At 44.5% G+C, this 279,322-nt stretch overlaps 3 protein-coding genes and 1 long non-coding RNA gene across 10 annotated transcripts; 1 reads left to right on the top strand and 3 right to left on the bottom strand.

Annotated features, from left to right (window-relative positions):
• The first annotated feature begins 39,594 nt into the window (after nt 1–39,594).
• Nucleotides 39,595–240,264, top strand: LOC146789020 (large ribosomal subunit protein eL14-like). Of its 2 annotated transcripts, none has more exons than XM_085630619.1 (6): nt 39,595–39,776; nt 230,702–230,803; nt 231,396–231,490; nt 234,354–234,453; nt 237,265–237,318; nt 240,166–240,264. In XM_085630619.1, the coding sequence occupies exons 1-6, from the start codon at nt 39,705–39,707 to the stop codon at nt 240,229–240,231; spliced, it is 489 nt and encodes a 162-aa protein (XP_085486745.1). In that variant the 5' UTR covers nt 39,595–39,704; the 3' UTR covers nt 240,232–240,264. The 2 variants fall into 2 exon arrangements, with proteins under 2 accessions (XP_085486745.1, XP_085486746.1); XM_085630620.1 differs by lacking the exon at nt 39,595–39,776 and adding an exon at nt 228,323–228,449.
• LOC146789023 (uncharacterized) lies at nt 102,861–121,204 on the bottom strand. The gene is made up of 5 exons (XM_085629964.1): nt 120,271–121,204; nt 105,610–105,761; nt 104,415–104,459; nt 104,258–104,326; nt 102,861–103,952 (listed from the first exon to the last, which is right to left on the bottom strand). Exons 1-5 carry the CDS (start codon nt 120,365–120,367, stop codon nt 103,842–103,844), a joined length of 474 nt encoding a protein of 157 aa, XP_085486090.1. The 5' UTR covers nt 120,368–121,204; the 3' UTR covers nt 102,861–103,841.
• Nucleotides 121,550–123,607, bottom strand: LOC146789022 (uncharacterized). The gene is made up of 3 exons (XR_014969742.1): nt 123,435–123,607; nt 122,426–122,532; nt 121,550–121,681 (listed from the first exon to the last, which is right to left on the bottom strand). It is a non-coding gene; the product is annotated as an uncharacterized LOC146789022 (long non-coding RNA).
• ANAPC13 (anaphase promoting complex subunit 13) lies at nt 192,475–228,412 on the bottom strand. Of its 6 annotated transcripts, none has more exons than XR_014970012.1 (3): nt 228,216–228,412; nt 227,808–228,041; nt 192,475–192,913 (listed from the first exon to the last, which is right to left on the bottom strand). XR_014970012.1 is itself a non-coding variant. In XM_085630623.1 (3 exons), exon 3 carries the CDS (start codon nt 192,889–192,891, stop codon nt 192,667–192,669), a length of 225 nt encoding a protein of 74 aa, XP_085486749.1. In that variant the 5' UTR covers nt 192,892–192,918; nt 227,934–228,044; nt 228,216–228,352; the 3' UTR covers nt 192,475–192,666. The 6 variants fall into 6 exon arrangements, 4 of the variants coding, with proteins under 4 accessions (XP_085486749.1, XP_085486750.1, XP_085486748.1 ...); XR_014970011.1 differs by having other exon boundaries at nt 227,808–228,044; nt 228,216–228,410; XM_085630623.1 differs by having other exon boundaries at nt 192,475–192,918; nt 227,934–228,044; nt 228,216–228,352.
• Nucleotides 240,265–279,322: the final 39,058 nt, after the last annotated feature.

The following is a 279,322-nucleotide window of genomic DNA, read 5'->3' as shown; positions in this document are numbered from 1 at the left end:
CCCAACCTTCTTCCCGCTGTCCACTGTTGCTGCTCCCGCCTTCCACCCGCACCTCCCTTGTGTTGATCTGCCCCTTCCTCCCACTATCCATTATTTGTGCTCCCTGCCTCTTCCACCGCATCTTCCTTATGTTGCGTCACCTTTTTGGAAACATATTGCACCGCAGTCTGGGTTGCTGTTCAACATTGCTTAAAGGAGAAAAAACACTATATACCGGATTCACAAAGCTAAACGTTAACGTTTGTGTAAGTTTACGCTTTTTCATTAGTCGCAAAGCTGCACTTTAATAGTAAGTTTATGAGTGCGGAGACTTCACAGTCAGGAGGGGAATATCCCACACAAAAAGATAGGATTGGCCCAGGCCTAAAAGTGTAAACCTACCAAAGTTGTAAGTTTACCCTTGTGAATAAGACCCCTTGACACGGTCAACACTGGCCGCGTCCTAGTGCTTTTTTCCTTTACTTGAAGCTATGCTGCACAGCAAACCGCACTGCTGTGAAATCTATCTACAAACAATTGGCAAAGCCAATAGATCATGCATAGCTGGTTTGCTTTGCGATGTGTAAAGGGAAGTTATGTACTGCATGTGAACATTCTGTTTCCAGAAGCACTTTAGTCAATAGTACTTAAAAAAAGAATATTATATAATAGTGCATATCATAACATCACATTACGTCATATCCCAATCTGGGGTGGGTACAGTGCATCTCTATTAAATGAAGTTTACTGGGTTTTCTACCCAATCCAAATCTTCATTTGGACCCTTATAAGAAGAAGCATACACTGAAGGTGAAGTCCTGGGTCAGCACCAAGACAAGAGAGGACCCACAACTTCCTGAGCATTCACCCTCTCAAATACAAAGCTTCCCGAAAGCCCACTGTGAGCCATGCCATCAGGAACAAGTGGCAAGCTTTTTGCATCTTCAAGCAACCAATCCAGTGGCTGAAGGGGATTTTGTGGCAGGGGAGCAGCCCTTGCACCGCTATTTACCAGGAAGCCACATGACAAATCGAAAGCAGCAATCAGAGTGGATGTGATGCCAGTTATACGCACTACGAGCCAATTACCAATGTGGTCACAGACCCTAGATAGTCCGAAGGCATCTTCCTCCAGGTCGCTTTCACCTAAACCTACCCTCACACATTCACTTCCCGCACCCCAACACTCCATTGCTTTGTTGGTCCTGCTGTTCCTACATACAGTGGCGGCTCCTCCACTAAGGCGGAGGAGCGTCGTCCCCCCTGCCTTTCAGCATGGCAAAAAAGGAAAAATACAATGATAACGCAATGTTATTATCATCTTATTTTTCCCTGCTGAGGCGGTTTTTTGGGTGGAGCTAGGCTGGGCAGCGCAGGGGGTAAAAGTGGTGGCACCGTCCTCAGTGCACATAAATCTTTGGCCGGCCCTCTCGAACCAGCCAAACATTCATGCTCACTTTGCATGTTCTCCACCCAGACTGCATTGCAGCCTGGGTGGAGAACAACAATCCCAGGCTCCCATTCCCCATCTGGGCACCAAACCACGGCACTCAGACCAATCACAACGCTGCATTACAGCCTGGGTGGAGAACATGCCTATCCTCCCATTCCCTGGCTGAGCTCCGAAGCACGGTGCTCAGACCAATCATAACGCTGCATTGCAGAGTTGTGATTGGCTTAGGGGAGTCTGGGTGCTTCCTGTTCGAACAGAAGCCAGGAAGAAAGGCAACTTTGCAGGTCCCTGCTTTCTCTCTTTCTGATGTTTTTTCTGCCTTTTTCTTCCTCCAACTTTCCGCTTTGTTTTTTCCTCTATTTAATGCTTGGTGAATGTCTGATGCCTAAAAGTAAGTGCCAGTTGCCACAAATGATTGACGCTGGCACCCCCTACCCCCAGCTCAAATTAAGCACTGGAACCCATTCCAAAAAGTCTTTAATTTTAAATCTTTAATTATATAAACATATACTTCTACCCTCAGTCTTTTAACTTGACTAATAATCACACATGTGTAGTAAGTGGACAAATATAGCAAGCATTGGCAATCTGTCTCGCCTACCTTTACATGCAAGCAGGAGTGATTGGCATTGCTAATGCTTGTTTTTAGTAGTCTATCAAGCTCGATGGTGTACCTTCTCGTCTTGTATCTGTTGCAGTTTTTTTAGTGACCACTAGGAAGCACTGAATGGCAACAAACTGGTGTTGTGTAAACGTGACTCTGTAGTGCTGCGTTCAAAGCAGGAAGAATGACAAATCTACTGGTTGCAAAACCAACAAGCATTTGCAATGCAATAGGTCTCGCATTTACGCGAGTTTAAGCTATTGGCATTGTAAATGACAAAGCCTTTTATTTATGCTTTAAAAACCAAAACATAAATAAAAGGCCTTGTCATTTACAATGCCAATAGCTCAAACACGCGTAAATGCGAGACCTATTGCATTGCAAAAGCTTGTGATGGATGTGTGGAGAAGGGAGCTCGGCATTTTAAGAGCTGCTTGGTATATTTCTAAACTAAGAACAACAGACATAAAAACTGACTTTATAGGTGTAAACAAAACGTCCCTCCTGAAAATGACGTCAAGAAAAACCGCAGCAGAGAGGACACCTTATCACAGAAGTCCAAGAAGAGGAAATGATCTAAAATCAGATGGGGCTTAACTCGTGTTGTGGCCGTGTGCACCGTGCAGAATATTGTAGTTTAACACACATGCCAGGTGCTCTGGCCGTGTGCGTCGTGCAGAATGTTGTAGTTTAACACACATGCCAGGTGCTGTGGCCATGTGCATTGTGCAGAATGTTGTAGTTTAACACACATGCCAGGAGCTGTGGCCGTGTGCGTTGTGCAGATTGTTGCAGTTTAACACACATGCCAGGTGCTGTGGCCGTGTGCGTTGTGCAGAATGTTGTAGTTTAAGACATGCCAGGTGCTGTGGCCGTGTGCGTTGTACAGGTTGTTGCAGTTTAACACACATGCCAGGTGCTGTGGCCATGTGCGTTGTACAGATTGTTGTAGTTTAACACACATGCCAGGTGCTGTGGCCGTGTGCGTTGTACAGGTTGTTGCAGTTTAACACACATGCCAGGTGCTGTGGCCGTGTGCGTTGTACAGATTGTTGCAGTTTAACACACATGCCAGGTGCTGTTGCCGTGTGCGTTGTGCAGAATGTTGTAATTTAACACACATGCCAGGTGCTGTGGTCGTGTGCGTTGTGCACTATGCTGTAGTTTAACACACATATCAGCTGCTGTGGCCATGTGCGCGTGCAGTATGCTGTAGTTAACACACTTTTAAGTTGCCGTGGCTATGTGCGTTATGAAGTATACTGTAGTTTACCACTCATTCTAGGTGCCGTGGCCGTGTGCGTTGAGCAGTATGCATTAATTTAACACACTTACTGGGTGCCTTTGCCGTGTGCGTTATGCACAATGCTGTAGTTTAATATACTCACTGACTGGATGCTGTTCCGGTGTACATTATAAACGATAGCTTAGCTTAGCAATCTTACCAGGTGCTGTGTGTGACTGTAAGGTATGAGGTGATTTAAGGCACTTACCAGGCACTGGTGATCTCTGCGTTATATGCAGGGCCACTGGAACTATGTGGCGATGGATGACTGAATTATGCGGCAGAGTTTACTAAATGATTGCCATTTCTACATACATTAATGCTGTCTGAGCAAAGCTTATGTCTCATTAGTACCAGTTTAACACACAGCAATGTTTGTAGGGGGTCTGCCATTCCGTAGTTCCACGTGTGGCAATAAAAAAAAAAAGAAAAAGTTGTTGATCTCTTGTGAGCTGAAACCCATTTTTGATTAACTCTTCAAATTTTGCAGCAGGTGGTTGATTATGTACAAAGTGTGGATAATCCAGGATTTTCCGGAACATTTTGCGGCAGCAGACTCGTGATTCCAGGGAATACAGTTTATGTGCCAGGAGGCTATTTTCTTGTAGCGCTGTCATAGCATCTTGTTGTAAATAAAAGATAGTCCTGTAGCCAAGTAATGTATAAGTACGTTGTAGATTTATTCATAAGTACAGCTTCAGATAAGTTACTGGAAGATGTATAGTCCAGGTGATGCCCCACCAGGAGCAGCCTCCCTGCTGCTCAGCCTGCTCACTCCAACTGACACTCCCAACCTCACCAGGCACCCATGCATGTCACGACATCATCAATCATCCAACATTCCAGACATCTCCAGGCACTCCAACACTCATTCTGGCTGAGCAGTAGGGAAGAGATACATAGGCAAGGGGAAAGGCAAACAGTAGATCATAACACATCTCATCCCGGGGAGGCCTCGAAGCGCTTCCACTAGTGCGTAAGCGGCTACTCTGTTTGTTTTGCATGGTTGGGAGTGAGTGAGGTCAAAGACGGTCAGCGTGAGAAGAGTCTTGGAGTCCTGCTGAAGTAGAACGTGGACTTTGTAAACTTTCCGGAAGTAAAAGGGGGGTGAAATGGCCAATTTATTTCTCACTGAAACATCAATCGGGCTGGAGGTGTGTTAAACATTTCTATGTACGGGATTCCATGTAGGTGATCCTGTCATGGCGCAGGGAAGGATGAGGGCGTCAGTGAAATGTGAATGCGGTGAGAGGGGGAAGTTGTACAGTGACGTGCATGATGACGACACGACTGGACGGAGAGATCATCCATGATTTTGCCTGTGGGCATAAAGAATAATTCATCCCTGAATACGTAAATCCGAATGACAGATGTTGACTGTGAGCACGTTCTGCACATAGATTTGCATCTGATTGACGCTTCATTCAAGCTTTAAGCCACTTCCGTGTCTGTCGCCCATCACTCCAGGGCCTGGCACTGCTGCTTGAAAAGGAGTGCGAGACTTCTGGACCTGGCGGATTGTGTCTGTGTGGCTGTGCACGCGATCTCTGCTGAGGTTCTCATGCACACACAAAGCAGCTGCTGGAGAGAGGGGGGGTCGAGTGAACATATATTTATACACATAAACACAATGGTTAACAAGCTCTCGGCATTGCGCAAAGCCAGCCGCTTGTTTATATTTGCATTGCGCTTTCACTTTATGTGAAAGCGAGATGCAAATATAAACACGCGGCCGCCCTTGCCAAAGGCGACTGGAAAAACATAGTACCGGCATGACTAATGAAGGATACAGTGTCACCCCACAAGCAAAAGATGCTGTCCGGGTGAGCCGTCGCAGAAGGAGACAGGGCGGTAACAAAAAAGTCTCACTTTCAATCGGAGGCCAGCGTTTTGCAAAAAGGATAACGCCAAACGGGATTGATGGGCGCGGCTTCAAGTCCCCACCTGAAATCTCCTTGATCACAATAAGCCTCGCAGAGCGAGCAGCGCATGCGCTGCAACGCAGGTCTGCGAGACCTAAAAAGCTCCTGTGGGCGGAACAAACACAGAAAGGGAGGAAAGCAACAAATAGAAGCATGACTGAGATTGACATGGAAGTCATCCAAGCTTGGATGGGCTCTGTGAAGTATGCTATACAATGGTATACCATGCTCTTTGTCGACAGACAGCTGACACGGTCTGACAGTTGGAACTGCCTGTAATGATCCGCATAAAGGAAATAAAGTATGGAGTGATATACTATCCTAGCTGTGAGCACATTGCCCCTGCAATACACGCACTCTGCACTACCAGTGTTAAGTCATACGTTTTCACATATACACCAGAATATCTAACCTCATTGCAGACAACCACTGTGTTTCCACAGCCTTTCTTTACTCCTATGTGAGAGTGCAAGGATAGTGTGTGCAGCTAATCTATTAGTGACGGCCAATAATTGCCATAAGTGCTAATAATTCATTAGTACTAGAAAAGCATGCTACTGCTCTATTACCTGGTACTAGCAGTGAGATAGATGAGATATTGTCCCTCCCTGGAATGATCTATGAATGTTCTGCATGGAGCATGAACGGAGTGGTCTGGGAGGAGGAAAGTGCATGTTTGGAAAGGTTTGCAAGCCTGGCTAGTCAGTCTATACTCACCATTTTTTTCAAGCTCTAGTGAGAAGGTTATTGGATCTCAAGCTTGCAGCGGATGAATGGATCATTCTTACTTAAGAACTGTAACTCACGCATAGTAAGTAAAGAACTGGATGTGAATACCATGCTTTCTGGGTGGCTGAGACTTGAATCATTACATTTTAGAGCATGGTGGAAGCCTCAACAGGTGAGTAGATGTCCTTTCTCTAACCCTGGTGGAGGACCACCCAGATTTTTAGGAGACCCCTGTTATACCCCCAGAGATATCTTTGCTGAAAGTGCCTCCACCAGTGTGCATATGCACTTTTCAGGACAGCAGAACGTTGAATGGGCCGCCATATAGTTGTGGTTTATTTTGTTTTTCAGAAACAAACTCCTTTAGCTGGATTTGCAGCAGGAGGGTGAAGTACGCCCAGACATTGCTAGACCAAGGGGGCAGTGTCCGGGGTTCTTTAGGTACCAGCCCCTATAGAGCAGATTAAGAGCTTAACAAGTTCTCAGTCGGGCAATGTCCACATTTTGTTGGATCTTCGGTATCACTTGGACCATAGCTTGTAAAGGAGTCTTCGGCCAGTTCATGTTGTGCCCTGGCAAACTGTCAGGGAAAACCCCTATCATCCCTAATTCCCTCTGTGGGAGGAAGGGGTACAATGCACACCCACCCCAGAAATCAAGGGGACAAGAGGGAAGAGTAAAGGAGGAGTGAAATGTTGGACCTGAGTCTACTGTGCACTGGACTGGAGTCTTTCTTCTCCTGCTTGGTATTGATACCAACCGCAAACTATGTTCTCAATCACTTACATACAGAAATTGACTATAAAGGTAACAAGCATTGGCATAGTCAATAGATCTCGCTTTTGGGACCTTATAAGTATTTAGTTATGCAGCACAATATCCTTGGTGCAACAACATCAACTGTGTCATGGATAAACACTTATAAGATCCCAAAAGCGAGACCTATTGGCTATGCCAATGCTTGTTTTGCAAATCGCAAAGTCCTGGAGGGTCTGTTTAGTGCTCCATCACCAGACTAACGCGGATCATTTGAGGTAAGTATTCAGAGAAGAATGGGACTGGAAGTGCGGCTACAGCGAGCTTCAAAATACATCTGTGATAACAAATTGTAAACTACTTATACCCACTAAAACGGCAGAACAGCGGGGAGCTTAGAAATACGTTTCTGTGACAAATTACATAGTAAGCATGCCTATGATGACGCGTGTGCACACGCGAGGATGGGCACTAACAGACGGGGAGTAGACTTGCTTGTCTCTTTTTTATGTCGGTCAGTTGGGTTTTTGTAGTGACGAAAACGTTGGCTGTGCTGGAAATAATACCGTTTGAAGATGGACGCCATGAAAAAAGTAGTGATTGCCTTCGATGCGCATGCGTGTTTCACTCAGGCGAATTTGCTTCCCATAGGCAGGCCTGGCACTGTTTGCTACGGATCCGCTTGACCTGTGGTAGCTGCAACATGAGGGACCATACTAGCGAGCTGAGGAAGGTGAGTTTGTGGAAAAGTTGTTTGGTGTTAAAAGCATGGTCGGTTTCCAAAGGAGAGCAGGATAAAGTAACTATGGGGACGTCGGCAGTTAAGGGAGGTGGCCTTTGTATTGAGGGGCAGGGACAGCACCTGAAAGTCAGTGGTGAGGAGTATAGTTAACTTTTCTTTCTTTCCTAAAGTTTTCAACTCGGTTATAATGCAAGGCAACGGGCGTTAGATAAATCCCTCCTGTCGTAAAGTCTAAAGTTTCCTAAATGTTTGCATGTGTGCAGAGCGGGGTTGTGGTCCTTGCAAAGAGAGGAGTGTAGTTACAGAGCCATTAATGTGAGCACTGCCAAATTTGTCCATGTCGTGTGACCCTGTCAGTTATGGCATTTGGGCATATCACATTCCATTCTTGTATTTTGATCCTCTATTCTGAACACTGAGCATCAGAGTGAAGTTTGTGACGAAAGTACCAGGTCTGGCTGAGATGTCACGTATGAAGTGCTGGAATTGTTAAGCCAAACGCTGGGAAACAGTAAATTAGGGGTCAAGGCATGTCAAACAAGCATTCGCCGCGCTGCCGTAAAAGTAACGTGAAAGCGAAAGTGATCGCGATGAAAGCGAAAGTGATCGCGAGGACGTGCTCTGTGGGAAGCAAGTGAGTGGTGCGTGCGCAGCAGTGATCACGCTGGAAGGGAGAGAGATGGCGGTTGCGCGCGTACACGCTCGCGTGAACGCAAGCTTTATGCCAGCGAGGTCTGGCAGCACTTTGAAAACCCCAATACTAAATGTCTAGCAGAGCAACGCATGCGCTGGCTCAGGCGAGATCTAAAAATATGGCATCAAAAGCAAGTATGGGTGTCTAGACGTGATTTTACGCATTGGTTAATTCAGATCTTGGCTTAATAGTCTCTTGGTGGGTGACTGCTATAATGAGTCCAGTACTGACCAGGAATCCAGTTCAAGGCCCCAGATGGCATGACAATAAACTGGACCAGCAGTCACAGGTAACCCACCAGTAGCGTAACACTAACCCCGAGGTACGGGGGCCCCCACCAGCACTGTGCATGGGCAGCAGGCCCCTGGCCTGAGAGCTCCTGACTGGGTCCGGGGTATCGGCGGCTCCCTCCATGTACTTTGCAGGGAGTGCCCCACAAGTTTCTTTACGCCAATGTAATCCACGTATCCACGAAGATATCAAGTAAAAAAAAACAGAAGGGAGAAAACGTAGGCAAAAAGTAAAGAGTAAGTCAACTCCTAATCGTGGGGAACCAGAAATGGGAAACAAAGAAAAGGTCTGCAAAAGCTTAGTGTGAACTGTAGTGTAGAGGAGAACAAACGAGTACATCATGCTTCCAGGCATCTGCTTCCTGCTGTGCTGTTGCCGACATACTGCTCTGTGGCTGTGGTAAACCTGCCAGGCACACTGCTGAAGTGTGGAGGCCAGACCAAGAAATGGTTCAAAATGGGTGCCAAAATTGACAGCCAGCCAGGAGATACTCAACTTGGTGCCCAATTGAACCTAGGGCGTGTGCACAGCAAATAATATTGGTAAGACTAACAGTGAATAATCACTCAGTGTTCCTTCCAAAAGACTAGTGAGGCACAAAAATAGATTAACAGAAAACATGCAAGGGGGGGCGTGGCTTGGCAGCCGACGGGCATGGACGCGTGAGCGACGAGCTCCGCATCCAGCCCAGCAACTGATCCTGAAACGAGTGTCCCCCCGGCGGTTTGACGCTCCCGGAGCGCTCCCCCTGCCACCTCGGGACCCCTGGAGCAGTCGGACGGGGTGGAACGCGACGCAGTGGGCGGACGCAGCGAAGGAGAGGCGGCGGAGGCGGGCGGCCGCCGGCCATCTTGGGCGGCCTCGGAGGAGACGGGAAGCAGCGGCCCACAGTGCTGGCGGAGCGGGCCGGAAGTGAGGCTGCATCGGCCGCGGGCACCGGAAATGCCGGCCGGGCCCTGCTGGTTGGAGAGTGGCGGCGGGGATCGCCCTCGGAGCGCAGCCCGGGGCTGGGATGCCAGCAGTAGAGTGACCTGGCGGCGGTGGCTGAGCTGCAGGGCAGCGGCGACACGGCGGACGGCACTGGGCTTGTGTCGGTGGAGGAGGGCCTGGAACTGGAGCGCCCGCAGAGAGACGCCACGTGCTAAGTGGGCCAACGCGGTGGGTGCAGCGACCCCTTGGAGGTAGCGGCTTGACTGACCACAGGCAGCGGACGGGCGGTCCTGGTTTCTGGGTGGTGCGACGATCCTGACGTCTCTCGGAGGACAGTGGAGAGGGCCGGACAAGGCCCCGGACACAGCAGCTCTAGAGACGGCTGGCGGCCCCCCCGCCGAGGAGCCCGGTGAGAGGCAGGAGGGCGCTGGTTCCCCGGCGGACCGAAGGCACGGTGGAGCAGGCCCCTGGGGCCGACGAGGGGGTGCACTGCCCGCAGATCTGGTGAGCGGGCCTGGAGGCCGCTTGGGGAGGGCCTCTCGGAAGCACCGCCTGGCCGGGAGCATGGTCAAGCCACGACTCAAGCCGGGAGGGCATTCGGTGGAGTCGGCGGGGGACCCTACCGATGGCGGCAAGGGTGGCACTGGCGCTGATTCTGCGGCGGGCCTACAGCAGCGACAGCTCGACCAGATCTTACAGGCCATAGCGGACACAAAAACGGCGCTACAGAATGATATCGCCCAGGTATCCTCGGACCTGGGGCTGCTCCGGGCGGATCACAGGAAGTTGGTGGATAGGGTCCAGACCGCGGAGGACAGGATGGACCTGGTGGAGCCAGCGCAGAAGGTATTGGAGGACCAGACAGCGGATCTCCTACGGCGGGTGGTGACTCTGGAAAAGAGGGCCGAGGATGCTGAAGGGCGCAACCGCCGCAATAACATTCGTGTAGTCGGTCTGCCGGAAAAGATCGAAGGGGGAGATATGATAACCTACCTGGAGACCTGGCTGCAAGAGGTGGTGGCGCCCGAGGGACTCACGCGGTTCTTTACTCTGGAGAGGGCGCATAGGGTTCCGGCCCGTCCCCCGGACCCGGGCAGGCCGCCCCGGCCGGTGGTGGCCCGTCTGCTGCATTACAAGGACCGGGATATTATCCTTCAGAGGGCCAGAACTTCGGGACCCTACCAGGTGGAGAACGCTCGGGTCTCTATTTACCCGGATTACCCCATGGAGGTTCAGCGCAGACGTACCTCATTCCTGGCGGTGAAGAGGGCACTGCGGGAAGAGGGGCTGCAATACTCTTTGTTGTTCCCGGCCCGTCTCCGAGTGGTGATGGATGGGGCGGCTTTCTTCTTCACTGACCCTGCGGCAGCCTGGAGTTGGCTGGAGTCGGCCAGGCCCCGAGCGGCGGCGCATACCGCTGGAGAGGGGCCGCGGGGTACCCCGACGAAGGCCCGTCGCAACAGACGCAACAGGGTGAGGACGGCGGGGGCCCAATCTCCGGGTGCATCCCAGACGGCTCTGGAGAGGCGAGCTGCGCTGCGGGCGGTCTCTGTGATTTCCGGGGCCACGGCCTCCCAGCCCAGCGAGGATTCGGTCTCTAGGAAGGGCACGGAGGACTCCCATTCGGATGGCGCTGTCGACGAAGAGGAGGTGCTGCCAGATGTTACCCCGGGGACGGCGGATGGAATGTTGGACGCTTGAAGGTTTGGGGAGTGCTCGGGCTCTGAACTAGGGGACTTGGGCAGGGAGGACTGGGTACATGTGGAGAGGGACGCTGATTCGAGCTTGCTGGGGCTTAGGGAGGGCCGGATATCAGGTGGTACCCATGGATGGAAGGTCTGGAGATCCTTGGGGACCCCGGGGGTGGGGGTGGGGGAGCCTGCGGGGGATGGACCGCTGGGGGGAGTGACATTGACGGAGACTGGGCATGGATGCTTTGGGGAGGACTACCGTCAACCCGTCAGGCGTAGAGTCACCACCTCAACCTCACGGACATAGTGAGACTCTGGTGGCTACCAGAGTATTTGGTTTCTGTTTGGGGGAGTATTTGGATGGGTGACTGCGGTTTAGAGCCTGTTCTGGGGAGGGGTGGGGAATCGGGGAGTTGGGGTGTTTTAGGGTTTCAGGGGGTTGTCAGTGTGCCTTGGAGGGGTAGGATGGGATGGTTGGTTCGACGATGGGATGGGGACCCCCCTTGAACTGAGAATTGTGACTTGGAATGTGAGAGGGCTCACCTCTATGGTGAAGAGACATCAAATCCATGCATACTTAGTGCGGAGAGGGGTTCAGGTAGCCTTCCTTCAAGAGACCCACTTAGATAGAGAGGAGGGGAAGGCATTGCAGCGGCGCTGGCGGGGCCAATTATACTACACCACCTTTTCGAGGTTTGCCCGGGGGGCTCTGATCTGGGTGAGAGCGGGTGTCCCTTTCCAACCCCTGATGACATTGGTAGACCCGGAGGGCAGGTTTGTAGCAGTGCAGGGGCGGCTGGATGGGAGGGATTTGAGCATGTGTAGTGTGTATGCCCCTAATATAGACCAGGCGGCGTTTTTCTCCAGGCTGTCGGGGCAGCTGGCGGCGTATTTGACGGGGCCGGTGGTACTGGGAGGGGACTTTAATTCAGTAACGGATGTGGAGTTGGATAGGTCCCACCCCCCCCGGCACAGTCGGCGGTGCGTCGGGTGGCCAATACTCGAAGTAGCTGGCAGGACACCTGGGGTCTGGTAGACACTTGGCGTACTCATCACCCGCTGGACAGGGATTACTCATTCTATTCTGCCCCCCATGAGCTGTATGTCAGATTGGATGGTATACTGTGTTCTTCGGACGTCCACTCGCTGATGCGACATAGTGAGTATCTAGCGAAAACTCTCTCGGATCATAACCCCTGTCTGGGGGTGGTGCAGTGGTCCAGGCAGCGGCAAGCTATTCCCACGTGGCGTCTTAACCCTCTGCTTCTGGAGGACCCAGTCTTCCGGGCTGAGGTTAGCGACTGCTTAACACAATATTTCGAGCGAAACTCGGGTACGACGGCAAGCCGGGCGACGGAATGGGACGCGCTCAAGGCGGTTGTTCGGGGGGGTTTGTATCTCGTCCACAGCCGGAGTGAGGAAGTCGCTATTGAAGGAGGTGGAGGGGGCGGAGGCTCTGCTGCGGGCGGCGGAACGGGCGCATCAGTCGGGAAACGGTGAGCTGGCTGCGGTTGCTGAGGCACGCGAGGGTGTGGCGGTGCAGGTGGAGAGGCTCCGCTGCTTTGACCATAAAAGCTACCTGATGCGAGCGCACGCGGAGCGCGATAAGGTGGGATCCCTTTTGGCTTGGTTGGCGAACCCGGCGGCCCGGGGGGAACCGATACTTGCCCTGGCTGACGCGGGGGGTGCCCTGGTGTATTCCCAGAAGGGGATAAATCAGCAGTTCGCCGGATACTACGCTGGGTTATACGATAGCACCATGGAGGGGGAGCCTGAGGGCCGAGCGGACTTCTTGCTGGAGGCCCGCCTACCTCGCCTGGACCCGGAGATTGGGAAAGAACTTGGCGGTGCCATATCGCTGGGTGAAATTCGGGCGGCGATTAGACACATGGCGCGCCGGAAAACCCCGGGGGCGGATGGGTTGCCTGTCGAGTTCTATGCGGCGTTTCCGGATCTGTTGGCCCCGCAGCTGCAGGCCCTCTACAGCGAAGCTTGGCGACGTGGGTGCTTACCCGCCTCTGCTCGGGAGGCGATTGTGATACCCTTATTAAAGCCCGGAGGGAAGGCCGACGCGCGCACGGCATATCGGCCGCTCTCCATGTTGACGGTGGACTATAAGATATTGAGTAAGGTACTGGCGTCGCGCCTCTTGGGTCATATGGCCGCCTTAGTCCACCCGGATCAGGCGGGCTTTATTCCTCGACGCAGCACTGCCACTTCCGTGAGAAGGTTACTGCGAGTGATGGAATTGGACCGGGAGGTCTTCCCGGAGGCCTGTACGCTGTCGGTCGACATAGAAAAGGCCTTCGATAGTGTGGAATGGCCTTATTTGTATCGAGTGTTGCGGGAGTTCGGTTTGGGGGAGGACTTTGTGCGCTGGACCACGTTGCTTTATAGCGAGGCTACAGCCCGGGTGAAGACTGGGGTCACAATATCGGCCTCCTACCATGTCCGGAGGGGGACGAGACAGGGGTGTTCCCTCTCCCCCTTGCTGTTCGCGCTGGCCATTGAACCATTGGCGGCTCATGCCCGACGAGGGGGTGCGTATGTAGGGGTGTCCTTGCGGGAGGATATGCATTATATCTCCCTCTATGCGGACGATCTACTGATGTTCTTGGAGGACGCGGCGGGTGCACTGGAGGGAGCGGTTGCCCTTTTGGAGGTGTTTGGTCGGCTGTCTGGGCTTAAGGTCAATTGGCGTAAAACATGTTTGTTCCCGCTGTCGCGAGGGGGACAGCCCCCGCAGGCGTTGGGCCATATCCGCTGGGAAGGCAGCTGTCTCCGTTATCTGGGGGTTAACATCTACCATACCCAGGCCGATTTGCTGGAAGGGAATGTGGGTAGAGCGCTTCGGGGCCTAAGGAGTAGTATGGGATTTTGGAAAACGCTCCCGCTCTCGTGTGCTGGGAGGGTGGCGCTGCTGAAAATGGTGGCGCTGCCGCGGCTCCTTTACTATTTTCGTACCCTTCCAATATGGATCCCAGCGTCGTTTTTTGCGAGGCTGCGGGTACTCACCACGAGTTTCATTTGGGGTTCGGGAAGGCGTCGAGTGGCGCTGACCACCTTGCGGCGGCCGCGGGCGGAGGGGGGCTTGGCGGCTCCGGATTTCGAATGGTACTATCTGGCGGCCCAGCTCCAGTGGCTCACGCAGGCGGTGGCCAGGGAGTACAGGGGCCCGGAAGGCCCCCAGGGCAGACTAATCCCGCGCCACGTGCTGGCCTTTATAGTCCTTCACCAGAGGTTGGACCTCGCCCAGCTTACCATGGAAGAACGTACCCTCCGGTTATGCTGGAACAGATGCCAGAGAAAGGCCGCCATAGTTCACCCCTATGCCCCTGAGATCCCCCTGGGGATGTGTACGGCGTTCCCCCATGGAGGAGACTGGTCGGGATTGGCGGTCTGGGAGGAAATGGGGGTCCAGATGGTAGGGGACTTATTTCGAGAGGGAGTACTGCTGCCTTTTCAAGACTTGCAGGACTCTTATGGGCTTCCGCGGGGAGACTTCCTGCTTCATGCGGCCTTGGTGGCGAGCCTCCAGAGGCATTGGAACGTGGGGCTGTCGGAGCCCCCGACTGCCGTTGGTTGCCAATATGTAGTGATGGCGGCGGGGACGGCCAAGGCCATCACATGCCTTTATCGCAGGCTGTCGACGGAGAGCCTCCTCCCATTGGGCGCCTTGAGGGAAAAGTGGGAGGCGGACCTGGGGAAAGAGATCCCTGAGTCTACATGGTCCACGCTGGTGCGGAGGGCATGGAAGGGGACGAGGAATGCCAGGTTCCAGCTAGTCCAGTTTTTTACATTACACAGAGCGTACCTGACGCCGGCTAAGGTGCTACGATATTTCGGGGGGGCGCACTCTCAGTGCCCGCGGTGCGGGGTGGACGGTGCAGACTTTCGACACATGTTTTGGGCCTGTAGGCAGTTGGGGGACTACTGGGAAGCGGTGGTGGAGTGCTTGAACCGGGTCACGGATCGCTCCATTGGTCCGGAGATGGGGACCTGCTTGCTGCTTTGGTTCCCCCACACCCGTCGCACGAAGGTCACAAGCAAATTTTATGATCTAGGGCTGATAATGGCCAAGAGGGAATTGACACTGCACTGGAAATCCCGGGGGGGACCCAGTTTCCTGCGTTGGAGATCAGCCCTGGAACGTTGGGCGGGGGCTGAGGGCACGCTCCGGGTGCAACTGGCCCTCCGGCGAGATGACGAAAAAGCGCTAGCGACAGCCCGGGCATGGGAAGCGTTGGTGGTAGAACTCCAGGGGCTGGTGTCCGAGTCAGGGAGGAAGGGAGTGGGTCTGATGAGGAAGTGGTAGGGGGGAGTGGGGAGTAGTTGAGGCGAAGGGCGGGCCCAGACCGCTTACACTTTGGATTGGGCTAGTGGGAAGGTCCTGTAGATGTAGGGAGAGGGGGGGCCCCTGTATTGCATTGACCAAGGGGAGGGGACGCATCGAGAGTGGGACCGGGGTAGCAGATGGGGGCACACTGACAGAGGGTGGGGGAGGGGGGGGGGAAGGGGCCGGGTGGGACGGTTGAGTGGAGATGCTGGTATATGTGGGGTATTTCCTGAATGGGCGGGGATTGAGAGTTGATTGTTGTATCGATGTGTTGGAAAACAATAAAAAATGTTGCAACAAAACAGAAAACATGCAAAATCAAAAGGAACACGTGGGTCTGCAGTGCCCCCAACTAAGCAGCGGGGAGTAAATATCTCAGCAAAAATAAAGAATATAAAATATTAAACATAGTACAAACAACTTCGTGTCACACAGAAATAATAAGATCACTGTAAGTAAACAGGCTTTTTGCACCTTCCCCCCACTTTTTGTCTCCTTTGGACAACTAGCTGCTGGTTTTTCGACTCAGAGTGCACTGAGGAGTGCTAACCAGACCTCAGTGCCAGCGTTGTGACACATTACAAAAGTATATGTGAAATGGTTGTACTCAAGTGGCAAGTACTGACTTACTTAGTCCCTACCAAGGGCATGTAAGGCAGTGTCACCCCAGGGCTGCAGCTCTGTTTGTGCCACACTGAGGGTGACAAAATGGCTCCCAGCCTGCCACTGCAGACTGGAAGGGCAGCGTTTGCGCTGCAAGTTCAATTTTGTCATTTAACCTAATGGCAAAGCCACCACTCCCTTAACTAATATATATAAGTCTCCCCTAAGGAAGGCCTAAAGAGCCCTATGGCAGGGAGTTATATATTATTAAGACAGACATAGCGGGAGGAGCCAAGATGGCGACCGGGACGGCAGCGTAGACTCCCGGCTCCGTGAACCTCCGCATCCCGCACGGATATCCTGCACGAGATCCTTAACCTGTGCTACGCGGTCGTGTTTCTGAAGGAGAGAGGCACCCGACTGTGTGACTCCGAGGTTTCTGGCTGCGGTATCGCTGGAGAAATGTGCATTTGAACTTTGCGGCCTGTGCGGCCCTGGAGCCGGGACCTCGAGTGGACGCCGTGGCCGGGTGGCAGTTCAACAACAGCGGCCTGTTGTGACTGGGTGGAGTCGGTCCACCGGAGCGGTGCCAAACTCGGCCTACATTTCGTCGTGGTCGTCTCTACTGTCAAGCGTAGCGGACCGAGTGCATGCCCGGGGGTGCAATTCTCAGACCCTCCGGTGGCTGCCCCTGCCTTTGATGGTGAGCTGCCCGGCCGCCGCCCGTATCCTGCCCTGATCATTGCGGGCCGCCCCCGAATTTTTACGGGAGCTGGTCCGTAGTGGGGACGACTGTTGCCCGTGACCACGCAACGGATAACTTTTCGCCTGCCCCCGGAACCCGGTCACCAGCGACGTGGACATCGAGACGCTTGTCCCGGGGTCCCGGCCCCGGTGAGGGTCGGGCATACTTGGCGGCCATCTTGTTGCGATGAAGCCTACCATCCTGTCCGCTGGGCCGCAGCGGGATTGTGAGAGTGCGACTTTCGGGAGTGTGGCAGCGCGATCGCAGAGAGCTGTGCTGGGGTACGGCGACCTCCTCGAGGCCCTTGGTGCTCTTCACTCCTCCTTGATTCATGGTGTCGGGGTCTTGGGGAGTAAGCTTGACGGTGTGGCGTCGGCGTTGGGGCAGTGGCGGCCCGCCTGTCCGCACGTACACAGGGACTACCCACACTGCGCACAGGAGGACACTTTGGCGGCCACCCCTGAGGTTAGTGCACGGCTGGACGCTCCGGCCAGTATGCTACAGTGTGTTCGTCCAGCTGAGGACCTGATCTGCCCCGGAGGCATTAGACCTGAGTGGGATGTGGTAGCCTCGTCCCGTACGTGCCCTCCTGCGACCCAGAGACAACTCCAGCAACTATTGTCTGCTTTGGCTGCTTCTGCCTTCCTGGACCTGGAGTGCAGTGCATATCCTTGTGCAGCACTGGGAAGCCTGTTTCTCCACGCTGCGGACTGTGTTGATGCTCAGAGACTTCCACCCCACCTGTGTGCGTCGCTTCTCGGACGTTTTTGGACAATCCTCTACCTTGGAACATCGGATATGGTGCTGGGTCGAGGGGTAGGCATGGGCAGACTCCCAAAGAGTGGTCAGGGATGAGGCTGATCCTTCAGGGGTGGTCATCTAGTGGACGGGCGGGCTCAGGGGTTGCGTGCTCTCCTGGCATAGCTAACAGCATAATAGGTGCATAATGCTCCCCATTTTTCTTTGAGAAGATAGATTTTGTGCCGTTTATTGTTCACTTTGGGGGAAACTTACCGTGCGGGAGGGAGAAGCCGGGGGTATGTTTTGAAGGCCCTCCTCCAGTTTATTAATACTTTCTCTACCCCCCCCCCCGTCTGGTGGGGTTCTTTTCCTACTTCTTTTTCCCTATTCTCCTATATTTCGGGTCTGGTTCCAGGGCGACAGGCACACTGCTGGGGGGGGGGGGGCCGTACTCATCTGCAGAGGTGCAGGGTGGGGGGTTGGGGGAGGGGATTCTTTAGTCTTTTATCTCTTTTTCCATGGCCTCCTTTTTCTTCTCTGATTCTTTTTGTTTTTCTTTTCTGGGATCAGCGTGATACACCTCCTTTGCTATGACTCGTTGCCGCTCCGTGTGTACCACAATTTCCGGGGTGCTCTCCGGGAGTTCTGGCGTGGGACTGCAGGCGCAACTGCTTATGACATTTTTCCCCATCCTGATGTTCTTGTGTTTGCGCCATTGACCTAATGGATTGCTTTAAATCGCTTACGTTTATTACTCTGCATACCTGTAATTGCTGTTTGAAAATTGTCTGGCACCTGATCCTTCTGCCTTGTTTCATTATAAAATGAAAACCTTTTTCTCCTGGTGCCCTACCTACTTTGTTCACAGTATTAGCATTACGATTCTGCTCCCCGAAGTGCTGCCTGTGTTTACACTTGCCTTTTTTTGCTCTGATTGCTTAGCGGCCGGCCCCGGGGGGTTGTAGGCCCATACTTGTTCTTGATTGAACTGTCAATAAAGGTTTTCAAAAAAAAAAAAAAAAAAAAAAAGACAGACATATATTTTTCTTTATGTGTCTTAACAGCAACACATCCAAATTGTTGTTTTGTGGAAAGGTTAGTAGCCCCACTGGCTAACACAGGATTACGAACTGGCACCCCAGCCTGGCAAATCTCTGAATAGAACTACCTAACAAAGCCATGTGTAGTATCAGATTAATCATGGCATTACATCCGACCTGATGCCCAGGTCGAATTTAAAGTCACTAATAAAGTTAAGCAACTTTGGAAAGTTACCATCTTACACTCCAGCTAGTCCTGAGGCCTCACAATGGTCCTGGCATGCAGACAGATTTCTGGCCACCTGGGGAGACGTGAATGACTTGCAGTCCCAGGAACAAAGGCAGTTGCCGCAGAGTGAGGTGTCGCTTCATATCCCAGGATGGCAACTCAGGGAGTTAGCCCAATAGGCGAGCATCAAAGGAGAAGCCACCTTTGAAGGGCTGCTTGCGACAACACCCCTGAGCAGGATGACATGTCGCTAGATAAGATGGGAACCAGCAACCCCTTGGCTAGTGGCAGCGAGGTCCCCTCTGGACACGTTTCCAGGATAAATATGGCACTCCTGGCAACCTGCCCCTCAGATCACACTGGAATCGAAGAGAGAACTGGAGATGTACTGCCCTGCTGCCCTTAACCCACACAAATTGGCTGCACAGCCGAGAGGACTACACCTGCTGCACCTTTGGGCTAGTGAGATTTGGACTGTGCCTACAGATCCTGACTCTGGTAAAAGTTGGTTTCCCACCTTCACCTACAGCAGTGAATCCAAAGATCAGTCAGCTGATCTCCTGGAAGCAGCTGCAGGATACAAGAGCTGAAAAAGTCCACACCGACAAGTTGGTAGCAACAGCAAAGGTTTTGCCATTACCAGTCGCCAAGACAACCAATCCGAGATAGCCAGAAGTTGCACCCATGTCTGGAAATGTAGGAGTACTATCAAAGTTTGGATTTATTGCACCCAAGGGACACAAGCCCCCACCAAGTATTTATGCTTTGACTGCAAGAACGGTAAACCAGCTGCAATATTATAGCAATTGAAAGAAATATGCAGCACACCCTTACAGTCCAAGTTTAGGTATAGGACAATTCAATGGCTTGATAAGTAACAAACCAATATTCATGCACTGATTGATTGACAAAGATACGTTTTCAAATTCTTAAATACTACTCGAAAAGCAGAGTCCACATCACTGGGTTATCTTCACTGACGTATTTATTTTTATTTTTCTTTGATGATACATCCCAAAACAAAACTGCCAACACGTGTTTCGTCTCCCCTTAGACTTTGTCAAGGCTGTAATACAAGATATATACTTCATTTGTAATTACCAGGTAAGAGAAAAATGTTCAGAGGATAATAGTCTAATCAACCATCTAACACATAACACCTGAACATAAATTAATATACTCTACATGGTACAAATTTATTCTGTTGTATTGATCAGTTGGTCTAGGGCAAAATATCCTAAACGTTCGTATTCATTTTTATAAATTAAATCAAATTTGAATATACAGAAGAAAAAAACATTGTTCTCAAATATTTCATATATATCTAAGATATATGAATCCTCAAAATGATCATCAAGGACATATTCATTTTTGTCCCTATACATTGTAAAGATTAAAGAAAGAGATCAAAGAATCAGACGTTATACAAGTGCGTGAAAAAGTCAAAAGCCCGAAAGGATCACCACAAGAAGATACTAAAAGAAGCTTTAGCACCCGAAATTTGTTAGGAGAAAGAACCAGCTCATAGGAGACATCTATGATAGCCCTACGTTTTTCTAAAATAACCCGACATCAACAATACCCAGAGTTTGCAGTGAGTAAACGGTAGACCACCTACCAAAAAGCAAACTGTTTCCTGGCCATACAGTGCATCCCCTAGGCAGTTGTGAATTTTTCTCAAACTATAATCACCACAAATCTACATAGTAAAAAGAAGAAAATTAAAAGTCAAGGCGCATTCGAACCTATTATATCCTCCATGTCGTTTAGACTGTCAGATTAACACGGTTATTGTTAAAGCACATAACGTGCTAGACTGTCCATGTATCCATTATTAAAATAGCCATAAATACAGCACATATTTATAATCACTATAACCTCCTATGAGCATTTTATATTCATTTTCGGCCTGTGTCAATATCCAAACATCGTACCTATTCTCAAAAATTATAAGTATATATGTGAAGGAGACAATATGATCCAAAAGCCTCCGTTTAGTGGTTTCAACACGACGCAATAAAAGTTATATCCATTAAAAACAAAGCTTGGACATCTCGTACACCCGTTACTATTTCACAATCTCAATGATCATCTGTAATCAAAACCAGCAAACCATATATTACTATTCCCACCTTTATCACTCAATCATATCTCGCTATTCACGGACAAATCTCACCTCAAAAGATTAGTACATTAAGAGATTTCCTTCAAAATGACGGTTGTTAATCCCAGCCAAAACCCGCCATAGGCGTATTCCACTCATCTAAAGGATTTACCGAAAATGTAGCCATCAATGTCTGTATCCTGTTGCGTTCTCGCTGTTCAGTATCCAAGCAGAGGCTTGAATCTTCCCGCATTTACGTGAAAAAGACCGTGCGCAGTGTACGTATTCAGTCACATGACATATCATGTGACCACACACTAGAGTGTTATGTACGTCTCTTCACGAAAAGGCGAAAAACCCGCGCCATTTTTACTGTATTTATGTTGTTATGGCGTTCTTTTTTCATTCCATCTTCAAATCTGTATACCCAATTAATTCTTTGAACGGCAAATACTATTACTAAATATCTTTCTAACAAATGATCCTGATTATCTGGATCATTTTTAATAGGCCGTGCAAGATGTCCATATGATCTCATGAAATATCATGCAATCACACGATGTAATGGTATGTCTATATCTCTCATTGAAAAATAAAATTATTTGCGTCAATTTAACAATATTTCCAATTTTCTCCCGTATTTGTCTAAAATCATATTCCTAACTGGTTTCACTAGTTTCCACTAAAACGACAAAATCATGCTACCTTATTTTTCTTTTCCTCGTGTGTGAACCTTTAACATGAAAGAAACAAATAAAAGGGGATAGATCACAAAAAGAAAGATAAAGAATAATTAAACATATTATAATTAATGAAAAAGAGAGAATAATTTATAAAAAAACTACTTTTCTTCATAGTGATTAGCATATACATATCTTGTCAAATCTAAAGTTATACAGGTATATCTTACATGCCACATTAAAGCCATTAGTGTATATTCTTTGTTTCTCGCATCTATTATGAATGTTTATTGAATGACTTTGCCTCTCCATTTTTGACACATACAACCATATATTCTATTTGTTTAAAATCTGTATCAATCTTTAACATCAAAATCTGGAGCATAAACAGGATGTTCTTACTCAAATTATCATTTAAACATTCTATGCCCTCTATTATTGATTACAATTAGGTACGCTAGGACATTATGCTCAAAATGATTTTTTTTAGAGATTCAGTAGGAATACATGCAGTTCCCTATCTATGTTTATTCCCTGGTCAACAGCCCTCAGTTTGATCAACCACCTGGATTCCAGTTTCCGTAGGGCCAGTGTACGATTCCCTCCCCTCGGGTCCGCCTCTGCTACTGCTATTCCATGAAACCTGATGTTAAGTATTTCTGAAGCTTGATGAATACTATTATAATGGGCGGCTAGAGGATAATTGCTATTGTTATTTCTAATTGCCCTGATGTGTTCCTGAACACGCTCTTTCAAAGGACGAATTGTGCTTCCAATGTAAATTAAACCACATTGGCAAATAATACAATATACAATGTATTTGGTGTTACAATTCATGAATTGACCAATTCGGTGAGTCTGTCCTGTGTTATAACTAAAAATGTTTATTTTGTCCATAGCGAATTGGCATATGTTACATGTAGTACATTTGTAGAAGCCCGCCGGCTTTCTAGGTAGCCAATTCTTTACTCGCCCTATTATACTGTTTTTAGGTATCGAAGCACCAAGAATGTTTTTAAGCGTCCTACCCCTATTGTGAACTACTTGTGGTTTCACAGTGATGTATTTATTTAGACTGGAATCCAATTTAAGCAAGTGCTAATGTTTGTACAATATTTTATAAATATCGTGACTTTGTGTGTTATATGATGTTATCAACGCAATCCTATCTCTATTTTTCTCTCTTTTCTTATGGTTAGTCTTCAAAAGATCTGTACGTTTGATGTTCGTAATCCTATTCGGTGCTTTATCTAAAGTCTGACTGTCATATCCCCGTATGAGAAAACGATTTCACATCTTTATAAGTTCTTCCTGAATATCATGTCATCACTGCAGTTTCTCCTCAGTCATGTCATCTCACCGTATGGGATACCTCTCAATTGTGTAGCAGGATGTGCACTTTTAGCATGTAATAGTGCATTACAGGCCGTCGGCTTTCGATACAGTTTACTCTCCAGATTGTTTCCTTGGACATACAAAGTTATGTCCAGGAAATCTATTTGGTGCCTGTCGCTGTTATGAGTAAAAGTCAAGTTATAATAATTTGTATTCTGATATTTAATAAAGTCAGTTAGGGAGTCCTCATTACCCCCCATATTATACAAATATAATCTATAAAGTGCTCACAATAGATGATTGAGCCCGTCAAATTATGGGGGCACTCTTTCCATAGATGATATTCCTCAAAAAAGCCCATGTAGATATTTGTGAATGATGGCGAAAATTTCGCTCCCATTGCCACACCGGACGCTTGTCTAAACCAGACTCCATTGTGTTGAAAAAAGTTATTGTCCAAAGCCAAACGAGTAAACTCTAGAATCATTTGTGTGTGCTCATAGAGCATTGCATTATGTTTAGATAAAAAATATGTTCATGCATCCATGCCCCTCAATTGTGGAATACAAGTATATAGAGCACAGACATCTAGTGTGACCATAATAAAATCGTCACATCAAGATAGGTTTTCCAGTTTGTTTGGTAAATCTTTGGTATCTTCTATAAAGGATGGTAAACCTCGTACCACCGGTTTTAGATAGATATCTATGTATTCAGAAATTTTCTCTGTTGGGGAACCTATTCCTGAAATGATCGGTCTCCCAGGTGGTGTGGTCAAATTTTTATGTATCTTTGGCAGAATATAAATACATGCTGCTCGTGGTGTTAGATTTTGCATGTATTTATATTCCATATCTGATAACAGACCAGAGTGAAGAAACATAAAGTATTTTCAATGAGTGTTGTTAACTCTCTCATTGGATTGTCTGAAACCTTAATGTATATATCATTCTCAGTCAGTTGTGTATCAATCTCTTTGGTATACATTTCCAAGTCCATCATGACAATGTTGCCCCCCTTATCTGCTTCTTTTATTGCTATATCTGTGTATCCTGTAAGTTTCTCAAGTGCAGCTTTTTCTGTTCTATTTAAGTTGTCCTTAAAACCTTTCTGTTTCTTCTAACTCTTATCTTCTAGTCTACACAGATCTTGTGTAACAGCTTTATAAAAGCAGTCTATCATATTATCCACAGGTAATACAGGTATAAACTTTGATTTGGTCTCAAGTCCACTGTCCAAATTAAGATACATATTTATCTCTAGATCTTGTAAAATTTTTGTTACACTTGGGGCAGTTCCCATGCTCTCATCAATTGACAATAACATCTGTAGATCATGTATGTCCTTGATTGTCTTATCACTTGTGGTCACAGTATAGAGTGCTCCGATGTGAACTCCCGTTTCAACATCCTGGGCAGCGTTCTGCTGCCTTACTTTTCTGCCTAGGTCATTGATTCCGACACCGGCAGGAGGCTCCTCATTATTTTCTTTCAAAACCCTCTGGGCATAGCCAACAATTTTTATTCCTCGAAAGTCCCTTCTGAAACGCGCCTGACTTCAAAATGGTGCCTGCCGCCGATCGTCACTGGGGGTCTAAGTTACACCCCAAGGGATGCCCTGTGTCTGCTTCCTCAGCTTAAAGGCCGCAAAATAGATTGAAACAGCAATCATTGGTTTCAGACCTACAGGGATGAACCCGATCAACCTGAGGATTAAGTGAGAAGAACTCTGGATGCGCCCCGCCTGACCCGAAATTGGCGGCCGTCTCTCCTACTGTCGGATATTATTACTCGACTACACTCGCTCACTAGGAGACTTACGGACACTGGCTCCTACCTCATGCTGCACTTCTGCATAACAAGCACCCCCCTTTATGATTCATAGATTAGAATTATAACCTAATAGTATTGAAACAGCAAAGACCTATCCTCCTTGCCTGACCACAAGATGGCCGCCACTGTTGACCTCACCACGATTTAATTCAACTCCTGGACAAACAACTGGTCATCGACCAGACCTTGATCTTAGCCCTCAACCGACCTGGATCCTGCACACCCTTCAGGACATTTACCCTGTGAACTTTCCCTCGACCGCTGAGACCTTGCTACATGACTGATGCCCGGTGGAGATACCCCGATAGCTATAGGGGAGATGGACTGTGGATTCCCTCCTCGGCCGTCACCTACCCAGCCGGACATTGGGCAGACCTTCCTTCGTCTCTCCTGCCGTTATCTCCCTCCTTCCCCCTACACCCTTCCCTCTTACCTCTATCCGACCTGGATCCTGCACACCCTTCAGGACATTTACCCTGTGAACTTTCCCTCGACCACTGAGACCTTGCTACCTGACCGTTGCCCGGTGGAGCTACCCTGATAGCTATAGGGGAGATGGGCTGTGGATTCCCTCCTCGGCCATCACCTACCCAGCCGGACATTGGGCAGACCTTCTTTCGTCTCTCCTGCCGTTATCTCCCTCCTTCCACCTACACCCTTCCTCCTTACCCCTATCCGCCCTATTTATCCTTCCTCCATACTCTTTAAATGTGTTTCGTATAACCGATGTAACCTGTAACTGTTTTTAACTGTGTAATAATGTGATTCCTAATGTAAAGCGCTATGATACCCACAGGGCTAGCCAGCGCTATATAAAACGCATTAAATAAATAAATGAACACAGAAAGTGGGGCATCCGATAATTCATGTTTGGATAGATTAACAATAGAAACATTCTAAGTCATATTAGTGGGGCACATTGTACAATTGGGTTCAAATATATTATTCACTCAAGCACTCGGTTCTTCTGTGGACGCCATGCTGACCTGAGCACTCTTCTGTTTTGATCGTTTTCTGTTTTTCCCCCCCTTCTTGTTCTTTTCCACCTAAATCCTTCTTTTAAACCAGCTGCAACTGGCCCTTTGCTGTCGCCAAGAGTATGCCGTGTGGTCCAGAGCTTCAAAGACATGGTGGCTTCCCTTCACCCGTGGACCGAGGACTCGACCACAACTCACCCTCATCGATCACACAGCATCAAGAACATCCTTTGACTGCATCCCCAGCATCAGGACCACTCCATTTAAGTCAATGGTGGTTGTCCTGTAAAGTTTGGAACTTGCTTTAAAAATGCTCTGGTGGCCAGGTAACTGTCCAAAGTTTCCTCTCTGGCTCCCCAGACTGTTTCTCTGCCAGATTTGGTCACCCAACCCGGGTCAGAGTACTCGGACTAACTCTTTCAAGCTTTTAAAAAATTTACACTTTGTGGTGACCAATGCTTTTTTGTGGTTGTATTTAAAAGCAATAAAGTCACCCAAATCTGTGTCTCCGGAACCCTCCAATGGATTTTGAGGCTCAAGATCTGTAAAAATTCATAAAAATACAAAAATATGCTATATTTTTCTAAATTGTTGATATGTCTCTTTATTGGTGTGTGACATTCCTATTTCATTGTTTGGTGCTGTTAAATATTTCATGATACATTCCTCTGCCAAGCCTTACTGCTCACATCCACAGCTACCCATGGTTTAGCTAAGGGTACGCAAACACTACAGACTGGATCCAAGATGGTTTTTGCTATTGTGCTCCATGATAAGGCCCCACAGCCATATCAATCAATCAATCAATCAATCAGGATTTATAAAGCGTGGTTAATCACCATATAGGGTATCCAGGCACTTACAGGCCCTGAAGGCTTATTTGAACAGCCAGGTCTTGAGGGCTATTCAAAATTCCGGAAGTTAGGTGATGCTTCGGAGGTGCGTAGGGAGGCTGTTCCAGGTCTTTGCTGCCATATCATAACGTACGCCCAAATCCTCACAATTAACATTCCAATGTGTTTAGTGCAGCAGTGGTGCAGCTGACCTTAAATGGAGGTTGGCTGCTCAGCACATTACTGGAATGAGGAGAATCAGTCTGTAAGTCTATCCAAAATGGGACCAGAAAAGCAGGGAATACTCACCCACTATGGCTAATGCAAGCAAACCAACAGAGTTTGCCGTTGATCCTTGCACCTGTGCCCAAGTCTATGGCTGTTCTACAAGTGTAGGTCTTGTTTCTGGTACAATACCTACAGATCTTCCCATCATGTGCTACTGTCAAACTGTGCTGTGGAATCTGGCATAGAGACTCTGAAACAGTTAATATGCAGAAGGCCAAATATGTTATTCAGGGAGTGGTGTTATATTAGGGGAAAAATTGAAGTTAGAAGAATGTTTGTCCTGTAGAGATGAAACAGAAAATACAATGCTTCAGAATTTATAAAATAAAAACCTATGTGGGGTAGCCTAAGGTTAATGTAGAAGCAAGGGATTACTTTGGGTATTTGGGAAGATTAAGTCTTGGTACACCACCAAGACTTCTACACCAAACCAAGCATCTACATTTATTTTACACTGTATTTTAATCCCCTTAGTTTATTGCATGCATATGATAAATTGTGTGCAAAGAGAGTAGAATGGCTTACTTTATCTCTGTTTTGCTGTAACCTAGCCCCCCTCGTATGAGATACTATCTTCTATTTGTTTCAGGGCTGTTTGATAGTTCGGTGAGTGAACACTGCTTTGTGATGTTTAGGTCCTCTGCGGGCAAGACACCGTGACGAAAGTGTGACAATAGGGGCCGCCCTACTCTAAGGCTCTATGGGGAGGTGGATCACTAAAAACATACTCCCTAACATGACAGTACATTGTGATGAGGGAATCGAGACAGTGAGAAATAAGAAAAATAGTATGATATAATGCAAATTGATCACGGGGGCACACATTTGTGTTCCACACCAGATATTATAATGCGTTAGGGATCTTGTTACATTGCTGGTCCTGAATAAAGCGATTTGACCGTAAGTAGCATTTACGATATGGTGAAACATGCACACCTAGATGCAGATGTGGGAGCTCATAACATCACCATTCACATCAAACTTTGCTGTTTTTAACCTTACCCGAGGGTCCCACAAATTAAAATGTCAATCTAAGAAGGGATACCTGCATGTAATTTTTAAATATTTAGATCCCTTGATAATAACTCACTCCGCTATTAAGCGTCGAAGCACACCCAGATACATTAGGTATGCTGTGTGGGAACCCTATATTGAAGCATGCTACTAGTATAACTAGTGGGTGAGGGTTCTTTTACAAAAAATAGGGGCACTACTTCTTTGATCAGGGAGATAATACACGTTTAACATATTGTACAAGTTCTGTCTCTTATGATATTTGAATAAATAGAAATCTCTCCATAAAGTAGTTGTATTTCCTATGGAAGAGTTGCTTTTAAGTTCCCTTCCTCTTTTTTCTTTCAAAGAGGCTGAAAATGCGACCTTGCTGTCCAAACTAAAACCTACAGACCTATCTATAGACCCCAACTTTGCCTGGTTCTTAAGCAACATGATGCACAATTTAGCCTTGTTATCTATCATCAGGTGAATCTTTCCATAAGGTAGTCATTTTTTAAAACTAGATTTTATTGGCATTTTAAATCCTTCACAGTACATACAAACCAATCTATATGGTACATACATATATCTTTAATGCATTACTGGCACTCTATACTCGAACGTTCAACTAGTATCCCGTTCCCTCCCATCCCCTCCCCTCCGTTCCTCTTGAGTCGCATCAGCTTATTCTCTCTCTTTAGGTGGTTGACAACTAGTATCTTCCTACAGTAGGATCTTTTGATCGTATATGTCATGTGTCTAATGCCAATATAGTGGCCTCCTGGGGAGGACTTGGCTCCTCTCTATCTGGCCTGCTCTTCCTCTACTGGTTTTGTGGTGGGGAGCCGTCGGGAGTCGGCTGCTCCTGTTCCTGCTCAGGTGCCGTCAGTTCATCTACTAACTATCCCCATGCTCTGGTTCTATCAGTGGTGTCTATGCCCCATCCTGCCTCTGCCAACAGTATCCTCTCTTCCGCCGTTGCCCATTTTTCAAGCTTATGCTTCCATGTTCCAACCCTTGGTCCCCCTGCCGATTTACAATTCCTAGTGATCTCCTGCTTGGCTAATATTAACGCCAGATCCTGGAATTTCGCTGTTGTTTTGGTCTTCGCGGTATGTCGGAACCAGCCCAGTATGCAGTGCCCCAGGGTGCGCTGGATCTCTTTATCTACAATTGCTCCTAAGATGTGAAGGACCTCTTCCAAGAATGTAGTCAACTTGGGGCAGTCCCAAAACATGTGTAGTATGTGTGCCTCTATAAACCCACACCTAGGGCATGCTCCCACGTCCTCAACCTGGAAGTGCTTCCAGATGCGAGCCGGAGTGAGGTAGGCCCTTTGTAGGACGTAATAGTTAATTAATTTAAACCTTGCGTTTCTAGTTGATTTTAGCGTTCTCTCGACTATACTCTCCCAGGCCTCCTCCGGGAGCGGGATCCCCAGATCTTGCTCTCACTGCGACCGCAATTGCTCCATCGGCTTCTGAATGTCCTGGACCAGGGCTCTATATGGGCAAGAGACTGTTTTTATCCTTCCCGCTGACGTGGCAACATACCGGCAGCCGTCCAGTGCCTGGGGCTCCACGGTTCCTGTCTTCTATCAGATAGTCTCATGTGTCTGATCTAATGAAAGACGTTCTGGTGACGCCTCTTCTAAAAAGAATTTTTTTTAAAAAGCTAACCCTTCCACCAAGGAAGTGTCTAGTTTTAGGACTATTACTAATCTCTTGTTTAAGATATTGGAAAAATAGATCACCCAGCAATTGACAACAACAAAATATATATAAAATTCTATAAAAATCCCTAACCTGGATCATATTTTGAACCTATTTTAATGGACATACAAAAACGGATGATGATCAGCCACTTACAATTAAAAGCTTTAAATGATGAGCTTTTTCATTTTTCGAAAACAAGGTCTTCAATGGAATCAATTACTTTCCCTTAACTGTTCCATCCAGTTAGTCTGCAGAGAAATTAAACGTTTTTTCTTTATGCTGGCAGCTGACATATACAGCCGAAACCAAAGTCTACAGAAAGCATCTCTCCCATTAGTGGTGCAGAACAGCTAGACCTCACTATTGTAGTGTCAGCCTTCATTTTAAATGCATTCTAATCTATAGACCCCTATGGCCTGTGTGGAAAATTGAAGCATTAACCACGTTTATTAAATACCGCCCACCTATTAGTCCTATGTGATTTCAATTTACACGTTATTGACATACATAGCAGGGAAGCCCAAAATGTGTTTAATTCCTGTATTGCCTTAGATCTGCATATATAGGTTATGGCACCACTCTTTCAGCGGGACAGTTGCTGTATTTAAATTCTGTCCATCCATTGATTCTTCAATTTAAACCCAATTGTATCGCAGACAGATTGGTAATTGGCCTAAACCTAGACAATTGCTAGGTGGAAGGGTTCGCTTTTTCCTTAGCAGAGGCGTCACTAGACCATCTTTCAGTAGATCAGACACATGAGACCTGATGGAAAGATACACCAGATGATAGTTAACAGGGATAAATTGTGCATCATGTTGCTTTAATAACCGGGCAAGTTTTGGGTCTATAGATGGGTCTGTAGGTTTTAATTTGGACAGCAAAGTGGTATTTTCAGCCTCTTTCAGAGAGAAAAGAGGCAGAGAACTTAAAGGCAGGATATAAACTAATTTTATTTTCCATCCTCTTAGGCACACAGTTCCTGTAACTAAACTTTGGTCCATTATGCGTGGTAGGGCTTGATCTGAACTAAAGATAGGACCTTAGCCTGCAGACTCCACGACGCAGGAATCCGGAACAAGGCCCTCGACTGGATCCGCTTTCCTCACTGGCAGAACGCGGCGGGTCAGACTCCCACCTTTCCTCTCGGAACCACACCGACCACCTGCGGAGTCCCCTAAGGATCCTCCTCCATCAGCCTCACCCTGTTCATCATCTACATGGCCCGATCTCATCCATTGTCAGATCACACGGACTCAACATCATATTGTATGCAGATGACACCCAACTCACCCTCTCCCTTTTCAACGAACCCAACATCTCCAATCACAACTTTTAGGAAGTCGCCAGGTGGATAAATAACAGGTGCCTACAACTCAACACGGACAAAACCGAAGTACTCATCAAGGGCCCACACCCCTACGCTTGGAACGACACCTGTTAGACCCCCGCCCTCGGGAACCCTCCCTCCCCCACGAACCAGGCACGCAACCTCGGAATCATCCTGGACTCCAAACTCAAAATGGACCGCCAGATCAACGCCATCACCTCTACCTGCTACCACACTCTCTGTCTCCTCCGTAAGACCTTCAACTGGATTCCCCTCGAACACAGGAAAACCATCAACCGCGCCTTCATCAGCAGCATACTAGACTACGGCAACGCACTCTATGCCGGGATCAACAGGAACCTCACCCTCAAACTCCACAACATCCAGAACGCTGCTGCCAGACTAGTCCTCAACCTAACACACCACAGCCAACAACTACGGACTCTACACTGGCTCCCCATCGAGAAGAGAATCACCTTCAAGCTTCTCACCCACACTCACACGGACCTGCCTACATGAACCACCGCCTCTCATTCCATACCTCCGCTCAGCCCAGCTCGCTCTTGCAACAGTACCACGCATCAAGAAGACCAGACCAGGAGGACGCGCCTTCTCCTTTCTCGCAGCCAAGGCTTGGAACACCCTCCCTCTCCACCTCCAACAGACACCATCACTCGCTAAGTTCCTGAAGGACCCCAAGACCTGGGTCTTCGACAAATCACAGTGAACTCCGAGGAGCTGAGCCCCCCGCAGCGCCTTGAGACCCTTCCGGGAGAGTAGTTGTGCTTTATAAACCCCCAATTGATTGATTGAGCTTGTGGCACAATCTTGAAAATCTCTAGTCCCCGGTTTAACGTCTTTGATCTGGAGTCTAACACGGAGCAGGTTAAGTAATTGTTATCTTTATCGTTGGACACCCTCATACCGCCCAAATGTATCGGGTCAAAACGTAGGACACCCTCAGCCCCCTCGCATAGTGAGACATTAGGATCCACAAAGCGGGCATGCAGAAGACTTGAAGGTTTCTGGAGTAAACAAGATAATCTGAAAAGCAGCTTAGCCTAGAAAAATCATCTTCAGCAGTATGAAAAGCTGGTTTCGAAAGGTATTGCCTCTTACCACCATGACCGTATTTTACACTCAAAAAAACAAATGAAGGAGGTGTATAAAAGTATGGCATATCCACCAGCAACAGCCAATTAAATTTCCCCTTCCCAGGAGATGTGCAAAGGCTTAAAATACTTCTTCTAAGTCAAGATCATAAACCTGTTGAATAATCTAGGACAAGTGTGCATGAAGAACAGCCCTGACCCCATGGATCTTAACACGCAGACCATCGTCACCAGCAAGTTGGACTAGTGGAACATACTCTACATAGGAATCATCACACGCCTCCAGAAGAGACTACAGACAATACAAAACCCAGTGGCAAGACTCACCTTCGACCTACCCAGACGGAACCACATCACACCGCACCTTACGGAGCTACACTGGCTCCTGATCCAGAAGAGATGCCAGTTCAAGATGTTGACCCACACATGCAAAGCCCAAGCTCTGCACAACGAAGGACCAGCATATATCAACAAATGCATGCCCTTCCACCAACTAACCAGACACCTATGATCTGCCTTCCTCTTCCTCGCAGACACCCCCCATGTCCACCGAGCCAACAGTGGAGGGCGCTCTTTCTAACACCTGGTGGCCGAAGCTTGAAACAACCTTTTTCCTGCCCCTCAGGACTGCCTCATCACTCCAGCAATTCAGGAAAGGACTCAACACCTGGCTGTTCGAATGAACAAATCAACACACAACAACTAATAACTCCAGCGCCATGAAACCCTCACGGGTGATTTGCTGCGCTTTATAAAAGATTGATTGATTGACATGCCACCTTGGTCCTCTAATGGACCTGCGTCAGTTGAACAGATTAATCATACTCTTAACTTCCCTCGCTTCACCATTGCCTCTTGACGTTTGTCTAGTATCTCAACTAAAAAATGTAACGAGCATTATTCACTCCTGCATTGCCAAATTTGTTATACCTCTCTTGGTTCTGGAACAGTCCCTGCTATGTGGAAAAAGACATTAGTTTCCCCATATATTGAAAAACCTCATGCTTTTATCTCATGATCTTATGCAACTAGTGTCCCATTTCTTTACTGCTCCTCTTTGCAAAGAATCAGTGGTCAATCAACAATTCATTCCCGTTTTGGAAGCACATCTTACGTTTGCCTAATCCAGTTTTTAGAAAGGTCTTAGTACAGAAACCGTCTTAGCAAAAGCCACTAATAATATTTGCCTCATTTTGGAAGATGAACGCACAGCTGCTTTGGTCTTGCTTGACCTTTCTGCCACGTTTGACACCATCTCACATGTCATTCTGATTAAGAGCTTGGCTGATGCTGGCATTACGGACACAGTCTATAAATGGTTTGCAGTATTCCTCCAAGACTGCAAGCAAACAGTCTGCCTGGCCAAGTACCGGTCCCCAGCTAACCCCAACCCTATGGATGTACCTTAAGGATCGGCATTAATGGCAACATTATTTAATCTGTATGTGGCACCACTAGACAGACTGATCAACTCTTTTGGCTGAAAATGTTATGCCCATGCCAATGACACTCGATACATCCTATGGCTATACGTAGACACATACGTAGACGTTGACATAGACTATATCAACAATTCTCCTCATGCCTTAAGAAGGTAGCTGACTGGATGAAATATAACTTCCTATATTAAATGGAAACAAGACAGAAGTGGTCATATTTGGCAATCTCACCCTGTGGTCTGATGAATGATGGACAGAAATGCTCGGTCCTCTTGCTGCTCCCTCTCAACACAGCAGAACCATAACAATCATCTTTGATTCAAATTTTAACCTTGAGGACATCTTAAATCACTTACCACCACTTGTTTATGTTTGCTAAGTATTAACAGGAAGATCGCCTCTTTTCTAAGATCTTCAACTGGGAAAACTCTAGTTCAGACTCCGATAATGTCCAGACTGGACTACTGCAATTCCTTATTAGTTGGACTTCTCAAATATCTTATACTCAGGCAAAAGATATTACAAATTGATGCTGCACACATGCGCCCAGACTAAAAAGAAGCTCACCTGTTTCCTCAAATCTTACCCATCTTAACTGGCTGCCAATGGCTCATGCAATTCTTTCTAAGGCACTGTGTCTGATATAAACCGGTGTATAATGCTGAATCTGACACTTGTATGTCCTTGCTATTTTCAGCATACTCATGTATATGTGCCCTCCACTCCAACTCTCAATATTTGATACCGGTTCCCAAATAAAAGATAGTACACTACTCTCTGTCAGTTTCGACATCCAAAGCATGGACAACTATGCCCATGCTGTTGCATGTTCAGTCAAATCATAATGGCTTCAGGAAACAACTTAAGATCTATTTGCTCAATGTGATAGTCTAGATGTTTTCAAGTAGACAGGTATTACCTGTTCACTTTGCTTTGGTTGCACCAGAACACTTCTTTTTGAGGCCACAGTTGCACTTAACAAATATTATTTCATTCATTCATTCATTCAAAACAGAAGCTAATTCTACCTCTGTTCTCCAAAAACATTGAGCCACAGTAGTCAGACCCAACATTAACCCCAGATTAAACTACTGCTATGCGCTGTAGCCTGGTCTGACAGAGGACACTTGACTGTGACTTTATCAATGGTGTTTCTCTGGCTCTCTTTCATTGTGTGTATACCCTGGCCAGGCGTGGGGGTGTCCAACAGTGTCTGAACTCAGAGGGTTGCGCTGTCTAGGCAATAGCTCCATTAATCCTAATCAAGGCAAATATGGTGAGCCCATATCCCAGAAACTGACCACAACTGTCCTGCTGTGCTTGACATCTCAGTACAAAAGGGGGTACAAAAGGACATCTCAAGCAATGCAAGATTAACCGCTACGCCAGTCCAACAATGTCTGGGTGAATATCTTGTAGCAGTCTTGGGACCGACACAAACCTGTAAATGCTTGTCCATTATCAAAAAAAAGTTCAGAGTACAAAGAACAGACTGACATGCGGCAGCCTATTAAAAGATACCAACCAACAGTCATTTCTTACTGAGATACCAGACAATTGATGTGAGGAGCAGTTGAAGGGGCGAAGAAAATGTAGTCATCACAGAATGCTTGGGCAGGTCTTCAAATAGAATTATTCAAAGATTCAATGATTCCAATACTGGAGACAAAACAGACAGGCGGGCAAAAAGGTAACCCGCACAGAGGCAACAACAAGGAGGTTCCACTGGCAATTTGTATTATCAGACTTGAAGACCGTTCACTGATCAATGGTATGCCAAAGCAGAGCAAGCATGTACACAGGAAGTGGTTTTGTTACTGAACACGCTGATTACTTTCTGTACAGATCAATAGCCATGTAGGTGGCACTATTCCTGTAAAGCAAGACCTGTTTCTTTAGGGCAGAAAAAGAGACAGCAGAGGCCACAACCCCTGTGTATCTATACTCAAGACAGTTCTTCAAGTGAAGTCTCTACACCAGCTCAGCAATCTCGAGTTCAATTGTAAGCCTCTCACTCAATTATCTTTCAGCTACCTGAGATAGTAAAGGGCCAGTCTGTTCTATATCTAAGTAGCAGCAGAATTTCAGGATGTAAGACGCTACATTGGACTGCACAAAGCCTGGGGACCCTACATCTGACTGCAGCCTGATGGACTGCTCACACTCATGTTTGCATGGGATTTACAACTAAAAACCCCAGCTCTACAGATGTTACTTCGGAAGTGATGATCTTGTCACATTCTAGTGGCACCTGTTTAGGATTCATACCTCTGAGGGCCTTTGGTATGGGCAAGGTACTCTGGTTTAGGCCTTGGCGGTAAATTCCGTCCCGCTCGCGGAATTTGGGTAATTTTGCGTTCCACGGAGAATGAGGAATTGCCCAAAATTCTGCGTTCCGTGGCTTTGTGGAATTTTTTGCTTGTTCGTGTTCTCAAAATGCGTGTTTGCGAGATATTTCCCCCTGAGCACGCAAACAGCATTCGCGAACAGGAAAAAACCATCACAAACAAGCAATTTCGGGTGCTCGCGGAATTTCTGCATGCTCGCGGCGATTTTTTACCGTTTCGCTAAGCTTTGCGTAGCGCGACTACGTAAATTCCGACCACCCCCACACTGGTTATCACAATCCGGACACTGCATAGGATTCACTGTAATTCATTTATCACCAATTCCAGCATTATATTCATGATATACTGTTCGTACTCTAAAGTCATTAGGTCCTGTAGAGTTGTACCTTTCAGCCAGCATTTGGGGGGCAGGAAAATGCCTGACTGAGTTAAGTGATCCATATCTACTAAATAGCAAAATTGTAGATGTTTCAAGTCAACCCGTTATATCATTTTCACAGGTGGTCAATGGCTCCAAAGTTTTAGAGAAATATGTGGATCGATGCAAAGCTGATCTGTGTACGGCTCTTTTTAGCACACACACTTTGCCCATTGTTTTTTTCCAGCAGTGGGAAGAAACTGCAACAATCCCTGCCCCTCGTGAGGTACGCAACTGGATGGACCCCCTCTTCTACCAACCTCACTGGAAGGAAATCACCACAGTAATATGGATTCAGGAGGAACTTTGGCTCATACTGTGCTTAAACAGCGCCCTCCCCTTCAAATGCTAAAGGCATCCGTTTCATGCATCCCACACATACCCCAATTTTCTAGAATATTAAAGTCATGACATGAGTACCAGTTGTTTCTATGATTTGGAAATTCTCAGAGTACTATCAATTAATACAAATAAGAAACATTCTCATGTCTTATGTCAAAGACTCTTCGTCTACTGGATGCTGCTTGAACACACAATTTCTTCTACCCTTGAGAAAGACCTATGTCCAAGATAGATTTTTGGAGCACAGCATAAAACTAGTTCTTGATTCGCTCGATAATTCCGCTAATAATTATTAAAGAATCTACAGACACAGGTAACTTACTCACAAGCAGGTGGCCTGCATTTAATAAAATATTTTATCAAGCTGTCCTTTTTTCTTGACAAATGACAGCTCACATTCACATACAGTACTACTCTGGTAAAGGTCACTAAAAAGTATACCCATTTGTTAGGGCACAAAGTCCCATTAACTGAAACCCTGAATAAATGGTGCACCTCCATCTTCAAATTGATCAAACCTCACTTTAGATGCAAGTGCCATGAATCTAATGTAATTCCAAAACCAAAAAAGAGGCAGCAAACCTCACAAAGTAATTTTCCAAAATTTCAATTGGATTATCTAGTGAAAAGCAATGGAAGAAATGCTGACACACCTGGGTGTTGTGACAGGGTAGTAGAATCATGTTGTACTGCGAAATTGAAAGGATTTGTTAAGGTATTTAAAGTTTTGTATTTCACATTCAGCTCATCATAATGGATGTGTTAGATGAGAGCTAAGCAGCAATGTTGATGTCACTGGATCTCTTGATGGAATCTGACAGTATTGACCATGCTCTTCTCCTATCTAGACCTGAGGAGGGAGTGGTGGTGACAGATTTCTTAAAAACGTAACCATTTAAGAGTGTGACTTTGTAGCTCAACGTTCTCATGAACTCCAGTTACTGGGAGTGTTGGTCACGGCTCTTGGCTTTTTTTTCTGGTTAAAATTAGAAGTAGCACAGAGTGGCTTTGGGTGTCAGCCCCCTTCAGTCATTGGCTTCATGTTTGTTGCATTGTTTGGACTGGCTTTCCATCAATGCTGTGACATTTTGTGGCTGGTTATATTATCCCATTTATCTTCCAACTAGGTTTAGTCTTGGTGATGGAGAATCATGTAGTCCTTTTATGAGACAGCAGATGAAAAATGATTGAGTGTGTGTTCTCCTTTTAACTTACGTTGCTGACACAATGACATTTTAATAACTGATTTATGTATTTTTTGTTTAGGGAGTGCTTGCTGTTTGGGAGCCTTAGCCTGTTATAAACACATTGAGCTAATCACTATGTCCTTTTGCACATTCATTTTTTTCATTTTGCTGCAGATTGTTTTGTTAAAAAAGTAAAGACATACACAAACATAGGCTTCCTCAAGGTTGTAACAAAACTAATAGTCCTTTGTCAAAATTACTAAGATAGTTTACTATAAATGCCTTTTAAGTTCAACACTTACAATGCAAATCTAAACTTGTGACTCCTTTTTATAACACTCTCCTTTTAGGGTCCAGCTTAACTATGCTACTGCAGTTTGTCCGGCAGAGAAGCAGAGCGCCATGCTTCCATATTGCTATAGTACAATAACTTGCTTTGTTGTGGAATTTTCTTTATAGAAAAGACAGGGGCAACAAACAGACAATTCAACTATTATCAAATACTCTGACCTAACAAAAAAAACATTTTTTTAAGCTTTACCAGTGCTTGTTCATTAACATGAAAAGCCCCTTCATCAACATATGTCAAAGTTGTCAAACTTGCCAGAACAAGATCTTTCCTTTAGCCAATCAAACTTTTCCATGTTACCGGACCTGGTGAGCAAAAACAGGTTATAGCCAAAAGAGACTTAGGCCCCGATTATGTGTTGGTTGGAGAAGTAAATGCTATTTATTTCATCCAATTAAATCTGATTCTCCGGTGTTCATAATTTATCCAGAGCAATAAATAGCACCTGTTTAGGGAGGGAAACTAACACTTGTATCCCGTACCCAGGACATCCATATCTCACACGGCAGTCCCAAGTAGGGAGAACGCTCTGAACATGTCGATCCACTGCCATTTTGCACTGCAAGAACAAACTCCAGCTTTTGGGAATTTGCTCTTGCAGAAATATTTTGCAGGTGGGTACCAGCTTAGCAAAGGCGGTGCTTTCAGTGGAGCAGCAGCAGGCGCAGAGATCCCGGCCAGGCAGGTGGAATCTGCAGGCGGTCTTCTGCTAGGAAAGTGGAGGCCATAGTCTCACTGTCATGGCAGGCCCGCGGACTGCCCGTAAGACTTTATATGAGGCCTCTCGTCACTTTTCTGGTTCACATTTTCCTTCAGTGAAACAATGCAGAGAGCAGCAGCAGCCAACGAGGGGTCTATGGAGTCAGATACACTCCTGCACCAGTCTCACTGTAGCCTTAATCACTGGGTCCTCCCAAGGGAGACCTGGGCACGAGCCAATCCTGCTCTGTGAACGCGCTTCACAGTGCCGATTCTGCTCTGTGAACGCGCTTCACAGTGGAACAGCTTGTTTCTTCATGTGGTATCGCGCTATGTAAAACTGCAACAAAAAAAGAAACATTCTCGTGCGCATCGAAGCTTTCTTCTCGTCGTCTCTCTTTTCGCCCTTTACAAGAACGAGAGTGTCCCGCTTTGACCACTTTAGTTTGGCAGCTACGTAGTCAAAGAGCCTTACTTAACACCAGAATCTCCAGACGACCACATTGACAGCCGGCACATCAGACGCAGTGTACGGTCAAATACCCCTCTTTATTTAAAGTTTGAGGCGCGTTACATCGGGGCGGGGTAAAGTGAGTGGGCGGCTCACTACAGCCATATAAAAAACTGAAATGAAGACTTACTTTACTCCATATTTTCAGACTAGTTACTGGAAATATACTTTCTCGGTGCATCTCAGTGAATAGAGGATAAAACATACGCCTTCCAACATGGCCTCTTTGTATACCGTAGCGTAGAGGCTATGCCTGTCTGTACTTGCTTGTAGTCCGTTTTCAGTGTCAGTGTTGTAACACGTCTCCGCTGGTGTGTTTTCAGTGGCGCTGTCAAGTGATCTCTCCGGGGCGAGTCGTGAGTCACATGAGCTTTCTGAGTTGTTTCGGTGTTACTTTCCTATGTACTGACTGTCCAAGCTCTTTGCTGTGCTCGTAGGGATGAAGGTTATATTGCCGTGTGCGCTTGTTCTCCTCGCATTCAGCTGTGCAGGTGCTCAGGATGTGCCACCGGTAAGTGTGTGTATGGCATTGTTCAGAGCACCCCCAAGTGCAAGATTATGTCCGCTTTTTGACCTGCACCTCAGAACAAGCATTTGCAATGCATTAGGTCTCGCATTTACGCAAGTTTGAGCTATTGACATTGCAAATAACAATGCCTGATTGTCAGAGGTTACTCCATATGTTAAGAAATTCTGGCCTACAAGGTTTCCTTATAGCCATAAGGAAGCTCTGACATGGAGAGTAAACATGCATCTGCTTCTAAATCTAGATGCGAGCAGCCAGACATTTCAAATGACGCTATTTTGTATGAAAATAAATTAGAAGAGAATCTTAACAACTAACGGATGCAGAAAATTGTGTAATCCAGTTCGCCATGACCTGTGCACAAGAATCTTTCCTGCAGTGCTATCCGCCTTAGCACATCTTTTCTAAAATGTAAAATAGAGTGTAATTAAATAAACCCTTGCTGGATACTTTAAATAAGTTAGTTATAAATAAGTTGTGTCCTCCTTGGCCCACAAAGGTAACGCTCTAGCCAACATTCCTCGCCTTAAAGGGGCCACCTGCCCTGTTAAAGAGTCAGAGAAAGTCCTTTGGCCAACTCTAACCACAGGTCAGCTGAGAAATTGTTATATTATGCAAATTTGTAGAGCGCACCATCACCCAAGAGGGTATCACCCGGGAAGGGTATCCTGGTGTGCTGCATTAGACCTGTGTCATCTAGTGGAGGCTGCGAAGATGAATCTGTCCCTTCCTTTCCTCCCTAGACTCACAAACTGGTTTATGTGCTGCTCGCCCTCTGCCTGAACTGAAGTAAGCTTCAGTACCCAAGCCTGGGCCTCCCAAAAGAACAATACAGACACTGCAGTTTATACAGAATAGTACGGCAAGAGCCAACATGGGCTTTAAGTGGGATGAAAAGTGTAGCCAAGAATCGATTTATAAGAGGCGTGGTCTTTGTAATTAAGGGCCTGCACATGTCAACTAGAATTCTATTCTTGGTAAATTCACAAATAACATGATGTACTAAAAAGTTCTCAAAGTGAGACTGTAAGTTACACAACGTCTGTGAAATGAAGTGTCCTGATGAGTGTCTCTTTGGCCTCCATTCACCCCTCCACATCATTAAGTCGAAGTCTGATTGCAAAAGACTTCTTGTGGACAGTCTGAAAGCTGGCCTAGAAATACATTCTGCCCATTAACTATCATTGGATTATTATTTTGTCATTTACTTTTGCACACTTTCTATTCACTGGATTTATTTATTTTTAGCCCGTCTGGCTTGTATTGGTCCCTCCCATGGGGCATAGCTAATTTACCACCTCTCTGATTGGGTCCTTTTGTTCTTCCAGAGGTGCTGGTCTTCTAGAACTCTTTTTAGGTCGAGGGACCGTCCGGTCTGCCGAAGGCAGAACCGGAAGTCCGGAGATTTAATGATTCTTAGAGTGGCTATTTAGCCCGCCTCTCTTTTTGCTTCTCCTCCATTGGCTGGCTTCCTGGAGGCCAGCCATTGGAGGAGAGAGCCGTCCCTCCAAATAGGCTCCGTCTTTTTCAGATTCGGGGGCGTGTTCCCTGCTCTTCTTTCCACTTTTTAGCCACGCCCCCGAATCTGAAAACCGCCGCTGTGATTCTCCGAGGCATTTCTGCTTCGCCTCGGAGAAAGGCAGTGGTGTGCTTGTTACTATCTGTTCCACCGACTCCTGCGCCCTCCTCACCAATGGCGCCCACTTAGCATTCCACTCGGGGAGACTCCTTTACGATCGGTGCATTCGGAATGAGGGGATGCCGGTGCACACTAAGGAGTAATAGGAGCCAGCTTTAGTAAAGTACTTGTCCAAACTTATTTTTCAATTTAAATAGCGCGAACTCGCCCGAAGGTATTGGAGCGCTTTACATGCGCGCCGGTTACGTTGCGCATTCAGGCACGAGGGGGGGTTAAGTGATTTACCCAGGATCACGAGAGTTAAGGCCACAGCTTGCATCTGTTCCACCGACTCCTGCGCCCTCCGCACCAATGGCGCCCACTTAGCATTCCACTCGAGGGAGACTCCTTTACGATCGTTGCATTCGGAATGAGGGGATGCCGGTGCACATTAAGGAGTAATAGGAGCCAGCTTTAGTAAAGTACTTGTCCTAACTTTTTTTTATTTTTTTTATTTATATAGCGCGAACTCGCCCGAAGGTATTGGAGCGCTTTACATGCGCGCCGGTTACGTTGCGCATTCAGGCACGAGGGGGGGTTAAGTGACTTACCCAGGATCACGAGAGTTAAGGCCACAGCTTGCATCTGTTCCACCGACTCCTGCGCCCTCCGCACCAATGGCGCCCACTTAGCATTCCACTCGGGGGAGACTCCTTTACGATCGGTGCATTCGGAATGAGGGGATGCCGGTGCACATTAAGGAGTAATAGGAGCCAGCTTTAGTAAAGTACTTGTCCTAACTTTTGTTTAATTTTTTTTATTTATATAGCGCGAACTCGCCCGAAGGTATTGGAGCGCTTTACATGCGCGCCGGTTACGTTGCGCATTCAGGCACGAGGGGGGGTTAAGGGATTTAGCCAGGATCACGAGATGTGGACGCGACCCCGAGTGTCGAACTCTGGTTTCCCGCACCAAGGTCGGCAATCTAGCCGCCGGATCGCATCCGCTCCCCCGCTGCTTAAGCCCTTACCCTGCCACTGCTCTCGGCGCCAAGAACCTCCTCGTCTTCGCCTGGGGAGCTGGGGGTCGCTACTGCGCCTTTCTATCTCACTAACTCACTTTCACTGTCTCTTTCACTACCTCTCTCTATCTCACTACATCACAACACCACTCTGCTTACATCTCACTACTTCACAACATCCCTCTCCCTCACTACATCACTGTTTCACCATCTCACTCTCTCTCACTACATAACTCTCTACCTCACTACTCCACTCTATCTCACTATCTCACAACTTCTCTCTCTCACTCACTACCTCACTCTCTAGCTCACAACCTCACAACTTCACTCTCTCTCACTCACTACCTCAATCACTCTCTATCTCACTACCTCACTCTTTCTATCTCACTAACTCACTTTCACTCTCTCTTTCACTACCTCTCTCTCTATCTCACTACATCACATCACTCACTACCTCACTCTCTCTATCTCACTCTCTATCTACCTCACTCTCTATTTCAATACCTCACTCTCTATCTCACTTCCTCACTCTCTCTCTGCTAATGCAATAGGTATCACATATGCAAAAAAAAATATCTAATGCCAATAGAAATGACAATGCCATTTATTTAGGGATACAATAATGATAAAAAATAATGAGCAATACCAATAGCTCTACCTATAATATTGCAGAGACCATTGCATTGTAAATGCTTGTTTTCTTTTGTTTTAAATACTCCATGAGCGATTTTGGATTTTCCAGCAGTCTTCCTCCATTCTTTTCTCCCACTCATGCCCCATGCAGCTGTCTGGTTTGCTAAAGATATCTTGGGGACATTTAGACTGCTTCCCTGGGAATTCATTCTGCCCATTGCTTACCATTCCTTTTGGGGCTTGTAACTCACATGTTCTGGCTTTCTACTTGTTAGCATTTTTTTGCTTTAGGCTGGCCAGGTTCAGTACTTCCCTTCCAAAGAGCAAAGCCGTTGCACAATACCTCTCGTGTATTCTTCCACGAGTGCTCCTTTCTCTAAATAATTCTGTAAAGCTTGTTCTTACCTTGTCACATTTGCTGTGCATTCAAAGATAGGACAGAAGTCAAATGTCACGCTCTGTCTTCTGAGGGAGCTTGGTGTGTACTTTTTTCCTCTTACTTCAAACTGAAAGGATTTATGTGAGAATCTTGCTGGATACCGGGGGTAGAAGAAGGGTTTTATTCAAGCACACAACAACATTTAAATGAACTTTGAAAGTATTTCACAATATATCAGAATTGGCAAAGCACAAGTGAAGCACATTTTTTGTTAATTCTGGAGTGTGTTGCAAACATATACTTTATTATGATCAAATCAATACCCTAGGTGATGCTATATCCACACATTATCGTTTGTATGTCGTATAGTTTTGTTAGTAAAACTCTGTATCTGTGCAAACGTCATGGCCATTTCAATTGAAAACACATTGCCTGTAATGGCTGTGTGCTACCACAGCGTGCATACTCCACTCTACACCACTCCACTGCACTGCAATCTGCACCACTCCACTTTACACCATGCCACTGCACTCTGCGCCACTCCACTCTGCTACTCTGTGCAAATGCACTCTACACCACTCCAGTCTAGGCAACTCCACTCTACTCTACTCTGCACAACTCACTCTACGCCACTCTGCAACATTGCACTCTGCACCACTGCACTCTATGCCAATACACTCTACAGCAATGCACTCTACTCTGTACCACTCCACTCTATGCATCGGCACCAATCCACTGTATGCCACTCTAATCAACTTCTCACCACTGCACTCTACACCACTTTATGCCATTACTCTACGCCACTGCACTCTACCCTGCACCACTCAACTCTATGCCACTTCACTTTACTCTGAAACAATCTACTCTACGCCAATGTACTCTATGCCGCTGCTGTCTACGTCACAGCACTCTACGACACTCTACTGTGCAACACTGCACTCTCCGTCACTTAACTCTGTCACTCTACTCTGAACTACAGCACTCTGCACCACTGCACTCTGCAGCACTCCACTCTGTGACTACTCTGCTCCACTCTGCACCACTGTACTGTACTCTGCACCACTCTACAGCGCTGCACTCTATGCCACTCTACTCTGCACCACTACACTCTATGCCACTCTATTCTGTACCATTGCACTCTACGCCACTGCACTCTACCATGCACCACTCTAATCTACACCACTGCATTCTATGACGCTGCATTGTACGGCACTGAATTCTATGCCACTACACTCGATGCCCCTATACTCTGCAACATTCTACACCAATGAACTCTAGACCAGTCCACTCTACTGCACCCCCACTCTACTGTACGCCACTGCACTCTACTCTGCACCACTTCACTCTACACCACTACACTCTACACCACTACACTCTACACCACTACACTCTACGCCACTACACTCTATGCCACTGAACTCTACCCCACTCTACTCTGCACTACTGCATTCTATGCCACTGCACTCTGCATCACTTCACTGTACACCACTGCACTCTGTAGCACTCTACTGTACATCACTGTACTCTATGCCACTCTGTTCTACATCACTGCACTCTGCAGTACTGCCCTCTATGCCACTGCTCTCTACTATGCAACACTCTAATCTATGCCACTGGATTCTATGCCACTGCATTGTACACCACTGAATTCTATGCTGCTGCACTCTACACCACTATATTCTGCAACATTCTATGTCAATGCACACTACACTCTACACCACTCTACGCGACTCCACTCTGTGCCACTTGACTCCACGACACTTTACTCAACTCTTAGCCATTCCACAATACTACACTACACACCATCCCCTCTACGACACTAACTTGCTGGTGTACAACATGGGTAAAACACATTGCCAAAGCCAATAACTCTTGTATAGGCGAAACCTATTGTCGTTGCCAATGCTTGTTTATTACTAAGTGTGCTCAGCACTGGCAGTACCGCCCCCCTTAAAGCCCTAAGGTTTAGTGACCGCACTACACAGGGCTAATTCCTTCCTTCACTGGCTCCTTCAGCAGGAGATAATCTGGATGCTGGCACTGGTTTGCTGCTGCCCTAACCTTGATATCTCATAAAACTGAAGAACATAACCATATATTTATGCCGTTTTCTACAGCTTGAATGTGTCCATCCAGCCGGTCTGCTTGAATCCTCTCTGGAGCAGAGCCGATTGCAGGCTGCTCCGACCAGCTTCCGTTTGTTTCCGGTCACTTCCTGCAGAGGTACCTCCATTTCATCCCCGTTTTACCTACCTTAAGCCGTTCTATACTCCCACCCTATGGACAAGCAGTGGGTGTGAAGATTTACACTACGTATCAAAAGAAGCAACTACCCCCACCCTTAAACCAGGACAAATGTTACTCTGCACCAAACACACGCTTCAAGGCACTTTAATGGCTCATCCATGAACTTCAGTCACCTTGTCTAATTAAAGTAGAGGTTGATGGGCTCATTGGAAATGTTTCTGTGATCTAAAGTCTCGAGGGGGGCCTACTGAGATCATTCTACATAGTGTTATTGTTCTTTACTTTTAGTCTCTCTCTTCATACTGAATATTTTATTAGAAGCTGTTTACCAATGTTTTTATTCAAGATACTTGGTAAAAGAATTCCATTTCCTGATGCACCTTTTCCATACATCAGTGTCACCTGAAAGAGAAAGCATTTGGGCTTCTCCTATCGATGAAATAAGTACTACAAATTATTACAAGAGTAACTCTTTTTCTTTATAATTATTAATCCTTTGCTTGTTTCTCAGTCTTTGTTTTATTCTCTGTACTAATGGTTTCTGGAGATAGATGCAGTTGGGCTCGCTGAATGCCACAACGTGTATTTCCTTCCCTCAGGCGCCTCAGAGATCTCGGGCGCCTGAGCACTTGCACAGGTTGTATTTCAGAATGGTGGTAGCAAACATATAGTCTGACAAAAAATATTGTGCCACTAATATCATTTACAAAATATAATCCCATTCAGTGTAGCTTTTCTATTTTAAACTCCAGTGGGACGATTTTTAGGTAAACGGTACGTAGGACTCAATATTTCAGTCTGACGATATTTTGATTGAAATATTTCGGTAGCAGCATACCGTGCAGAATCTACCTACAGATCACACCTGTGCTTCTCAGCAAGACTGCCTTTTATCCGTCTGAGGTATATATGAGTACCGTGGTTGGATATTAGATCACGTGTTACTGAAGGGCCTGGGGGCAGTTCAGTTTCAGCAGCACGCTATACAAGTAGACATTATGAGAAGCTTTTTTGGTCACTGTACCCAGCAAACAAATTAGACTGGGTCTGTATTGGGTCTAGATTCCTACATGGTTGTGTTGTCTTATTGGTCGGGCAGGCACGAATGAATCATATCTGCAATATTCCTTCCCGCCGGTGTTCTAAGGAGCTTTGCTCCCCCATCGGGAAATGCTCCCCCCTACGTCAGAGGTGAGCTGACAAATATAGCATTTATCTATCGAGCTCTGCTCCCCCCATCGGTATGTGCTCCCCCTACGTCTTTTGCTTCTTGGTGCCTGGCCATAAGTGTATGCCTCCCCTAAAGCACTGCAGCTATTTTACCTATTTTACCGAAATCTGTTATGGCATCGTAAAGTAGTCAAACCTTTACTTTTTTAGGCAATACTTTTGAATATATTTTCATATGTATCATATGCATACATTTTCCGAAATTTTTGTTGAGCTCTGCTCCCCCATCGGTATTTGCTCCCCCTACGTCTTTTGCTTGTTGGTGCCTGGCCATAAGTTTATGCCTCCCTTAAAGCGCTGCAGCTATTTTATCGATTTTACCAGAATCTTTAATGGCATGGGTAAAGTAGTCAAACCTTTACTTTTTTAGGCCATACATTTGAATATATTTTCATATGTAGCATATGCATCAGGCATTTGAACATTTTAAATTTTCCTAAATTTTTGTTATTTAAATTATTCTTTGATTTTGAAAAAAGGAGTTTATTCGTGTTTGAGTAATGCCATAATTTTTTCTACAAATATATATATATATTTATATATATATAAAATAGTGCCTTTCCCCACCACCCTGTGTTCATCCTTCTTTTTTTTATTTTTGTTTTATTTTGCACTTAGGCCCTTGTAACTTTTTGTCCACATAAGGTATCAATGTTAATTTTTTCATAAACAAAGTAGGTTGCACACTGCTCGTCATACCAGTAAATAGCCCCATAGAACTCTGGATAATGTAGTGGCAGCGGTGAGTACGCCTATGCCACGAGTAGGTCTGTATTATGCCATCCCTGGACACGTGTTTCTAGGTGATTGCCTCTCGTCAGCAGGGAGCAGGTAAGTATGTGGGGTGCGGTATGTGAGGTGCCGAGTACTTGGCACCCCACATACTTACCTGCTCCCTGCTGACAAGATGCAATTACCTCGAAACACGTGTCCAGGGATGGCATATTATGGACATACTCGTGGCATAGGCGTACTCACCGCTGCCACTACATTATCCAGAATTCTTTGTGGCTATTTGCTAGTATGACTAGCAGTGTGCGACCTACTCTGTATTTGAATGGTAATTTTTTCCCCTTTTTCCCAACAACCGCAGTATTTGAAAGGTACGCAGTGTTTTTTAATTCCCCTGCAAGGTACATATACATTTTCTAAATATTTTAATTTTTTGCCTTTTTTAATGAAAAACATCTACATTCGAAAGGGTCTGGTGTGCAGCGGGACTCCAGGCATCTGCATGTAGTATGTTGTAGTTGTCGGGCACATGGCAGAGGTATCATGTCTCAGCTTGTCAGTCTACAATGTATCTTGGATTCCCCTCTACACCATCACATGCGCACAGCACCTCATCATCAGTTTGTGTGCCATTGACAGCCAGGTGCTCCTCACCCTCCCCAAAGACACTCACCTTGCCAGTTCTCATATTCAATAATGCATGAGATCCATTTGTAGATGGCTGAACATCAGCCACCTGATGCTGGACTTGTACAGGACTGAGGTGATCATCTGCGTATTGTCCCCTTACAGCTGGTTGAACTGCCTGTGTTCCACTGGCAAGGGCCCTGCACAAGCACACAGTGGCCACGCACACAATCTGGTGTGTATCATGGATTGCTTGCTCACATGAGCTATGCTGATCACCAGCATCTGTACCTCGGGCTGTAGCGCACTCTGCATTATTCACATGATTCCCAGTTCGGTCCACCTCAAGGCAAGACAGACCATCCCCCATGTCCACTACAACATTTGTGCCAAATCCTACCCTGCCCTCTACTGAGCAAGTACATTACAACTCCCATTAAATTTGTCTACATCTAGGGTGCCTGCATAGCTGTGCTTCAACATCCGGCGACCCAGCCACATCACCGTCCAGCAGAGATATCTGCAATGGATAACTGTTTGCTGCCGGATGACCTTCACAATCCACACCCACACTCATGAGGCAGACCACGAGCCCAACACAACCTTGTGCCACTGTCATCCAAGACCCCCTTGTGCCATCTCCATGCTTCCAACCTTGGCCTGGCCACCATTCTCCACATCCACCTTACTCAAGCGTGCAGGACACATTTCTCCCACCTGGCTACACATACCTGGGACTCCCACCCCAGGACACTCCACATGAGCCCTGACCTCTGTGCATGAATGTTGCTCTTCAAAATACGTCTGTCCGCACAGTTGTGCAAGCCCCCCCTCAGCAGGTTGCTCCCATCACGGGTAAATATAGTGCACCACATGTGTGTCCTGTGCCAGACTCAGATCCCAGGGTATGGATGGTTTGAGTTTCTTCAACATTCAGGCATTGTTTGATATTACAACACACACATGTAATGGAATAATGCAAAATGACTGCTTTATCTCATGATTTTGAGGATTTTTATTTGTGGCGTGTTTTTTGTTTTGCTGTGGATGAAAAGAGGTGCTCGCCGGGTGTCTTGGATTTGGAAGTCATCAGAGTCCATGGCACAGTCTTGGTCATCATTGGTCAGACTGTGACCAGTAAGTCCATGTGAGGAGCTGCTGTTGCGCCAGAGGGCCAGGTAACAGGCCAGGTGACCTGTGACATGTCGATGGTCTGCTGACTCTCACGGTCTTTTCTGTGGACGACCCACCTTCCTCTGGGGACCCTCAGATGCAGGCATTGACGATGTTTGTGATGCTCCGTTGGACTAATCCTCCTCCTCCTCATCCCTCTTTGTGGCTGTTGGTGATCTTCGCCTGGTGGCACAGGGAGGGTTGCCCATGTTGTCAGCAATCCGATGGAGTGAACGGCTCATGTCCGTTTGCACTGCCACAAGCTCAGCCACTCTTGCCTCCATCCGTCCTTGGTGTTGTCGTTGACTGGCATGTTGCTCGGCCTGCAGGGTCCTCATCTCCTCGAGGGTCCCCTTGATGTCTGTGAGTGTCGACCCAACCTGCCTGATGCCCCTGATGTCATGCCGGTATGTGTCGAGGATGTGGCGTACGTGTGCCATACCGGTTCCCTCAGCTGGCTGGTCAGGTTCTCGCCTCCTCCGTCCTCCACTCCCACCACCCCTGCCCACACGAGCCTGGCCTGCCGTTGTGGGCACATCAGTTCTAAGGGACCCCTGAGGGATGGCATTTGCGGGGTCAACTGGCTCCTACTGGGTGCCCTGAGAACCTTGTCCCTCCTGGTCATACTGGCTGTGTTGTCCAGTGCGAGCAGGGCTCCTGTGTGTATCCTGGGATGTGGCATGAATGGAGGTGGTGGTTGGCACAGTTTTTCCTTATGCAGGTGCTGCAGGGGCTTGGGCACCAGAGGGGCCAGGTTGGTCGTGGTCATCCACGGAGTGGTGAGAGTCGTCGCTGCCGGTGGTGTCTTCTTGACGCCGATCCTGTGCCTTTGATTCTTCCCCCCCAGTGTTTGGTGTAGATCCATGACTTTTCACTGTCTGTCAGAGACAGAGAATGGTAATGGTGTTTACTGCGACATCCATGTTTCATACATATTTATGTTGGCACAGTTCCTGTAGGTAGTTGGATATGGCTAGCATTCCTCTCAAATTACATTTGTGCATGGGTATGATGCGGGGGACAGATTGATATGTACTCCTGAGTCTTTGGCCTGTCTAATGAGTGCTTATCTGGCTACGGATTGGTCTGGTTGTGTCACATGTCCATTGTGGTAGTGTCAAAATCCGTTGCCTGCCACAGTGGTGTGTGCTTGTTTAAGGGTTTGGGGGGGTGTGTGACCGGGCATGCTGTTGGGTGTGGTGTGATTTGTCATTGGGTCTACCAGGTGATGTGTTTATCCCCCTCATGGCGCATGTTGGCATGACAGTGAATGTGAGTTCCTCTGGTAAGTTGGACGCATGTGCAGTTGGTGTTGTTTGATTGTACAGTGGTCACATGAGTGCCTTGCGCTGTCTACAGCAGGGCCAAGTGTCATCTACTTTGTCTGTACTTGCCAACTCACTGTGCATTGAGCATGTTGCATGGGTATGTCCCTAGGCCACTGCTTTCCACACTTTTTCTGTTGTTGACACACTTTTTGTAGATGCATCATTTTGGGACGTAGTAAGGCAGTCTAGTCAGCAAGCGTAGCGAGCGAGGCAGTACCACCTGACGGTTTGCACTGTAAGTGGGCAAATGGTGCATTTTCAAGTCAATTAGAGAAAGCAGGAAGGTTACTAAAGTATTTGTCAATCTGTTCTAACAAACACAGTCAGTGGCAAAACTTGGTTTTAAGGTTAGGTTTGTGCCTAACAAAAAAATAATAATTTTTAATACGTAGTTTATTGTAAAATAAATATATAAAAAAAATAATACATAAATAAATTAGCATTTAAAAAACCGTACAAATTCACTGAAAAAACCATAGGTTTCACACACGTTATAGTTAGGAATTAGCATTTAAAAAACCTTGCAAATTCACTTAAAAAACCATAGGTTTCATACATGTTATAGTTAGCTGGACATTTCACTCATAAAAAAACAATGAAATTCCCCCGTTATAGTTACTGCAGGCAACTATAACTCACGCGACCGCAATCTTCTGCTGATGACATATGTGTCTTTATGAAAAAAAAATATTTGTAATATATGTATAGCTAAAATTTAATGGAAGAAGACATGGGCAAATAAGTGTCTAAATACAGTATTAGCATCAGCAGAGGATTGCGGTCGCGTGAGTTATAGTTGCCTGCAGTAACTATAACGGGGGAATTTCATTGGTTTTTTATGAGTGCAATGTCCAGCTAACTATAACATGTGTGAAACCTATGGTTTTTTAAGTGAATATACATATATATATATATATAATCTTGCCAAAAGATATGTTGTCACTTAAATCCTGGGTTTTGTCAACGTCGCTCGCATGCAACTTGGACTTGTTGTTCTTCTGGTCTTTTTCTTGGCTTACAATCCGGATGGCCTTGCCCCTTCCTTTAGGAATCTGCCCCTTTTAAATAGTATTTTATAAATAGATATTATTTACAAAGAGTCCTAGTATTCTAAAATAAATGTACATGGCTTTCTCTACCAATCACAAGTTTTCTTTTACGTGGTATTGTCGTACAGTACCCTTATGCTCATAACCGAGGACTGTTACACAACTGCAAACATACTCAATATTCAAAAATTGATTTACATGACTCAAGTAGATCGTTAAAACTGTTTAACAAAACAAAGGAACCTTTATGTATATTTTGTCACTAAAACAAATAAGATCAGATAAGTACGGTTAGCAAGATAAACATTTTGACGTTTATAATGTTGCCAATGCCCTTTTCAGAGGTTGCAAAGTTGTCCTCTGGCAGGAGAAACACATATTGATTATAATATCTTTGATGCAACTTACAACAGAACCCACTTTCTGTTAAGTTTAATACGGGCAAGTTCAATGGCAGCAACATCAGTTTACTTCCAGTGACTTTAGGCTTCAAATAATAAAATCTTCTAATTTAAATTTGATTGAAAATGCAAGTAATTTTTTAGCAAAGCCATGATTTACGCCGATTATTGATTTTGGGACAACTTTGGTCCTCTTCTCCACAGTCCAGAGTAGACAAGTACAGAGTTCTCCTAAGGCGTGGGGTTGTTTGTCACTGTGAATGCCCACGGTACATGGGGCATGCAAACAAAGGCTAAAGGCTAAAGTATAAAGGCTGCGTCGGTAACCACACTGCGTAGAAACACAATAGGTCATGAAGTTGGTATTTTACAAAACTTAACAGTAAAAATATTTTGTTAGCTAAATATCTTCTACATAATATTGTAAGGTTAAAATATTATGAATTATAACAACTATTTAAAAATAATCAAAATTACGTTACTCATTATTTTCTTCTTCTAAAAATATCTGACATACAGTCTCGTTTCCTTCGCCTGACTCATAAACCATCTGCCCGAGTAGGCCGTAATAAAATCTTAATAACCTATTCAAATGCTCACGTACGGAAGGGCAACTGTTTGGTCATTCTCAATTGTTCACGGATGGAAATCGAAGAAACTAACTTGGTGTGAGGTCATCCTTACAATTCTGCATATACAGTTTGCGACTGCCACATTAAGATTTGTTATTCTGAAAGCCATTCTTAATTGGTATGTCCAACACGTACTAATGCTTTTGGATACTGACTTTTGGGAGTTCTATAAGGACACTTGTCATAGTCTATGGTTTTGCGCAGATATTTATTTCCCATACAGTAGTTTCTGTGGTTGTTTTTTGGAACACAGGCTCCCTTAGAAGCGAACGCGAGTCCTTCAACATTTTTTGGGATTCATTATATTCTGTCATGTTCAACCGCCGACCAGTATTTGGTCTAATCCGTATTATCTAGTGGTTTTGTTAGCAATATGTAAAAGTTCTTTTTTTTTTTTTTAAAACAATTTTTATTTTTGTCAATATAGCCATTACCATGCAGAGCCCTGGAACCCCGAGATGTCTGCCAAATCCATCATACATGGACATAAAGGCAATAGACTGTTGTATATTCAATAACTCCCCAACTCCCGTCCCAACTCCACCTCCGCCCTCCAACCCCCAAAGATCACACTTCCTACTGCTAGCCTTACTCTCCCCCTTTCGTCCATCTTGCCCCTTCAGGACCACCAGCGTCTGTGTGTAGCTGCCCCTATGGAGTGATCTTCCTTCTCTGCAGGGGGTTCCAGCCCAATTCCCCGGTAGTCTGCCCATCCTTTCCAGATCTTAAAGTGTTTGCGTGGGCAGCCCCATGCCTCGAAAATGGGCCGCTCCTGCCCCATACAAAACTCCAGTCCTTTCTTCCATCTCATCATTGAAGGGGCTTGTGCCACCTTCCACTCCCTTGCAATATCCCGCTTGGCCAGAGTGATTCCCAGCAACAAGAGATGACGTTTGTATATATTTCCCCCTATATCCTCCATGACATGGAGTAGAGCCAGCCGCGGCTAGCGGGGGAGCCCCCACCCCAGTACTTCCGAGAGGCACGCCAACACTCACTTCCAGAAGCGATCAAGGGAAGTGCACTGCCAGATAGTGTGAAAGAATGTGCCCTCTTCCCTGCCACACCTCAGGCACTCCGGTGATGCAATCAGCCCCGTCCGCCACAGACGCTCCCTCGTGAAGTTCACCCGGCGCAGTTATTTAAATTGAAGTAACCGGAGCCTCATGCTTATGGGAGCACTTCGCGGGCCGGCCAGCGTCTCCCTACAATCCTCTTCCTCCAGAGCACCCACATCTGCCTCCCAGTCCCCCGGAAGTTTGCTCAGTATGGGGGAGCTGTGTATAACAAGGGATTGATAGATCCTGGATATTTTTTTATCTGGTATATCCCCCTATGAAGACTTTTGCCTCCAATTGGCTGAAGTCAGGAAGCGATTCCAGTCCCACAAATGTGGCCGACAGGGCATGCCTGATCTGGACATATCTTAAAAATTGCCCACGTGGCATTTGGAATTCCTGCTGTAGCTCATGGAAAGATTTAAGTGTTGTCTCTCTCATTACATCTCCCAGCGTGTAGATGCTAATGTCATCCCATGCCTTAAAACCTTGTAGGGCAGCCAAGTGTGGTAAACGCCCATTGTGCCACAGGGGAGTGTCCCGAGTCAAGGTCCGCCACCACCCCAGACGGCGCAAGGCCTGCCTCCAGATTTGAAACACTACATGTGTTACCGGGGGCATAGCACCCCTCAGTGACTCCGAGTAGAGGAGCGTATGCAGCGTATGGCGTCCCAGAAGCTTCCATTCCAGCTCATATGCCGGTTCTCCCCTGTACCCGTACCACCATTCGTTAAGGACTAGAAGATGTGAAGCTTGATAATATGACAGAATATCCGAACTCGCCAGCCCTCCACATTGGCTGGACAGGAAACACGTCCGTTTAGCCACGCGCACCTTACCCCCCTCCCATAGGAATTGCCCAAGCACCGAATTCACCTGCCTGAACCAACCGTGCTGAATCTTGTACGGATGATTCTGGAGCTGATATGAGTTGAGGAAGCACCACCATTTTAAATATTGCCGATCGCCCATACTAAAATTGACATTTTAATGAACTGATTTATGTTTTGTGAATTAAGTCTGTTAAAAATAAATTATTATGAAAATGAGATGTAAATATGTCAAAATAGTCATTATTTTGTTATGTTTTCATATGGTTTGGAAATTTATCACAATATTTTTTATATTTTTTGCCACATGTATATGTATTTAAAACTTTGAATTCTACTAATATTGGATTATCTGAGTTTTTTTTTTTTTTTTACTCCAAATTTTTTCGGGGTTATAACATTATTTAATTTTTATAAAATTTTTGTTTTTTGTTTAACATTGGTTAAGATATATATTTTTTTAACTTTATAAATACATTATGATAAATTTCTCTGAAAGTTTCTTTTTTTTTCTGGTGGATAAACAAGGGGACTAATTAAAAACACTATAAACATGTTTCTTCAAAAGAAAATACTTTTCAATTTACATTTTTAAATGTAACTACATTTACTTTAAATATCCTAGTTGGATGTTTGAGGTACATTATTTTTTTTTCTTTTTTACCTTAACATTTGGAGGTTAATTAAATTACAATTTTTTTTTTATCTATTGTATGATAAAAGATTCTAATATTTCTTAGCTTTTAAAACATTTTTTCTAATTATTTATATTACTTTGAGATTAAATAAAATATTGTAATTATCTTCTTTATTCTATTGCACTTTTAACAAAGTTAATTACTTTTTTTTTTGTTTGCAGGTGTTATTAATAGAAGTCTGATTAGGTGACATTAAGATTTTGGTTTTGACTGGTTGGTCACATATTGTATTCAAACATTTTTGTTTAGAAAAAAATAACGAGAGGGTTAATTACTGGCAGAGTAGTATTGTCAAAATATAGCTATTTTTCTTTGACATTGAAGAACTCCAAGACAATCTTTTTTTTACAAATAAATAACATACTTTCTAATCCTTATTTCTCTTCTCTTTCTTTGTAAACATTTCTTTTGCTTACAATTATATAACACAAAAAATTTATACCGCCTTACATTTAATATTTTAAACAAATCTTATTTTTGAATATTTATATGTTACTTATATATTGACAAAAGGTGAATACTAGAATTTGGGCTTTCATACTTAGGGGATTATTACAATGTCGGGTTGACCATACCCGAATCCGGACAGAGATACAGTCGCTGCTCCTGACACTGTCATCTGGATGCAAGTGCACATGGTGTGGTCTCAAACTACCATTTCCCTATGGAAAATTGTGCTGCATTTTGAAACACATCGCAGCACTACCTACTATATAGAAATACAAGTTTGACTAAATCCATGCAGAGTGTGACGTGCACCTCATACATGCATAGGGTTATGGGGGAACAGGGTCTTGGTTGGTGTCCATAAAGACTCTCTTTAACACCAAATACATGCCTGAAAGTCCTACATGCATTTCACTTTGGAAAACAACATCTTTTTTTAAAAAGGGTACTTGCCTTCTCTAAGCAATCATTAGGCCTTTCCAACTACACATCATTTTAATTGACAACTTAGGATTCCATTCCGATCTCCATGCCACTATCAAATTCCATTTTCCAACTTTGTTATGTGGTGTTTCAAATTGAAGACATGCAATGTCCTTCTAACAGCCTCCCCACCAACGGGAGGAGACTATACCAATTGCATGGTAAACAGTCACGACATTTCAGAATTTTGAAATCTGGACTTTATTTTTTTATATTTCTTATATTTTTAAAATGTTAACTTTCTAAACGGTACATTTAATATATATCATACAGTAATGAATACATATATTAAATAAACATGTTTTAGGAATTCATACAGCAATTTACAATATTCATTAATATTAATATGGTGTTACGTTACTGATTTTGTTTTACAACCAGTTAAAGTTTTCTTTTTAGGGACTACTTATTTATTCTACTTTATGTGCATTGAAGGGTGAAATCGATATTTTTGTTTGCCTCTTGACATTTCATCATTGGTGTTAGATTTCCATTGGGATAATTGAATTAATTTGATGTTTAATGATAACAAATTTTAGTAAATGTTTGGTGTTTCATATGACTTCAATTATTTAACATATTAATGCCTGCACATTCAGTGGATTTCATATTATTTTTTGTGTGAGTACTATTCCTTTAGGTACTTTACAGCTGCTTCACACGGTAATGTGATACTGTAGATAGCATGCAAATTTTTTAATTTTGACTGTCCATCACGTTTGTAACATTAATTTAGTTATCGATTGGTGATAGTTATTTACTTAAATTTAGTTTTCCAAAACCGTCAATAATTTTGTTAGTTTCCTAATGGGAATAGTTCTTTGGGTTTATTATTTTGTTAATTACTTCATCTGTATTCGATTAAGTATCCAATGTCATTTTTATATTTACAGTTTTTATTATCATACACAATATATTACTTAGCAATAATATATTATTAGGAATATTGAAATATTTAGCCAGATTAACTACTAATTAACCTTACTTACTTTAGTTGTGCAATGGGGTTAGTTAATTCTTTGCCTTTAAGTATCCAGTAGCTTCACTGAATTATGTTAAATTGGAATGGAAAGAATAATTTCTATCCATTTATTCTTAACATTTTTATATATATATATTTATTGATTTTCGGAATGTTAAAAAACAAAATCGCAATATTTAATGTTACACGGCTTTCTAGATTTAAATAATATTGTTTTGTAAATAATACATTTGGTATGTTTATCTATCTATCAACACTTTTAAACATTTATTGGAGTAGTAGGGAGTTGACATTGTACATTAGTTAACGATGTGCCTCTTTACAAGGTCAATTTGTGAGCGTTAGATTTCAGGTCTGAGTCATTCGGAGTTACAGGTTATGTTTCAATGCCGCATTAATATGCAGGTTATCGAAAGATAAACAGGAAGGTTAATTATGTACAATTTCAACTGGGTTAAGTAGACCTTGTACAAGTCAGAGGCCTTACCGTATTTGCTAAGCTCCATGTTTTTGCTGTTGTTTTTACAATGTTGTTTTCCATTATGCTTTCTATGGTGGGCTTTAATACATGAAAAACCTTTGGAAACCTATCCCTGTGTGCCGCTACCTGTTCCCTCCATTCTCCATGCGCCCTATGTTTGTTGTTGTTATAATTCCTGCACTGTGTGGCAGGTACCCCTATCCGGACACAGAATCCACAGTTTGGGAAAGGGAGTGGGATCTTCCATTGACTCAATGTCGGTACATGAGACACCACTTCTATTGTTGGCCAGTGCCCTCACAGATTTGGACGTAATCCTACAGGTTGCCCTGATGCTGCGCACACTGGAACTTCAGGGCCCACTTCAGAGCCTGCATATGCCATCTGGATGCAGGCCACGAGCCCCATCAGCCTCAGGCTCATCAGGACAGAAAAGCGGGACAAGGGCAGAAAGATCGGAATTATAGCCAGAATATCCCGGAGTCGCAGTTCAGTAGGATACAGCCTAAAACACATTGTGTCCATAAGCGCTCCCATTAAGACGAACTTCTGAAAGCAAATAAGTTGCAATTTTGGCATGCAGATTCACAACCACAGCAAATGCAGGAGGTCAGCCTTAGTCTGGAGGGGGGAAATGCAGTCTGGGGCAAGCCCGGATTCAACAGCCAGTCATTGAGATAGGGGAAGACTTCAACCCCAAATCTGCGCAGATGTGCTGCAAACACCGCCAGCACTTTTGTGAACAGAGGGCTGGTGGGAAGGCAAAAATCGAGCATGGTCAAATGAAACTGCTCGTGGGCTACCATGAAACGGCGATAACGCCTTTGGACCTGTAGTTATATGAAAATAAGCATCCTGCTTGTAAAACACCACCATCCAGTCTTGCAGGTCAAGGGCAGATAAGACTTGGGCTAGCATCAACATTTTTTACTTCTCCTTCATGATGAAGCAAACATGGTGTTGAGGTGGTCCAAAATAGGCCACAGGTCCTTGTTCAACTTTGGGACCAGAAAGTATTGTGAATAACTTCACACATTAATGCTGCCGTCGGAACGCGCCCGATGGCCCTATTGGCTAAGAGGGCCACACATTCCTGTTTAAGTACGTTGTGATTCCCGACATGCAGTGAAACTGAGATGGCATTGCTGGAGGGGTAGTCTCGTAGGGAGTAGCCACTCTGGGACTATTTGTAAAACCCACCTTTCCAAAGTAAAGGGACACCAGTTTGGGAGTTGACAGCGAATCCTGCCGCAAACTGTACTTTGGTGGGCATAAAAGACCTGAATCAGAAGGTTTGGAGGCAGTGGTGGCTTTGGTGGAGGTGAAATCACACGCTCACTGTACCCCTGACACGTCTCGCCAGATCCAACTTGCGCAGACGCGCTGAGACTGTTGCTGCGCATGCCTGTGCCTCGTAAACAAACATTTTGGGCACAATTCCATCTGACTAAAAATGATTGAAAAGCAAATGTTTCAGGAGGGCGCTTGGCCAAAAGGATCAAGGACTTGGGCCTTGGCCTGCGAGTTTTTCAACTGGTCCAAAACACTATCTGCTTTGTTGTCAAAAATGCGATTGCTATCAAAGGACATTTACATAAGAAAGTTCGGGACATCAACATAAAAAATTGTAGTCCTCATCCGGGACTTATGACAGACCAACAGTGTTGTTGAAATTGCTGTGCACATCTTCTCTCCTGTGTCTAGGCCACAAATAATAGTGAACTTGTCTGCAACCCTCCCTTCAATTTCTGTGCTAACTGTTCAAGCCTCCTCTGACATTCAGGCAGCACTTGCGACACTGTATCACACACAGATTGGAAATAACGTCCCAAGAGGCATGCACAGTTCACAGACCAAAACCCTAAACTTGAAAGAGGAAAATTCTTCTTACCCAATTGCTCAATTTGCTAGTATTATCTGTCCGGGGTGGTCGAAGGGAAGGTTCTTGTGTACGCAGAGGTTTGGAATATAAAGCTCTCAGGGGTATTGTGTTTTTAGAGGAAAATGGGTTCGCACAGGGCTATGCAATGGGGTTGTGCCACGTTCCTAGCTACAGGAGCACCTGTGTTGTGCTTGGATCAGGCGCCAAAAATAACGTCCCAAAGTGCATCATTAAAACGCAGCAGCGGCAAAGCAAAGGTTGCTCTGCTCTAAAGCACTTTGGTCGTGGGTTAGTCCTGACGGCAACTGTAAGTAGCTCATGGTGGAGGTCCTCGTCCGCCCTACGCAACAAAACTGCATAACTTGCACCCTCCTACGTAGCCAAGGTAGGAGGATACAGCATGCAAAGCTCTTGAGAGATCTTCATACCACTGGCGTCCCCCAACTCCTCGGGCCAGTCTGGGTCAAACTCGCATTCTGCTGTGAGATGCTCCTCAGACTACTCCTAGGGCTCCCCACCCTCCAATAGGCTGATGGACAGGCTAAAAATAGGGAGGATGGACAAAGGGATAGAAATTCAACATCTGTGTCGGAATCAACATCGAGCAATGCCGTTCCGTCCACGTATCCACTTCCGGCCTTAGCCACATCCCCACATAATCTGGCGTTGCTGTGCAATGTCTGAAGTAGTGCTGGTATTGTCGACATCGGTTGAGGTGTCACGAGGTACACCACCGTGATCCAGCCCTGGATCCATGTTTGACCTGCAGCTCAGAAGCCCGACCCAACGCCTATTCCGTGGACCTAGCCACCTGTGGAAACATGCTACGGCCCCATTCTTTCCCGCAGTGACACAATGCGCACAGGCAGTATGCAACGAGCAAAAGCGCAAAGCTATGGCTCACAGAAATTTAGTAAATCTGTGCAGGAGTCGCCGACAGACCCGTGAAAGGCAGGTAGGCTTCCAGCCACTGTGTAGGCTCCGCCACATACAAGAGGGAAGCACCACCTGCACACCCAGCTGTGTTGCGCAACCGGTGATAGTAAGTCAGAGAGCAAAACGCTGCTTCTTCGACTACTTGCAATGCTTCGTCTTACTTTAACACAATTGTGAATACTTGATCCCGCTGAACGACGGTGTTGGCTGCGTGACTGGTCCCTTGACCTCACACAAGACCAGGACATGCAACGGCGCGTAGCCGACTGCCGGACTTCTGGCAACTTTCGGTGCCGTTCCCACTAAGTCTTCGTCGCCATGGCCTGGCAGTCGGGCCACAAAGTGGGGTCGTGGTCGTGTCACATGATTCAAAGACACATGCAGTGCTGGTCAGTCAACGACATCATGCGATGACAGTCCCCGCAGGACTTGAAGCCTGTCATCCACAGTGCACCAGGAGTCCATCCACTTGGAAAACAGATATAAAAATCATTGAAAAAACTCAAGTTAATAAGTGACTGGTGGGACAAGCGCTCCAAATCTGCGCTGTGTTGAAATAGAAGAACAAGTTACTTTCCTTTGGTAACGATGTATCTGTAAGAAACATTAGTTAGTTAGATTACTCACCTTAGAATATCCCCAGGCGTCACACTGGATCCGGAAGATTTTTCGTCAGAAATACCCCTTGTGCGTCGCTCGGCCTCGTCTGCGGCTCCGCGTCTGTCGTTTGCATCGTGCGCCGGAATGACGTCGTCGGAGTACTTAGACGCCGCCCTCGCTCGCTTACGTCAGTTCTTGTACATAGCTTTCCGCGCCAGGAACGCAGAGCCATGCAAGAGACAGACACTGGTGCCAAAAAATGCTAGTGGCCTGAAAGGGATAACCTTAACCCTAGATGTCCGTTCGCAGAACGGGGAGGATGGGTGGGTTGGTGAGGAATCTTAACTAACTAATGTTTCTTACAGATACATCGTTACTGAAGGTAAGTAACTTGTTCATCTGAAAGAAACACGTTAGTTAGATTCCTCACCTTAGAATAGATACCCAAGCAATACCAACCCCGGTGGTGGGTCTGCGAACCAAGACCACACCAGAAACTCCTGGAGGACAGGACGGCCAAAGAAGCCATCCCTCTGTACTTGCCTGTCTAGGCAATAATGCCTGGCAAACGTATATAGCGAAGCCCACGTTGCCGCCTGACAGATGTACTGCAAATGGACTCCCCGTCCCAAAGCAGTAGTAGCCGCTGTGGCCCGAGTAGAATGGGCGCGTAGCCCAATATGAGGGTCCTTTTTTGCCAAGGAATAACACATTTTGATGCACAAAACAGCCCACCAAGAGATGGTCCGTTAGTGCACAGCTTTCCCCTTCTTAGCACCCACGTATCCAACGAAAAGTTGGTCGTCCACCCAGAACTGTTTTGTGCGGTACAGATAAAAGGAGAGCGCACGTTTTGGGTCCGGACAGTGGAGCCTCTCCTCCTCTTTGGAAGGATGCGGAGGCGGAAAGAAGGTGGGCAAGATGAAAAGGGGTCAACACTTTTGGAAGAAAGGAAGGACGAGTCCGAAGGACAACCTTGTCCGGATGAACAGATAGAAAAGGAGGCTTTGATGATAGAGCCTGGAGCTCACTCACTCGTCTAGCTGAGGTGGTGGCTACCAGAAAAGCAGTCTTAAGCGTCGGAAGACGAAGAGGACAATTATGAAGAGGCTCAAAGGGAGCGCACAACAGTAATGTGAGAACAAGATTCAAGTCCCACTGAGGCATTATAAAAGGGACAGGAGGGAACGTGTGATTAATGCCTTTAAGAAAGCGTGTAACTACAGCTGACTTGAAAAGACAAGGCTGATCAGGAAGCCGTAAGAAGGCAGAAATTGCAGCAAGATAACCTTTTAAGGTGCCCAAGGCAGAGCCCTGCTGGGCCGAAGAAAGAGGAGAACCTCAGAAAGAGGGGCGGAAAGGGGATCCACAGCCTTTGCTGTGCACCATTCCACAAATTTTTTTCCACCGGCAGGCTTATACCGACTTTGTGGAGGGACGCCTGGCTGCCAGAATGATATCACAGACTTCAGGAGGAAAGTCAAATGGCATCAACTGCCGCCGCTCAATCTCCACGCATGGAGGTGGAGGCTGGACAGGTTCGGGTGGAGGACCGTCCCCTGCTGCTGCGACAGAAGATCCTCCCGAAGGGGCAGACGTATCGGAGGATCGGTCAACATACTGAGTAGCCTGGGATAACAGTACCTTCGTGCCCAGTCCGGAGCCACCAAGAGGACTTGTGCCCGGTCGTGCATGATCTTCTTCAGCACTCTGGGCAGAAGTGGTATAGGCGGAAAGGCGTACAACAGACCGCAACTCCAGTCGCGACGAAAAGCGTCGCCGAGCGAGTGCCGCTTTGGAAATTCCAACGCGCAGAACTGCGGACATTACGCGTTCTCTTTGGTGGCGAATAGATCTAACCAAGGCTCTCCCCACTGCTGAAAGAGACATTGCGCCACTTAGGAGTTCAGACACCATTCATGATCCATCATGCAACGCCGGCTGAGTTCGTCTGCCCTGGCGTTCAGAGAGCCCGCCAGATGTTGAACCACTAGGGTGACGCCCTGGTGTTCCAGCCATGTCCAGAGGTGCAGAGCCTCCTGACAAAGGGTCCACGACCCCACCCCGCCCTGTTTGTTGCAATACCACATGGCGGTGGTGTTGTCCGTGAAAACCTGCACGACACTTCCCCTGACAGAGGGAAGGAAGGCTTTCAGTGCAAGTCGTATCGCTCTCAACTCCAACAGGTTGATGTGGAGACGAGACTCCGCTGGAGACCAGAGGCCTCTGATCTCCGCCTCTCCCATATGGCCACCCCATCCCAGGAGGGACGCATCCGTCACTACGACATGCTCCGGTTGGGGAAGGGAGAGGCTCTTGCCCGTGACCCAATCGCTGTCCGTGAGCCACCACTGCAACTGCTGTGCGGTGCCCTCCGAGATCAATACATGGTCGGACAGGTTGCTGTGATGCTGTGCCCACTGAAACTTCAGGTCACACTGCAGAGCCCGCATGCGACGTCTGTCGTCATGCACTAGTAGGATGCAGGAGGGCATCAGCCCCAGAAGCCGCAACACTAGCCTGACCAAAACCCAGGATAGAGGCCGAAAGATGGCAATCAGGGCATGAATATTCCAGACCCGCTGTTCCGGTGGATAGACTCTGAACTGCGCCGAATTGATAACCGCTCCGATGAAGAGGAGCTTCTGAGAGGGGCTCAGGTGTGACTTCGGCACATTGATGGAAAACCCCAGCAAATGCAGGAGATCTGCTGTAGTCTGGAGGTGGGAGACGACTTGCTGGGGCGATCCCGCCTTCAACAACCAGTCGTCGAGATAGGGGCAGACTGTAAGCCCTCATCTGCCCAGATGAGCTGCAAACACCACCATCACTTTTGTGAACACCCGAGTGGCACTGGTGATGCCGAAGGGGAGCACGGTGAACTGAAAGTGCTCCTGACCCACAGTGAACCGCAGGTAACGCCGATGGGCCAGCAGCACGGGTATGTGAAAATAAGCGTCCTCCAAGCCTAACACTACCATCCAGTCTACAGGATTGAGGGCAGCCAGAACCGGAGCTAGCATGAGCATCTTGAACCGCTCCTTCATAAGCAAGGCGTTGATGCTCCTGAGGTCCAAGATAGGTCGTAGTCCCCTTTGCCCTTCTTGCGAACCAGAAAGTAGTGGGAATAGCAACCACGACATACTTCAGGCCCAGGAACGCACTCGACGGCCTCTTTTGCCAAGAGGGCCGTAAAATCCTCCCGCAGCAGATTCAAGTGATCCTACGACTTTTGGTGGTATTGCGGTGGCATGGCTGGAGGGTTCGTCTCGAAGGGGAGGGAGTAGCCCCTTTGGACTATTTGCAGCACCCACCTGTCCGAAGTGATGGTATGCCACTGGAGCAAGTGATGGCGAACTCTTCCGCCCACTGGCGAGGAATGGTCCGGAAAGCTCGGACTCGGAAGGCTTGGAGGCGGATGCTGCCGGGGTGGATGTGGGCTGACCGCGTCGTCCTCCAGAAACGCCTCGGCGGAAACCACGTACGCACGCAGGTTAGTTCTGTGGCTGGTGGCTATGCGGACGTGAGGAGGCGCCTCTTCCTTGGTCACGAAAGGGGCGAAAAGCGGAGGGTTGCGACCGCGGGTACAAGAGGCCCAAGGACTTGGCCGTAGCCCAGGAGTCCTTAAAGCGATTCAACGCACTGTCCGCTTGCTCACCAAAAAGGCGACTGCCATGAAAGGTCATGTCCATGAGAGTGCTCTTGACATCCCCTCAAAAGGACGTGGACCGCAGCCAGGCGTGACGTCTAAGCGCCACCGTTGTAGAAATCGCCCTACCCAGCGAGTCCGTAGTGTCAAGCCCATATCGGATTGCATGTCGTGCTGCATCCCTCCCATCGGCCAGAGCCTGGGTAAGTCGTGTCCGGGCCTCCTACGGGCACAGGGGCAGCACTTCCTCCACCGTATCCCACAAAGAGTGGAAATAACGGTCCAAGAGACAGGCGGTGTTTAAAGACCGCAGGCCCAAACTAAGGGAAGAGAACAGCTTTTTGCCAAACTGCTCCAGTCTCTTGGAGTCTCGGTCCGGTGGAGCGGTCGGGATGGAGGATTGGGAAGTAGAAGCCTGGATAACCAGACTCTCGGGGGTGGGTTGTTGGGACAGAAAACTGTGGTCGCCCCGATCAGGGTGCTGGCAACGTTCCTATCCACAGGAGGAACTGTGGAGGTCTTTCACAAGGTGCCCTGCAGAACGTCAGTGAGGGCCTCATTGAACTGCATCAGAGGCTTAGTGGAGCTTGCTGCAGATTGAAGCACCTCAGTGAGGATGTTAGTCCTCACAGCCACGGCAGGCAGCTCAAGCCCAAGGGCTGCGGCCGCCTTGCTCAGCACCACAGAGAACGCTGCACCCTCCTCCAAAGCCACAGTCGGAGAAGAGGTGAAGCCAGTGTCTGGCGAGGTATCCAGACCACTGCCCTCCCCCATTTCATCTGCCCATTCCTGTGAAAGCTGAGACTGAACAGCCATAGGGTCCTCGAACCCCTCACAGTCGCCCCCGTCATCCGATTTGTGATAAACAGGAGGAACGTTTTGAGTCGGACGATAGAGATAATGTGTCTCAAGCGGCGTCGGCCGACGCCGCACCGGCGTCGGGTCCTGAACATGGCTGAACTGAGGCTCGACTTTGACCGGAGTCGGCGCCGGTGGTACCGGTGTCGGCGCATGCGGAGGAGGCGTGATGAGGTCGACCGGCGTTGACGGGGGCCCAGGCATTGGCCCCGTGGGGACCTGCGGCGTCGGGACCGTAGTCTCCCACGGCGCCGGGGCCAAATCCGGCGGCGCGCAAGGTCGCACAGTCGAGTCCGCGGGGCCCGAAGGCGTGCCTCATGGCTGAGAGGAAGGCACTGACCTCCGCCGGCGTCGCGTCAGTCTCAGGGACCGGCGGGTATGGGGACGTGCGCGGCGCCTGTGGCTTCGACGGAGCCACGGTGGTGGAACTACCCTGACCCTCGGCCGAGGCGCGCGACCGGCGAGGGGAGTCCGAAGAGCGGTGTCGCCTCTTGGACTTCTTAGAATGTTTGGACTTACCCGAGGACTTCGAGCCCGACGAGCGATGATGATGTCGACTGCGGCTCCGCGACCGATCCTTGGACCTCCTCTTGGACCGGGATCGAGCGGGGCGCGGAGCCGAGTGGCGAAGCTCGAGAAGCTTGCGGGACGGCTTCCGCCTAGCTTTCGATGTCAGGGCTTGGCAGTCTGAACACGACTTCGCGTCGTGGTCGAGTCCCAAACAGTAGAGGCACCGGCGGTGGTTATCTGTCACCGACATCAGTCGGTGGCAATCTTCGCAAGCCTTGAAACCAGGCATCCTACCGGCACCAGATGTCGAAGACAGGATCAAAAAGGAACAAAAAGATTTAGTCAAAAAAGACTAAAAGGGGAATCTCTCCCGGATCGGCGCTTACTGGCGCGGAAAAAATAAGAACTGACATCAGCGCGCGAGGGCGGCGTATAAGTACTCCGACGACGCCATTGATACGCGCACGACGCCAACGACGGACGCGGAGCCGCAGACTACGCCTAGCGACGTGCAAGGGGAATTTCTGACGAAAAATCTTCCGGATCCAGTCTGACGCCTGGGGATATTCGAAGGTGAGGAATCTAACTAACGTGTTTCTTTCAGATAGAGTTGATATAAGTGCGCAAGTCCGGCGTATAAGTAGCATACGCTACGTCATCACTGCGACCACAACCACACAGACTGACGCGGAGCCGCAGGACGCCAACATTCTGACAAGCAGTGTTCATGATGATGAAAATTATCCATATCCAGACTGACGCTGTGCACAATTCGAACGGAATGAATCGATCACTAAGGATTTTATTTTACTTATTACATTTTTGCAAAAATATATATTTTTTAAAATTTTTGAAATCAATAAATATAATACTAAAAGTCTGAATTGTAAATTACACAAACATTACAAAATGTTTAAAAATTTGTAAAGGAAATATTGCGTGTATAATAGTGCTTACTTTTACTTGTTTCTAAACTATGGGCCTCACTTAGATGTCGGGCGTAATCTTTCTTCCAGACATTGTTTTGGATTCATGAACAAACATAATGCCTGCCCAACAACAACAATTACAAAGCTTCCAAACAACATTTGTAGGGACTTCCATTGAATACTATCGGATCCCCTTTTTCGACCATCAATACTGGCTCCCATGGGTGAAATAATCACTTGAAAACCTTTCACCCTGTCGTTGTACTTTTCTTGTTCGTACAGAGCAATTTGTAAATGCTGTCTGAATCTTACATCCTTTTATCTCAGCTGTAAACACAGGCCATTGCCTGCTAGCATTCCGCTTTCAAAGATTCGGATAATACCAATGCCTTTCGTAACATACTTTGACAGTTCGTACAATTTCCAGCCGTCGTAATTTGTTGTTTTTCAAAACTGTTTTAGTAATTTTACAATGCGGGTTGGAAATGGGATTCAAGGTAATCAGATGACGTTCAGAGACTTTGCTTACAGTATGGTAATCGGGGACTTAGTGACATGATGTTAGTGAAATTGCGGAAATGGCAGCAAGAGTGCGTCAACAATCAGCTATTACTAGTAACAGTTTGTTTCTAATTACTATAGGATTAATATTTATTCAAATATAAGTTTGTTCTTTAAATTTTTGATAGTATGAACATGCTCATGTTTGTGGTCGGGAAGCAAGGTTACCAGACTTACTTCGTTGTGACTATTTGTAATACACATGTTTTATTACATCTAAATTGTTATTAATTCATATTTTTTTTTCTTCTCATGCTTACTCATTGTCTAATATTTTACTATAATAATCTAAAAAAGACAATGTGGGAAACCGCTACAACACTACTATTTGGTGACGATATTTAATTTATAAATGCCTAGTGTGTGAATTTGATTATTAATATTTACAAATTATTAATACAACATGCTTACTTGTAGAATGTTTTGTAAAGTAAATGACAAGTAACATCAAATTTACTAAAAATTTGGAATTACATGCTAATCTCAAAATCCGCAATAGTATTCAAATAATATAGGCTTCAGGATTAGGTGCATATTGCAAAGGCTGCTGTTACCCCTGTTATGGGCAAACACAAACTCACTTTTCTACAGTTTCTGATTTTGTTGGACGACTCGGAAAAGGCTATGGGGCATGGATGTTAGAAATAATATAACGGCTACTGCACATTAACCAACTTCTTTGTATATATTAATCTACAACTGCCTTACCAATTGGTAGAGGTATTTACCAATAACCTTATCCCTTAGGCCCGTGGTATAAAAATCTAGCAGTCTGAACGTTACTCATGATTTCTGTTGGACCACCACGATGGCATGTTGTTTGAGGTCCACATTACATCAAAATGAGGGTCACAGTGTTTAAAAAATTTGAAGGTGATCATGACATAAAACTTTTTCTTATTATAATACTGCTACATTACTCTTTCGTTATAGTATGCTAGTGTTAGGTTCAAATTGTTTTTTGTTTTTTTTACGCAGGTAATCATTTAAATACTTGTGTCATGGGATATATATATATATATATATATATATATAAATATATATAAAAAAAACACTAAGATTAAAATAATTTCTTTTCACAAAATTACATAACTTAAAACAAGATTTTCAAACAAATAATAGAGCTTGCAAAAATTGGAGAACAGATTTTGGTGTTGGTCTGAATTGCCTCCAACACACACCATCTCAACGTCTGACCGAGCCATCAAAAGACCTTTGGTTATAAAAAAAAAAACATAGGATGTGACCACACATGGTGCAGTTCAAAACTCACAAGTAAGGGACAGATTTAGATCTCGTTGTGATCGGCTGAGAACAACTGTCTGAGCCCTACAGACAGATTATTATCGTGTCGTGCGGATTCCTTCCTGACCAAGCCATTCCGATGGGCTCCATCGGAAAGGAATCCCACACGTATTTCCAGATTGTGGTCAACAGCCTCGGCCGTGTATGCCGTCTGCAACTCCCTCAGTACTACCCCTGCCGCCTCTTGCAACCAAGGGATTTCAATGGCATTTTTTCTCAGATTTTTATTTTTTGGATTTGAGGCACAAAAAGGCAGTCGAGAACTGTCTTTGTGTGTGAGCCTGCCTAATGGGGCACATAAAGTGCACCTCAGTGGATCTTTGTAACTGGTTGCATGCACCTTAGGGTTGCCGAACACATGGTGCATGGATGAACTGCTCCCCTGCTTTTAACGATGCATGAATTCATTCCATTCTGCTCGGAATGCATGCATGCATTGTGTTGTATACGATTGCAAGCGAACCCTGTTCTGCCGCATCCTACTAGCAGTGCTGTAATTGACAACAGCAGGTTGGTCGGTTATGGCTCATGACCAATGTTGGACGTACATGAGTATGTCCGACATTGGAATATGCCCCTAGGTATGATACTTTATTCTACGTGCTTACACAGTATTCAGCACAAGCACACATAGTCAAATGTGAATTGGTGTTAATTAATGCACTATGGGGAGAGAGGTGATTGCAGCTCCTCTATGGAGACAAGTGTTCCTGTCTTCAATCATCTCGAAAATTGGTTTTTGACGATGGGACCATCCATAGCTATCTCCAACCTTCCGACAAACCTGTACTTCCTGCATTTTGTCTGGTTCGTTATAAACTTGCTGAAGTCGCAACTGCCTCCCGCTCAGACGCTTCCTTTCATCCTAGCAGTTCTGCACACTGTGCAGTTTCAGGCTTATCGTACAAATCATCCATTACAGGATATTTTGGCTATGATACTGATCTTTGAACATTGATCTTGGATTTAGAAAGCGTTTTGCCAGCATTGCACAGTATTCTACTCGCTCCCTTAGAAGCGCTGCTTACTTTAGCTGATACTAGGAATTACCATCGTTTAATATAGCATTTTAATCGCCGATTTTTAAAACTTTTAAAACTTGTCTAAATTGTTATTTCCACACTGTTAGCACTCAGCATACCTCCCCAGCTCCTTGCATTTATTTTACACCGCTTGTAGAAGGTCTCAGCTGACCTTAGGGCTGAAACTCGATCTATAGGGATAACATCCCCTACGGCGGCCATCTTAGGTGGGAGGCGACAGCAGTGAGAGCGCTCTAGCTCTCCACTACTTAAGGAGCCCCAAGGAAGCAGGCTTGTGATTTAGAAAGCGTTTTGCCAGCATTGCACAGTATTCTACTCGCTCCCTTAGAAGCGCTGCTTACTTTAGCTGATACTAGGAATTACCATCGTTTAATATAGCATTTTAATCGCCGATTTTTAAAACTTTTAAAACTTGTCTAAATTGTTATTTCCACACTGTTAGCACTCAGCATACCTCCCCAGCTCCTTGCATTTATTTTACACCGCTTGTAGAAGGTCTCAGCTGACCTTAGGGCTGAAACTCGATCTATAGGGATAACATCCCCTACGGCGGCCATCTTAGGTGGGAGGCGACAGCAGTGAGAGCGCTCTAGCTCTCCACTACTTAAGGAGCCCCAAGGAAGCAGGCTTGTGATTTAGAAAGCGTTTTGCCAGCATTGCACAGTATTCTACTCGCTCCCTTAGAAGCGCTGCTTACTTTAGCTGATACTAGGAATTACCATCGTTTAATATAGCATTTTAATCGCCGATTTTTAAAACTTTTAAAACTTGTCTAAATTGTTATTTCCACACTGTTAGCACTCAGCATACCTCCCCAGCTCCTTGCATTTATTTTACACCGCTTGTAGAAGGTCTCAGCTGACCTTAGGGCTGAAACTCGATCTATAGGGATAACATTCCCTACGGCGGCCATCTTAGGTGGGAGGCGACAGCAGTGAGAGCGCTCTAGCTCTCCACTACTTAAGGAGCCCCAAGGAAGCAGGCTTGTGATTTAGAAAACGTTTTGCCAGCATTGCACAGTATTCTACTCGCTCCCTTAGAAGCGCTGCTTACTTTAGCTGATACTAGGAATTACCATCGTTTAATATAGCATTTTAATCGCCGATTTTTAAAACTTTTAAAACTTGTCTAAATTGTTATTTCCACACTGTTAGCACTCAGCATACCTCCCCAGCTCCTTGCATTTATTTTACACCGCTTGTAGAAGGTCTCAGCTGACCTTAGGGCTGAAACTCGATCTATAGGGATAACATCCCCTACGGCGGCCATCTTAGGTGGGAGGCGACAGCAGTGAGAGCGCTCTAGCTCTCCACTACTTAAGAATACGGTCGCTCTCCGCGCTAGCGGACGCGCTTTGCGGAAGCGCCTCGTTCAGCGCGGAGTCACGCCGAGTCAGCCCGTCTGCGCCCGTCCGCGCTGAGGACGGGCTGCAGGACGGGCTGTCCCTCATTATTATGCCCTTCGACAATCAGACTCAGGGTGGTCGTAAGTACATCTACTCTTCCACGACATTACTGTCTTTTCGACCTTGTACCCCTATATCTTGTTCCTTGTGCATTCTGCCTTGCCATTATTTCACTTGTGCTGGTTGTGGCTTCACTACTGGTAAAATGCAGCTCTCCAAGACACAGCAGAGCGTTAAGCACTATAGGGGAAAAAGAAAGCCCACCAAGGGCCCTATCACCTCCCCGTCCCCTCTCCATTTCTGGAGCCTAAATTGTAGATCGCTCCCTAGGAACAAACTAAACATCTTCGATTTTATCACTGAGGAATCACCTGACGCTCTGTTCCTGACCGAGACTTGGATTCAGGCCAGCTCGGGTCCGGACATTGCCGCAGCCGTCCCTCCTAACTATGTTGTGCTGCATCAGGACAGACCCTTAGGTAAAGGTGGTGGAATTGCAATCATTTATAAATCTATCTATCAATGTAAACTGGAACCTCTACATCTCCCAGGTAGTGAGGCTGCACTGTTCAAATTGACGATTAATCCTCGAATGATGCTCTCCGGTCTGCTAATTTATCGGCCGTCCGGAAATGCCGCACCTTGGATTCCCTCACTTATTGATTGCTTATCAGCAACACTACTAAAATCTAATAATTTCACCATTCTTGGTGATTTAAACATTCACTTCGATGATGTCAACAACCCCCTCAATAAAGTCCTTCTTTCTGACCTTGAGGTTTTTAACCTCAAACTCTGTAATTCTGGAGCCACTCATAATGCTGGCCATCTTTTGGATCCAATCATCTCTACTCTCTCATTTGACTGTACCCACTCTGCCCGCCCGCTTGCCTGGTCTGATCACTATGCGGTTCACTTTGTACTACCACCTGCTTTATACTCTGCCAGGGTCCATGCGGATGAAATTAAATCATCGTATCGCTGGGACAAACTCAATATAGCCGATTTTAACCTGCGTCTAACTGAGTCTATTCCATCCTCCATCAATACTGACCAGAATCTGAATGTTTCCATCTCTGATTGGCTGACAGATGCAGTATCGACTCTTGTCCCTCAATCCAGGAGCAAACATAGATCCTTGCGCCCACCAGCACCCTGGTATTCAGAGGAGCTGAAAATCCAACGCTCCAAATGCAAAGCCCTGGAGAGGAAATGGAGGGCATCCTATTCAGCTTCCTCTAAAGTGATCTACAAAGAAGAATTAAAACTCTATCATTCAAACTGCAAACGTGCTAAGGCCTCCTACACTGTTTCCACAATCACTTCAGTGCAAAACTGTCCCCGAACTCTTTTTGCCACAGTTAAAAAACTCACAGGAGCTGATACTGTCCCCGCACTGCCGGCTTTAGATGCCACACAATGTAATGCCATTGCAGACTTTTTTGTATCTAAGGTTGAGGGCATCCATCAATCTCTTGCTTCCCTTCCCTCTCCAACTGATTCCTCTCTACACGGTCCGTATTGTAATACCTCCACCTCCCCCACTGAGTTTATTTACAACTGGACACCATTTGACGACTCTTCTTTCCTATCCTGCTTAAAAAGCATCAGGTCTGGATCTCCGCGGGACCCAGTCCCCATGAAGATACTCAAACAACTTGACCTTGAACCACGAAGATTCCTAATGAGGCTATTAAACGTCTCGCTCACCGAATCTCGAGTGGAACAGGACTGGAAACATGCCATGGTCGTCCCCCTGCTTAAAAAATCTGGTGCTGACATCACAAATCTTGCCAACTTCAGGCCTATATCCCTGCTGCCAGCCTGTTCTAAAATCCTAGAACGCCATGTTAACACCCAGCTTAATGAGTTTGTTGATAACATGGGATATCTCCATCCGTCCCAATCAGGCTTTCGCGCTAATTACTCCACCGAATCCGCACTCCTAGGGGTAACTGAGCGACTCCGACACGGTATCGATGGCGGTGAGACCTTTGCGCTGATTCTTCTTGACTTAAGCGCTGCTTTCGATACCGTGTCCCACTCCATCCTATTGGAGTCTCTCGGTTCCCTCGGTGTTGCTGGATCTGCGCTCGCCTGGGTGTCCTCATTTCTTAATGAGCGCACCTTTCAGGTTTTCTCAAACAAAGCTGAATCTGCGATTCATTCCTCTGCCTACGGCGTCCCCCAAGGGTCTATATTGAGCCCTCTGTTGTTCAATATTTACATCAGACCACTTGCTTCCATCGTAGAGGACGCCGGTCTGTCTATATACTCATACGCAGACGACACGCAGATTGTGTTCTCTTTGTCTAGCAGCAGGGCTCAGGACACCTCTGCCCTCAAAATCGGCCTCTCTCGCGTTGCAGCTTGGATGCAAATGCATCTGTTAAAGCTCAACGGAGACAAGACCGAGGTGATCATACTAGGCAAACAAAAAGATCTCTGGGGTCCACGACATTGGCCCAGTGACATGGGTCCTCTGCCTACCCCCGTGCCTGTTGCTCGCAACCTCGGTGTCCTAATCGACGACAAACTCTCGATGAGGCAGCAGGCAACTAAGGTCGCTGCGATCTGCTTTAACACCCTTCGCTGGTTGCAAAAGATCATATGGATGCTGCCTGAGTCCACTCGTAGAACTGTCGTACAGGCCCTTGTGATGTCCCATATCGACTATGGCAATGTGCTTTATCTAGGAGCAGATAAAGCTACAATCAATAAACTCCAGGTTGTACAGAACTCAGCCGCCCGCCTGCTGCGTAATGTCCCAAGGAGAATGTCCGCAATGCAGGCTCTACGTGACCTCCATTGGTTAAAAATCTCGGATCGAGTGGCCTTCAAAACTTTGTGCATCCTCTTCAAAATTCGCCAAGGCTCCGCTCCGGCCTACTTGCACAATCTTGCGCAGCCATATCAGCCTGGCCGCCTTTTGAGGTCATCCAACAGTGGCAATCTTGTGATTCCCAGAATCCGACTGGCAAAAATGGGAGGCCGTTCATTCGCATATCTGGGCCCCAAGATGTGGAATGCTCTCCCAATGGCGCTTAAAACAGAAACCAGTCTTCTGGCTTTCCGCAAAAAACTGAAGACCCTCCTGTTCTAGTTCCAGATTCCTCCGGTCTAGTGTCTCCCTCTTGCAATTACTTGTTTTCCGATTTCTCCTCCAGTCTATCCCTGGCGCCGGGAAACCCACTGCGGGTAGCTGCGCGCAATATAAGTTCAATAAAATAAAATAAATTTAAAAGATAATGATTCTCGTGCTGTTCATTCTCCTGCAGCCAGCTTGTGTACAATGCCAAATTCCACAGTTAGGGTCAGGAATGTGACCTTACGTTCAAAATGGAACAGCTTCTGTCTAAAAACACCAACCTGGATTACTTATTTGATGTTATTTCTTTACCTGTACAGTCTGTTAAAAAATTGCTATTTGGTCAGACGCAGAACACTTTTATTTCACAAACCATATGTCACAGTATTTTGGGATGCTTACCTTATGGCATGTGGAGGCCATGTGTGACAGTTGGTTTGCAGAGGATGCTTATCCCCGGTGGAAGCCAACCTCCATATTACCTTTTTGGATCACCTCACAATATTGTTGTTTAGAAAAGCCTTTTTGCATGGTAGGCTGGTTCTTGTATTCACATACAACTTGACCGTCATGTTGTACTGCAATAATCTGGGCGACTTTGGGCGGTGAACCCTGTGTGCAGAGGCCATGTGCCTTTAGGTTTGGCTTTGAAAACATGTCTTGTCCCTGTAGGCCTAACATCTGTATAGGTTTAGTAAATACCACAGCGGACGAACGTAGCTGACGGTGCCTTGAAAAACACCATTGCATTCACCATCCGTGCAAAAGGACTCTTTCAGCGTATGGAAGAAAATTTGTTAGATCGTTTTGCCTCTGATGATACATATCAATGTATTTCTTTTGGAAGATTGAATATTGAATTTGAAGAACATTTGTCAGCAACGTTTTTCGTTGGTAGTATAGTTCACGCCTCCTTTAATCATTAACGGCCATGCCACTTCTGGCAAGAGTCTTACAAACGCTCCAGAAAGAATGGCCAAAAGTCATTCTAGGGGCGCAGAAATCTTTAGATATTCTGGTACCACAAACTGATGTCAATAAACACAGATCCTGCAATCCGACTGCCACTCATGGAGGATGTTCTGTTGCAGCAGCAGAGATTGCGGGTGTTGTTAATCTCTGCCAGAACCAGTACAACCTTTGTCAGCTTGCGTGGTGATTTGTCATTGTCAGATGTCAAGTTTCAAACCTATTTTCAGAGTTTGTGAAATTATTACGGCAACATGAGATCCCGCAACAAAATTGGTATATGACTGCAAAAGTGACAACAATTCTAAACATTGTACACAATGGGCTGTCAACCACCTATCTTACTGTATTCCAGCAATTGCCTTATTAATTATTTCTTTTTCCATCCAGTGTTCTTCTGCTTAAAATCTGAATGTCTATTTTTTTTGCCCTCTCATCTTCCCTTCACAGCACGACCAGTCACCCCTTTTAAGTGTCCTTTGGAAAAAATATTTTTGAATGTGTTAATCCAGTATTTTATCTTTTCAACATTTATTATACCTTACTTGTACATTATTTTTGTTCTCAGTTACTTTATTATCAACACCATATTTAAAAATGGGCAACTTTCCTCTTTGGTTGCTGACTATCAAATGATCTGTTTTAATGGTAATAAACCAATGCAAGTAGGATGAGTCAGCTGCAGACACCTAGCTTTGCAGACAAGGTAGTGCTCAACAAAACGTCATCCCTGCATTGTAAGGTGTTAACACATTTATGATTTGGACTTTTAAAATAAATGAAAGTTGAAAAAAATGTATATAGCGCTCTATCACCAAGCGGCTTCTTGACGCTGTAGGCCGGAGACTAAACCTGAGAAAAAGACGGGGATGAAAGAGTTTTCAAAGGGAAGGCTAGGGAGAACAAATGAGTTTTAAGTTTGGCTCGAAAATCTAAGTAAGAAGGGGTGGAACGTATAGCAAGAGGAAGTGAGTTCCAGAAAAAATGGGCAAGAGTCGAATATCTGCTGCCAACAGATTTCTTATTACGGAAACGTGGCACCTCAAGAAGGAACAGAGTGTAACAGCGAAGGTCTCGGCAGGGGACATATGCTATTATTTTAGATCCAACTAAAGCATGGTCAGTACCAGTGAGGGACATGAAAGTCAGGCAGCCTATCTTGAAAAGTGATCGTTCCCGGATGGGTAGCTAGTGCAGAGTCCTTAATACAGGCGTAATGTGACTAGATTTAGGAAGCCTATAGATGAGGCGGGCCGCTTGGTTCGGGATGAGCTGTTCATAGGCAGGAATGCCTACGAAAAGGGCATTGCTGTAATCCAGGCGGGACAAGATAAGTGCTAAAATGATGAGTTTAAGAGCTTCAACTCAAAAGTATTGTGAATTTTTGCTAATGGTTCTTAGGGCCCAAAAACATGAAGACACTACGGAACTAATCTGAGGGCGCATGGAGAGGTCTTGACTAAATTTAATGCACAGGGTTTGCACAGATGCAGAAGGTGAGGGAGGGGAACCAAGGTTAGGGGGCCAGAAAGCAGAAGACCAGGGGTTGGATGGGCCACCAAAAAGAACCAGCTCGGTCTTATCGGGGTTCAATTTCAATTGGTTGGAGTTCATCCAGTTGAATATGAACGTAAGCGTGGAGTGCACCTTGAGAATACCATCAGGTGAGGCAGAGAGATTGAAGATGAGCTTGAGGTAATCGGCGTAATTAAACGCCGTGACCTCCATATCCTGTAAAGCAACAATAATGGGTTAAATGTAGAGATTAAACAAGAGGGTAGATAGTGACGAGCCCTGGGGGACTCCGCAGGTAACGGGGTTGATGGTAGCAAGGAAGCCCTCGAGGCGAACAGCCTGAGTGCGGCAGGTTAGAAAGGAGGTGAGCCAGGCCAGGGCCGAACCCCACAGGCCGGCGCCTCCGACACGGTCGAGAAGGATGGAATGATCGACCGTTTTGAAGGCGGCAGAGAGATCGAGGTTGACTAGGGCCTGGGGGGAGTTGGTATCGGCGCTGCGCCTGAGCTCATCTACTTCCAAGAGGACAACAGATTCCGTAGAGTGAGCTGGCAGAAAACCGGGCTGATTGGTTGCTAGGAGGTGATGGGCTTCGATGTTGTTGGAGAGTGAAGTCGTAATGTGACAATCCAAAATTTGGCGTAAGAGTGGCAACAATGAGATGGGTCTGAAATTTGAAGGGACCGCTGGATCGGCACCGGGATTTTTGAGCATGGGTATGATGGTGGCAGATTTGAAAGAGTCATGTACAGAACCGAGGGTGATGGAGGTATTAAGAAGAGTAATAGGAGGTGCCGGACAACGGGAGAAAATCGCTCTTAAGATGTGTGCTGGGCAAACATCAGCAGGGTAACCCTAAGTAACTTTTCCCAGGATATAGTGGAAGACCTCAAATGGAATTGATCAATGGAGGAGGATGGCTGGGGTCGTGGGGGACAGGTAAAGGAGGCAGGTGCCAAAGGGATATTCTGTTTTATGATGGCAATCTTCTCAATGAAGAAATTGTTGAGAGCATTACACAGGGTTTGACAAGGGATGGGCCTAGAGTCAGCACTATTAGAGCCAGAGAGTTCGTGCACAATTTTAAAGATCTCTTTTTGTTTATTAGTTGCCAGATGAATTTTCGGATTGAAATATTCGTGCTATGCGGAGATAATTCACTTTTTGGACACCTGCAACAGGGCCAAATAGTGAGGCTTTGAATCGGGACAGTATTTACGGCGCCAGAGGCGCTCCGCCTGGCAAAGTGCTAGTTTTTGAGATTTTATGTTATTGGAAAACCATCTGTTGGGATCGTGCGGGCGATGGATTCTGACACATCTCAGAGTAGCAATCTGATTGCATGCTTCAGAGAGCCAGGTATTGATAAGGGTTACCTGCTTATTTAATCGGTAGTCACTCAGAGTAGGAGCGAAAGGGGCTAATTAAAGACCTAGAGTGACGGTATCTACTGTATTCAAATTTAGAGCATAAGTGTTTTTGTACAAGGTTGAAGGTTTTTCATTTGGCAAAGGGGCAGAGAAAATGATCAAAAAGTGATCAGACCAAACCCAAGGGGATATATTTGGTATGGAAATGGGAAGATTGACGTTCCAGATTTGGTCAAGAATGTCATTGTGAATGTTTGTGGGAACAAAAATATGAGGAATGAAGTTAATGCTATGGAGTGAGTCAGAAAAAACTTTAGACATACAGTCTTCCGTGAGTCCACTGGCAAAAAATTACAATCACCTAATAACAAAATAGAGGAGTTGTTAACGACCAGGGTGGCTAGAAGATCCTGTAAGGCTGGGATAAAGTGGGACATGGATTGAGGGGGACGATAAAGCAGTACAACAGTAAGAGGGGACTCGAGATTGGTAGAACGTTCCACCAAGAGGTCGACTGATGGAATAGATAGTTGAGGAAGAGGTTGAAATAGGAGGTTAGAACAAACAATCATAGCCACTACGCCCCCCATCTTACCCTCAGGGCGGTCAGCGCGGAGGATATAGTAGGAGTATGGGGGAGAAGTGAGAACATCAGGTATGGAATTGGCAGTGTACCAGGTTCACATAAAATACAAAATCTCAGGACTGTAAGTTTTGATAAAGTCAAAGAGCTCCAATTGGTGTTTAACAGCAGAGCGAGTGTTGAGAAGAGAGACCGAGGCCAAATGAGGACCTTCCATATTATTGTAACGTCACCACTGTTTGTAACCTAAACTTGCGTTGTCTGTCTCAATTTCAATACATTATTCATGGATAATCTTTAAATTCTATATAGTGTAGCCTGTAGCAAATAAGGGGCTAGATTTTCTAAAAGATGACCTAATCCTGCATGCTCATCCTCTGGATCAATATCCTTAACAATTTAGCAAAGATAAAACCTTTTTACGGTCTTTCAGACAATTATGACAGGGCAAAGGCAGCCAACACAAGTATCATGCATTGTATTCTCATTAAAGAACACTACTAAGTTGCCACTTCTACATCCTAGTACACGTCCTTTGGACATTTCATTCTTTATATTTCATGTTTGCATGGAGGGCCATTTTGACAGGTCAGTTTGGCACGATTTATTGTTTTTAATTTTCCTTGGTACCACCACAGTGGAAGGTATTGCTTGTGTATCTGTTCAAAAGTTAAGTAATTTCTGAGGTATCGGTCTCAATCATGTAAGACACGTCACCCTCACTTTGGTAATGAATCAACTGTCAGACATTATGTTGCAGCAGATTCCTTACAGACCTACTTTTCACTCAAAACACTGTTGATTTCTTTAGGGTTCAAAGGCAAGACCCTTCAGGGCAATATTTCTAATTAATAACACTCCACGGCCATTCACTTCATTACTCGCCGCTTAAAGCATGGAAAGAAGTGAAAAGTCATGAGAAAAGCGCAAATTAGAGTTGGCGACATACACAATGCAAATGTCACAATGATGCAGGACAAAAATCCTAAGATGACACGCGTAGTAGACTGGCAACCCGTTACGTCACACAGGGGTTCCATTAACAATCATCTTAAATATCTATCATGACGTCTGGAAAATGAAAATTAATGAATATTTGGATAGGTCATGTCTCTATCACAATATGCCTTACATAAGGTAGGTAACTTAACCTTTATGTTGGTTGTTTTAAAATTTTACAATTTCATATTTCTTAATAGTTTACATTTGAACTTTAATATATCTTCATTAATTATCATGCATTGGAACTCTATGCAGTTACAGCTGAAACTGCATTAAGAATCTTAGTTTATGAACACATATACTGTATTACGTAAGACAAAATTTTAGATTTAAATCATGTATGTTATTTCCAGACCACACTAACAAAAATGTAACAAAAGAAGAAAGTTCACACATAACTCTTAAAGTCTTTGTCCCCAAAACAAATTAAAACAAGAACTGTGTCTTTATTGCTTAGGATGCATTATGACAAGTATGGTTAGAACACTAAGTCGCCCAACCTTCTTAGCATTTGTACATAGCTATTGTATCTCTCACATACAAAGTAGATTCAGGTCATGGATTACATATTGAAACTACACTGGGAATCTAGTTAACAAAGAAAGTTGCAACATGTGTTATTTAACATTGATCTTTTGTAACTCTTAAGGAATTGTCCAAAAAAACAATAATTCCTTTTTTATTTTTTTGGGGAAAATATGTTGGATTGCATATCCCATTGATACATGTTCTCAAAAAAGATAATTGTCATGTTATGACAAGGAAAGAGACTTTGTCCATGCTTGCTTGGAATAATGCTTCAAATACTACAAAGAGTCAAACCAATAAATTTTTATTTTTCAAATGTTGTCAAATATATTTACACTCAAGTACAAAACACTGTTCTGCTTACGAAAAATAAATATTACATATAATTTTACATAATACATATGATATGTGAACAAATTAAACGCCTATATTACTCTTAAAAATAAATGTAAAATAGATTATATGCATCTAAAAATCTCACTTCACATCACAGAGGTAGTGTTTCTAATACTCTTACAGCACTGCACAAATAAATAGCATTATAAGCATTTTCGGCATCTAAAACCATCAATCGCCAATAAGGATGAAGCATCTGTTTCAATGCATTCAAGATGAATCCAACGACCGCATTCATCACAAAACGGCTGTTGGAAAAGGAAATGAATAAATAAATGTTATTCCCTTTAAATTGTATGCTGGTAAATATGTTATAGCTTTGCTAACATTTTTTAAAATTTTTGACGTTTGTAAACAATATGCATAGTAACCGGGCCCAATTTAAAAAGCAAAACTATTATTTAAAAACGATACGTGATGCAAGTTTTCATGATAATCACTAGGTTCATCAAAACTAGTACCTCAGTGCTATTGTGGTTTTCACAAAACATGGTCAATGCATGCTTATTATCACATTGGCGCTTCACCTCTGAAAGTTTTCATTAATTATAAAACCTGGTTGTTAGAGCATTGGTATTAAGAAGGGTCCCTTTAAACAACACCTTGCATTGTGCCACCATAATGGTAGTTTGGAATCAACTCACACAAACTTCCAATAGAGGAGGCATTAAATACTGCAAACAAAATTAAAGATTTTAAAAGCATCAGGAAAAATACCTTATTTACTCTTTGCACAAAGAGTAAACTGAAATATTGGTAAAACAGCCTTACAACATGCCTTATATCACATACCGCAGGGATCATTACAGTCCAGGGCATAGCATATTAACATTCGCACATCTGACAATGCACTTTACAGTTTAATTAAGTATTTTACAAGTGAACTTTGAAATTGTACTGCCACTATTTTTTTTCCCAGGGTCATGATGCTTTCACAGAAACCGATTTTGTTTGCTGTTAAAGAACAAGTTACTTACATTCTGTAACGATGTATCATCAAGAATCATTATTTAGTTAGATTCCTCACCTTAGATATAGCCCCAGGCGTCAGACTGGATTCGGAAATAGTTTTGTAACAAAACCCCTTGTGCGTCGATAGGCGTCTAATGTGGCTCCTTGCCCGTTGTTGGCGTCCTGCGCAGGAATGACGTCGTCAGAGTACTTAGACGCCGCCCTCGTGCTCTGATGTCAGTTCTTGTACATAGATTTCCACGCCAGGAACGCACAGCCATTCAAGAGTCCGATACTGGTGCAAAAAAAGTCTAGGGGCCTGAAAAGGGTAACCTTAACCCTAGGTGTCAGTTTCCAGAACTGGGAGGCAGGATGGGTCTGATTAGGAATCTAACTAACTAATGTTTCTTACAGATACATCGTTAGCAAAGGTAAATAACTTTTTTATCTGAAAGAAACACGTTACTTATATTCCTCACCTTAGAATAGATACCACAGCAATACCAACACCGGTGGTGGGTCTGCAAACCAAGATCACAACACAAAGTCCTGGAGAACAGAACTGCCAAAGAAGCCATCACTCCTTACTTCGCTATCTAGGCAATAATGCCTGGCGAACATGTGCAGTGAAGCCCACGTCGCCGCTGGACAGATGTCCTGCAAAGGGACTCCCCGTCCCAGGGCAGTTGTATCCGCTGTGGCCCGGGTGGAATGGGCTCCCAGCCCAACAGGAGGGTCCTTTTTAGTCAAATAATAACTGATCTTTATACACAAAACGACCCACCTTGACATGGTCTTCTTGTGTACAGCTTTCCCCTTCTTAGCACCTACGTATATAACTAAAATTTAGTCCTCCTCCCGGAAATGTTTGATCACGTCCAAATACAAGGAGAGCACACATTTTTGATCCAGACGGTGGAGCCTCTCTTCCTCTTTTGGACGATGCAGAGCAGGAAAGAAGGTGGGCAAGGTGACAGAGTGAAAGGGTGTCACCACTTTCCGTAGAAAAGAATGACGAGTCCGGAGGACAACCTTGTCCGTATGAACATACAGAAAAGGAGGCTTAGATGATAGAGCCTGGAGCTCACTCACCCGTCTAGCCCAGGTGACATCTAACAGGAAAGCAGTCTTAAGAGTCAGAAGACGAAGGGGACAATTATGAAGAGGCTCAAAGGGAGCGCACATCAGAAATGTCAGGACATGATTCAAATCCCACTGAGGCATTACGAAAGGGACAGGAGGGAACATGTGGGTAATGCTTTTATGAAAATGTGAAACTACAGGGGACTTGAAAAGAGAAGGCTGATCAGGAAGCCTCTATAATTTAGAGATTGCATAAACATAACCTTCAAAGGTCCCCATAGCTGAGCGCTGCTGGCCAAAAGAATGAATAAAGAGGAGAACCTGAGAAACGGGCGTAAAGGAGATCCACAGCCTTTGCTGTGCACCATTCCACAAATTTGTTCCACCTGTAGGCGTATACCGTTTTTGTTGAGGGACGCCTTGCGGCCAGAATGACATCCCAGACTTCAGGAGGCAAGTCAAATGGCATCAACTGCCGGCGCTGAAACTCCACGCATGGAGGTGAAGGCTGGACAGGTTCTGGTGAAGGAACGCCCCCTGTTGCTGCGACATAAGGTCCTCCTGAAGAGGCAGACGTATCGGAGGATCGGTTAACATACCGAGTAGCTCTGGATACCAGTACCTTCGTGCCCAATCCTGAGCCACTAATTTGACTAGGGCCCGGGCGTGCCTTATCTTCTTCAGCCCTCTGGGCAGAAGTGGTATAGGCGTAAATGTGTACAACATACCGCAACTCCGCTCGCGACGAAAAGCGTCTCAGAGCGAGTGCCTTTTTGCAAATTCAAACACACAGAACTGCTGACATTGCGCGTTCTCTTTGTTGGTGAATAGATCTAAACAAGGGTCTTCCCACTGTAGAAAGAGACCTTGCGCCAAGTCCGAGTTCAGACGTTATTTATGATCCACCATGCACCGGCGGATGAGTTAGTCTGCTCTGGTGTTCAGAGAGCCCGCCAGATGTTGAACCACCATGGTGATGCCCTTGTGTTCCAGCCATGTCCAGAGGCGCAGAGCCTCCTGACAAAGCGTCAACGACCCTACCCCGCCATGTTTGCTGCAATACCACATGGCGGTGGTGTTGTCCGTCAACACCTGCACGACACTTCCCCGGAAAGAGCGAAGGAAGGCTTTCAGTGCTAGTCGGATGGCTCTCAGCTCCAAGCATGTTGATATGGAGTCGAGACTCAGCCGGAGACCATAGGTCACTGATCTCCGCCTCTCCCATATGGCCCCCCCAAGACAGGAGGGAGTCATCCGTCACTACTACATGCTCCGGTTGGGGTTAGGGAGAGGCATCTGCCCTTGACCCAATCGCTGTCCGTGAACCACCAATGCAATTGTTTCGCAGTGCCATCCGAGATCAAGACATGGTCGGATAGGTTGACTCTATGCTGGGCCCACTGAAACTTATGTTTCCATTGCAGAGCACGCATGCGCCGCCTGGCGTAATTCACTAACAGGATGCAGGAGGCCATCAGCCACAGAATCCGCAGCACCAACCTGACCGAAAGCAAGGATAGAGGCGGAAAGATGGGAATCAGAGCTTGAATATCACGGACCCGCTGCTCCAGTGGATAGACCCGGAAATGTGCCAAATCGAAAAAGGCTCCGATGAAAAGGAGCTTCTGGCAGTGACTCTGGTGCGACTTTGGCACATTGATGGAGAACACCAGTGGATGCAGGAGGTTGGCCGTAGTCTGGAGGTGGGAGAAGACTTGCTGAGGCGAGCCCGCCTTCAACAACCAGTCGTCGAGATAGGGGAAGACTGTAACCCCTCATCTGCGCAGATGACCTGCAAACACCACCATCACTTGTGTGAACACCCGAGTGGCACTGGTGAGGCCGAAGGGGAGCACGGTGAACTGAAAGTGCTCCTGACCCACAGTGAACCGCAGGTAACGCCGATGGGCCGGCAGGACGGGGATGTGAAAGTAAGCGTCCTCCAAGTCTAACACTACCATCCAGTCTACAGGATTGAGGGCAGCCAGAACCGGAGCTAGCATGAGCATCTTGACCCGCTCCTTCATAAGCAAGGCGTTGAAGCTCATGAGGTCCAAGATAGTGCGTAGGCCCCCTTTGCCCTTCTTTAGAACCAGAAAGTAGTGGGAATAGCAACCACGACCTACTTCAGGCCCAGGAACGCGCTCGACGGCCTCTTTTGCCAAGAGGGCCGTAAAATCCTCCCGCAGCAGATTCAAGTGATCCTACGACTTTTGGTGGTATTGCGGTGGCATGGCTGGAGGGTTCGTCTCGAAGGGGAGGGAGTAGCCCCTTTGGACTATTTGCAGCACCCACCTGTCCTAAGTAATGGACCACCAGTGGAGCAGGTGAGGGCAAACCATGCCACCCACTGTGGTGGGATGGTCCAGAAATCTCGGACTTGTAGGCCTTTGAGTCGGATGGTGTCGGGGTGGATGTGTAATGACCGGCACATTGTCCTCCCATACCGGCTCTGTGGAAAACCACGCCCCTGACCTCATGCAGGTTGTTTTGTTGGCCGGTGGGTCGGCGGACGTGAGGAGGCACCCCTTCCTTGGCCACAAAAGGTGCGAAAGGCAGAAGTTTGCTGCCGTGGGTACGAGAGACCTAAGGACTTGCCCGTAGCCCGGGAGTCCATAAAACGACCCAGCGCAATATCTGCCTTCTTACCACAAAGACCCTTTGGCTTCGTTATTGTTAACAATATAAAGGTTTTTCTATTTTTTTCTTCATATTTTCTCCATAAGAAATGACGTTATATTTCTTTCATTTTTAATTTCATAAGTTTATCCAGAAACATGTGTGGACACTATCATACGTCAATAGTGGAGAAAACACTCTGTTGAAACACATACTCCCAAAAGGACTTTTGTTTACTGCAGCTCACAAATAAACTAATTATATGTCACTCTCTCTCTCTCCCCATTTTTGGCATGCTGCTGCCTCCATCACAAAATACCTCATATTACATGCCGTGGTGAGGTATGCTCTATCCAGTATTTAGATTTTCTATAATTGTGTATTGTTAGATAATTTTAAGGTTACGCTAATGAATCTTCCACCGACTCAACATCTGGGATCTGCATCCACATGTCTTATTCTCACTGTAATTTCCAACCGGTACTTTGCATTTCTTGCCTCATTGCTTTTGAGAACTAGGAGACAGTCTTCATCCTCAAAGCAGATACAGCAACATATCTAAAGACGTCTGAGATTTGCGGCTCAATGCCTCTCAATCCCCACTGTTTTCTAATTCTTATGGCAAGGCCCACATGCGTCAGGAAGTTTCATTCCCGAAACTATTATTCTGCTTGTATTACAATGAATGTGAGCAGTGTACAATATTGGTATTAGTCCCCTATTTAAATTCTGACCCGTCCCTACCCAGAACTCATACACCGACCACTAGTCTCACTGTGTAAGACCACTTAGTATTGAGATAGGTAGGTCCATGGAGTATGGTGTCTTGACCAATCTCATCTTTATAGCTCAGAAGCTGTCCACCAACATGGTTTACATTGTGTCTTCAAATATGTTCTGCCGCACCAGTAAATGGATCTTTGATAGAGCTATGGCATCTGGAGGATCCGTGTTACGTTACCTTTTTTTATTTGACACTGCATCAGCCGGGACAAGTGGCAAGCCATATAACTTACATCTAAGTCATGGACCGCTAGTCTACCTCCGCTTTGGAGCTATCTAATGACTAATATTGGACTGAGGGGACGCGTTGCTCTTCAAATCTATGCAAAACCATTCCTGCAAAATTTTCAGAGAGTACCCACGGAGGTGCCTCTTTGGAATAGAACTGCACTACATGTTTCATGCACATCATTAACTCTAAAACCATGTGGTCCATGAACCAATCAACATGCGCACAGGTGGGCAAAAGTAATCACACCCGGTGTACATGCACATGCATTTTAAGCACGGGGCCTCTGCAATGCCTCATTCATTTCCTTTATACCATAATTTTCATGGTGGTGGAAGAGCTGGCAGTCACAGTGATGCTCCAGTGACAAAGTTGTAATTTCTCGTTCGCACTGCCTGAGAGGCATTGGGTAGATGAGCCACCCCCAAGCTGACACAAGTGTTCCGGTCATCCAATTACCAGAAGCATTAACAATTTACCACATTTATCAAAAACTATTTGTGGGAAGGAACACTGTAGATCTGTTAAAAAAAATGTAGGTGCATTATGTAAAATTTAAATTTAATAAAATTATTCCTGAAAAATAAGTTTATTCTGCTTTCCAAGTTATTTTTATTCACATATTTACAAATATTATTGCTATAAAAAATAAAAAATTACCAGAAATTGATGTTCATCTTCAGGTGACTTCTTTTCGTTGCAGACCCCGCAGAACTCGTAAACAGAATCTAGATGTAATATTAAGTTAAATTAGAACATCTTAATATTAAAATAAAATAGAAATTACACTTATCTGATGTTTCAATTACATGTTTTTAACTTTATAAAAATTACTATTTTTTTTGCATATGTCTAGAATCAAGGAAATTAAGAATATTACAATTTTGAAAAAATTGCATGTTTAACCACATATTAAGGAATTCTATGATGGCAGATAATGTGCATGTTTAAATGCATACCAAGTAATACATGTAAAGAGAGAAGCATGTCTGTTGTTACATTAACGGATTCATTGCTACAAGTCTAATCATCCATTTTTTTAAAAAGTGGCTCTTTATGATGGCAGCAGGATCACCACCCCCCCCGCCGGTGGTGTTGATCCTCCCACCATCACAATGTGATTCAACCACCCCAAAATTCGGATGGCGGTGGAAATCACATTTTTTACACGGCGTGTCTTGCAAGTCGGTCATTTTCTGTCTGACTTGTGTAACCCTTAAAAAGGTCTTCATTGCTACGGTGCTTTACACGCACCGCCCTAGTTATTAGTATGAGCCCGTCCATATGTATTTTTGCGGCGGATATCCAGCCTCCAAAGAGACAGACTGATAGTCTATTTTGGTGCACGTTTATTAAGCACTATGTGTGGTCGCACTGTGCCTTTGGGGTGTACGGGTACACACAAATATTTTCCATGAACAAGGTGGCATGCACCACCTTGTGCCTGATACTTTGTACGTTTAAAATGCACATAAGAGCCTTTTAACATTGCGGAATGTGCTGTTGCCTGCAGCACCGTTCGCAATGTTAAATGGACAGTATGCACCTGCCCTAATGGGGGGCGCATCCGAATTGGGATGTTGGGACTGCCGGAAATCTGGCTGCCGGTCACATCACCATTAATATGGTGGGCGGACTTATGTCCGACTGCCATCTAAATCAGCCCCTAAGTACAGATCATATAGGTAATATTCAATAATTACCAAAAAAATATATATTTTATATTCTAAACTTGACATACTTCTTTGACGGTGTAATAATTTTTCCAAACGTAATGGCAAGACAAATGACATTTTTTAACATACTCAAACATTTACATTTAATTTTAAATAATATTCACACTTTTATATTTATTAATAATTAGCAATGGAATCAAAACATTCAGTTGCCACAAAGGGATTACATATAAACCAAAAAGAGACATATACATTTTTAAACTCTAACCTGATGACTCCATTAGATCAATCGCAATCTTGATTCTTAAATCATCCATACATTTAGGATTTTGGGTAATTTCTGTAAGCGACTGATGACTGAGGTAGTGATCTGCAAACTAACAAAATATTGGAAATTCTTACTTTCCTTAATTAATTTAGAGTAAACTGTCTATGTTATTAAAAAGATCGTGTTTTACATTATTGTGCGTAAAAACAAATATTGTGTTAATAGGATGTCATTTTCAAAGCCATACAACATCTTATTTCCGTTATTCGGAACAACATCAGAGTTCTCAATCAAACCACATTATTACACTACTTTTGGTTTTGTTGATACCCAAGCTGGAATCCCAACCTGCTTCCAATGGGCAATTTAACTTAGTCTGTGCCGCCGTCAGCAATCTAATCTCTGAAAGGCAACCGATACAGCCTTGCTTCCACTTTCAAGGCACATTTTGGTTTTTTATCCAGCACTTTCACAATGGCCAAACACCAATTAAAAGTCTTTTGAAAAATGACTTTGGTAACCACTAACAGGGCTGCATACTCCCCTTGTCCTCCACATTGTGTAGTTGTGGGCACATGTAGTGCCACATCAAATACAAGCCACATGTGGCTGCCACCTCAAGAAGCCTGCAAGACTGTGCAGTGTTCATTAAACTTTTTTTTTTTTTTAATGTGGCTTGTGCTGCGAAGATCAGCATAAGGTGCAATTGAAAAAATTCTGTTTCACATAGCAAACTCAGATATCAGATTCAAAATTTGAAAATATGAACTTGGACTCCTTGTTGGGAATTCGGCTTACGCAATCATGAAGGTTTAATGCGATTCAAAACCGACATCGTAATCCGGATCAATGTGTCTTTAAGTGTTTTTACATGACACTGGCTTTTTATCATCAATGAACTCTCCCTCTCCTGCAAATTATTTCAGAAAAAGCCCTTGTGACTATTTTATAAAATTTGTTAAAAAAATTATTACTAAAAATCAATGCAATCAGTTATTATTTAATTTACAATTATCCACTGTTACATTTATTAACACCAGTTAAGGTTAATAATAACTTGAAAATTCGTTACCATCATGCAAAAAACACCGCAATTGAAGACGTCTCTTTGCTTTTGGGTACATTGTACCACCAATTCCCAATCACGGTAGCCTGGACGCTTCACACCCTGTAGGAAAGTGCTTTTGAGACATATGAATTAAGATGTTACAAATGTACTGGTTTTCCATCTGAAGTAATCCTTAACAAACAATAAAAAAACATGGTCTCCAATAATGTTATAATGGAAAAATAACATTACATGATTTTTTTTTTTTAAAGAAATCTTACAAATACAAAATAGAAAAAGCAAATAATTTTGGGGAAAGGGTACCTCCAATTAGTCAATAACTTTTCGTAACTTTGGGGATTTGTTGTCAATGAGTCATACAGTAAAATTTTCTTTGTAAGAGGTTTCAATACCTGTGGTGAATTAAGTGAAATTTGTTGTAAAAACATACTCAGAAAGACAAACGCAATAACTAAATGTTATTTTTACTTTAAAATATCTGTTCGTATCAACATAGGTCTAGAACATTAAATTAAATTCAATTCTATAGACATAAATATAACCTCATATGAATTGTAAATTTAACACAATTACTAACAAAATTATTCACAATAGTTCTTATGCCTCATTATGAAATTAGACTGTAATGTTTCCATTTATAATGTTTACTATTCATTATTAAAGTATGTTTATAGGGGTGTAGGGTCGTGCCACATGGCAAAACCCAGTACTAACCACAATAAAAAGTTTTTTGTTTGAATAATATTAAAATCCACCCTTTTAAAAACTGGCTTGGAATATGGTTCTCAATTATGAAAGTGTAGCATCGTGCACCAATAGAGAGAACACTTTTGGTGATTCCAGTTTGCAAAAACAACTTTACAAAGCTCTATAAGTGGTAGATTTGCAGAACAGATTTCATGTTTACTCGAGAAGGACTATAAAGCACTTATGTTCACAATGCCAAATGATATGGTATAGGTTAAGTGACAAAAAAAAAAAGCACACAGAGGGGCCGATTCAGATTCCGTCCACAAAACGTACCGACTGACACGGAGCCGGACAAGCAACAAACAGACATGGACCGGCACCCTATGACCCGTGCAGTACAATGCAACGCGTGTGAATTACAAACGTCATGTACGGAATACAAGCCTTACAACCGAGCCATAGGGAAAACAATGATCTGGCTGGAAAACAAATGCTAGTTGCAACAACCGACACAATCCTGGAATGAACCCGACCGACAACTAACCGCGATATCCGATCTGTGCTGTACGATGCAATGTGTGTAAACCCTGATCTACTCGCACAAAGCCCAAGCAGCATAACCGACACGCACAGAAAACCGGGAACACAAGTAATAGAGATCTCTGAAACCGACACGTATGAAAGTCAGCGCGAACAAAGTGGAGAAACACGCGCGAGTGAACATCAGACTACAGATTGCGGGTACGTGTTTTTTTTTGTGTGGTTGGTGTCTGACTTACCGCCTGCGCTGTTGGCGTCGGTTCCTGATCCGGTCATAGATGTAGAGTACTTCTTTGGCCTGTGCAATGGGATTAAAGATGTGTTCGTGTCGTACACACTGCTTGTTGCTCTTTTCGTACCTGTTGCAAGCTGGTGCGTCTCGTAGCCGTGGATGGAGAGAATTGTAGCTGATATGCTTCTTTTACGGATACTGTGACGTGCCGTTTTTAAAAAGGCATAGAACAAAAATGAATGACTTAAAAAGTAAAGACTGGATAATAAAATGAAGGAGACCGGTGGAACCCAAAGCTGATAGAAAGTTAAGAGGTACCTGCAAGCAAAGGTAACAGAGTTTAATACACTCAAAAGTGAACATGAGGCACTGAAGACGAATGTCCAACAATGTCAGAATGCAGGAGATGTTGATGGTGTCCTTTAAGTAGCAGCTCTGTGGACGAGGAGACGCCTTAGACGACCAGGGGCCGGATACGAGCTGTCCCAATCTCTGATGTACAGCACAAAGGAGTCACTGTGCGACAGGAACACAAACATGCCTTGCCAGTTAAAAACAATGAGGTTAACAAAAAAGAAGGAAGCAGTGTCAAGAACAGCAAGGTCAAAGGGACTCCGCACATGCATGTGAGTCGGAGGAGGCAACATGTAAGTGTTGGAGCACACAGGTGCGTAACCTGACCCTTGGTACAAGTGACGGACTGAATGAACACGAGTAGCACGAGGACCTCTAGTCAAGAGATGCAGGCACACAAATTACAGATAATGTGATGGGGTCGGAGATCTTTGTAGAAGAGGATGCTGGAGTTAGTAACTTATTTGAGCCTGAAGATCTATGGATTAGAGAGCCAAGCAGCCTATGCAAGTTCACTCATTGTACAGGGGTTCTGTTAAAGGGTTTCCAATGGGTGAAACAGGCCTCAAAGTTATTGTCAAGACTGCGCATGCCTCGATAGTGATGCTGAACTATAATCTGTGTTACTCAGCATGTCGGAGTGCATTGGAGCCCACAATTGGCAAAATTTGCAGCAGCGTTAATGTTTTCGGAGATGCATTGAATTGACTCCTTCTCTCCAAGGGATATTCCTTCTGGTGTGTTTGATAACCACAGGCATGTTCAATAACCTGTGTAGAGCACAGACACAGACTTTGCAGAAAAAAAGACAAGTAAGATCACGATACCAGGAGCAGCATGAATCTCCCCTCTTGTATTATGTATTCCTTAAGTGATGTCCAACGGAGATCAGAGTGTACAGATGGTCGCAACTGAAATGGTATGTTATTTGAATCTTGCACATGAAGATTCCATGGACCCAACCTCCAATAAGTCTTTAAGTACCACCGATAAATGGTTGTGATAAAGACAGTGTCCCTCAAAAAAAAAGCATTTGAAATGCAACGGGTTTCGCCTTTGGGAAATTTAACGTTTTAAGCAATGCATCATATCATCTTGGGTGCTAAAACAGAAAGAGCTGTGTTTGTATCGGATGTTGTGGAATGGTTATGGGCGGCCACATCCCATGTTGTTGTGAAAGTGGTCACATGCCAAAGAAGTGCACAAGTCTTGTGACGATGATGCAAAGTTGGGATACTGACCACCAGGGCTGGCACAAGGGGAGGAGCACACCCTCACAAAGCAACATGTTTCAATTATGAAAACGAAGATTGACGGCGAGATTGAGGTGGCAGCGAAGCGAGGCTTGCAGCGTTTGTAAAGCTGCCGAGGCCGATCTAAGCACTGCAGGTGCAATCTCAGCCCAGGCGGCCTCCAATGGAAAGGGCCAAAGAGCACAAAGGCAGCCGGGCGTGTAAATGACTGTAGGGGACCTAACCTTGAGTAACAGCCAAAGCAGCACCACCCAGCAGTCTCACCTGGCTCCAGGGCTGGGGGGCAGAGTCGCCGGTAGTCACCCTCGCCGCCTCTTGTTGCACCGAGGCCGCCGTGGAGGAGGACTACAGCCCCCAGCAGCCTCTCAGTGACCCGCCCACATCCGGCGGAAAGCGCGCCCGGAGGCGCTACTTCAGTCGAGGCTCCCCCCGCGTCGCGGGACGCGCGCGGGCGACGCCGGGCTGAGCCCGGGCAGAGGGCGGGCCGTCTGTGGCCAGAAGAGGCCGGGCTGGGCCACCCTATTTATCATTCGCCCTGGACATCCCATTGTGAGTAATACCATTCGAGACTCTACGAACATTGCTGGTCATATTATAACCCTTTTTACTGTGACTCTTTCAGCGCCCGGGGTGGGCAGCAGGACTTGTGAACATTAAGTGTGACTCAAAGTTAGTGCTGCAAAAGGTGGGAGACTAAAACTATCCATAATACTTGCACACGTGTCTGACCTGTATTATGGCTGATAAAAGTCAGACACGGTTATTAAGATCTAAGCGTTGTATTCCCAATGCCTCTCAGGTACAGAAAGAAGCCAATAGCTCGGTTTTTCCAGTCATAATGCAGCCTACGGCTATTGACCGTATGCTAAAAAGAGCGCTGGGGGCTGTATCCAGTGAAATTGAGCGAACCGAGAGGCGTCTCTCTTTAACCCCTGACACTGACCCTGACCTAGTTGAAAGAACACGAGACCGGGAGCAGGAGGTCTTACTCATTTCACCTCCCAGCACTATAGATACCAGTGAGAGAGACTTCCCATGTGCCCAACCCACGTTCACCAGTAAGAAGAAGGAGGCAGGTCACATCAAACGCACTGCTACACGCATAAAAAATAAGTGCGCCCCTAAAAAGCGAAAGATCACGAATAGTGTAGCCCCATCCACTAACCCCACTAATAGAAACTCTTGTGGGTTCGAGCGTGCCTCCCAGACAAGCCCCCAGACAGATGCTCCAATTTGGTTAAATAAGATCATGTCAGACCTTCAGGCCCAGATTGAATTATTGATTGTTAATCTATTAAAGCCGGTCACAAGCAGACTAGATAAAATATTAAGTGAGATAAAAAACAGAGTGTCTAAAGACCCCCAGACAGGTGCCCCGAGTACCCACACTAGCCCCCGAGCGACCCACATAGTCACTAAAAAGGTGCCTAACGCCAACGAGAGTAGGAATACACACACAATTTTAGCACAAATTCATGAGCCTCCCATCCCCCATGGACAGGTGGCTAGTAATGACATTGCTAGTGAGAGCACCCGGCGCCCGGATAAAGGACCAGGCAAACAGAATCCAGACGTACAGTCTGAGACTTTGGCCGGCCCCTTAAACGTTGTAGCTGCCCACGAAAAGAGTCCTTCCCCTACATATAAGCAATTCCCCACGATTAACCTTCCACCCGAGGCTTGTCCGTTGGTCGTTGTGTTTGCAGGGGTCCCAGAACTCAAAGAAACACAGAAAGAATCCCAAGAGGAGCTAAAAAATAAACTCATCTTCTGGCTTAACCAGAATAAACCTATTGCCAACAACCAGGTTGGGGAAATCCTTTTGGTTAGACGAGTGAACTGGGTAGGGAGGAGCCCGAAAACTATCGAGGGAAACTGCATCATTGCCAATTTTAGGGACAGCAGGGTGGTGGAGCATATTTTGAGTTTGGGACCCTCGAGAAGTATGACAAGTATAAGGCCCTTGCCACTTAGTTTCTTTTATTCAAAGCAACAGGTACTGAATGAGGGACTGCATTATGGGTGGAGACAGGCCGAGGGAAGACACCCTGGGTCAAACAGAGGTCTGAATTTCGCCCATCAAGCTACGGGGGTCCGGGATGGAGGACACCAGTCCTGGGTAAACAGGTTCGCCCCTTTAAGGTCACTAGAGGAGATTGATTGACTGTGTAACCCTCACTCCTCTTTAGTACAGGTTGACATGGATTGTATAGGCCTGCTGGATGAAGTCTTTTCGGGATATGGGTCACCCGTGGATGAAGGGCATTTAGCACTTGGTGGAGAGAGGTCTGGGATCTTAGCAAAAACCCAAGGAGCATTAGACATTCAGGGTGTGGGCGGTGTATACACACCCCCCCGAGTCAGTCACTCTAGTGACCAAGCGAAGCAACCAAGCCAGTAACTTACAGATCCAATCCCCTGGAAAGGAAACTGGGGGAGGACTTATCATTAATCAAGAACTGGCAGTGGTAGGGCCCGCTATTACCGAAAAAGAGGGCTTGAGAATTATCTCGTGGAATATTGCAGGTATTGCAGGAAAATTTAACAACAAGGAATGGCAGCAGTTCATGTCGCCTTTCCATATCATCTGTCTGCAGGAAACCTGGGCCACTGATAACACTCACTACCAAATAGCCGGTTACAAATGCTTCTTCATACCCGCCCAGAAAACCCTCTCAGGCAGGGCCAAGGGAGGCCTGCTCACATATATCGACCTAAACATAGAAGGCAAATGGTCTAAGGTGGATTGGTCCACACGGAACATACAGGCCCTTAGGTTTAGAAACAAAGGGCTGGGCCTGGTTTTGTTCAATGTGTATAATGCCAACGCCTCGGAAAGCGATCTTTCTACTCTGAAGTGTCCTGTTACACTTTAATGCTAATTGGTCTAACTGCTCCTTAGAAAAGGGACCCCACTTTAGCCACTCGTCAACTGGCCTGGAATGGGGTAAGCTGATCCACTCCTTTGATCTTGAGCATACAGTCGATAGGATCACTCCAGGACCGGATGGAACTATCCCCCCGACTTTTAAGGGGAGAGGGTGTTCGTCCTATATAGATTACATATTTGTTTCGAGAGGCCTAAAAAGACGCATTACCAAGGTAGACATCGAGTGGAGCCCTTTTAGCGACCACAATCCGCTGGTAATGGATCTTCTGCTCCAAGGTCAGCAAAAAACTAAGTCAGTGGATGGCACTTTTATGGAAATTGTGACGGCACAGGGCAGAAGGCTTAAGTGGGCAAAAATAGATGGGCCCAGATTCTATAATACTTTGATGGAAAAAGGCAAGTCCTTCATCGACGAGTGCTTAGATCCACTGGTGGATGGGGCCTGCCTTATAAAAGCGTTCGACCAAATAACGCGTCTGGTGAACGAACTATTGTTGGCCAAGGCCCCTAAGAAACCCCATTCAGATTCACCAAAATGGTTTGATAGGGGTTGCACACAAGCACTGAAGAATTTAAAAATGGCTTTGTGTAGCAACCCGAGGGACCAGGATGTAGTTAAAACATGTAGGCTAGCTTATAAGAAGGACCTAAAAAGACGGAAAGTCACGCTCCAGGAGGCATCTGAAAACAGGGATATCACCGCATTTTGGAGATTAATAAACTCTCCCGGTTTTCAAGACAATAATGCCCCGGAGATTGCCTCAAATATCCTCCCTGAACAATGGATCACCCATTTTGAGGGGCTATACAACCATGGGCAAGATACTTCACTGCAGGAGCAGGGGACGATCATTACGAGTAACCAAGTGGTATTCTCTCTGGAAGAGATTAGATTGGGTATTGAGGGACTTACCAAGAACAAAGCCCCGGGCCCAGATGGGATCCCCCCAGATTTATTTTTAAGTCAAGTGGATCTGTGGGCCCCCATTGTTACTAGAGTGCTGAACGCTGCTATTATGACCGTTTTGCCACGTTCATGGTCAACGGCCATTATAGTCCCTATTTTTAAAAAAGGGAGTAAGGATGACCCCCAATGCTATCGGCCCATATCTTTAATAGACGTTACTGCTAAAATTTTGGGTAGGGTAGTCTTGACCCGTTTGACCGAGTGGGCTGAGGACAACAATATAATCTCAGATGTCCAGTACGGATTCAGGACTGGCAGGTCAACCACCGACCAATGCCTGAACCTATATATGCTGGTAGCAAAATACACCAAGACCAGCAACGAAGCTATGTACCTGGGGTTCATGGACTTGGCCGCTGCATTTGACCATGTTAACAGGAACAAGTTATGGGCCATGATGAGTCAGTTTGGAATTGACCCAGGGTTAATACACATTTTAAGGGAATTACATAGTGATACCTCGGCCAGGGTACGGTACAACAAAGATGGGGGCCTGACTGAATCCTTTGGATGCACAAGTGGAGTGAGGCAGGGATGCATCTTAGCCCCTTTTTTGTTTTCACTGTACATTAATAACCTGGAACAATCCCTCAACAATTTAAAAGTAGATTGCCCAAGGGTTGGGACCCGTAATATCCCAGTGCTGCTGTATGCAGACGATGCGGTTCTGCTGGCACGGACTCCCAAGAGTCTGCAGATCCTCATCGATGGGTTCGTGAAATTCATGGAGACAATTGACCTGTCTGTCAATTTAAAAAAATCATATGTGATGACAGCAGGCCATAGGCCATTGACCGGCTTTACCTATAGGATTGGTACCCATACCCTTGAAAGGGTGCAAACATTCTCTTATTTAGGGGTGCTATTTGACGATTCCTTAAAATTTACACCCCTTGCACAAGAAAGAAGTGGAAAATTGGTTGCATCCTTTGGTGCAATCTCCGGTTATGGGAGAAAAGTTGGCCGTTGGAGCCCAGAACAAACAATCAATTTATACGGTTCAATGTGTTGCCCTAAAACTATGTATGGTTCAGAAGTTTGGGGTTTTATAAACTTGGACGGTATACAAAGGGAAGAAAACAAAATATTTCGTTCGATATTGAACGCCCCCAACTGTACGCCAGCTGTTATTGCCCACAAAGAACTTGGAAGACCCTATATAGAGGATCTGATCAAGTTCAGACCTATTTTGGCCTGGCTGAAATTATGGACGAACCCTGAAGCAGCACTGAGCAGGACGATCATGCAAGACTGTCGGGGAAGAGACAAATATTTGAAAATCCCATGGATTAGCTATATCAAGAATACCTTGGAAAACATGGGTTATTCAGAGATGTTCCTTAACCCTTCATCGATCACGGTACAGGATAAGTTAAAACTAAAGAGAAGCTTCCTGGAACTTAGAGCAGCAGATAGGAGTACATTAGAAGAGACTAAACCCTCGGTGAGCGCCCATAACTTGCTCGTAACGACTAGTGGGTTGGAACCATATCTGTGTGTCCTTTATAATGCCCAAGAGAGGTTTTTAATGGCACGTTTTAGGCTCAATTTTTTACCTTATTTATTGGCTGAACCAGCTGGTTTTAACAGTTCTATTGAGCAGAAGGGTCCCTGCGGCTGCGACAATAGGTCTCCGCAGGACACCCTTCATTTTGTACTTTTATGTCCTATGTTTAGCCTCCCTAGACGCAGATTTTTGATAGGCATTTTGAAAAAGGAAAGATTCACTCGGGCAAAGGAGGCCTTGACTTTTCTACAAAGGGCTAGTGACCCATTGACTTTATGTGCAGTGATAAGTTTTCTAAAATTTGCATTTAGACTCAGAGTTTCCAGAGGGTAGCTCCATCTAGGAAGCCTGCAGAATTGGCACTGTGATAGTTATAGGCACCTCACGTCTGTGATTGGTATGTGACTAATGATATATTTGCATACATATAGTATCATTCAATGTTCTATGAATTGATTTAATATTGTCTTAAATGGATAATTGTGCTTTAATATTGTCTTAAATGGATAATTGTGCAATCTTTTATGATGATTTTTAACCATCGAATAAAGAACTATTGAATTGAATTGACTGCTTTCTACTTAACCGAGCTAACGCAGCAACAATATTGAGACCTTTCAATTTGGATAAATGCCTGTTGACACAAAATGATTTGTGCCGCTACTGGTTCGATCTTGAAGTCGTAGGGTATCTCTATGTCACGACAGAGGTGATTTCCAAATTCCAGGGCACAATGTGCCCCGGCAAGGTGAGGAGGTCAGCGGCTCAATATAGCTGTGTTCCTGAGAACTGCATTTTTTTTAAAAAGCACTCGCATACTATTGTGTATTTCACGGCATTTTTTCGTTTTCAAAATGATTTATTGTGAAAAATGTGCTGTGCAGAGAGTCATATCTGCATTGGTTTGCCGGGCCAACTTTGTTCTCTGCAGAAAACGGCTCTTGTGCCTTATGTTGTGTGTGTGAAGATTTTCTGGGAACAGAAGAATCTCAAAATGTGAGGATGATTATGGGAAGGAGACAGCCACTCCAGCTGCATGTCTCCTCTAACTTTAGCTGCACAGCTAAAACCGCATAGCAGGCGTAGGCAAAGCATCCTACCTCCAAAGCTCACCGACCTCGTCATCCTTATCGTCAAAGGCACGCGCCCTGCCCATGACAAAGAAACCATCCCTCAACTACAGAATACATGCGCGTTGAAAAATCCCACAAGAAATTCTCCTCACTCAAACACCCACACAATGCACTATAAAATATACTAAGCATGCACTCAAACCTCCGGATAACACATTAAACACAAACAACACACATACCCCAAACTACAAAGAACACCCCACCCCACAAAATATAGTGAAAAGTCACCAACCAATCACGAGACAAACAAAGACTGAAAATGCAATAGGAATGTAATTTCCATGCGTCCTATGGAATTTTAAATGGAAGTGCCATCATGAAAGAAGGCAAGGATGTGATGTTTTGGGGGGGGGGAAGGGTTTGTAGGTGTGGTACAACAATTATCAGATAGCGGAAGGGACCAACGAGAGACAGAGAAGCAAAACGGTTTTAGTAGTAAAGGGGTTGATTTACTGGGAAGAGGGAAAATGACGCCATGGCAGTCAGTAGGCGGTACTAAGACACCAATAAAAAAACAAAAAGCATGAAGAACAAGTTACTTTCCTTCGATAAGAAACATTAGTTAGTTAGATTCCTCACATTAGAATATCCCCAGGCGTCAGACTGGATCTGGAAGATTTTTCGTCAGCAATACCCCTTGCGCATCGCTAGGCGTCGTCTGCGGCTCCACGTCCGTCGTTGGCGTCGTGCGCCGGAATGACGTCGTCTGAGTACTTAGACGCCGCCCTCGTGCGCTGACGTCAGTTCTTGTACATAGCTTTCCGCGCCAGGAACGCAGAGCCATGCAAGAGACCGACACTGGTGCCAAAAAAGTCTAGGGTCCTGAAAAGGATAACCTTAACCCTAGATGTCAGTTCGCAGAACGGGGAGGCTGTGTGGTTCGGTGCGGAATCTAACTAATTAATGTTTCTTACAGATACATCAATCTATCTATCAATCAATCAATCAAAAACATTTCTAAAGCACGCTACTCACCCGGAAGGGTCTCAAGGCGCTAGGGGGAAGGGGACTGCTACTGCTCGAACATTCCGGTCTTGAGTTGTCTCCTGAAGGCGAGGTGGTCTTGGGTCAACCGAAGGTGGATGGGGAGGGAGTTCCATGTCTTGGCCGCCAGGTAGGAGAAGGATCTGCCTCCGGCGGTGGCCCTTTGGATGCGTTGTACGGCGGCGAGGGCGAGGCTAGCAGACCGTAGCTGGCGGATTGGCGTGTGGAAGGTCAGGCAGTTGTTGAGGTACTTGGGGCCCAGGTCGTGAAGAGACTTGTGTGCGTGGGTGAGGAGCCTGAAGGTGATCCTCTTGTTGACGGGGAGCCAGTGCAGGTCCTTCAGGTGGCTGGAGATGTAGCTGCGTCGGGGGATGTCCAGGATGAGTCGGGCGGAGGCATTCTGGATGCGTTGGAGTCTTTTCTAAAGCTTGGCTATTGTTCCAGCGTAGAGTGTGTTACCGTAGTCCAGTCGGCTGGTGACGAGGGCCTGGGTGACCGTCTTCCTGGTTTCTGTCGTGATCCATCGGAAGATCTTGCGGAGAAAGCTGAGGTTGTGGAAGCATGAAGAGGAGACGGCGTTGACTTTTCTGGTCATCGTGAGGGAGGAGTCCAGGATGAAGCCCTGGTTGCGTGCGTGGTCTGTCGGCTTGGGGGCGGTGCCCAGGTCTGGGGGCCACCAGTAGTCGTCCCAAGCGGAGCGTGATGGTCCCAGGATGAGGACTTCCGTCTTGTCTGAGTTCAGTTTCAGGCGGCTGTTCTTCATCCACTCGGAGACGTCTTTCATCCCTTCGTGGAGGATGTTTCTGGCGGTATCGGGGTCTCTATTGAGGGAGCGGATCAGCTTGGTGTCGTCGGCGTAGGAGATGATGTTGAGGTTGTGTTGGCGTGCGATGATAGCGAGGGGTCTCATGTAGACGTTGAAGAGGGTGGGGCTGAGTGATGATCCTTGGGGGACGCCGCAGATGACTTTGGTGACCTCTGATCAAAAAGGGGGGAGGCGGACTCTCTCTGTTCTTCCGGCGAGCAACGAGATGATCCACTTCAGTGCCTTCTCTTGGATACCAGTGTTGCTGAGGCGTTGGACAGGGGTGCGGTGGCAGACAGTGTCGAACGCTGCGGAGAGGTCCAGGAGGATGAGTGCCGCTGTTTACCCGTTGTAGAGCAGGGCTTGTATGTCGTCGGTAGCTGCGATGAGGGCGGTCTCGGTGCTGTGGTTGGCTCTGAAACCGGACTGCGAGGGGTCTAGGGATCCATTTGTCTCGAGGAAGGCAGCAAGCTGTCTATTGGCGATCCTCGATGACTTTAGCCGGAAAAGGGAGGAGCAAGATGGGGCGGAAGTTCTTCAGATCGGTGGGGTCTGCTGTTGGTTTCTTCAGTAGGGCGTTCAGCTCGGCATGCTTCCACTCTCCGGGTAGGTGGCGGTGTTGAAGGAGGTGTTGATGACGTCTCGGAGTTGGGGTGCGATGGTGGAGGCGGCCTTGTTTAAGACGTGGTGGGGGCAGGGGTAGGTCAGTCGGAGATCCGGAGTGGATGGTATTCATCGTGTGGGCTGTGTCTTCGGTGGTCACTGTGGTCCAGGTGGGGAGGATGGCGGTGGGGGGCGTTGGTTTTACGCTTGGGTGTGAGGGTGGTGTGCCGAAGTTGTTGTGGATGTCGGCAATCTTGCGGTGGAAAAACGAGGCGAGGGAGTAGCACAGATCTTGTGAGGGGGTGATGTCGTTGTTGCCGGTGCTGGGGTTGGAGAACTCCTTGACGATGCTGAAGAGTTCCTTGCTGTCGTGGGCGTTGTTGTCCAGTCGATCCTTCAGAGATGTCTTCTTGGTGGTGCGGATGAGCTGGTGGTGCTTGCGGGTGGCGTGTTCGAGGGCGGTCATGTTGTCAGTGGTCTGGTCGAGGAGCCAGCCAGGCGATGATGATGTCGGCTGCGGCTCTGTGACCTATCCTTGGACCTCCTCCTGGACCGGGATCGAGAGGGGCGCGTAGCCGAGTGGCGAAGCTCGAGAAGCTTACGGGACCGCTAACGCCTAGCTTTCGAGGTCAGGGCCTTACAGTCCGAACACGACTCCGCGTCGTAGTAGAGGCACCAGCGGTGGTGATCTGTCACCGACATCAAGCGGTCACAGTCATCGCTGGCCTTGAAACCAGGCATCCTACCGGCACCAGATGTCGAGACAGTGATCAAAAGGGATCAAAATACTTATTAAAAAAAGACTAAAAGGGGCAGCTCTACCGGATCGGCACTTACTGGCGCGGAAAAAAGAAGAACTGACATCAGCGCGAAAAGGTGCGTCTAAGTACTCCGACGTCATTCCGGCGCACGACGCCAACGATGGACGCGGAGCCGCAGATGACGCCTAGCGACGCGCAAGGGGTATTGCTGAAGAAAATTCTTCCGGATCCAGTCTGACGCCTGGGGATATTCTAAGGTGAGGAATCTAACTAACGTGTTTATTTATGATTTTTTATTCAAGGAAATCAAAGTTATGGCTTGAAAGTGGGCTTAGCTTCACCCGGTACACTGTATAAAGCATCTCTCGCAGAGCCAGGGCATAAGGTGCCTAGGCAAAACCTAAAAAGATGGGGTAGACAGTCGGGAAGAAAACTCCCATGTCCTGTGTACAGTTTTACGGCAGAGTGGTAGGCAAGGTCACCATGAAGTAGTTGCAAATTGGAGTATGCTGGGAAGGCAACAATTGTGTTGTTTAATTAGTCGCAGTGTTTTTGCCATGCGACCCCACCATAACGCAATACAATAAATAATATCGGGTGGTGTTCATACCTCACTGTGACAGGATATGTTCGGTTCTGCCTTACCCTTAAGAAAGCTAGGCTCTACAGCAGGATGGGAGAAACATGTTTTTGGGCGGCAGATGTTCTATCTTGCTGTACACGTCTATAACAAAGGTCCTGGGAGGAGCTTTAACGTTCATGTAAAGATACATCAAACAATGTTTACATGTGTGGATTTATGAATCCAACATGTTTGGTTTCAAAAATTTACATCGATTGTTAATAACTGTTTTGAGTTGTTTAACCCTTATTGAAGCATGGTCACTCTATATGTCGTAATCACTGATTCACTTGCCACACTGGTGAATAGACTAGATAGGCTGTAGGGTAGTCCGGTTCATGCAATGGCAACCTCCAATTTCTAATGGAGAATAAATTTATGATTTCAAGAGCCTGCACTATGGGTAACTTAAATTTTTAAAGTGTATTGACTTTATAAATATGGGACCTTACTTATGTTGTAAGTGGTGCAACCACCGACTTACACATGCTCAAATTATAATTTTTTTTTTAAACAATTTTATTGGGTTTTTTTCTTGTGTGGCACATGACATGCTTCTGTCCTTTGGAGACTGCTGGTGTACCTTTGCACTCTGTATCTTCTTGTTACAGTATAGTTTGGAATTTCAATGCTAACCAAGTAACCAATTATGAGTGTACCTAAGTGAACACTAGGTCAAATGTTTTTAGGAAGCACATAAACTGTGGTTCTGAATTGCTGTAACATAATAAGAATTGACATAAATACATAATAACAACTGCAAACAGTAGGGGAGACCATGAAATGACATACTACATTCCATTATGGACTCTATAACGAATGCAAGCCCTCTCATATTATTCATATATAATGTTCAAATGTATGTCTTAGAAGCAAAAGAAAAAAAAGTTGCACTTACTAAAAGAATCCAATGAGCACCAGTATTTGTAGGACACACAACGGTTTCCATAGTCTCATAAGGTACCTGCACATTATATAAAGTGGTCATGAATAAATGTACGTGTCTCCTGAACAAAAAACTTGTACACTAACATTATTACTAAGGTATAAATGCCTGTCCAATCGTCTTTCAAAAATAACATTATTGTCTTTGAAGACAAGCAATCAGTGTTTTTCACTCTTTAGACATTTGAAATGTAGACCATTTTTTAAATTTTGTAATTTCGTATTTGTATGCCGCTTGGACACTTGGCAGTGATTCAAAGTTATGTTGCTAAACCATTTCAGCCTCACAGTGTGACAAGTAACATAAGAAATTTAAATAGTTACCCGAAAAACAGATGATCGATAAGTGCCCATGAAGATTGAGGACGACACTGTCGCCGAAAGTGCTAAACACTAAGGTTAAAAGAAAAAAACATCAATAAACATATTCAGAAAATAGTTTTTTTCTTTGTATTCTTTTTCAAAGTAGAACTATACTTACATTGGGACTTGACAAGCATAACTTTGCAAGGTACGCATCTATTACCTAATAAAAAAATAAAAAAAACATTAGACATAGTATTTAACTAATGCTTTATTACAACTCCGGCGGAGCGAAGAACACAAGACTGGCTAAAGGTTAACAGTGGTGGCTCAGACACCGCAACACGAGCGGTACTGCCAGCACACTCAGAGTATGCAATATGGTTGGCGGACTCACCGCAGTACATCAAAGCATGTTATGAGTGTCCTGTAAAACAACGGGTACATGGAGGTTACAACTTCATGTACATTGTGTTGTAGAGGAAACCTAGGGGTGCCTACAGTGCCACTTGTACTTAATCCACATGTGGATGTACAAGGAGTGTCAAAACTTGTGCACTATTGTGTGCATGCACAGTAACTGTTGAACGGTATAGAATTTTCAGTACATGTTTTGCAGGACCATTGTGAGGCAAACTCCCTGTAATTACAAGAGGATCAACTGACTACAAATCAAATATAATGTGGCAGGCAAGCATGATCGTTGGTGGCTATGGGCAGGGGCGTGCATTAGAGAAACACACCTGACCTTGTATGGTTAAAATTCTTAATCAAGCCGTAAGTGTACACAATCATCTTTTTAATCCTCCTATTTTAATTTTTTCTATTTGTAAATTAGTTTGTATCTATAACATAAAAATTTTGTAGTTAAAAATGAGTTTGCATAAAAAACTAAAATTAACTAGTTGATTACAAAATCTCTTAGATGTAATTTTTTTCAGCTTACAGTACCTGTTATTTGGATGTTTTGTCTTTATTAAAACTTATTCTCCATGACTTAAATGTGTTTTTTGGTATACTGAACACCAAAGAAAAGACGCATTATTATTTAAAAAGTTTATTTTTTTTTCAGAGATAAGTCATCATTGAAAAAACTAGCATGAAAATTTAAAAGAAAAATATGTTTACTTTTGACAATTCTAGATTATATCTCAAATCATTTATTGCAACATTATACCAAAACAATCATTTGTAAATTTTTTTTACAAAAGAACACATTCTATACTCTTAGTTAGGGTCAATTGCTATTACTTTATTGCAAAAAAAGATTCTTAAACGCTTGTTCATTTGTGGTTAATTTTGTATAACAGCAGGATAGTTCTTTATTAATTATTTTATAACATGTGCTGTGTATAAATGATAAAAAAGCAAACCTCATCAACTATCCATTGGGGCGATTTTAGTGAATGGAATGAGTAATCGTACAATTTTATGTTTGAAACTATTGCTTCCAAACGTCCAATCGCAGGTTTATTCCATACAGCCAAAAGTTTTTCAACGTCTGGAGAAACTTTATGTTCCAAATCTGTGGATACATAATTTATCAACAAAAATTTTAACATACTTTACAAAAATCACGCTTGGAATTCGATATTTCAAAACTAATATGTAAAAAGTATTTCACTACATATTAAATTTTTTTTTTTTTTAAATGTTAGTTCTCTTGAGTAAAACTATTGTAAAACATCAAATAAATATATATTATTCTGGCATTATTGATATGTGGTTTTGAAATCAACCAACCCATGGTTAGAGACTTTGCAACAGAAATGGTAGCCTTTGAATGTGACCGCAAAATCACAATGTAAACTGTCAGGTTCATATGACTCCTTAAAGGCCATACACATAAACAATGCTGTCTCATCTGTCGTGTTTATGATGTTGATTTTGGACACTAAATCCATGTTGGTCTCTCCGACATGAATTTGGTGTTGGAAAAAAAGTTTTATGTGGGCCAGCATGGTCAAATTCCACTGTGGCACTCAGCATTTGTCCACAAATACCCTGCACAACGCTAAAGAGATGTTTGAAAAATTACAATTTCCATTGAGAGACTAAAACACGCGCAGATTTATCTTAAGCACAAAATTACATTATAAAAAGGTGGATTTCCAAATGCCCCATTTGCGGGCAGAATCTAATAGCAGTGTGCCATACGCTGACCTGAGGGCTGTTGGTCCAACAACTGCAGCAATGTCAATTTGAGGCAATTAAAAAAATTTATTAACTTAAATAATGTAGTGCACTTTTAAAAAATAAATTGAACATTGTGAAATCGATTTTATAATTGTAATTTCAATAGAAGTTTAACATTAAAAAAGAAAACATGAAACATGCTGAGTAGCAAAATTACAATTATAATGAGGTGATGTTGCTTTGACACTTGCCAATGGAGTCAGATGGATGGGGTTGCATCCCCACACATAGGCAATTGCCTAGGAGAGCAATGTGTGAACCTCTGCCGGTTAATGAGAACGCTCCTTTGACACTGTGACCTACACAGAGGGCGAATAGCAGCGCAGAGGCCACTCAGGGAGCCAGAGACCTGGACAACCTGACACTGTAGCTGTGTGTGTTGTGTGATGTAACCGGGTTTGCCTGGTATACACAGGTGCCCCTGTCGGTGGAGTAGGTGCTCAACAGAACGAGCGTGAGATAGCCGTCAAGGTGCAGAAGTGACTCTTTGGAGGAGGTCGCAGGCTGAATCACTGTAGTAAGGAGTGTCCTGATAGGCACCGTATTTAATTTGAGGGGAAGAACCTCCCCTACGCAACAACAGAAAATGAATGAACTACTAACTTAGGCAAGGATGTAGGGGACAGCGTCCAATGGTTTTGGAGATAATTTCAGCTGTACTGTACGCTCAAGAAAAATAAACCAGTGCGGTTACATCATCACACTGAGATGTGAGAGGGTATTCAGACTCCTAAAAATATTTTTTCATTGTCTACCGGTCAGTAGAGATGCTGAGCTCGATATAGACCAGCCCTTGAGGGAACTACACCGTGTGACGCCAAGTCCGGGGCTGAGGACGGAGCTAGCGGCGTAGCCGTGGTATGAGCCAAAGACGATGCAGTGTCCGTAGCCAAAAGACATTTTGAGTCCAAGCCATTGAACTTATGCCGGAGTTGTCAAGATCGAAGCCAACGGCTGCACCGAGGCCGGATCCATAGAGGCACAGAGGGAGGATACACTGCGGCGCAGAGGCCGGATCCACGGTGGCACCAAAGCCAGATCCATGGCCTGAGCCCCATTGCAAAGGTCGCAGACAGCGGCCGTGCCTAGGCCGACAACAACGGCGGTGGAGCCGAGGACGGAGCAAACAGCTGTGCTGAGGCCATAGCTAATGGACCAGACGGACAACATGGGGAAAGTAAACGGACAATGGCTGAGTGAAGTACCTGTACTTTGCTGGAGTCGCGTACAGTCCCCAAAAATGCGGGTAGGCCGCAGGCAACAACGGAGGCCCCAAAGGAGCAGTGTGGGAGCGACCTCACGCTCCATCTATCGAGTCTCGTGAACAGTGAGGGGAGACGAAGAGCCACGCAGCTTATTCGACTTTAAATGGCATTGGGACTTACCTGTACCAAATTCAAATGAACGATGGTGTGGTCGGAGCCAGCGATACATCGAACACCTACAGGAGCGTGATCTTGAGTGGCGCTGGACAGAGTGCCTGGCTTCCAAAAACTTCCGGGAACACTCCCGCAATGTCATGCCCCGTGATCCGGATCGATAGACGGTCCAGTATATAAGGACCTAAGACGCGTACGAACGCGCTTAGCGTTCTAGCTTGATGCCTGGTTTCCGTCCTCGCTTAGCTTGCCTGACTTCCGGATTGAACTTCCTGTTTCCGTTGTCGCGCTAGTCAGCGCCGAGCCTTCTCGGGTTCTGCCCGTGTGTTCTTTGTCTTTCTAAAGACACTTTACTGCCGTGATTCGCGAGCCTCTCTGTCATCTGGAGGCTCGCTTTTGCTTACGAAGCATTCCGCGGTGATTCGCGAGCCCCTCGACCATCTGGAGGCTCGCTTCTGCTTGAAGTAGCATTCTTTGATTCCCGCCATATGCGGCGGATTTCAGAGTGAGTGCCAGTTATCTACCTTCCCCAGGGCTGCTGTGTCGTGGGGGTGCTCACTCCTGGGTGGTGGTTGGGTGTAGACACAAGTATATCCCACGCACTGTGCCCTCTGTTCCCCTCTCTAAGGTTAAGAGTTCCCAAGCTCTACTGATCATTACGCCCAAGTTTTATCTTATCTTCAGTTGAGTCCACACACTTCCTTCCCCTCTTTGCACCGGTTCAGCCCTTCACCCACCTCTCTTCAGTGGTGCTGGTCTTCCCTTGAAACAGAAGACCGACTTATCCATAGGGGACGCTAGCGTGGACCACGCCATAGTGACCAGAGTTCTTCTGAAACACGGAGTTATCTTATTCACACTACACCTTTCGTTATTACATTCCATGTGGAAATAGAGGGACGCATTTGTATATCTTCCTAGGTATACGAATTAGAAGTTGGTTTGCTCCACGCCTGCCCCCGTCCTTAGTCCCTTACAGATCCAGTGGAGGTGACATCTCTTATGCTAAAACAAGACCCCCGTGGTATGTGGGTTAGGGACTTGTCTCTGACTGGGAAATGCATAAGGTGATATGTAGTATTAAGTAGAATTTTCTATTACAGCACGCACAGAGAAGAACCACGTCATTGGTACCAACCAGCCACACCTCTGAAGTCACACCCTCCTTCCCTTGTTTTGTTACCCTGTTTTCCCCTGGCGTGCCATCCGGTTCTCTAGGGTTTGATAGAGACGGAAGGCCGTAGGGGAGGACGGAGACTTACTCTTCTGATTCCTGACGCTCCTGCAGAAGATCCTGCGAACCATTACACGCAAGTCTTCCGCGCCATGGCTCGACAATCAGGGAACGTCTCGGGTTGATGGCGTGCCCGAAGCAGAAGAGAAACACATTGTGGGGATCCGTCACCTACATGGTCCGACACCATTCCTGGCCATCCCTACTTCACCAAAGTTGAAATGTATACCAAAAGAAGAAAAAAGTTGTATAAACAAAGCCTTATAGGTGATTGTCAATTGCCGTGAGGGGAAGGGCCAGCTTGTATTCAGTATCGCAGTGACGGGAACGCCTTGGCCCTTACCTCCAAGTGCCATGAGGATAACAGCCCAACGACTCCATGCAAAGGAGTGAGAAGAACAGCCTACAAACTCCAGAAGCCCCTGCTCGGCCCCGAGTGGCAGCATCAGACAAGCACAACAATTCCAATCATAATGAAGCGCCCGGGCAAAGTCCGGGCCAAGGGTGTGCCCGTCCTGCACCCGTCAAAGCCAGGAAGAGGAATAGCAGCGCCAGCTCAATTACATGGCTACTGTGCCATAGAAGGGACGCATGTGATTAAAATTAAGGTAATGTGCCGATTTGTGCTGCATACTATTTTTCATAGTGACACTATTGTTTAAATACATTTGAGTAGTGATACTTGGGACAGACTTTGCTGTGACACTGTTTTACTTCTAAAAAATAATATCTCCCATGCTCTGACTCCACCTTACAGCATTTAATTAGCTTATTGCTAGAGTAACCATGGACAAAAGTAACACAATGGAAGGTTTGGGGTGGAGAATGGAGCATCGAGTGAGATAGGTAAGGTTAAAAAGGCAGGGAAAACTTCCAAGCACAGCGCTAATAATTGTGTGATCAACAGGATAGAGACCCTAATAACAGAATGTGAATGGATTCTCATTCAGAGTTACCTGTGGCCGCTATCGTCGAGAGAAACCCATTATGAAGTGACCATGAGCAACCCCGTTGTACGACAATACCGCCTTTGTTTCAGAAAGCTTTTCTAAGCCGTACTTAACCTAGTAGCGAGACCAAACATACCGTGTTAGCACAGGTGGGAATTGCCTCCACACAGTTCAAGAATAATCAATTGATGAGAGATCCTTTAATCGATTTAGAGGCTACTGCTATTTTCAGCTATAACCGGTTTACGTCGTTGCCAAAGGCCTCTGATCTGCTGGAGTAGATAGTGCAAAAATTCAAAATCCTAAGCCCTAACACCATCACAGCTTTGTATAAGCCAGTAGGGACTGGTGACCCATGACTTGAAGCTCTTCTGCAGATTGTTAATGCGCTGAGGCTAGAAATAGGTGCAATGGGGGTGATTATTGTTGATTTAGTGTCAGTAGTTAAACTAATAGACCCAAGTGGCATGTCACACCTGCTGGCTGCTAGTGACACACCTATCCCACCTAGGGCACAAATGAATGCATAAAAAGAACAATCTATTGCACATCATGGCTCTCTCTCCTCTCTCAAACCACTTGCTACTCAGGACATTACGACACATGATTGTCAACAGACAGCTCCCTCACAAATCTCTTTGCTCACTGACAAGGCCGCACATCTGCCTCTACAATGTATTAGAAAAAAAGCTAGACCTTTGAAAACACCAGTAGATCCTTGTCAGCAATCTAATGAGTATTCTTATTTGAAAAAACTTTTGTATTACCCACCTGTACAGACGCGAACAGTCTATATGGTCAGTGTTTAAAAGATTAAATCACGTGCTGACCACGAAAACTAAGACTCCTTTAAAAATAAGACCTTAAATTTGATTTGCCATGTCAGGGGCTGTCTGTCATTGGTACGGGATGACATAGCCTGGGCTTGGCGATGTACAATTCATTACCGTTCTCTTGACTACATTGAACTTACCTTTACAAAGCCAGATGAGGCTGCAAATTTGTGTGCACTAGAATTTTGGAGTTGCCTTGCAGGCTCTTCAGACATTCAATTCAGAAGTTAACCAATACTTACTGATACCGTGGCCCAGGTCAAAGTAATTGAGCAGAGTGTTGAGGGTTGGTGTACATTAGATGGGAAAGACTGACTGAGAGCAGCCGACAGGGCTTACAGAGACCGGTCATAATAGGAACACTGGACCTCAACACCACCCACGCTACATCCTAGTGTCACTCCACGCACTCGACCAAGGAGAAAACAACTACTGCAGTCCAGCATCGCCAGCAGACACACAGAGACCCTTCAGCTGTCAGTGCTGCCGGTACTCCTTCAGCTCCAACAGGAATGCTTATCAAGCACAACACACCAAGGAAGAGCTTGCAATACTAGCCACTCAACGTCTTTTCACTGTATATACATGCCAACTAAGTATGTGACCTCCTGAACAGCAAAACCATGGTGGTAAAATTCTTCACCAAAAACTAAACCCACACCACCACGGCCCTGAATATAGCCATCGCCATTCACAAAGGATACAAGATCTCCAGGATGGACAGCCACACCCCCACGGAGTATTAATCGCCATAGCCCACAATTCCAACATCCACCTAAGCACACTACCGGAAGAGACGACAGACCTGATAGAACACCGGCACTTAGAGATACTGGCCACCTCTACCATCACACTTATCAGGCTGCACCATAATACACCCACTACACGACGCAAGGATAATGGACAAGTCATATAATAGATTAATAGATCTAGCCAGCAGAAAACAAAAAGTAAGTCTACCACCCTTTCTCTTGGGCCCAACACCTACCACCTGAAGAATCACCAACGGGTCCGTAAGTCAGTACAACCCTCTTGAACTTATACATGTCTATACTCGCCACCATCCTCTTAGGATACGGAATCAGCATTGACTCGTATGCAGACAACACCTACCTCATCCTCTCCCTATACATCAAAGCCAACGGAGCCACAGAAAAGCAAAACAAAAGTAAAAAAAAGGGACAAAAAATTGGCAAAATGGATGAAAATAAGATGGCTACAAATCAACACCAACAAAACATAAGTATTCATGATAGGGCCACACCCCAAGGCATGTAAGGACACATGGTGGCTACCCAAACACTCACTAGCCCACCTACCCACTCTGTACGTGCATTTAAACATGGATTCCTTCGAAATACCAAGATCAAACCAGACTGACAGATCAACATAGTCACATGCTCCTTCTTTCACATGCTTCGCATCTTACTGAAGACCTTCAATTTGATGTCTGACAAACACAGAAAAAACGCAACACACACACTCGTCATAAGCAGAATAGACTACAGCAAAGCACTTTATTCCAGAATAAACAAAATCCTCACACGCAAGCTACGAAACATCCACAAAGCCGCTGTGAAACCGGTTATCAACATACTGCAACACAGCCACATATCCAAACACCTGCACACACTACACTGGCTCTATATCGAGGCTATAATCACCTTCCATATCCTGATCCAAGCACATAAAGCTATAAACAATACCAACCCAGCATACCTAAAAAGCACTATAAACTTTAGCTCCCCACAAAGAACACTAACAGCAGAACAGCTTTCCTATGCCGTGGTTCACCGCACCAGAAAAAAACAGATCAGGAGGACGCCGAATCTCCTTCATCACAGCAAGAGCATGGCACAATATCATGCTCCATAGCACACAGGCAAACTCATTCCACATTTTCGCGAGATTACTTAAAAACATGTCCATGTTAGACTAGAACCTACACCGTCCCCTGCATACCCACCGGCTTCAGAAGCCTTACAGGTGAGTAGTCGCGATTCAGCTAACCACGGATTGATTGATTTCATTGTTTGGTATATCGTCAGGAGTAGGAAGTTTAGGGAAATCAATTGGTGGGAAACAGAGAGCTAACAGTATCAGCAATGCTAAGCATCATATACATTTAATTGATAAATTGCGCATAACTTACTCTATGTAGTTTGAAACATAGCGTGCTTCTTCACGATGCAATAATGCATGCTTTGAGAGGTGTTGTCAAGAATTCCTGTCTTTCGAGGGGAAGAAAACGGTAACCAGCGAAAACGGACTACATCCCCCAGGATGCTTAGCGGTTGAGAGGTTATGTAAACAGGAGAGCTGTTACATAACTCAAGGAAAACACGCCCTTATGTAAACAGGAGAGCTGTTACATAACTCAAGGAAAACACGCCCTTATGTAAACAGGAGAGCTGTTACATAACTCAAGGAAAACACGCCCTATAAAGGGAGGAACCGGGAGGTACAACGCTGTCGGATATTGTGTTTACACCGACGTACCTGCTTCGTGAAGAGCAGTGTTCCGGAGTGGTGCTCCAGTAAGGCAAGAACGGAGGTAGGTCGAGTCGTTACTCCCTGGGCCGTGTCTTGCCCCATCGTCACCTGTGAAGGACCCGGAAGCTCTACCGGTCAACCATTGAGCTTCGCTTTTTGACTCGGCTGAGTCAAAGCGCAGTGGCGCTTTTGCTGGTTGGAGTCGTAACTCCCAGCCCGACCAGAGATACAGGGACTGCCAGCTGTAACGCACACCAGGAGGTGTTTGCCGCGTTACAGACTCGGAAGTCCACAGGATCGATCGAGCGGCTGCTCTCGGTTCAAGCTTCTTGCTTTTGATTGGGGTATCGATGACGCATCACCAGGAGGTGACTCCGCGTCCCGGTGTAGTCTGAGGAAGAGGTTGAGCGGCTGCTCCCTTCAGGTAGAGACCCCGGCTGGGTGTTTCCCTGACTCCTCGATTCTCCCCAACACTCTTCGTGCCCCTCACAGCCTACCGATTGGCATTGTCGGCCATTTCATTTCTGCCCTCTGTTGGCATACGCCGGGATCGGCGTATATGCAGAGGACGGTTAGGATCATCCGTGCGGTGGGCTGGTAACGTACTTAGCCTGGAGGATTCCAGTGACTATAACTTTTGTTTATTCTTTGTATTATTTTTGCCTTCATTAAAATAACTAACCCTTCACAAGTGGTTGCGTCCTCATTATCGTGTCTGTTAAACGATCCTGAGACGTTCAGGGCGTTACAAAAATATCCGACCTTAATACACTAACTGTCTCCCGGTCGAGAACAGACATGGCAACACTTGATGATGTGCTGGCTGCTTTAGCGACCGTGCAAGTTGAATTGGCTGCCTCTAGGCAAGAAACAGCCGATGTAAAAGCCAGACTGGATGCTATCCACTTGGACCCGCTCAAGCCCAGCACCTCCCTCACGGACCAGACCCCTGCTGTAGTAGTGGAAATGCCGGTAGCCATCCCCTTGGCAACACCAGAGAGGTACAGTGGGGATCCTAACACAGTGCAGGTATTCCTCACACAAGTGGCGCTACATTTATCGTGCAAACCAAAGGCGTTCCCCACGAGTCAGGCTCGTGTGGCTTTCCTGATTTCCTATCTGGCTGGAAACGCGGCACAATGGGCCGTACCTCTGGTGAGCAGGGACGACCCCCTCTTATGTGATTGGGGTGCGTTTCGCAAGGAATTCCTGAAGGTATTCGACAGAAGGGCTGACTCGTACACGGCGGACCGTGAAATGCTTGAGTTGAGACAGGGATCCAACGACCTGGTGCAGTATCTCAACGCGTTCCGACGGCTGGTTGCGGAAACCAAGTGGCCTGTTGCTAAACAGACGGCGCTCTTCCATCACGGGCTGTGCGATGAGCTCAAAGACGCCGTGGCTCATATTGACCCTCAACCCAAGACATGTGAGGGCCTTATCAACCTGGTATTACGGCTGGAACATAGGCTAAGTGAAAGAAAAGGGGATCATGGGAGAAAAGGAAAATCCCTTCCATCCTATGTGACGGTGGGAAGTCCTGAAACTTCCACCGCATCCAAGGGAGAACCCATGGACATCGGCGCAATACGAGCGAGCCTCACAGCCACGGAGAAAGAGTCACGCCGTAAACAAGGATTGTGCCTATATTGTGGCAAAAAAGGCCACTACGTACGTGAATGCCCTGCCAAACCGAAGACGTCACGTTATCGGGCCAACCGGTCGGTAACAGCCGTGGTGGACATACCGGCGGAAAACTAGAGGACTCCCAGACCAAGGAAGGGGCATCTCGGAGTCACTCATCCATCCCTTCACTTTCCAACTCGGTCACTAAGGGACACCGACACCTGTTTCTCACGGTGCACGTGGGAGTGCATGACCAGTGGATACCCGTTGTGGCCATGGTGGATTCAGGGGCCACTGACATGTTTATGGACCACAACGAGGCATGCAGGCTAGGGCTAGTGCTTCTTCCCAAAGCTGTACCCGAAGACGTCTATGCTGTAGACGGAAGGCGATTGGTGACGGGGCCCATCGGGCAGCACACGGGGGTCCTTCCGATGAGATATGGGAGGAACCATTTGGAACAAATCGATTTTAACATCATCCGAGCGCCCCAATATGGCGTCATATTGGGATTGCCGTGGCTACAGAAACACAACCCCTCTGTGGATTGGCCAACACATCGCGTCGAAATGACGTCACCGTATTGCATCCTGCATTGTGGAAAAAGAACGGAATCCCTTGACGCAGACGAGAGCGGGAGTCAGACGGTGGCTACAGCGGCAGAAAAAGATGTGGCTCTCCCCCAGGCTTATCACAGTTTTGAGGATGTATTCGATGAGGTGAAGGCTGAAGTGCTACCACCACATAGACAGTTTGACTGCCAGATCGACCTGGTGCCAGGGGCCAGCGTTCCCAGCGGCAGGCTGTATGCCCTGACGGAACCTGAAAACGTGCATCTCCGGGGGTACCTGGATAAACTCCTCAAGCTAGGATTCATCCGCCCGTCCAAGTCTCCGGCCGCCTCGCCACTCTTCTTCATCCCGAAATCTAATGGGGAGCTGAGAGCCTGTGTGGACTTTCGGGCATTGAATTCGATAACCATAAAGAATCGGTACCCCTTGCCTCTCATCAGTGTACTTCTGGAACAGGTCAAGAAAGCTCGTATCTACACCAAGTTGGATTTGAAAGGGGCATACCATCTGGTGCGCATGAGGGACGGAGACGAGTGGAAGACCGCCTTTAAGACCAGGTTCGGCCTTTTTGAGTACCTCGTCATGCCGTTCGGTCTGTGCAACGCCCCAGCAGCCTTTCAGTACTTTTTGAATGAGGTATTCAGAGAGGAGTTGGATATCTACGTGGTCGTATATATCGACGACATCCTCATCTACTCGTCCAGTGTGGAGGAGCACGTACACCACGTCAAAGCTGTGCTCCAAAAGCTGAGGGAAAACAAGCTGTTTTGTAAACTCAGCAAGTGTGACTTCCACGTCACGTCCGTGGAATTCCTCGGAGTGATGCTGAGTCCAGAGGGACAGGAGATGGCAGAACGAAAGATCAAGGCGGTGAAAGAATGGCCGGTGCCCCAAAGCGTGAAGGACGTCCAAAGTTTCATTGGCTTCGCCAACTTTTACAGGCGGTTTATAGATGGATTTTCAGGATTGGTGGCCCCAATCACACAGTTACTGAGGAAGTCCAAGGAGTTTGTCTGGTCCCCTGAAGCGAACACAGCCTTTGAGGCCCTGAAAAGCGCCTTTGGTAAGGCGCCGGTGTTGGCTCACCCCGATCCGGATCTCCCCTACGTGGTGGAAGCGGACGCTTCGGATGTGGCGCTGGGGGCTATCTTGTCCCAACGCAACCACGACACAGGGGTGCTTCATCCCGTTGCGTACATGTCCCGCAAACTCAACGACGCCGAACGCAACTACCATATTGCGGAGAAGGAGCTTCTCGCAATCAAGGACGCCTTCACCGAATGGAGGCATTGGTTGATGGGGGCAAGACATGTGGTATCGGTGTACACGGACCATCGGAACCTACAGTTCATGACGGCCACAAGACACCTTTCTCCCAGGCAGCTGCGGTGGATGATCTTCTTTGCGGGGTTCAACTTCCGCATCACATATCGGCCGGGGACGGAAAACCGGAAGGCGGACGCCCTGTCCCGTCAATCTGCAGTTAAGGAACCATTGCCAGCGACCGAGCGTTCCATCATTTCCCCGAGGATGGTATTGGGGGTTATCCAACCGGATACTTTCCTGAGGGGAATAAAGAGAGGGATCAGGTCGTTCGCATGGCGGAGGTGGCTCCTCAGTCACAGAGAATGGCAGCTGAAGGACGGGATACCCCTGAAGGGCAGGTGCCTATTGATACCCACGCCTAGGCTAAGGAAACAAGCATTCATCTGGTGCCATGACTCTCCATGCGCAGGTCATTTGGGCTTTGAAAAAACGGTGGCTAGCATGGGACGGCATTTCTGGTGGCCAACCATGAGAGTGGATGTCAGGAGGTGGGGACGGGAGTGTCCTACGTGTGCTACCATGAAGGCCGACCATGGCCGAACCCAAGGGCTCTTGCATCCACTTCCGACCCCGGATCGACCATGGGATAGCATCTCACTGGACTTCGTGGTGGGCCTACCGGTAGACCAGGGGATGACGGCAATACTGGTGGTGGTGGATTACTTGACGAAAATGGGGCACTTCATCCCCTGCAAGAGAGTCCCTACGGCCGGGGAATTGGCGTCACTACTTCTAAAGAATGTGGTACGACTGCATGGATTACCTGGGGTGATCGTGTCGGACCGGGGGTCGCAGTTTACTGCGCAATTCTGGAAGACTTGGTGCACCGCGCTGCATGTTAAGACCGCCCTGTCCACCAGCTACCACCCTCAAACGGACGGCCAAACCGAGCGCCTGAACCAAACGCTCAAACAGTATCTGCGATGTTTTGTGGACCAGGGCAGGGAAGAATGGGTCGACTTGCTATGGGTTGCAGAGATAGCCTATAACAACGCCACTCACAGCTCCACACAGTCGTCTCCGTTCTATAGCAACTATGGCCAACATCCCAGGTTCTTGCCATTTCTACATCCGTTCAGAGAGGACAGGATTCCCGCCACAGCGGACAGGGTGGCACACATAAAAGACACGTTGATGCGCTCAAGGGCTGTCCTAATAGAGGCCAAGAGAAAATACAAGGCTGCGGCAGACAGGAAGAGAAGGCCCGGGCCACTGTACCGCACTGGAGACTACGTCTGGATATCCACAAGAAACATGAGGTTTCGAAAGAACAGTGTGTTCCATCCCAGGTACATGGGCCCCTATCGAATTACCAAGTGTATGGGTCCCGTGAACGTGAAGGTGTGCTTGCCCCAGTCATTGCGGATTCACCCTGTCTTTCATGTATCATTGCTCAAACCTGCACCCTCCAAGCCGTCTGGGACGCCTAGGCCGGTATGCGTGGAGTCGGAGGTGGAGTATGAAGTATCGGGCATACGGGCGTCCAAATGGCGCAGGGGGAAGCTGTGGTACCTGGTCGCGTGGAAAGGCTATGGCCCAGAGGAGCAATCATGGGAACCGGCTGAAGGGGTTCATGCTCCGCGCTTGGTCTCGTTGTTCCATCAGCGTTTTCCTGCCAGCGCTGGACCCGTGGGGTGCCGCTGAGAGGGAGGATGTACTGTCAAGAATTCCTGTCTTTCGAGGGGAAGAAAACGGTAACCAGCGAAAACGGACTACATCCCCCAGGATGCTTAGCGGTTGAGAGGTTATGTAAACAGGAGAGCTGTTAAATAACTCAAGGAAAACACGCCCTTATGTAAACAGGAGAGCTGTTACATAACTCAAGGAAAACACGCCCTTATGTAAACAGGAGAGCTGTTACATAACTCAAGGAAAACACGCCCTTATGTAAACAGGAGAGCTGTTACATAACTCAAGGAAAACACGCCCTATAAAGGGAGGAACCGGGAGGTACAACGCTGTCGGATATTGTGTTTACACCGACGTACCTGCTTCGTGAAGAGCAGTGTTCCGGAGTGGTGCTCCAGTAAGGCAAGAACGGAGGTAGGTCGAGTCGTTACTCCCTGGGCCGTGTCTTGCCCCATCGTCACCTGTGAAGGACCCGGAAGCTCTACCGGTCAACCATTGAGCTTCGCTTTTTGACTCGGCTGAGTCAAAGCGCAGTGGCGCTTTTGCTGGTTGGAGTCGTAACTCCCAGCCCGACCAGAGATACAGGGATTGCCAGCTGTAACGCACACCAGGAGGCGTTTGCCGCGTTACAGACTCGGAAGTCCACAGGATCGATCGAGCGGCTGCTCTCGGTTCAAGCTTCTTGCTTTTGATTGGGGTATCGGTGACGCATCACCAGGAGGTGACTCCGCGTCCCGGTGTAGTCTGAGGAAGAGGTTGAGCAGCTGCTCCCTTCAGGTAGAGACCCCGGCTGGGTGTTTCCCTGACTCCTCGATTCTCCCCAACACTCTTCGTGCCCCTCACAGCCTACCGATTGGCATTGTCGGCCATTTCATTTCTGCCCTCTGTTGGCATACGCCGGGATCGGCGTATATGCAGAGGACGGTTAGGATCATCCGTGCGGTGGGCTGGTAACGTACTTAGCCTGGAGGATTCCAGTGACTATAACTTTTGTTTATTCTTTGTATTATTTTTGCCTTCATTAAAATAACTAACCCTTCACAAGTGGTTGCGTCCTCATTATCGTGTCTGTTAAACGATCCTGAGACGTTCAGGGCGTTACAGGTGTAAAAAGTTGAGTTTTAACACACGGTGTGTTTACACGTCTTGATCTCAATATTTTCTGCGGCAATTGTTTTTTAACTTATTTAAATATAGGGCTGGCCGGTCCCCCTTAGCGGTCTTGACCTTGTCTTGTTGGTGGAGGTGGTGATGGAGGATTGACGTACAGACAGATTGTTTTGATGGACTGTCATCTTGGTGGACCAAACAGACATTGCAGCAGCGGGGAAGGACTCATCATATAAATATATCATTAAGTCTCCAAATAATGGTGGAGTGCTGATCCGTTCGATTGAGAATAAGATATGAGTTAAAATGCTGTTTAGCTAGATTTGTGATGATGATGATCAGGTTTGTGCTTGAAATAATGAGGAAACAGAAACAACAAGGGAGAAGCTTTCGAGGCTCAATATAGTTTTTCCATGTTACATGCTCTTTTTTGTAAAATAAAGAGAAATATATGTGACTTTCTTATATGTAATAACATAAATCTGTATTAAAAGTGAATTTTAGCAAGCATGCTGCATTTTTTGTTTATTTATTAAATTCTCAACTGACTTTGAAAAATTCTTATAACAGTACATATATTAAAAGCCACAAGCATGTGCAATAACCAGTACAACAAGCTTATGAAGGTGTTATAAAGATTTTTACAACTTCAAATTGCTTTTTAAATATATAAAAAGAAACCTCACCACCAATCATTCCAGTTGCTTTTAATCCTACTGAAACATCCATCTCCTCTGACAGTGTTTCGATTGAATGAATTTCGTGATCTTCTTCACTGGTCATGCTTGCTGGAAAATATTTTTTTTAACTTGATTAAAGGGCTATAAATTATTGTTAAAAATTTCCCTAAATGAACGCATTGCAAAGAAGTATGTTAAATAAGGAGGTGAAGTTCAAGTTAGTAACAACTCAGTTTCGAAAAACAAACAATATTAACCAAAACCACCACAATCCATTCGTAAAACGAAGATTATTGCAAAATCATTTTTTAAACATACAATTTTTCAAAAAGTTTATTTTATTAGAAAAAATGTTTTGCTTTCTTTGTGTTAAATAAGTACCTTAACAACCAAGCGGGTGCACTCTATCAAGGGTGATGTTATATAATTTAAAAATTCAGATCCAAATTACTCCAAATGGAAAAATCAAAACATACCTTTCTTTGGTTCGCTGATGCCGCTTGATGTATACGGCCTCAACATGTCCAGATTGTATGTTCTACGTAGAGCGATGTTGCTAGCATTAATCAATGTAACACGCTTCCCTTTTATTTCTGAAATGGTGTACGGTCCGTTAAATTTATGTTGTAAAACCCCTCCTTTTCTCGTACCTAGCCTGGAATTTTTCAGGAGCACTAACTGTCCCTCTGTAAAGGTGCAAGGCTTAAATTTTTTGGTTACTCTCTTTTTAAATTTTTCTTTTTGTTTTTCCTGTGCCAGCTCAATGTTCTTTTTGGGCTGCTTCTGCAGCTCTTCTCTTTTTTTTTCCTTTTGGTAGACAATGTCCGCATATTCAGATTCAGTCGGTAGTATAAATTCAATCTATTAAAGGGAACATCAAACTCCATATGTAATGCTAATCATATTCCTGTTGTTTAATTGTTTTTTAATAATTCTTCAATACATGAAAAAAAAATATTTAAAAAAAAAAAACACAATTATCAATAGAATTAAGCATTCTATTTCTAAAAAAAAAATTTAAACAAAAAATTTTAAAAATATTTTTGACAATCAATGTGAAAATACATGAAAAAGGGAAAGATATAATTAATTGTTAATAGTTATCAATACTTCAATAATATCCTGCAAGTAAATATCTGTATCAATACACAACATATACGAATCACAAGAATTAGATATGTGTAAGCACTCTGAAAATAATAGAACATTTTAACCATTTTTCAAATTGAAACGAAAAAAATTATTTCATACCAGGTCATCTGCAACCTCACTTGGAAATCTGGCTTCACGGCCATACATTAACAGAAAAGGGGAAACTTTTGTTGTTGAATGCGGCTTTGATCTTAACGAAAACAATGCATTGTCCAAAAACAAATCCCAATCGTTTTGATGTTCGTTGACATATTTCGCCAATATGCTGCAAAATTATAAAAAAAATAGCGCATAGAATGAATGTAACAGACAATGTATAATCAAGTGTGATATATTATTAGTGAAATAAAAAAGTTACAATTATGTAATGTATTCTTTAATATTGAAAAACACTTTTCAAAAATGGTATTCAGCACAGTGGTCATCATTAAGATGCTGGTGGGACTATTGTACAAACAGCACAATATAGGAAGTGTGACAAAGTGACACTGATCCGCAGTACCGCTGCCCTCATTGTGATGCGTACGACTTTCACTGAAATTGCGAAGACTGTTATCTCTTGTGCTTCTGGCTGAACCACACGGCGCAATCGAAAACATAGAAATTAAATACATTCCTGGACCTAGTGCCAAACATGGTCCATGGATGTTGGTGAACTAGGCAACATTGTAGGCAGACGGGGTAAAGGGGCCATGCTATGGACTACCATAGCAGCGGTCTAACAGCCATTTCCTGTGATAAGAAACTCTATGAAAGGACATGCAGAAAGGAACTTTGCAATTCTAATGGTGATTTTCTAGTGATTACCGACCAAGCAATGGTAGGATTGGCTTAATAACTATTATTTAGCATGCTTTATTTCACAGCACAATCTTAATTTGTTTTTAAAGAGATTATTTGTCAGAAACACCAAAATCCGGTCAATATTCTTAACATTAAAAAGAAATTTTTTTAAAATAAAGTTCCAGGATAAAATATTTTAGAAATAAAGACTCTTAAATAGCATTACCTTTTAATGTTAGCATTCGTACGCTCATCTAACCCATTTGTCTGTGGGTGATATGCTGCACTCACAGAACGTTGTATTTCTAATAGTTTTGATAATTCAAAATTAACCTGAAAAATAAAAACATATATATTTTATTTAACGATGTTTTATTTGACAATAGAAATTATCCAGAAAGTGAGAAGAATGTAATTATATAGTAGATGAAACTCTTAAACATATCTAAATGCATAATACATACAATAATGGAAGAGAAATAATACCGGTCATATAAAGAAAGTGTTTTACTATACAAGGTTGAAAATCAAACAGTAAACTTCAGCATAACATGATATTGCCTGTTTTGATTTGTTAATTTTAAAGTCGAATTTGTTCATAAAAACTAATAACAGGCAAATTTGAGTAGTAATGTACTATTTTTAAAAAATAAAAAGGAATAAAAAAAATTGGACTTTTATCACATGGACTTTTATCAAATTGGTTCTGCACCGATGAGTGTTTTGCAATTTATATAGACCTGATCCCTAAATGAATAAAAAATGAATATGACACAAAGGGTGCAACCATGCACTGACTTAAACTGTGCATACACATTTTTAAGTTAGAAATGTAAATAAATATGACCGATTTGTAATTGCTGTATTTATTGTAAAATTCATATCCATTTAAAATATAATTGCTATTTTTCAAAAAATAATAATTTTGCATAGATTATACCAAGATATGACAGATGTAATTACAATTATTTAGATACAAATATTCAAATAATTGTAATGTAGTATGTGAAAAATAATTGAAGAAACATTGATTTATCTTAATGAAATATTTTAAATTCACCATTTTTTCTGTTATAACATTTAAAAAACATACATCAGAATACATTTTTTTTAACCTTTGTAAATCAAAATCTTTAAAAAAAAAATTAGTCATTGAAATTTTTAAAGATTTTAAAATTAAAAAATATATAATAACAAAACTTTGAAATGTATTTAGGTTTGTCTTGTAAACTCACTTCATTTACAAATTCACGTCCTTGGTCTGATAAAACCCGTTTTGGACTTCCGTGGCGTAGGAAAATTTGAACTAGTCTGGAAGCCACGTCGGCAGCACTCTTGGATTTGAGTGGGAATGCCTCAACCCATTTTGAAAAGTAATCAGTTGCCGTCAAAATGTATTTGTATCCGGAATGGGTGGTTGGTAAAGGTCCCATTAAATCAACTCCTAAAAGTTCCCAAACTTCTTGGACCTGTAAATTAACATATTTGAAAAGACGGTAATCAAAATAAAAACAATTTTTTTTTTCTTTCCTTCAAATTTAATAATTAAGTAAAGTGTCAATCCTTTTCAATTGAAATTATAAATCACACATACAGTTAAGGTCATAAAGAATGAAATAAGACATATGGGGCCTCATGTAGGTAGCCAAATACCGGTCGGTAACGGCCGATTTTCGGTAAATATGCCGTTACCGACCGGTATTCAGACAAGTGAGATGTAGGAGTCCAAAAACCACTTTTCGGTAAATATGAGGCAGTAAATACCGATTCATAGTTACCGAATTCTAAAATACCGATTCATATTTACCGAATACATTATTAACGAATCGGTAAATATGAAGTGGTAAATATGAAGTGGTAAAAATTTAAAATGACATGTAGGAGCAGTCGGTAATTAAGAAATCCAGGAAAATCGGTAAATAAGAGTCGGTAATTAACACGGATGGAAAGCAGGTGGTAACCATCAACAATGCACATAAGCAATCCCAAAATGCAACTGCGTGGACAACATGGCCGCCATGTACGTCATTGCAAGGCGCCTACGTCTACAGGCAGCAGGACTGAGGGTGTGGCGACGGGAGGAACAAATCTACAGACAGCGCATCACACTATTCCAGCTGACTGATGCAGAGATACATGAGAGGTACAGGCTACACCCCGAAACCATCATGGACTTAATCAGGGACCTTAACCCACTCCTGGACCAGCCAATAAGAAGGGCGCACGCCATACCCCCACATGTGCAGGTGCTCTGCAGCCTACATCTGTTGGCATCCGGCAGTTATCAGGTGGTGATAGCTGCGGTGGGTGGGGTATCCCAGAGTTGCCTGTCACGTTTCTTCAGGAAGTTCCTGGATGCCATGATGCAGAGAATGCACCACTACATAAGCTTCCCAAACACACAGGCTGCACTGCAGAAAACAAAAACAGACTTTTATCACATGGCACAGTTCCCCCATGTCATCGGCTGTATTGATGGTACACACATCCCAATCTGTCCTCCAGCTGACACAGAGCACATCTACAGGAACAGGAAGTCCACCCACTCCATCAATGTGCAGGTGATCTGTGATGCAGGGAACATCATCACAGATATTGTTGCAAAGTTTCCTGGGAGCACCCACGACTCTTACATCTTCCAGAATAGTGGGATCTACACACGACTGAGAGCCGGAGAATTCGGAGAGGGATACCTGCTGGGTAAGTAACAGTGACGCCCCTTGAAACCTGCAAATCAGAGTGTATAGAGGCATGTAACTGATGGTTCCCTTTTACTCATCCAGGCGACAGTGCATATGCATGCCGTTCATTCATCCTCACTCCCTACCTACACCCAGCAACCCAGAGTGAGAGACGATACAACGTGGCCCACAAATCTACACGCAATGTGGTGGAGCGCACGTTTGGACTGCTGAAGAGCAGGTTCCGCTGCCTCCACAAGAGCGGAGGCGCACGCCAGTACAAACCCATCACCTGCTGCAAGATAATTGCCACTTGTGCAATGCTGCACAACCTTGCCACGAAAAAAGGTACAGATGTGGAACTAACATATTTTGAGGACAACGAGGATGAGTCAGGCCAGCCAGAGGGCAGCGCAGCTAGAGTGCCAACTGCAATCGATGGGAGAGAGAGACGGGCAGAGATCACATGCAACTATTTCTGAGTAAGTGAGGGGACACAGCGAGTCGTGAGAAGTCATGACGTAGTTTAATGTGGCACCACGCCATGAACACATGAACTGGCCAATCTGGCAATATGCCATCTATACAATGAGTATGTCCAGGGTTACGTCACCCAATGGCAAGTGGATAAGCAGGGCCACATCAATGTTTGCGCATACGCGCTGCAGTGGTGGATTGCACGGCCTGTGCATCCTCACTAGAGCCAACCCCAAGCCGCCTGCTGCTCCTGCGTGCTTCTGGGACGGGGGGTGTGATGCTGCTGCTGGTGTCGATGCTCTCCGCAGCATCCCCTGCAGCAGTTGTCGACGCCTGACTTGTCAATAGCACCCCTAGTGCACTTGTCACCTGCACCATCCCCCGTGACAGGTCGCTGCAGCACTGTGTTAGGCCCTCCTGCATCGTCACAGAGCGCCGGCAAAGTAGGGAAGTCGCAGTTGCCAGACGGTTGAGTGCCCTGCTGGTAGTGTCCCTTCTCTGGCGTTCCCGGCGCCGTGCTTCGATGTCAGCATCTAATTTGCTGCACAACTGCTGGATTGACTGGGACATGTCCCGAATGCCCGCAGCCATGCCGCCAATGTTTGTGTCCATGTTGACTAAGCTTGTCCTCATCACCCGCATGTGCCTCTGGACTGACATTACTGCCTTTGATTGCAGGCGCTGTTGCTTCAACATTTGGCCCTCGAGCCCCAAGAAGACACCATGGCCGTCAGTGGGTGCTGGTGGACTCTGGACACGCGACCTGCGGCGCCCTCTTGCTCCCGTCTGTGCTGCCTGTGAGGTGTGGGGCACAGTGGGATGGCTCCCTTCCTGGGGCCCGGTGCGGTCTTCTGGGCCCATGCTGTCGTCTGACGAGGTGTCTAAGGCTCGTAGCCTGGCTGCTGGACGCCTCCTCATTCTCACACCTGCAAGCGGAGATGTGGCCGGTGAATCGAACATGAGTGGCGATGCTGGCTCTGGTGGTGGTGATGCTGGCTCTCGGTGAGGTGATGGTGGCTCTGTGTGCGGCGAGGCTGGCTGCGTAGGTGGTGCGGCTGCAAGTGGGCCTGCTCCCTGGTCTGAACTCGTGCTGGCTAGAGGTGATTTTTGTGGCCGGTGTGCCGTCTCCCCTGCAGCATGCCCTGTACTGCATGATGTCACATCTGTGGACAGAAAAACAACATTGGCTCAGTGTCCCCGAAGGGCTGCATTGCAAGCGTCACAATAAATCATTTCACATTCCAATCTGTCCTCTGTCTCCTTGTGCCTCGAGTGCGTGACATGCCTTGTTGCCCTGTGACATTTACGTCATGGTTAGTGTTGCCCTGACTACATCTCCCGGAATGCATTGCCTGTCTGCACTGACACGTGTGGACTGCAGTGTGATTCTCGTTTCACAATGGGGGATGTGGGATAGGGGTAGGGGCGGCTACATTGCTGTGCTTTCGTCTTACCTTGGTGTGTTGCGGCTCTGGCAGAGCTGTCGGCGTCCCCAAGACCCACGACGCTCTCTTGCTCGAGTGTGGCCGCCACCAGCTCCTCCAGTTCGGTGAGGGCAGGTGCCCTGTTGGTTCCACCTCCGGTCTGGCTGGCCTCCTTCTGGATGTCGCCCATCTTCCTCTTGGTCACAATCCTCAGGTCATACCAGCGCTTTTTGAGGACCTCAATTTCCCTGTGGGTCACTCCCACAGCATTGACCTGCGCCTGGATGGCCAGCCATATGTTGCGCTTTTCAGCCTCAGGCACTTGCAGGGATTGCCTCCCAAACAGCTTCTGGTGCTGCTTCACCACCTCCTCCACCAGCACCTGGAGTTCCTTGGGGCTGAATTTGAGCTTCCTCCTCCTTTCCCCTCCGTCTTTCTGTGTGCTCTGGCTGGACATGCTGTTCGTTTCCCGCTCGCACATGCAACTGCTCCCTGCCTCTCCTCTGCACTCCGAGCCTCTCCAGGGTCGGCTAATTATGTACACCTGCCTGGGTGTGGCCACTTCGGCTAATTGTGTACACCTGCCTGGGTGTGGGCAGTTCCTGGTTGGGTGGGCTGTCGTTGCACAGGATTAGCTGTTTCGTCAAGTCATGTGATGTTATTTACCGAATCCGTACGTACCGATTCGGTATTTTCCGATTTGGTAGATACCACCTCGGTATTTTCTGATTCGGTAGATACCACCTCGGTATTTTCCGAATCGGTAATTATCACCTCGGTATTTACCGATTCGGTGAATTCCGATTCGTATTTACCGAATGTTACCGAATCGGTAACTGTTACCGAATTTTTACCTACATATAACTTACCGATTCTAATTTACCGATTCGGTACGGCTCGGTATTTAAGAACCGGTAAAATTTATTTACCTACATGAGGCCCATAGTACCTACTTTAATTGGTTTTAATTCAGCTGCAATCTGGAGTGCAGGTTGTTCTTTTTGGCAAGTATCACACTCCTTTATCTATAAAATCAATAGAAATCTATTAAATAACAATTCCTAAATAGGTTAAAAAAATAACCAATTATCATCAACTTTTTGAATTATGATCTCTAATAAGTGTACGTAGTATTTTTGGAAATAGAAAAACCTAAAACTTACAGTACCTGCCTCACTTATTTTTGAAAAATGTAATTATTTCAAAAACACCTGCAAATCATTAAATATTAAAGCAAAATATCCATAACATACAGCGTGTTTAAAATGGTAAACACAATGGTATAGTTGTTAGATTGCTTAAAAAACACTTAATGACACTTTCAAATTAAGGAAGCACTTTTTCATAAATATAAATTTGAATTACTCAATATTCCATATAATTAATGTATGTGGCAAAAGACCGGGGGACCCGTGACGCGATCGTGGCTTGGAAGCGGCTGAGGTGCGGAGATAAAAGGACGTTCGGGGCGGAGAAGGAGCACCCCCCCCAGCTGCTGAGTCGAGTGCCGATAAAGGGCAGAGCTGAGACCCTGGAGCAGTTCGGAGACGGGGAGCGACTTCTGAGACGGGGCATTTGAAGACATTGAGCTGCGGACCTGTGGGGACCACCAATCATAACGGGCTGCTTTCAACAGGGAGTCTGGGATGTATGCACTGCTGGGGTCACTGCCTTAACTGCGGAAGGGAAACGATTTCGCAGACATTGAAGGGCCATCACACGCTTCAGACACCCGCGTTCACCGGTGCAGCCCACCTGGTTGCCGGATATGGATTGTCAAAGGCGTCGATAGTGCTGAGGTTGCAGCGGATCTGAAAGGGTGACCGTTGGGAGCAGGGTTCGCCACGCAGATTGGAGACCCGAAGAGCTGACCTGCGATTATATTACCGATGGCCGATATCAGAGCGAATTGCCAGGAGGGCTGAGATACTAGCCTGAGCGGAGAACGAAGAGCGCGGCAAGGACTGGAGAGTTTAATGAGCAGCAGGGAGAGGATGCTGGACGGGAGACAGGAGTGTGACCTGGTGCATGGTGAGGTAGATGTGGATCGACGCTAGGCCTATACCACCGATACAGAGACAGTATGGGGAAGACAGATGCCAGTCAAACGAAACTGAATTTTGAGAAGGCGCGGAACCCAGGCACCACAAACAGGTCCACCCCACGAGGGACGGAATGGTCCGCAGGAAGGAGCTGCGGCGCCAGATACAGACGTCCAAAGTATCCTGCAGGATATCCGCCATGGCTTCGCCACTGTTGTTGAGAAGGTAGACCGCATGTCGACAACAATGGATGCCATAGTCCACAAATTCTAAGGGCATGAGGAGCGGCTAACAGCAGAGGAACGGCGCATATCAGACGTGGATGATGTGACCTCCAGCCAGGCCATGCGGCTTGCCCGGATGGATAATCTGTTGAGGGTAATTGCTGCAAAGAATGAGGACTTGGAAGCGCGCAGTCGGCACAAAAATTAAGCGTACTGGGAATTCCGGAATGAACCAATGTTGGACGCTTTGAGGAATATATAGAAAAGCTTCTTTTATCCTCGGTTGCCACAGAAGCATTCTCCAGCTAGTTCATTGTAGAAAGTGCGTATAGAGCTCTTGGAACGTGGCCGGGGGGGGGGGGGGGGGGGGGGGGGGGGGAGTCCGAGTCAGATTATTGCGAGACTATTAAACTACAGAGACCGCAATGTGACTCTGCGTGCTGCCAGAGGCAAACAGACTCTGACGTATGATGGTAATTCATTTTCCATATATCCTGACTTTACGCCCATGGTACAAGAGGAGAGGCGTAAATTTATGGAGGTCAAGGCTAAACTGAAAAAGGCACAAATTGACTATGCGTTGCTTTATCCGGCGTGCCTCAGGGTGACATATAAGGGAAATAAGCACTTCTTCACCGCGCCGAATCAAGTGGAAGACTTTGATAAGCACCTGAAAAGATCGAATCGTACTGGTTGCGGAGGTCCAGCTGTGAAGCGGTTGGTGTCGGAGAGAGAGGCAGAGTACTCCCTGGAGGCTAATGCAAAGGGACACGAAGGGGTCACCCTCGAGACTTTATTGTACACTGGTTTCGAAGTGGCAACCGTTGAGACTGAGGCTGAGTACTGTTGCTACCTGATGATCTAAGCGAGCGAATTATCTTTTGTGCCGGGCACCCCTCTGGCCCCTGGAGCCCAAATGTTTCCTTGGGTTGGGTGTGAGCTTCGGCTTGTTTTTGGGGCGAGAGGTGATTGTGCGTCTACTTTGTGGAAGCCCCCAGCGGGTATTACCCTGGGGCGGTTCGCTACGCATCAGAGATGGGTGATGTGGCATATACGATTGTAATGTTTGGATTGGGGAGGGCAGGGGGGGAATACATTGCTGGGAATTTGGGGCTGCTTCAGTGGGAGGGGGTGCGAACCAATGGGGAAGTTGATGGTTACAATATGTTTACCTCCAAGAAGGATGCTAATGAACATGGTCTAGGGAGGATTTTGGCTGAGTTCAAAGTTGTGCATCTCGGATTGTCAAAGAGCCTATGTGATATAATAGGAGGGTTGGCACCATACCATGCTGGAATAATACTTGGGGGCATGTATGTTGATCAGGAGTATGGCTGATTGTACGGTAGGCAGTTTGAATATTGTCACATGGAATGTTCGGGGGCAAGGGGACACGCGGAAGAGGCGAGAATTGCTTGCGAATCTAGACAGGCATCAAACACACATTGCCATGTTACAGGAAACACATTTTACTCCACAGGTGGATGGAGGCTTTGCCACCAAGTGGGCAGAACACAGGATTTTATCCTCCTAATCTTCTTATACGCGAGGGACGGCTATACTTAAGAAAAGACAGGTGGCCTTTCATCTTGTGGGTTCAGTTGGGGATGCACAAGGGAGATATTGTATAGCGTGGGGGAGATTGGGCTCGCTGTCGGTTACACTGGCCTGTTGTTATGGGCCAAATTTGGATGACCCTGCTTTTTTCAATGCACTTTGGCCGAAGATAATTGAGACGGGCTCCTATAATCCAGGGTGTGATAGATTGCACCCGGCCTCCCACCATTACAACAAGGCGCATGTGGATATTCAGGGACACAATTGATGAATATCAATTGGTAGATGCTTGCATGCACACACGAACTTTGATGAAGGCACACATTACACGGCGCAGGCAGCATCATGGGCGAGACTTTATTATTGGTTGTTGTCTAGGGGGCTGGGCCACGTGAACTAGAAGGTGCAACATCTGGCCAGAACATACTCTGATCATGCTCAATTTCTTCTCACACTGTCCTACACGGACCTCAGGGTGCCGAGAGGTGCCTGGAGGTTGCAGGCCACCATGCTGCTGAAAGAGGTCTTCTGTTGAGGAATTGCTGGAGGAAATACAGGACTTCTTTGCCCATAATAAAGGCTTAGTCGACAGTGTAGAAATTATTTTTGAGGTGTTAAAACTAACGATGCGAGGGTTCTGCATGTCCAAGGTGTTCGGGGTGCTGAAGAATCTCACTAACACATTATACAGGCAGGAGAGGGAGGTAAAATGGATGGAGGAGGAGATGGCACGAAAACCATCTGCCACGTTTCAGAGACACACTCACGTAAAAAAAATATAGCTACAGCGGAATGGGAGACATGCTTTCAATGGAAATAATGGGGGGCATGCTGCTATGGAGAGGATGACAGACCGGGGAGGTTCATGGCATCCTCATTTAGGAAACCTAGCTATTCAAATTATATCCTGGAGATTGAAGAACTTGAGGGTGAGGTGTACAGGGATACAGCTAACATTCTTAGCACATTCACGAGGCATTACAGGCAATTGTATACCACCACCAGAAAGGATGAGTTAGATATGGAGGGTTTCTTGGGGGATGTGGCGCCGGGGTCGCTTATTGATGTGCAAAGATAGTTTTTATGTGGACCGTTTGAGTTGGACGAGGTTCTGGAAGCTATTATGGGTATGCAATCCGGGAAAGCCACTGGAACGGATGGCACCCCTATTGAATTTTATAAGACGTATATAGATATTATGGACCCCGTTCTGAGTGAAGTCTACTAGGAATCGCTGGAGGTGGGCACCCTTCCTGCATCTATGAGGGAAGCACTTAAAGTCTCGCTGCTGAAGCCGGGGAAATTGCCTCGGCAGTGTGATTCCTATAGACCAGTATCCCTCCTACATTGCGATACTAAGGTAATAGCCAAATTAATTGCCAATCACCTGAATTTGCTCTTGGAAAATTTGGGACTCCCGGAACAGTCTGGCTTTGTGCCGGGAAGGGCAACATCTCATAACTTACGGACACTGTTTGCGATTCTTATCAATGTCTCACCTGATTTGCCTCTAGCGGCCGTTTTCCTTGACGCCACTAAAGCGTGCAATTTGGTAGAGTGGAATTATATATTTGGAGTAATGCTACGAATGGGCAAACCCAACCTATTTTTGTCCTGGATCAGACAACTATTATAATGTACCAATATCAAAGATACTTATAAATGGACACAAGTCGCCGCCACTTACAATCATGAGGGGTACCCGACAGGGGTGTCCACTCTCTCCACTAGTCTTTGCCATTGCAGTCGTTCCGCTAGCAGTGAAACAGCGGAAACATTTTAATGATAAGGCATTGAGATGCAATCTGCGGCAGATCCTTATATCCTTATACGCAGACGATATTACATTATATATCCGGAATCCTCAAGATAATTTTAACCTGACACTGCGGGAGTTTCTAGTGTTGGGGAAACTGACGGGGATTCATATTTACTGGAACAAATCCAGTATATTCCAACTAACAAAGGCAACGCCTAAATTTACATTGGATTACCCCTTGGAGTGGTGTGATAAGGACCTGCGATAATTGGGGGTAAGAATGACGAGGGACAAAGACGAGCTTTAGAGATTCAATTATGGTAGTGCAATAACACAAATTGCATACTGTGTGACCCGATGGGTCACGCTCCCCTTGTCCATGGAGGTGGCGAATCTCTTTGATTAAAATGGTGCTCCTGCATCAATTAATCTACTTATTTCAAAATATCACGTTTTAGCCAGGGAGAAATCTCTTTACGGCGCTAATTTCTGAGCCAACGCAACTGGTCTGGGGAGGTCGGCAGCCGAGGCTGCAATGGGAGGTGCTTAGTAGCCCATACTCACAAGTAGGATTTGGGGTGCCACACTTTGAACTATACTACCTCAGCGCGCAGGCCCACTACGCTTGGTACTGGGTGACACAGCCAAAGTATATACCACAGGTGGCGGCTGAACATTGGCTTGCACATCCGATACCAATATTGCACGTAGGGATAAGACACCAAAGATGGTCACTTGCACGATCGAGGCTTAGCGTCAAATTGGGCGCATTTTAAAGCCACACATGCAGTACGCGGCTTTGTTACCACTCACGTACCATCCAAATCTGCCTTTAATGCAGGAGACACTGTGGCATAAGTTCAGGGAAGAAATGAATATTCAGAACTGGGGTGACTTGTATCACGAGTGAAGGTTTCACACTGCAGGGAAAATGTTGCGGTGTCCAAACCAAAGCCCACTTGATCCGTTTCTGTATATGAGGTTGAGACAGGGTATTCGAGCTATTACTCCGAACTTCGAGTGAACCAGTGGCGTGTGCTCCGGTGCAGGTAATTTTGAAGTGCAAGACGGCCACACGATTGGTCTCATTAATTTACAGAACAGTACACAGTCAAAGGGAAATAGCTGACCCGCTCTCTCGTGCACGATGGGATGCGGAGCTTACTGAGAAGCTTTCAGATGAGAAGTGGGAGTATTGCTGTATGAAGACTAAAAGAGTGGCGGCCAGCAGTACACTCCGAATGATACACTAACATTACCTGCCTAGACTATAATACACACAGGTTGAAATGTATAGGTATCGGCTGAGAGAGACGGATAGCTGTGCATCATGTGTGGACCCTGGGGCACATTTTCTGCACCTGGCGTGGGTGTGCCCAGAGGTAAATGCCTATTGGCGACAGGTCTTAGAGGCGCTGACTCATATGGTGCATACGCAGGTTGACCCCACACCATAGATGGCGTTGCTTGGGTATGTCAAGCCGATACAGCCAGCACATAGGAAACCTGGGGAAATCGGGCTCTTGATGGCAAAGAGGAGGGTTATTTGTGGATGGGGCAAGGGCCGAGCCCCGAAATTCAAGGATTGGATTACTGATCTTGTGACATGCCGAGAGAAGCTTGATACATACTCTGAGTTATTGCCTAGTGTTTCTGGTCCACGAAACAAATGGGCCCCCTTGACCAGTAATTTGCTTGAGTATGCGCTGGTGACATTGGGACCGAAGACAGGAGGGTTGTCACACTAGAAGGCCGGAGGCTGCGTGTATGGGTATGGAAGAGTACTGGAGCACAGAAATGAAGAGTTGCTGAGTTCTCAGGTGTCGGCCACACACCACTTGGGATAGTAGACTGGAAGGTGTGCTGTGAAAAAATATTAGGAGGCTGACCTACGTGGTTCTAATTGATGATTAAAGTGATGGTGGTGTCATTTAGTACAGTACTTTTGCTACTTGGCCCTCGAAGGTCTCACAGAGTTACTGCCATGTTGAGAAAGTGTATATGTTTATGGCGACAATGCATCAGAAGACATTATTGATGTATTACCAATGCATTGTGTATTTATGCCACATTTCAGAATATGCAACTTTTTGGTAAAAATAAAAAAAAAATAAAAAAAAAATTAAAAAAAAATACTAACTCACCCATTGTTCAATATCAATGGTCATATGTGGCCAATAAAATCTGCTGGTAATACTTTTTGAAGTTTTATTTATCCCAGTATGGCCACCAATACGGGAAGAATGAAATTCAAAAAAAATTATTTTTGCAGCTTCGGCACCATTGATCACTTTTGTGCTTTTTCCTCTACCATTGTACACCAAACTGCCATCTATTAGAAAAAGCAAAAGTTAAAAGCATTAACAAAGTATGCATGTCAAATAGAAACAAAATCTAAAAATTTATCTCTAAACATACTCAAACATATGTAAGTAATTAAAATATGTCTACAAACTAGTTGATACAAAAAACCCATATTTTTTAACACGGGATTTGGTTATGAAGCCATGTAATAGAAGCCATATTTCTAATATATATATATTTTTTTAAATGTACTTTAAAAAATAAAATGTTAAAAGTTGCACAATTACAAAGTGACCGTAAAGGGCTACGAACAAGGGTTGGAACCTTAATGGCCACAACAAAACAGGCTGGTTGTTTTAGTTTGTGAACTGCTTATTTCAAGTGAGGAAGTCATAAATTTAACATGGAAGTTTTGGCGGCTTGCTTTTGACGGGCTTGGAGAATCTGTTTGTCATTTGTAATTTAGCCTGTAATATCAAAGGCATGCATATTCTCCCTTGCAATTAAAATGTTGTGTTTTCAAACACCTTTCCGTGACGACGTTTGTGACACCAAAAGGATGTTGGAAATGGAGTAAGGGGGGGAACCAGCATTGATTACTTGGTTTGACGGCCTCTGGTTGGAGACCAAGGGTGCATACATATATGGGGCTTCCCTGTTGTTTCCTGTTCAGAATCGCAGGCACCTCAATGTGTGCGACAATGGGTGCATGGCTGAAGAACAAATGTTACTTACCTGTAAACTGTGGTTCTCCAGTATTGGTGTATTTCATAGATTCATCTGCTTGAAAATTCCCGTCGTCGAAGTGGGAGTCAAAAAGCAATAAGACTCATCTATTTTAATATACAAGACTAAAATCCATATATAACTCAACATTATATATTTCATAACAAAATACAAAGTAAAATGTACCATAGAATAAGATTGACACATAGGAATGGATTGAAAAAGAAATCAGTTTACTGATATATCCATGAAGTTTTTATAGTCCAAACTTCAGACAATGAGGGTCAAACACCCTCTCGAACCTTCTCCTCAGAGGCTCCGGACCTCAGATGTTATTAGCACAAGAGTAAAAAAAGAGTCTTAGGCGGAGAAGAGAGCCTCTGAGGGGAGGCGGGTGGTTTCGGATGTGAATCTATGAAAGACAACAATACTAGAGAACCACAGTTTACAGGTAAGTAACATTTGTACTTCTAAAGTATTGGGGTGTCTTTCATAGATTCACATGCTTGAATAGACTAGTAAACAGTAATCATAAACCATTAAGTTGCAGTCTCAAAGTTGCATGAAATACAATGACATAGCATCATAGAATCAAAAAAATAAAAACAACCCTAGGAGGAGGGAATTAACAGAGGCTCAACATATTCGAAAAGATTAAGAAGAACTGCTTGGCCGACTGCAGTATAGGTTTCGTTGATTGCCTCCAGGCAGTAGTGACTCGTGAAAGTGTGCCTGCTGGACCACGTAGCTGCCCTGCATATCTGATTAATGGGCACACCATCGAATAAGGCAGTTGTTGGAGGACATCGCCCTTGTATAATGGGCCCACACTCATGATGGAAGAGGTTTTCGAGGTTTCTGATGGCATAAAAATATTGATGAAGAAATACAATGTGCAATAGTTGGTTTGGTAACAGAATGTCCCTTACAGAATCGCCCATAGGCAACGAACAGTTTGTCAGATTGGAGAAAGGGTGCTGTTCTGCTGATATAACATTTGAGGCACCTCTTTAAGTCCAAAGAATACAGACTCTGTTACGCTGGAGATTGCGGATGAGAAAAAATGATTTTAAAATCACAGACTCATTAAGATTAAAGTCGGACGGCACCTTTGGCATAAAAGATGGGTTTGTTTGAAGAATAAAACAGTCTGATTTAAATTTGAGGAAAGGAGGCTGGATTGTGAAATTGTGCATGTCACTCACTCGACTTGAGGAAGTCAGAGCAAGCAGGTGGGCAACCTTCCAGGTTATGAATTTAAAATCTGCTGCGTGGATTGTCTCAAAGGGCGCATTTATAAGTTGCGCAAATACGATGTTAAGACGCCATGTGGGTGGAGGAGGCCGAATGGGTGGAAACATCTTGAAGAATCCCTTATAGAACTGTTCATTCACTATAGAGGAACAGAGAGAGGAAGAGCCGTCATGGAAAAAAAAAAGAGAAATTGCTGGAAAAAATACTTTTAGACTTAAATGAGAAAGTCAAGACTATGGCAAATGCAAAAAGAAAGGCAGAATGTGTTACTGAAAGGCGTGCACTGGGTGGATGTTAGCAGACGAACACCAATGGCAGAAGCGTTTCCACTTTAGTTTGTAGGTATTCACTGTGGAAGGCGCACGCGCCCTGGCAAGAACCTCTATGCAGGCAGGCAAAATATTTAAGTGACGAAATTCAAGGCACTCGGGTTACAGGCCGACAATTTTAGCTAACTGGGATTCAAATGGCAGATACAAATGTGGTTAATCGTGAGAAGGTACGGCCAGGGAGTGAAGAAGGATATGCTCGCATTGTGAGCAGAGCAGTAACTCTGAGAATCATGCGTTCCGAGGCCACAGGGGAGCAATCAGGAAAATGTGAAATGGCTGTCTCTGCATTTTCCACAACAGTCGAGGTACCAGCGGGATTGGTGGAAAAGCGTAGGCCAATATCTTGCAACAGTCCATCTAAATTGTATTCCCGCACGACCGGTTGTGGGTAAGCCAACCTGTGTAAGGCTGGCATTTGCTGTTCTGTGGAGTTGAAAAGAGATCCAAGCACGGGTGACACCAGAGGCTGAACACGAAATCAAGAGTCGGCTGATGCAACTCCCACTCGTGTATCGATGACATGGACCGTCTGAGAGAATCAGGCAGAATGTTTGAAATGTCTGGTAGGTGGTCTGCTGTGAGCGTGATCTGATGGAGTATGAACCAAAGCCAGATCTTCTGAGCTATCTGGGAAAGCATCAGAGATTTGTTACCGGCCTGCTTGTTAAGTGCTTGCTGGTGGTGATGTAGGTTTGAATGAGTACTGATTTCTCTAGCCACAGGAGTTGTAACGATTTGATTGCACAGAATATCGCCATCAGTTCTAGCATGTTTATGTGCAAAGAACATTGGGACAGATTCCACTTGCCTTTGATGGACAATCCTAGAAGGTGACCGCCACACCCTTCCAGGGAGGCATACGTGGTAAGGACGAGTTCTGGAGCCTTTGCCAAGCATGAAGTCACATCTGCGAGGTTGCGTCCACCAGCACAGAGCTTGTTCGATGAGAGAGGTTACGAAGATACGGTGACTGAATGAACCGGAGAAATGGCGCAACTGCTTGTCCAGTTCTTACTGAATTGGACGTCTCCTCAGTCTGCAATGCGGGATAAAAAAAAAACGGAGGACGCCATCCACAGAAAGGACTTCTAGATGCAGACTGAAACAGACAGGTTTGATTTGAGGTGAGCTGCGAGCAGCAGGATCCGTTTCTGCCGGTGGTCAGAAACAAAAGCCATGGCCATGGAGGGATTGTGAGTAGCGCCTATGAAAGCTGTGTGAAGAGGCGGCGTGAACTTATTTTTTGTATGTTGACTGACATTCACAGAGAGTGGAACAGAGTCCGTCAAAACTGAGTGTCTAAGGATGCCTGATGGTAAAACTGAAACTTGATGAGACAATCATCCAAATGTGGGAAGATTTTAATGCGCCGCAATCGTAGATAGGCCATCACCGGGACGAGGACCTTCGTAAAGACCCGTGGGGCGTAGCGGAGACCAAAGTGCATGACTCTGAATTGAAAGTCTATGTAGCCTACACGGAAGCACAGGTATTTTATGTGGCGTGGTAGAATCGGGAAATGGAAATAGGCATCCTATAGATGAATTATCGACATAAAGTTGTCGATAGAGAAGATGAATAATTTCCCTCAGTGTAAGCATGCATAAAGTCTGATACTTTACAAACTTGTTCAGAGCCCTCAAGTAGAGGATAGGGCGCCACTCTCCATACTTATTTAGAATGAGGAAAAAACGTGAATAGAAATCCAGCCCCTTGTGAGTCTTTGGAATGACTTAGATTGAAGATTTTTGGAGCATGAATTTGATCTGATGGAAAAGCACCTTGAGATTTGCGGGAGGAGGACTGATTTTGGGGCTGTTCCGAGTGAATTTGACAAATTCCAGAGCATGGCCTTTTGAAACAATGTCCAATACCAAACGTTCTGAAGTTATTTGTGACCAATTTGAATTTAATTTCGAGATTCGTCCTCCAACTCTGATGGGGGGGGGCCTTTAGTCTGTTGTTGATAAGACTGAGGAAAAATGCTGATTTCCTTGATTGTTTGAGCGGTATTGTGTTGATCTGCCACAAAAGGAGTAGGTGGTGCTGCGTCAACGAGCACCCAGAACAGGCTGTTTTTTAAACTTAAGTGTGCCAAAGGGAACGAGCTAATTCTGTGTCCTTATTTATTATTTGGAGCAAATAATCTACGTGCTGGCAAAACAGCAACTCCCCATCAAAGGGCATGTCGAGTATTTTTGCATGTAATTCATGGAGAAAAGAAGTAGAGCGAAGCCAACCATGCATCCTTAGAACAGCTGCACAAGCTAGCTGGCGAAAAGCAGTTGAGGGAATATCCACAGAGCAATCGATGATCTATAAAGATGCTCTTTCTCCCTCATGACGTATCTTGAGAGCGTCCTCTCTAGAGTGCTCTGGGAAGAGGTTAATGAAACCAGCCTTCTCGGACCACATTTGTTGGTCGTATAGACCCAAGATGGACATGGTATTCGCTGCTGTGACAGTTGTAGAGGAATTGGTTAAATTATTTTTACAAATGGCATCCAAGCAACGACCATCAAGGTCAGGTGAAGAGGTAATTAGAGAAGAGTGATTGTTTGAGTGACGTTGTGCCAAGCGGGTGATCACAAAATACGTCTTTGCCTGGGATAAAAGGCAAGCAGGAGAAGAGTCTGGAGCCTTACATTTTTTCTCAAACCGCGTGAGAACCGAAGGAATTTTATTTGTTGTTTTAATCAATTTCATACCCTTGTTCAGATAAAATCAACTATGGGCACAGCCCGAACATGCTTCTGAAGCTGAGCTTTAGAATGATATAGAAAGCAATCCTCCTCTCTCACTAACATTGGAAGATGAAAACGCTGTGCCGCCCTTTCCATCAACCTGTATTATCAACAGGAGGTGAATTCATTGGTGACCCCGGAGGCAGAGCAGGCGAATTGATCTGGTAATGGTCCCAGTCAGCCATAGAATCATGATCATCGTCAACCGGGAGTTCACCTTCTTCTGTAAGCGGAAGCATTTCAGAGTCACCCTCTGTAGGAGGTACTTGTAAAGGGACAGATTGTGTTGGTTCCGCCAGCGGCCGAGGAGGAGCTGGAGTATTTGGAGGCGATTCTCGTTGAGAGCCGTGGTAATAAAATGGGAAACGGCGTTTGTAATCGTCCTGCATAAATTGGAGATTAAAAATGAGGGATAATGGCAAATGTGCCATTTGAATCTGCGCAGGAGGTTCCTCCTCTTGCTCATGAGAATAATGGTAATCCTGGTCCTCATTGTCAAAATCTTGACTTTTTATGAAAAGGTCAGATGCACTGCGAGCAGCCCGTTATGTTGTATGTATGTCATCCTCCGAGGCAGAATCATAATCATTGGCAGAAGGAAACAGTTTTGGCGGTGGTTGAGTTGTTGGTGGCACTGTAATGTAATCCAAAACAGCCTGACGACGCCACATGAGCGAATTGTCGACAGCAGCAGGCGTTAGCGTAGAAAGAGGCACCAATGGAAGAGATGCAAAATGTTTCTTAGACGAGAGACCTGCCATAAAGAAAAGAGACAACACCGTAGAAGAAGCAACCGTGGACTAAGCCACCGTGGAAGAACCCAACACCGTCAACTAAGCCACCACCGTCGACGATGTCACAAGCGTCGACGAAGCCGCGGTCGACAACGCCGCCTTCGACAAAGCCGCCGTCAACGAAACCTCAGTCGCCCCCGTTGAGGAGGATATCTTCTTCAAGATTGTCGATGAAGATTTAGATGTTAACGTGACAGCCACAGGTTTATTAGTTGTCAACGAAGATATAGGAATCGTCGACAAGACAGCTTTCAAGAAGACAAAACAAACGTCCACAAAGATAGCGTCGACGAAGCTACCAACGAAGGCATAGGGAACCTGCTGAAACCCGTCATTGACAAAGTAGTAGAAACTGCAGATTTATACAACGTAGTGACCGTCGACGGTCTGGCACGTTTATGAGAGGAAACATGCGCTGGGAGAACCACAGATGCCCGAGAGTGTGATATCGGGAGCGTGGGCGTAGCAGCATAGTGTATTGGCACTTCAGCAACCTACAAAACTTGAAGCTTGCTCTTTTTAAGAAAGGGGGAGGGCAAGTCATGCACACTGAGACGCTTAGAGGATGCTCCAGTGCGTCCCAAAGCCACACTTTTGCCCTCAGCTAGGATTATCTGAGACTTTAAACTTCTGTATCCACAAAAGGAGGCGGCCCTCTCTATCCTTTAGAGTCTTCTGAGAAAAAATCCTGCAAATTATGGAGTTTCCTACCAGATATTTAGTGTAGAGGCAGTATATAGACTTCTCGTTAGGGTCCTCTGACTAGAGACTCTACTTGACATAAGAAGCGCAAGGATGGAAAATAGATATCTAACTTGAAGACATCAGGAAAAGTTTATGATATACAAAACCATGAGGAAAAAAATGTGCAGAGCTCAGGGAGACTCCATTCACACGACATGCGTTAGAAAATCAGAGGTCCAGAGCCTCTGAGGAGAAGGTTACAGAGGGTGTTTGTGCCTGATTGTCTTGTAATTGTACTATAAGGGCGACCTGGCTATGTCAGTAAACTGCTTTCTTGAAAAATCTATTCCTATGTGTTAATATTATCCTATGTTACTTTTGACTTTGTATGTTATTTTGAAATATATAATGTTTATTTATATATGTCTTTAAATGTTATATATTTGAACTTATTTAAGTAGATGAGGCTTATTGCCTGTTGTATGTACTGTGTGACTCACACTTTGACGACGGGGGAAAGACACCACAATACTGTAGAACTGGTTTCCCTTACCGTCAAAGAAGCTCACATTGAGAACAATGAAAGGCGAACAGACAGTGTTATTTGGCATTGTAATAGGCAGTTTGGGACAAACGACAAGGTGTTATTGGAAGCCTGTAACGAGTCGAGTCTGTGCCAGGCGGATGGAATTTTGATAGATATCAAAGAAAGGACCTTCAGATATTTAAAAGTAAAGATAAATAATATGCGATATGTGTTATTAAAAAAATTGCTATTTAAATATAAGTTAGAGGATACCCAAATAATATTTTTTAATTTAAACAAATCCCTTAAGTGCATGTCTAGCATAAAGTTTTAATAAATAAACAAATATTTACAAAAATAGAAATACCGTCTATGGTGAATTTTTTCGACAGTCTACGTAAGCCCTGCTTCTGGATTTTGGTGTAACCTTCCGGATACACATTACTGCGCACATATGCAAGAAGCTCATTGTATTTTGTAGAATCCATTGCTCCCTAAAAGCAAAAGAAAAAAATTAAAGTTAGGAGGACATCATAGATGGCAGTACACAATTTTTCCATGATAAAATTTGAATGAAATATGGTTAATTTTGTACACATGCGTTACAAACTTATGCTTTAAAAAACTGGCAAAGACTTGGAGCCTGAATTTTGTTTTTCAAAGCACGTACCAGGAGGCCACGCAACTAGGAAATAACTGTTAAACAGCACAGCAGCAGACCACACATATCTAGAATAATTTCATGCTCTGGCGGGCAGCGTGACAGTCAAGCAGAGTGGATGTTTAAAGGCTAAAATGTGAGACTTCGATTGCAACCCAACCGGACCATAAGTGGACGTCATGGACTGTTTATGTAATTGTCACCTCTAGGGGTACAACATCCATGATTATGCGTGAATGAGCGTGTCTTGAACCCCGGGGCAGCTAGCTAGTCTCATTACGACCTGAATCCGAAGCTGGGGGGACTCACATGAAAATCTACTATGTTGTTAACACAAGGGGAAAGATTAATGTTTCAATTAATGCTCCAAATGCTAGGTGCAAAGGTTGGGAGCCCCTACTTGGAGGTTGAAAGCTTTGACACAGGTAAGGATATTGATTTAAAAATAAAGGAACAATCACAGTTTGGATAACACCCTCATTAAAAGTAGGTAGAAGTGGTGCAAGGGATCACGCATAATATTGTAAACTGAGAATCTGTGATATAATAGAGGATAGACACCTACATGAACACCTTTCTGACTATAGTCCTTAATTTGTTTACATATTACTTTGTAGATAATTAATGACAAGGAGGAGGTAACTTACCTGACCACTGATGTACACTTCAGCCATGTCAAGGACAACTCCATCATCAAACCAGTTTTCAAAGTATGAGGAGCACTCGAAAGTTAAAAAAGTCAACTTCTTGCCCAGTGGCATCAACTCCATGATTGGTATGAATACCTTTTTGGTACTCAGAACACCAAAACTTCAGGTCTGCCATCCAGCACTACTGTAGACCCTAAAAGGAAGCACATTGAAGACTCTTGCGTAGATACCAACTCTGTTGTGGATTGAAAGAAAGGTTTTTGTGATGCCCAGTCACCCTCAACCCATCAAACAAAATTGATGATCTAGCGGTTACCATCAGGATAACACAATTCTTTAATTAGAGTAGATCCATACGAGTCCCACAGACCGCGGACAGAGATGGTGACTCAAGCAGGGCATTGTGCCCGGCAGAGGTAGTTCAGGCTGCAGATCCCTAGGCAGTGAGCAATATATTGAACCCTGATCACATCTTACACCCCAGGTCACCATAATAAAAAATGGACCATTGGTTAGCAACTTGTATGGCTCGCATAATTTTTAAACGTCTTGTCTAGGAGGTTAGAAGCTGGTAATGGCTGATATTTTAAAGAATGGCCAAGAAGGGGAAATTATCCATCACGACAGAAGTGTACCCTTATATGGCAACGTTGGTAGCAAAAAGTATACGTGATCCTAAAAAGGGCATGGACCATTAGTTGAGGTTGTGACTGGATATACTAATGGACAATCCGGGACATCATGCCTAAAAAAGTAATCTTGTGGATGTTTGAAAGTCATAGTTACCGCATATGTATGCAGCGACCCTATCGAGCTCTGAATGCTGAGGAGAAATTTTTCTTGTGAATGCGATTGAAGCGCTTTCAACAGAATGTTGCCAAATGTAGATGAACAAAGTTAAACCATTGTTAGAGCACCAGGCAAAGTCTGAAGCAGTCGCCATGGTTGTAGGCATTTTTTTTAAAACCAAAAATAGTAAAGTAATTGTGTAAATTGTTAACAACTTCAACTACTTTGAGAATCAAACGCTTCTCCACCCAGCGTGTTTTTTGTGCAGCCAGGCTTGGCAGGGGGTGCTGGATAGTCCGTCCCAAAAAAAAAGACTCCTCCCGGTCTGCAGTATCACGCAGAAGACAGTGACAAGAACAAAATAATTTTTTGATTTTAAACACTACCACATCGTCCAAATACCAGATTGTACACATACCCCTGGGGCGGTCGAGGAACAGGAAACAGTTCTTCGAAAAACCAACAAGGTGTGACTTCTGAGTTGCAAAGATCTATAAAAAGTGCCATACTATGATTTTTTGGTACACTATAGTGATTTTTTAAAGTGGTATGAATGTTTTTTTTAAGAAAATCTAAAAGGCTTTAAGTTAGAGTTTAGAGATCACACTACTGATTTGGAACGTAAAAGTAAACTTTCCTTCCTTAGGGAAACATTAAATTAATAGACAGAAGATTTAAGATGTCATGCAGAAAAGGACCATGATGACCGCTACACTCCAGCCAGGGCGTTTCATCATCAACATGTTCACGATGAACAACATGTAGGATATCGCCCATTGCCCACTGATGCAGTGGCTCACTTACCACCACTTCAACATAGAAGGTATACGTGTTCTCATGGACCTTGAACCGTGCCAGTACTTGATGGTCTGCCTTGAATTCAAGGATCCATACCTTTAAATCGTTATATTTATGCCCTTCACAGAATTTTATTTCAGTTACAGTGGAAAGCACATCTATTTGTGTTTTCCTCGCTCCCTTTCTGTCTCTGCTCCCATCCTTGGTGCATAAACCAGTTTATGAAGTTGGTGTTGGAGCAGCTGCGATGTAAAGCCTTCAGACTGATAGTCTATAAAATGAAATATGCTTATAATGAACCCATTTGTACTCAACACTTGCACGCTCCACTGCAACAAACTGTAAACCAGTTATAGTCCCGGATGTTTGTGGTCTACTAATCCAAGTAATATCTCATTTGCTCTATGTAGATGAAATTCAAATAAGACTCAGTCCACGCACATGTGAACTTTCCTTCTCGCAAATTGAACAGGAGCATAGACTAACTGCAACGTACAGTAGCAAAAGCAAAATATCGGTTTGTCATCGGGCACAAGTGGTGGAACTCCTAACGTCATGAATACAGTTCATATTTCTGCTTCAGATCCATTACAGGGCCCTTCATCGCCTGAAGTGATCACACCTACTTAGAGGCCACACTTATTCACAATTAAATGGCCTTTAGGAGGAAGCCATGACAGGAATGAAATGCTGATTCTCTCACATGTAGGCGTGGATCTGTTTTGCAATTTTCAGCTCCCAACCAGACATTTAGCGATAATCACACGCCAGTGGTTCAGACGGGGATGCTCGGTGCATGGCTATATCTAGCAGCGGAAAATGTTGTTCTGAAGAACAGTCTGTACTAAAATGGGCTTATTTAATTACAAGATTGTTTGTGGTGAAGTGTCGGAGTTGGGTCAAGGAACAATTCTGTGTATTCCTCAAAATAGACAACGTGACAGCAAACCGATACATAAATAATCTAGATCGTACCGAATCAAAAGCCCTATAGGATCTGGTGCAAGATCTATGTGAATACTGTCTGTCCAACATGAGATGGCTATAGGTGGAAGACCTTACGGGAACGTCAAACAAATGTGAAAAGAACCGCTCCTGCCATTATAAGGCTACCAGTCTTTGTAAAGTAGACAACAAGGTATTCTAAAAACTGTAGTAACGTTGAGGGACTTATTCATAGATATGTTTTCATTCTTTACTGGATGGCCAACAGGAGGCAAATTACAGATGCAGCACGGAAGCAATTGGAGTAGTTGAATTGATTCAGGTATGGCATGTGGAGCATGGTTATTAATTTACCCCATTTAGAATGCGAATAAGAGTTTAAAAACAAATGATGACAACGCTGGCGGATCAGGAGGTGATGCCCACAATATCGAGGGTACAAGGAAGGTTGCCAGTACTATTGAGACCTTTTGTGATTTTTCAATGGGTGTGCTAAAATTTCATAATATCGTCCTGGATTATAAAGGGAATCCCCTTCACCTCCTTTTCACATGAATTCCTCACCTGCACGTCTAGCGAGTAACATTAAATACATTAATTTTGCAGGACTTTGGACCGAGAATAACTTACTTTTAACAAGTTATCGGTCATAGAGATCTGGCTAAAAATTCCTGCTCAAACTGTTCAAGATGTGTGAGTTGGTGACTTTGACAAAAGAAAGATCGGATTCGGGATGATGTTGTCAATTTCTTAACTTCTTTGCCGGTTTTTTTTTATACCGACAAAAAGTCAAGATTTTTTGAAATTCAACACATTAGGATCGGAAAGATTGGCTGGAAATTTACCTGAAGATGGTAATCCAATCATACTATCCCTGCCTAGCCGCCGTTGGTAGTACACCCGATGGGATGTGAACAAAGTCTTAAAGTAGTTGTAAACATGGATAAATAATAAGTACTTGTACAGAAAAAAAATGTCATTAAAACTGGCAACTATTCTATGTTTTATATCCTGGTGCAGGGTTTCCAACATGAGGAACCGTAATCTCACTGTCCTAGTTCACGCATAAGGGTGTTCCATTTAATATATTTGGAAGACATAATTGTAATTGAAAGTCATTGTCCTAATCTGCCTTTCCAACTGGCGTCAAATCATGTTTGGTAATAGGGCTCGAGGCTTATGAAGAGGCAACAGTAGATATACGTCCACAGTGAGTAAGACAACTGCTCAAAGCTCACAATAAAACCCACGATGCAGTTTCATTACCTGCGATTGAGAGATGATTTTGCAGGGCTATGCATAAGAAAAGAAGAAACACCGATTAAAATTGAGCCTACTCTGTTAGTGGGGCAATGCCATCCATAGATTTCTGTATAGGGCTATTGCTCAATAATATCCATAATTCGGGAGATTGTTACTCTGATTCAAAATTTTAAAAGATTATATTTCATCTCAGTTACATAACTGGTATCTTTGTTGTTGGTCAAGCTTTGAACAAGCCTAATCCACAGCCTCACTCAATAACATAGAATGCAAAATTTCCTCTTGTAAAAAGAGGGTTCAATTCTATTAAGGATGCGTAGGCAAGGATTCGACCAAGTGATCATTCAAAGCACAAACCAGAAATAATACGTATGCATGTGAAATTACATATTTTAATTTATTGTGATTGTACTTGCTTAATTGGATTGTTATCCTGGCTTCTATTTTGTTCTTCAAATGACTTGTTTATTAGGAGGATGAACGGTTTGTTCCAATATTCCAGATTTCAAAGGATTATTTGATTTGGTTGAGGATGAACGTAAATATCGAAAATCCCAAAAATTGCTGCATGTGATCTAAAAAGCTGAAAAAGAAGGCCAGAGAATGTTTGTTGAAAAGGGATTTAATGCAATGCTGCACAAGTGGACAATTTTGTTGTATATTTTCAGTTTCCATTTTGCAAAAAATACTGGAAAATGTTTTTAATTGCAAATTTATAAAAGAATAATAGAAATAAATGTATTAGAAATAGAAAATGATAAACCTTTAGTCTGCATAGGATTATAGAATTGGTAGTTTCCTTTTTGATAGATCGAAAACGTTCGATTTTACAACAGATTTTATGTCTTAGAGAAAATAATTGAACTGTTAAAGAATGGTTTCCGCAGGATGTTAGAAATAAAGAGACAGTTAACTTATAAAAATGCCTGGCCATGATTTAAAAAAAAATTCATTTATAGGTGTTGGGTGATAAAGATAATCAATTGGTTGTAAAAGTAGTCTCCTGAAGTGTAAAGCTAAACTTGCACAAAACATATTGGTAACCGGATAAGTGAGACATAACTTAAGTACTATATTAATAGGTGTTAAAAGAAGTACTACAATGGCAGTATTCTCTTTCAATTTACAGACGATTCACACCGAAAGTGAACATTACAAATGTGTTTAGTATTTTGATTTTAGTGGAAGCAAATGATTAACTTTGCTAAGAAGGAAAGAAGCGTGAACTTTAAAAAGTTTAGTAAGAGTTGTAGTTAATTTCACAAAGTCTGATGGGAGCCCAAAACATGTATTAAAGAAAAATTTGGGCTATGATAACAACAAGTATATATGAAGCTGTTAAAATTTTTTACTAAAATAGCCTTCGGGAATGGACGACAGAAAACATGCTTCTTGTGTTCCAGGAAATAGCATACCAAACTTACTTCCATGTACAATGATTAATGAAAATACTACCTTTTGCCGAAAATCTGGTACCTCCTTTCAAAGTTTTTCAAGGTGTTGCTTTTGGATTGTAAATTGGTGCTAGAGTGGGAGGAAAAGTGAAATCGAGAACGAAGGAAAATTGTGTGCTGCTTGATGAATTTGATGAAAGACACACTGTCTGAAAATTTAAAGAGTTAATTAGAGGTTAAAAAATATCAATCTCCCTCCAAACAGGGTCCTTGTGGCACATGGTGATAATGTAAGATTGACTTTGATCGATGCGTTGATAAAGAAAGCTATTGGAGAGATAAATGGTGTCTGCACCGTTTTGCTTTGAAGTGGAATCTGCAGCGGCTGGTGGTAGAACTAATGTAGAGGAAAGGATAAGCATCTCTAAAATAAATATTTTCAACCTGTAGAAAAAAAGAACAATACAACTTTTTACAAAACAAATATTAATGAGTACAAAACATAGTGAGTATAAAAATGAAATAGAAGCTAATGAACCTATATACCATTTACAATGCCAAATTGAATTTACTCTCAGCAAAAACAAACCAGACATAAAAACATTAAAATCTTGTTCATGAACAAGTAAAGAAAAAAACATTTATATAGTTTTGTCTATTATTTTCTAAATTAAAGCATACTCTCAAAGCAAGCAATGAATACAAGTAAACATGATAAAATGTTAGGCTATGTATAAAACCATAAAGGGATAATGTTGACCTTTGACATTATTAATACATTTTCAATAATTGACATTGCAAGGTATAAAATTTGACAATTAAAAATACGATTGAAAATACTGTTATGTGTTTGCCACATTTGTAATAGCACAGTTTGAACAAAGTATGAACCTTTTTAAATAACGGACACATTTACCAAAAAGTCAAATAGCTCACAGTTTATAATTTATTTTTAAGGCTGTTAAATCAGGATAGCACAGCTCTCAGACAATAGAAAGCGGGCAGGCAGAAGAGATATAATTAAACAAAAATTAAACTCACTGTGAAATTGCTGGTTCGGGATGCTAAAGGTTTTTACTTACAAAGCTGGTCTAAAGTCTAAAAAGTTGGTGAAGAAAAATGGCATTTAAAAAATGTTAATTAATATTTGAAAAAGAGAAACACATTTTAATTCACATACGAATCAGTACTCATATTTTAAAAAAAGTAAAGGTTACCTTGAATAATACTGGGGTTAGAAATACTTACACGCCTGTTACAGGTTTGGTATTTGACCGACCGCCAAAGTAGTGGATAAGTGGCGTTGGCTGATGTAGCAAACAAAACATAGGTGTTGCGAACGCCTATTCAAAACTTGGCAAGACTGGCAACTCTGGTCCCAAATCTCAGAAGTAACTTACGACAAAACCACCCATAAAAAATGTTATCAAAAAAAGGACATCTACTTATAGCAACGTTAGGATTTTATCTTAATTCTATTTTAAGTATGTCTTAAGTCAAACTTTCCAAAAAATCATCATTTTAAGATTACTAAATGCCTTTGACAACTTCCAAAATTAATATGGCACAGTATTGATCTAAAATCTGAAATTTACTCCTACTAAATGCCTTCAGTGAATAGTCAAAGTAGTAACTTGAGAATTTTGTTTTAAATTAGTTTGGTGAATCAGTTCACCAGTGTCCGTGAGATCTGCAATGGAAAAGCCTAACGTAGGATCAGCAGTGAGATCACGCAATATGACGGGCTAAACAGCAAAGGTTACTACAAGAATATTAAGAGTTTCTTCTAAGTAAGGTTTTACATGGGAGTTGAAACGCAATGAAGAACATGTTGGAGAGGAAAGAAAAGGTGAAGTGCAGAGCACCCCTCTGCCTTCAATGCATGTGTATGCAATCTGGGGGGCATAACAGGTGGCAAAATGTGTGCATGCACATAGGTTCATGTAAGTCATGCACTTTGAACTTCATAACGTTTAAGAACCTTGTAGTGAAGTCACATTGCAATACCTGTAACAGTGGGGCCACCTTACAATGAGGCATTGGCATGTTAATGCCACGACCCACATGTCTCCTCCTACTATAAAATAACAATATGTTGAGAATCAGGCGTTATCTTTAGCGAAGCAGTGGCAATGGTTTTTCCAAAGCATCAACATTGATTTATTAAAACAGGTTTCATAGGCCCTTATTAGGTATTTAAGACTAGGGCATAGGATGGTGTATTTCATGACCCAAAGAATCTGCAATTCGAAAACATTGTTATAAATGTTTTGATACAACCAGCAAAGGAGAAATGCAACCTATGTGGATTAACGAACAATCGGACTTCCTGCAATAGTATTGTGAGTGAATATGCATACAGTCCCAATAATGCTGATACATGCATATGACGAGTTTACAGAATTACATACTTTTATTGTGGGGAGGCCTCAATGAGAAATATAGAAGTTAATAAGGTAAAATCGTGTTAAAAGTTACCCTGTTTTACAATTCTTCTTGGCGGTGCATGCACAGCGTGAATATGCTAACCCCAGTCCAAGCACAGGAAGAAATGCAGTTTGTGTTTAGGTGTCTGCCCCAGTTGTAAAGTGGTTTGTTGGTGCAAAATGATTTCCCTGGTAAGTTTATCATAATAGCATTAAAATTGAGGACAGCGGGAACACAATCTAAACAAACATGAAAACATGTTTTAATTATTATTACTGTAGGAGGTGTCACTGCGCTAGCGTTGATTGGCACTACAAGAGTGCCAAAGCCCTAATAAAGAGATAAGTTGAAAGAGCAGATTGGTCATGCATTCATCTTAAAATGTTAATTATTTAAATGAGTTGTAACCACTGCTTGCATGAGTGATTACACAAGTCGGGAAGTTGATAGAACAGAGTAAGTATTAAATAATGTAGGACAAAAATCTTGTATGTAAACTTTTCTATTAAATAATAGCGTTGATGAAAACAAACTTTGATAGTTCAGAAGAATATCTAATAAAAAGTATGGGCTAGATTATTAACTGAAAGTTTACATTACAATAATCATAATCAATGGATAATTGTAATTATGCGCACACATATCAGAAACAGGAAATGATAGATCGAGAGAAAATAAAATGTTGTGTATGTGATAATGAAAATGTAAAGGATAATTGAAGAGTAATACTGTATTAAATGTGCCGAAGTAATTCAAAGTAGACATAAAAAATTTTTTTTTACTCAAATGACTATGTTGGTTAATAACATAAGTTTGTCCAGTCTCACAACGTTGTAAAGGAAACATAAGCGTAAAAATGAATTTAAAATTCTCACCTGTAACTGAATTTTCTGTGCAAGCGAAAACCAGTGTACTTTGTGATATCCATAAGTTACCGTAAGGTGTCAGAATAAGTATGTTTGTCCAAAAAATTGGTATTATATTTTTGGATTATAATAACTCAAAACTACTGATTTGTTATGAGTAACTTCTGAAGCCCTGTCCGCATTCGATAGAAAAGAGACCTGCTTTGAAAAAAGGGTAAACTAAAACATAAGTGACTAGACATAAGGAAAGATTCTCCAAGGAGAAAACGTGAGACACTTTATGCAGTGTTATAATGTGAAAGCAGGACACATGTTTAATAGAGCAAAACAACAATAGTAAAAGAGTAGTGAACATGGTGGAATTATATGATGCAGCCCTGTTGCAGCAAAATGGACAATAAAAATGTAACATACAAGACAATATGTAGAATATAAAATGGTTCCGTAATAAAAAATCTACCACTAAATGACACTTCAGTGAGTGCAACGATAGTGAATGTGTTGGATATCAGTCATGTAAAATATACAACGCTTACTCTGGTGTGTGTAACATTAGGGCAATTGTTAAACATTGGGCATGTAAAACGGAGTTTTCGAAATGCAATTAATGCTAAAATAGGCAACGTGTTTGATAGAGGAGGGGTAAATGTTACTGTTCCCAACACGATTAGTGCAACAATAGATAAATTGATGGATAGCGGACAGATAAAAAATAATTACACCAAATGCAGAGAGTGCAACAGTAGGGAAAATGTTGGATAGTGGATGTATAACATTTAAAATTCAAACTTCAGTCAGTGCAACAATAAGCATAGCGTGAAAAAGTGGAAGGGAATAATTTACTAATACCCATTCAGCTAGTGCAACGATATGTAAAGTGTTGTATAGCTATGGGGAAAATTACATCTTGCAACTCCAATAAGGGGCAGATTCTGATCACGGTCAGAAGAGAAACGAATCTGGTTCGGCAGTCCGATATTTCGATTAAGCTGCGTCTTTTAAAACCCATCCGTACACGGGTGTGGGCAACAAAGTACAATCCGAAGATGCACTAATTATCCAAATTTCTCGTTGCACGCTCTGACTCGGAACGTCCAAATAGGTTTCACTTTAAACGACGCCCGCAATGTAGACAATTCTCAAACAAACGAGTAAGATGCTCGAATAAAAGTGATAAACCGAGTGTAAGCATCCGGCTTGCCAAAGTTCTTGGAGTCTGACACCAGCAGCAATCCGACTCACACACAGGGTGATACAAATGGGTCTCCCACACACAGGCATGTATGGCGCGGATGGCACTGACGCGTACACAGTGCAGGGTGCGCACTTTTTTAAGACTTACCCATTCAGTCAATGGGTGAGCATGTACGCATCGTACAACTGGATCACATTGACTTCTATGGGAGTGTGAACGAACCAAGTCCAACACGATACATGCTCATCGTACTCACTCGGTAAAACTGTAGGTGTCCAGGTCGGCCAACAATCACTCCGGATCCAACTAGATCCGAGTGCTTTACCACACAGACAAGAATCGGCACATAAGTGTAACAAAAGTGTTATTTTTGGGTACAGGAGGCATACAATGAACTATTAGCACTCCCGGTTGTTACAAAGTAGGGAAAAATGAAAATATAGAGTACTTAAAATAAATATAAACACTAAAGTGAGCGCAAATGCAGGGAAAGTGTTGGATAGTCGAGGTGTAAATTTTAGTAATCGTACTCCAAACAGTGCAAAAGTCGTGATGCTATAGGATTGCTGTTGGGTAAAAATGTATATTGTTAATAGAGTTATTTTTAAAATTTGTAACAAAAAAAAAAAACTCAAGACATTGTTTTTATAAAAAAGCAACAATAATATATAAAAACAGTAAAAAATAAAAAGCAAATATATTTAATATACCAAATTAAAATAAAACATTATTATGGCTACTGCAAATTACGCATAGCCACAGATATTACATTTAAGAAAAATAATTTCAAAATAGTATTTATTTTATGTGAAATCAATGAAGTCTAAAAAAATGATTGTATTACCGACATGTAGTTTTTAAATGTCATAACCTATAACACCAAAAGATTGACCTGACAGATTTAAATTGAAAAGCAAACATATTACTTAAACTACATATTAACTATAGTGAAAAAATATCAATCATGGAAAAAAATGAAGAGACAATCTTAACAAACTTAAAACCTTTACCAACAAAATAACACATATTAAGTTATACTTTTAAAATGTAGTATTTCGTTAATTCAAAATAAGTTAATATTTAAAAAATAAAAGTTTTTAAAAACTAATTGAAAAAAGTTCTAATAAAATGACCCAACAAATGAGCTATGTAAAAAAAACACCAAAACCCCTAAAAATATTTGTGCTAATTAAATATCAATAAATGTTGAATATAAACGATGAAGAAAATGTTCTGAAAATAAACATGACTAAATTCTAAATCTTAACCCTACAAACGATAAAAGCCACACATACATTAAAATGTGAATATTTCCTTTTTAATTTTTCTATAAATTATGATTTCTGAACGATTAATCTTATTAAATAAAATACCGGAATTTCCAAATTTCAAAACCTGAACCAACCAAAAATAATTAACGAGACAATCTGCGTAATACATTTGAAATAAATTAATTATTCTCATTTTGTAAACAGATATTAATAAAATGTAAGGAATAACGTACAAAACTTAAACCCTATAAACACAAAAATTCATTAAAAAGTAATCATTATTATTTTGCATATAATTAATATGCAATAACTAAACATTTCAAATGCAATAGGAGTAAATTAAGTACCTAAAAGGAACAGTATTAAAAATAAAGTAAAACAATATTCGAAATAAAAACATGACTTTTAAATTAATGCAATTAATATATCAATCATAAAAATTTGCAATAGATACCCAAAACAGGGACGATCTTTTTTAAATGTGAAACAATAAAAATTAATATTTAATTTATGATCAATTTCAATAAAATAAATGAAATACTCATTCATAAAATTGTTACTATTTAATTTGCTTTGTAAGCCATATGTCTGCCAGACACAAGCCATGTACAAATAACACTTGAATTTTTTTTTTTTTAATAAACACGTAACAAAATGAAATATTATTAAACGCAAGAACAAATATTGATTGTAAATATATAAATGAAATTCAATTTTAATAAACAGCTTATATTTATATAAAAATGCTGAATAAATGTAAATAAAGGGGGGGAAGCATCACGGAGCCGCTGTTGGTCTTGGGCAGGTAACGCTGCCTGCAACGCGCAACACACCTACCTGGTTCCACTTTCGCCACCACCACAGAGCCTGCAGTCCTGGTCGCACCCGCCGCCGTGTTTGTCATCTCGCGGCCGCGGAGCGGTGCGGACCACAAGTCCCAGCTCGCCCTGAGTCTCCGCCCACTGCCAGAATCCCGCGCCGGAGGAGCTACAAAAGAGGGCTGCTCCCACTGGGGAGCGGGGGAAGCATCACGGAGCCGCTGTTGGTCCTGGGCAGGTAACGCTGCCTGCAACGCGCAACACACCTACCTGGTTCCACTTTCGCCACCACCACAGAGCCTGCAGTCCTGGTCGCACCCGCCGCCGTGTTTGTCATCTCGCGGCCGCGGAGCGGTGCGGACCACAAGTCCCAGCTCGCCCTGAGTCTCCGCCCACTGCCAGAATCCCGCGCCGGAGGAGCTACAAAAGAGGGCTGCTCCCACTGGGGAGCGGGGGAAGCATCACGGAGCCGCTGTTGGTCCTGGGCAGGTAACGCTGCCTGCAACGTGCAACACACCTACCTGGTTCCACTTTCGCCACCACCACAGAGCCTGCAGTCCTGGTCGCACCCGCCGCCGTGTTTGTCATCTCGCGGCCGCGGAGCGGTGCGGACCACAAGTCCCAGCTCGCCCTGAGTCTCCGCCCACTGCCAGAATCCCGCGCCGGAGGAGCTACAAAAGAGGGCTGCTCCCACTGGGGAGCGGGGGAAGCATCACGGAGCCGCTGTTGGTCCTGGGCAGGTAACGCTGCCTGCAACGCGCAACACACCTACCTGGTTCCACTTTCGCCACCACCACAGAGCCTGCAGTCCTGGTCGCACCCGCCGCCGTGTTTGTCATCTCGCGGCCGCGGAGCGGTGCGGACCACAAGTCCCAGCTCGCCCTGAGTCTCCGCCCACTGCCAGAATCCCGCGCCGGAGGAGCTACAAAAGAGGGCTGCTCCCACTGGGGAGCGGGGGAAGCATCACGGAGCCGCTGTTGGTCCTGGGCAGGTAACGCTGCCTGCAACGCGCAACACACCTACCTGGTTCCACTTTCGCCACCACCACAGAGCCTGCAGTCCTGGTCGCACCACCCGCCGTGTTTGTCATCTCGCGGCCGCGGAGCGGTGCGGACCACAAGTCCCAGCTCGCCCTGAGTCTCCGCCCACTGCCAGAATCCCGCACCGGAGGAGCTACAAAAGAGGGCTGCTCCCACTGGGGAGCGGGGGAAGCATCACGGAGCCGCTGTTGGTCCTGGGCAGGTAACGCTGCCTGCAACGCGCAACACACCTACCTGGTTCCACTTTCGCCACCACCACAGAGCCTGCAGTCCTGGTCGCACCCGCCGCCGTGTTTGTCATCTCGCGGCCGCGGAGCGGTGCGGACCACAAGTCCCAGCTCGCCCTGAGTCTCCGCCCACTGCCAGAATCCCGCGCCGGAGGAGCTACAAAAGAGGGCTGCTCCCTCCGCCTCGCGGACGCGCGCGGGCGGCGCCGGGCTGAGCCCGGGCAGAGGGCGGGCCGTCTGTGGCCGTCCGGGGCCAGAGGAGGCCGGGCTGGGCCACCCCATTGATCATTCGCTCTGGACATCGCAACGTGAGTAATTTCAATCGAGACTTTGTGAACATTGTTGGTCACACTATAGCCCTTATCACTGTGACTCTCGCAGCGCCCGGAGTGTGTCAGCAGGACTTGCTACTATTAAGGGAGACCTACTGTTCGAATAAGTGACCGACCTATACTATGGCCGATAAAAACCAGACACGGTCATTAAGACCGAAGCGCTGTACTACCAATGCCCCCCAGGTTCAGAAAGAATCTAACAGCTCGGTTTATCCAGTTATAATGCAGCCCACGGCTATTGACCGTATGTTAAAAAGAGCGCTGGGGGCTGTATCTAGTGAAATCGAGCGAACCGAGAGGCGTCTTTCCCTAACCCCTGATACCGTCCCTGACCCTGTCGAAAGTTCACGAGACCAGGAACAGGAGATTGTACTTATCTCACCCTCTAGTACTCTAGACACCAGCGAGAGGGATCTCCCATGCGCTCAACCCACGTCCACTAGCAAGAAAAGGGAGGTAGGGTATACTAAACGCACTACTACACGCACAAAAAATAAGTGCGCCCCTAAAAAGCGTAAGATTACTAAGAAGGTAGCCCCCCCCACGAATCCACCTAATAGATACCCCTGTGGGATAGAGCGTGCCACCCAAACATGCCCCCAGACAGAGGCTCCTATCTGGTTAAACAAGATCACGTCAGACCTTCAGGCCCAGATTGAATTATTGATTGTTAACCTATTGAAGCCGGTCACTAGTAAATTAGATAAAATACTAAATGAGCTAAAAAATAGAGTGACGAAAGACCCCCTGGTAGGTGTCCCGAGCGCCCACACTAGCCCCCGGGCGACCCACTTAGTCACTAAAAAGGCGACTAACACTATTGAGAATAGAAACACACACACAATCTTAGCGCAAATTCATGAGCCCCCAATCTCCCACGGACATGCGGCTATTAGTGACACTGCTAGGGCGAGCATCCGGCACCCGGATAAAGGTCAAGGATCACAGGGCGCGGATGCACAGTCTGAGACGTCGGCCGGTCCCATAAATGATGTAGCAGCCTATGTAAAGAGCCCCTCCATTACATATAAGCAATTCCCCACGATTAACCTTCCTCCCGAGGCTTGTCCGCTGGTCGTTGTGTTTGCAGGGGTCCCAGAACTCAATGAAACACAGCAAGAATCCCAAGAGGAGCTAAAAAATAAACTCATCTACTGGCTTAACCAGAACAAACCCATTACCAACAATCAGGTGGGGGAAATTCTTTTGGTTAGAAGAGTGAATTGGGTAGGGAGGAGCCCGAAAAGTATCGAGGGCAACTGCATCATTGCTAATTTTAGAGACAGTAGGGTGGTGGAGCACATCTTGAGGTCGGGCCCTTCGAGAAGCATGACAAGTATAAGGCCCCTCTCACTTAGCTTCTTTTATTTAAACCAACAGGCACTGAAGGAAGGACCGTATCATGGTTGGAGGCAGGTCGAGGGACGACACCCTGGATCAGATAGACGCTTGAATTCCGCTCATCAAGCAACGGGGATTTGGGATAGAGGACATCAATCCTGGGTTAACAGGTTCGCCCCCTTAAGGACACTTGAGGAGATTGATTGACTGTGTAATCCCCACCCCTCTTTAGTACAGGTTGACATGGAGTACATAGGCCGGCCAGATGTGGTCTCTATGGGAAATGGCTTACCCGGGGAAAATGGGCACTCAGCTGTTGGGGGGGAGAGGCCCAGGACCCTAGTAAATACCCAAGGAGCTTTAGCTACTCAGAGAGGGGGTCATGCACATACATCCCCAGAGGCAGTCACGGTTGCGACTAAGAGAAGAAACCAAGTTAGCGACTTACAGTGCCAATTACGGGGAAAGGCTACCGGGGGGGGACTAATTATTAACCTAGAATCGGCAGTGGTAGGGCCCGTTATTACTGAAAAAGAGGGCTTGAGAATTATCTCGTGGAATATTGCAGGTATTGCAGGAAAATTTAACAACAAGGAATGGCAGCAGTTCATGTCGCCTTTCCATATCATCTGACTGCAGGAAACCTGGGCCACTGATAATACTCACTACCAATTAGCTGGTTACAAATGTTTCTTTGTACCCGCCCAGAAAACCCTTTCAGGCAGGGCCAAGGGCGGCCTGCTTACATATATCGACCTAAATATAGAAGGTAAATGGTCCAAGGTAGACTGGTTCACATGGAACATACAGGCCCTCAGGTTCAGAAACAAAGGGCTGGGCCTCGTCCTGTTCAACGTGTACAATGCCACTGCCTCGGAAAGCGATCTTTCCTCCCTGAAGGAGCTGGATGATAGGATGAAATACGAACTTGGCATCGCACAGGGTGCCTTGGCCCCCCAGTTATTAGTAATGGGTGACTTAAATTGCCACCTATGTTCTGGCCTGTTCCCCTTTAATACCAACTGGTCCAAATGCCCCATAGAAAAGGGTCCCCATTTTAGCCACACGCCATCTGGACGGGAATGGGGTAAGCTGATCCACTCTTTTGATCTCGAGCATACAGTTGACAGGATTACCCCGGGTCCGGATGGAACTATCCCCCCGACCTTTAAGGGGCGAGGGTGCTCGTCCTATATAGACTATATATTTGTCTCGAGAGGACTAAAAAGCCGTATCACCAAGTTAGATATCGAGTGGAGCGCTTTTAGCGATCACAACCCGCTGGTAATGGAGCTTCTGCTCCAAGGTCAGCAAAAAATTAAGCCAGTGGAGGGCACCTTTATGGAAACTGTGACGGCACAGGGCAGAAGGCTTAAGTGGGCAAAAATAGATGGGTCCAGATTCTATAACACCTTGATGGAAAAAGGCAAGTCTTTCATCGACGAGTGCTTAGACCCACTGGTGGATGGGGCTTGCCTCATAAAAGCGTTTGACCAAATAACGCGTTTGGTGAACGAATTATTGGTGGCCAAGGCCCCTAAGAAATCTCATTCAGATTCGCCTAAATGGTTTGACAGGGGTTGTACACGTGCACTGAAGAATCTAAAAATGGCCCTGAGTTGCACACCGAGGGACCAGGATGTAGTGAAAACATGTAGGCTAACTTACAAGAAGGAGCTAAAAAGACGGAAAGTCACGCTCCAGGTGGAAGCCTGGGCGGCTCTCAGAGAGGCTTCTGAAAACAGGGACATCACCGAATTCTGGAGATTAATAAACTCTCCCTGTTTTCAAGACAATAATGCCCCGGAGATTGCAGCAAATATCCTCCCGGAACAATGGATAGCCCATTTTGAGGAGCTATACAATCATGGGAAAGACACCCCATCACAGGAGTTGGGGACGACCACTGCGTATAACCTAGTGGTGTTCTCCTTGGAAGAGATTAGATTGGGTATTGAGGGTCTCACTAAGAATAAAGCACCAGGGCCAGACGGGATCCCTCCTGACTTATTTTTAAGTCAGGTGGACCTGTGGACCCCTATAGTTACCAGAGTGCTGAATGCTGCTATTATGACATCTTTGCCACGTTCATGGTCAACGGCCATCATAGTCCCTATTTTTAAAAAAGGGAGTAAGGATGACCCTCAATGTTATCGGCCTATCTCTTTGATAGATGTTACTGCTAAAATTCTGGGTAGGGTAGTCTTGACCCGATTAACTGAATGGGCTGAGGACAATAACACAATCTCAGATGTCCAGTACGGATTCAGGACTGGCAGGTCAACCAGCGACCAATGCCTGAACCTATATATGCTGGTAGCAAAATACACCAAGTCCAGCAACGAATCCATGTACTTGGGGTTCATGGACTTGGCCGCTGCATTTGACCATGTCAATAGGAAGAAGTTATGGGCCATGATGAGCCAGCTCGGAATTGATTCGGGGTTAATACACATTCTAAGTGAACTACATAGTGATACCTCGGCCAGGGTCCGGTACAACAAAGATGGGGGTTTGACTGAACCCTTTGGATGCACAAGTGGGGTGAGGCAGGGATGTATCCTTGCCCCGTTTTTGTTCTCACTGTATATCAACAATTTGGAACATTCCCTTAATAATTTAAAAGCAGATTGCCCAAGGGTTGGGTCCCGTAACATCCCAGTACTGCTGTACGCAGACGATGCGGTTCTGCTGGCACGGACCCCTAAGAGTCTGCAGATCCTCATCGATGGGTTCGTTAAATTCATGGAGACAATTGACCTGTCTGTCAATTTAAAGAAATCATATGTTATGACAGCAGGCCATAGGCCATTGACCGGTTTCACTTACAGGATTGGTACTCATATCCTTGAAAGGGTGCAAACATTCTCTTATTTAGGGGTGTTATTTGATGATTCTTTAAAATTTACATCCCTTGCACACGAAAGAAGTGGCAAACTGGTCGCATCTTTTGGTGCTATCTCCGGCTACGGGAGAAAAGTTGGACGCTGGAGCCCTGAACAAACAACTAATTTATATGGTTCTGTGTGTTGCCCAAAAACCATGTATGGCTCAGAAGTTTGGGGTTTCATAAATTTGGACGGTATACAAAGGGAAGAAAACAAAATATTTCGTTCGATATTGAATGTCCCCAACTGTACGCCAGCTGTTATTGCCCACAAAGAACTTGGAAGACCCTATATAGAGGATCTGATCAAGTTCAGACCAATTTTGGCCTGGCTGAAACTCTGGACGAATCCTGAAGCAGCATTGAGTAGGATGATCATGCAAGACTGCCGGGGAAGAGACAAATATCTGAAGATCCCATGGATTAGCTATATCAAGAACACCTTGGATAACATGGGTTTTCCAGAGTTGTTCCTCAACCCCTCCTTGATCACAGTACAGGACATGTTAAAACTAAAGAGAACTTTCCTGGAGCTTAGAGCAGCAGATAGGAGCATTTCAGAAGAGATTAAACCCTCGGTGAGCGCCCATAACTTGCTTGTAACGACTAGTGGGTTGGAACCATATCTGTGCGTCCTTTATAATGCTCAAGAGAGGTTTTTAATAGCACGTTTTAGGCTCAATTTTTTACCTTATTTATTGGCTGAACCAGCTGGTTTTAATAGTTCGATTGAGCAGAAGGGTCCCTGCGGCTGCGACAATAGGTCTCCGCAGGATACCCTTCATTTTGTACTTTTATGTCCCATGTATAGCCTCCCTAGACGTAGATTTTTGATAGGCATCTTAAAAAAGGAAAGATTCACTCGGGCAAAGGAGGCCTTGACCTTTCTACAAAGGGTTAGTGACCCATTGACTCTATGTGCTGTGGTGAGTTTTTTAAAATTTGCATTTAGACTCAGAGCTTCTAGAGGGTAGCTCCATTCAGGTAGTCAGATGAATTGGCATTACGTTAATTTTAGGCAATCCATTTCTTTGATTGGTATGTGATCACTGATACATTTGCACATATTTTGTTTCATTCAATGTTCTAAGAATTGATTTAATATTGTCTTAAATGTATAATTGTATATTCTTTTATGATGTTTTTTAACCATCGAATAAAGAACTATTGAATTGAATTGAATTGAAAATGTAAAGTTAAAAAGGTGATATCACCATGAATCTTATAAAATATTTGGTATTAATTTCAGATAAAATCAGTAAATGTAGTGTAGTACAGTAATTGTCAAAAATTTCGTATACAGAATGGTACAGCTGAAACTTGGTACGTAAAAGAAAGTATCTTAAATATATACTGAATACAATAATTTTTAATGTAAAAATTAAATTAGTAATCTTATTCCATTTGTAACAATTTTTTACGACTTATAAAAAAGCAAAAAAGAAGATATAAAAAACAATGAAAAAAAGGTAAATTATATTTAAGATATAAAAAATTTATAATTAAATTTACAGCACATTCACATAAAATACTAAAAACCTGTAATAAAAACAATAAACACAAATATTTATTTTTACAAATACATTCAATAAGTATCCATGAAGTATATATGAAGCGAATATGATGTGGATCAAAATTTAATTTAACTTAAACGGGTATGGTGTGTCCCGCGAGCGACCATCGATTGTCAGTTCTGAATAAATAAGAACAATGCAAGCAAACTTGTTGGCCCATTAGGATGAGTGGCAGAAAAGCAAACAAGCGCCTAAAACACCTCCCGTCACTAGAGCGGGAAAACCGCTAGTCTAATTATTAGGGTCCGCAGTGGAAATCCCCAGGTGGCGGTCGGATAGCGGCGGTTAACATTATGGGGGGCGATGCTGGCAGCAGCACCGGACCAATGACCAAACAAGCATGTCCCTGCCATGTGTTGCAGGCACTGGACAATGCATGCCACCTTGGAACAGGGACATGTAGGTTAGTAAATGGGTACCACCCCAGGAAACCAAAACACCAGCCCAACACAGTTGGTGTCCCCAATGAACCCCCGAGACATTCTCCGCATTAGTTTACATGGCGGGAGCACCGCCGCGGATAGCTGGCTCCCGCCGCCATCATAATCGTGCCGGCGGTGCTTGGCCCTGATCCACGACAATTGTACCTGTACAGCTCCGCACGCCAGGCAAGAGGGCGGACTGCAACCGCCAGAAAAATTGCAGGATGGAAATCACACCACTGCGGTCACAAGCGCAATGCTAATCTGACGGGCGTTGTTCAGGGCTTCGATGGCGGGCAGATGTCCACCACCGGTCTGGCGGTTGCTACCGGACGCACGGCGGAAGACATGCAACCTAACATCCTAAGGTACCCCATTGTGAGGTTGCAAACTGATATATCTCTATAGTAGTGTGTGCGTTGTTAATAAAATTGTGCAAATGATTAGAACTTGGTTGGAAGTAGTTCAAAAAACCATACCTCTTCTTTCATAAAAACATGTTATGGTTGTACAAAAGAAGAAGGTGACAGCAAAAGGTGATAGATAGTTGTAATAAATTTAGTCATGACTGGTGTCTTAAAATATACATAACCCAAGCCAAACCGATAAATACTCAAAAAGGAAAGGGAGATGAAGTTTATTGAGGGTATGAATGAAAGCTCCTGAATAGTCCTGAAGTTTGCAAAATAGGGACTAAGATTAAAAGAAAATAATGGAAGAGTGAATAAGTCCAAAAAAATTTTCGGAAAAAGTTTAAAAAAAGCTGGCAGTCACCATAAAAAATGTGATAAAAAAAAATGGTATGCTGCCAGGCAAGGAGTGGAAGTCATAGAACTATGGGCCTATCAAAACAGTCCTGCACTAAGCAGAAATGACAAAAATATTTGTTAGAAGACTGGTGGGTATACAAATGTGCAATCAATACTACTATGTCAAGACAGAGACGAAGTTTGTTAAGAAAACAGTTAAAGAAGCAATGAGTCATGAACTGTAGAAACACAATGATGGATTAATTGTAAGCATGAAAGACAATGCAAAACGTTAGAATAGTACAGTTCCTGGGCTTTTTTTAAACCATGGGTGGTGTAAAGGCTATGACATTCTTGGTGTTTGGGGGGGGGGGGTGATACAAAGAGGCGGCATAGAAATACATGCCTGAACAGACAGCAATAAAAAATGGTCGTAAGACGCTGAGTAACCCGTCAAGACAGATATCATTGAAACATCGTTTATGTGTGGTCACATAGGTTTAGAAATTTCTATGCAATTAGCTAAAAAGCATTAACACGCTTACCTTAGCTCTGAAAACCTGTGCTTATATCAACATACCCCATTTATTGTGCATAAAATTGCACAATAGAGTATATTATATAAAAGATCTACCCATTGAATAGTCTTTGGCTTGCGAGTCTAACCACAGAAATTGGGAATTCCTCAAAAAGTATGTTAGATGTGTTGTATATTAAAATTTAACGATGTTACCAATTTAATAATAAAAAGGTTTCTTTACAGTCATTTATGTGGGGTTTCGCTATGCATTGACAGATGCTAGGGAAACAGAATAAAGTTGATGCATATCCCTTTAAACCATGTCACAATGAAAAGTCAATTCAATTGTATTTGCAGAGTTTTAGCACATTAAGTGAACTCAGGATACATGCATACACCGAATGAAGTACATTGGTATGCTTATACCATTGTTACCATATCCCCCAAGCACTTTTTCTTGTAAACAAAAATTAGATGAATATGCTTTTCACAATGTAAAATATGCTGATTGGCTAGCTTTTATTGGCGACTCATATTAACCTGCACAATATTCTGTTATTAGATCTATAATTATAACCTCAATTCATAATGCGCACAGAGGTTTCACACTTTTAGTCCAATAAGCATACACGCATGAACACCATAGCATTATCTCGTAACACTTGTAGCAGTATCTACCAACAACCTGCACATCCCTGACTTCTCGGCATGGATTTGAATAATAGGCTTTCATCGATGTGGTATTTGCACTTTTCATGGGCTATCAACTTAATGTTGCATACTCTCATTTTGTATTAAAAATATTGAATTAAATTGATAGTACATTCCTATGTGATTTAACACTAAAAGCTACGATTGTCTGTTTCTGATTGACTTGCATTTTTGAAATTTTAGGGAAATGACGTATTGTGTATGTCTCATGTAATGTATACGTTTGAATTAATTTTATAAATAAATTTGGGCTCATTAACACAAGTTTACCAAAATGCATTTTTTTTTTTTTTTAAATTTGTGTTAGTAACATTTTAAATTAGTTTCATAAAGAGGAAAATATATGGTTTAATCATGATGGGCAACAAATTTTACAATTTATTATAAATTAGAGTGTTACGTTAGGTCCGACGTTTGCAACGTTTATGGTTTGAATTTACAAAGTATTTGAATACTAAAAAAAATAATAAAGTCAAAAGAATGTAGCAAGGCAGATGACTGAAGAATTGGTATTAAGTTAATTACTGGACACCTAAACAACATAAAGTTTAGGGGCTAGTAGAGTACCAATATTAGTGTATGTAAATATTTTTTTTAAAAACTCACAAAATAAAAATATTTTACAACAATTTAATGAATCGAAAAATTTGGAAAAAAAAATGTCTACCTCATAATATTTGTCCGTGCAAAGCGTAATAACAGTTTTAGGTTTTTCAATCATTATTGAAATAACGCCCAAAACAAAGTATAGACTTATCAAAATGTAATCATGCGTAAAATACTACTTTATAACTAAAAAAGGCAAATGGACAGTAATGCACATATCTAATCACTGTCAAAAAACACATTGCGAACCAGAAGCTGAAGCAGTTAGAAAGTGGACGAAGAACACCTGAACTCCTCAACCAACTACAACAGATATAAATATAGCGGAAAGAAAACTCTAGAAATGGATCACCAAATGTGCCAACAACCTCGCCCCATCCAGAAGACAAAGAGACAAAAATAAAAATAAAAAAATGGTTCTAAAGGGATAAAGAGGAATCAGCTAATGCCAAAGACAGGGGAATAAGAGAGGAAAACACCATTTTGACACCCACATAAAATGAAGCTATCAGAGCACAACACCGAAGCAACAAATTCTTAAATATACAAAGAAAAAATTCATCCCTGACATAATCCTCTTCAACGACCGAAAGTCAAAGGAAGTCTTCGCCAACAGACAGGAATTTGCAAAACAAAATAGGGAAAAATCAGACGTCCATCACTCCCAAAACCGCGCCAAGAAAGTCAACTGCTTCTTCAAAATCAAGCTGAAAATGCTGTAAGAAAATCTAGAGAACAAAGACGACAAAAGCACCTGAAACCCACACAACCAATGACAACATCCACCTGACCCTTCTCACATAGGAAGAGGGGTATGGAATCAAATAAAATATCTAATTGTCCATGGGGCAGGTTGCTTAATAAATCCAATTGTCGTGTAACAAAATCAACTTGTCCCTTTTGTGCCATGTAATGCGGTGGCAAATCGTGACAGCAATCTCAGTAAGTAAAATCTCTTAAATAGCCTCTCTGATGATGCCAGAGCTACAACCATAGTAGGGTTTGAATACTAGTAATCGACTTATGTAGTCATGTTTCCGGAGAACTACATACTGAGGCTGAAGGTAATGGTAAGCAATAGTTCTGGGGTTTGAATGCAATTTTGAGTCTGTGCAAACCTATTAAGTTGCATGTTTTAAGGGTTTTCACAAACTCTGATCTAAGCTTTTACCATACTAGGAAAGCTTGAAAATTTACTCATTACTATAGCAGACATAAAAAGTTATTGAAGGGTTAAGAAAATAGTGGTTGAGTGAAAAAGAAATTGCTAACAGTGTGATTTTGGCATGAGCAAATCAAAAAATCAAATAACTTGTAAAGCGCAATACATACCAAAAAAGGTTTAAAGGCACTGAGGGTGGAGAGAGGGGGGTGGGGGTGCTGTTGCCAATGGTAGAACAACCATTTATTGAGTTGTCTCATGCAGGTTAGAAAATCTTCAATTTGTTGTAGGTTGAGTGGGAGGGTGTTACAGGTCTTGGCGGCGCAGTGGGAGAATGATCTGGCTCCGGCTGTGGTTAAACGGATGCGTGGAACGGTGTCCAGGGAGAGGTCTGCGGAGCGGAGTTTCCTGTTGGGTACGTAGAAGGAGAGTCGACTGTTGAGATAGGCTGGGCCGGTGTTGTGGAGTGCCTTGTGTGCATGGATCAGGAGCTTGAAGGAGATTTTTTTGTCGACAGGGAGCCAATGCAGGTTCCTTAGGTGGGGGGGGTAGTGTGGTCGCGGGACGTCGAAGATAAGGCAGGCAGAGGCATTAGGGAATCTTGGCAGTATGTTGATGAGCTTGGTCGGGGGTCCGGCGTAGAGGGCGTTTCCGTAGTCGAGTCTGCTGCTGACTAGGGCATGGGTGACTGTTTTCCTTGTGTCTGTCGGAATCCATCTGTAGATCTTGCAGAGCATACGGAGGGTGTTGAAGCAGGTGGAGGAGACAGCGTTGAATTGTTTGGTCATGGTGAATTTCGAGTAGAGGATGACTCCCAGGTTGCGTGCGTGGTACTTGGGTGCGGGGGGTTGTGCCCAGCGACGCGGGCCACCAGGAGTCATCACATGCAGAGGGGTTGGGCCCAAAGAAGAGAATCTCCGTGTTGTCAGTGTTAAGCTTAAGGCGACTGTCGTACATCCAGTCGGCAACGGACTTCAATCCATGGTGGAGGGTGGATTTGGCGGTGAGGGAGTCCTTGGTGAGGGAGAGGCTCAGTTGTGTGTGGTCGGCGTAGGAGATTATATTCAATCAATCAATCAATCAAAGACATTTATAGAGCGCACTACCTACCCGTAGGGTCTCAAGGCGCTGGGGGGGGGGGTGCCGCTACTGCTCGAACAGCCAGATCTTGAGCTTCTTCCTGAAGGAGAGGTGGTCTTGGGTCAGGCGCAGGTCGGCCGGGAGGGAGTTCCAGGTCTTGGCGGCCAGGTAGGAAAAGGACCTTCCTCCTGTAGTGGCTCTGCGGATGCGTGGGACGGCGGAGAGGGCGTGGCTGGCAGATCGGAGGTGGCGTTTGGGAGCGTAGAAGTTGATGCGGTTGTTGAGGTAGCTCGGGCATTGATCGTGGAGAGCTTTGTGTGCGTGGGTAAGGAGGCGGAAGGTGATTCTCTTGTTGACCGGGAGCCAGTGCAGGTCTCTTAGGTGTCCGGAGATGTGGCTGTGTCGTGGGATGTCGAGGATGAGTCTGGCTGAGGCGTTCTGGATGCGCTGGAGTCTCTTCTGGATCTTGGCGGTGGTTCCGGCGTAGAGTGCGTTGCCGTAGTCCAGTCGGCTGGTGACGAGGGCCTGGGTGACGGTCTTCCTGGTCTCTGTGGGGATCCACCAGAAGATCTTCCGAAGCATGCGCAGGATGTTGAAGCACGACGAGGAGACGGCGTTGACTTGCCTGGTCATGGAGAGGGAGGAGTCCAGGATGAAACCCAGGTTGCGTGCGTGGTCCGTCGGTTTGGGTGCGGTGCCCAGGGCGGGGGGCCACCAGGAGTCATCACAGGCGGAGGGCGAGGAGCCCAGGATGAGGACCTCCGTCTTATCTGAGTTCAGTTTCAGGCGGCTCGTCATCATCCACTCGGCTACCTCTCTCATCCCTTCGTGCAGGTTGGCTCAGGCGGCGGCGGGGTCGTTGGTCAGGGAGAGGATCAGCTGGGTGTCGTCGGCGTAGGAGATTATGTTGAGGTTGTGTTGGCGTGCGATGGCCGCGAGGGGGCTCATGTAGACATTGAAGAGAGTAGGGCTCAGCGAGGATCCTTGAGGGATGCCGCAGATGACTTCGGTGGCCTCTGACTTGTACGGTGGTAGGCGGACTCTTTGTGTTCTTCCGTCGAGGAAGGAGACGATCCATTCCAGTGCCTTCTCCCGGATTCCGACGTTGCTGAGGCGCTGCACTAGGGTGCGGTGGCAGACCGCGTCGAAAGCCGCGGAGAGGTCTAGGAGGATGAGGGCCGCTGTTTCTCCGTTGTCCATCAGGGCTCGGATGTCGTCAGTGGCGGCGATGAGGGCGGTCTCGGTGCTGTGGTTGGCACGGAATCCGGACTGCGATGGGTCGAGGGATCCATTCGTCTCGAGGAAGGCGGCCAGCTGTTTGTTGACGGTCTTTTCGATGACTTTGGCTGGAAACGGGAGTAGAGAGATGGGGCGGTAATTCTTGAGTTCGGTGGGGTCTGCTGTAGGTTTCTTGAGTAGAGCGCTGAGTTTGGCGTGCTTCCAGCTCTCGGGGAAGGTGGCGGTGTCGAATGAGGTGTTGATGATGTCCCGCAGGTGGGGTGCGATGACAGCGTCGGCTTTGTTGAAGACGTGGTGAGGGCAGGGGTCGTCGGAGATCCGGAGTGGACGGAGTTCATCATGTGGACGGTGTCTTCGGTGTTGGCCGGGGTCCAGGCGCGGAGGGTGGTGGTGGGTGGCGTTGCTGCGGTCGTGGCATGCGTCGGTCGAGTGCTGAAGCTGTTGTGTATGTCCGCGATTTTGTTGTGGAAATAGGAGGCGAGGGAGTTGCAGAGGTCTTGCGATGGGGTGATGTCGTTGTTTCCGGCGTTGGGGTTGGAGAGCTCTTTCACGATGTTGAAGAGTTCCTTGCAGTTGTGTGCGTTGTTGTCCAGTCGGTTTTTGAATGCAGTTTTCTTGGCGGTGCGGATCAATTGGTGGTGTTTCCGGGTGGCGAGCTTGAGGGTGGTCCTGTTGTCCGGCGTGGGTTCCTTTCTCCAGGCTTTCTCGAGGGCTCGGCAGTTCTTCTTGGAGCTCTTGAGTTCGTCGGTGAACCATGGGGCTCTCTTATTGCCGGGTCTGCTGGGCGGGGTCCTCAGAGGGGCGAGTTCGTCTGCGCATTTGCTGATCCACTTCGAGAGGTTGTCGGCGGCCTGGCTGGGGTTCGCTGAGCTGGCCGGAGGGTGCTGGCTCAGGGAAGCGGCGAGCTGGTCGGCTGTGATCTTGTTCCTGCTTCTTCGGGCAGCCTGTTGCTGGTGGTGGTGGATCGTCGTTCTTCTGAAGGTGAAGTGGATGCATCTGTGGTCCGTCCAGTGGAGTTCTGTGGCGTGGCTAAAGGCGATGACTTTGCTGGATGAGAAGATGGCGTCGAGTGTGTGTCCGGCGAGGTGGGTGGGGGTGGACACCAGCTGCTTGAGTCCAAGGTTGGCGAGGTTGTCGAGCAGGGTGCTGGTGTTGCAGTCGTTGTTGTTCTCCAGGTGGAAGTTGAGATCGTGATGTCGGCCAATGCATTCAAGAGGCGCCGTGTAGACGCTGAAAAGCGTCGGGCTGAGGGAGAATGCCTGTGGGACGCAGCAGATGATCTCGGAGGCTTCAAACCGGAATGGGGGGAGGAGCACTCTCTGGGTTTTGCCGGAGAGGAAGGAGAAGGTCCAGTGCAGGGACTTGTCTCGAATCCCTGCTTCGTGGAGTCGTGTGCGTAGTGTGTGGTGGCAGACGGTGTCGAAGGCGGCGGAGAAATGCAGAAGGATAAGGGCAGCCAACTCGCCAATGAACAGTAGGAACATGATGTCATCTGTGGCAGCGATGAGGGCAGTCTCAGTGCTGTGGTTGCTGCGGAATCATGACTGGTGGGGGTCGAGGATGCAGTTGTCTTCAAGGTAGCAGGTGAGATGGATGTTGACTATCCTGTCGATGACATTTGCTGGGAACGGAAGTAGGGATATGGGCCAGAAAACTTTTGAGTTCGATCGGGTACGCCTTGGGTTTCTTGAGTAGAGCATTGATCTGGCCGTGTTTCCAGCTGTCAGGGAAGGTGGCGGTGTCGAAGGAGAGGTCGATGATGTTGCGCAGGTGGGGTACAATGGAGCTGATGGATTTGTTGAAGATGTGGTGTGGAAAAGGGCAAGACGGCGAGACAGAGTGGATTGTACCCATTTGTGTCTTCGATGCTCACGTTGGGCAAGGTTGTTAGGGGGTCATGGTAAGTGGGGTATGGTGGGTCCAGCGTGCTGGGGCCTGTTAGGGTCGACAGGGGATTGAAGCTGTCGTGGATGTTGGCGATCTTGCGGTGGACGAAGGTGGAGAGGGAGTCGTACAGGGCTTGTGACGGCGGGATGTCATTGACGTTGGAGCAGGGGTTGGAGAGTTCCTTCACGACGTTGAAGAGCCACTTGCTTTTGTGTGCGTTGTTGTAGAGGCGGTCTTTGAAGGAGGTCCTCTTGGCGGGCCTGATGAGGTGGTGGTGGTTGCAGATGGCATCTTTGTGGGTTGCACAGGTGCATGGCTAATTCTCGATGTGCCATATGTTCTCCAACTTCCAACAGGTGCATTTAGACACTAGGAGTTCTGGGGTGAACCAGTTGGCTCTCTTGCTGGTGTATCTGAGGGTTTATTTTTTCAGCGGGGAAAAGGTAATAGAGCAGTCGTCCATCCTTCGTCTAAGGGTGCGCGCACCATGGTCGGGGTTGGTCGGTGGGTTGAGTGCCAGGTTTGTCTGTAGTTGTACTTTGCTGATTTTGCCCCAGCAGCGACGAGGGTGTTTAGGGTGCGGTGATGTGCGACGTGTTTCCGGAAGGTGAAGCAGATACAGTGGTGGTTAATACAGGTGGGTTCGGAGACGTGGCTGAAGGAGACGTGGGGGCTTGAGGAGAAGATGGCGTTGAGCGTGTGTTCAGCCATGTGGGTCAGCATCGTGATGACCTGTCCCAGTCCGAGTTAGGCGAGGTTGTGTATCAGGGTGTAGGAGTTGATGTTGTTGTTGTTCTACAGATGGAAGATGAGGTCTCCAAAGAGTATGTAGTCAGTGGAGGTCAGTGCGTGTGTAATGATTAAGTCGGCAATGTAGACACAGAATTGAAGTCGGGGTCCGCGCGGTCTGTAGACGAGGGTGCCTCTTAGGGTGCTGTTGGGGTCCGTGTGGATATGGAAGTACATGTGTTCGGCACTGCTGAAAGTGTAGTCTGTGTTTGTTGATTCCCTGATGGTCTTCTTGTGGACGATGGTGATTCCTCCTCATACTCCGTTGGTGCGGTCTCTGCGGGCGATCTTGTATACATCGGGGCTGGCAATGGCGATGTCTGGGGAGGAAGCTTCATTCATCCAGTTCTCGGTCAGGAAGGCAACGTCTGGTGATGCAGTTTTGACTAGGTCACAGAGATCGATGGCGTGTTTGTATGCGGAGCGAGTGCTGATCAGGATGCAACGGAGCTGGTTGTGTTCTGTCGTGGCGGGTGTCTCTGCGTCTTAGATGCAGGAGAAGCTGCAGTTCCGGCAGGCAAAGGGACAATGGGTGCGCCTCAAGTTGTCCCTGCAGCAGGTGAGGGTCCGTCCTGGGTTGAGAGCGATGAGGGTGCTGGCGTCGTATCGGAGGCGGTCTTTATGGCTGGTGCGGGTGCTAGGGGTTCTGGTGATGGGGGCGGTACAGGCACGGACGGGCACAGAAGTAATTGACTTATGAGCTACAGCAGCGCACCCACTGCGCGCGGCCACCACTTTAAGGGGAGATGGAAGGGAGGACAAGTTGGGAGGCAGGTGACAGGGGGCAGCGAATGGGCACGGAGGGGGGCGGGGTCGCAGGGGATGAAGCGGCGGTAATGGGAGCGGCAAGGGGGGGCCAGCAGGCACAACAGGGGGCAAAGAAGGCAAAAATGGGCAGCGGGGCACAGAAGGAACAAGGGAACCCAGGAGAACGGGGAACAAAAGGCAAAATGGGCGGCGGGGAACAAAAGAATATAGAACTGCATATTGTTGACGCTACAATGCAGATAACAGTTATTTTCTAGTAATACTATTTCTTGGCTGAATTCAGTAAAGTTTGTGAATTCTGGATAACCGTATATCTGCACTTAATACAAGGACATGGGGGGGACTTTTGAGAATTTAATAAATAATTGGTCCTATAATGAGGTCGGGTGTTAAATATGACATTTGGCGTTTATTCAATTCTGTCTATCGGATAGATGTACTTTGAGTAACAGCATTCTGTTATTTCACAAGGAGCTTATCTACACAGTGTTTTTGTTCAGTGCCAGGACCAACAGTGGCAATGTGTGCTTTTAGCGACAAAAAACAATGTTTGTTTTTGAAAATTTTTGGTATAATGGTGAGGGCCCACCAGCTCCAACACAAATAAGGATTTACAAAAATAATGCCAAAACAAGTCTCAAATTGACAAAAAACGAAAAGCTGAAAAAGAATTTAAGACCTAAGGGCTTTAACAAAGCTTGTTTACTTTGAAATTTCCCATAATGTTATTAAAACTGGTTATATTGATTTTCTATCAAAAATATTTTTGGGAGATACTAGCATACATCAACAGAGTTGGATAAATGTGATGCAAAGAAATGGTACCTAAAGGTTGGCAGTAATTGAGTGAAATATTTTGTGATTATTTTGTAAACATTTTTGTTTAGAAAACAAAGAATACTCAATCAAGCTTTCAAGCTTCTGCAAATATTTGAATATAATCATCGCATTATGGGAGCATTACACATAGCCTCATATTGCTAAACATTTAAAAAGTGTGTATCCATTTTCATAGTGGAACCACTGTCTGTGCAGGTTTGAGCTCATAGCATTTACGTAGAGAGCTAACCCTAATTATAAAGACGCTGCATTAATGAACCATAAATACAGGTTTAAACAGCATTAATACATGGACACAAATATTACCTTAACTGCAAACAATGCCTTTCAATGATACATAAGGAAGAAATGTAAACTGGCAGACAAAGTGTTTTATACTGTAGGGGGTTGGGCCTACTTGTCCCAAACACAAAAAAAACATGAAAACTTGAAGCCCATGAAAACAAACATTATGTCCCAGGCATCAGGCTATAGGAATTATACATCACCTGGGGGGACTTCTCCAGAAAACACACAAAAGACAATGAAGAGCATTCAGTCCAGATCACCTAGTGACCCCAGACAGACGCACATTTTACACAGAGCCGACACTGCCATAGAACCAAAACTTTGAAAAAACTATGAACATGCTCCCTTCAGACCGTCACATTCACTGGGAACTGGAAGAACGCATAAGTCAAACCCATAATAAAACAAGCCTAAAAAAGAATCAAGAAATTAAAAAAAGTTACAGGCCATGTTTCTGCTCTCTTTCAACAGCAAAAATTCATCGATCATGCCGTCAACACCCAGCACGCACATTTGAAAGGATAAAAAAACATCCTAGACACCAACCTATCCAGATTACACACTAACAGTTAAGAAAACAGCCTCATCAATGACACTAATGACATAAGCAGGCTACTAGCCAAAAGCCACACAGCAGACCTCATCCTCCTGGACCTATCAGCAGGCTTCAAAACCATAACGAACCGCTCACTGGTCAACAGGATCAAGAACGCCAGCATATAGGAAAAAGCATTCAACTGTATACGATATTTCCTCTCAGGCAGAAGACATAAAATACAAATAATGCCCTTCCTGTAAGAAAAAAAAGATATCAGATGCGGAGTACCAAAATAATCCTCCATCAAGCACAAAATCTTCGAACGTCTACCTATACACCTTCACGAACATGGTCTAAAAAAATTAAACTAAAAATAATCTCGTACAACAATGACAGCAAGCACATCCTCCCACTCAACAAGTAGGCTCACAACACCAGAAGCTATTTCAAAGAGGGGATGAAAGGCATCGCAACCTGGAAGAGCAACCGTTGGATGAAGCTCAACAAAGAGAATACAGAAGTAAAAATACAATGCTGCACTCCCTAGGCATGGGACAACACATGGTGGCCAGCGGCCTTTAGAATACCACACAACACAAAAAAGCACACACGCAAACAGCACCATACTCGTCTCTAAACTCACAATAAATTGACAGATTAAAAACTTGTCCTAAGCATGGGTCAAAAACCTCTGCATACTTTGCAAAAAATTAAAATGGATAAAACCGACTACTGAAAAAGACTAAAACATGCACTCATCAAAAGAAGAATGTACTACAGCAACAATCTCTGAGCAGGTAATCAAAAAAAAACTCCTTCAATAACTCCAGACTGTCAAGAACACAGAGGCAGACTCATCCTCGAAAATTCAAAACAAAACCACATTAGCCAAAACCGGAATGACATCCACTGGCAGCCCATAGCAAGAAGAATAACCTTCAAGGAGCTAAAACATGACTACAAATGCCTCCATAACAAAGGACCACAACAGCTGAATGACCAAACCTCCATCATCCCCCAAGCCCACAGAAACCTCCGGTCAACTGACCTAGAAATAGCCACCGTCCCTAGTTTCCACAGGACCAGAGAAAATAGAAGATCGTTATCCTACATCACAGAAAAAACTTGGAAAAAACTAGAAATACACGGGAAAAAAACACAACACAAATTCAGAAAGGACCTAAAGACCTTGCACTAGGAATAATAACAAAGAAGATGCTCAGAGCACCACCCGAAAAAAAGAAAAAACATAAACGCCTTGAGACACTAACGGGGGAGTAGTGCGCTGTACAAAAACATGGGGCAGATTTATGTTCCCTGCCGCATCCCTGAAAAACAGCAAGGATGCGCCAGGAAAGATGCTTCACGCAAGTTTACCCTTGCGCCACACATGATGAGCAGCATTTACAATGCGGCGCATCATGGCGCAGGAATAAACAGAGGCATAACGTTTAAGATGGCGTAAGGGCGGCGCATTGCTGGAGTCGTGTCGCAAGCACGACGCAACTCCAGAAATGCTCAGGGGCTGAACATACATAACAAGGAGCATGATGCCTTAAGCCTGCTTCAAGAAGGCGCATGGTTTTGACCCAGCAGCGTCGGAAAAGTGACTCCGTGAAATCTTATAGATTTCAGTGCGTCACTTTTGCGAGTCTTATTCCAAGGGAACGCCCACCCTGCATACATTAAACATGACGCAGGTGTAATGTAGCGCAGGGCTTTACAGCGTGACGCATGTCCATAGGTGCGACACAATATAAATAGAGCGCAAAGTGGCGCCAGGTTTAAGCCGCCGTTGCAAGTGACGCAACGTCAGCGTAAAAGGGGCAGAAATCCGTAATAAATCTGCCCCCATGATTTAATAAAAGTTATGGGGATTGAAAACGAGCGTTTAGTAGCAGAGGGTGCTGGATTATGTCCCTTGCCTGAAGGAGCTTACCATTTGTGTGCCCATCTTGCTCTTGTGCACACACAATTACAGCAATGTTATTTACTCCTGACACAAATAGGAATAAAGTACTGTCAAAAACTGAACCCCCACTGATAACAAAATAAGCATGATTGTCAATGTCCAAAAACAAGCTCAAACCCAACCATATATCACCCAGGCGCGCAACACCCATTGGACTAAAAGGGCTTCAGCCCCCCCCCCCCCCCCCCCGTCGTGTGTGGCACCTTCCCGGGCCAAAAAGCAGCCGCACCCGAGCACTTCACAGGTCTTTAAAAGACCATTTGCATGTTAATGAGGCCTCGCCGTTGTTTCTCCCCGTCTAAGAGCCCCTGCAGCTCCAATCTGCCTATTGCTTACAGGTCAGCCCCCCCCCCCCCCCGAAATTTTTGCTCATCCCCCCCCTAAATTTGGCTCTAGTTGCGCCTCTGATATCACCTGCATGACACTGGATAGATGCAGGTGCGAAAAAACACAACTCACAATAAACCAAAAGAAAAGCCACAACTCACAATAAGACCAAAGTCACTTAGATTCATCGCAATTCAGACTCACAATAAGGCCAAAGTCACTTAGATTCCTTTCAATTCAGAAGAAAGCCACAACTTACAATAAGACCAAAGTCGCCTCACAATAAGGCCAAAGTCACTTAGATTCCTCGCAATTCAGAAGAAAGCCACAACTTACAATAAGACCAAAGTCACTTAGATTCATCGCAATTCAGACTCACAATAAGGCCAAAGTCACTTAGATTCCTCGCAATTCAGAAGAAAGCCACAACTTACAATAAGACCAAAGTCGCCTCACAATAAGGCCAAAGTCACTTAGATTCCTCGCAATTCAGAAGAAAGCCACAACTTACAATAAGACCAAAGTCACTTAGATTCATCGCAATTCAGACTCACAATAAGGCCAAAGTGACTTAGATTCCTCGAAATTCAGAAAAAGAATTAAAAAAGAAATATAACTCACCTTTCAATTGAAGTACAATATAAATGTAATTCTTTTTACCGAGTGACAGTGTCGACGAACGAGAAGTTTTGAGTTTTGACCGAGAAGTTTCGAGAGCGGTGGGAGGGTAGCGCGGAGCGCGAAAGATATCCAATTGGTTGTGGTAGCTGTCACGGAGGATTTATGTCGCGCGTGTGCGTTTAAATCTGCGCAGGGCAATGCTTCTGCGCATGCGCGTAGACTTGTGCGCTGGGGAGCAGATTATTATAAGCTTAAAGTTTTGTGGCTGCATACGCGCCTGCGCAAACAGATACGCATGCGCAAATGCTCAGGGGGAGCGCATAGCCGAGGGGAGCAATCCATTATGGAACACCGGCCATCATGGGCCCTGCTTTGCCCTCTGACCCCTGGCTCACGTCCAGCACGCACACTGCTTGCCTCAGGCTCTTCTCCCTTCCAATAGGCTCAGTATTGATTTTGATATTCCTTTCCTTTATGTGTAATTTTAATTCAAGCCTTAAACCAGGTGTTTCCAGACAAGACAACCCGACGCGCCACCCCAACATGTGTACATAATTACAACACATGGTTGTGTTTTAAGGGCAAAGCCTGTTTGACTGGGGTGTGAAGGTGCTTTACCTAGAGGTATGAAAGGCCTGTGTTCGTCTCACAGACTCCCCACGTCCACCTACGCAGTTGCAGCTCGGTAAGCGGGCCGCTCCTTTGTTGATTCACATTCATGTTTTTACAGGCCCCTGATGATAAACTGTTCCTCCTCAAGGGAGATATGACTTCCAAGCGAATGAAAATGCAGCTTTTGAGTGATAAGCCCCTCTTACCTTTGTGTCGGTGTATGGCAGGGTTCTCCAGAGTCAGTCTTGGAGGGCCGATCCATGCCCGATTTTTAACATATCCCCATTTAGATAAATGTAGTTGCCTTAAAAATCTGGCATGGATCCAACCCTCCAGGGCCGACTTTGGAGAACCCAGGTGTAGGGATTTGAGTTTAAGGTAGGGATACGTGTGGTCTGAATACCTCATTTTCACACAGCATACTCCTAAAAGTGATAAAACAATATAAACTTTTGCTAGATATAGTCATTCCCTGGGGACAGTTCACTCCATGTTTTTTCAACATTAATAGCCATAAAACAGAAAGCACTCACCGCTATCTGGTTTCTGTGAACTGCTGCTACTCGTGCCTGGCGAGGGATCTCTACCTCTGCTCACCGATTGTGTCCTGAGCTGCTGTGCCTGAGCTGACGCTGTCTCTGTTTGTTGCTCCGTGGCGCGCCTCCCCTTGACTCGCTGGTGTGAGCGTGAGCTGCAATCCGCACGCTCTGCCTGTCGCTCCCAGCTGGAGTCAGAAGGGTTGAGGCTGGGCGAAAAACTACAGCGCGCCTAACCTGGGGGACTGCGAGGACCAGAATTCCAAGCTGGGATCAGCTGGTTCCTCTTCCCCCAGGCGACACGCCCACGGACACGCCCACTGACGAGGCAGGACAAGTATTCGTGACACCCGCTTCGCGGGCGCCACTCACCGCTATCTGGTTTCTGTGAACTGCTGCTACTCGTGCCTGGCGAGGGATCTCTACCTCTGCTCACCGATTGTGTCCTGAGCTGCTGTGCCTGAGCTGACGCTGTCTCTGTTTGTTGCTCCGTGGCGCGTCTCCCCTTGACTCGCTGGTGTGAGCGTGAGCTGCAATCCGCACGCTCTGCCTGTCGCTCCCAGCTGGAGTCAGAAGGGTTGAGGCTGGGCGAAAAACTACAGCGCGCCTAACCTGGGGGACTGCGAGGACCAGAATTCCAAGCTGGGATCAGCTGGTTCCTCTTCCCCCAGGCGACACGCCCACGGACACGCCCACTGACGAGGCAGGACAAGTATTCGTGACACCCGCTTCGCGGGCGCCACTCACCGCTATCTGGTTTCTGTGAACTGCTGCTACTCGTGCCTGGCGAGGGATCTCTACCTCTGCTCACCGATTGTGTCCTGAGCTGCTGTGCCTGAGCTGACGCTGTCTCTGTTTGTTGCTCCGTGGCGCGCCTCCCCTTGACTCGCTGGTGTGAGCGTGAGCTGCAATCCGCACGCTCTGCCTGTCGCTCCCAGCTGGAGTCAGAAGGGTTGAGGCTGGGCGAAAAACTACAGCGTGCCTAACCTGGGGGACTGCGAGGACCAGAATTCCAAGCTGGGATCAGCTGGTTCCTCTTCCCCCAGGCGACACGCCCACGGACACGCCCACTGACGAAACGTAGAAAAACCAATTAGCCTTCCGCGACGCGGGACGCGCGCGGGACCAAGCGCGGAACGAAGACCGGACAAAGAGCGGGCCGTCTGAGGCCGTCCGGGGACGACCGAGGACGGGACGGGCCACCCCACTAACGTTCAGCACACGAGGTCACTACTCAACCAAATTCTGAAACCGACGTGAAAAAAACCCCTATTTCTTACTGATCAACTGAGATTGTGAGATAAAGATAAAGTTATTACAAATACACAAAACCTGCTGCGACTACTATAAGCTATAAAGTAGATTTCCGGTCCCAAGTATGAGGGCTCTAAAAAAACTACGCTCACGGACAATCTACATGAGGCGTATGGGGACAGACGCAGCTGTAAGAAAATCTGTTGACAAATCACTAAAACCTGGTCAAATATCAAGTACTCCAGCTATAAGACAATACTTCTCTACCCTCTCCTAGAAAAAGTATCTTTCTCCATATTCAACTGATGATCAAAATAAGCTGGATCCTTCAATAAATAAGGTTGAACATGATTCGTTACATTTCTCAGATCAGAAACCCAATAAACAAGGCAAATAACAACTGAAAGTAATTTGGCAAATTTCTCTCTCTCGGAAGAATGTCAAAAATCATTCCCAGATACGTCTCAAATAACATCTATAACACCTATAAAAAACCAGGACAACGACTTATTCTTCGATGTATCTGTAAATCATAACACGAAGACCGAAGAAGAAAAAACAGAAATATTGCTAAGTCAAAAACATCCACTAACCAGTTCACCAGAAAAATCGCCTAACCTTTATTCTAATCTGGCCAACCTATCAGACCCTAATTTTATAAATCCAAATTTTGAAAATACTGCCTCTCCCCTGTCAAAAGCACTTTTTTCATTGCAAGAAATTTTGGAATCAGTACTAACTCATCTTGGTCAAATTTTAGCTAACTCGGACAATACTTTAGACGTACAAATAGGAATACTTAAATTCCTGGTTGAAGAAAAAAAGAAAAAAGATCTAACTAAAGTCTCACCAAAACAACCCGGAGCAGTCGAATCACAACAAATAGATGATTTTCATAAAAATGGAAGTGCGACCCCAAAACAACAGGAAGCAAGCACGCAAACGAACGACGTACTAATAATTAAGACTAAAACTAAGGGACTAAGAAATAAGGAAAAACCTCTTATCACATATTCACTTAAAAAACTGTTCAAAGAAGAATCGGAAACCATCACCGAAAACAAAACTAAACATTATCCTATCTTTTCGAATAAAGTATCCGATAATAATCGTGATCAGATTATCGGGGAAAATAAAGCAGAGTTTTCGGGAGTTACTGCCGAACAGGATTTCAGCCAAGGAGGACAGTCTGAAAAAAGTAACACTAGGGAAAAAGTAAGGGGGAAGAAGAAGAGAAAACCCTTGAGGAGAATACAGAGGAAAAAAGGGAATAAGCTTAAATTCCAAAAATTCACTCCCGTAAACTTGGTGAACTCTCCAGAAACTCAAAAAATACCATCAGAAAAACCCTTAAACCCAAAAGCAGACGAATTTTGTCCTCCGATAGAAAACAGATCAACAACGCAAAATATCATGGATATAAAAGAACTACATGATAATAAATCTCAATCATGGGAAGTAATTCCATCTAAACACATAACTATCGAAGAGCTATTTCCCTCAGATAAGGAGCCGTTTAATCGTGGTAGAATAATCAATCTCTTACAAGAAATACCATCCCTGAACTCTCTGACAAGTAAAGAAATCGACCTAGTACTCTTTCCAATAAAAGAAAATAACAAACTAGTACAGGTATCCTTTTATTCCCCAGTTTTGCCTGGAATAATAATCAGAGAGAAGGAAATTCTTCACAAAAATGGCTATGATGTAATCTCGGTGGAAGATCTTAAAATCAACAACCTAAACAAAGGTACATTAGGACAAACTAATAGAAGAAAAGAAAACAATAGTTTTAATTGGGGAGATTCAGCATCAAATATTATGAGGAAAGATTCACTCAAAATACAAGTAATACAAGGTGAGAGGTCAGTATGGTCCCGGAATTCAAGCTCTAGTAACACTGAGAACTCAATAAAATCGTGGGCATGGTTATCAGAAACCTTAAACAGCAAAAAAACCGTGAATTCACAACAACACCAAGTTTAGCAAAGGTCTGACGTTATTGTCCTGGAACTTGGCAGGGAAAACTGATTTAAAAATGAAACATGCAATCAAAAACTCCCCTGATATCATTGCCCTCCAGGAAACATGGTTAATTAATACCTTTACTCAAAAAGGATACTATGTATATGAAACGTTGGCAAAAAGATCTAGAAGGGGACACGCCAAGGGTGGTCTGGCAATATTATTAAAAGAAGATCACTCTTGGTCACAGGAAATAATCGATACAAACATAGACAATCTACAATGTTTAAAAGTATCCCTTAGAACTCAAGCGTCAGCCAAACTTGAAAAAATATTACTTTTCAATATCTACGCACCTCCCAGTAATAATAATGATTTGCTGTTTGACCGCCTAATGGAGATTATCACCCATATCATTGAAGATCAATCTCACTTGCCATATCTTATAATGGGGGATTTGAACGCTAAAATTTCAAACTGTGAGATAAAGAAATGGGCTCGTCTTTTCAAAGAGGAATCTTTGGAAACATCACTCCCTGAATTCCCAAAAGGATCTAAATCAGATAAGAGAGGACGCGCACTATTATCTTTTCTCTCCAGCATTAATGGGACTATATTAAACGGTAACATCAACGGTGACATACCAGCAACATACACACGGCAAGGAAATGGATCTCCCTCTACCCTGGATTATTTTATATGCGGGATCGAAGAAAAAGAACAAATGATTCAACTTTCAATAATATTCAATGAAGAAAGTGATCATGCTCTTCTAAACCTTTCAACCCATTGGATTGCACAGTCCTCTTCTTATAACCAGCCAATATTTCTTACAACAAAAACGGAAGTAAACATAACAAGGCGTCGCATTTATTGGGGGACAGAAAATCTGGACTATCTGAGGCTATTAATTTCCGAAACCAATATATTGACTAACATATATTCAGATGACCCTATAAAGAATTTCGAACAATTAACGAATAATCTCAAACAAGCTCTGCAAAGTAAGTTAGAATACAACAGATCAGTAAAAAGTAAATGGAGAAATAAGAATAAAAACTGGAACCAACCAGTCGTAAAACAACTCAATAGGCTGATACGCGCCCAGTATCTGAACTTCTCGTCAGCAAACAAAAAGGAAATCAATAGATTAAAGAATCAAATACGACGAGAAAAAACTAAACAGAAAAAACTGAAACAGGACTTCAATTGGACTGAAATCCAACAAGCAGCTAAACAAAACAACCAGCGCAAATATTGGACACTGATTGCAATAATGACGGGATCCAAAAAAAAGCTGGAGGCAACTCCTGTTTCAGAAGAAAACTGGGATATTTACCTTCGTGAGCTATATAAACAGAATAAGTCTATTAAAAATGAAGAGGCGGGAGAACAAATTGTGGAAACTAAAGATACTAAGATCAATAAAACGTCGGCAGTGTCAGTCTCTACGAATATCAGGAAGGCAAGGAGCACGGGTGCATCTGGCCCCGATCAGATACCTATCAAGGTCTACCAAACTGAACATAAAGAGTGGGGACTGGTGCTCTCGCCGCTATTTAACTATATATTCGACAGTGGTCAAATGCCAAACTCCTGGAAAGGAAGTATTATAATCCCGATTTACAAAAAAGGAAAAAGAAACATACCGGGAAACTATAGGCAAATTGCCCTCATGGATGCTGCCGGGAAGATTTTTGCAGCAGAAATCCTGGATAGGCTGAAAAATTGGGCCTTCTCATTGGGTCTAATCCCTAAGTTTCAGTCCGGATTTCGCTCAAACCACTCAGTCACTGACAATGTAGCAATCTTCCAAACCATTTTAGACAAGTACGCAACAGGGAAAAAACAAACTATTTACGCAGCGTTCATCGATTACTCGACAGCTTTCGATCGAGTGGACAGACCGACCCTGTGGTCAAAGTTAAGAAGAATGGGCATTCCGGAGCAGCTATTACATTTGATAGTGAACCTACACAGTGACACCTGGTGCCGTGTCCAAATGGGGAGTGACAAGGGCCTATCGAAGATAATACGAACATCAAATGGCCTGAAACAAGGGTGCCTCTTGGCTCCAATTTTATTCTCACTGTATTTAAGTGACCTACCTTCCCAACTGCAGCAAGGGATATGCACTCCTCCTAAGATAGCCACTGAATATATTCATTCCCTGCTGTACGCAGACGATATAGTCATGTTTGACCTAACACCTTTCGGACTACAAAATCTTTTAGATATTTTATACAAGTATTCTATAAAAAAAATGTTAACCCCAAATACAAACAAAACCAAAGTGGTTGCTTTTTCAAACCAGAAGAAAAGGGTAAGGTACGAATGGAAGTTGGGAGGTGAGAAGCTAGAACAAGTAAAGGAGTATACATATCTGGGCAGAATTTTCTCACAAAACATGAGTAACATCAACCAAATCAATCACCTGAAAAGGAAAAGTGACCTACATGCTGGGGCTTTGTCCCGCTTATACTCGGCCCCTGGACAAAGGCATTTCTCTGCACTAATTCAAGTCTATCGAGCCAAAATCACACCGGTCCTGTCTTACGCCTCGGAATATATTCCTTTTAAACAATGGACCTATATGGACTCAGTAGAAGGTAAAATATTGAAAAAACTACTGAAGATTTCTACATCTACCCCAGTACAGGCATTGAGACTGGAATGTACCATCACGAGTGCATATGCTGCAGCCATAGCTAGTATTATAAGGTGGGCCTATAACCTTCTTCATTCAAAAGAAGGCACTCTAAGAAGTTTACTAAAAATAGACACATTCGAGACCAGCTCTACCCATATTACCTTTTTAAAAAATATGCGAGAGGCCCTACAGCTTGCAAAAGTTAGTGTGGAAATTTTGTCTATGTGGTCACCAGCCCAACTCAAACTTTTTCTAAAAAACTTCACTCCCAAACTGAGCTACGAGATTGACCGCTTACATTGTAATAGACTATCGTCATATAAGATCTATGCAGCCTCCCAGGAATACAAACAATGCCAGCCTTATTTAGAGTATACACTTCAACACGGTGCAAGGCGTGCAATTATGATGTTGCGCCTGGGAACACTTCCTGTACAAACCTTTACTTCCTCCTGGAGGCCTGACAGTTCTGCCTTTTGTACCCTCGGTCAAGGGGGCAACCAGAATTTGGAACACTTACTTTTTATATGTCCAAATGCAGAAATTGTAAACGCAAGGTTAACATGTCTTAAGCCCATCTATCGGTCCTGTAGGATCGTTAACTCAAAAGACTTTTTATCATTATGCAAAAGCCCTCCTAATGAATTCGTCTGTTACAGAATTTTTAAGTTTTTGAAAATCTCATTGAAAATGTATTAAATGGAAAGTATAATGTATATTTTATTTTGTGGTCCTCGAAAGAGTACCGTAACAAAAATAAAAACTTTTGACTTTTGACTTTGTCAGTCACCTACATTCATATAGGAATAGAGCACCTGAGACCAACCCCGGACACTACCATGCTTCAAAAAAATATGCCAATTAAGCATCCCAGTGACAAAGTCTAGAGGCAAAGGCCAGAATGTCAACATTGCCATCACACCAACCTTAATTTGACTCATGCAACACACAGGCAAATCATCCGTAAACCCTCTGGTCACCCAAGTGTTGCACCAGAAATAAACAAGTCTCTCCCATGTATCATACAAGCTTGTGAAGGAAATGTATTTTGGCATGAAGGCATGGGAAGCGTAAACAGTTCAGACGACTGGCTTACAGGGACTTGACTAGATTCAGCCTCTTGCCTTTGCCCCAACCAGACTAGAGGGCAAGTCTTGCACAGAGGTCTTCTCACCACCCCTCCAAACTTCAGGAAACTGGGGCAAAAGTGCAAAAAGCGAGCAAGGACCAAGTTCATACTGGCGGCAGCCTAGGCCTTCACATGCATTATGCACACACTTTGCAGTATCTACAGCAGTGTGATGCATCTTAAAGATAGAGCAAGGCTGTTCAAACAGCCATATTGCTGTCCTTTTCATAATGCTGTTATTTACATCAAGCAATATTGGAGATTTAGGGAGTTTTTCGTGGCATTTAGTAATAGCATTGAAGACAAGCAGGTTTTGGACATATAGTTGCATGCAAAAATGGAGTTAATAAATGTTCTCATATTAGGTGCGAGTCGTTCAATGAATCATACAGTATTTTTCAAAAAATTGCAATACTTAAAGGTTTCCTAGGCAGTTATATATTTAAAATGCTGGACTGCAAGTGGTGTTGTGCCAGAATATCACCGTCAGAATATGGCCCAACATTAATATTTTGTCCTAAATAGCAGTTTCTTAACTACTGTAGCATTGGAATAAATAATAGAATATGTACACCCACTGGGACAATATTTGCTACAAACAATATTTAGGACACACTGTTTATGTCAAGTGGTATTTTCTACACAATATACTGCAACATACTAATCTTCCTGAGTAATTGTTGTATTTAACCAATCTATTATTACTAATCTGTTTGCATGGAGCATGGTTTTTGCCTTCCTAACCTTTTTCTGCTTACTAATCCATTCCCATGAAGCTGTTGAGGAAGGGAAGCTGTTGCAAGTAAGCGCATTGGACGAGTGGGGAGACTTTTTGAATATTGTGTTGCGTATGTGAGTCATTGTGAGTTCGTATGATTCTCTGAATAGTGATGCTTGGAAGTTTTCCCTGGGCTACAGTCCAACATTTAATAAATCATTAAAAAGAAAAGCAGCAGGGAGAAGTTATTACACAAGTATTATTAGTTCATTAGACACCTCCATCTGTTGCTTCGAAAGAGATAAGGATATTTACCAACTGCCTCCTAACTGAAGCAATAGGTCTGTGGATACTGAAGAAATGGTTCTAGATGATTTTTGGACCTGACCCCCTCTGCAGGGCCACCCCCAAACCTTTTGCCTTTTACCCTCCACGTTTTGATGAATTTGTTTTTATTGTCTTTAGGACTCTGTGCTCCTGCCACTGCTAACCAGTGTCAAAGTGCTTATTCTCGCTCCCCTAAACATGTTTTGATTGGCATATACCTACTTGGTATATTTATTTTTCTTATAAGACCCTTGTAGAGTAGTATAACATATACCCAGTGCCTGTAAATCTAATTTTACCAGTGGGCCTGCAGCACTTATTGTGCCACCCACTTAAGTATTCCTCTAAAACATGTCCAAGGCCTGCCACTGCAGCCTGAATACAGTGCCCCACTGCCATGTCGACCTAACATTTAAACACCCTTGCCAAGCCTTAATCTCCCCCTTTTTAGGTCTCGCTGGCGTTGCAGCGCGAAGCGCTGCCGCCAACGAGACTTATTGTTGCCGTGTTTGCTCCCAAGGGAGACAGACCGGGGCACGCGCAGCGATCGGGGTCTGTGGACGCGCTTCTGAGAAGCGCAGACGCACACGCCCCCAAGCGCGCGTGCGCGCCACGCTCCGCCGGGCTTGTCTTGTTTGGTCAGCACTGCGCTCGGTTCGTGTTTCACAACTGATTAAGATTTCAGCCCCACGGCAAGAGCACCGTACAGGAACCTACTCCCCCGATGTCCCGGAAGGCATTTTATGATAAGGGCGGTCAGTTCCCACTGTGCTGCGTTCCCCACGAATGCATGCCTGGAATTGTCGAGTTTTGGACTGCTTTCGCATCCCGCTGTAGCCCTTCCCTGTTGTGCTTGCCCATGTGTGCCCTGTCTTTTGCTGCTGGACTCTTCTGAAAACGAGAAAAAGTAAATAAAAAAATGTGACGCAAAAGGGTTGGGGAGGGGTGGGAAAGCTGACGGGGATTTACACGGGGAGCATCAATTGAGGGGTAGGTAGTAAATAAATAGTGAATGCCGGTGAACAATGGCCGCCATCAGAAGGGCATCAGGGGCAAGGGGAGAAGTGTGTTCCTCTCCTGAGGGCAGAACCTGCTTATATGTTGCTTTCGATTTACTGTCGCACATACACTGTTCCACAGTTTGTGTGATCCACCGTGTAACAAGTTAGCCCTAGGCACCCACAGCTCTGCCTCAGCGCCTTGCATTGTCCAGAGGATAGATAGCATGTGTGCCGTACTGACAGTTACTTTATATCGTGTGTCCTCTTCCTTTTCTCCTACAGATTCCTTCATTCGTTCCCCCTCCGTTGTTCATCCTTCTCTCCTTTTGACTCTCTGCACCCTTTTCCTTATTCCATTCCTGGACAGCACTTCAAGGCATCACTGTGCAAACATATGAAATCACATCATTTAACAGTTCATGCAGCACAAGTGAAGAGTATCTGCCTGCAAACTACAGTGTCAGGTACCTGTTGCTTACCTGCTGCTTACCTGCTTCACCCTGGCATCTCACAGCATGGCCACGTCTGAAAGATTGGCTGATGATTGGAATGCTTCAATTCTACTCTGGCTGCTCATAAAGACAAGACACATTTCTTGCCATCTTGCCTGTTCTACTTAAATACAAGAAATGCCATCTTAAACCTATTGGTGTGATTGTGGAGTTAAGTGACATGTTATCTTATGTGAAGATTCCTCAATTATGTGATTAGCCTTCAATGTTGCAAACTACGGTATATTTACAGAGCACTGAGACACATAAGAGCAAAATAATTTACTCTCAAGCTCGTTGGGCATGGCGATAGACACTTTTTAATTATACACATATCTTTGCTGATTCTATTTACTGCATAGTTTGAGGTTTACGAGTATGTAGTTATATTTGGTGGCAATCAGTTTGTCTTTTTATTGACTGTAATAGAAATTTACGCTTGTTTTATCTATTCACCACTTGACTTTATCATTGTATATCCAAAATTAAACCTTAAAATCTGAAGCTGAATCTCAGAGTTGAGTGAGAGGAACATTTGGCCTTTGAGCCTTTAGTCAACACATCATATTCAGGGGCATATTTACAACAAAATGTCAGAGTGTGGAGCTCCATTAAATTTAGCAGTGCTGTGCTCCGACATTTCCAAAAGGCAGTGATGCTCCGTATTTACAACAATACAATGCACCCCTGGGTTTTCCTTAGCAATGGAGCTAAAATTAGCTGCCTAGTGCCCACACAGGCACCATTTCACCACAGACTTTATAAATGAGAAGTTGCTCACTTGCAGTGTTATAGGGGAAGATGCAGTTTCTCCTTTCCAGGCCCTAACAAACATCACCCTTAACATGACACCCTTAAACTGGACACCCGGTTGAACATGTATACTTTCAAATCACTGGTGCCCGAATTGAGGCCATGTGCTGTCTGCTTTTTAGGTCTCGCCTAGGCAGAGCATACGCTGTCTCGACGAGAGATGCTGTTTACACTAAATGATGTTGGTAACCGCCTCTTTTTCTTGCACACTTTCGATTCATTTTTTGGTGTGTCACTCAAACCGTCCGAGTTCCGTTCAAGTTGTTGTTGGTGCAAGCTGTCAGAAAGTCCCTCCTTTTGGACATTGTACACGCCTACAGTTATTGGCCCCTTTACGTGTACTCCTTCGTGGTCTGAAGAGATATGTTTGCATTGTTGGACTTTTTTTTAGGTTTTCTTTCGCCGCCCATGGCAAAGCATTTTCGTCTTTTTTTACATTCACGTTATCATGTGTTTACAAAAGCCGCATGTTGGGAATGGGTTTTTTATTTTCGGAGCGAACGACTTTAAGCTTTTCTTTCTACGCCCATGCCAAAACATTTTTCGTCTTTTTAAACATTCACGTTATCATGTGCTTACAAAAGCCTGCATATTCGAAATGGGTTTCTTTATTTTCGGAGTGAAGGGCTTTACAATGTACGTCTTTAACATTATTTAATGCCAACAGAGCGCGGTCTTTGTACATTTTTGTTTGTTTTTATGTTGCCATTAACACATAACTGCGCTGCACGCTAAGCTTTATATTAATAACAGCGCACATACTTTTTGTAGTACAAGTTAGTACTTTGCTTTGTTTACTTTCCTATTATTCCAGCGGACATAATACAACTGAGCGCACTGTCTGATGCTTGTGGATGTCTGATGCCTGATGCCTGATGCTTGTGGATGTCTGATTCCTGATGTCTGATGCTTGTGAATGTCTGATGCCTAATGCTTGTGGATATCTGATGTCTGATGCTTGTGGATGTCTGATGCATGATGCCTGATGTCTGATGCCTGATGCTTGTGGATGCCTGATGCTTGTGGATGTCTGATGCTTGATTCTTGTGGATGTCTGATGCCTGATGTTTGATGCCTGATGTCTGATGCTTGTGGATGTCTGATGCTTGGGATGTCTGATGCCTGTTACTTGTGGATGTCTGATGCCTGAGGTTGGATGTCTGATGCCTGATGCTTGTGGATGTCTGCTGCCTGATGTCTGATGCTTGTAATTGTAATTGTAATTGTAATGGTATTTGTAGAGCGCGATTGCTGCCCATGGGCGTCCAAGCGCTAAGCTGACCAGAAGTGACGGAGGAGGTGCTATGGTACAGTGGGTTTGTCAAACAGCCATGTTTTTAAGTTTTTGCGGAATGATAGAAGATTTGAGTTGGACCGGAGTGGGAGGGGAAGGTCGTTCCAGAGCCTGGCGGTATTCAGCGAGAACATTCTTCCCCCTGCTCTGGCTCGCTTTACTCTGGGAATGACGGCAAGGAAGGCCTCCTTTGATCGTAGGTTCCGGTTGGGATGGTAGGGGTTAACAAGATTTCTGTTGATCGCTGGGCTTGTGTTCCAGAAAGTGCGGTGCGCCAGGCACAGTGCTTTGAAGGCTATCCTCTGCCTCACTGGCAGCCAGTGGAGAATTTTTAGGGCAGGTTTAGCAGACTGAGTGCGCGGGATTTCTAGCAAGGAACGAGCTGCACAGTTCTGGACAACCTGCAGTTTTCGAAGTGTAAACTCAGGTGCCCCCATGTATAGGGCATTGTTCGAGTCAAGGCGAGACTGGATTAGCCCTTGGACCGCAACCTTTTTGGCTTCTAGTGGCAGCAGTGGAAGAACCTTCCTCAAGGTTCTTAGAAGGCCAAAGCATGTGGCAGATAGTTTTGTGGATGTCTGATGCCTGATGCTTGTGGATGCCTGATGTCTGAGGATGTCTGATACCTGATGTCTAACGCCTGATGCTTGTGGATGTCTGATGCCTGATGTCTGATATCTGATGCTTGTGGATGTCTGATACCTGATGTCTGATGCTTGTGGATGCCTGATGTCTGAAGCTTGTGGATGTCTGATGCCTGAGGATGTCTGATGCCTGATGTCTGATGCTTGTGGATGTCTGATGCCTGATGCTTGTGGATGTCTGATGTCTGATGCTTGGGATGTCTGATGCTTGTGGATGTCTGATGCCTGATGTTTGATGCCTGATGTCTGATGCGTGTGGATGTCTGCTGCCTGATGTCTGATGCATGTGGATGTCTGATGCCTGATGCTTGTGGATGCCTGATGTCTGAGGATGCCTGATGCTTGTGGATGTCTGATGCCTGATGCTTGTGGATGTCTGATGCCTGATGTTTGATGCCTGATGCGTGAAGATGTCTGATGCTTGTGGATGTCTGCTGCCTGATGTCTGATGCATGTGGATGTCTGATGCCTGATGCTTGTGGATGCCTGATGTCTGAGGATGTCTAATACCTGATGCCTGATGCTTGTGGATGTATGATGCCTGATGTCTGATGCTTGTGGATGTCTGATGCCTGATGTCTGATGCTTGTGGATGTCTGATGCCTGATGTCTGATGCTATTGGATGTCTGCTGCCTGATGTCTGATGCTTGTGGATGTCTGATGCCTGATGCTTGTGGATGCCTGATGTCTGATGATTGTGGATGTCTGATGCCTGATGCTTGTAGATGTCTGATGCCTGATGCTTGTGGATGTCTGATGTCTGATGCTTGTGGATGTCTGATACCTGATGTCTGATGCTTGTGGATGTCTGATACATGATGTCAGATGTCTGATGCATGATGTCTGATGCCTGTCTGATGTCTGATGCTTGTGGATGCCTGATGTCTGATGCCTGATGTCTGATGCTTGATGCTTGTAGATGTCTGATGCCTGATGCTTGTGGATGTCTGATGCTTGTGGATGTCTGATGCCTGATGTCTGATGCTTGTGGATGTCTGATACATGATGTCCGATGCATGATGTCTGATGCCTGATGTCGGATTCTTGTGGATGTCTATTGCCTGATGCTTGTGGATGCCTGATGTCTGATGCCTATTGCCTGATGTCTGATGCTTGTGGATGTCTGGTGCTTGTGGATGTCTGATGCCGGATGTCTGATGCCGGATGTCTGATGCCTGATGTCTGATACCTGATGTCTGATTCCTGATGTCTGATGCTTTTAGATGTCTGATGCCTGATGTTTGTGGATGCCTGATGCCTGATATCTGATGCTTGTGGATGTCTGATGCCTATTGTCTGATGTTTGTGGATCTCTGATGCCGGATGACTGATGCTTGTGGATGTCTGATGCCTGATGTCTCATGACTGATGTCTGATGCCTGATGCTTGTGGATGTCTGATGCCTGATTCTTGTGGGTGTCTTATGCCTCATGTCTGATGCTTGTGGATCTCTGAAACCTGATGCTTGTGAATAAATTAAAGGCATTATCATTTGCAATACCATTTACAATACCAATAGCTCCAAAACTCGCAGCTGCGAGACCTATTGCATTGCAAATGCTTGTTTTCGGTGTATCTGTATGTATATGTTTGTATGTGGAATGGTGACAAAAGCTACTGTAGACCACACCTAATTTTTTTTTTAAGTTACCATTTTAAAACGGCCATTGGCATGTGGAACAGTACAGTAAAACTGCTAAAATGGCTGCCAGTCTAAGGTGAGTCTGTGGTACAGACTACACTGCCCAAGAGATTCATAATAGGGGCTACTGAGCAGCCAGAAAGACTGTATAGAGGCACGGGGAGGTGAGCAAGCTAGTGTAAGTGGGGACAATTGCCACTGAATAATTCATTGGATATTAAAATAGGGAACTTCTTCTCCAAGAAGACCTGCGCATTTCTAGAGAGGAGGAGGATGCAAAGCAAAGTCTACCAAAGGTTCCAAGTGGATGATGATTTAGAACTAGAAAGGCATTGGCAGAACATACAGAAAATAAGCAGGTCGGCCTTTCTCTAGCACCTTTGCCCTCCTCACTGAAAGACACACTTGTATCTCTTGCTCTGTTATCTGCTCAGATCACATCATTTCGACTGTGCATTGTGAGCTTATAATGAAAGAATGAGGAACCTTCAATGAACACACATGCGCGTGAGCTGAAGCCTAACCTCCACGAAGACCATCATTCGCTTCATGTATATCTGGGTTGTGGAACTCCACTTGGTAAAACAAAGTCTGACTTGTATATTGAGGCAGAAATCCACGTATTCAGACTACAGTGAGAACACATCTCAATTAGGCAACAGACAACTGGTAGGTAACAAAAACATCTAATAATGAAACGCAGATTGACAGAAAAAAAGGCTAATGTAGTCTTAACACTTTATCAAGCATGCCCCATCACATGAGACCATTTCATGTTGTGTTTCTTTCAATTTCTCCCTGTTTCACAGGCTGGTGCCATTACAGATGCAGTATTTACTGTAGACAAGCATGTGCGTTATCACTAGCTTCCGGCCGGTGGGATATTTTCGTGCAGGTACTGCAATGCCAAATCTGTCCACTTGGTCTCCTGCTCCTTGACGGACTCAGTCGTGCCATCACTGTCCTGCTCTGGCTCTGGCAGTTCATTCACCGGAATGGCAACATCCTCGTAGGGAAGTTTATCCTCCCGCCAAGCGTCATCGATAAGGTCCACAATCCTCCCATCTCGCAGCACCTCACTGTCCATAGTGCCAAGAAGAGATCAGGAGCTGTGCTTAAAACAACAGAGCAAACTGTCAGAACATGGGCACTTACATACACGTAATCAATAACTCAAAATAATGTTGACAAATCAGCAATTACAACAAGCATTGGCATAGCCAATAGGTCTCGCCTTTGGGACCTTATAAGTGTTTAGCCATGCAACAGTTGCATAACTAAATACTTATAGGGTCCCAAAAGCGAGACCTATTGGCTATGCCAAGCGGCCATGCGGCCGCAAAAGTGAAAGTACTCGCGGTAAAGCGTGGCGCACGCGCCCGCGCACATGCACTGTAGCTCTATGCTGGCCTGGTAGCACTTTTTGGAGCCCTCTCAATAAGTCTCACCAGACCAGCGCATGCGCTGGGTCAGGCGAGACCTAAAAGGTGGTAGGAAATCAGAGTGTAGAAATAACAAGTACAAGGGATGTCCATTTTGGGACCACGTGGATAGTAAATCTGCACTCATAGAAGCAATAGTCCTAACAAGCACAGATTCATGATTTTCGTCTATTCTCAAAACTCTGCCATTGTACAGCTGGAAAGCTGCACAAATTTGTGCATTACGGGCAAACTCCTTAGTGAATCGCAATACTTTTAGTGGCTGTTGCGTCCACGAGTGTGGAAAGGCAGTCCGATCAGCAAACAAACATTTTTTTGTCTTTTCACTTTTGTTTTTCTATGCAGAAAAAACATTTTTCCCATGGAGAAACCTTTTGCCCTGCGTCACCACAACATTTGGAAGCGTTCCCTTTACCTTCCCACCCAGTACATAAAATCAATTCAAATAAAACAGTAGATTTGTTGTAAGTAATAACTCTACTTGATATTGGTGTCAGGCTAATAGAGAGTTAAAAAGCCTTGAGATTCCTAATCCTGTAATGACTAAAAACTGGTTTCAATCAACAAGATAAGAGAGGCAGTATTATCAAATCTAAAAAGTATGTTACTGAATCTGAAACATTTGTCAGAGCAAAGAGACCATGTTAATGGCAGACACTGCCCTTTACTGATACCAGATACCGTACTATAGGTGTTTTGTTTTAGGGATATTTTAGGTAAGAGCTACACTTTCTTCAGGACACATCCTACCTAGGGTGGACAAACACCTGCATTCCACAAGAATGTTTATGCTATATAGATGACTGCGTCAAATATGCCTTTAATTCACGTTATTATATTACCCAAAAAATGCATATATTTGGACTTTGCAGTTTTATTATATATTCTTTTTTATGGCGACGGATGTTGTAATTTCAGTTCTTGGTGGAAAAGTTTCTGGCTTTGAAAATCTGGTCAACCTAGCCCGCTCCTTAAAAACTGTGCTTCACTTGTCCTTATGTTTTCATGTGGTGTGCTCTTTTTGGGTAAAACTAGCATTGATGTGATGCTGGCAATTTCCATCTCTCTCACCAAGAACCTTACATGGCCTAATGTGAATTTAATTTTACCTGAATGTTCTCACATTAAACATAATGTCTGACTGTGTGCTGTTACTTTATATAGTTCCCTGTTTTCCATTTTCATAGATTTTTTTGGATAAATATAGGCGGATATACGTTTAATTTCCTTTCTGTATTTATTTTGAAATATGGATAAAAACTGAAATTGGGTTGTGTTTTTGAGTGATTCTAAATGCTTTCAGTCATGTTTGTCAGGCCAATAGCTGTGAGGATTTACATGTAAGGGGGGGGTTAAAAAAAGAAAGGAATTCTAGTAATGAGGCCGTAACAGCAGTAAATATGCACAAGATTGATATTAACATTTGCATTTTTTCCATATAAGTGCATTGATTTATCATCTGTTGGTGTTCATAACATTGAATCATGTCCGGCATTCAACCATGAGTGCCCATTTATTGCTTAAATAAATGCGGAACTTACCTAGTTTCAGCTTCATTTGTTCACAAAACCCAAAATAAATATAGATGAAAACAAATAAAATTAGAAAGAATAAATATGGATAAATACAGACGGATATGCCCAAAAAATAAATAAAACAAAACTAGGATCCCTATTTAGAAGCCTCTCTATACTGTATCTTACTTTCAGGTCTTGCCTACGGTCAGCGTTTAGCTGCCTCTGGGCGAAAGCCTCTATTAGAGCGTGCCAATAGTTACAGTGGCTTAGAGGCCACCACTCCTGACCATTGGTTGGCTTTATTGTTAGTCTTGTTTGCTTTCTTGATATTTAATGGCTCGCCTTCCTCTTCTTGTGTCTGTCCCTCTCCTGGAGCATAGCTTCTTTTATCCATTTGATTGGTTGATTTGTATCCTTCTACTGCTCACATTAAGGGCCCAACTTTTTTCCTTTTTCATTCAGCACTCCATGAGTGTGCATGTGTTTTCTTGCTCTCTTCCACAAGTGATGCTTCCCAGCCCTCGGCTTGGTCCTTCTGCCCGTCCCAGCATGACTGTAAAATCCCAGCATTATTTTCCACAGGGTATTACTACAGAGCAGACTTTAAGAGTTATCTCCTGTATTCCACATACTGGCTCGAAATTCCAGTCTTGGCACACAAAAGCTTTAATGGCGCTGTGGAGGGGTGGCTGCTGAACTCATTCAGCTGGTGTTTTAGGCAGAAGAGGTAACTAGCATGACTGTAAAGGAAATGTCTCTTCTCCTGTAGGCCCATAAATCTGCTCCCTGAGCTACTGCAACACTGCTGGAGCTCGTTTCAATTGTGAGTCATGTGGAAAGTAATGAGGCCTTGGTAAGTGTTTTCCTTTCAACTTCCTTATTATTTTTAAATTCTTTTCAGAGTTGCTGAGGATAGGTATTTGAAACATAAACTATACTATGTATAAAGACAAACAACTGAATTCAGTGTACAGTTTTGAGATACCTTAAAATATGTGTTTGCCTTTACTCCAGTATTGTTTCATCTTTCACTTTTTTTAATCAATTCTTTACAAACAAGCATTGGCACAGCCAGTATCTTGGAACTCTCATAACGGTGAGGCCTACTGGCTTTGCCAATGCTTGTTATGTGAAGCGCTCCGACACCCTAGTATGGATTGCGTAGTGTTACATAAAAATAACCAAATAAATAAATGGTGCTGAAGTTAAGACCTCCGGGCAAGTTATGACTCTTTACTTTGTCACCAGAAATAGGGTTCCCGGTTTTATGGTATTTATGTTAACATTTCTGTCTGTATTTATCCATATTTCTTTTCTTGAAATCTTATTGGTATGTATTCATATTTATTTTGTGTTTTGAGTATAAATGGAGTCATAAAATGGTATATTTCCACAGTTATTTAACTCTTGGACGTGCACTCATAGGTGGATGCCTGTCATGCTTTAGCACATTAGGAAGCTACATATAAGACAAGCATTGGCTTAGCCAATAGGTCTCGCCTTTGGGACCGTATAAGAGTTTTGCCATGCAGCACACTTTTATTTATTCTTTTTTTTTTTTTTTTACAAATCAAGCACCTTTATGAAAACACTTTAGATGTAGAGAAAACAAAAGACAAGCAAATGCCGGGTTAGGCACTACGTTTTTCACTGTGCTTGTGCAAGGGACAGATTGTGAAATGCACCTAAAAGAGACTACTCCTAGTTGAATTATCGACTGGGATTTTCTACGGGCTTAGACCACAGTGATGAACAAACGCCGCTGCCACTACAGGCCACAGACATAAAGGTTATCATGCAGCGTTGGAGAGACATTACTATTATTAACTTGGCTCCATTGTTATTGTAGCTATGTTATATATTACCCATGGAGAGACATTCCACACTTACCAATCTTTTTTAGGTCTTGCCTACGCAGCGCACATGCGCTGCGTAGGAAAAAGACCTTTAGCCATCGATTCCCTTTTTCAGGCAAAAACGTGCACGCGTTTCATTGCTTTGAATGGCAACGCGTGCACGTTTGGCGATTCCCTTGCGGGAGCGAGTGGCGCCATATGGTAGCAATTATTGCGCTCACTCTCGCAAGGGAAACGCTGCTCGTCCCTGTTTTCGGCCACGCTCCCCCCACTTGTGAGCGTGAGGCGCGCGCTTGTTTTCTACTGACTTTGGTTTTTAAGCCAACCTTCCCTGCAGGAATCAAGTACAAATTGCATGTCTGGAATGCTCAGGCCCTGCAGAGTTGATTCCACCCAGCGGCGCAGAGTTAGAGCAAACATGCATTCAGGGGCCTTCCCGGCCTGTGCCAGCTGGCAGCGAGTTGAGAGAAGTTACACATGGGGCAGGCCCCTCCTCGGTGTCAACTAATTCAGATGGAGCACAATTTCACACGGCTGTGCCCTTTGTTTGCCAACTATCTGAGTAAACCATTATCTTGCTGTGATTGGTTGCTGCCAGTTTTTAACTCCGTTATCCCAGAGAGCGCTATAGCTGGATTTCCATAAAAAGCACTGCCCATTCATTGCCCATGGCAATGTCCATCGGGGCCATGTTGCACTCCATCCGTAGGGCATTAGCCACCCTTTCGATCCACAATGAAGGTTAACTGGAAATGCGCTTTAATCTATTTGCGGGCAACCTGCAGGAACCTGCTTGGGCAACTGTGGGGCCACTCACCCTTCCATCCTTGTTGACAAGAGTACTAAGTATGTGGGTATTCATGAATCAATGTTTACCACAAAAGAGCTGCTCCTAGTGTGATAACCCAAACGAGTTACAAGAACGTCGTGAGTGTGGGCATCTCACAAAAAGTTACGGACTGGTCTCACACACCACCTGGTGTCATGCTTCATCATTGACCAGTCCTCGCCCTCTAAAACCTTCGTTTGATAGAGGGCGGGCATACACCTGGAGACAGGGATGCACTTCTAAACTAAGGAGTGGGGGCCCGTGAAATGGAAAGTGAAGTTAAAAATCATTATAGTTACCAGAAAGTAAGTTTTAATGTGGCCAATAACTATATGATACTAAAAACAAAGGATGGTGAGTGGGGTGTTTAGTGTCCCCTAACCGTCTCGTGAATGGTCGACATGTTTCTGCCAAAGCGGCCCAGTTGGGTCCATGGCATTCATCAGGACCTAATAAATAAAAAGGGGGTTCCGTTCTTACCAATCGTTGGTAAGATGTTACCACTGTGTGGGTGTGGCGTAGGCCACACTTCACTTTCTAAATTGCTTCCAATGGTGAAGCCCTAATTTAATGGACAACTTGTCCCATGGGGGAAGGGGCAGAGGGAATCCACAGTTGTGTCACCTTGTCACACGTGATGGATTGTTCCGATTCCTATGTGTCTGCTCCCGGTCCTCCCGAAGCTACAACGATTGGTAAGAACGGAGCCCCCCTTTTTATTTATTAGGTCCTGATGAATGCCATGGACCCAACTGGGCCGCTTTGGCAGAAACATGTCGACCATTCACGAGACGGTTAGGGGACACTAAACACCCCACTCACCGTCCTTTGTTTTTAGTATCATATAGTTATTGGCCACATTAAAACTTACTTTCTGGTAACTATAATGATTTTTAACTTCACTTTCCATTTCACGGGCCCCCACTCCTTAGTTTAGAAGTGCATCCCTGTCTCCAGGTGTATGCCCGCCCTCTATCAAACGAAGGTTTTAGAGGGCGAGGACTGGTCAATGATGAAGCATGACACCAGGTGGTGTGTGAGACCAGTCCGTAACTTTTTGTGAGATGCCCACACTCACGACGTTCTTGTAACTCGTTTGGGTTATCACACTAGGAGCAGCTCTTTTGTGGTAAACATTTAATATTGGAGGCTGCTAGCTCCTAGAACCCCACGCCTCTTGTTCCCTCCTCCACAGATTTAGTGGAGTCCTTTTGTGATTATATTCATGAATCAATGCCTTGGCACTAGCGCCCCTTTCCTTTGTGGCTAGGTCTACACTAAAGCAGCGCCATACATATTAATACCCCAAAGTACTCCATCTTGTTCAGTTACTTATTTGGTACACAGATTTACGGAGTGGTGGAAGGAAGCCTGTAGACTGCGGTCATGTGAGGTGATTGAAGATAGCGGCTACGGTTCGTAAAAGGTGTGCATTGCCCTCACAACTAGGGAATGGTCCGAGACAGCTGGCAGGGAGCATGGCTGGCTGGATTTTGCTGGGTCAGAGATAGGATGGTTGGGGATGCTAGTCCAGCGGCGCAATGGCTGAAGATTGCACATAGTTGTTAATGAATCCGGGACTGGAAAGTCTGGGTATTGCTGGTCAGGCACTGGTGGGGTATGTACACATTGGCAGTGATGGGTAAGAATGTGGAGCGCTTTACTGTGTCAATCAATGATAATGTGACGGACAGTAAACAAAAAGGGGAAAAACATCCACTGGAGGGTGCACTTCAAAAAGCACAAGAATATCAAAGCACCGCACATATCCCTTGAAGGCGAAGGGAAGAGTGGCAGGTAACAAACGTTAACTTGAAACCCACATTTTTTGCTGCATCGATTCCCAGCAAATGGGAACAAGCATTGGCATAGCCAATAGGACTAGCCTTTGGGACCTTATAAGTGTTTAGCCATGCAACACTTGATGTTGTTGTGCTAGAGCAGAGTTTTCTGTTTGAAAATTAACTGAGTTTTGAAGCTCTGGCATGTCTATTTGTTATATTAATTTATTAATTATTAATTTATTAATTATTTGTCTTGTGTAAGTGTTTATATTAATCAATCCGTTTGTTTTAACCTGAGAGAATTACACGTGGGAACGCATATGTGTGCTATTTAATAATAACATGCACGTTTGTATGTTTCCATGTTTAAACGTTGCTGAGTGCTGTTTATTTTTAAAGCACGAAACGCTTTCGAATTAATGCTTTTCTATGTTGCTGAGGCTAGATAATTACGTACACATAAGGGTATTAGTGGGGTTAACACTGTTTAATCACTATGCTGTGGTAACGTTGTTTTTGTCTCTTTAATTAAGATGGTCTATTGTGGCCTATGGTGGCCTAAACAAAGATGGCCGATATGTTAAGCCTGGCCTCGAGTAGAAAACTGTGACGAGAGAGAGCCCTGCTGGAAATGGTCCTGACGTCAGCTGACCACAGTCCTTGCTTGCCTGGTAAAATTTTCCGTGAGGACAGCAGCAGTTTTTGGGTGATCTCCAAGTGAAATGAAATGTCCTTGGCAGCCTTGGGAAACAAAGGAGCTTTAAAGAAAGACTCTGAACCATGATCTCATTGCAGAGGAAATGTAGAATTTACAAGATACAGTTGTGTTTCTTGGTTCCTGTTCCGTTTTGTTTATTTTGTGATTTTTCCTGAGCGGAGATTTTCGAATGTAGCAATGTGACATCCTTTCCTTCTCGCTCTGCTCAGCGGTTCAGCGGATGTTATGTATCTTTTCTTTGTTCGATTTACTATAAGAATTGTTAGCCTAGAGAGGGTTTTTGCCACTTGCCATTTGCCTTTGCCGCGTACCGAATCTGCGTTGATGAGGATCGTTGCTGAGAGGACTGCGTCTTGAGAGACTTTACCGAGAGACTTGTCCTGACCCGTTCTGACATTTAGCTAGAATAGGTAACTATGAGAAAAATGATTTATTCTGATTTACTTTCTTTGACTAATTTTAGATAAAGCAATATACTTTTGAATACGGTGTTGGTTATTATTTCTTGTCAATTATTGAGTACTATGTTTGATTATTATGATATAGATTGTTTAGATTATGTTTCAGGGCAGTTACAATAACCAGGTCTTATCGACCTCGATATAGATGCAGGGTGTTTAGGAGTTTTCTTTCCACAGGTTCAGTGCTGGTAGAGTATTTGAGCGTATGTTAGTGAAATGGGCCCTAGTGTGTGATGAGAGTATGTGCGTGTAACTGTGAAATTACTCTATCCGTGGAAGTAAGGATAATATATTCACCCTGATCTCTATCAATTTCCTGGTAGCAGAGGATGGTTATTGATGATTGTCTTGATCTGATAAGATTGCTTGTACATTAGCTTATTGATTATTGATGTTGGTATATGTACTAATACTATATGTTGGAGTCGTCATGTTGAGTTATATGTAGTGCTTCTGGAATTTGGGAGCTAGTAGCAGTTCCGTAGTAGGGCAGAGGGAAGTATATGCTGCTCTCGGGAAAGACGGGATTGAAGGAAAACGTGTGACAATTGAAGTTGCGCGTCACATTGTCTGGGTTCGGAATTAGTGACATTGTCGTATGTTACTATTAGAATATATTTCTGGTATATAAGGAGGGCGTATGGTAGTGAAGGTTATCTGTGAAACTCTGGTCTTAAGTCCCAGGGATCCGTAAGGTTCACCGTTAAAGCTTATCGCGGGAGGAGTCGTATTCTCTGAGCTTGTTTGAGGAATTGGGCAGAGGTAAGCTGCTTAGTTGATGTATGTGATAATTCTGTAGTAGGACAGATTGTTCTCGGGAAGCAGGATTCTGTGTGTATGTATTATATTTTCTTGTATGAATGTGCGTGAATGCATATACATTTAATTGATTGTAAGACTCTTTGGATAAGTCCTGGAGGAAACAGTTAAGGGATGTATGAAAGATTGTGATTTTTGTGAAATAGATTTTCTTTACTATTCTGTGGTTAGCGAAGCAGACAATGGAGATGTTTTTATGTTGTAACTAATAGATTTTGTAGAAATTTTGACACGAAGTCTACTGAAAAGATTTTGTAAAGGAGGGGTAGACGAGTGACAGGAGACAGGCGACTGCAGCGACTGCTGACGTCAGAAAGACCGCGCTCTGATTGGATAGTGAATCAGAATAGGGTTCGCGCTGGGATTGGTGTGTTGGTGTGAGCCGCGCAAGGATTGGAAGAGCTATTCTAGTGACGTAGACGCTCCAGGATTGGTGCGTTAGTGTGAGTCGCGCTGTTATTGGTTGAAAATTCGTATTGTATATTTATAATACGGGAAAGAATAGAGAGTTTTGGTAAACGCTAAAATGTATTACCAAGAAGAGAAAAAGAAGAAAACATTCTTTGGAAAAATTAAAATGTGGTTTAACAAGGATAAAGATGTTAAGACGAGAGAGGGTGAGTTGTTACCTCCAGCGAAAACACCTGCATCCTTTATGGCTGCAAAATATGGGTATCATACCTGTATATGGTTAGAGAATTGGGTTAGGTATACTAAAGAAGATGGAGTTCTAGCCTTTCCAGAACATGGTTCATTTAATCTGGCTGTGTTAAGAAATTTACGGGAAAAGATGTTATGTCTAGACCCGAAACCAAGACCTACACAGTTTGAGGCTTTAGTGGAATGGGAAGAGGAAGTTCATGAGCGAGAAAAACAGAGATCTGGAGGATATTATAGGTACATGTTTGGGAGGAGACATGATCGTGAGACTCATCATGATCGAATGAAAAGATGGCGAGATGCTAGTATGTCAGAGGGATTATATCCGATGAGAACAGTTGAAGGGGGAGCAGAAAGGGTTCCTGAGTCAGAAATGAGAAGATACGGAGTTAATGAATATGAGGATGAGGTCTTGAATGACATGATTTACAAAAGACCACCTCCATATAGACCAGAACCAGAGGAGAGTACACCAGTTGTTTCTCCGATAAGAGATACAGTTTGTATTATTGAGACAGAAAATGTGACACCTGAATCAAGAGGTGGTAACTCTTTCAGGGAGAGAGAGAATCGAAGTGGTGACGAAAATGCCAGACAACTAGCCAGAACTACAACAGAGCTGACTGAGAAGATTAGGGAATTAACGAAGAATTTGGAAGCTGTTACGGTGCCTGTAACAATAGGTCCGGTTATGCCTGTGTTTGACAAACAGAGGACAGGTGAAAATGGTCTGGTGATTCCGTATGTTGGGAATAATTTGATAAGTTCAGTTGGTCCTTCAGGAGATTCAGGGAAAAGAGCAGAAAAAAGAGACCTGAGACAATCCAGACATGACATATGTAGTGAAATACTGGATGCTAGTGAAGCTAGTTGTTCAGGGATGCCAATTTTAGAACCGCAGAAAAGAGTGGTTCCAGTGAGAAAAACTACTGAGATAACAGCTGAAGATTTGAATGATTGGATGAAAGTTCTACAGAAAAAGGATAAAGATTCACAAGTAATTGATGTGGCTAGGTTACGTGTAGAATTAGAAGAGCTTGTTACAGGAACAGTTCCAACAGAAATTCTGAAGAGTCATCATGATGGTGAGCTAATGTTCATGTGCAAAAATATTACCTGGAGAGCGAGAAATACACATGACAGGTTAAGAGCAATAGCGAATGAGCAGGGAGTTGACATTGATAAAGTGAAAGCTTTACAAAAAACCTACAGGATGGATTTTACAGAAAAGGATATTGAAAATTTGAATGCTACTGGTAGAACAGGACAGATTAAGGAAATGGTAGCATTATTACGAAGATGGGGAGATGTAGAAAAGTGGAAGGATAGATGGTATAAGAGAAGAGAGGAATCCGAGGACAGAACAACTTATTCAGCATTTCCAGTGAGAGAAAAAGAGAAACCAGTGGATAATTATCCTATGAGAGAAATACCTGGAGGAGGATATGTACATGTTCCATGGACCAGACATGATATTTTATCATTTACGAATGATTTCCCTCGATTGAGAGAAAAGCCCGTCGAGTGGTATAGACAGGTAGATAGGTTTGTGAAATTGTCAAAAGTGCTGTGGATTGACCTGAATAGTCTGTTTGATATAATTGTTCCAGCAGACTTGTGGACTGAGTGTAAAATAGTTGTGAGTTGGCCTACTGAGGAATATCCAAGAGATCCAAGAACAGGAGCACCAGATCCAGAGGTAATGAGAAAGTATGATCAGGTGATGGTTTACCTGAAGAGTAAGGTACCTCCAAAAGAGACAGACTGGGTTAAGATAGATCGAACACAACAGGAAGCAAAAGAATCAGTTCATGCTTTTTACGAGAGGCTGATACTGGCATTTAAACAATTCAGTGGAGATGAACACCTGGGTGACAAAGATTTGAGTCATTTTGTATACAGATTTGTATATGGTCTCAGACCTGAAATTGGTGAGAGAATTCGTGAGCACACAGTGGATTGGCAGAGTAAGAAAATAGATGAGATTCTGAGACATGCAAAATACTTCAGTGATGAAATTGAAGCAAAACAAAGAAAGCTGAAAGAGAAAGCAATGTGGGCACAAGTGAAGGTTGCGGAAAGACAGGAAGCACAGTTGGTGGAACAGGCAAATAATCCAGGAAATAATGCAGGGAATAGACCTAGATATGCAGGGAAAGGAAAGGGGAATCTTGAGGAAGCAAAGAAAAAGTTTCCTTGTCACAACTGTGGCCAATTGGGGCACTGGAGATCGGAGTGTACCAATCCACCATTAGCGAGTAATGAGAATAAACCCTTAAATCAACAGGTGCAGAATGAAGGAAATAATCAACAGCAGCAACAACAGAAAGTTGTGAGACAGCAGAGTCAAGAGCCAAAACCGTCCTTGCCGCAGAATAGAGGGTCACAAAAGTATAATCAGGATTCAGGATTCTACAATGATGAACAGGTAAACAAACCAAGGCGTTCTAACCAGGTACAACAGTACTTGTTAAAGAGTGAAGGGAGTGAATCTGAGGGTGATTATTGACGGTGCCGAAGAGAGGAAGAAGAGTGCATACTTGGTGCAACTCTAGAAATAGACCAGGCAGGACCATTTGTAGATGGGAAAATAAATGAGGAAAGTGTTACTTTTTTAGTAGACACAGGTGCGACAAGATCAACTGTCAGGTCAACAGATAATAGAAATCTTCCTCTCTCGGATGAAGCAATCCAAGTAGTTGGTGTAGCCAATACACAAATCAGAACCCGTCTTACTGAACCAGTAAGAGTACAGATAGGGAAATTTTCAGACATGCACAGATTTATCGTCTGTGACACGAGTCCAGTGAACCTGTTAGGTAGGGACTTGTTATGTAAAATGAATTGTACAATTTTCTGTACACCGGATGGAATAGCCTTTGAGACACCAGATGAGGATGTTTTGTACCGAGTGACTCTAGAAAATAGAGAAAGTGAGTTAATTGGTGCATTTGCAGTGTTTGATCCGGAGGATCTGCCTCGAGAACTGAGAGACACAGTGAAAAGAACAGTTTGGGATTTTACTGGAGAGGATGTGGGATTGATGAATAATGTAGATCCAGTGAAAATTGCAGTGAAAGAGGGAATTACATATCCTAACATTCCTCAATATAAAATGACACCAGAAATAATTGAAGGGATAACTCCTATAATTGAGAAAATGATTCAGCAGGGAGTCTTGAGAGAACTACTGAGTAGTCCGTGTAATTCACCGATAATGGGACTGAAAAAGCGTAATGGGAAATTTAGGATCGTACAGGATTTGAGAAAAGTTAATCAAATTGTGGTGGCATGTTGTCCTATTGTGCCAAATCCATCAGTGATTTTGTATCAGATTCCACATGATGCTGAGTGGTATACAGTGATTGATTTGTGTCATGCGTTCTTTTCAATTCCATTGCATCATGACAGCCAGCCGATTTTTGCATTTAGGTTTGGCCAGCGTATTTTAGCATGGTGTCGTATCCCACAGGGGTATACAGAGAGTCCTTCGATATTCAATCAGTTATTGAAAAGATCGTTGGAAAGTTTGATCATGCCTGAGAACTCAGTACTAGTGCAGTATATTGATGACCTACTTGTGGCATCAAAGACGCGAGAAGCTTGTGAAGTGGATACCATAGCTTTACTGAATCATCTGGCAGATGGAGGGTTAAAGGTATCTCCAGCCAAATTGCAATTTTGCAAAAAAGAGGTGCATTATCTTGGGCACAATATTGAAAAAGGTTTGAGAAAAGTGACTGATGACAGAATCAAAATCATCAGGGGAATGAAAGCCCCGAAAACCCAGAGAGAGGTGAGAATGTTCCTGGGTATGGTGGGTTATTGTCGTCAGTGGATAATTAATTTTTCCCTGATAGCAAAGCCACTGATTAAGCTGACAAAAAGTGAGATGACAGACTCATTGGAACTAGATGCAGAACAAATGGCAGCATTTGAAGAGCTGAAAAGTAGAATGTGTGAGGCCCCAGCTTTGGGTATGCCTGACTACGAAAAGGAGTTTGAGTTGTACTGTAGTGAAAGGAATGGATGTGCACTTTGTGTTAATTCAGAAGCATGGACAGCTGAGGAGGCCTATTGCGTACTTCTCATCGACACTTGACCCTGTAGCTGTAGGTTTACCAGGTTGTCTGAAATCTGTGGCTGCAACATGCAGAAGCCTGGAACAGAGTGAGGGAATCATAATGGGATATCCTGTAAGGGTATTCGTACCTCACAATGTGGCAATTCTTTTGACAAGAAGCAGAACCCAGTACATGTCACATAGTCGGCTGACTAAATATGAGAAAGTGATTCTGGGAGCATCAAATGTAACTCTTGAGAGATGTGTGAATGTGAATCCAGCGACATTGTTGCCAGATATTGAAAATGTGGGTGTGAAGACAGAAGATGATCATGATTGTTTGGATGTGCTTGATTACTGTACAAAACCAAGACCGGACATAAGGGATCTTCCCTTGCATGAGAGTGATCATGTGTTGTTTGTGGATGGATCATGCCTGAGGAATGATGAGGGTGTGCTATGTGCAGCATATGCAGTGTGTAAGGTTTCAGAGGTTATGGAAGCATCACCATTGAAAGGAGTGAAATCTGCGCAAGTTGCTGAATTGGTGGCATTGACAAAAGCTTGCGAAATTGGGAAAGATTTGAGGACAACTGTGATGACTGATAGTCAGTATGGATTTGGAGTTGTGCATGATTTTGGCCAACTTTGGCTACAGAGAGGTTTCTTGACATCAAGTGGAACCCCGATAAAGAATGCTGAGGTGATTGGTAAATTACTTGAGGCGATACAGCTGCCTAAGGAGTTAGCAGTTGTAAAGTGTGCTGCCCATGGACAAGGAGAGGATTTTATAACGGTCGGAAACCGTTATGCTAATGATGTTGCGCAATACTGTGCAAAAACAAACCAGTCTATTAATCGGGAACGAGAGGGTGAAATGTCTTTTTACTCTGTGATGTTTACTAATGTCTTAGAGGCATGGGATGAAGTGAAGCAGTTGCAGGATGAGGCAGGAGAGGAAGAGAAAAAAGATTGGATTAAGGCAGGATGTGCTCCAAGAGAAACAGACCATGTTTGGGTCTACAGAGATGGCAGACCAGTAATGCCAAACTCCATTTTGTCGTCAATGGCAAGAATGTATCATGGCCAGGGACATTTGGGAAGGGATGCGATGATCAGGTCGTTCAAGCAAACCTGGTACAATGCAAAGTTCAGGACAATTGCAGAAAGCATCTGTCAAAGGTGTTTGATTTGTCAGCAATTTAACACTGGGAAAAAGACAGTGGTGAGTCTGGGAACAATAGGCAGAGAAGGAGGTCCTTTTACAAGAATGCAGATTGATTTCATTGAAATGCCCCAAGTGAACAGACTGAGGTATGTTCTTGTGGTAGTCTGCTTGTTTTCAAGATGGGTGGAGGCCTATCCGACTAGGAGAAATGATGGAATAACAGTGGCAAAGTTACTGTTAAGGGAATTGATTCCTAGGTACGGGTTTCCAGTAACGATTGAGTCTGATAGAGGTGGACACTTCCATAATGAACTTATGGGTTTGATTTGTGAAGCATTAAGGATACAGCAGAAGCTACATTGTGCATACCGACCAGAGGCTTCTGGTGTGGTTGAACAGATTAATGGCACAATCAAGAATAGAATTGGAAAAATGTGCTTAGCCACTGGCATGAAATGGCCAGATGTTTTACCGCTAGTGTTGATGACTATTAGATCTACTCCAGATAGAACTACTGGTTTAAGTCCGCACAAAATAATCATGGGACGTGCAATGCGCCATGCATTTGTACCTGTCAATAAGTTGATGACAATAACTGATGACATGATTTTGGATTACTGTAAAGGCCTGGCTGACGCAGTTCATTCTGTGTTTCACCAGGTTGGAGAAGAAGCTACCACACTTGAGAAGAAGCAAGCTCATGATCTGAGTCCAGGGGACTGGGTAAGGATTAAGGTGCACAGAAGAAGAAATTGCTTGGTTCCAAGGTGGGGAAGGCCAAGACAAGTCATTTTGACTACAACAACTGCAGTAAAGTGTGCTGGAGTAAAAAACTGGGTACATGCAAGTCATACTCTGAGAGTTCCAAACCCAAAAGAGGGAACTGGTAAAGAGTATTTTGAAGAATCAGATTCCAGTGATGATGAAGATACAGAACCAGTGAGGAAAGAAGCAGAAAAAGCTTCAAGTGAACCACTGAGAGTATCAGAGAAGAGATCAGATTCTGTAAGAGAGCCTGAAGTTTCAAAAAGCAGTGAAAGTGAAGGAAAAAGAAAAGAAAAGAGAAATTCCACAGAGACTACTCCTGAATCAGAAGAGGAGGAGGTTGAAGAACCACTTGAGATTACACTTGAAGAAGTAGGGTCAGAAGAAGATAGAGAGGGACAGATTGTGGAAGACCCCCGAGGAGGTGTAGGGAACATTCTTGACAAGCCAGGGACAAGTAGACAGCAAGAAGATTGCGTGTCGGAGACCCGAGGAGGGACAGAAGTAGGGAAGTCTCAAACAGTGGTGGAAGAAACTGTGGAGAAAAAGAAAACTGCTAGAAAACGAAAACAGAAGGCACTTGAAGCAGAATTGGATGATGAGAATGAACAAACAGAGGGTCGAGTTCTGAGAAAGAGAACTTGGATTGGAGAAAGAAACAAAGAAATAAGGCCGAAAAAGGTGGTAAAAGGAGATTGTTGGCCTAACAACAGAGTTAAGAGGCTGAGATACAGAATAATAAGAGCGAATACATCAAAAGCTGAACAAGTAAATGAAATATTGAGTCAAAATTCGATAAAAGGAGAAGAATCAAAAGAACCAGAAAAGATCAAAAGAATAAGAAAACCTAACCAGAAGTATAGGTCGCCGGAATGGACGTACGTGGCGCTGTCTGAAGGTGAAGAGGCAGAAAGTCAAGGAAATCCAGAGGAGACCGTACAAGAAGTGGTTGAGGAAGATACTGGTGAAATCCTGAAAGTACTCTTGATTGACATTGGAGAAGAGTCAAATACTAAGGATTTTGATGTTGAAGATCTAATACAATTTGATGTTGAAGAGAAGAATGACAAGTATCAAATTGAATAAAGAAGGGTTCACTTGGATTAAGTGAATAGAAAAATCATTTGAAGAAACTGAAGAGATTTCAGTAGTGGAGTAGTAGAGGCTAAGTCAAGAGATAAGGTCAAAGTAGTAAAATGGCTAACATAGAGGATAATCAAAATAGATGTGCCTTCTTAAAAAGGTGGTGTAGGATGTGCTGCTGCTGTACTGGATTATTAATGCTTCTATGGGGTGTTTTAGTTTTATTAGTTACTTTTAAAGTTACATTTGAGATACATACAGAGAATATGACAGATATAGAGAAACATTTGCAAAAAATAGTTCCGATTAGAATTAGTAACACTTACATACACAAAGATAGGTCAATTAATAATTTTTCTAGTAATGTTTTTTCAAAGTTGTTATATGAATATGTGAAAACAATGGAAGTTAGGGATTGCCATGTCTGTATGCAGTTACCTGCATCAGTTTCAGAGGGTGTTACTTATCACCATTTACCAGCTACATATGGTATTTCTTGTAGTGTTTAAAGTAGTGTGTTTTATTTGTTAGGGAAAATAGATTATAAAATGTCTAACAGAGATAGTATTTTTGGGCACTTGCCAATGAACAAAGAGCTGAATCCAGCTAAAGAAGCTAACACTTTTGGTGACATTTTTATTGAAGAAAAAGGATTAACATTAGATTATATTTTTAAGAATAATTTAACTTGCAGTCTGAAAGAAGAGGAGAAAGCTTTCCTGGATATGGTAGAGGAAAGGAGATTGAACATGCATGAGAAAGCAGGGAAATATAAAGTGAGTGAGACAATTTGGGACATTGAGATGGGAAAAGAGTTGAAGAATGGGGCTAGTCCAACTTTAGCTTTAGATGCACCACAGAAGGGTAAGTTGTGCATTACCAGGAGGAAATCCCAATATGATACATACTTTGTTGGGACTAGTGAGTGTCATGATACATACTTCATTGCAACAGGATGGGGTTTCAGAGGTGGAGAAGATACAGTTTTCCCAGGAGTGTACTATGTTTGTGGGAACAAGGCTTATTACAAGTTGCCTGACCATTGGTATGGCACGTGTTATGTGGGCCTGGTTTTTCCAAAGATCTTTCATATAGATAAAATAGAAGATGTAGAACATGTTAATTTACTAACGCGTTTTAAGAGAGAAACTTGGTCTGAAATAGTGGGTAATATTTTTGGGGTTTTGATTCCAGCAGTGGGAATTTCTTTGAATGCTTATGGAATTCGGAAACTGTCAACAGTGGTTGATCGCTTATCGACAAATACCGCTGGAGGATTTCTTTTGGTGAATACGGAATTAAGTGCCGTACGTGCCATGTCTATGCAAAATCGACTTGCCCTTCATATTCTATTAGCCAAAGAGGGTGGAGTTTGTGGAATGCTGAAAGTTCAACATTGTTGCACTTACATTCCTGACGAAAGCAAAGACCTGAAGGTCTATATCAAAAATATTACTGATTTGCATGAAGAATTAGTACCACTTGAAGCTGAGAGTTTATGGACTAAAATAGCTAATAAGATGATAGCTGTTAAGGATTTTATTACAAAAATAGGTAGTACTATTATAGGTAGGATATTGTTTCCTTTAACTTGTATAATTGTTGCTTTATTGATACTAAGATTAGTGTGTGTGTGTTGTAAAAACAGGAGAGGGAAAAAGAAATTAAATAAGGGGAAGAAAAACAAGAGGTTGAAAAGAGAACCACAAGAAATTGAATTAGAAGAATTGAGGGAGAATATTTCTCCTAAATGGGACTAAATTTTTACTATTTTTTTTTTTGGGTTATTTGGTGATAAAATCACCAAAGGGGGGATTGCTAGAGCAGAGTTTTCTGTTTGAAAATTAACTGGGTTTTGAAGCTCTGGCATGTCTATTTGTTATAATAATGTATTAATTATTAATTTATTAATTATTTGTCTTGTGTAAGTGTTTATATTAATCAATCCGTTTGTTTTAACCTGAGAGAATTACACGTGGGAACGCATATGTGTGCTATTTAATAATAACATGCACGTTTGTATGTTTCCATGTTTAAACGTTGCTGAGTGCTGTTTATTTTCAAAGCACGAAACGCTTTCGAATTAATGCTTTTCTATGTTGCTGAGGCTAGATAATTACGTACACATAAGGGTATTAGTGGGGTTAACACTGTTTAATCACTATGCTGTGGTAACGTTGTTTTTGTCTCTTTAATTAAGATGGTCTATTGTGGCCTATGGTGGCCTAAACAAAGATGGCCGATATGTTAAGCCTGGCCTCGAGTAGAAAACTGTGACGAGAGAGAGCCCTGCTGGAAATGGTCCTGAAGTCAGCTGACCACAGTCCTTGCTTGCCTGGTAAAATTTTCCGTGAGGACAGCAGCAGTTTTTGGGTGATCTCCAAGTGAAATGAAATGTCCTTGGCAGCCTTGGGAAACAAAGGAGCTTTAAAGAAAGACTCTGAACCATGATCTCATTGCCGAGGAAATGTAGAATTTACAAGATACAGTTGTGTTTCTTGGTTCCTGTTCCGTTTTGTTTATTTTGTGATTTTTCCTGAGCGGAGATTTTCGAATGTAGCAATGTGACATCCTTTCCTTCTCGCTCTGCTCAGCGGTTCAGCGGACGTTATGTATCTTTTCTTTGTTCGATTTACTATAAGAATTGTTAGCCTAGAGAGGGTTTTTGCCACTTGCCATTTGCCTTTGCCGCGTACCGAATCTGCGTTGATGAGGATTGTTGCTGAGAGGACTGCGTCTTGAGAGACTTTACCGAGAGACTTGTCCTGACCCGTTCTGACATTTAGCTAGAATAGGTAACTATGAGAAAAATGATTTATTCTGATTTACTTTCTTTGACTAATTTTAGATAAAGCAATATACTTTTGAATACGGTGTTGGTTATTATTTCTTGTCAATTATTGAGTACTATGTTTGATTATTATGATATAGATTGTTTAGGTTATGTTTCAGGGCAGTTACAATAACCAGGTCTTATCGACCTCGATATAGATGCAGGGTGTTTAGGAGTTTTCTTTCCACAGGTTCAGTGCTGGTAGAGTATTTGAGCGTATGTTAGTGAAATGGGCCCTAGTGTGTGATGAGAGTATGTGCGTGTAACTGTGAAATTACTCTATCCGTGGAAGTAAGGATAATATATTCACCCTGATCTCTATCAGTTGCACCAAGGTTATTGTGCTGGATAACTGCACACTTATAAGGTCCCAAAGGCGAGACCTATTGGCTATGCCAATGCTTTTATTTCTTTTTATACTGGCAAGAGTGGCTGATGCACTACGATGATCACTGCTGGTAATCTTGCAAATTGTGGCCACTAGTGTAATCTTGTCTGATGTGGTCACTCTAACACTCTGATAATACTAGTAGCTCGGGAATGCTCTTCCTTGAACATAAAGTAGATCTTATTACTGAAAAGGTTGGAGACCTCCGCACCAGCCCTTCTCTGGAGTGTTCCTTTGAGAAGGATACTGCAAGGAGGTCGGAATACCCGAAGATTTGCAAGCATATGCAACCAAAGGATTCTTAAATCACTGACAGCACTTTATTTTCCATTTAGTTTATACAGGATTTTTATCTGTGAGACCAGGCTTAGTGAGGTATGTTGCTGCTAAATGAATATACGAGAAATGCAAACCACTGAACGAAAACAATGGCCTGAGCGGAAAGGCAGAGATGACCTGATAGTTTGTTAGCCTTGGTCGATATTTTTTGTTTTGCAGTTGTATATAGCGTGAACTCGACTCGACTCGAAGGTATCAGAGCGTTTTACATTATCACAAGTAGCATTACAGATGGATACATTCATTGTAGGCACTGCTAGATTAAGTGATTTGCCCAGAATCACAGGTTGATTGAGCTTCCAGCCAGACTTGTGGCTGGTTCACCAGCTTCAAAGTCGGCCGCTGTAGCCATTAAGCCACACAAATGACGGGTGACATCATTGTTAAAGCCTCAGCACAGTTATGAGAAAGACACTTTGGTATTATTTCCCAATACCCTGGGGAGCCGCGACATTGGAAATAATAAGCTGGCAAAAAAATCTTTATGGAATGCCTCACCCCATGGGCGTACTTCCCTCCATGCATAAACCTGCTTTTTTAGGATTCTAGTCGTAGCTGTTACCCCAGAGGAGCGAGATGCAGGGCCCCTAACGCCGCTGGGTTGCAGTTTAAATAGGCAGTGGAGGCCAAAAATCTGGTACTAGACTGCTGACCAACCAAAAACGGAGGCCGCAGTTGTCTCACTGGGCATGAAGATTCTCTCCACACAAACGACCAGGGTTAGGGCGGGCGTGGAATCCTAAAAGCTAAAGTGCAGCGTGCAAGCGGGTAAGGTGTATTTTCAAAAGCAGTCTAGCAAACATTTCTCAAATCGCTGATGTACAGGATCCCCATTAAAACTGTTTAACATTTTTTAAATTACAGTCCTTACCTGAAGTCGCTGCACATCTGCGCCAGGTTGCAGGTTAAAATGCGCTACATAGTCAGTATTACATTATAGTGTATCATCCGCCGCTAAAAGTCTCCCCTGGTCAGGATGGTTGACAGGAGCCCCACCCTCCCACAAAGATGAGGGAGAGGGCGTTATCCGGATTGTATTATCAGGTCCCACTGAGACAGGTAGGTGTAGCCACGTGGGCTTCAAATGAGGAACGGCGTTTGAGAAGGCAGGCCCCCTCCAGTCTTTGAAAGAAGGAAGGGACGGGCACTGTGGGGGGCACTCCCTGCTCGCCCCACAATTGCAGCCTAGGTGCTCCCCTGCAGTCCCATACATACAAAACATTTGCTCTTCACGCCATGCATTGTATCATTTTAAGGAAAAGTACATTTAGCAGCCTGTCCCTCTTTCCTGCGCACTAGTTCTTTCTCTCTCTCTATTCTTCTCACTTACTCTATCTCTATTTGTCTCCCTCTCTATCAGTGTCCCTGTCGCTCTCCTGCGCTTCATCTTCCTTTGACACTCTCCTCTCTCTGATTTTCTTTCTAATGTTCCCTCTTTTCTTTCCACTACCTTTGTGCCCTCTCTTTCTCAGTCTCTCGCTCTCTCCCTCCCTCTCTCACAGGGCCCGCGCTAGGCATGGACAGTGTGGGCAGCTGCCAGTCCCATACATACAAAACATTTGCTCTTCACGCCATGCATTGTATCATTTTAAGGAAAAGTACATTTAGCAGCCTGTCCCTCTTTCCTGCGCACTAGTTCTTTCTCTCTCTCTATTCTTCTCACTTACTCTATCTCTATTTGTCTCCCTCTCTATCAGTGTCCCTGTCGCTCTCCTGCGCTTCATCTTCCTTTGACACTCTCCTCTCTCTGATTTTCTTTCTAATGTTCCCTCTTTTCTTTCCACTACCTTTGTGCCCTCTCTTTCTCAGTCTCTCGCTCTCTCCCTCCCTCTCTCACAGGGCCCGCGCTAGGCATGGACAGTGTGGGCAGCTGCCCAGGGCCTCGCACTCTGCCTACCAGGATGGGGCCCCCGCACAATGGCAACACCTCACCAGTCCTCGTGTACCCCTGCCGATCAAAGTGAAGGAAATGCGTCTCTTTACAATTAGGCTCATGGGAGGGGGCCCCCCTCCTGGGGCCTCTAAGGGATGGTGTGGGAAGGCCTAGGGGAGGGGGACAACTCTCGGGCTGCCCATTCAGAGACTCCGCAGGGCGCCCATTAACAGCACTTTAGCCCACACAGGTTTAACTCAGCCCCCAAGCAATTCTCACACCTTCAGTCCGAAATGGGCTGTACAAGAGGTGCTTGGGTGGCTGAGAGGAGGAGCTGCAGCCAAGTTGGAGTCTACACAAAGCAGCTTCCCCGAGAACAGCAGGTGTATACTGTTTCTCTGCATGGACTCTCTCTCTTCCCTGGTTTTTAGGTCTCGCCTGAGCCAGCGCTTCAGCGCTGCTCTGGCGAGAGCTTTAGAAAACGGGGATTTAGAAGTGCAAGCTAGTGCTTTTCAGGCCTCCAAATACAGTGCATGTGCGCCGGGCGCGCGCACCATTTGTCAGCCTGCTGATCACTTTCGCGGCCGCTTTGATGTTCTCAGTGAGCCGCGTGGCCACTGAGAACATCCAAGCGGCCGCGAAAGTGCTCACCATTTGCCACCCCCTCCCTTATCCCACTTCCTGCTTGCTGAAAGAAGTCTTGATTGACTCCGGAGCAGTTCAGACATACTGGGGGCTTTCTATCCCTTCTACCCCCACCCCCTCTCTACACATGCTCTCAGAAAACCATTGTAAGAAGTTGTTTCTCAGGTTCGGCTCCTTTCATCTGTGATTTGTACACTGACTGCCAGTCGAAGTGAAATTTGAGCTGAACGAGTGGAATGTTCCCCAAGACTGGCAAGAACGCCTCCTGATCTCAAACCAAGCGCCCACTCCGTATCGGCATCAGAAATAATCCACCCGTTATGACAACGTCCACAGCATGTCCAGTGCCTCACCCTGAGCACATAAAAGGGCAAACCATGGCTGTGATTGTCAAACATCTCTGAGCTGAATCTACGGATAGCACCGCCGTGTCTTAACATCGATTTAAGAATGAAAAACGCTTAAAAACTCACCCCTTCTGATTTGTATTGAACTAAATGTTCTCCCCCGGCAGTTGATGGGTGTACAACACGTGGCTTCGACTTTGCCAGGCTGCTCTAAAGCTCCTTGACACCTGCGCTCTATTCGAGACTCGTTCTTGTAGTCAGATGTTTTGCTGTACATTTAATGGCGCGTTACGAATGTGAATCACATGTAAGGGGACCTAATACTTAGTGATGCAGTAACGCTACACAAGTCTGAATGATAGATCAATAATAAAAGCGCTCTGGGCGCTATACTGACCTAGAACTTGCCATTACAGTCTGCGGATCAGCGTGCAGGGCTCCTGCCATGCTCCGCTTTCATGCGCAGAGGATATATTTAAACAGACGAGGGGTGAAGCCACGCAGCTGGATACAAACTCATTAAAAAGCCTCATGGTTACAGGCTGTTCTTCCTTCTGTAAAATGATTGTAACGTGAAATCTGCGAGACAGTCAGCAGTAAATTCTAAAGGAAGCAAAACGGGATTCTGGCAACATAAACTGTCTCCTTTGCACTCTGGTACCAAATCTGCAATCGTTAGGAGACTCTTTTCAACTAACAAGTTAAAAAGGGCCACATCCGTCTTCACTTTCGCGGTCCAGTGCGTGCACACTCTGTCCAAGAGCACACACTTGCATCCATCAAACAGTATATTGGCATTTGAGCCGAAGCACTGCTCCTCCTTGACAACAACAAATGCATGAGCTGGCTTAGATATATTTGGCTTTAAATATTAAAATATGTTACTCACCTGGTTAAAAGACTCAGCCGGTCAGACGACTTCAGTGTGCAAGTGTTTGTCCTTCCTGTAAACTCAGCGGTCAGATGCGCTTTTCACTCCATCCGCTGGCGGGAAGCAAGCGGACTGTGTCCATAATTAATGAAAACAAGCATTGGTATGGCCAATAGGTCCCGCCTTTGGGACCTTATAAGTGTTGAAGCATGCAACAGTTGATGTTGTTGCACCAAGGATATTGTGCTGCATAACTAAATACTTATAAGGTCCCAAAAGCGAGACCTATTGGCTATGCCAATGCTTGTTATCTCTACCATGTCTCTCGTTCTCTCTAGGAAGGTTTCTTTTTCATATGCAATTGTATTTATGGCTCGCTTTTCGAGAAATTTTAAAGGAGTAAGCCATGCATGGTTGGGAGTAAAATTAAATTCCCGTTCCGGAGTCACTGCACATTGGCTCCTGCAAACTTTTTATACTGATTGTAAACGTTAATAATCCCTGATTTCACTTTGAAGCGCTTAGATTATCACCCCATTATGCGAAGCACTACCATAGGTAAACACAATAAAGCAATTTGTTCCTGTTAAATAACGTCCTGCAGGCTGGGTTCCCTGTTAGATTACTGTACAAAACCACACGCCAAACAGATAGCACGGTCGGTTGCGCTCTTGCTGCACAGATCTACTGACTGCACCACGTGTCACGGCTGAGCCGGCCACCCTTCCAGTGTTTGATACGCACGGGCAACTGTGCATGTGGTGTCACTACAAAAAATATCCCCATTTTTATTATTACACCCACCAGACTTGTGTTATTTTGGGAGTACATTTTGATGCAAAGTAAACATAGCTCAACGGTATGGTGTCTGGGGGTGTGGCGGATCTTGCCGTTAAAACCAGATTACAGCGAACAGCAACCTGTGTAGTTGTGGGGCCACATTTAATTTACATATATTTAGAATCGCAGACATATTACTTCGGACGGTGCGCGATCCTTTAGGACACCAGTGTGCACTAGGCAGAATGATGCCTGTTTTTTTTAATGCGTTCAAGGGATTGAGGCAGTGAGGGGGGGCCCAATGACCACCTGATTCCCCAGTTTCCTCTCCGGGACCCTGGTAAACGAGCTGAACATGAAGCCCCTCAAGCACGGTGGGGGCGAGGAGGGGGGCAGTAAGTTGAGGTAAAAAGGGGACGAGACTTCCAGACACACATATTAATGTATGTGGAGGCTGGCTTTCGGTCCAATGGAAGGTCTGTATCTCTGATCATCATCCCAAGTGGATCGATTGCCTCTTGGGTGCAATGGCGCATTTGGAATGAGCGACGAATGTCTGACCTGACCGACGTCTGGAACTAAGGGGTTTAAACCCAGATTGATATGTTTCTTTGTCAATCTATAAAGAACACACCACAAATATACATATATATTTTAAGCGCAATGTGGTAGGATAGCCTGGTACGATGGTACTCCTTTTATCAACATCCGTAAAGGATATGCTGAGCCAGCGTTGAAAGAACACACACTACTCTGAGGGGGTTGCGTGCCAATCTCCGCAGCATTTGCCCAACCCGCACAGATATCTTACAAATCAACCACGCGCGGGAAGAATGTCTCACATTTTATAATAAAACGGCTCCTCATAGAGCAGGATACCCTGCACTCAGTGACCGAAAGGAAATACTATTTATATCTCACCGACAATACAATACATTTCAGAACATTATATAGAGTGCAAAATACGTACACTGTATCACAAAGGTCCATTTTACGGTTAAAATTACATTTTCAATGTTCTGGTATCTCTCGCACCGATTATATTGGAGAAAACACTTTACTGTCACTCGAAATCCATGTGAGCCATCACCTCTCCCTGTGCACCATACCCAGATCCACAAAGACACACCGAAAATCTTACAGAGAGTCTACGAAGAGTCACTAAAGCCCTGGCGTCCAGAGGCGTGTAAGCCAACAGTAGCCGCTGTGAGGCAGAAGAGTGTCCTGTTGTATTTGGACCTTCTTTTACCTGTAGGGGGGCGGGAGCCAAGGAAGGAATATTTTGGGAGAACACTCTTTCTATGTACATAACTGCTTTTATACAAACTTAGATATAAATAAAGCAAGGTTTCATCCAGAACAAACATTTGAAAATATGGCCCTGTACTTATTCACAATATTCACACACAAACCAACCAAGATCAGTAACCCCCACCCCTCACCTCTTCGACTAACCAAGCCAAATGCTGCATGCATGCTATGCGGGGCTTATGTATATAGCTGTGTAAGAGTGCAATCTGAGAATCAGATTGCAGGTGGGGGCTCCTGTTCTTTTACCACTACGGGGGAGTGTTTTATCCTGGGCTTAACCTTAAATTTTTTCAAGTTGTAATTGAAGAAATACAATCATCATGTTGACGTTTAGAATAATCTTTGTCGTTTATTCTCCATGAATTTCAAAAATTCCTAAACATTTCCAAAATAACAGTATCCAGTATTATACATCCATGTATTCTGCCCAATGCATTTCGGACACAAGGAATGAGTCTCAAACAGCAACACATGTTTATAATCGGCACGACAGTAAATAATACGGTCAACACAATGATCACGCCATATTAACAATCGAGTCTTGTTAAAATTGTCGGATAGACACTATGACCGAGAGCATGAACATCACTTGTGTTTTTATCATCCTCTAGATCTCCGAAAGTTAATTTTACGTTTCATGTTGTGATTTTTTATCATTTATAGTTGTCACACTTGAGTATTATTACTTATAATGTTCAAAACGACTAGGTATAATAGCCTCCCTGGCTTGTTTCTGTTTACAGTTTTCCATGACCCCTGACGAAGGGTCTGACAAAAAGACCCGAAATGCATTGGGCAGAATACATGGATGTATAATACTGGATACTGTTATTTTGGAAATGTTTCGGAATTTTTGAAATTCATGGAGAATAAACGACAAAGATTATTCTAAACGTCAACATGATGATTGTATTTCTTCAATTACAACTTGAAAAAATTTAAGGTTAAGCCCAGGATAAAACACTCCCCAGCAGTGTTAAAAGAACAGGAGCCCCCACCTGCAATCTGATTCTCAGATTGCACTCTAACACAGTTATATTTGCACCCTGGACCAAGGTGCCTGGTGGTTGAGCACCGACCTGAACATTGAAATAACGGTATAAATTTGATAAGCTACGAGTGCACGTTGGACACTAACTTTCTTATGTATATAGCGCCTACTCTCCCCGACAAGGCGCTGAAGCGCTTTGCAGACGGTTGGGGAATGGCTTCTCGTGCACGAGGGACCCCAGGTGCACTTTTCACACCTGTGCATTGTTTGCGTTGGTGCAATGGCAGGCGGCCTCGACTGCACACGATCCGTGCGTTCTCTGCACCAGCCACCTCTAGGATATTCAACTACTAAATAAATGCAGAGAGAGACACCTAAAAACCGCTCTGACGACGGGGCGAGGCTTCTACCGCAACGTGTTAATCCCTAAACACTTCAACACCAGCCAATACTGAAGGTGCTTTTTTCTTCCTTTATTTTTTTGTGCCCCGAAGTGATTGGCTATTTTATTTTCTCTTCAATTTGGAAAACGTTTTCACATAATAGCAAAATATGGGGGAAACATAGGTAGGGGTGTGGGAGGAAGACAACCATCCCAGATCCGTGGGCTGCCCTGGCAGACCACCCCAATGTCCTTTAGGCTCCTCTGATGGGCGGCTGTGCTCGTGTTCAGGCTGAGGTGCCCCGACGGAACTGCACTGAACGCGGTTCAGGTGCCCCGGATACCCCCTTCAGGGCCAGGGACTGAGGGCAGGAAGTGGGTTAGTAGTTGGGGGGTGGGGGGCTCAGCGGGAAATCTGTCTGCAGCCTGGATTGGGAGGCTGGCCAGTGTTGTTGCGTTGCCTAATAATATCCTCACTCTTCGTTGTGAAACAGCTCACAACAGTATCTGTTAACAGAGCAGACAGACACGCACCGGCGGGGCTGGGGAGGGGGCGGCCTGCCGGCAGGACCCTCTATCTGCCCCCAGTCCTAGGGTCTTCGTGTTCTGCTGCTCGGCGTGGGTGCTGTTATACATGCTATACCTTCCAGGACGTTTTACACAAATCTATACGGACTTTAAACCATACTGCACCCTGCACAGAGTGCGATGTGCATTTATCAGCAGTGGTGTCCGGGGGTGACTGAGAAAAACAAGCAGCGCCAGAGAAATACCTTCCAGGACATTTTACACAAATATATGGACTTTAAACCATACTGCACCCTGCGCAGAGTGCGATGTGCATTTATCAGCGGTGACTGAGAAAAACAAGCCACGCCAGAGAAATGAAAGTCGCGTCAGCCATTCTTTAAGATAAACGTGGTAATACAAGAATAAAGTGCTTAGTGGCTAATTAAGAGACACTGTCTCCCGTCGCCAGTAAAAGATCCAATCCCGGTGGGCGTGGCCTAAAGAGGACAGGGTGGCAACCAGGAGGGACTTAAAACCCTCCAGTACAATCAACGATCTATGTGCAGCATAATTAATGACGAGAAACAACGCACGCCAATACAAATTGCAGGCGGAGCTGAGACACGAGTTCTGGAATCTTATAAATTCCAAGTAGCCCTCGCATGGCGAGAGCGCCGCATGCGTGCTGCTAACGTCAGGCGAGACCTAAACACACTACACTCATGGGTACCTATTAGCATTAAACCACTAAAACATGTTAACATATGCCTGTATTTTAAGGAAATCTCATCCTGTTTTTTAACTCTCCATGCTGTGTATCTGCTCAGTTGTTGCTTGTAATTCTTGAAAGACATCATGAAGAGACCGACAAAAGCACAATTTTTGGTGTTTTGCCGCTTTTAAAACTTAATACAGACAGGTAACACATTATTTTCTGTCTGTATTTATCTGTAAAAATCAGCATAAACGGAAAAATGGAAACCTTAATCATAAATCTAGTAATACAATCAGTGGTTTAAATGGAAATATTGAAGTGCAGGTACTCGCTATTTAGAGCACCTGTTTGCTCATGAAAAGTGCGGGTACTTTCCCATGAAATGCATTGTAGAGGTGTTAAGAAGTGCAGGTACTCTGTCTTGGAAGTTAAAGAAGTGACAGTACCTGCCTATTTTAGCACAGAATAAAACAGATATGGGTCCTTCTCAAATCAACCAAAAAAAAAGGCAATGGCTAAAGACAAAAATGTTTTTGGTCTCAAAAAGTACACATTACCATAGTATTCCCTCACACTACTTTGTGTGTGGATGTTATCCTGGTGAAAGGGCAGTATGCTATAACTCATAGTGAAGTACGTCAATGGCTGAAGTGGGCTGGCACATTGCCCATTGATGCATGCTGGAGTGGGTGAAGGAAAAAGGTGAATTGCACAATCACAGACTAATGGATGAAGACGGATAGAAAATCCCTGTAAATAACTATATTATACATACTTTTTGTATAATCAAAAGGTCATGGATAACATAGCCATAAAAAACCAATTGGTCTGGCTGCCTTTTGCTTTTGAGAAGAAGGTACGAAAGAAAAAAGACAAGAAAGAAGGGAAGAAACAAAGGAAGGTAAAAAAAAATGAAAAGGGAAGAAAAAAGAAAGAGAGAAAGAAGGCAAAAAGAAAGAAAGTAAAAGGAAAGAACAAAAAGGCAAAAAAGACAAGAAGAAAAGAAAGAAAAAGGAAGAATGAAAGAAGGAAAGAGAAAGCAAGAAGGGAAGATAGAAACAAAAATGACAGAAGGAAAAAGGAAAAAATGGGCTAAAAGGCAAAAAAGTAAACAAGAAGGAAAGAAAGCAGAGTAAAGGGTAAAAAAGCAAGAAAGAGAGAGAAAGAAAGAAGTAAGGCAAGATGACAAAAAGTAAGAAAAAAGGAGAAAAGGCAAAAAGAAAAAAACAGCAAGAAAAAAATGAAAGAAGGCAAGAAAGAACAGAAGGAGGAAAGGATGAAAGAAGAAAAGAAGACAAAAAAGAAGGAAGAAAGAAGGCAAAAAGAAAGAAGGATGAAAGAAAGAAGGAAAGAAGGCAATAAAGAAAAAAGAAGGAAAAAAGTAAGCAAATGAAAAAAGGAAAGATAGAAAGGAAAAAGGAAAGAAGTAAGGAAAGAGGGTTCAGAGTATAAAATATTAGATACTAAAACCCAAATCATTTTTAATATTGGTGGGGGGTGGAGTTTGGGGGAGTTTAATATAGCGCGAACTCCATCGGAAGGTATCAAAGCACTTTACATGAGCACCAGTTGTGTTACAGACAGACACATTCACATTAATAAAAGTGTTACAAGTGCGCTTCAAATTATACATGATAAAGTTTGTTGTCTTCCGGGGCAAAGTTTATTTGAAGAACCATTGGTAATCTCGAGTCCAGGAGCATAATATGGTATGCTGTGAAAAAGCAATAGTCAGATAAAGCCGATGCCAAAAGTAATTTACAACACATTGGCAGGATACAAGACCTGACAAAGCTGGAATATGCCCTGTACTCACTTCTAAGGTGTCCTATCTCATCAGGCCACCTTACTGAAATGGCAATGCCAATAGATCACGCATATGCAAGAGCTATTGGCTTTGCAAATGTGTTTTAGCCATGTTGTCCTCCAGCATGGCTGCTGTTCAGCATGGCTAAAAGTTAGTGGCGTAGAGGAGAGTGGCGTAGAGTTGAGTAGTGTAGTGGAGCAATGTGGCATATAGTGGAGTGGCGTAGAGTGTAGTGTAGTAGAGTGCTGTACACTGCAATAGAGTAGATTGGAATAGAATAGACAGTCTTAGAGTTTCCTCGAGTGGAGTGTCATACAGTGAAGTGGAGTGGAGTAGAGTGACATGGCGTAGAGTGGAGGGCCGTAGAATGGCACAGAGTGCAGTAGAGTGGAATGGCATAAAGTGGCATCAAGTGGAGTAGAGTGTGTAAAGTGGAGTGCCAAAGTGGAGCGGAGTGGAATGGTGTAGAGTGATGTGTCGTAGAGTGGAGGGGTGTAGAGTGGCATAAAGTAGAGTAGAGTGTCGTAGAGTGACACAGAGTGGTGGGCGTAGAGAACAATGTTGTTGAGTGGTGTAGAGTGGAGTGGTGTAGAGTGGAGTGGCGTAGAGTGGAGTGGCGTAGAGTGGCATAGAGTGAAGTGGCATAGAGTGGAGTGGCATAGAGTGGAGTGGCGTAAAAGTGGAGTCTCAATGAGTAGAGTGGCGTAGAGGAGAGTGGATTGGAGTTGTGTAGAGTGAAGTGGCATAGAATTGTCAGAGTGGAGGGCGTACAGTGGAGTATGCATTGTATGGTAGCGCACTGCCATTACAGCGAACACATTTTTTATTGAAATGAGCAGTACATTTACACAGACATATAATGTCGGACCGGACCCGTTTTGCAGGGTTATTACCAAACCTTTTGCCTTCTTCCTCCTTTTTTTCTGACCTATTTTTGTTGACTCTATGATTCTGCTAACCAGTGATAAAGTGCATATACTCTCCGTCTAGATTGTATTGGTGATGGCATATTTGATTTACTAGTAAGTCCCTAGTAAAGTGCACCAGGGGTGCCCTGGGCCTGTAAATCAAATGCTACTAGTGGGCCTGCAGCACTGATTGTGCCACCTTCATAAGTAGCCCTGCAAACATGTCTCAGATCTGCCACTGCAGTGTCGAAGTGCAGTTTTAAACTGCTATTTCGACTTGACAAGTGCACCTCCTTGCCAGGCCCAAACCTTCCCTTTCATTACATGCATGGCACCCCTAAGGTAGGCCCATGGCCATGGTGCAGTGTATTTAAAAGGCAGGGCATGTACTGGTGTGCTTTACATGTCCTAATAGCGTAATACTGCTAATTTTGTTTCTCACTATTGCAAGGCCTATCTCTCACATAGGGTAAGATGGGGATTGCCTTGAAATATCTTTTAAGTATAATTTCCTATTGGGAGCAGATAGAGATATGGAGTTTGAAGTCTCTGAACTCACAATTTAAAAACAACTTTTGGTGAAGTTGGTTTTTAAATAGATTTTTAAAAAGGGTGGTGGGTGGACGATGCCGTGATTCACGCTCAATGAGACAGGACTCGAACTCTGTGTTCGGCACGTTCCTTATAGGTGGCTACACCCAAGAGCCACCAAGTTGAGAGAATTTGTTATGGGTTTGGGAAAGGTGTGTGCCTGGTATATTCATATAGTAGTAATTGGGTTAAGAAATCCCAAAGTCCAAAATGCTTTTTAAATCATATTATTCTGTATCTATTTCATTTCAAACGCAATGGGTAACTAAAGAACATGTTTGAAAATGCAACTTTCAGAAAGTGGGGATTTTCTTGCTTAACCATGCCTGTCTGTAGAATACACGTCTGGGATGGCTGACAGTTGGGCTCTTGTGCATTCACTCTAAACAGTCGCACAAAGGGAGCTGAGGTGTGTCTTGCATATCCTTATGGGCCATCGGCAGGCTGGTGGACCTTCCTGAGCTAGAGTGGTGGGAAGAGTTATCACGGACACCTTTGACAGGGCTGTGTCTGTCCTCACGCAAAGCTGTATCCACCCCCCTGTAGTGTGTCTGGAGCCAGGTCAGTGAAAGGCAGGGTCTTGTGCACTACAAAAACTTTCCTTGAAGTGTGCCTACTTCAAAGGCAGAAAGGTGTATAAACTATTGAAACTCTGACATTCCAAAATCAGAACACTTGTGGACTGACAATATTCTGCCGGGAAGAAGAGCTGGAGAACTGTCGGGAGGGACTTCCACTTTACTGTTTGTTTAGCTGTGTTGGCCTGCTGGTTTGCTGCGTCTGTCCTGCGAGTGAAAGGACTGCACTTTGCTTTCTGTATCCTCCTTCCAAGGTTCTCCAAGGACTTGAGTTGAACTTGCCTCCTGTTAAGAAGTCTCAGGGCCACCAAAGACTTCACCTGCCAGTGCCTGGGCTCTTCTAGTGAGAGTCCTGACTTGACAAGTGGTGCCAAATCGAGTTTCTGGGCCCTTGGAACTGTAACCTGGTGATCTTAAGGAGAAAATCCACACATCAACTCCCAACACTTGTTTTATCGAAACACCACTATAAAAGAACAATGCATCGCAGCTGCCTGCCTCGAAGCGTGGTCCCTGCTCGACGCATTGCGCACGGCTTTCACCTCAGGCCACAACTTGCCTCCGTAGCACATCAGAAAAATTGCTGCAGCATCAGTTTCGAGCACCCTGTCACAGGCGTCTGTGGCACTCACTCCGACTCCAATGCAACGCCTGCTTTGGAGCAGTAGAATCAACGCAGCGCCTGCTTCGCAGCTGTGGAATCGACACTGCGCCTGCTTTTCAGCTGTGGAATCAAACCAGTGCCTGCCTCACCGGTGTCGCTTCAAAGCAGCGCATCTGGATTTTTGGCGCTTCGTATCTGGGCGTCAATTCTTCATCAACGCCGCACCGCAATAAGGAACCGGGCCGCAAGTCCGGAAACCGATGCAGCACCTCCCCTGCCAAAGTAAGGAAGTAACGCATCATCTGCCGTGCCAGTAAGGAACCAACGGATCATCTCCCCTGCCTATCAGAAAGAAACCGGCGGATCACCTCCACTGCCAGTAAGGAACCGACGCACTGTTTGCTTTCCGGCTCCCCTTGCATCCCTCCTTGCACCGTCTTTGATTTCTGACGCATCTTAGATACTTTGTGCTACAAATGAACGCATCCATTTACTTCTAGGGACTAAGCTTGCTTAATCTTTTACACGGGATATCTTGACTTGTGTATGATGGATTTTTGTTGTTTTGGTCTTTTTTTATTCAGTTACATATTGGCTATTTTTCTAAACTGGTGTGGACTCCTGGGGGGAGGTGAGTGTGTGTGTTTTTTTACACATTGTCTTAAAGATAAGCCTGATTGCTTGTGCCAAGCTACCAAGAGGGTGAGGAGGGGTTCTTACCTGTGCGACACCCTGACTAGAGTGAGGGTCCCTACTTGGACAAGGTGCAAACCACTGCCAACTAGACACCCCATCGCTAACAAACGGTTTTACTAACAAAACTATACAGCACACAATTGATAATGGGGAGAAATCAGTATCACCTAGTGTATTGATTTGTTTTAACCCTATTCAAATATTTGGGTCCACCACACTTCAGAATGTGCTTCATTTGTTCTTTCCTAATTCCGATATATACTGAAAAATTTGTACAGTACATTTACAGGCATATACATTTTGTTGAGTGCTAGAAAAAAACAAATAACACCCTACAGCCTTTTAACATTCCTGTACCCAACAAGACTATTACACAAGTCCACTCACTTTGCAATGGAGAAAGAAAAGTAAACACCAAGCTCCCTGAAAGCCGGAGCCTAACATATGACTTCTATCTTAGAATGCACAGCAAATGTGACAAGATAAAAACAAAATGTAAAGGCTTGTTTGTTGCTCATTTACTTCTGAACATCAGCATGGTTATTTGGGAGGTGCTTCAACACCCCCCACTCCCTCCTTCCAGTGCCTAAAGCATGGATGTGAAATTGAGGAAGAGGGATTTTTAAGTTAAGTTATGCTATTAGTAAAGAGCACTGACCAAAATAAACAAGCTCGTAGACACCAAGTGTACGCAATGAGTTGGGGTACCACGCGGGTGGATGGCGTCCCCCCACTTATTTTACCAGGAGCTCGATAACAGGAGCAAATGGAGCCACACATTCACTCTTTGGCCTCTCTGGGGCGAGATCGGAGCCCATTCAGAACGCTGCTCACACGCTGGCTTCTCTGATACAATCGCACTTAAGGGGTGAGCGAGGGGAGGCAATGAGTCTGATGGTGCAAGCCACCTTTCATGATGTCACTTCCGGTCGTGACGTCAGCGTCCCCCCACTTCTTTTTAGGTCTCGCCTGACCCAGCGCATGCGCTGCTCTGGCGAGACTTTTGGAGAGGGCTCCAAAAAGTGCTACCAGGCCAGCCTAAAGCTACAGTGCATGGGCACGCGTGCCGTGCTTGACCCCGATTACTTTCGCGGCCGCTTTGATGTTTGATCGCGATCACTTTCGCGGCCACACGGCCATTTGGAATAGCCAATAGGTCTCGCTTTTGGGACCTTATAAGTATTTAGTTATGCAACTGTTGCATGGCTAAACACTTATAAGGTCCCAAAGGCGAGACCTATTGGCTATGCCAATGCTTGTTTAGGACATGTGCCCTGTTCCCAAGGAAGCTTTCAGAATGTCCCACAGAAGTATTTAGCACCCAGACAGCTGTTCTGTTTGGTAGGCTTCGACCTAAACAAGAATAACACTGGCACTGAAGGAAACTAGTTAGTGTGTAGATGTGCTCCATGTGAAAGAGCAGAATGCACACTCAAAGTAAAGTCAACCAGTGACTTAAGTAGCCTGGCCCATTGCACCCTGTAAACAGCAAAAAGTGGGTGGCACAACAGACCAACGGATGAAGAGAGGTGGCTGAAACCACCTTCAAGTAAGTATATTAGGTATTGCCTAACGCAAGAATTGAAAACAGCCTTCGTCAAGCTGCTCACGTCTAGCAAAATACTCTTGAAATAATCGCTTGCTTTATATAAATAAATTACATCCGTACCTCCGAGTTGGAAATTCAAAATAATATCTGAAAATGCGTAGCTCCCCTGAAAAGGTCCTGCTAGTAACAATTAGCGCTTTCTGCTGCTGCAACAGTAAACGAGTTTGTGCGTCCACAGTCACTCACCGGGCGAGCTTCCTTGCAGCCTGTGTTGGGAACGACTAGGTGGTTCTGCTGAAGTGTACACAGAGGGGTCTCTAAGGCAGTCAGCGAACGTCAAGCAGGTTGTGTCCTCTACTGAAAACAAAACGTACATTTATGAACGTATTTGTTCTGTTCAGTACCATTTACAACAATAATCATAAAATAAACGGATCATAAGAAATTAATATGATATTGTTGAATCGTATCCCTTAATAACTTGAAATGAACAAACGAAATATTTCCCGAAACTCGGAAAGTACTTACAAATAGTAAAAGAGACAGAACTTTGTCTATAGCCTTCCTGTGTGGCATATTCAGTATTACATTACGGTCCGAATGCACCATTCCAAGATGGCTACTCCACTCACGACATTGGGTTAGTCGTTCCCTGATCTTCCGGATGACACTCATTCAGCGCCTGCGCATTGAAGTCGGCGGAGAGCTATCGGCGCAGAGCGGAAGTGACGCTTTCCTTTCTGCTCGTGGACCGCCACCATGGTGAGTCGAACTGCGATCTGCTCTGGGGCAAAAGTGGTTGTAAGAAGACTGGGTGGTGGCTAGGAAGAAAGACGGGGGTCGCGGTAACGTTTGCGGTGCAACTCGTGTGTTTTGAGGCGAGGCAGAGCTGTGTAGCTTAGGTGAATGGCAGGACAACCACATATCCGATTCGTGCAGCCCGGGCGCTGGCCTCCGTGGACGTCCACGCGCCGGCGAAAAACTAGTTTCACAGCTGTGAGATTAGTGTACGCTTTGTAGTGAGTTCTTTTAGTGGTAACATCCGCTTAATTTGAAGAAAGAATACGTGACAAGCAGATGCAGGTTGAAAAATGTAATTAAGTTTGTAGGAAAATAAGGAGCCCACAACATGCGCAGCCAAACCGCCAGCAGTGTCTCAACTGAAGACGCAGCCACACATTAAAAGCACATAGGTTTCAAAACGCAAAGAACGTGCACGTGAAAATCATAAATAGGACATGCACCTGAAGATCATTCAAGTAAACATTTCACTTGTGAAAGATCTCGAGGCCGCTCACGAGAGAACGTCATAACACACAGCTCAATCAATCAAAGCATTTATATAGCGCACTACTCACCCAGAGGGTCTCAAGGCGCTGGGGGAGGGGGGGGGGTCCGCTACTGCTCGAACAGCCAGGTTTTGAGTTGCTTCCTGAAGGCGAGAGTGGGACATGTACTTTGAAAGTACCATACAAGACGCATTCAAATAAATGGGTGCTCTGAATTACTTTGTAGTGGTATTTTTCAACGTGTAATGGTTTAATACACTTATACCAGTTGGGCATCAAACACCTTCCCTCAATCCCGCCCTTATTCGTTATGATGTACAGTTTAAAATCCGACAGCTTGACCTCTGCAGCTTGGCTTCTGAACCTTGGCCTATGACCCAGGTCCCTCTGATTAATTTTGCAGTCAAGTGATGCAAATATTTCATTGTTTTAACGAAGAGCTGAAGGTGGGTTCAACTTGTAATGCTGCAATATCCTCCTTTTAGAGTTCACTGGCAAGTGGAAGTATCTACAGCTAATTTAACCCCCCTTAATTAAGGAAACCGTTTAAAGGACTGCTAGTTAATTGAGCCCACAAACACAATGTAAATATTGCCAAAAGAGGAGTCAAGCCTATGGTATTTTCCGGTGGGCAATGTCACACGTATATTGCTGTTTTATGGCTTTAACGTAAATTATGGTGGAACTATTCTAAATTGTGCTTGAAAATCATAACTCGACGCCGCTGCTGCAAATAACTAACGCCTGCGTCCTTCCCTCTTGATCACAGTATTCATAGTTTAGTCCATGCACTCTGCAACTGGATCTATGGTAGCGGTGACATTTGAAGTGGTCGAATACATTTGTGCCAACGGGATTGCCCAATTTCCTACATTTTTTTCATGTGATAAGAGTAGACCCAAACTTGTCCCATCCACGTTTTTTCCTACGTAAAAACAGCTCAGGTAACTTGCTATCAAGTTAAAGAGAAATGATCTACCTACCCTATGTGCAATAAGGAAATCGTGGTAATGACCAAGATAAACTAAATATTTGATTACCTTTGCACATTCGGCTTTTTGGGCGGCTATTGTATAAAATACAATTTTGGACTCGTAGAGGTCCCAAAATAATTCTTATGGTGTTTACAATTTCATGGTGTAATTTTTGACATCCTATAGGATTTATGCAGCGTCTCCGTTGTCGTAGGTGTCAGGTTATTGGTGCCAGTGCGAGTGAGGAGAGGGCGACCAATGGAAAAAATGTAAAGTCGTAACTTGGTGCGCATACAAAAAAAAATAATTACCGCCCCGCCCCCCATGCAAATGATTAAAAATTGGTTTGAGTCAATCGAATGTGTGAAACCTCGTAACACCCCCATGTTTACATGTGAAAAATGAACCCCCTCAGTAACCCAGCACATTTTTAGCCTATGGAATAACTAGGTTTGTTAGGCATATAAGCGTAACTTAAGCTTTTTAGGTGGTGCTTTGCCTAGCACTCGGTATACGATGCACACACTGGCCCATCTAACTCGTTCACTGCTTTTTTTGCTTGCAGTCTTTCTTTCCCCTCAAGATATATTTTCCCTGAACTTGAGTTTGTACCCTCGTCCTGTGAATGGTGACCCATTACTTGCCCTTATGTTTTCACTGTTGAAATACCTTTAAGTACATCTATAGCTGAACTTGTGTAACAAACCTCACATTCTTTTTCATGACTCATTAGTTCTTACTTTTTTCACAGGTTTTCAAGCGTTATGTACAGGTTGGCCGGGTTGCCTTCATCTCCTTCGGCCCACATGCAGGGAAGCTGGTTGCAATTGTTGACGTAATTGACCAAAACAGGGTACGTGTATTGCCATCATATTCCACAAGTTAAATACCCAGCTGGCTGTAATTTTTTAAGTAGCCCTTAGTAAAACTGTTATACCTGATTGCTAGCACAGCAGAAGTCATTTTCATGTCATGGATGTAGCTAGCCCTCTGAGGGACAATGGAACGCTGTAAAACGTTGACGTTTTCTGTACTCCACCGTGGCTCAAATAAAAGATGTGGAGTTATGGTTAGCTTATGTTTATAGTTATGCATTTTAGGGAGTTATTTAAAGCGAGGTATGTCTGGTTTACTGAAATTGTTCCCGATGCAGATTGCCCAATGTTGATAACGTTTCGCGTTAGCTCTGCTATTTTTCTGCATTGTCATTTACCTCTGTTATATGTGTACCCACTGTAGGGATCTGTGTTTGACCTTATGAGTTCAGGCTCGGATCTTAGTGGGTCTTTTCCCAAAACTACAGTTTAGCGTGCACCTTCATTCTCCTGGCGCTGAAGTCAAACATGTTGTTTCCCCCTTTGTGTTTTTGCCCAACACAACTTTATGACTGAGATTTTACCAAAATTATTTAGCAGGAAAAGTTAAGGCTTTATTTATTATTGCAGGCACTGGTGGATGGACCTTGCAGTGGCGTCAAAAGGCAGGCTATGCCCTTCAAGTGCATGCAGCTTACTGACTTTGTGCTCAAGTTCCCCCACAGGTAAGTCATTAATACAGATTACAGGTGTGTGGAATTTAATAAAATGTCTACTTGTCCATGGGACAGGTTGCGTCATAAATCTACTTGTCCTTTTTGTACCATGAAATGCAGCCACAATTTATGGCAGCAATCTCATTATATAAGAGCTGATATAGCCTCTCTGATTATGCCAGGGCTCATACCATAGTCTTGTTTGAATACTAGCAATTCCCTTATGTTGCCGCGTTTCCGCAGATCACATACTGGCGCTGAAGGTAGAAGTAAGCAATAGTTCCAGGTTTGGAATGCCCTTTTGCGTCTGTGCAAACCTACTAACTTGCATCTTTTAAGGATTTTCACCAACTCTTCTCTAATCATTTCCCACAATGTAAGAGGTTTGAAATTTACCCCTGACAATGACAGACGTAAAACATCTTACAGGGTAAGGAAAAAAGTGGTTGGAGGTATAGTGAACTTGCAAACACTCAGATTTTCGCATGAGCAAATCTACACATGCACATTTGCTCAGCTAAAATGCAGTTCACAGATATTTATTAGGAGTACTACTTCTCGGCCTATTTCTGTAAATTCTTGTGAATCCACAAAAGCCGTATATCTGCATTCAATGCTAGGACATAAACCATGGGTGCACGTTTGAGACATTCTTTAATAATCGGGTTCCTACTTAAGTCTGGTGGTAACTGTGACCTTTTGGGTTTATTAAAATTTTCTTACTCCCCCCCCCCCCTTCCTTTCACTATGAGTGATCATATTCTGCTCTTTCACAAGGGGTGGATCGTCACAGTAGTTTTGTTTATATGTGCTTTTTGACACCAAAAACATTTTTTGCTTTTTCTAATGTTTGTTATAATGGTGAGTGCCCAGCAGCTCCCACACTAATGAGGTTTTACCAAAACCTTGACAAAACCAAAAGGCTGACGACCAGTTTCATACCTACTGGTTTTGCTAATGTGTGCTTATTTTTAGGTTTCCCATAATCTTATTGAAACAGGTTGCACTGATTTTTCCATTATGAATATTTTTGAGAAATAAAAGTATACATCAACACATTTTTACTAAATGATGCTGCACGGAAATGGTACCTAAAATTTTACAGTAGTCTAGTAAAATGTTTTCCTACTTGTATTTTTGATGAATAGTTTGAAAGAAAAGAATCATCAATCTTGCTTTCAAGCTTCTGACAATATTTGCATCTAATCAGAGCGTTTATTTAAAAACGTGTACACTTTTATACTGGGACCACTTTCAGCAGTGCAATCTGAGCTTACAACATTTTCTTAGAGCGTTCACCCTAATTATAAAGGCTTTGCCGTAATGGACCATAAATACAAGTTAGAACAGCATTAACACATGGACACAAATATTACCTTAACTGCAGACAATGCCCTCCCCTGATCCATAATGTGGTACTGTAAACTGGCAGCCAAAGTGTTTGTGCTGTAGGGGGTTGGACTTAACTTGTCCCAGGGACAAAATACACACAAACGTGTTGCCCTTGACCCCCAACAATATGTCCTGGGGCTGTAGGAATTCCACATCCCTGAATCAGATTATCTCCAATTTGATTGTTTTCTTTGAGTGGCTCTGTAGAATAGTATATTCATTACGTTAGTACAATGTTCACTTTCTCCCATGCCGAGTTGCTGTGTACCGTTATGTTTTTGCCATTGGATTGCTTTTCAATCGCAGTCTCCTGAATCCTGAACTATAACTAAGGCTTCCTGATTTCCTTTTTTACTGATATATATATATATATATTTTTTTTTTTTTTAACCAATAAATAGACAACAAACCATTTATTTTACGGTCTGTATTTATTTTTAAATGTGGATAAAAACGGAAATTGGGTTGTTTCTGAGTGATTCTATATGCTGTCAATCATCACGGGCAGGACAATAGCTGTGTGGATTGACAGGCAAGGGGATTTAAAAAGTATAAAGATTTAGTAAAGAGCCTTAAACCGCAGTAGATTTGCACAACCTTAATACTAAATTTACATATTTTCTTACAAGTGTATATTTTACCATCTGAGTGTGTATTTATCATTAAAACATGTCGGGTACGAGTGCACGTTAACTGGTTAAATGCAGAAATATACTTGTTTGATCTTCGTTTTTTCACAAAACCTAAAATAAATATTGATAAATACAGGTAAAATTAGGAAAAAATAAATATGGATAAATACAGACTGAAATGACAAATATAAATACAATAAAACCGGGAGCCCTAACTATAACCTGGTCTATCGCTGTGTTTTTGATTTTTGTAAACCTGTTGGCTTTCGAAAACCACTTTTCACTGATGCTTGCTGAATCAGATTTGTTTTGCATGTCTGCATTGGAGCAATACTAAACAGCACTCATTCAAAGCAGAATGCTTTGTCACTCTGTGTAAACTGAGGAACTATTTTTAATCTTCTGTAAAAGCTGTCATCTTTATAGCCATGCTCAACCTCCTCTGAAGCCCTTGTTAGAATGTTTAAGGTCCTATTCCAGATTATTTTATAGTTTGTGAATTCCTAGCCAAGACTTAAGTAGATCAGCTCTTCTTTTATACTCCATTTCCAAAATATATTCTTAAAAGGCCAGGTGTTGGCAGGAGCATAAAGACCAATTTGTTGTAACAGTCACGCAGGAACAGACTTGGAAAACTGTGAACAAGCAAGTTTCTAATATAATTATGTGGGAAATTAACACCCACAAAGTAGCCTAAGGTTTACCTTGTTTTCTGCCGCACAGCAAATTAAAGGATTTAATCTGAGGTGTCTCCAAGATTGTCTTGAGCTGTCGGCTAAATATATTTTTACAAAGGGTGTAGTAAAATGTATTTCAAAATAACATCTGTTCTTTTTTTCTCGTTGCAGCGCTCGTCAGAAGTTTGTAAGACGTGCCTGGGAGAAAGAAAATGTAAATGAAAAATGGTCTCAAACAAGATGGGCAAAGAAGATCGATGCCAGAGATAAGGTATCTTTTTCTAAAATGCTCTTGACGTAATTTATGTATAGGTTTTTGTAAGGTGCTTTTCTAGTCTCTTCTAAGTGCCTTCAAGCGGTACAAATGAGTGATAGACTCATTGTGCTACTGAACGCGAGGCAATTGTCAGGTTATACCCATTGGGCCTTAATTAGGAAATGCCTTGATAGTGAACCTTTCAATTATTGGGCATACAGAACGCACTGCAATCTCTGCCTACACTTGAGAAGACTTGACGTTGAGTCTCGGAAAAGCAATGGTTTTAGTGACCACTCAGCAGACAACAAGCTGTACTTGGCAACTCCACACATTTCCTGTAATGGGTTGTGTGAAGGCTGTTTTCTGAGGTAGGTAATGAAGGGGTCTCTGTCTCAAAATATGGAATGATAGCATACCAGGTACCACAGGCTAAGGTGATCGTTTTATTCAGACATCCAGATCTTGGTCTGGTTACATCTTGCTGTCAATCTGATCCGTGAAAGTAGCAGTGCAGACACTGATGGATAGGCACTGAAACACATGTGGAACTGAAGTTGTGTGTTCTGGACCTACAAGTGGTCCATTGTTGAAGCGAGGTGAGTTGTACCGAATTGTGTTATTATACGTCTGGAGAAAGGTTGCTAGAGGCCACCCACGGTAATTTGCGCAGTAGGGATGGAAAACTTAAATACACCAGCCGAATTTTTTTTTCGTTTTTCGCCTGAACACATGCGGTATCAGCAAAATCCATTTCTAAACAAACAAAAAATCTTAAGCGGGCCCATTCATTACAATTACATGGTTTTGAGAATGCAAAAAGAACAATTGATGGACAGAATGCAGAACAATGTCATACGTTCACCCCAGTACAAAGATCTGGGCCTAAATTCATTGTTTTTTTGCTCGCCATGCCATTCCAGTTTGGACCCAGCCATATGCAAATCAGTCTTGACCCTGCGCCCAATGGTAAAAGTCCAGCCCGAACTGCCAGGCCAGGTCCTCCCTGGACTGGAAACAAGCATCCTAGGACCAGTTTCTGGATTTTGCCCCTCAGGCATGATAGCTTGACTCCAGTGGCATGGAGAGCACGGGACCCACGTCTGGGCATACCCGTCCCTCTCGGGCTGACAAAGGCACCGGATCGAGACTGATTTGCATATAGCTGTGTCTGAACTGGGATGGCAAAGTGAGCTAAAGAATGATGGATTCAACCCAGATCTGTGACTGAGGGTGAGTGTTTGAAAAGTTTCAGTACTCAGTCCATCTCCTTGTGTTTGCTTTGTTCGCCCTAATTGGCAGGGTATGCCCAGACGTTTGTCCCTTGCTCATTGTGCCACTTGATTCAAGCTAAATTGGTCCGTGACTCATTTGAGAACTAGATTCCAATTTATCTAGTCTGTGTTGTGTATAAATATCAACACTAGCATTTAATCCCATGTAGAAACCACTGTTATTATACAATCAAAAATATATTATAAATGCATACACGAGAGTGGAAAACTAAACCAAAAGCGCACCAAAGAAACCACTTCAATTGAAGTCTATTTATTCCATATGTTAGACTTAAATCACATTCTATATTTTTGATAACAGGTTGCATGAAAGAGGAAAGCAGGGGAGATAATGCGTGCTCATGTAGGGTGGGTGAAAATGAAGATCACAGGTTGAGGAGTACACAATTAAGATAATTTTCAATAGCAAACTGGTAAGGAAGACCAGTGTAGAGAGACTGTCCAATGTAGAAAATATATTTTTAAACGGGGTGTTACGGGGTGTCAAAGTATCTTTATGCTAATAAAGTTTTGCAGTGATGAATTTGCACAAAATGTGCTAGAAACGTAATTTGTTTTTGATTTGGTATGTCCAGTTATGTGCCAATCCATAAATGGGAAAGGGGGCTTAGTGTTATTTCAAGTTTTGAATAGATCGTTTGGGGGTGGTGGGGCACAGATGCATAGGAGGGCAGTTGGAGTATCATCAGTAATAACTTTGGCACAGTTCAATTAATCTGCATTGAATTTGGGGGCTAGCAAAATAAGACCATTAAAAGCTAGGAAAGCCCTGTAACTAACCCCATGCTTCGCTGCTCACAGCCGAATATGATTGAGCCCATGGCCTGGCTGAAGAAACTGCACAGAATAGATACATGGAAGGCCATGCGCCTTGGCGGTTGTGGCCATGGTGGTTTAAACACTAAGCCTGGCCCTGTCCTGCAACCAACACCCTGCAGGCCATAGCCTAAGACTGTGTATAACATGGGGTGGGCAGCAACCACAGGTTGGGAGAAAGACATGGTGGCTGGTGCGAGTTATGGCGTGTTGTGCACTACCAAAGGCATATGTTGAAAATAAAGTAAATCGCCAAAACCAATCCGTGGGGAGTTAGCGCCACACAATTCGAGCCACACTGCATGCACAATTGCCATATGTACAGAGACCAATTCCAAGTCTGGAACAGCACAGCGTCATGGTGGGTAACGCGAGTTATGGTGTGTTGTGTGCGTTGCTAACCATAAGTGAATTTCAGTGGGTTGACAATTGAGCCAGAACATCGCTCAGTTTGTGTGTGTACATAACATATATTCTCAAATTAGAAAGCATGATTGGAGATTACTTTTCTTCTGCTTTAAACCCCTAGATGTTGAGAGTATTCTTAACCTCCTAATATGAGGTATTTTGCTTTACTCCAAATCTGATTATATGCTGTAGAAGCCCTTTAACAAATTTCCATTGTTTTTCACACGAAAGGCGGTTATAGCTGTTATGGGCGGCATGCAAAGAATGGTTACCCGTTTTTGTAAAAGGTGTATTTTTCTCTTATCAGAAAGCCAAGATGACAGATTTTGACCGCTATCGCGTCATGAAGGCCAAGAGAATGGTAAGTAACTTTGTTGCTAAACTTAAATCCACCTGCGCATTCACTAATATTGTTATAGTGCAGTTTCTTCAAATTAGTGTTATTAATGGCCAGAGACAGTTAATTTAATATTATAGTGTATACTTAGTGAGAGTTGTATTGTCTGTCACTAGGAGACAAACCTTTGGAAACCCAGGTGAACATACCCGTCTTGTAGCCACAAGTAGGAGAGTGGGGAACGAGCAGGCTATTGTCTCTTAGTAGGTGTAACTCTTAAACGAGGTGATCTGTGCATATAACCAACACAACCCAGTTATGCAAATAAATGGTTATTGTGCATCCCATAGCACTCCCTACCATCAGTAACTGAGGAAATGTGCAAGCAATGTTCTATAGTGTAAACCCAGCTCACCAAAACACAGGTCAGTAAAACTGACTACACACCTTCCCCAAAGCCGAATCACTTGACTTGGGTGAAATGTTTAACGTCCTACCTAGACTACCAAAGATAATGAAAGCAGATTGTGCAGCTATACAATCACTAATTCAGTTCCGCCACTATGTGTGATGTTAGTCCTGTACAAAGTACATACTCTTGAGAGCAGCAGCGCTTTATTAGTTTGCAAATTCACTTTCCTCTTGAAAACCATTACTACTTCCCCCATATGGTGAGGGTATCCATTTGTACATCGCGCCTGGTTATATCCAAGGACATACAAACACTTGACTTGAGCCATGTTTTTTTACTTGCAGATTCAGCATCAGCGGACACGTGGTTCCCAATTTTAACTTGGCATACCATCTGAACATTGAGTTTAAATTAAGGGTGGGTGGATACGCGGGGTGGCACTCCAGAGGTAAATTAAAAACAAGCATTGGCATAGCCAATAGGTCTCGCCTTTAGGACCTTATAAGTGTTTAGCCATGCAAAACAGTTGCATAACTAAATACTTATAAGGTCCCAAAAGCGACACCTATTTTCTATGCAAAGCGCCGTGGGGCCACGAAAGTGATCCCGATTAAACATCAAAGCTACCATGAAAGTAATCGCGGTAAAGCGCGGCGCGCACATGCACTGTAGCTCTAGGCTGGTCTGGTAGCACTTTTTGGAGCCCTCTCAATAAGTCTCGCCAGACCAGCGCATGCGCTGGGTCAGGCGAGACCTAAAAACTCAGTGGAGCTCCGCTCCAGTCCCACTCCCAAGTAAAAAAGATGGAAAAATACTTACCTGCTCTCTGGCATCTCCCGGCTGCTCTCCTCCTTGGCGCTGGTCGCAAAACCCTACGTTTTGTCTTGCGTGGACTGCTCATCTGCAGTCCACCCAATACATAAAACGTAGGGTTTAGCATCGAGGAGGACAGGCCAGAGACACCAAAGAGCAGGTAAGTGGGGTTTCTAAAAAAAAAAATGGGGCCATGGCGCAGGGACTAACTCCAATCAGCGTCTGAGTTTTGCCTGAAGTCCGCGTTCCCAACGGAGCGTGGGGTTGGCAAAACTCCGCTGGCGGAGCAGTGTCCTCCGCCTGGGGTTGGCTTAAATGCAACAGGGTTTTAGTTTGGAGGCATGTTTCCATAGTACTCAAACTACAAGAGTAGAGGAGCACAGTTTTTAAGAGTATTCAGTTCCGTAGAACATTAATGTCTCATCTCCCAGACCACACTTGGAGAGAAAAACACTTGAGTTGAAAAGAAACATTTTCTTATGTTGAATCTGTATTTTCTTTCTTTTTTGTTTTATTTGACAATCTTCTTCACATAACATGTTAAAGGTACAGCCTACGTGTTTTGTTCCATGCTCGGGGGACTTTTTCAGGGCGAAGCATAATGTAAATTTTTCAAATTCGATGAGAGAGAAAAAGCTTCACTATCTCAAAACTCTGTATCCATAATTGTTCAGCTCACATTCAAAATCGCGCTGGGAAGATAGTTTTATATTTCTTATTGTGCTCTTGTATACAATCTTAAATGTTCGACAACATTGTTTTTCTGGTTAAAGTTGTCCCAAAATACTCTGTGACCATTTGCATTTGAAGTGCCGCACATCCCTTTTCATTATACAGATGACTATTACTGCCAGAATGGGCTGAAATTCAGCCATTCTGTATAATTTGATTGGCACTCAAGTAATTCGATAAAGACTGAATGATACGTATGGACTGACCGCTCTTATGTAAATGGTCAGAGTATTAAGGCCGACTTTAACCAGAAATACAATTTTGTTAAACGTTTAAGATTGTAAACAAGAACAGCACGTTAAGAAATGTACATTATCTTGGTGCGATTTTTGTCAGCTGAACAGTTATGGATACACCAGTTTTGAGATAGTGACACTTTCTCATTGAATTTGAATAATTTACATCTGTTTTGTCCTGAAGAAGTCCCCTGAGTTTGGAACGAAACGCGTAGGCTGTATCTTTTAACATATGTTATGTGAAGATTGTCAAATAAAACAAAAGAAAAGACAGATTCAACATATGACATTTTGTTTCTTTTCAACTTGAGAAGTGTTTTTGATCTCTCATAATGTGTTATGTGAGATATGAGACATTAATGTTCTGCAGAACCGCATACTCGTGAAACTGTGCTCCTCTGGTCTTGTAGTTTGAATTTTACTTGTCCAGGTTTTTCTTAATGGTTGACCTAAAGAGTGAGCATAGATTAATACTCAAGGAAATAAGTGTGCGGCGAGTATATATCACAACAGTTTCTTTATTAATACATTTCCATATTACACCCGGTTGTATTTTAGTTGGTAAAATGGCTTTTCCTATTAAGCGTTATTTTTTGTAACACAGTTGATTTTTGATTTTAGTTTGTGGTCTTATTGTTCACTGATGCATTCTAACTTGACAAAACATTTGTTTTGCAGAGGAACAAAATCATCAAAGCTGAAGTCAAGAAACTCCAAAAGGAAGCTTCCAAAAAGCCAGAGTAAATTGATTGGTTCATTAAAGAGTTCTTTAATATACTTTTGAGTGTCTTTTCTTTTACCTAGTGTGAAATTTGGGAGCTAGGCACTCCAATAAGGATGTGAAGGGACAACATCAGGCACAATGGCAAAATGTTGTGTGGAATGTGTAAAGTAACACTTAATTTTTCATTACTAGTCACAAAAATTGGCATGAAAAAAGTGTCAACGAGAAAAGTGAAACTATTTAATATCAGAAAGCTTGGTATGCTTACTGAAAAAAGTAGGACTGCTTCTTTAAAAACACAGCAACAGGGACTTAACCTAGTTCAGCAGTATGGGTAAGCTGGCATTCAAGTAATGGGAATGAGGTTGCTTTGATCTCAAATCTTTTGAGAACTCTTTGCAGTCTGTCCTTTCTTGTTAGCACTAAAGTTATGTTATTCATAATTTGCTCTTACCACTGTTGCTCCATTATGTCCTGCCTACTAGACAGTAGAATGCACTGCTGTCTTTTCCCGAGATGTATCAACTTACAGACTGATTTAAACTCACTCATTGGTAGACTTCCTTCCTCTCGTTTGTTCCTCCCCGGAGGGTAGGCACGTTTCTGTGTTCTTACACTTCTTTTTCAGGCTCTACTTTTTGTTTAAGTGCTCCACAAGAGTGCGTATGTTACAGCTTTCTCCCTAGTGTTTATCTTCCCCCCTCTGCGGTCACCACAGCCCTGTTCTTCCCGCCCCTCTTTGATGATGTTGCCCTCATGTGCTTCCCCCACCCACATTGCTTTCTCGCCTGTGTGCTTCTTCCCCTCCCAGCTCCAGGTTGTGCTTTCTTGCTAGTTTGCTTTTCTCGCCCGTCCTCCACATTGGTGTCCCTCTTCACTGTTTGTTCCCCCGTCCCCCTTTGCTGCCTGTTTGTGTTACTTGTTACTTTCAAACGTTTTACCTTTTATTTGCCAATCTGAGTTAGACTGGCAAACGGGGAAAAAAGCAGCCATGTCATTTTGTTGGCTCGTGCGCTGTGTAGGCGAACAAAATGTAATGGGCTTTTTTATTTAGCTATATTGCACAGCATCGGTTATGTACAGCATGGCTTAAATGTATTAACAAGTCAGTAGGTCTCAAAGGCGAAATATATTGCTTTGTCAAGCCTTATTTAATTTGATAGCTAATTAAATTCAAATGTATAGCGTTCACTGATCTCGCCATGCCCAAATGCAGGTTCTCTTCATTTCTTCTGAGGAAGCACAAGTGGATAGAGTGCTAAATTCTTCGTAGGTACTTGAGAGTAGCCATTCAGGTTTAGGCTTCCAAGTATTGACAATTTACCTAGATATTTAATCAAAAATGGAAAAGTGAAAACATAGACGATTTGCTGAACAGGTTGTATTAGGGGCCTTGTTGCATCCTTGTATTTCTTTTAACTGACTAGGGGAGTGATATAGCATATTAAATGTGGTGCCGTGGTTAATCCCTGTTTTGCAGATATTTGACAAAGCTTGTGTTTGGGCATCAGTTTTAGCCTTAGTTGTATGTTCAGGATTGACTCCTGAAAAATAAATGCCCTCTGTGGCCTACCATGTTTTTGCCATTGAGACAAATATCTGGTATGGTACTGTCCCTCAAGGTACAAAGCAGCTTCAAAACGATTGGTTTCTTGATGTTTTTTGTATTTTCTTTTTGGTATATCTGGGTCTTTAGTGTCCTGCAATAAAAAATCCTTAACCTATATTTAGACATGCATAGAAGGGGTATTAGCTCTTAATCCATTAGACTGCTCAGCTCTCCTTTACATTTTGCTTCTGTCCACCTTAGCATTCTGCCTCGGCGTTTTTACGTGTTGTGCTGTTCAGAGGAAGGGATTTCTGTGGTAGGAATGTTCTGTAGAATGTATTGGTACTAGTTGAGTATTCAGATGTCCATTGGTTTCAGATGCACTTTTTGCTGCTGCATACTCGTAGCCCAAATCTTTTTTGAAATTGGGTGAAGCAGGAAAGGAGAGTCTTGAGTCCTTAACGGTCTAATGCTCAGTTTCTGGCTAGGCCATGGGTGGAGGTCGTGGGGGTGCATGTGGCACCAGAAGCAAGTCGGATTAGTGCAGGTATTTTGGACAAAATGTCAGTATAAACAGAGATGTAGCCATGTTGATCACAGGCCTAAGCACAAGATGGTGCTCGGAGGCGGAGTGTGATCAGTGTTGGGATGTGAACATGCGATAAGAGATGCACATCACGGTGTAGAAAACATGGGACAGTCCTATTTTAAGACATTGCCTAGTAGCGAGTGGAGCTCTTGAGGTACTGCATCTGTCCTTTGGTGAAACACTTATGATTGCTCTTCAGACACTTGTGTATTACAGAAGCGTATCAACTTTTATTGCAGAATTCCTATTACATTGTATTCATCAAGTTTTTAAGGGAGGTAATATCTGCTCCATTGGTCTTATAAACGGCTGGAGAACCTCTTGAACCTATGTGGAAGCAGTATGGTGTGCTGTTTTTAAGAGCGAACACAATGCTTGAGGATTCTTTGTAAGAAAGACTTCAAATATTTGCCTTGACCTTTTTATTGGAACCTGCTGAAGCTTGAAAATAAAATGACTTGAAAAAGCTTGCATAGCAGTTATGGGAAGAAAAACAGGGTGGTGCAGGATATACATTGTAGCAAAAGGTCTGCAGAAACTGTTAAGTTGGTGCAGTAGGAATAGTGATCTCTACGTGCAATTACAAGTGTTCCCACGATCACATATTGCAAGGCTTGTTGGTACAGAGAGCCAGAAGTTTCAAGAAAAGCTAGTTAACCAAAAATGTTGGGAAAAGTAGTACGTTTGCTAAGCAGGTACTGGTAACCTCATTAGATTTCAAGAATTGCCTTTGAGCGGTGATGAACATGTTAGTGTGTATTTGGTCAATGGTAAAGAAGGGAGGATGATTAATAAACCAAATGAACATCCTCCAAAGGGGTTTGTGTGCTTTCCGAGTAGGTGTTAAGTTATGCACTAATCGTATAATGTGATGGACAAAACTGTCCAATGTTCCAGATGTGACCGAACTTCAATCAACAGTTTTATGGTTAAATGTGTCGACTGAGAGCTATTGATGGAGCAGGAGCTGCCAAAATAGTCTTGTTAGGGCTGTTATGGAGGCATGCTCTAGGTCAGTGTTTCCTGAACTTTTTCGACCCGCTTCTCTCGATCTGTTGTGTTGGCCGCTGCTCCCCACTATGCTTCTTTTTTGGGGGGCGGCAGCAATTGGGGGTAAGCCCAGCCTCAGCAGTACTTCCATTTTATTCTGAAAAGAATTGGGTTGAAGCTGATAAAGGTCTTGTAATCATATGCGCAGGGTGTTTCATATTACTGAGGTGGCGCCTCTAATAAAATATTCCCAGTTATACTTCTGTGCCCATGCCTTTTTTGAGAACTTTCAAACTTTTTTTGATCCCACTTACAGTACTAGATAGCACCTTTATGCATGTAGGCCCCATTGCCAAAGTGTTCTGCGTTTGAATATTTGCATGCACTTCCGTTTCTGCCCATGTCTCATACGTGCCAACACACCTATCTCTGCAGTGTGATTCGCTATTTTTTAAAACCAAATACAGCTTTATTTTAGCTGTCTCCTCCCTAAAATTGCCTCTAATTCGATGCAAGTGAAATAAATTCTTCTTTATTGTTTTTAAATGTACCTTTTTCTTCCAAATGGCAGTATGCAGTGTATGGTGTTTTACTTCCCTGTGCTCATGGACAGAGCAGGTCTAGAAGGGTAAGTTACTTACCTGTAATCCTAGTTCTCTTCCAGGGGTATCCTCATCAAAGTCATAAGCACTGAATATTCCCGCCCATGTGCGGGGACCCCGGAAATAATAAAATTATATATGTAAAAAGCATACATATATACAGCTCTGTATATGTATAAACATATATCATTTTTTCCAAGCAAATGCAGCTCCCATAAAAGGCTAGGCAATGTAAATATACACATCCAATAACATATATATATATATATATATATATATATATATATATATATATATATATATATATATATATATATATATATATATATATGGTATAACAATACACCTAAATCTTTTTTTTTTTTTTTTTTTTAATGAGGTAAACACTCATGAGAAAGCAAAAAATAAAGAGAACAAACTGTGGAAAAACACAGATGTACAACACATTGCCAGCCTGCAGGCTGCATTGCAATATAATACCATAGAGACTAAAAAGCCCTGTACAGGTAAAAACTGGCATCGTGCCTTTAAGGCAGCCCTGACTTCCATATCCCATCATGCCTCAGTGGTGACAGTTAGGTCAGTTGTTCTTTGCGGGACCGTAGTCCTAAACACAAAGATATATCCTTTCCATAATGAATAATACACTTCTTCTCATTTGCCTGGGGAGGTGGGTGGGTTGCTTATGACTTTGATGAGGATACCCCTGGAAGAGAACTAGGATTACAGGTAAGTAACTTACCCTTCTCTTCCAGGGGATCCTCATCAATAGTCATAAGCACTGAATAGAGTAGCAAGCTCCCCTTCCAGCTGCAGGCAAATGAAACTAAGGTTGTATCACCCATGGAGAAAGAGAATCATGAAAATGATTATGCATGGAACAGATTCCTCAAGGAGGCTTGTCCTACTTGAGTGTCTGCTCTGGTGTCCGAATCCAGACAATAATGCCTGGTAAAAGTGTGGACAGATCTCCAAGTAGCTGCCTTGCAGATCTCGGAGAGTGGGACATTATTGAGAAAAGCCGCGGTAGCCGCTTTTCCTCTTGTCGAATGCGCTTTAGGGCGCGCCCCCAATGGTTTCTGAGCCAGTTGGTAGGCCAATGTAATACTTGAAACAATCCACCTAGCAATGGAACGTTTGGATGCAGCAAAGCCCATACGGACAACCCCATAGTTCACAAACAATTGATCAGATTTCCTGACATTCTTAGTCCTATCTAGGTAGAATTTTAGGACCCTTTTGACATCTAGAGAATGCAACGCCCTCTCTGCCGGAGAGGAGGGGTTGGGAAAAAAGGTTGGTAAGGAGATGGCTTGGTTTACATGAAACTCCGATACCACCTTGGGTAGGAACGAAGGATGAGTTCTCATCACCACCCTATTTAGATGAAAAATTGTGTAGGGTTCTTTAGAACAGAGGGCCTGTATCTCACTGACCCTCCGTGCTGAAGTGATGGCTATTAAAAATGCTGTCTTCCATGTGAGGTGCTGTAGGGTAGCCTTATGAATAGGTTCAAAAGGCGAACCCATGAGCTTCGACAGAACCAAGTTTAGCTCCCAGGAAGGAGAGGGAGGTCTAACAGGGGGATAGACTTTCTTGAGTCCTTGCAAGAAATCCTTCACTACCTGCACTTTAAAAAATGACTGCTGTGAAGGTGAACGCCTGTATGCTGTTATGGCTGCTAGGTGAACCTTTATGGATGAAAATTTCAACCCTGCCCTTGCTAAATGTAGAAGATAGGGCAAAATTACATCCTCCTGGCATTTAGTGGGATCATAATGATGCTGAGCACACCATATATAAAATCTTTTCCACTTACAGAAGTAGGAGTGTCTTGTCGAAGGCCTCCTGGCTTCCTTCAGTATGGACATACACTCTTGAGGGAGGTTCAGATGGCCATACTGGAGGACTTCAGGAGCCATGCTGTTAAGCTCAGCAAGGGAAGGCTGGGATGGTAAATCTTCCCCTGCATCTTGGATAACAAGTCCGGCCTGCACGGCAGCCGCTTGTGGGGGCGGATCGACATGTGTAGGAGATCCGTGTACCACCACTGCCTCGGCCAGTCCGGTGCTATGAGGATCATCTTGGCAGATGAATTCTGTAGCTTGGTCACCACCTTGGGAATTAGTGGGAGAGGCGGAAAAGCGTACACAAATGTCATTGACCAATTGATCAAAAGGGCATTCCCTAGGGATCCTGGTCGATGGTATCTTGAGGCGAAGCCTCGGCATTTTGTGTTTTGCTCGTCCGCGAAGAGGTCCACTTGCGGGCGCCCCCATTCCTCGAAGATGTCTTCTAACACCTCGTCGTTGATCACCCAGTCCTCTGGTTCTTGAAAATGCCGACTGAGCAAGTCTGCTTGCACGTTGAGTTCTCCTGGTAGGTGCACCGCTTTCAATGAGATGTTCCTTGCTAGGATCCAGTGCCACAGGGACTGAGCTTCCAGCGAGAGCGTTCTGGATCGAGTACCCCCCTGCTTGTTCAGGTAGTACATTGTGGTGGTATTGTCCGTCTGTACTAGAATGGTACTCGTCGTGATCGCAGGCAGGAACGCTTTGAGGGCTAGGTGGACTGCCCTGAGCTCCAGCATGTTGATGTGGTACAACTGCTCGCTGCTGGACCACCGTCCCTGAGTTTGCAGAGTCCCAAAATGCGCACCCCATCCCTGAAGGGATGCGTCGGTGATTAAGGTCTGAATTGGGGGCTCTTGATGGAAGGGGATCCCCACTTGTAGATTCCTTGGCTTCAGCCACCACTTGACTGACTGTTTGGCTGCAGAGGAGAGGCAAACCTTTTCTTCCCACAGGGAGTTCCTTTGATCCCATTTGTCCTCGAGATCTTGCTGGAGAGGACGCATCCTTAGCCTGGCATTGGGCACTAGGAAGATGCAGGATGCCATGGCCCCTAGCAGAGATGAGATTCGCCTTGCCGACGACAGATTGCTGGTTATGATCTGTCTGCCTTTTAGCATAATGGATGACTGTCTTTCCTCCGAAGGAAACACTTTTCCTACTACGGAGTCTATAGTTGCACCCAGGTAGTGGATCCTCTGCGTTGGTGAAAAATTTGACTTTTTGACATTCACTCTGAGACCCAACTTGCGACATAAGTTCAGGCATAGCGACAGCTGTGACCGCACATTCTGTGGTGATGAGCCCTTTATTAGCCAGTCGTCTAGGTAGGGATAGACGAAGACTCCTGCGCGTCTCAGAGCAGCCGCTACTGCCACGCATTTTGTGAATACTCGAGGAGCTGACTTCAGGCCAAAAGGGAGGACTTTGAACTGATAGTGAGAGTTGCCTACCACAAACCTGAGAAATTTTCGATGATTCCTTAGGATGGGAATATGGAAATATGCATCCTGAAGGTCCAGTGAACACATCCAATCGCCCATCCGGAGAAGAGGATATATTTGGTGGAGCGCCAGCATGCGAAATTTTTCCTTTCTTATGTGCTTGTTCAGTATCCGTAGGTCTAAAATGGGTCTGAACTCTACCTTCACACTCCTCTTTTGGATGAGAAAGTATCTGGAGTAAACTCCCTTTCCTCTCTGGTTTATGGGCACTTTCTCTATTGCAGATTTGAGTAGTAGCGTCGCTACCTCTTCTCTGAGCTGCTTTAGATGCTGGGATGAATTGACAGGAGGAATCGATGGGGGGTGACTTTTGAAACGAAGCGAGTACCCATGACGCAGTATATTCAGTACCCACTTGTCCTTTGTGATGGATTGCCACTCTGGAAGATGATGTGCAACACTTCCTCCCACCGGAGCGGTGGACAGCATCAGAGGAAGCGGCTTCTCATTGCTTCCCCGGAGCTTTGTTTCCAGCATTAGACTGCCTGTTGTTACCTCGTCCCCTGGATGGCTTGCGGGACTGGTATTGCTGTTTCTTTTGACCTTGCTGGTCCTGGTTCTTTTGCCAATGAGGGGTTTGAACCCTCTGTTGGTAACTGCGCCTGTCATTTCCCTTGCGGCGTCGAAACTCTTTTCTCTTTTCAAGCCCGACAGCTTTCATGGTCTCCAGCTCTGCTTTCATACGGGCCATTTCTTCGTCTGCATGGGACCCAAAAAGAGAACTACCGGAGAAAGGCAGATTTAAAATTCTAGCCTGCGCTTCCGGTTTCAAGGCCGTCAATCTAAGCCAGGATGATCTTCTGGCTGTGACTCCATGTGCATATTCATGCGCTGCCAGTGTTGCCCCGTCTGCCGCTGCACTTATGATCTGGTTAGAAACCAGACTCCCCTCATGCAAAATCTCTTCAAAGTCCCGTCTGTCCTCTGATGGAACTTTGTCAATGAACCTCTGCAGAGAGTCCCATAATGACCTATCATAGCGCCCCAGAAGAGCCGAGGCACTCGCCACCTTAAGGCTTGAGGATGCTGAGCCGCAAACTTTCCTCCCCCAGGAGTCTTGTGTTTTACTGTCCTTATCTGGTGGTACCGTTGAAGATCCCGCTACTGCATGTGTCTTCCTGGCAGCGGCGGTGATGACCGAGTCCGGTGGAGGATCCGATTTAAGGAAAAGAGGATCCTCCGGAGCTGGACGGTACTTTTTTAGAATTCTCGCCGGCGCCGTTTTGGTGGTTGCTGATGTGAGAAAGATATCCATTACCGGTTGTAGCAAACCGGGGACTAACGGCAATAAAGGGCGTGACACTGTGCGTTCATGAAGAGTTTCAAAAATTATGGATGAAGTGGTCTCCTGAACCGGCATAGGGATATTTAATTTTGTAGCTCCTCTACACAACACTTCTTGAAACGTAGAAATATCTACCGGAGATACCCGAGAGGGTGGCGTCTCCGAGAGTGTCGGTGAATAATCCCTTTTGGATGATCTGGAAGAAGGGGAGGTAGAAGGGGTCCTACGGCGCCTTCTCTCTGATCTGGTCGACTCTCTTCTGCGGGAGGGAGACCTGGATCGCCTTCTTGGTGCTCGAGAGTGACTTCGGGATTCTCTTTCTCGAGATCTTGGTCTGATCGGTGTCGCTGGGAATACCACGCCCCTTATTCTTGTTAGCGATGCCTTTATTGCGTCTGGCATAGCAGGGTCCTGAGGCATCTCCCTTACGGGACTTTGAGGTACAGCATTGTCCTCCTCCTGCGAACTTTCTCTTGCAGGTACTGGAGATTGATGCACAAGCTCTGGTGATTCTGATCTTGAACCTGAGCCCTCTGATCCTGAAGGCGAGATAGATATGAGACGCGGTGATTCAGGAGTCGTATATATCAGTCTATGAGGAGATTTCCGCCTTGAGACTGGTCGAATCGTGAGGCGAATATGTGACACCTCCTGCGTACCCTCAACAGAGGGCTGCCTCGACGGTGATAGGCCTATCACCGGAGATCTTTGACTCGAATCTTCAAGGCTCCGAGCTTCTTGTCTCGACGTCGAGATTATCTTCGACGGAGGCTTCATGTACCTCACCAAAGCTTTGGAGACCTGTGAGGACGGAGGCACCTGCCTCGACGTCGACTCCGACGGAGGCACCTGCCTCGACGTCGACTCCGACGGAGGCACCTGCCTCGACGTCGACTCCGACGGAGGCACCTGCCTCGACGTCGACTCCGACGGAGGCACCTGCCTCGACGTCGACTCCGACGGAGGCCTCTGCCTCGACGTCGACTCCGACGGAGGCCTCTGCCTCGACGTCGATTCCGACGGAGGCCTCTGCCTCGACGTCGATTCCGACGGAGGCCTCTGCCTCGACGTCGATTCCGACGGAGGCTCCTGCCTCGACGTCGGCCCTGACGGAGGCTCCTGCCTCGACGTCACTCCTGACGGAGACTTCTGTCTCGACGTCGAATGCTCCGACGACGTCGAAAGCCTCTTCGCCGTCGAATGATGTTTCCTCGACGGCGATCTTGATCTTGACGGCGATCTTGGTCTCGACGTCGACTGTGGAGATCGTCTACGTACTTCTTGCGACGTCGAATGATGTCTCGCCGACCTCGACGTCGAACGATGTCTTTCTTTCGACGACGAACGATATCTCTGTGCAGACGTTGATCGATCTTCTCTTGACGTCGACAGATGCTTTTTCGACGTTGAACTATGGCGCCGAGTCCTCGACGCCGAGCTTTTAGACGCCGTCGACGTCGAACGCATCCGCTTCGACGCTGAATCTAAAGTCGACGACGATTTTCTCTTTGCAGCATGACTTCCCCTTGACTCCTCACCTCTCAGCGACGATCCCGCCGCTGGAGTCTTCGACGCCGAGCCCGACGTCGATGGGGAGCAAACAGGGACCAACTGCTTCGACGTCGACCGTTCTGCTAGGCCATACAGCCTAATCCTCTCCCTCTCCTTTAAAGTCCTTTTGGAAAGGTCTTCACAATGATGGCAAGTTGCTGGAGAGTGAGAGTCCGGCAGACAGATAATACACACCTCATGTGTGTCTGAAGCCGCCTTCTTTTTTCCACAAGATGGACATGGAACAAATAAAGAAGGCATTTTTCTGACAAAATAGCAAAAAAGTCAGTCAGAAAAACACAGGATACAGACTTCCTCAAAGAAGTTCTAAGAAGAAGTCCAAAAAATCTTAAAGTAGTAATAATTCTTGACTAAAGAGTCAAAAAAGAAGAGAGCTGAATTCCAGGGTCCTGACTGAAGGAGCCGGAAAGAACAACTGACCTAACTGTCACCCCTGAGGCATGATGGGATATGGAAGTCAGGGCTGCCTTAAAGGCACGGTGCCAGTTTTTACCTGTACAGGGCTTTTTAGTCTCTTTGGTATTATATTGCAATGCAGCCTGCAGGCTGGCAATGTGTTGTACATCTGTGTTTTTCCACAGTTTGTTCTCTTTATTTTTTGCTTTCTCATGAGTGTTTACCTCATTAAAAAAAAAAAAAAAAAAGAGATTTAGGTGTATTGTTATACCTTTATATATATATATATATATATGTGTTATTGGATGTGTATATTTACATTGCCTAGCCTTTTATGGGAGCTGCATTTGCTTGGAAAAAATGATATATGTTTATACATATACAGAGCTGTATATATGTATGCTTTTTACATATATAATTTTATTATTTCCGGGGTCCCCGCACATGGGCGGGAATATTCAGTGCTTATGACTATTGATGAGGATCCCCTGGAAGAGAAATGTGTGCGCACTGGAAAGAATGTATACTGGAAGGACCTATGGTTCAAGTACACAAGTCAATACTTTATAGTGTTTGAGAAACAGGACAACTTTCCTTTCCGGATAAGTTGCATTGGTGTTAAATGCATTTGGAAAAAACAAAACTATCAACTTGTCTAACAAAATATATCCGGCGTCTTCCACTTTAGGAGTGTTAGACGATGGTATCCATTAACATATGGCGGTCATCTTCCTCAACATGCCATCAAGTAAGCACGTTTCCAGCTTTAGGCATGTCGCCTACAAATCATCGACATCACGTGTCTAAGTCTAATTAGCCAACAAGCCCTTCATCATTAAATGCATTAAAGTGCACAGCTCCCCATGCTAGTTTTAACAGTGCTCCAGGGAGCCACGGCACACATACTGGGAACCACTGCTCTAGGTGCTAAAGAAATGTAGTGTTCCATTTACTACTAGCTAAGTACTACACCAAATTTATGGCTGGATTTGAGAAAATTGAGATGTTAAAGTAATGGAAGCATGAGAAGTAAGTTTTGAGTGATGAGAGGGAATTGAGGAATTTGAAGTGATATGTGCAAGGCGCATCACTCAAACTGATACAAGCCTATTGTGATCATTGGCAGTTGTGGTTTAGGGATTGCTGATGCAAGAAAGAATGGCGCAGAAGTAATCAATGCTTATACCTTTAGAACTTTGCGTGTTGCTGAAAGTAATTTTTGTTTTAGAGAAATAGGTGTTGGGCTGTGTTTTGTGTCAGGTAGGTATGTGGAACTGAATTCACAGTGGACACTGGTTCAAACCATTTGGTTTATTTGTTCACCACGGAGAACAGTTACTTATAGCATTCCCAAACAGTTGCTCTGATACAGCAGTTTGCATTAAAAGTTCTCTCATGGATTCAGAATGCCATAGCAGACGTTTATCAAGATGGCCAACACATGATGTAAAGTGAAAGTGGTTGGTGTTGGCGACTGGTAATTGTTCAACATCTTCATATTAATTTCTTGTACATATGTAAGTACATTGTTTTGAGTGATACTGTATATGGGTTCCATTAAAAAACAATTGTGATGTGGATGGCAAGGGTAAAATCAGAGCAACCTCCACCAAGAGTGTACTGGAGATCGTATGCGATCCAAAGATGCAAATACAAGGGCAGAGCGACAGCACCAAGAACAGGTAAGCCCCCAAACTTAGTTTGTTTATTTTATTTATTAATTAAATTTATAAGGCGCGACAGCTACCCAAAAAGTGTTTCCCAGTGCCGCAGCAGATCAGACTATGTTGAAAAGCAGCTTACAGGTTATTGGTTATAAAGCCAAGTCTTCAAAGATTTGCGAAATTGGACGTATTCCGATATGTCCCACTCTGGGGACAAGGATGGACAATAGGCCTTTAATTGTTCAGGTGAATATTGGAGTCTAGGGGCTCTCAGAGCGTGAGGTCATGGCCTCCTGGTTACTGTTTTTAGACTGCCCTTTGGTTGAGTGTTGGTGGCAATAAGGGGAAGGACCAGGGAAACTGGCCATAGGCCCGGGCCAGGCGCGGACGGGCGCAGACGGGCTTGCATTAGGTGCGCCTGCTGCGTGTCCATGGCATCGGCCTTTAAGTAACTCCCCACCTGTCGCCTGAGCATGTGACGACGCAGGGGGTGTCGCGCTGCGCAGGTCCGCCCTCCATGCAAACCGCAACAGCTGCGGTGACTGCTAGGGCCAGGAGTGTTTGGAGAACATTCGGAAAGAATTAAAAAAAAGAATTTGGGTATGGTAACAGAATCACCTTGTGTCTTTCAGTGTGCATTCAATGATTTTGGACTTTAAGATTCCATAAAATAGTTTGGTATTTGCAGTGACTTAATGCTATTTTAGGGCAATCTTCAGACCCTTGTGTGCATAGATGTGTTTGTAATTTAAAGAGCATGTGAAGGTAGGGGAAAGAGAAATGTTGAGGTATTAAGAGTAAAGGATGCATTAGCAGAAATGTTCTGTAAAATGTGGTTGACAGTTGAGCATTCTGAGGCGTTAGTGTTAGGTGGCCATTTACTATGCCACGTTTAGATGTGGATTATATCCATTATGGACTTACCTACATGTAGCTTCATTACAAACTTAAGACATTCACTATTTTTTTGCACTGAGTAAAGGCATTTTCCCTCCTTTCCTGTGTACGCCTGACTTAAAAACTGCGCTTCATTGCACGGACAGGTAGACCATTACTTTACTTAAATAAATTATTACTTTGCTACTCTTGATAAGTACCATACTTATTTTTTTTGCAATTCTTGGTCTCCTTATTAAGGAGGCCACTCAATATATCACGGATGGAATACCTCTATTTCGATAATCCGAGAGTTTTAGGAATCTACTCCTTATTTATGTTATTTTTTTCTTTTATTCACCCTTGTTTAAATTAATCTTTCGGCCTTTCTCGTTTGGCTAATTAATTTATTTTTCAATACTGATTTTTTTTTTTCTTCATTCAAAACGATTAATTCCTGTATCCGCATACTATTTAAGCTTACCAGGTAATATTCTAATTCTTAAATGTTTTGATTCTTCTGTCTGGACGTGTTAACTTTTACTAGTCGGGAGAAAAGTTTTTTCGTTTTTTTTTTCTCTGTGCTTTATATTCTTATTCATTAAAACCTGCTGGTGTCCTTATCCCTGGAAAATGAATCCAGTAAGCTTCACTTCAATCAAGCCATTATTCCGGTTTCCTACGCATGACAGTGGGCTGTGTGTTTCCGATATCTGTAATTTTATTTGCGGCAGGTATGGCTCTTTGCTTTAAAACGTCACTGGGCATTTTTGATCCTTTATACATGTACTTGATTATTGATCTGCGAAAAGTAAACCACATAGACAATTGAATCAGTATATTACCGGTTTACTTTAAGTGTAGTATCCTCTCAATTGTAATGTTTTTTTCTACTTCTAAATGTTCTACTAGTAGTGGCGGCTGCTACCTGGAAGCAGCAGTGAGGCAGGGTGGGGTGGGTCAAAGGGGTGGGGGGGGTGATAGGGTTAAAAAAAAAATCACCTCCCAGCCAGCCGCTGCCACCTCTCCTTCCTCTTCCTGGCTTCTTGGGGGGGAAACAGGAAGCATGAAGCACCAGGGCTCCCATGCTCCCTGAAGCCAATCACAATGCTGTAATGCAGCCTGCATGAAGAACATGCTATGCGCGCATGACTGTTTGGCCGGCCCTCACTCATGCTCGCCTAGGGAGCGCAAACAACTCCTCCCTCTGCTCTGAGGAGCCCCGCCCACAACTACTGGAAAAAAATAAAATGATAACCTTGAGTTATCATTTTATTTTTCCTTTTTTTACACTGCAAAACGCAGTGGGCGACGCTCTTCCGCCCTTAGCGGATGAGCCACCACTGTCTAGTAGTCTTCCGTTAATCTCATCTTTAGAGTTTGAATAAGATATTCTTGGAAATGTTCCTGATTGTTTTTCATCTAAACACTATTGTACTTATTTCTCAGGTTGTTTTTCCTGGTTGTATCAGATTTACTTTTAATTGTGTCATTGGATGTGCACAAATAATGGTCTTTGAAGATTTCAGCTTGCATCTAATCCACTTTCTATATGATGTTTGAGTTGAGACACCTTTTTTTTTCTGTTCGAGGCAAATTGCACAATTTTACCTGGATTCATGTTTTAGTGTTTGACTTGTGGCTTTGTAGTAAGTTATTTATTTTAGGGGTTAATAGATATTGTCCCTTACTGTCTGGAACCTATTCAAGCTTTGTCAATAACAGAAGTATTAAAATGAAAGGTCCCTGGTACATAATGTTATTGTAATTGATGTTATAAAATATACCTGTTATGGTACCTCTTCATATCAGTCACACATATGTACCAACCCTGTGTGATAGCTACACCAGCATCCTCTTCCCAAAAACTCTGTCTTCAATCAACCTAGTGGCCCTCACAAGGATTTCCTGTTCTATCAGCGATAATGCAGATCAACTCTTCTTTCCGTGTCCACATAGGGCCCGATTCTGATGCGGGTTGGAAAAGCTTCCCAACAGAATCGGTTGGGAAATAGTTTCTGACCCACTTGGATCGGGAGAGTCCGACCGGCGGAGTACGATGCATCTGGATACTTCCAGATACTATTTGGTTGGACTCCCATTGACTTCAGTGGGAGCATATGTTCCTAACTGCATCATAATTGAGCCCTCGGTCGGGAAAACACGTTCCCAATCCGATTTGGAAGGAGCAAATGCCATTAGGAGGCCTTCCTAACGCATCAGAATCAGACTCTAGGTGGGAATGCTTTTCTAACCGCATCAGAATCAGGCCCATAGTGTTTACAATCTACCTGTTTTCAAGTCATCTTGTAGGTCTTGATTCTTGCTAAGCTGAGGGAGCTGAGATAGAAATCAGATTAATGAGACAAATCTATTTTGGGGTTAACAGTCCCTCATGTTGGGATTTGCATCCTGACGAGCTTGTTAAGTTGCAAATAATTTCACAGTTCATCTTTAGGCAGTGGATACTTTTGTCTACAGGAGACCATTTCACAGTTATTTATCATCCAGTTTTCCTAATGCAGCATTTTTTCAATTATGGTCACTTTTCTGTGTTTTCTTTTTTATCTTTCCAACTCTGAGACGAAGTAAACATTAAAGGCTTCGCATTCTTGTGTTTCTTGAGAGAAGTAAGGTGAACTCCAAGATGAAGGATTAAAATAGAGCAGTCCAGTTTTGCAATTGACATGTAGCCACATGATGGGCCTTTTCTTTTTGGTCCTCTATTCCCTAAAACTCTAAATTAATTCCAAGCATGTGTCTGCATCAAGGAACAAATGGCCACTGGATAAGACTGTAACCGTGCCCTTCAACAGTGTTCGCATTCACGAAATGATGAGTCATTGTGGTTTGGAGATTCCCCCCCCCCTCCCCCCATAAATAAGTAGGTACCATCTTTGGATACTGTAGACTAAATGCTTATACACTACCTTAAACTCATTTATGGTGTCGAGGAGACTGGAAAACAATTTTTGTCTCATTTTACTCTTGTCCATAATCCTTCCTGTGTTTACTTACAGCCACCACAAAGTAGTGACCACCTGTATTAACAAGGATGGGTCAAATCATGCCTTCTGGGAAGACCTTTCCACGGTCACTGTTGTCCAGCTCCGCAGTGTCTTCTGGTTTCTCGGGTGCCATCTTTGTACTAAATTTTCCACCAGTTGCACAGAAGACTCAAGTTCTCCTTTCCAGCCCTCACAGTTGCCTTTCCAACTCTTCATGTCTTCAGTGATCCCTTCCCAAAGTTAAAAAGACCAAGGGACTCATCCGTGTGTCACAGCATCATCTAATAGTCCGATTTTAAGCAATATTTAAGTTCAGAGGTCTTTGTGCAGGGGCATCAAGCCCCACCATCCCCCTATCCTTCTCCCACCCGCACCACCACCATTATCACAACTTCAGCAACTTGAGTGGGGTGTAGGTGCCACCGGGTAGTTCTGCTAACCTAAAACATTTACAGTTTCTATAGCACCTTTGATTTTAATTGGGAGACGTTGGTCTAAAAACAGAAGTTAATAAATAACACACACACCACTGCAAGCCATTTCTATGATGGACGTGTGGTATGGGGGTGTAAATGAATCAAGACAGCATGGGAGGGAGTAATGCAAGAAGGACTGAGATACTAAAAGAGTGGAAGATGGTAAGAAAATAAGACAATTGGAAAGAAAAAGGTGGAAGGGAAGTAAATACGAAAAGCAAGGGACATGGATAAAACGAAGGAAAGGAAGACAAAAGATAAAGAGACTGAAGCATGGAAAGAAACGAAGTAATGAAAAATTGATTGAAAGATGGAAAGACAGGTGGAGACAAAAAATGAAAGGTTGAAAAAAAGAGTAAGATGAAAAGCAGTGAATATAGATTAGTGGAACTTTTATCCCAAATATATCTGAGGTGGATAAACCTTGTCTTTCCCCCAAGTGCCCCACACAACTGCTCATAAAATCTCTACAGCGTTTTTTAGCCAATTTACTTGAACATTGCGCTGCGAAATGTACAAACTGGTCCCTTTAGTTTCCGAATTCTCTTTAGAATGACCCTTTATGAATTTGGTTATATCATGAGTGCCCATCATTTTGGGCAATTACTTTCAGAACTGAGGTGTCAAATGCCGCATTTGGCCACATTGTCATATGTTCTTAGGGGCAGCAGCCCTTGAACAAGAATGGGCGTGCTGACATTCACTTGCTCAGCGCCATTTGGGATATGCTTCAAAGTAAAGGATAGTTCACATTTCTAGCTACCCCTTCACCCCCATACCTGTTGACAAGAACACAGTATGAATACATTGGTAAGTTTAAGTTGTAACATCCAGGGATTCGAATCCATGAGTAAAATCACATTTCTTCCCTCCTCCCAACGTTTAGGGCTGTTTTCTATAGGGCAGATGCTATGTTTTGTGTGACGTTAGGATGAATGTCTGTCATGCCTTTGTAGAAAGTGGCGCTGGGTGCAGCGGGAGGTTTGGTTTTAAGGGAGGCCGATACACTTTGCAATAGAAGTTTGTAATGCAAGACAGATACGAACTTCTTCAATTTGAAAGTGGTAGTAAAAAAACGTTTAGACCAATCCCTTTCTATGAAAGAACACGCTTCGGACACCACTGGGTCCTGCTTCCATATGCTACGCCTGCTGAGCAGAGTCTTCCCTCTCTTACCACTTTCCTCAAGGAAAACCTTGGTAATGAGTCGCCTTGATTACGGCAACTCATGTCTGTCCTCCATCAACGAGAATCTACTTCAACTTGTCCGAAACCTTGCCGCTCGCCTTATTTGCATCCCCCCCCCCCGTGCTCGGCCACAGACCCACTCTTGCAGTCTCTACACTGGCTTCCGGTGAGAGAGAATTATTTTTAAATTATGCTGGCTAACCCACCGTGCTCTTAACGGCCAAGGGCTTTCTTTCCTAGCAGCTAAGCTTCTGCCCTACACTCCATTGAGATGTCTTAGATCTCCAGTTAAATGCCTGCTTATTACGGTTCAATAAGGCCAGGGCAGGATGCAGATCTTTCTCTTTCCGTGCCCCCCATCTCTGGAATAATCTGCCCACGCTACTTCATCTCAGTGAAAATCATTTCCTTTTTAGAAAAGCGCGTAAGACCTACCTATTTTAGGTTTATATTCCAGCCTGTCCTGCACTAGTTATGCTCCAAGATATCCCTTAGTGGCTGATTAGAGCGTGTAATAAATTACAATAACATAACAAGTGACTGAATGTCAGGGAAGTGAAAGTTATGGTTGTGTTCATACAGTTGGCTTATGTCAGAACTACTGTTGTCTGTCCATTAGCCCTCTAACTAGGCTGCCATTTAACTGTAGGCCTTTGGTGAATGACTGCTTTTCTCAGCCGTTACTATTAAGAAAGTTTATTATTTTTTTCTAGTTGCTGTGTAACGGGCATCTAGTATGTATTTGTATGTGAGAGGACTAGTCGTGTAGCGACATGGTTTCATTAAGGTGAAGTAAAAAGAAATTGGGGTGAAGTGGGAATGTGAAAGCCGTTTGGTAAACCAAATACAGGGCCCACCTAGTCAACTTTGTAGGCCTTACAATAGAGGGTACCATACGGGAAGCAGGTGGGTTTGGGGTCCTGGCGTGCTTTTACTGCCTGCACATATATAGTCATGGGTTAGGTGATGTATTTTGTAAAATTATCAAGTAAAAGGAAAAGCATGACTATCCGGGAGAGAATAATTGAACAGCCTATCTAAAGGGTGAAGCCAAGCGCACCAGGATAGGTTCTGGAGGTGGAGTTCACTCATTCCGTTGCAAGTCTGGGAGACTTACTGCTGCTGGTATTCCTTGGACGATGGCCACTTGCTGCTAGGGCTTTAATATCATCCGCTTAAGTAGCCATGTTTTCATCAACTCTGCAATGCAGCGAGGACAAGGTAAATAGTTTTATTTACTTACTTTACTCCTTGCAGTTGTATGTCTGACTCCACTACCCCCCCACCCTACCCCGCCGCCCCGCAGCATTCCCTCTGTGAGCCGCCACTGCCTTTACGATCTGCCTAGCTTTGCCTCCTATGGTCCAAGATCGTGAGGTCCGAGAAACCTTTAATTTTAGGGCCATGTGTCTTCATCATAGATTCTCATATACAATATTTGAGTGAGAATCTACTTGGAAGGGACTGTGTAGAAAAATGAAAGTTGAACATAGAAAAGAAAGTTACTATCATGCAGCGCAGTGCTCGCCTGCCTTTTACTGGCTGCATCAACAATCCCCCCCTCCCCATCGGCATATAGAGAGGGTCACTGCTGAGCCCTCCCCACTAGCTGCATATCTGTTCTGGGCTCCACATAGACGCGCATGTACGCAAATGCTACCACACATACATGGTGCAGCATACTGAAACAGCAGGCGGCTTCTATTTTGTATTCTCCACTCACTCCTGTTGACTGGTCTATGGCTGCCGGTGATTACTGAACCGGGGGTGCTGCACGTTCTGTCACTTCACGATATTTCTCAAATTGGTGACTTCTTCGTGGATGGGATGAGATTGTCTTGGACAGGTAAGGTGTCACCTCATAGACGTCATTCCATTACTATAGGGTCAGACATGCGCTTTGCGACATTCTAGAAGACCAACTGATTGAACCGCCGGAAGTTGCCCCCTGCTCCCTGCTGTTGCGTACAGAGTTCCCCCGGAAGGTCTTTCCAATATCTACAATCTAGCACAAGATTATCAGAAGAATCACTTCACCAAAGCCAGGCTGGACTGGCAAATTGATTTCAAAACTGCATTAGATGATGACACATGGTGCTATTTGAGGCTACATGGCATGTCTCACTGAATGGTCGACACCGTCTTATACATTTCAAATTCATCAACCGAGTAGATTACACCCCAATCCGCTTACACAAATATGGCCTCCGGGACACAGCGAGATGTGAAAGATGTAGTATAGATCCCGCTGGGTTTATCCATATGGCCTGGATGTGTCCAGACATATCCAGCTATTGGATAGCCATTTTCGGAAACTTAGCAACATCACTGGAGAGACTCTTAACCCGAACCCATCACTAGTTCTGCTTGGCTTCTCAAAGCATATACAAAAAGATATTAGGCTCTTGGTAGAAATGGGATTATTAATAGCGAAACGTGTGGTTGCTATGCGTTGGGCCCGGGGGCCACCTCCCACTATAGCGCAATGGTCTAAAGACCTGCTCTATTGTAATACGCAATCCGAACTATACAATGAGTTGCTCCCTCCCCAAAGCTGTCCCAAGAACTTCTGGAGCCTATACCAGAGTTGTTTAATTAGTAAAGAGTAAACTAGGTTTTTGGGGAACTTGTCTTTTTATTGCAGTGGGTGATTTGTCTGAGGGCAGTGGTTGGGTGCCATTGGCTCTCCCTTTGGGCCTCTGTCCATGGGCCGGCTTGGAGTTTTGCAATTGTACGCTGTTGCACGGGCCCTACTCAGGAGTCGTCTCCAGGATTTGTGCTTCCGTATTGTTAGTATGCCTCTCCCACAATGATTGTACAAAGTCTTCCTTGGGATGCTTGGATTTTTGTATATGTACACTGTGACTGATTTATTTTCATTTCAGCTTTTGTTTGACACTGCTTGTCATGTTTTCTTGTTTGCAAACTCAATAAACAAAAATAAATAAAAGAAAAAAGTTACCATTACGCTCTGTAAAATGATACGTTGTGTATATTTGTGTCTCAAAATTATTTTAACTGTACGTAATATATATGGCTTTTTGGCTCATTTTTTTTGTTAAGTGAAATTATGCTGAAAAATACTCTTCTTTTTCAAAATTGTTTTGGAGATGGTGAAGTCTAAACTTCCCTGGTGGAGGTTTATGCTTCCTTGGCAGGAGATTAAACAACTGGAACTATTCTTGTGTGCACTTTCTGAATCTGTGGAATATTTAAACAAGTTATGCACAAATCTGCAGTAAAATACATAATTTGACCCAATTTTAAGGCTTTTTCGGGGGGCAAAACCACCAATCAAGGATGAACATATTCTGTCTTATTTGCATTGCTTGCACCCCTTACTGTAGCAGGATAACCAATGCAGACCTACCAACTCCCAAGAAAATGTTCACAGTGTTGTCGTGATCTGTGCTCCCCTTCCCCACATGTTGGATTTCCAGCCCCCTGATGTAAGGACTCACTTCAGTGCACCAATCCGAATTTGAAATCCAGTTGGACTCTGACCCATACACAACCCACTTATCAATACTGTGGTGGAAGTGTTTTCTTTACACAGTCAGTCCCACTAGATGAGTTCAGGGACAATGCGGAACTCAAAATCCTCTTTCATAAATGAATAACACACTTGAAGTAGCGCTAAGAAACGGGGGATGAACTTTGAAATGTCTATTTCTAAAACCGATGTCAAGTGCGTAAAATATGAACGGTAACCACACAGAATGAGAAAGTAACTGCAGCAATGCATGACATGGGCAGGAAAAACTATATGAACATTCCTAACATGATTAGCAAGTTCTTAGCATCCTAATGCCCTATTGGTAGTTCTAAGCGCTATGCTGAATTTCAGCAGAACATAGCAAACCTATAAATTAAAATTCATAAAATGGATCACACAGCATACATTCTCTTAGTGGCGTTACATTTATAATTTGGATTATTTGGCTTCTCCACCTACCCTTTGTCTTGAATTTGGGTAACCTTCCACATTTGAATTTGTTTTAAAAAAAATGCTGTTTTGCTGGCCTCTGGCAGCTTTTTCTTGGGAACGACAAGTAGGGCTAGGCTGAAGGCCACTTCTCTTCACAGCTCCTGGGGCTGCCCCAGACTGAGGCTGGTTGTCTTCAAGCCTGTGTGACCTCTAGATTGAGAGTTCTAGTGCGAAGCCACTCCAAGCAATGGTTAGCTACTTGGGTTTTTATGGTGGCTGGTCACTGTTTTGTTATATTTATAAAATAAAACTATTTTGGAGACACTGTAGTATCAATAAGACTAAACAAATATGTTGAAAAACGAGTCATCTCGATTTACATATAAATAATATGCTCCTGTGACATACACAGCATGTCAGCCTTTAATGCCGGGTCTGGGGGCACAGTGGACTAATGCCTCCACTGCAGGGGCCTGTGTTCGACCTCATCGTCACAGGTTCAAATCCTGCTGGGTCCACTCAGCCTTTCTTGCATCTGAGGTTGTTAAAATGAGTACCATTGAGTTGGGTAGCAATAAACATTTGTTATTCAGCGCCAAGATAGCTACGGGTGATTCTGCGCCTTACAAATGCACGTTATGTTTAAGGCACCCTGTTTTCCGATTTTACTGATTTTTACAGGTATATACAGACAGAAAACCATATATTTTCTTGTCTGTATTTATTTTTAAATATGGATAAAAACGGAAATTGGGTCCTTTTTGAGTGATTCTAAATACACTTTGCCATGACTAACAAGCCAATAACTGTGTCGACTGATAGGTAAGGGCATTAAAAAAATAAAGGAATTTTAGTAAAGAGGCTTAAACAGTAGTAGGTATGAACAAGGCTGATACCGAAATGTGCATATTTTCTTATAAGTGCATTGATTTATCTTCTGTGGGTGCTCATATCACTGAAACCTGGCAGACATTTAAATATGACTGCATATTTATTGGTTAAATAAATTTGGCAATATACCAGTTGCAGCTTTATTTTTTTCACAAAACACATAATAAATATGGATAAATACAGATAAAGTTGACAAAAAATAAATATGGATAAATACAGATGGAAATGTTAAAAAAATAAATACCATTAAACGGGGAGCCCTAGTTATGTTTCACCGCAAGCGTCCTTGATATGGCAGCACCGATAAAAATCATGAAACTTTCAGCCTAGATTGGAGGCAGATACAATACTAATATTTTGTGGGTATCTAGACCATCACACTTTCTACTCAAAGAGATAAGAGAATCTGCAAGCAATGGTAACAGTAGGAGCGGTCTAAAAATGGGCCCTTAAACAGTGTTCATGATACAAGCCTTGGAGGCTGCCGCAGATGCCCTAGGGAGGTGCCAAAGCCACTGGACTTCAGCTCTGCTAAAATTCCACACACGAGCTGGATGAGCACTCTTTTTCCGAGGGTTTCCAGCTTACCTTTTCTTGCACTGTGATATCAGCTCTTCATCGGGTGAGTGTATGAAGAGAGCCAATATTGCATGGAATATGGCAGCGCCGTGTGAGTTGGCAGGTCTGCCAATACCAAAGCTTTTCATCTTTTTGTAACTGCTCAGATCTTAATCAAATGAATTTTAAACCTCTAAGGTCAACAATCTTTGCTCCTGGCTGCCTATTCCAAACTAACATTTGAGATTACCAACTACCATGTTTGACTTCTCTACAGTGATGGTCATTTGTGACCCTGACCAATATATTACGAAAATAGTGCACTCCAAATTCTCTAATAAAATATGATTCAGTTGTGTCTGTAATGGAGATCATAGCGGATGTATGAGAAGAAAGAGAAGATGATAGTGGACCATCTCTATTTGTCTTTACATTCTCATTCAATCCTTCATATGTTTTAAGGATACAGTGAAATTTCATGCACTCAAATGAAAGATGTGCCTCATACTAAATTTTACACAACAGAAAAATATCTAGGCTGCAAACAATATGTTAGATCCAGTTGTTTAAGTACCTTTTTTAATAAAATGCAATATTGGAAAATAGAATCTAATGATATCTTGTTTACGTGTAGCTTTTCGTGGTGCACTGCTGCTGTTTCCAAGTGCTGTAAATAGCAATTGTTACTATAATCAAAAGTAACAATACCTAATATACTGACCTGAGAAATATGAAAGCCTGAGTCAGCCTTGCTGCGAGTCAAACTGTTAAACTCTAGATCTTAGTACATTTCCCAGGTGAGCTTACAACCCACTTTACCAGCCTTGCACCTTTATCATAACTATACGACGGTTGTCCCCTTAAAAATGGTATTTTAATAAACATTTTCTTTTCACAAACTGCAATTCTGTGTCTATGCAAATGTATGTATTCGCTGTACAATGATTTCTTCAAATGCACAGTGTGTTTTTTTTATAGAAAATGAGTGTCTGCCTTTGGAAGCTGTCACTACAGTGGTGATTACATTGGAAACTAAAGTCTGTAATCTAATGTGGATCTTGTAGTGTAATTTCGACACATGAATATAAATGTATGGAGAAATCAGTTTCACTAATCGACGAGAATATTTTAGTCCAAAGGCAAACAAGGGCTGGACAAGTAAAACATATGTGGCGCCAGTCATGTCCACATCTGAAACATGCGCTTGAGTTGGTGGGATCCATTTTCTGGACATGGTGAGTAGTGTAATACCACATCCGTTTGGAATAGCCATTTTTTTCTAATTTACACCCCTAATAGCTTTGTGAGCCATTTGATTATACCATACCCAGGAGCGCTGATCTATCTTACATCCGCTGGAGGTAGCAATCTTGGTCCATGTAGCGGGGACAACCGCTTTCCGCAATTGCTGATGTAGCGGGTGGTACAAGTTGCCTATTTCAGTGAGGTTGTTCATAAAGTGGACTTTCTGATACCTTCCGCAGGTGGGTTGATTGCTGGTTGTTCCGCATGCGGTGATTGATTTATAAATAGGAAACTGCTAGTTCGGGAGGGATAGCGGGATTACTGGCGAACAGTTGTTCCCAGGACTTCACTACCCCGATCAGCATCAAATCGGTAAGCTAAAAGAAACATTTCCCAACCCCTAATAACTTAGATCTCTAAGTGTTTTCCTAAAATAATGTATTCTTTTATATACTTGCGGGGATGAAAAGGGGGATAAGCTACAGGTTTGCATGACCCCAGGAATCCCCAGGCACTATTTGGGATGCCTGCTCCATACAGGCAAGTTACCTTAAGACAGCAACAATTTCTCTTTTTCGCCACCTTGGTAGCCAAATTTTTAAGTTTGCAAAAGTGGACGTCCTCCGAGGTTCCCACCTTCGATTTATGGGTAGGCAAAATTAAGCCGGTTAAGCAACGGGAACACTTTCAGCAGAAACAACTGGGGCCCTTAAAAATTCAGGGAGGTTTGGTGCGATGTGCCAGATTAACTACAGTATTACAACTTAGGGCATCTGACTGTGCTCATGCTATGATAGCTTATTGTTTTTACACCCAAATGCCAGTGCTTAAGGGAGATCTCCCCCTGATTAAATGGTTTTAGCTTGTGGTCTTTTTGCTCATTTCTGCTGCTTTTATACCTCTTGCACGAATGTCGGTGCAATATCAATGCTAATGTCCATGAATTTCAAATCTTGGCAATTTTGTTATGAACTTCTTCTACCTGACGAGTAAAATAAAAATAGATTTAAAAAAAAAAAAGAAGATTTGGTTTATAAAGAATTACGTTTGAATGTTTTACGTTATATATAGAAGAATGTTGTTATAAATCCAATATTTATGAGCACTGAAATGCAGAGGTATGCCACCACTCTTTGGCTAACAGTCCATAAACTTCCACTTTCACCAGGTTCTTTTCTTTTTATCCTATTCCAAAAACACTAACATATAACACACAATGCTTAATTTGTAGAATATTAAGTGCAGGTGCTCACATTTTTTAAGAGGCCACACCCACCGCCCCAGCTTCACCTACTTCCTCCACTGGCTCCACCCACCTCCTTTAATGGCTCCACCCACATCCACAAGCCTCAGCACATCAGAGCCTCCTCCTCACTTCTCGAGTTCTGCAAGAAGCTGAAGACCTGGCTTTTCATATAAGAACCTTGGGGACCACAAACCTACACACCTGCCCAAGCATCTGGATACACACTCGGGTGATTAGTGCACTATACAAATCAACATAACATAATATGATATAACATATGGACCACAACTCAAAAAGGGAACTCAAGTTAGAGAATGTGTGTACGTCTCAAAATGCAGCTTTTGGAAAGGTCATTTTAGGACTTGAGGCAACTTTGTCAACTAAAGAAGATGTGCTCTTTAAAAGAAAGTAAGGGATGAATGAAGGAATACATTAAAGAAGGCAGCAACAAAGGAAGGCACGAAGGGGAGTACTGGAGTGAGGAAATTAAATAATGGATGAAAAAAGGAGGACCTAAGAAAAAAATGTGAAAGGAAGAAATGAAGGGATAGAGGGAGAAAGAAAGTGAATGATGTGTGATGGATGAATATAAAGAAGAAAGGAAGAATAGCAGAAGGAAGGGTTGAGGATATGAAAGGAAGAAATTAAAGAAGGGATGAAGCAGATAATATGGAATGAATGAAGGAAGAAGGAAATATTGCACCAAGGGAGGAAGGATGGGGAATGAATGAGGATGTAAGGAAGCAAAAATGGAAAGAAGAAAGGAGGCATGGCTGGAGGTGCTTAGGAAGAGGAAAAGGAAAGGAAAAAGATGGTACGAAGCAAAGAAAGGAGGTCAGGGGAATGGATACGAATATGAAAGGTAATGGGTCAAAGAGGGACCCTGGGAATAATGATAGTGTAATATTGCAAAGAAATTGAAAACCAAAATATTAAAATACATTTCTGTGTCCTTACCACACATGTATGTTGTAAAACACATATTCACCAGAGAAGGTCTTGACACCACATTAAAAATGCTGTTATCCAACTCAATGGCACTATGTTTAGCGACCTTAGAAAGATGAAAGACTGGGTGGCCACACCAAAATTTACATTTATGACCCAGAGCTCAAAGTAGAGATACAAAGGCCCATCATGAGCACACATGGTAAGTACTCAAACACCTTCCTTTTAAATATACTGCTCTCCAACCCTCCTTTACCCTGCGATGGTCTCTGACCCCATTTTCAGCGTGTGTGGTCTCCCGCCGCATGGAACCCTTCAATGGTCTCACCTCTCTACTGCTCTAGGCCAGGCACTGTCCCCTATCTCCCTTTAAATCCCGTGCTGGTCCACCTCTCTGGACAATGCCGTGTTCTCTCCCCTCCACCGCCCTAGGCTGTAGTGTCCCCTTTAGACCATGTGCTAATCTTTGCCACATGCTAGTGTCTGCCCTCTGAGCCCTCGTGGCACCTTGCAGCTCTCTGCCTCTCTCTGCACCTCGGTGCCCTCTTTGCTTCTCTGCCGCCCGAGCTGCTTCGCCCTTCATCTCCTTGGACCCTGCACAGGTTCGTCTTCCTCACAATCCGATCTGCTCTCGAGTCGACCCCACTCCAGACCCCAGTCCACACACTGAATGTGTCAGTGAATTAGCCTTTGGATAGTGATGAGATATTTACTAAGCTTCACTAATGGATAATTCAAGCATTGAATGGGCAGCATCAGTGGTGCTGCATTATATGAAGAACGCAAGCATCCATTTCTAACGCCCATGCGCTGCCATCTGTTATAAGCTGGCAATATAAAGAATTGGCATCACGATGTGAATTAATATAGTACTTCTGAGGCTAGCCGGTTTCTAGCACTCCGAGCTCTGTTAGATATCAGATCAGAGATACAGTGACACAGCTGACCAGGGCAGGGAACCAGAATTTGATAAAAGTTGAATTGAGAGCCAGCATTAGTTCCCAGGTTCGTAGATTTCAAAGTTGCGAATTGTCTAAAACAAACCAATCATAATACAAATACTTATAGGTGAGGCACACTCTGGCACTACTTTTTCATTTACATAGCAATCAATACCACAGTTGAGTGGCAGTGTAAATGGTAGATTTTTTAATTACTATCCAACTGAGAAATACACATTTATCGATCCTAGAAGCATGAAAGGCTGTGCTACCACAACGAGATTCAAACATGCGACCTTTCAGCTGTCCTCAGCAAGCAGTACAATGTGGTACATGAATGCATCCATAGAAGACTAGCTCAAAGGGTTAAAGTGCCCATTAAGGCAACTGGTTTATATGAAGCAGGTCTCTGCTCTTCTGGTAAGATGCAAGTGTGGTTAATGCCCTTGCTGCAGCTACCTGTGCGGAACCTGCTGATCACAGGTTTACATCATAAAAAGGCCCTGGAATGTTCACATGCCTGCTGCTGAGCAGTGTGAAAGCAAATGTCACACACCACCATCCAAGTATCATAGCTTAGCAGGTTCATGTGCTGGCTGTTGTGATTTATGCGTAGGTTTCATATCAAGAGACACAGTTTAATCATTGAGGTTCTACTTCAAGCTTTCATTGATTTCAATGTGAGTACTAGTGAGTTGGAAACCAAATACCATCCACCAAAAGTGGAAACAATAGTGTGGCCTGAATATCTACTTCTCCGAATGCAGAAATGTGTTCTACAATTGCCCTACTGACCCCGTCTGATAATGAAAGTAAACAAAGACTGAAAGCCCATGTTAGAATTAGTAAAGAGCTTTTTGTATGACGTTTTTCATAAGAATCCCATCCAGGTATTTGCAGAATGCTAAAACGTGAACAGATGATCAGTCCTTTTCTCTGGGAAGGTTGGCAACACTAAGGAGTCAAAAAACATGAAATAAAAAAAATGAAGACAGCAGGACGGAGTTGTCGCTACTGATTTCAAAGCAGGAGGGCGGAGCACAGGCTCCAGCAGCACCTCTGAGTGCAGTGCGGATGGAAAGAGCGTCTGAAGGCCGGGCCATATGCTTTACTAGCACAGCACAGCTCTTCAGTTTGGAGTGAAGATTGGTACACAGACCTGTACGTGAAACTAAGTTGCAGCTTCAGTTCATCCACTCAGCCTAGAGAGGCCAGGCCAAATCCACTCCCTGAAGGAAAAGCCCGGGACTCCTGCCTCACAAAATAGATACATTTCGGTTCCTGAAGTGACTGCGCAAGCAGGGTTCAGCCCGGGAACAGCCGCTGCACATTGTTCTTGTAATCATTTTGCAATACACAACCCAGGATGAGAGAGGCTAGTTGACCTGGGCTCCCTACCCCCACACTGCGCGGGCCCTTATCTTGAAATGAAATGAAATGAAAATGAAAATGAAATGAAAAAAATATTTAATAAAGCGCACTGCGGCCAAGCGGCTTCCTGGCGCTGAAAACCTGATCAGGACTCACAGAGATCAACCCGAGGGGCTAGGGAGAAAACGCCTGAGAGAAAAGAAAGGTTTTAAGAGCCTTGCGGAAGTGAGAATAGATGGGAATTGAACGAATAGAAAGAGGAAGACTATTCCAGGGCTGAGGGGCCAGGACTGAAAACCGTGTGCCCCCCGTTCTGGATTTGCGGAAACGGTGGATGTGCAAAAGAGACGGAGAAGAGGAACGAAGAGTGCGACAGGGGGCGTAAGAAGAAATGAGAGAGGTGATGAAAAAAGGGGCAGAGCGGGAATGAGCCTGAAAGGCTAGACAGGCCAATTTAAAAAAGGATCTGAAACGAACAGGAAGCCAGTGAAGGGACTTAAGCGCGGGTGTAATGTGAGAAGATTTAGGGAGGGAAAGGATGAGGCGAGCAGCTTGATTTTGAATGGCCTGAAGTCTGCGAGATTCGGGGGCAGGAATGCCTACATACAGGCCATTTCCATAGTCGATGCGAGAGATGACGAGAGCCAAGACTATGGTTTTGAGTGCGTCGATGGAGAAAAACCGTGAAATCTTCCGAATAAGACGGAGGGACAGAAAACAAGAAGATACAACAGAGCTAATCTGGCTGTGCATCGAAAGATCATGACTGACTTTGATACCAAGGGTGCGGACAGAAGGAGCGGGCAGAGGAGGGGGACCAAAAGAGAGGGGCCAATGTGCTGGGGACCAAGGATTAGAAGGGCCACCAGTGAGGACAAGTTCCGTCTTGTCCGGATTGAGCTTCAAATGGATGGCACTCATCCACTCAGAAATAAAAACTAGAGTGGAGCAAAATTTAGGAAGAGAGTCAGGAGAAGAGGACAAATCAAAAATGAGCTGAAGGTCATCTGCGTAATTATACACAGAGACCCCCAGCTCAAGAAGGGAGGTGATAAGGGGTTGAATATAGAGATTGAAAAGAAGAGGGGAAAGAGAAGAACCCTGAGGGACGCCACAAGTTACCGGGCGGGAGGGGGCAGAAAAGCCAGAGAGATGAACCGCCTGGGACCTCTCCCGAAGAAAGGACGCTAGCCAGGAAAAGGCCGCGCCCCGGATGCCAGCTGATCTGACACAGTCGAGGAGGATGGAATGGTCGACCGTGTCAAATGCAGCGGACAAATCGAGGAGGACCAGGGCTTGGGGAAGATTGAGATCGGCTTTCCCCTTGAGTTCATCCAGAACCGCAAGAACCACCGCCTCCGTGGAATGGCCCGGACGGAAGCCCGCCTGGTGGGATGCCAGTAAGCCGTTCTCCTCAACATAAGAGGAGAGGCAAGAGGTGACATGGGCTTCGAGAATCTTGCCAAGATAGGGAAGAAGAGAAATAGGTCGAAAGTTAGAGAGAAGAGAGGGATCCAGACCAGTTTTTTTTAAAATAGGAAAGACGATAGCAGATTTAAAGGAAGAAGGGACAGAGCCAGAAGCCAGAGAAGAATTAAGAAGAGCAAGAGGAGGAGCAGGACAGTTAGTGAAAAGAGTTTTGAGAATATGAGCCGGCACACAGTCCGCAGGGGAACCCGACCTGACTTTGGCCAGAAGTTTAAAAAATAGTTCCAAGGAAATGGGAGGGAAGGAAGCAAAGGAAGAGAGGGGGAGGAGAGGGGAGGAAATAGAACTGGGTTGAGGCACAATAGCAATGTTAGCTTTGATCTTCAGAATCTTATCTATAAAAAAATCATTAAGTGAGGAGCAGAGGGACTGTGAAGGGACAAGACCGGGGGTAGAGCGATCAGAAGTGGCAAGATTGTGGACCAGGGAAAAGATTTCCCGAGGTTTATTGGCGGCAAGAGTTACTCTCTCAGTAAAATATGAAGTTTTAGCCACAAGGATCGCTTTTTTGTATTCGGTGAGGAGTAATTTGTATTTAACGCGCAGGGAAGGGCTATAGTTGCGTCTCCAGTGGCGTTCCGACCGCCTAAGGTCGAGTTTAAGCGCTTTGAGCTCTGGAGAAAACCATTTGTGCGCGTCATAAGAACGAACCGCTTTGATCTTTCTGAGCGGGGCGACTAGATTACAAGAAGAAGAGAGCCAGGTGCTAACGGCCTCGGCCTGGGATTCAAGGGGAAGATTGTTAAGGTCCGGAGCAGAAGAGGCCAAAGTGAGCATGAGGGAGTCAAGATCAATCTGATTCCAATTGCGGGCTAATAGATTTTTAGGAAGGGGGGGCTTATCAACCACACCCAAGTGAATAGAGAAGGAAATGTTGAAATGATCCGACCAAACACAGGGGAAGATGGAGAGAGAAGAAATGACTGAACGAGAAGACCAAATTTGGTCCAGGGTATGACCCTGAACATGAGTAGGAGCTGTAACAAAGGGTGTGAAATTCAGACATTGGAGAGTGGCAGAGATGTCTTTAGAAGAAGAATCTTCCCTGGTATCGCCCGGCCAAAAGTTGAAGTCGCCGAGCAAAAGAACAGAAGAGTTGTTGACCACCAAAGTGGCCAAAAGGTCCTGGAGAGAAGCTATAAAAGAAGGCATAGATTGGGGGGGGGGTGGCGGTACACAAGGACGACAGTGAGAGGAGCCGAAAGATTAAGTGAGCGGGCCACCAAGTAGTCCACATTAGGTATAGGAGGGTAAGTGAGGAGTTGAAATTTGAGAGACGACCGAATGATCATCGCCACACCACCCCCAGCTTTGCCGACCGGGCGGTCGGCTCGAAGGGCATAGTAAGAGTCGGGGAGGATGGCCAGGAGATCAGGAAGGGAGTCAGAAGAGAACCAAGTTTCGGTCAGAAACAAAATATCAAGAGAGTCCGTGGTCAAGAGGTTAAAAAGAGCCGTCTGATGCTTGACCGCAGAGCGGGTATTGAGAAGATGAGCGAGGGCAGTAGTAGGAACCGGAGGGGGAGGGGGGACAGGAGGGGGAACAGAAGAACAGGGAATAGGACAGTGAGTGATAGGTACAGGATAGAAAGGGGGAGAGGCAAGGATACCGTGTGCGTCAAGATGTTGCAGCAAAGAGAGAGGGGGAAGAGGGGAGGATGACAGAGCAGTAAGCTGAGCTGAAGTGTAAATCACAGTGGGAGCAAAGTGTATGGCCCCTGGTCCCGGCCTGTCGCAGACGGGCTTAACTTAGGCGAAACTTCGGCGCGCCTTTGGCGCGCCCGCTGCGCTCGTCCGCTGCGCTGCCGAGGGTGAGTGGTCATGTTATAGGGACACATGGGGAGGGATGGTCAATAGGGCGTGGCAGGGGGTGGAGGAGCCAAAGAACTGCAGCGCGGCCCCCGGACCCGCCCAAGATGGAGGACCAGCCCGTCCCACACCGAGAGCCAGGTGAGGAGGGGGCGGTCAACTGCGGCGGTCTGGGTCGCGTGCGGGAAAAGGGGCAGCGGGGGAGGATCCTGGAGCGCTGTGTCAGGAGCGCAAGGAGTGCAAATGCAGGCGATCACAGTTTAAAATAGACGAACAGTCTCGTTAAATGAGCGTTGCTCCCGGAGACGCCTCGGGAGATCAGGAAGTAGCAGCAGGAATGGCCGCGCTAGCAGCCGACCGTCTGAAGTACCCTGACAGGGGGGGAGGAGCCAAAGAACTGCAGCGCGGCCCCCGGACCCGCCCAAGATGGAGGACCAGCCCGTCCCACACCGAGAGCCAGGTGAGGAGGGGGCGGTAAACTGCGGCGGTCTGGGTCGCGTGCGGGAAAAGGGGCAGCGGGGGAGGATCCTGGAGCGCTGTGTCAGGAGCGCAAGGAGTGCAAATGCAGGCGATCACAGTTTAAAATAGACGAACAGTCTCGTTAAATGAGCGTTGCTCCCGGAGACGCCTCGGGAGATCAGGAAGTAGCAGCAGGAATGGCCGCGCTAGCAGCCGACTGTATGAAGTACCCTGACAGGGGGGGAGGAGCCAAAGAACTGCAGCGCGGCCCCCGGACCCACCCAAGATGGAGGACCAGCCCGTCCCACACCGAGAGCCAGGTGAGGAGGGGGCGGTCAACTACGGCGGTCTGGGTCGCGTGCGGGAAAAGGGGCAGCGGGGGAGGATCCTGGAGCGCTGTGTCAGGAGCGCATGGAGTGCAAATGCAGGCGATCACAGTTTAAAATAGACGAACAGTCTCGTTAAATGAGCGTTGCTCCCGGAGACGCCTCGGGAGATCAGGAAGTAGCAGCAGGAATGGCCGCGCTAGCAGCCGACCGTCTGAAGTACCCTGACAGGGGGGGAGGAGCCAAAGAACTGCAGCGCGGCCCCCGGACCCGCCCAAGATGGAGGACCAGCCCGTCCCACATCGAGAGCCAGGTGAGGAGGGGGCGGTCAACTGCGGCGGTCTGGGTCGCGTGCGGGAAAAGGGGCAGCGGGGGAGGATCCTGGAGCGCTGTGTCAGGAGCGCAAGGAGTGCAAATGCATGCGATCACAGTTTAAAATAGACGAACAGTGTCGTTAAATGAGCGTTGCTCCCGGAGACGCCTCGGGAGATCAGGAAGTAGCAGCAGGAATGGCCGCGCTAGCAGCCGACCGTCTGAAGTACCCTGCCAGGGGGGGAGGAGCCAAAGAACTGCAGCGCGGCCCCCGGACCCGCCCAAGATGGAGGACCAGCCCGTCCCACACTGAGAGCCAGGTGAGGAGGGGGCGGTCAACTGCGGCGGTCTGGGTCGCGTGCGGGAAAAGGGGCAGCGGGGGAGGATCCTGGAGCGCTGTGTCAGGAGCGCAAGGAGTGCAAATGCAGGCGATCACAGTTTAAAATAGACGAACAGCCTCGTTAAATGAGCATTGCTCCCGGAGACGCCTCGAGAGATCAGGAAGTAGCAGCAGGAATCTTCCACCTATGCACTCAAAAAATGCAGACAAAACGTAGCAATGCTTTCTTCTATCCCTCGCCAGTGAACTCGGCCTGAATATGCGCAGTGCCCGAGCAGCAGGACTTCTCTTTCCCTCTCAATCTCACTGCAAGTTACCACTCAGCTTCCGCTTCCAGTCCGAGGTGGAGACAATACTGTGGAATGCGAGAGATTGAAAACGGACCATGAAAACATACATTGTACCTTTGCGGCGATCAAGCATTGGCAGTCCCAACCATTGTCCTGAGATTCAATAGAAAATGAAAGTGAAATAAGTGCCGGTGCTGAGCACTGGAAACCACCAGCACAAATTAAGCACTGAGTTTATGTCCTTCAGGCCGTGATATGGTTCCTTCTCGATTACAGCAATGCTACGTATCAAATGTAGTGCCTTCAACTCATCTAGAATGCGTTCGTGAATCTTATTTTAGGTCTGCTTTGGCACACTGGTATTTCCAGTTGTTTATGTTATGTGAAAAGGATTTATAATGCGCGCAATTACCCAAGGGTGTCTTGGCGCTAACTGAACCTGAGCACACTGAAGTGGCGCATTTCGTTTTTCAAAAGCCAGGTCTTAATCGATTTTCTAAAAACGAGCAGTGATGAAATGGCTCTGATGTGGGCCTGAAGGCTATTCTATAGTTTAGTTGTGCTGAAAATGAAACTCCTACTTCCCCAGTTAGCCTTCCTGATTCTGGGGATCACAAGAGTGTTGGAGCTTGCGGAACATAGGGGTCTGTTAGGGATGTACCATCGAAAGGCATGCCTTAGAAATTCTGTTTCTGAATGGTAAGAGGGCTTTGAAATTTACCTGGCTGCGGATCGGCAGCCAATCTAGCTTGCGGTGCCCAGGGGAGATGGAATGGAATTTTGGGAGATTCAGAATCATTCTGGCTGCGGCATTCTTTGCGCGCGCAGCGATGCAGCGCGCGCAAAGAAATTCGTTTTATTAATTTTTTTCGTAACTTACCTGAAATCGGCCGTTTGCCGCATTTTGCAACCCCCCACCCTGCCCCTCCTCTGCGCCACGTCACTGCCCCGGTAAAACGCCCTTCACGGGCCGTCACTGGAAAGGAGGTGAGCAAGGAAAGGGCCTTATCCTTGATCCCTATTTCCACTAGACGGTGAATCAAGGTCCTGTGGTCCACCATATTGAACGTGGCCGATAGGTCAATGAGAATAAGGGTCACGGACCCACCCACATCTGTCTAGTGCCATCCTCACCTCATCCGTTGCTATGACCAGGGCGGTTTCTGTACTGTGTCCTGGTCTGAACCCGAACTGCGTGGAGTCAAGGATTTGATTATCCTGGATAAATTTAGATAGTTCTATGTTCATGATTGCTTCAACAAGTTTAGAGGAGTGGAGGAGACATAATATAAGTCGATAGTTATTGAGGTTGGTACAGCTAAGATTTGGCTTTTTTATGAGGGAGGATGGAGGCTTGTTTCCAAACTAAAGAAAACACACCTGTTTTAAACATAATGTTAAAGATATCGGACAAATTAGTAGCGATTATCTCTGGTGCTAGTTTGAGTATCTTGGGGGTGTGGGGGGGCAGGGGTCGTAAGGGGACCCTGATTTAACTCTCATAAGAAGAGCAACCACTTGACCTGAGGAAGTGGCCGTGAATTCAGAGAAAGGATGATAGTCGTGCATTACATGGGTTGTCAGCTTCCTGATAGGTGTATTCTGGAATTTTCAAATTTATTAAATATATGATTACCTTCTCTTTAAAAGTGAAAGCTAGGGTGTTGCAGAACTGTTGACTATGATTTGTGTCATTGTTCTAAGGGGTTGATGCAAGTTTGGTAACCACCTGATAGAGTTCCTTGGTCGAGTTAGATGCCCTCTCAATCAGCAGTGTATAGTAGTTACTTTTCTCCTTGATAAGAAGGTTTTTATACTTTGTTAGTGCTAATTTATATTAGATTTTTTTATTGTGTATTGTAAAGTTTACTTCAGTTCCTTGCTTTGCTGGTTGCCAATGGCGAAGTGCCCCAACTTTAAGTGTCTGTGTATTTGGCACAAGACTCTATGTTGCAAGGGTCCTACTTTTATTGAGAGTCATGTCTTCTTCTCTGAAACCTGCCTTCTTAAAATCCCTTGCTTTCCCAGAGTTCATCAGGAATGCACAATTTGTTTTCTACCTGCCAACACTTGGAACTCTCTTCCTTTTGCGATTCATTTTATTTCCAGGCATCTTAACTGCAGGAAGCTGTTAAAAACTTTGCTGTTTACTTAGTAAGCGACTCTTGCGCTCAATTAAAGTGACTGCTCACCAGGACACAATTATTATCTGCACACTTTAGAAAACCTCCATATAAAATAATAAAAAGGAAATACAAAAATAAAGTCCTCATTCCAGACCTTACATCCCTGAGTGGGTCTCCTCAGAGACAGTTTGCCTTTTTTATACTGAACTCAATGTATTTCTTCTATTTCCATCCTTTTTTGTTACTCCTCCCACTTTCTTATATCATTCCAAAATACACACAAACACACTTTTTCTGGCTCCTGAGCGAGGGTGAGGCAGTTGTATCCTGCTTCTCATGGGTGTTATGTTTGTGCTGTTTCCTGCTTGAATTGCACGTCTGAGACCTTACAGCAGGGGGAGCAGATTCTGTTTTTCCTCTTAGTGACCTTGTCTGATTGCTCACCACCAGGCTGTGCTGTGCTCTGCCTTTTATCCAGCGAAAGTGGGGTCTGGCGGCCGGAGCTGGAAACGGGTGAGTGAGTAATCTGGCTGCTCTGAAGTCTGCCTTCGGATGCCTTGTGTCTTTCACTGGTGGTAGGGCAAGATATAGGAGGGGACGGGATGCTCTTTGTGCCTTTTGATCTCTCTTTTGCCCTTGTGATATTCTCATGTCACATCCATGAGAATGTCAGCACACATTGCAGGAACTAGAATGAGTCGGTGGACTCATCCCTCATTTTTCTGGGCGCCATGTTTGATTTTTGGATTGTGTCGTCATCGGCATAATTTTATCATAGGCCTTGGTTTCCCTCAGTTCTACTAGATCAAGGTTCCATTCAAAAGCCATCATCCTAGCACCCATATTGTCCAAATTGACATGCACATCCTCCACAAATGGCATTAGAAGTCTCACCTATTGACAGGTCGCCAGATCTCCTCATCTATAGCTCCTTCCGTGTGGGGAGGAACACACTACTGAAAGGAATGCTCGGCAGGGTACATACCTATCCATTTTTTTGGTGGTGGGGTCAATGTGGATCAATAATGTCTCAATCACAGATGAGAGGCTAGTATCCCTGTTGCTCGCTCGCCACCTAAGCACCTCAAGAGTAGAAGAAACATATCAATTCTCCAGGTGTTGAATCTGATCCTCGAGGCTGGAACTCCGACAAGTTGAGGTCCTCTTCCCTCATTAGTTGGACTATGTTCTCCAATGTTTGCTTCTTTCATCCTGCCGATGTTGTGCAAAGTGGCATGCGTTCTCCCAGTATATTCCAGAAACTCTTCATGAAAATGTTCCTCATTTTTGATATTTCTCCTTTCATTCTTCAGAATGACCCTCTCCTTACCTTCCATCCTCCGCATGCCTTTTATTTCTGAGTATACCCTCCTGTCAATGTCATGCCTGTCTGCCTTAATCTCTGTTATTGTATCCGTGCACATGGTGAACGCCTCATTTCAGAGCACACTATGTCTCCTCCTTTAAAACCCTATCCCTGCAATCTAACACAACCTGATTTCTGCCAGCCTATTTATCGCACCGACCATTTGCCTAAAACCACAGAGTCACCACTAATGATCACACCTTACTGGTATTAATTTTAATCTACTATGAAGAAAATGGAGTAAATGCATTAAATGTTTTTTTCTAGAGTGCATGTGACTAATCTGACTAACCAACAGTACCGCTGGATTAGCCACTAACCCCGGATTTCGGAGTAGCGTGCTACTCGCCTTAAAACGCTTCATTGACTGGTCAGAGTTAGCATACACTATATAAACACAATGGCAATACGCAGGGGCGTAACACAGGCCCCCGCAGCCCCCGTGTTGCGGGGGAGGGGGCCCTCGAGCTCCAGGGGCCCCTCGTCACACAGTACATTTGCAGACAGCAGGGTCTGTCTGTAACTGTAACTTACTTTTAAAATAACTCCCACCGGGGCGTACGTGATGACATTTTGCGCAGCACGCAGCTGCGTGGTTTTCAGCATTCAGGATGAGGCATAGGGAGGGCCAGTATTGACATGCACAGCACAGCGTAATCTGCACGTCAGGCGGCCGGTGGGTCCCAGGCAGTGAGATGACGGAGACCATAATTTAAGAATTGCTGCTCGTAGTCTTCTGCAGCCCGCCCCTGCCTGCCACAGACGCTGCAGGCCTCAGGTGAGCCAGTCGGAAACAACTAGCTGGGACCCAGGGGAGTGTTTATGGTAATGAGTGGTCTGTGTGTGTGCATGTATAATACATGTATATTTCCAAGTAAATAACCAAAAAATGTGCTGTAAATGGGCTCCAAGTTTATCCTTTATTAACGAGGCACCGAGTCCCACTGTTTTAGAACACTGAGACTTTCATAATATGTAAACTTAAATTACACTTGAGGTTTCTTTGGAAATGCTCAGGGAACGAGAGGATAATTTAAGACAGGGTCTTTTTTGTGCGTTAATGCTTATTTAACGCTGCGCCATGTACCTCAGCGATACGTTACTGGTTGTAAAGCATCATGCAAACAGGGCACCAGCCGTACAGTAATCACAGTACACTTGCAGCAACAAGATAATTACGCTAAAATCCACAGCCTCGATGTAAACATCCAGGCCGTCTTTCCTCAGAGCCAATCAAAGGAATCAACACTTCTTTACAGTGGTGTAACAAAACTTGAGAGGGCCCCCCTGCAAAACACATGGAGGGGGCCCCCCTCCCCGGTGGCCCGGCCCACCACCAACCACTTTACCCGACCGCTTAAAAATCTGGCATATTTTGATTTGAAACCTCCAACATTTAAATGAAATGCCTCTGTATTGTCTTTCTCAAAGTTCTAATAAGAAAGAGGGAAACCCTCTTAACATATAAACTACGCCATTTGTAACAGTAATGTCAAAAGCAGATTATTTAACTGAGGCAGCAATCAGAACAATGCCAAGGAGCGATCCTGTTGTCTCAGGAACTGCCTCTGGCTGAAGAATAACTATGAAGGGTCTGAATTAGAATTGACATTAATGGACAATAACATGAAACTTTGAAAGACAAACCTAAACCTGCAATTCCATCAAAACTCGACTGACAATCAGTGGTGGGTGGTGACATTTGAAAGAGGTGTAGCGTAAACGTTCTGTGGAAGGTTAAAAAAGCAATTGTGAAAGTGCAGTTATTACATTAATACAGGGATGTCATCTAACAACAACATGGTAGCTGCTTATTCAGTATAACCACAGAGCTTCATAACAGACTTCAAGATACAATGCTGAGAACCTCACAGATTTTTTTATTTAAACTGCAAACAACTAAACAAACAACTAAACA

Source organism: Triturus cristatus, chromosome 10 (assembly GCF_964204655.1).
Source record: "Triturus cristatus chromosome 10, aTriCri1.1, whole genome shotgun sequence".
In the NCBI taxonomy this organism is placed as follows: Eukaryota; Metazoa; Chordata; class Amphibia; order Caudata; family Salamandridae; genus Triturus; species Triturus cristatus.
Note: the sequence above shows the minus strand (reverse complement) of the source record. Positions and strands in the feature narration are given on the sequence as shown.

Bases quoted from the DNA above. Each gene is read 5' to 3' on its own strand.
- LOC146789020 (XM_085630619.1), top strand. From the start codon at position 39,705: ATGAAGGTTATATTGCCGTGTGCGCTTGTTCTCCTCGCATTCAGCTGT. The intron at 230,804-231,395 runs GTACGTGTATTG...TTATTATTGCAG, and splicing joins ACGTAATTGACCAAAACAGG to GCACTGGTGGATGGACCTTG. The intron at 237,319-240,165 runs GTAAGTAACTTT...TTTGTTTTGCAG, and splicing joins TCATGAAGGCCAAGAGAATG to AGGAACAAAATCATCAAAGC.
- LOC146789023 (XM_085629964.1), bottom strand. From the start codon at position 120,367: ATGACCAGTGAAGAAGATCACGAAATTCATTCAATCGAAACACTGTCA. The intron at 105,762-120,270 runs GTGAGGTTTCTT...ATGTATCCACAG, and splicing joins AGCAACTGGAATGATTGGTG to ATTTGGAACATAAAGTTTCT. The intron at 104,460-105,609 runs GTTTGCTTTTTT...TTTTTTTATTAG, and splicing joins CCCAATGGATAGTTGATGAG to GTAATAGATGCGTACCTTGC.
- ANAPC13 (XM_085630623.1), bottom strand. From the start codon at position 192,891: ATGGACAGTGAGGTGCTGCGAGATGGGAGGATTGTGGACCTTATCGAT.